The sequence below is a fragment of the Lutjanus erythropterus genome, chromosome 16 (genome assembly GCF_056507025.1).
Source record: "Lutjanus erythropterus isolate fLutEry1 chromosome 16, fLutEry1.hap2, whole genome shotgun sequence".
NCBI classification, from domain to species: Eukaryota; Metazoa; Chordata; class Actinopteri; order Lutjaniformes; family Lutjanidae; genus Lutjanus; species Lutjanus erythropterus.
Window position 1 is genome coordinate 34,258,875 of NC_139332.1, and position 253,626 is coordinate 34,512,500.

Below are 253,626 nucleotides of genomic sequence, written 5' to 3' on the forward strand. Positions count from 1 at the left end.
TATTTTTTCCAGTTGCATGCATCTGCACATATGCATCACACCAGCATTTTATTTACTGATTCTCTCAAAGTTTAAATTGATTGATTACTTGATTACTTTTCAAGTTACTTAATGATACAGTAAATCTGATACCTTTAAAATCAAACCTTATTGTCACATATCCAACAAATCCTCATACCTTGACCCAGAATAGGTCGACATCCCAAGCTGATATATATTATGGCTGGAGAGTACCTGCAGAGACAGGCTTACTGGACTGTAAAATGGTCGCAGTTTGGTTAGATTTAGTCCCAGACTCTACTTGGTTTTAGGAAAATGTTGTGGTTTACAACCTGGGTGCACACAGCACTGTTAGCTCCAGACACCTGGGTGCTCGTCTCTGCCATACTAGGCTGTATACACATGAGTGTAAAAGGCACATTGGTTATTCCTTCCCATCTTGACAGGCTACATGGTTTGTTACGCAGAACATCTTTAGAAACTTTTTGGAAAAGGGCTAGTACTTTAAAAAAAAAAAAAAAAAACTACAGTGGCAGAGGATTGAATGTCTCACATGGGCTAACTTCAACCAATCAGATCAAACTTTTGCCTTCAGTGTCGTTCTTTGCTCTTCTTTCAATGACGATATAACTGATGCTATTACAGTATCTACACTGACTCAAGATGAGTCGCTTCCATGGACGCTTCTTGCTGTCGTCACACCAACAACCACACCTGTGAATGCCAGTAGTCTCTCTGAGGATGCTGATTGGTTGCACCATTTTTGGTGAGGCCTGGCAAAATGGATTCTCATGCAATTTTGCGAATACAGACACCTCGCAAGGTAAATTCCCTCTTGGATGCAAATAGCCACGTTGGTTATTCCGACCCAGGTGCAATAAGCATCTGACAGTTTTAAATCACCACATTTTTGTGCAAATGGTCAAAGTAGAAAAAGATCAGTTTTACCCTTGTTTTCACATAAATAATATGTTTAATTCAAAATCGAATAATTCAGAACCACGCTTAAATACTCTCTAGCATGCACAGAGAGTATGAAAATGTGTGTGTGTTTGCACTGTAAGTGTGTGTGCATTTCTCTTCTGTGTGCATTCAGCAGTTGTGGGCAACAACTGTGAGAAAATCAGCGGCACAGCTGAAGGGAATGTGAGAATAAATCAGGCTCAGCTTTAAATCTCCTTCCAGAGTTGAGCGCACATACGAGGAGAGGCCAAAGTTTAGAATTGATTAAAGTTTTTAAATAGCAGCGTTTTGCTGCTGCACTGAAAACAGACCTGCAAGAGATGATGAAACAACCACAACGTCACAACTACAAGAGTCAAAAAGAGGAAACACTGGTGTGTGTCAGAAAAGTTAATGTAACAGAATCGTTACTTTCATTTGCTCTGGGAGTCGGGTTACAGCCATACTATTTGTCTGTCCTCCTTTGACTTCTTCACCGCTGACGCAGTGTGTGATAATGGGCAAGAACCTTGGTCTGAAAATAGCCTTTCCCTTTGACCTGCAGGTTGGTTTCATAATAACGCCTTGTATAATGTGTGCTGTAATGCTCCCGCAGATGATGATGTATCTGTGTTTGTTGGCAGAGGAAAAGGTCTGGAAAACACTGTTCCTGCGACCTGCACAAAGATCGAAACCCTGGTTTTATGGATGGTCAAACAGAAGCCATTAGGGAGACGTATGATTAGACAGAGATACACCATTTCAGGGGGTTGTTCCCTCACTGCGGCTCTGATGATTTCATTGAGATATTTGGATGTTTGACGTCAGCAAAGCAGCTGCAGCATTGATTTTGTGATTTCCAGGTCAAAAAAAAATGTTGAAAAGGGAAAGTTTTTTAGGACTACAGATCAATGTGTCAGACAGAATCAATTCGGCTTGATGATGTGTTTAGTTTTGAGCATGACTAACACTTTTTCCATGAATAGCAAAAAATATCCTTTTTATGGCAAGGTTTAGACTCAAGATGATGTTCATTGCAACCTAACTGTGGCAGGACCTTTATGAAAATGTTTTTTTTTCCCTCTATTTTGTTGGCTGTTCACCCAGATACATACAAGAGCCAAAAATTCAACAGGTGAAAAGAAACTGGAGACTTTAGAGCAGATTTTTAGTGAAATTTCTCAAAAATGCTTGGATGATCTCTAAGGTCTTTGGTGATATTTTGGTGAATATGCTATCCACCCACATGAGCATTTTACCCCAGTTTTAAGAATAATGCTAACCACATTATCATGTTCTATTTTATTCACATACAGCTACGCTGTGAACACCTAAACATGAAGCAGATTGTTTACTCTGCAGTTAGTTGCTTAGTTGTAGGAAATACTATCAACCAAAGAACAGCAATGGCAGAAAAAAAGACCAGATATTACTTGCGTGGTCTGATGACAAAGGTGGAACTGTTACTGAAAGTCACACATAGACGGCAAGGTCAGCAAAACCTGCAGTTCATTATTCATGTTAAACCAACCGCTGGTGGTCAAGCCTGATGTTTGTTTTCATCTGAATGAGGTCCACATCACAGGAATGTGATGAATCGGGGAAGATACACTGTGACTTCTATGGCCCAATCAGGAAGCAGACTTGGGCGTCATGGTTTTCACAGTCTCTAGATCCACCCATCCAGACTAAAACGCACTCCTGGATTTAAACTAAAACAGGGTCAGCAAAAAGGTTTTAGCAAATTAAAAGTGCTGGATGCTAAGTGTAAATATAGCAAAAATTCTGCATTTTGAAATGAAAACATTATTAGAGTAGATGCAGCCTTGAGGCCTTTGCACGCCCACGTTTATTTATCGTGCAACTAATTTGCAAGTAAATAATATTTTTCGAACCTATATCCAAGCTTTCACATCAGTGATGGAATTTCACTGAGCAATATTGCAGCTTTTATTTTTTCAGACCAAGGCTGGTTTCACTTGCAACATATACACATCTCTTTTTTATATGTTAAAAGGGGAAAGAACTACAGAAACAACAATTTAAAAGACTGTGTGTGGAGAAGAATGAGCTTCAGTATGACGATGTGTATTTTAAGCTTCAACAGTCTGCAGGTGATCCCCACTCCTGTCGAAGAACATGAATGAACCAAATGTGCACTGCACACACACTGCGTTCACAAATTATATAATACATATTTTACTTAAGACACACTGCTAGCTAATGTTCCAGGTCGCTGTTTTTGTGTTGTCTTGTTTAAAACTCCCAAACCTTAACCTAGAAGTTACTTTAACCAACATAGACAACATGGTCTTTCCTTTACTCTAACTAAATCACTTCTGTCAAACCAAACCTCAACCTTTATTTTAATAGTTTGGGAAGACAGGCAAATACTGTCACCCTGATCAGAAAACGCATTCGTGTCATTCTGAGCACTTAGACAACATATTTGGTCGTCTGATTTGCAGGATTTACTGAGAATATGAGATGTTGGGAAAGCTCTGTATGCTACTGCACTTTCAGTCTTTCTTACTTCAGATACACATACAGTGTAACTTAAAGACTAAGACGTTACAGTGTGTTCTCTCATTTTGGGAAATGTCCTGACAGCAAATGTAGAAGTAGCTGAGGCAGGCTGAGGGAAAGTGGCTTCACTAAGAAGGTGAAGTCCAACATTTCATGAAGAATTCACTGAACGTTACAGACTGCTGACATAATATTTAACAGTGTAAGAGGATCTGAGGATGGATATTTAAATTTTGATTCTTCGCCTGAAACCATCAGGTCAGGTCAGACACTCGTTCCCCGAGGCTCGATCAGGTCAAGTCTCACTTTATTCATCTTATATTTTTTTATTTTCAGTCAAGAAATCTGAGCCTGTGAAATCATTGTCTCAAACAAGAGTGCTCGCTCCCCCCTCTGGCCCTGCCAGCACTTACTCTGACATTTAGGAGCTTGTCAGTTTGCCCCTCAGTGGACTAAAATGAAGTGAAGAAGAAATTAGCATCATGAGAATCGAGTTTGTCATTATGGCAGGAAAAGTCTGAGGTGGAGAGCCACTTTGACACTACTGCCAGCAGTGACAGGACGTCCGTGGGGTTTGTCAAATGTCAGCAGAGTGGAAAATCTGCCATAAGGTGTAAAAAATAGGAGTGTAACTCTGCAAAAGCACATGTCATAGTAAGAATCAGGCTTTTAATCAGAGCTCATTAAATGTTGATTGAGTCAGAGTTGATCTTTATATATTTACATATTCATGCATATATTATTTACAAAAACGTTTTTGAAACCAACAGTGGAAACATCTGTACAAATCAGCTTCTTTAGCTTTGCAAGTTGCTGTGTGAAGTATATTACATAGTTTTGCATGCAAAGTTCTAAGCACTTTAAATTAAATACAGAGTGAACAGGATAAATAAGTAGTAAATATGTAAATAAGTAGTGTGTGAAAGAAAATGGAAATAATATGGAAAAACAAGGTAGTAATATAAATAAGCAAGGTGTATACATTATATGAGAGATTGAAGAATGGATAAACTGAGAAAATCTCGTCTCCAGAGAGAGGTCAGTGTTCTTTCTTTGTGTCCTATCACAGGAGAAGATGAGTTTATATAATGTATTTTACGGTGCTAAATTAGACATTAGACAATCTGTTACCCAGAACACCCATTGCTCCGAAAATACACACAGCCTCTCCAGTTGTCAGTTCAGTGGGGACAACACTCCACCACATGTTCGTGTTTGTAGCTGTGCCAGCAGGACAAGGAGCAAAAATCAGGTGTATCCAAGTAAATCGATGGTCACAAAGAAATAAAAAATCGTCTCTGTTTTAATTTACAATGAGGTCTTTTGTATGTTTAATCTTTGGATTGAGGCAAAAATTAGGTTAATAAACAACTTTTGACAATGACAAGACCAGGCATCGGGCACACAACACTCTATGTGATGCAGGACGTGAAGCATGCCATGTTTTAAGGGAGTCTCTATTTCAGAGACTGTTGGCCCTGTCCATGGTGCTGAACCACCAGCCGTTTTGCTCTGCTTTCTGCATTGCACTACATTAAATTTCAGCGTTAATGCTGCAGACAATTTTCCAGTGTAGGCAGATCAAACCCTACATGTAACCTCACTGCAGGGACAGTGTGCACTTTTGGAGCAATAGGCTGTTAGACTTTTGGAGTGATGAATGGGAAAACAGGCTGTTGAACAAATGGGCCAACTGGACATTTTTCAGACTATTAGGGTTTTGTAATAATGGGCCATTGGAATCCATAAAACATTACATGGGGCCCCTTCATAAATGATCGTAGAGGGGTGTAGATGATTGCCCTCTGAGCTCAGGGGACTAAGCTGTTGTATTTGATGCCTTTGGGGTGAGAACAGGCTGCATATAATCACCAAATGAATGAAAAGCAATGTTCAGACCGTAAGGGTACAGTATGGATAATCCCCCTATAATACAATTCGGTGTAATGTTACACTAAAGAGAACTCTAAACATTTGCAAACTCCCCATCCTGAGTATCAGATGTTTGCCAGAACTCGAAGCCAAACTGACCAAAACATTTCAGCTGTTTATTAGCTGCCTAGCGAGGTGGGAGATGCACTGCTTTCTGTAAGTTTAATTCACTGAAACAACTCATAGGTATCCGAATCCTCCATTGCACAATAGAAACTGGCCTCAAATAAATCATCTACAGAATTGTCGAGTGTATAGATGTGTGTGTGTGTTGTCTCTGTGTCTAATGAATAAAAGCATCACATTACCATAAGCTAATCCTAAAGCTGCACATTTATCATCTTGAAAATTTAGACAGCAAAGTGAAAGTCAAAACAATCTATTCAACTAAGAGGGAAATGAATTACTTTGGAACTCTGCCACAGAAAGCATGAATGCCTTCCTGGCCTATTTTAAAGGATTTTCAATCTATATGGAGGATTAAGGAGTAAAATTATAACAGCATTTGCATTCCTTTGACTTAAAAAGACTCTATGAACACTGTAAATATTCTTGATGCATGTGGTGCAGCTACAGTACATCATGTTGGAGAGGGATTGTTACGGTTGTTGGATCAAACTTGACTGAGGGGAAGTTGACATTCCGTACACAATGCAATTATATGTGGACATGACTGTTTGGACGACGGGGTTGTTTTGAGTTCTGCTTTACAGAAACATATTGTCCGTTTCTATTTTGGGCAAGTCGTGAAATTCATAATTGTTTAACTCTAAATATTGCAAATTTGATTGTGAGATTTGCTCACACAGCTGCTATGGTTGCAGAAATGATCAAATTTGGTTTAGAGTTAAACAGAAGGGCAGTTTCAAGTTTTTATTGACTGTAAATAGAATGAATGATTAAAGAATGCAAGAAGTGAAGTGAGTTGACTGCTCTGTTAAAGGTAGACTGTGGAGTTGGCTGGCATCAAAAGTCTAATTTGCAAATCTGAACCTGTCAGTTCTTTTTTGATTTCCAGGTGTTATCAACACACACAGATACACCTGGACACAACTGGATAGACCTACAACCAGTTGGAACAACAAAACCTGTGTGGTGAAGTACAGTGCCGTGTCTGTTTTCAAGCAGGGCACTAAATGACGGCCAACCAGGGGCAATCTGTCAGGATTTATTTTCAGCAGGATGGTGTATGTGGGATTGATTGAGAATAAACTACGCTAGTTGTGTTTCAGCCAATGTACTTATATGTTGATCTTGAAGTATTGCTGACAAGGTTTGAAATTTGAAAAATTTGAAAAAGAATTAATGTGCTTGAGCACAGATGGGGAAAAAAATCCAAATAAATCAGCTGTTTCCTCCGACATTGCTCTGTAATACATCCAAAATCGCTCCATACAGATCTGATGAAACTGAAATGTCAGATTTCTATCTTGTTTTTCTACAAGATTCATTCGAGCTTAAACTGGAGCTCTTTAATTTCCTTATTTTGTTGCAGCCTCCCCCTCTGCAATGGTATAATAGTTGTGCGACTGGAGAATCGGCGCCCCGGCTGCTATCTTGATTAACCAACTTATAATAATTGTTTTAACAGTAGTTGATGGAAACAAACATTGATTTTCATTTTCTTTTGCCAATTTATGCAAAATTTGGTTAAAATTGCATGGTCATGAAGAGACATGCTATCCAGTGCAACAGTGCGGCTGATGTGTTTTTAATTAGGTTTTTGGACACCAGTGGAGCTGTTTGGCACAGACTAATAATTAAAATGTAATTCAAATTCATTCAAACACAACCTGTCCTTATCTTTAACCACATCATAGAACCGATGTTGTCTCATTCTTTATGGACGCTGTTCCTAATTATTTGATCAAAAAAGGAGGCATTGGCCTTCGCTGTCCTGCCAGTCGTGGGACCAGTCAGACAAAGTGTGTCTCAAGTAGCAGATGAGTGACCTCACTTTCATTTCTGTTGTGATGTATCTCTAATTATCTTCTAATAAAGAACATATGTTTTGTCTAATTTGATATAAAATATGGCTTGATATGTCAGGTTTGCCTGCATTATAGCAAATGGGTTTAGTATTTGTTAAAGGGACAGTTCACCCCAAAATCAACAATACATATTTTCCCCTTGGCCTATAGTGCTATTTAGCCATTTAGATTTTTGTGTGAGTTACAGAGTTTCAGAAATATCAGCTGTCGAGAAGTCTGCCTTCTTTCCAGTATAATTGAATTAAACGCATTTGAAAACTTCAAAACCAGTGTCTCTTTCCAAAAAATCATGACCCAGTTTCTCAAGATAATCCACACACCTTGTTGTGAGCAGATTTTATGTGGGAACTACTTTCTTTTCTACTAATACTCACACCAAAACAATCAAGATGGATAAATACCACTACAGGCCAGGGAGAAATATGTACTTTTTATTTTGGGGTGAACTGTCACTTTAAATACCAAATCTAACTTGCCTGGGGCACAGAGGTCTCCCCCTTCAGTAGACGAAGGTGAAAACACCTGTCTAGTGACAAACTTTGCACAGATACGGAGCAATCCTGATCACAACTCATCACAAATACCTCCAGAGTGCCAAAACTTCCCCGGGATACCTTTAATTTGCTCTGCACCCCCTGAGAAATCCTCCTATTGACACTGTGTTTGAGGTTTTGCTTCAACTAGCAAGACATTAACACTTTTCAACTACATCAAGAAGTCTCATTAAATGAAAAACAGAAACACAAAAGTAATCACAACAAACACTGTGCATTTGAATAAGGTAATATTTATTACAAAACTGTTTTGTTGCATTGCATTGCATCACATGTGTTTGTATTTTTGTAGTTAGAAGATTATTTCTATTTTCTCTAGAGTTGGTTGTATTTGGTTAACAAGTGCCTGAGCTGCTTAAAAACCCTCCACACGTTATTCTAGCATTAATTATTTAGTATTATTGAGTACAGTAGGAATCCCTTTTGTCAGATAAGAAAGTCATTTCAGATCAAATCTCTTTATAGGATTTCTAACTTTAAAAATCCTAATGTCAAGTAATTATTCGGGGGTTATACATCCTCACATACAACACTTTGAAAAAAGTAATAAGGGTCATTCTATCTTCCATCTGGGTGTTTCCCCTGAGTACGAATGTCGTCGTTGGCTGAGAAACCAGCGACAGAAAGACATTTGTGAAAACAGCATGTCAGCGTTCAGAGAGGCAGCAGCAGCATGAAGCTGAAATAAGTCCAGGCCAAAACCAAACACAGGCAGATTCTCGTCAACTCTGCCTCGAGATCCTTCATAATCACTTTAAACTCACTGCGGGGAGCAACTCCAAGAATACCACCATCACTAACATGCTTATTCACCACATCAACTCCCATACAGCTCTGATCTATAGAAATGTCAACAGAATAAGTAAAATGTCAGTTAGCTGCTGCTTGATGGATTGTATTTTTTATTTGTGCTCTTCAATACTTTCAGCGGCAGGCCTGAACACCAGCGACACTGCGGTTATCAGCCGCGGTGATGAAGAGTGACTCCGGGCGTCCTCTTTTGTCTTGTCGATGGCAAATGTCTCTTAAAGTGATAACCTATGATGCTCTTGTATAAGTGGATGTCGAGTTTGATATCGCGGCTCATAAAACACAACAGGGTTGTAATTTATATCCAGTTCATTAAACGGCGGTTGTTTGGTCTGTCCCGGGAAAAATCCTGTGCTGCTCCGTCCCAGTTCAGCAATGGTGAAAAGTAACAAGTGCATTGACTTAAATATTACACTTAAGTACAAATTTAAGGTTATTGTATTCAGATTACATGCTTATGCTACTTGACAGGTAATTTTCTACATATCAGAGAACAATATTGTACAAACATAACATATGATGCATTTTTAGAAATCAAAGTTTTTGTATACCTGTGTAACTGATTAGACTCAAGATGGACAAAAAAAATGTACATTAGGACCTTGTGGTCCCAAATATATCAGAATCAGTCAAAGCTGATCCCCTATAATTGCTGAGTTTTTTTTTTCTTTACTTGAAAGTCAGGAAAAAAATACTTTAGACATAGGCTAGTGCAATGCAGTCACTAAAGTCAGAATTCCAAGTCAGAAACTCGAGTAAGATCCAATTCTCCTGACTTGGCCGACATAAACACACCTGACATCGACAGCACAATGGGGAAGCACACAGTGAACAGAAAGCCAGAATACCTTTCATCAGTTTTTACCACATGCTGCTGTGTTTGTGTTGTGTGTTTGTGAAGTGCTGCGACAATTTTGTAGTCGCCATTTCATTTCCATTCAGTTGATTTGTCTCTGTGGTAAAAGCTGTTAAATCAGCTGCTGTGAGTTTCAGAGACTTGCTGTCCAAACATCTGTTTGCTGCAGTACATCCATGTTTTCCCGGGCAGATGCACTGGAACGCATTAAGAGTGAAAGTAGACTGGGAGCACTGGTTTGTGGCATCAAGTTTGATCCTTTCCTTAAAGCCGAAGTCTTTGAGTGAGTTTGATCTTAACAGACAGACAGTGACCACTTTGACATTCAAGTCAATCATATACATCACTGAGGGCTGGGATTTTTTTTTACAATCAAGCCTCACAACCTGTCTGAAACAAAGCTGACTGACATTAATCATCAAGCCAAACCAAGAAAGAGTCTCTAAATGTGTGTTTTGGTGTTTGCAGTGAAGAAGAAATCACTTATCATTTTAAAATCATATTTGTTCAGTAAATACTAAAAACATTGAGCTTTTCATTTCATGTGTTGCTGTGCAGACTCTGCGTCTCATGACCAACTGGTGAATTGAAGGTCATCAGGCAGAGAGAGGACACACCACAGATGGCTCCAAGTACACGCTTTACAGACGGGACTTGGGAGCCATAAATGTTCTTTTGACACGTATAATAAAAGCACAGAAATCTGTCCGGGCGGTATTGGCAGAATTTCATTGTACACGCTGTCACATGAACTATAAGAATAACTGACCCTTACATAGACAGACCATAAATACTGTATCTCTTCTACTGGAACATGGCTGACTCACATCCCAAACCAGAACTAACAATCTGTACTGTGAATGAGACACACACTCAACATAGCATGTTCTTTGTGCGGGTGAAGCAACGACTCTGGTGCATTAAACAGTAGTTTTATGTTGTGTAATCAGATTAGAAAACCATTTCATTTTTAATGGCTTTATTCTGGAAAACTTATAGCCTCTTATGTTCACTTTAGTGGTGTTTAGAGTTCATTAATGAATATAAAAAAAATATTACCAGCTGTAACAGCATGTGGCTGGAATTGTTTTCACCTTGTGTGTTTGTGTGTGTCTTCATGGCAAAATGTGGTCCTGGAGACACCTACTGTCATGGGAACTAGGTGGTTGTCAGTACTTTGCCAGGTGAGTATATGTGTGTGGACAGATTTTTTTCAAAGCAGTAGTATCACAAGATGAAGCCACAATGATCAAAATGAAGGCAGAGTTCAAAGACGGGTGTGGTTCGACCCACGAGTACTGAGTCATCATGTAATAATGTAGTGATGATTGATGAGTGTTCATGGGTCTAACGTGTTAACTTTCTTCGAGGGCGCCTATGATGGAAGTAAAACTTACTTATTATTTATCTGACTAATAATCAACCTACACACTTATAGGTGTATAGTCTAATGGTGCGCAGATGGTTCATCTGTGAAGGTGCGCTGTCACCTGTTATAGTTACTGTATTTTGATATGTGTGAAGGTGCGCTGTCATCGATCTGTTATGGTGCTTCAATACCAGACAAGTCCATCACTATCTTGACCTTGTTGACTACCGTTCTATATCACAGTGGTCTGTTTTCCTAGTAATTATTTCATTTCAGTACTTTCACTGTTGCTGGTCTTTTAAAGTTCTTTCGTTCACTACTGACATTATACTATATTAGGTCTTAACCTGGTTTGAAAATCTTGCATTGTGGCCCAACGTGGACTCAATATGCTGCTGGTTACCCTTTTAAATATGGTAATTAAAGAATTTAAGCTATTTCAAGGGGTATTTTAAGTGATGAGGTTATGTCATTTTTACACAGAGAAACTTAAAAACTACAACAACTGGTTATGAAATAGTCTCAATTTTATATGGATGCCTCTATGACCTACATAAGTTAGTACTGTTAGTCTTAATGTCTGCCATGGGGTCAGATTCTCAGTGAAAACAGATGAAACAAGCCCGTGTTTACATTTTCCCAGGCAGAGCTGCAGTGAGTTGTTCGTTAGCCAGTTAAAAGAAGGGCGAAATTTTTCTTTGAATAATTTTACTTTTGACATATTTTGTGTTTATTACAGTGGAAACACTGCCGCTTTGTCCACAGCAAACACAACGGTCCTTGTAGTAGCTTCAAACCCAACCAAAAACAGAGATACAAGAGATTTATTTTTATCATTATAAAACAAGGTTGTATAGCAAGATATTGTTCATCTTTCACGAGCACTGTTCATATTGTTCATGGTGTTACTGCTGAAAATACTTGCCACTGTGTTTTCTGAATGTCAGCCTGCTTAAAGTTTCTAGTCGCATCTCTAATCCTCTGGAGATGAGGGAACATATATCACTTAGTTTTCATACAGTGTGTTATTTGCCATTTCAATACATCATAGTCATTTCACATAGTTGCATGCGGCTGGGCTGTTCCCAGGTGTGAATGCATGTAAGTGAGTGAAGCAGGGCACTAGGCTGTGAAAGTTAATATATGCTCAGACAGTCCTCCTCAGATAAATGAAGAATAAGAAAATCTTTCTGCAGTCTGAACATACAGAACCTGTGAATAATCAGCGTTATTCAATCCGGTCAGAACCAGGAGAAAATCTGTAATTCAGCCAACTTTGAGTTGGACCCATGACCAGAGCGCTAAATGAGATTCCCTTCAGGCAAAGAGGGAGATTTCTGGACTCATAAATCCTCAGACGGGGCTATACTCGGCTACCATCAGTCAACATGGATCAATCACCGTTGGCGGATCAAAAGCACACGTCTAGAAAAAAAACGTTCCCCAGTAATCGCCAAAGAAATTCTCATTTTTCTCACTGATGCCTGTGCGTTGTTGAGATTTCCTGCTGAGGTTTTGTCAAGGATCTGAGGATCAGAAAAATTTGAAGCTGCTGTTTTTTTTGTTTTTTTTTTAAGTGTTCATGCCACAGGTACCGCAGTATGTCTTCTAAATCCCCCAGCCTCCGAGGACGTATCGTGCGTCTGGCGTGCATGCCAAGGCGTTTCTAATGAGGCAGATGGCTTCAACAACTCTCTCCAGCTTGACTGTGATTTCACCATGTGGAGGGGGCTCAAAGATACTTTAATCAGAGAACATGACAAGGTCCTCCAGCAGAAAGCCTGTTAGTAGTGAAAGTGGGCTGACAACAGATTTGTAAATTCAACATGAATGTCAATTTTTACCTTGTTATTTTTTGTATCTTTCCTCATCCTTCCATTCTTAAATTTAAACTTTTTTCTTTCTCTTTTCCACCTTTCATCTTCAAACTTTATAATTCTACTTTTTCTTCCTGTTTATTCTCTATATCCTTCCTCTGCATCTTTGTGTTTCTGTGAAGGAATTTACACCAGCATCACGTGTTTTAAACTAATCATTTCCCTCTGGTACAAGTAAAAAAATGGTATGTAAATTACCTCCTGAGTGTCAAAGGATTTGTGTTTGTGTTTGTGTGTGTGTGTGTGTGTGTGTGTGTGTGTGTGTGTGTGTGTGTGTGTGTGTGTGTGTGTGTGTGTGTGTGTGAGGGTTATTTTAAGCTGCGTGTTTCTGCTTGCACATTCCCCACATTCATGCACTTATTAAAAGTGGAATTCAGGCAATTAGGACACCAAATATGAAAATTAAATCCACTGCCTTTGATTTTACAGTGTGTGTGTGTGTGTGTGTGTGTGTGTGTGTGTGTGTGTGTGTGAGCGCGTGTGTGTCTGTGTACACATGAGTTCATGAGTTTAGTACTCACTTCATCGAATGTCTTCATTTCATAAACAGTCCTTTGATGAAGGACCGCTCAGGAAATTAAGACATTGCTTTAGAGTTACACTGTAAGAAGTGTATTGCCAAATTAACAGTAACTTTTTGGCAACAATTATTTTGATGTTGATGTCACTGTCTCTGCTATCATATGTAGGAGACTGCAAATAATTGCAAAGTCATGAGTTATACATCAGACTGGCAATGTGTCATCCAGCCTGAGTTGGCAAGGCCACGCCCCCTTCTGGGGGAAAACTCACAGTTTCATATAGTGGCCTGCTGCGTAGCAAGCTGTAAAACAAAAGAACATACAGATCTGCGATCTCTGGATCCCTATCCTTCCAGGAACTGAAAGGATCAAAAAAGAGAGCAGAAAGATAAATCGGCCTCCAGAGAGCAGTAACTGTTACCACTGATGGAGAGCCAGTGTTAGCATGAGTGTTAGACTGCTGGAGTTCACTTATTAATGTTACAGTACAGCAGCATCACAGTGTCGTCTTTGATTAAATCTCAGCCTGGATCAAACATTGTCTGTTAACTTTTTTTTTACAGACAACATTAAGCCTAACAATACCTGGTAATTCAGTATTAGCAGTGTGTGGCCAATGTGTCGACTCATTGATACAGTTGGAAGTTAAAAGACTGAAGCAACCTGATTGCTGACTGTTTAACCTTAATTTATTTTATTTAATTTGGTTTATTCATTCAAAGGTTGGTGTATAGATGAGTAGAAGGTTACACAGTCTTGGGTTTTGTCATGTACTTGTGATGATTACCACGTGCCCAAGAATAATGACGTAAATCTCCTTGTGAATACAAATGTGTGCATGCTTGTGTGCATGTGTGTGTGTGTAATTAAGACGTGAGATGCTGCGAAAAGTAAGAACCAGTTTGAGAATTATGCTGCGAGCAAACTCCATCAATGTCTGTCAATTAACCAATAGCGCTGCCTCTTCTTTAATGAAACCCTCTCCATTTCCCCTCCAGCCAACGTCAGGGATGATGGATTTGATTTCCAATGAAGTGGTCGCGTCCCTGACAGGTTGGCTCCGACGCGTTTTTGTTATACTCGGGCCAAGATGTGGTCACAGATGTGGATCTAGTCCAGACTTGGGCAAAAATGCACTGGCATTCATTTTGAATTAAACATGAGGCATGCTTGATTTGTCTTATCTTGTGAGCGGACACATTGCACTTTTTGAAGCTGTTTCAGAGTCGGGCAGAGTGGAAAAAATATATTAGGGACGCTTCTCATGTATTGATTCGCAGTTCCTTTGCATAATTAAAGTCTCACTTGTTTTTCAAGGCTAAATATCCGTCTCGCAACTGATTTTCTCTGCTTTATCTGTATCAGTGAGGATCACTGCTTTCACCTGGATTCACCTGATAGGTTTATGAGATTTGGACAAACCAAACACCTGCTACAGTTGTTGCAATCATTTTGTGTGCAGCATCGAGTATTTTGTTTAGTATACTATACAGTAAAGTGATGCAACCTCTGCAGCTTTTCCTGTTTTAATCTCTACCTTGAAAAAGACCAACTGTGGTCAAAATGTTGTTGTGCAATAAAATTGTTGGTGAATATTGTGCAGTCACTGCCATGACCAACACCTCCAGTTATTTTTAGTGTGTATTTACTGTATAACTCATGCTCATTAAGAAAATACAACCTGAAACCTGAGACATTTTAATGGTCTCTCCAACTGTAGAGGTCACCTTTGACCTACTGTGCCATATGTACCATAATGCATATATACACCGCACAGCTCCAGCCATCAGCTCTGTTGATGATAACAGTGTCCTCAGCAAACTAATTGCAGATAGAACATGGCAGTATTTTTCTAAAAAAAAAAAAAAGGAAAAAAGGTCAGATACAGGTTGCAAACAAACCAGCAGTTGATGAATGTTGTCTGGTATGCATCACTTGGGGGCACATGATGGTTGCAGCTAGTTAGTGTTAATTGGTTTCGTTAATATTGAACTAAGATGTCTGATAATCGTCGAGAACGTCGTGTTTTTGGCTCTACGACTAATCAAATGTGAGTAAATGTAGAAAGGCATTATTTTCCAAAACTCATTTTAGGGCAATATTAATGCGACCACAACAGTGTACACTCTATATGTGATGCCCTCATTAAATTGTAATATATGCCTGTTGTGGACAGCATGCATGAAAGGAATAATAGGAGGGTATGAGTATTTCATTACCTGTGACCTCTGGCAGCTCCAATGACCTGGTCAACCTTGATTTTACAAGATGTCGTCTGTTGTCAACCGCTGGATAAAAATATCCAGGCCAGCTTTTTTTTAGCCCACCCACTCTCCCCATGGGGAGCTGCAGCCCCAACTAGTGGTGGATGGGTGCGTAGCATCTTAGGTCAGAGGTATACTTGCTTTTAACTATGTGTTCACACACGCATGACACCTGCCTCATGTATCCTGCGTCCATTTGGAGCGTCAGTTGTGCATGTTCTCAGAAATTAATGCTCGGCGTCCACAAGATGCAATGCATACGTGACTGATAGGGGCAGTGTAGGGGCAGAATGCAGTGGCAGGGTCAGGAGATACGTCACCTGCAACAACAATGGCATAAAGTTTTGAGGACAGGCTCACTGAACAAGTCCTCGACTACCCTCCATCTTTACGACGCATCGTTGCTGCTACACAGCAACAAGGATGCCTGCCAAAACAGCTGATGACAGATAAAATCAGTTTTGGAAGTCGACACTGAAACATGTCGAAACAAATGGAAACAGGCTCGAGAGCCCTATGTATGCGCACAGCGGAAGATGTTGTTTTCTTTTTTCTGTTGTGCCCTCTAGTGGTGTTTTGCAGTAACACGTGTAGACAAGCGGCTGCGTTGTGAACAGCTCGCTTCACTGCAGCCTGTTGTTTACGCAAACGCATGGTCACACAGCAAGTATGTCTCTGGCCTGAGAGGCAACTTTTAACTAACTTCTGCACTGTGTTGAAAGGAACATTATTTGCAAGCTAATGTCAAATGGCTAGTTAATTTTCAACCTTGCACCAATCCCTTGTTTTTTCTGGCATCAGGGCAGTGATATGTGTTTTTAGACGTGATGAAAATGTTTGTGTAGCTGCTTTTCTTCCTCTTCTGTTATATTTTCAGTAGATTAGATGATAGTTCTGGGTGACAGTAATTCTGCATTTCAAAATAAAGGATTACAAAGTGAAAAATAAAACTGCAGAGTATTTATTTAAACTAAAAATGAAATGAAATTATAATAACTAAACAAACACCATATGCAAAGATCAGCCCTGTTGGGGAGGGGGTTGGAGGAACAGTGGGACATACAAACCACCCTCCAATTATATCTGTAGGCAATGAATGCTGTCCACATCCATTTCTGAACTTTATCTGCCCTTTTTAGCAGACCTGAAGGCAGATCATTACTTCAATCAACTGTTTAAAATGGAAGCAATTCCCAGTGTGCCTCAGCAAGATCCATCCAAGAAGCATAAATAAAATTCCATTTACCTCCACGATAAAGCAGAAATAAATAGTTCAGTACAACTTTACATCCAACCACAGTAAAAGTCATCTAATAAAAAAATACATAAGGCTTGTGACACAAATATAAAACCTTAACAACTAAAACTACTTTTTTTAAATTTATAGTAGCAGTGAATGTTTTTATTTCCAAAACAGAGGTGTGAGTTGCACGCAAAATCTTACAGAATAGTTTAAACAGTCTATAGAACTGTATATATTTGGCAGCCCTATAAGCTTACTACACTCCAGAAAGAGTAAAGTGTGAGTGTTTGATTTAGTAAGCAGAGCAGGTAAGACCTCACTCAGGTAGCCTGAGGGTGTGTTTAAGGAAAGGACACACTTGGACATTGACAACATAATGGAGCTACATGTAGTGAACTCCCCACTGCTGCAGTTATGCTACATTTCTACTTCATAAAAAGCTAAAATTTAATTTAGTGCTTAATATCTGTCTTTCTTTTATTTATCTGACTGTATTTAACATTAATATTTAATTAAGTGTACAGCGAAGGCTTTTGTCACATGGTTATATGACTTACACAGTTGCATTTTTTCAACGGATAGCGCTCTTTTTTCACTATGCATGTGTTTTTATCCCTGCCACCTAAAAAAATCTGTATCAGTTTAAAGCATATGATATCTTTAGAGTATTTACCCCTCTTTATGTTGCTGTCAGACAGCCTTCTCCGTCTACCGTTTATATGAGCCAAGTATTGCTCTCTCCAACCTCCACTGGCAAAAACAGAAATGTAACAATAATGTAAACGGGAATTGCTGGTTTACTGTTTCCTTGATTTGCGTCAGACCAGCAACTTCAGCAACTCATACAACCCCACTTTAAAACATCCATACTATCCTGTACATTAGGTCATATAGGGGTTTTATGTATGCAGTGAAGGTTGTGTGAGCACTTTGTTAACGTCACCTTGAATCAGACTCACATACTTGGACCAGAGCCGCTCAGTGCAGACTGTCTGGGTTCACTTCCCTGCTCAGTAGCACTGAGGGAGCTTTCAGTAACCCACATTCTTGTTGCTGCTCTGGGACTCAAATGGACTCTCTTTCAGCCATAAGCTCGCCTCGCTAACCTCTCTGACAACTTTACAAAGATGAATTGAGAAGGAATGAACAAAGAGACTCAAAAAAAAAAAATGCATTTCCCTTAAGGAACATGTGTCTCTGCCATTTCGTTCCTGCAGTCTCAGTTGACTCCCCCTCCGCCCGGCGCTGTTCTCTTCTCCGGTCTTTGGTTGGCTGCTCCCTTGACGCTGCTGCTCAGGATGTTTATAGATCTGAGGGGATCTGAGGGGACTGCGTGGAGCTGACAGCCATAGGGGGATTCAGGCGAGAGCGACTCAAACAGAGAAGTCCCGACTGGTGCGACGGCTAAAATGGAATCACTCGCCGCCTCTGTGGAATAATGATCGCAATTAGTGGTGAATAAAGGGGAGATTGCTGAAGGAGCTGCTGCTCTTAAGAGGATGCCTAGTTTTCAGCAGAATTCATCACCCAAACTTGATTTATCAATTCAGAAATTCTTAAAAGTGTTATTATTGTAGGTAGATGAGAGTGCTACCAATTAATTCCTCAATTTAAAGTCTGATGGTAGGAGTCCTCACTTCTCTGACCAGTCAAAAAATGTTTGCCTTTTGGTTAGATTTTGATAGGAAGCATCAAAAATCGACCATACAATATTGAAGTTTTCAGGCAGATGCCTCTTGCTGCCACCTGGAGCTGCTAGTGTGTGAAGTTGAAGGTGATGTGTATCCTCAATCCACTGCAGCCCCAGGAGCCTCGGGGATAGTTGTTTACTCAACATAGAATATGAGAGGTTAAAGGAGCAATATGGAACAACTGCACTCCCAGAAATGAGTAACCAAGTCTGTTATTTGTAGACTTACGTGGAACTGAGGTGATTAAGGTGTTGGAAAAACTGGAGACCTAGACAACACACAGAAAATGGCATGAATGTGGGGTTAACAGGAGCTCAGCTGTTTGTTTTTGCCCTGCAGCTTCAAAACAGGTTCCATCCCTGCCCATATATATACTGTAGCTGTAGTTTAGAACTTTCTTCTCTCATTTTAAAGCAATTTCAAGATATAGCATGAGGAAAATCAAGGCTTATAGGGCAGACAAATCCATAATTACTTATATGTAATCAACAGTCCTGTACGTCTTTGTTTTTGAATGGCAGGTGTAAATGTCTTTGAATGTGCAGTTTGCTCGTTTCTCATGTTTCCCAAAGTTTTTTTTTTACATTATTTAATTTCATTTCATTTTGAAATTTCAAACAAGAGGATAAAAGATGCATCACCTCATTTGCAAGGGGAAAAGCATGGGCATCAACAAACATTCAACCAAAAACAAGTAAAGAAATGCATTAAAAATAAAAATGACAAGTTAAATAATCCAGCTTTAGAGTTTAGGCTTAGTCAGGGCTTGTTCCCGTTGAGTCACTGCATATCATCTCGGCGTATACACGTTCATTTTACATTATGTTTAGTTGGATCTTTACATGATTGTGGCTACTGACACTGGAAATCCGTGGGTTAAAACTTTTTCCATCCTGGCTGCTTGGGTCTTTGCCTGAAAGCAGCCTTTTATTTTCAGGTACCATCGATACAAAGAATACTGACACACATCCATCACTAAAACTAAAGTAATGTGAGCTTCAAATACATGTTTTAGACTTCCAGCAGAATCCTGCTTACCCTCGGGTCAACAAGGTATTCATTTGAGGGAATAATACACTATGTGAAATGTAGCTGTCACTGACCTTGGAGAGGACTGTGGATTTGTGGTTTGTCTGATGAAATGTGAGGGTGTATGGATATAAAATGACCTGTAATCATAGCCTGACTCAGTCTGAGGACGGTTATTGTTGGTGGAGCAGCTGCTGCAGACTGTACAGTGTGACGACGGAGATTAGAGTCGATAAGCTTTCTGGTTTCTACCTCAGAGTCCTGTTGTGGCTTTGATGGTGTTTTGATTACACATCTTAACATTTAGTTCATTATCATCAGACATGTTAGGTGGTGTTCAGCACAGCAAGGCTTCCCTCACAGCTTCAGGTGAGCTGGCAACGACTAAAGTGATTTGGCAGAAGGTTTCATTCAAATTAATTTGTGGCATTCGTGGTTAAGAAAACTCCATCAGATCTGATGCTACAGAAGCAAAACAGAAAAAAAAATCTTCTTAAAGATACCCTAGAGAGTTTCTGATCTCTAGTTGTATGACGGAGTGTAAGAACTGTCCAGGACACAAATACTTGCAGTGATGTCTCATACATTCATGGTGTTTCTGATGATGTTTCGTGACAAGAAACACGTCAATGGGACGGAAAAAGGCAGAGAAGGACAAAATCGTGAGGCCTTGAGTATGACACAGCGTGTTTTGGAAAGAACCACTGAATGTAAGGATGACAAAAGTGCCTTTCAGCAGAAAAAAAGAAAAGGTGCCCCTCTGGTGGAGAAAACATGGTGAAGTGCCATCTCGGATGCCTTTCCAAAGGAGTAGACATGGTGAAGTGCCCTCTAGTGTGTCATTAATAGAGGAAAAGTGATAAAATGCCCTCTTAGGTGCCCTTCCAGTGGAGAAAACATGAAAAAGTGCCATCTCAGGTGCCCTTCCAGTGGAGAAAACATGGTAAAGTGCTCTCCTGGGTGTCCATCCAGTGGACAAGGTTTTAAAGGAAAGGGGAACAAGTTTTGACTAAGATCATTATAACTAACACACCCTTTGTACCATTTCTAAAATATTCTTTTTCTGTGGTATTGTGCAAATGAGTTTGACATTGGATTAGGTAAGTCTAAGTCCTGTAGTGTTTTCCAGTTAGAGCTCAAATACAGGAATCTGTTTGGCAAAAATATGTACTTAATATTTTGTTCTTTCACCAGAATACTGGAAACAAAGTCTACGAAAGTCAACAAGTGGGGGACAACCCCCCCCCCCCACTTTCATCTTTGAAATCCTCCCAATGTTTTAGGTGTCAGCGTTAGGAATTATGCCCCTACCACATACAGCTGGTGCCCTTTTTATGTTTTTGCCGCTCAGACAGTCTCAGAGTCCACCGCTGATTATACGTGAACAAGATTTATTTCCCTGCAGATGCAGTAAGCACAACACATGGGCCTGCCGGTAACTGTGGTGTATTCAGAGTTTAATGAGATATTTAGGGCTTACAATCAGTGAAGTTAACCGCAATAAACAGCAGGGCTGTGGCTATGTGCTGACTCTCCCCTGCCAGCAAACACAAGCAGAGCTACTAACAGGTATACGGCGCAGGTACCCATCTCTCAAAGGGTCAGAAATGTGGTCCTAGTGCTCCACTCCATGTCTTTTTCAGCAGAGAAACAGACAGTCTGACAGGATGATGGTGGTCACTTAGCCTCCCCCCTGTTCCCTGTCTCCCTGCATCACACACTACAGTTGCATTTTTACCTGCAACCAGCAGCTGTGCAGGTGACTCCATCAGTCAGTCAGTCGCTCAGTCGGTTAAGCTCTTTTGTTGTATTTTATTAATGTATTCTGCTGGATTATTTATTTCTTATTATTTTTATCATCATCATCATCATTGGGTGAAAGCCCTTGCTGGATGTCATCACTTTCACCTTCATCTTTTTTTTATCCCACTTATGGATATTCCCAATAATCGCAGTAAGTCTCTTATCTTGAGCTGACAGATCAGGCATTTATTGTTCTCCGTCTGTTTCCTTATTTTTCTTCCAGTTTGTTTTTCTTTTTAATGCGTCAACTTTAATGTCAAACCATTTCTTTTTCATCTGAGACACAGTCCGTTCGTCCAAGGACACAACACAATATGCGCCACTTGGGTCATTGCAGGCCAAGGAGTTATTATTATCGAGTGCCAAAGTGTCCTTTCTGTCTTCCCCCTCGGACACGGGCAGTGCAGGGGTGTGTCGGCTTGCAGATTGCAGGCAGCGGGTATGAGCCTGTCAGTTTTGAATTTTGTTTTGAATCATGAGAGAGAGCAGAATTAGTTACCCTTTAAGTGTGGAACGGTGAATACCACAGCAGTTGATATTTTGCACACGAATGATGCTCCTGTGTTATTGCTACTCAGTGTTAATTTCAAAGGCCTACATGTAAACTTCAGTGGCAAGGGCAAAAGATGGACACCCGTAGTCCACGGTCAAGCCTGCACACACCACAGGCACCGGGGTTTTGACTTCCACAGTCTGTCAAAGAAGAAATTAGCATCACCTGGAAAGTTCACAGCTTTCAGTCAGTGTGGGGGCTGATGGTGCTGACATTTACTACTTTGTTTTGAAGTTTGAGGAGTATTTTTCAGTCTTAAAGCTAAAAAAAAAAATCGAGCCACATCCTATCTCAGCATTACAGCGTTTGCCCTTGACATCTTTGTCACAAAATGTTGGTCTCTCTGCATCTCCCTAGTCCCAGCAGTGAGTTGAGTGATGACATTATCTACTGGTTTTCTGACACCTCTTTAAGAAAATCTAATATTCAAACTCTTTTTTTTCACTTTATTGCCGGGCAGCTTCAGGCAGAGGAAAACCCTGTGGCTTTGTGGGGAAATGATCATGTCAAATATGCACTGAGAGAAAAAATGAGGTCTGTAAAGCAACTCCTCTCTGCCTCGTACTGATGTGATTTTACATAATAAGCTAATGTAATTTGCCATCTTTCTAAGTTAGTCATTACTACAATCATTAAAAAACAGTGGGGGGGGGGGGGGGGTTCTACATTTTAAAAAACATTAATTTTTAACTCCAAACTGCTTAGAATAAATACTCAAACTAAATGTAGCTGAGCTATCAGAAGCTAGGCTGTACTTATGTTTTGTGACCATGGTGAAATAAAAGGGCTGTAGATTGAAACATGCAATTAATGCAATCATAAAATGTATTTTTTTCCATCAGAATTGATCCTTATGATGGATCAGACCAGACTAGACAGTCTAATCCATCATACTAATGACCTACAGCCACAAAGGAAGGTTGCTATCATGTTGTTCTCAGGTTCAGCCTTTGCATTAACCCCAAACACGCACAAGGCATGAACTTTTCAGTCCATTGATTGCTTGCTCTCTGATGACACAAGCACCTAATTCATAGTTTATTCATGTACAGTCAACTGGATTGTACAAAGAAGCATCGAAACAATGGTCTTCTATCCATCCATTCATCCCATTTCTTGATGTCCCTCACTCCACCGGGTTCTAGGTCTACCATGGGGTCTCTTCCCAGTTGGATGTGCCTGGAAAATCTCTTAGCGGTTATGTAATCGGATGCCCAAACCAACTCAGCTTGATCCTTTCAACGTGAAGGAACAGCAGCTCTAATCTGGGCTCCCTCCCAGTGTCCGGGCTCCTCATGCTGTCTATACAGAGGAAACTCATTTCTGCCATTTTCAGACAAGATCTCATTCTTTCAGTCACTACCAAAGCTCAGCGTTGGAATGTAGATCAACTGGTAAACCAAAAAAGCCTTGCCTTCTGGCTCAGCTCTCGCTTCACCACAATGATCCAGTGCAGCGCCCTCATTACCAGGGACGCTGCACCAATCTGCCCGTTGACCTCACGTTCCATTTTCCCGTTGCTCGTGAAATATTTGAACTCGCTTGGGGCAGCCGTTTACACCGTTTTCCGGCAGAGAACCGTGGCCTCAGACTTGGAGGTGCTGACTCAGCGTCACACTCTGCAAACTGCCTCAGTCTGTGCTGAAAGTTGCGACCAGGTGAAGCCGACAGGACCACATCTTCTGCAAAGAGTAGAGACACAATTCTGAGGTTTTCCAAACCGGACACTGTCCTCACCCTGGCTGCGCCTTGAGATCCTGTCCATGAGTGTCACAAACAAGGAGCGGCGCTGGTGGAGTCCAACATGTTTGACTCTCACTTTGGTCATATAAGGACTGTATGGCTCACGCAAATGGCCCCAGTGTCCCATACTACAAATCTCTACAGGACACAATTGTAGGCCAAGTCCACAAAACACATGCAGAGGGTCCTTTTCAGCACCCTGCAACAAACTTTCCCAGGGAGACTGAACAGTGTGATACCCCAATAACTGAAGCACACCCTCTGATCCCCCTTTTTGATAAATGGGAATCACCACCCTGGTCTGTCACTCCACAGGTACTGTTCCCGACCTCCATGCTACACTGAAGAGGCGTGTCAGCCAAGACAGCTGAACAAGGTCCAGAGCCTTCAGCATCTCTGGGTGAATCTCACCCACACCTGAGCCTCGCCTCTGTGGAGCTTCTTAACTACCTCAGAGACCTCTGCCAGAGGTCTGGACGTGGCTTCCCCTGAGTCTTCAGACTCTGTTTCCTCCACAGAGAACATGAGTGAGAAAATATATCTATATAAAATATATTTTATGTTACATAGTTACACACAGACTTGGTCTCTCTTGTGTAGTTGTTTTACATCTTTTATCAGGTCAGTACCTACTACTGAGCACACAAGAGATGAACTCAGACTCAATCAGGGGGTTTCTGATCTATTTTCAGTGGCAAAAATATTTACAGTGGTAATCTCTTAGAAATAGGCTAATATATTACAAAGATCAGCAACTTTGAATAAACAATTAGCCTCACTGCAGTAATGCCATCTGTTATCGTCTACTCCAAAAGTGGCCTTTGCTGCAGGTTTGTGGTGATGACGATTCACATCAGGACATATACCGATGTCTAAATATGTTTACATGAGAGAAAAGTATTTCTCTTCTGGGTCATTGTGCTGCTAATTTTTTTGGAGATCTCCTCATTCCTTTTGCTGCCTAATGCTGTTTTATTTTAATTTCCCACACTGCACTTACACCCAGTTTATTATTGTAATATTTAAAAAAAACAGCTTTTTTAGATTGAATTTTTATGTTCTGACTGTAAGAGTCATATATCTTCATTAAGCTAAAGCTTGTCCCTTTGTTCTACTATATGTCATGCTATATGCAATTTTTTGATGATGGTTATTGTCTGGGTGAACTTGTGCTCCTCAATTTGTTTGACAGTGAAAGCCATTTCAATGCAATAAGAAACTGAACTGAAAAAGACTGACTTTGGCGATATGTGTGACTTATCTTGAGTTGGATGCAATCTTCATCATTGTGTTGTCGCTGGCATCATTTCCTAAGTTATTATTGTAACTCTCAAATAGATTTAGGCTATAGTCTGCAAGGGTATGCCATCAAACTCACTTTAGTGGAGATACAACTCATGATCCCAAAAAGTTTCTTGACGGTCGCCTTTTTGTGGTCATTTTGTGTTGGTGATATTGTTGCTCTTTGTGGTTGTATTTCATCTCTCTGTGGTCATTTTGCATGTCTTTGCGGTCATTTTGCTTCTCCTTGTGATCGTAATGTGTCTCACAGTCATCAGTTCTTGCTGTGACATGAGAGACATGGCAGACCACATGTTGGACCTCAACCAATCGTAGCTTGCCATGTTACATGACTTGCATGCACACCCATCATCAGTTTTGTTCCTGATGCACCACATCTTACTCATACAGCATCATCACGTAGTCTGACCTCGGCATTAACCCAGATGTCTGTGGAACTTGAAGAACAGAAGCATTCAGAAAACATTTTTAAGACATTCCAAGACTTTTAAATCACTTGCAGTGATATCCATATATGCACATTATCATTTTCTTCATTAGCATTTGTTACAATTATGCAGCAGTCTCTTGCCACTGTGCACAGAGCTAAGGTAAAGAATGAATATTCATTTAATCAATAAAGCCATCACTGTAATCTGCGAAGTAATCACAACTGACTCTAAAAAAAAGGGAGAAAAAATGAATACGGTAGTGATTGAATAAAGCACACACCGGTGTTTGAGGGCTAATAGAATGAGTGACTCTCGGGCATTTAAACGAGTCCTGTCTTTAATCAGAGTACAAACTAATAACACGTCTGCCGCTAAAGACACAGGAGGATGAAAGGCACAACACCAACCTCCTTTGTTTTATTCCATCACTCACCTCGTCCCCCGGCACATTAAGGCACTCGATGGCCCTAACAAGCTCTCCCACGGCATTTACTGGGGCTTAATGGATAGAAAATGTGTGTCTAAATGTGCAGCACTTGTGTGTTTGCTTCTCTCTGATAATGAGCGGACGCCTATGACTTACCTCAATATTCTAAAAGAAAAGAGTTTTTCAATTATCCTACGACGACCTTTGACGTACAGATAATAGGGATGACTTTTGACTTTTTGAAGAATGTCGTGAGGCCACGCATCCACACACTATAATATATGAATCAACAGTGCATTCATAAAAATAAAACAGACATTTTACCCTTAAAATTTAATTTATACATGCAACTTATGAATAGTTCTTACACTAAGTGTGCTCTTTATCAATGCTAAAAACAGACACAGTACACAAAAAAGTGTAAGATGTCTTCCATTAAATATCACAATCCACCACAATCCAAAATATAAATGACATGAAAAATTGTGTTAAGAAGCACTTTGCTTATTTCCTGAACAACAGCTGAACCAAGTGACTTATTCTGACATTTTAGAGGTCGTGTTGTCTGTGAGGAGTTTCCAGATTTGTGCACATATTTGTGTCTTAACAAAACCTACAAAATCTGACAAGACAGCATTTTTGGAAGTGAAAAACTTTTTGGCAAAGGCTAAGCTAACTGTCTCCCTCTCCCTTGGCTAAACATCAACGCCGACAGCATCTGGCAGGCATGCGAGCAAGCAAGCGGATACTATTTGAATAGAGCTTTTCAAAATAGAAGTTACACAGTTTGCTGTGTAGATAGAAAAGGGGGGAAAGTGCCAGATTGACTGCTACGTAGAGCTGTGGTCTTATTCAAAAGGGACCCAAGGTCAATGAGACCTTGGGTCCCTTTTGAGACAACAATCCTTGATGAACGCTTTCTTCAAAACAGGGGTCTTCAGGCGAAAATGGTTCTGGGTCTAACCTCAGCCGTTCAGGAAGAACCCCTTTAGAACCGTTATTTCTAAGTGTGTACATGTAGCCTTCTAATACTGTATAACTGAAGCAACATTGATTGAAATGTGAAGCTGATGTGTGACTGTGAAACTCAGGTCAGATTTTAGTAGTACTACAGCACTGCTATAAACTGTGAAAATAGAGAGATTACAATAACGATCACAGCTTCATGTCACTCCACCAGCCGCCATCCGAGGTTTACGGAGTGTTTGACATATTATAATGGCAGCTTGAACACCACAGCGCGTGGAAACATCATTTCTTTTCATTCAGAAAGACTTCCAGCTGGCAAAGCTGCCAGTGGAAATGTAATTTTCCAAACCTCCCAATCTCAGATGTGCTATCAGCCAGCGATAAGCTGGAAAGCGGTTTTCTAGGATCCCCATTCAGGAATTGAAGTTCTGGCTCCCGATTAATCACTTTCTGTTCCCTTTCAGATGGCCTGTGATAAAAAAAAGCAAACATTCAATTCTCAGTCGTGAAATACCCTGGAGTTTGTGAATTAAATATGAATAAAACCTGCCACACGGGCAGACGGGCTGAGGAGGAGGATGACGAGTTGGAGATGTGACTGAAGATGTGGACGGACAGACAGAGAGACAGACAGGCAGGCAGAGGGAGAGACGGGGAGACATTAACGGGGCGAAGGGAAGACTGGCAGAGCGACACCCAGACGATGGAGCAGCGGGAGGGAGGCAGACAGTTTGACAGACTCAGAGAGACAGACGGACAGGCCTGCAGACAGACAGCTGCGAAGGTCGACAGGTTCGCGTACAGTGAGACCACGTTACCCTGGCAACGGACAACCGATCAGTCATTCACAGAGACTGCAGAGTTCAGTTCAGTCAATCTTTATTGTCCCCAGGGGATAATTAGGAAGGGCAAACAGGCAGACACATGGGCAGAGAGGACAGACAGGAGGGCAGGGACAGACAGACTGACGGAGACACACTCAATGGCTCAATGCACTGCTGGACGCGCGACACACACTCCTCCTGCTGTAACCATGCGCGCTGCCGTTGTCATAACAACTGAAACTTAAATCCCACTTTAACATCATTACGAGAGAGAAATTTGGAGAGGGAATTTGTTTTTGGTTGTTTAATTTCACACGTTCAGCCTTGTGTAAACTGTTTCTGCGTGCATGTAAAGTGGGATAATCTTAAGATGAATCGGAGTTCTCGGGGCAGCCGGAGCATCAAACAGTCAGATCATATCTGAGGCTGAATCCCAGTCAAACAAACTGGTTGACAAACTGCTGCCAGGGAGAGAAAAAAGAGCTGGATATAACCGTGCTCGCAGCGTGCCTCTAGGGATGGTGATGTCAGTCTATCAGTCCTCCACCGTTGGTCCACCAGAATACCTCGACAACTACCAGATGGATTGCCATGAAATGTTGTGTAGACATTCCTGGTACCCAGGGGATGAATCTGTCTGACTTTGATGATCCTCTGACTTTCAGCCCTCTATGGCATTATGAAGTCATGTTTTTTTTCTCATAAATTAGACAGAGGATGCTGTGATGCATCTGATAAAAAAATTGTCACTCTAAGAAGAAGGGAACCACTGGAACTGAGCAGCAGAGGAAGAAGATGGTGTTATCGAGCATGACAGAACTGGAAGTCGATACTCTGCTTAAAAATGTTTCACAAAAACAGTGTTTTTTGTCTGAAAAGTGGATTTTTTGATGCAACCAACCAACATTCAAGTTCTTATAAAAGAAAATGAATGAATGAAGCCGGAACAAAACATTTTTTTGTGTCTGAAACTAGAAGACTTTTTCTCTTTTTTTCATAAATTTTCCATGTTAACATATTCATAGAAATGAATATTCCGTGGGTGTTGAAAAATCAGTGACTTTTGCCAAAAATGTTGGTGTTGGCTGCTAATTTTACTAAAAAAAAATCTCTGGAGGGAAAAGAAATTTAAAAAAAAAAACTTTTTTTAGGGTACAGTTTTAGGATGTGTTACCTCAACTTGTCCTGGCTGCATGCAAGCATCAGACTATCGTGTCACACAGTATCACACACACACACACACTGAATCCATTTGAATATGCAGTTCTGTGACAGAGGGTGATCAAATGAACCAGATTAGTATCTTATTACAAAACTGCCAGAGGTAGCAAAAGTACACATATTCTTTATTCAAGTAGAAGTACAGAAACTTGTGTAAAAAAGAGGTCGAAGTTTGCATTCAACTTCCTTACTCGAGTAAATGTGCAAAAGTACAGGCCCTGACATGTAGTCAAAGAAAAGAAAGTAGCCCTCTGAAAGACATTTTTACCAGCTAACTCTGTGTGAAGTTAACTGAACCTCACCTTTTCTCCACGGTTGAGTCTTCCTTTCTTATCCATTTTGTCTTGTTATGTCTTTAACATTGTTTTCGTCCTGTTGCGTCTGTCACTTGTGATATGGACTGATGGATACACCAAGGAACTTTCTTGTCTTCTTCTCTTCATTTTATTGTCCCATCTATTTAGGTTTTAATTGGTCGTGAAGTTGGGAAGGCAGCGCACAATGACACAAAATAGATATAATCAATAATTCCCCTCAAATGCATTAAGAGAAAGAAAGATAGATTTCAGTTTTGGGTGAACTATTTCTTCTTAATATTATTCCTTTAAAAAACAAAATAACTTTACTGCACCCATAAATTTTTGGCTGTGACCCACAACAACAAGCCCACGAGGATCAACAGACTTACAGTCTAACATGTTGACGATAGATGTAGCTGCTGTGAGGTCAGCAGGTTAATGTGGGATCTGATAGACGGGACAAGTCGATGACATCGACAGGAGCAATGAACAACCGCCTGTAAATACATCAGCTGACCTTTGACCCTGCCTGCCCGCGGGTGTCTGTGACATCCTAATGCAGCATGGAAATGTAATCCCTCTCATTAGCATGCTGATGCTAACACACACACACACACACACAAAATTGGGTATAAGTGAAAATGTGAAGTGACACAAACACACAGGAATACTTCCACACTAACATTTGGAGGAAGTGCACACAGATGGTGCACTGAATCACACACAAGCAGACTTACCTGCACACACACACACACACACACACACACACACACACACACACACACACACACACACACACACACACACAGAGTTTCCCACTTGATTAGCATGAGCACCTGTCCGCCTACAGCAGCACACGCTCCGGCGTCCATGTTTACTGCTGCCATACGGACGATACACGGAGCTATTATAGCAGCCCACTGACGAGCGACAAGGTAATTTCCTCCTCCCTCAGGCCTCCTATGAAGGGAAAAATAAACAATGCATGGATGCCTCTGGGAGCTCGATCTGCACAATAGACCGGAAATATTGTCTCATTCCATTCGCTGCTTGTTTTTAACATGCAATTGAGTTTGGATGGTTCCCCCTCTCAAACGCTCCACTTGTTCTGCGTGAAAATGGGAAAACAAAAAAAAATAAAAAATCTTTTCAATTTTGATCCAATCACTTCCTTTGACAGTAGGTTATCATTCAGAGAGACTACTTTTGTAGCCATTCTGGGGATAAAACAAGTTGTACACCAACTCCTGCCTGCTCTGGACACAGAGATACTATAATATAGTGTTTCTCAACCCTGGTCCTCAAGTACTCCTGCTCTGCATGTTTTAGATGTTTCCCTGCTCCAACACACCTGATTCAAATGATCAGGTTGTTGTTAGGCTTCTGCAGAGGCTTGATGACGAGCTGATCATTTGAATCAGGTGTGTTGGAGCAGGGAAAACTCTACAACCTGCAGGGGAGGGGTACCTGAGGACACAACACACAGAGAAACAAAACATACAGAGAAAAGGGGAAGTTATTCTACTTTAAATGGATATGTGTGCACAATCCCATATGTATATTGCTGTTAATAATGTTATGACAAATCAGAATTCAAAACTCGCTCAAATCCTTACGCTTACCCATTTTTCCTGCTTCTAACACATGAACTTTGAGGACAAAATGTTCACTTGCTGCCTAATATATCCTACCTGCTAACAGATGCCATGATGAAGAGATAATCAGTGTTATTCACTTCACCTGTCAGTGGTCATAATGTTATGCCTGATCGGTGTAAGTTTACAGTTTAGATAATACATGAGCATGTTTTTGTCTTATATACAGGCTGTGGTTTTTGGAGATCATGTATTTTTCTGGTGTTTGTTTCCTTATTTGCAGTGAAACTCCATTCCATTGAAGTGGCTCCACCACCATGTAAACAACTTAGAAGAGAGTACAGCGGGGATTATTTCTCTCACAAAACAATCTGCCCTTTTCCACTATGTTGTTGTCACAAAAACAGACAAGGATTGTTTTGAGCACAAAGCTTCAATAAAAATAGATCCAATAGCAGCTTGTGAGTTGTAACATGACAATCCATCCTACTATTATAACCCAGTATTTCCCTTGAATTTATATAATTTTGAGTTAGATATTTCCAAGAGCCTACGGATTCACCCAAACATGACAGGCAGATATGTCTAGGCTTTTTATAGTGGAGCCTCAATCGTATCACATTCTTCTTTTCGTCCCATGAGGGCAAATAATGAAGGTGCCATATTGCTACCTCAGTTGGAAACAGATTTATGCTCCCAATAAAGCGACACTCCATGATTCTTGAAATTCAGGAGGGTGTCAACATGTCCGTCCTTGGCCGGCCAAACTCCCCCGCCGAGCGGCTCTGCGCGGACCGTGTGCCGAGGCCGCCGTTTGCCACGCCTGGTCGCTTCGCTCTTGTCAGGCGCCACTGCCTCCTGGCCATTCTCACTCGTTAATCATGATTAACATTCTGCTGGAAGCCATTCATTACCGGCTACCTCCCAAACACCTGTGGTTCTGGACCCCCGACACATCTCCATCAATTCCCCCCTGGCTAACAGGGTAGAGGAGGAGAGGAGGAAGGAGCAGAGAGCAAGGAAAAAAAGAGAGGAGGAGAAGTAATCACACATCTATTTAAGTCGTTGGATGAGGCAGAGAAACTTAAGCCTTTTAGAAGGATACATTAAACTGACAAAAGCTCTGTTTTTTTGCACCGATGTGTTCATTTATTTTTTTATTTTTTTACCGTTTTTTGAAATTCTTGCCACACTTGTACAATTTAACCTTTTTTTTTTACTCACAGATGTTGTCAGACTTCAGTGTGTTCCCAGAACTGTTTTCTTGTCAGAGTGAAAAAGCCTCTGAACACATCTGTCACGGGAAAACAAAACAAAAGAACATCTGGAAGCAAAATAAAACTCATTATTGTTTTCCAGAATGTTGTGTAGCTGTGGTTGTAAGCTTGGATATCTGAGCTAAAAAAAAACTTGAATAAATTACTTCCTAATAAAAAGAGTTATGACTACTGATAAAATTCAACAAAGTTTTCTATCAATTTCCTCTTAAATTTAAGACTGAATCCTGGTAAAGATAAAAGTTACTCACAAAGCATCTTGACCCTGAAGGGAGCTCCTAAAGTGAAAAACTGTTCGGAGCAGGGAGGAAAACTTTTTACAGGCTCAAGAGTTTCTTAAAGACAAAGAGGAAGGAGAAATATTCTCCAAACGCTCAAGAACAATGAGATAATTAGATTGTGCAAAGATAATATTTGCGGTTGGTCTCATTGGAGTTGCACTCACATAATAATGAATAATAATATAATATATAATGGATGTCCAGACCCCACAGATTCACACCCTGTGGATATCAAATATATTAAATATTAAAAGTACCAACATAATAAATTAACTTAAGCAAATAAATAAAACAACTATCAGCATATGAACAGGCTTCTGCTCAAGTCTATGTTTTTAAACATTCTGAGGACTACTTTTTAAGTATGGGAGTTATTATATTACATTATTTATATTGCATTTTATTCAATTGTATGATGTGTTAATAGAGATCAAAGTATTGATTTCACTGCCCATTCTATGCCCATTATCAGTAAAGGTGCAATTTTTCCTCTTTTTTTCTTTTCTCTTTTGGATCAACCAATCACATTCTGTAAAAGCATGAGTCATACCAAGCAACAGGGTCAACAGCACCTCCTCACTAAGATAAAAGTTTCTGTTCCCTCTTTGCTCAGTTGCTCTGAGACGTTTTTAGACTGTATTTGCACCAAATGAAGCAATGCCAGTCCTCCTAGTCTTTTGAATAGTGATGATGTATTTAGGCTGGGGCGGTTTGGAGAGCAGGGGATGCTGGGAAAAGATGCAAATGAACCAAGTTTAAACAGAATCGTTTTCACACTGCGGTGGCCAACCATGTAGGCCAGTGATCAGCAGTGTTGGCCAAGCTACTCAAGAAGTTTGATACTTATTAAATATATTATTATACTTATTAAAAATATATTACTTTACTTATTTCTTGGCATCAAAAGTAATTTGTTAGATCACTCATTATATTACTTTATTACTTTTGTACCTTGTTGGCAGCATTGTTACTCTCTGAAGTTGAACTGCTGATCCAGAGAACTGTTAAAAACCAGAAAGCTTTTATTCTTGTCCAGATGTCAGCTGTGGTTGAAACAAATGTCTGCCTTATACACGGACTGCAGTTACAACCGTGGACACTGCAGTTAATGTTAATTAAAAATTAACATTCTGATTAATAGTGGATGGATCGTCGGTGGGAGAGAGAGTGCATCTCCCCAGAGAGAGAGAGAGAGAGAGGCTGTGTGCACCTTTACACAAGACAAGACCACAGCAAAACGTCTTTGATTATTTGATTGTGTGTCTTCCTTCTTCTTCTCCATCTTCCCTCTGTGTTTCCTCGGTCTTATCACGTTTATAACTACAGTTTTTATTTCTGCTGCTGGAAAGAAAAGGAGCCTTGCTCTCAGTGAACTCTCCCTGAATAAATAAAGGCAAAAGAAATTCTGACACAGATACAGGAAGCGTTGACTTTATAATGTAAACATAAGCAGATCAAAATAAGGCTTCCTACTTCTTCCATTACTGTACTGAAAAACTACAGCAAGGATGAATGACATGACAGCATCAGGACACATTTATATCACCAGTATATAGAGTCATATCAGTCAAGTGAAAATTATGGGGCCAATAATGATCAGGGACCGCTTGATCCAGACATGTAGACTTCCCTGATTTCTATACTTGTGCTACAATCAGCATGTAGTGACACTCCTACACAACACGTCAACTCCTAATCTGCCAAGCCGAGTCAAATTTTATTTATATAGCTCAGTATCACAAATCAGAATTTGCCTCAGGACGCTTTACAATCTGTACAGTGTGTGACACCCCCTAGAGACCTGGATGAGGACAGGCCACAAAATCACATTAACTACAACATTTTGCAGACAAAATTTCTGATGTAATAAATTATAAAAATGGCATATGTAGAAGAATGTCAATCCAAAACGTTAAACCACTTGTGGTGCAACTATAGAGAAGAGATGACCTCTCACTATGCACACAAACTGCACCTCTTCACTCTTGCATATGAAAAAAAAATCTTTCTTTCTTTCAGTCAGATTTAAAATTATGCTGCACATTCACATCAGTTTAATTGGCTGGTGTGTTTGAAGTGTTTTGCTTATCAGAAAACACACCATTTGACACCTTCTCACAGAATGATTGGTTGCAACAAAACTCTCAGGGACACTTTGAAACTTTGGAAAAAAGAGAACTTGGTCATTTTATGTGTGTGTATGTATATATGTATATGCATATATATATATTTAAGTCAGGGTTTTTAAAATATGGTAAACAGCATTTACAAGAAGTTGCATTTTATCTGACTTGATTTAGTGTGTTGGAAAAATAGTATATATTGTGGCTACAGCTGAATACTGAGATAATACCAAACAAAAAGACAAGCTGAGGCATTTTATTAAAGTTTACAGACGCTAATATGTCCATCCGTCCCTCCATCTTTAATCCATTTTTAATGCTTCATGTCTGGGATGCAGTCACAGTGGAAGCGGGACAAGCAGAGCAGCAGACGCCCTTTTCCCCCCGCAGCTTCCACCTAATACATTATACAACATATACAATAAACACAGCACCACAAACTGACAGCACAGATATATTCTGAGCTGAGCGGGATTGTGCAGAGGTTCGCACTTCTCGGATGAAAGGAAAAGAAGAACAAGAATCCTCCAACAAGTTCCTGACAATAAAACGTCACTCTTTTGTTCTTTTTTTAAAACAAGTTCAACACACTCGCTCGCCTCGTGGCATTCACGGGAGGATAAAATCTCTCATTTGCGGTGCATCCCGGAGCCCATTATTGCCTCTTCTGGGCAGGGGTAAACCAAATGAGACACGTTCATACCCCCGTTTAATCTCGGGAAGAGAAATGGGGAGAAAGTGCTGATGTGTAGAACTAAATGAATCCTATACATAACAGCTCTCCGGCCTCTGAAGGATCTCTTGTTCTGTGCCAGGAATAATAAGTTCTATTTACGATGTGTTCAAGGAAAAGAGCTTTCACAGCCTCTTAACCCCTGCAACAAGACTTCTACAACTCCTGCAAATAAACCTCCTCTCTCTCATTAAGGTAACAGGGAACCGGAGAGAGCCAAACACAAAAGTTGGTCAGGAAAGGGTAAGAGTTACGGCGGGGTGTTGTTTCACTTTAAATTACTACAGTTACGTGATCGAGAACCTTGTTTGTAGCTTGGCCGGCTTAAAATACCAATCTAATAGCTGCTTTGGAACTTCTGTAGGTCCAGGGCTTCAGAATTGAGACTTGAGAGTCAGTTCCACAAAATATTTATGGTCTGCAGCGTTGGGTCAGTCTTAAAGAAAGTTAGCCAGACCACCCCCATAGTCGACTGGAAATTTACTGGTGTTTCCTCTGTTCTTTTATGATTGTAATGTTATTGTATATTATTGTAATAGAGGCGTTTCCACGATAACGCAGAACTAAAAGATACTAATTTCCATGGTAACAATGGAGGAAAACACGGCTAATAATTGGTTGTTTGTTAACAATGTTGTGGAGTGGGTAATTCAGGAAAAGAGTTTATAGAGATCACAGTAACATGTTGCAAAAACAGGCCACACCATTAAGGACATGGTGATGGACATCTTTTTCATTTGTCCAGGGAGAATGTCCTGAGTCAGACGAGCAGAGTTTAAAACTGTAGTTTTCCAAACTACCAGCTACTTCACCACAAAAAGCTGTTAAATGTCATTTTAATTAATCTTAAAAAGTTGAGATTGACAAACTAAAACCACAGGAAAGTACAGGAAATTATCACAATCTGAGTCTGGGATCTATTGGTACACGGATGTCAAAGGTCGTCACAGGTCTACCCAAACCCAAGGACCCAAGACCTGATACAGGACCTGGACAGATCGGGATCCATGTTTTATATGGTCATTCAGATTTGGGTTAGTTCCTGTTCTTTTTCCACTGGTCCCAGGTGGATCTGCAAAACGCTGTAATAATAATAATATCATTTATATAGCACTTTTAAATATAGTTACAAAGTGCTTTGACAGACAAAGTAGAAGAGCTGGATTCTACTGGATACAACAGAAGAGACCTGGTCGTGATCAGACAGGCTAATCATGATGGAAGTCCTGTAGGAATAAACAAGCAATCATTATTATAGTTCAGAGGGTAAACAGTCAAAAGTTATCTTTGTTATGCCAGATACATCAAAACTGCACAGCTGTCTCTAAACGAGTCGCATTTGTCATCCGTCATCATGACAGCAAGTGGACTCTCAAGGTGAAATGAGAGGATTAGCCATGCTGTTTCACTCAGCAGGGGAGGAACAACAGAAAACCTGGATGTATTTTACAAACTTTCTTGGCTTAGAGGATGAGTTGAATGTGTCACAGAAAGGCATAAAGAGGGGGAGAGGCAACTAACTTTACTTTAGGTAAGACAAAAAGTTTTGTTTTATCAGCTTGTAAATTGTTAGTAGCATTCAGCTGTGAAGTCGGTGCCAATCGGGTATTTCCCAGTTGAGTGGTATTTGACATTTCTTGGCCAGGTCAAGGTCCCAGTTTTTTAATAATAGACAAGTCCACTTCAGGTTCAGGTCCAGCATGTCTCAGTTGTGCATGGGCCCGACTTCCAGCTTTCAAGTAATAGACAGGCCTGGATCAGCCGCAAGTAATACATGTCTGGGTCTTTTTTGGGTTTGGGCACGATTTTTTGGATCCAGGAACAGAGGTAAAACTTAACTGATGCTGAGCAGAGCGTAGGTGTGTTTGATTTAGGGACTTGGGCAGACCAGTCCCTATTTTGGCAGCCAGTGGATGAAGTTTTAAGGAGAAGATAGAGAGCAGTTGCTGAGTGTGTTATTGCAGACATCTTGGTTGCAAACCATGAGCTGGGGCACTGTGACATATTGTAAATTGTAGTACATGTACTAGTAAACTGGTAAATGAACTATGTGTAGTAAACTACACCCCAACACTGCAGAGGAGTTAGCAGAGATACTGAGCCCTGCCACATTAAGAAGCCACAGCAGCTCAGCTCTGCTACAAGTCTGTCTCTATGCTGCTGCAAGTTTTTTTTTTTTTTTTTTTGTATTACACTCTTAAATGTCAAGTAAAATGTCCTTGCAACTGTTAAACTCTTCCAGGGGACATTTTCTGCTGGAGTGAACAGACCTGAGCGCTGTGACACGGTTGCTCAGTCAGCCTAGTCTTTCAGAGTCCACATACAAATTAGCAAATTAGTTCTGCAAAAGATAGTGAAGAACAACAACAAGATCAACAACGGATTTTTGACTTCTGTCTGAAGGCTGATGGTTGGACCTAGACTATTAGTAATATACAAGGGTATCTATGTGAAACACCTGACTTGATCCGAAACTGGAAAGTAACACGTTTAAAATTCAAGGTTTAGGAAATTTAACAATAAAACACTACAGAGCAGCTGTCAGATGTCCATACTCATATGTACTAATCTCAGCTAACATTTTGCACAGTTTTGAAAGGAAAATTTTCAAATGTTGTATCGAGTGACATAAAACACTTTTTGCTTTTGCAGACTTTTGCATACGACTCTAGACTTGATTTAATCTTGTGTTGAATTACTTGAAATTTGCCCTCAAAAGAGTTAAATAAATAACACTATAAGTAGGTCTCATTTGGACTTTTTTTCAGCCCTCAGCGCGCTTTGCAAGGCAAGAGGCAAGAGGTCTGACTATGCAAAATACATAACTATGTAAATACATAACCTCCAGGTGCAGATCCTCGATTCTACACCTCCACCTCCCGTCTCCTGCTTTGCCAAACTTTAATTGATATAATCAATAAAGCCACATTTTCAAAAGAAGGGGGAAAATACAGTTGCAAATTAAAGAAATGCCTTGTGAAGAAGTAATTTATCACCGTGCCATATGCCAGAATAATAAAACTGCTTTCTCAGTTTCTTTTTTGACCTGACTTGAATACTTTTTAGCCCCAGAAGCAGAAACGTCTTTGGAAATATCCACTGATGCAAGGCAACTTTATTTGAATAGCACATTTAATTACAAAGCAAGGTGAAGAATATTTAAAGCTACTACAGTGAGTTTTTAACTGGTTCTGAAACAGTCTCAGTTTAATACTGATGCCTATTTATGATCTACAGGAGCAAACGACACCATCAGTGAGAAGGTTTGCATTTTTGTAGTTATTCTTAATGACTGCCAACGGGTTTGATTCTCCTTGAAATCAGATGAAACAAATGTGTGTTTACATTTTTCCAGGCAGATTTAAAGTGAGGACTGTGTTTGAAAGTTAAAAAGAAACAGACGGTTGTTTTTTATTTACATAATTTCATTTTTGACACTACATTTTGTGGTTACGGTGGAGGAAACACCACCGCTTTTATCCACAGGGGTCTCCAAACTCCAAAATCACCACAATATTAAAGTCCCTTATAGTACACTCTAAATAAATAATAAAAGTAAAAAATAAAAGTGCTTCTTAGAACCGTAGAGGTTCTTTGGCTTGTCCCCATAGAAGAACCCGTTTTGCTTCCTTGTAGAACTACACTTTTTACTCTCAGACAGTTCTCCCTAGAACCCAACATAAAGGGTTATACATGTGGTAGGTTTCATCCAGAACCCCCTATGACGTGTCCTACATAGAACCTTTCTATGGTGTAATGGTTCCACTCAGAACCCTCAGTGGGGGTTCAATCTAGAACCAGTCCATTGTTCCAAAAAGAACCCACTCTTGAGTTTTATCGAGAAGCAACAAAGGAGGGTTCTGAGACAAGAGTTCTTAAAGGATTTCAAAAGATGTATTTCTTCTTGGAACCCTCAGTCTTACAAAAATAAGAAAGTTTTTGTTTTAATTTTAACAAAAGGATTCTTCAGAAGCAAGTGGTTCTGGTTAGAACCTCAGCCGCCCAGATAGAACCCTTTTGGAACCCTTATTTTTAAGAGTGTAGCTTTAAAGATACAGAGAGGGGAAAATAAAATCAATTATGGTAAAATTAGACCAAATTAAATCAAACAGACAAAAAATTAATCAGGAATACAACAGTAATGGAATAATTAATGACTCCGGATTTAATAAGAAGGAAATAAAAACACTCATCATTGAAAACACCAGCTGGAGATGGAAGTCGATTCCAAAAGCAAGTTCTGAAATCCGGCGTTTCAGCACCTGGTGAAGGACTCACTGAGTTATTGGTCAAGAATTCATCACACCCCACGGATGTGGACGTTTTGTTTATTTATTCTTTTTTGTTTTTTTGCTAGGGGGAAGTTTAAACCTTTTTTTTTTTCTTTTTTGTATTCTTTCAACATTCTTCAGTGAAGATTCTGGTTGATTGAGAGCGTTGCGCCTGCCAGCTGACTTCCACACTTTGCATTTCTGCGACAAAGGGAAAATGCCTCTGAGGGGACTCCACCATTTACAGCCGATTTGGGGATTCCAGTCAAAGTGGAGGGGCGGATGGGCAGGTGTGTGTGTTGTAATGAGTGCAGCTGCCCCGGGCCCCGAGCCCAGAGGAGCACACCACACAGAATCAAAATCGCTTCATCCGACAAGCACAACTAATGAAGAGTTTCGCTGCAAAATAAGACATCTGCCATTTGAATTAGCTTGAGCACTTTGCTCATTCTGCACACATTTGTAAATCTATGTTGAACAAGCATACAAGTACAACATGGCACACTTGATCCTTTTAGTCACTGTGCAGTTCAGTTCCACTTTAGCCACACTGAAAACTTTGAAGACCCAATCAGGGAAAGTTGTAAAATCCCTACTTTTAATAGTGATTATGAAGGGACATTTTTTTCTGCATTAACATGAGCCCCTTTTCCATACACATGTCCTGGCTTGGTTTGAATCAGCGTGTCAGCCCAGAATGGCATTACAACATGGCTACACACTTGAAGGTGTGTCTTTTAATTGACGTGCTTGTCTTGACTGTAAAAATCCAGATAAATACATTTTATTTCCTGATATTTTGTTACTTAAAAGCTTTTATTTTGAAGCACATAAAGTACAAAGAGGGACACACGAGGGAAACTAAACTTCAAACCACAGAGATTCAGTTAGAAGCTACAAAAGTCCTGAGAGCTGAAAACACAGATAGGGAGAGGTTGTCTCTCTGGTTTCCTGCACAGACATGAGTTGAGTCTTGTTACGCAAGTTGGTTGCTTTCCACAGATGATCCATCTCATGCGCTACTCGACGCAGCTCAGCATGTTACAACTGGTGATGGAAATGCAAATCAACGTGGCACAGTTTGACTGAAAAGTGACAGTGGAAAGGCACTTATGTATTCAGACACACAGTAGATGGTGACCGTGCTTTTACCATCAGGGCTTCTTGACTTTGGAATGACCTGCCCGAGGAGATAAGATGGCATTAAGTGATGTCTTTAAGTGTCTTTTGCTCGTGTTTCATTTCACCTCAGACCCGAGCAGAGATCTAGAAAGTTGCTGCAGTTCACTCAGAATCCTCTCTCAAATGAGAATTTTCCAACTCAAACCAAACAAACAGCTCTTTCTCAATACCAGAAAGCAATCGACAATAATAAGTGGTTCTCATATGAAAAAAAACCCACAATTTCCTTTTTCATTTGATACCAAATATGTGGCGTTTGCAGCTTTTCAAACCCCCGGTTTGATTCAAAAATGATTCAAACACCAGACAAAACAGTCAGCACTAAAACTGCTGTAATAACTGTGATGGAATGAATCTCAGTCTGCCTGAAAGAACAGACAGTAACTGTTGGTCAACTTTATACGAGCCAAACATTTCTCTTGAAATGCTGTAACCAGTTAAACTTTTTTATAGTAGCTTTAAACATTTTAGTAACACTTTTCTTTAAACACACTTGTTTTGAAGGTATAAACTTTGTACTGCCAGCACCACAGATGTTAGTGAATGATTATAGAAATATGTTACGGGAATATTCTACATACATATACATGTTGCTGCTTCTCACCTTGATTAAGAAGGTGACTACAACACAGTAATTGAGTATTTATGTTTCAGAGAATATTATAGATCTGAGACAGAGAAGGATGGGACTGTGAGAAAAAGGCACATTTACAGTTCTGTCTGTGACTTCAGCACCATGGACAGCATCCTGGGCTCATCCGTACACAGCACAGTTGGACAGCTGATATTTCACAGCCACGGTCGGGACCGTAGATTTTAATTTGTGCAAACCCCATCAGTGAGTCAGACAGACTAGAATTCAACTGACGTAAGTATGTCAAACTTTGAAACTCTTTGAATCCTTAGTGACGTAAACAAAAGCAGCTTCTCATTTCTAGATGACAACGGTGCGATTTCAAGGACATGGACTGACCGCACAACTGGTCTCACACTGAATGTACCAGCATCATCCTGACAAAAGTGGAGCTTCTGTTCTTCAGCCGCCACATTTATTACTTAGTTTAGAGTACTGCCAACATTTGTCGTGTTTTATAAGCATAAATATATGTCTGCAGCTCATTTAGATGTAACAGATGCCCCTCTGGCTCTATTGAATATGACAACCTTTTGCTGCTTCAAGCCTTCAGTCATTAATCACTTTAAATGTCACTGTAGCTGCTCTCACAGCACAGCTGTCATTAACCTGCATTTCTGTTTATTCAGTCTGATGATGCCGTGATCATTAAATAATGATTTTATCTGCGGCTCAGCAGCTCAGTAATGACTGCTGGTCAACATTCTGTAGTATTTATGAGCCACAATCAAGCTTCATACTGGCTGTTGTCTGACAACAGGAAGATACGTACAACAACCATATTATGAATTGCGTATTTAGAGTGTAGGTGATCACAGAGAGCAGGACGGGACTGAACTCAACTTTATCAGGCTGTTTCTTTCTTTCTCTTTTTGTTGCGTGAGAGTAAAGCTTGTCCAAAGCATACCAAGTAGCTTTTTAGATTTCTTGTATTACTGGGTGAATTATCCATTATTGTAAAAATAGGGTGATGCTAATTTTTCTCCTTTGTGTTGTTGCTGTCGAGGACCAGACTATTAAACATTGGAGCAAGCTTTTTAAAACATTCTCACAACAAAATGTTCATTGTGATGAAGTGTGCAGAGTTTAATAGCATATTGCGTTGAGCTTCACCTCATCTCATCCTGCCCTTCCAAATGTGGCAGGTCGGGTTCTTTCCCCCCCTTTCTTCACCTCAGCCACTTAATTATCACCAGCTGGCTTCAATATTCACTGGCATCTTGGAGAGGTCAGGTCTCAGTGCGTGCACTGCTGCTCTTCATGTCTCTTACCTGGCCGATGCGTCCACAATTTGCCATGGCTTCGTTCCAGTAAGCTGGTTTTCCACCAACTGTAAGGTCAACATCTTTACAGTTTTCTGTGCTGCACGTTTATGAAGTGATGTCAGCGTTACATCTGCCTCTCCATGGCTATGACTGTTGTGTTTTAATGTAACTTTATCTGACTTTCATTTGGCATCTAGCTGATGCAGCTTTTGTCTTGATCTCTGGTCTGCTGTTAATAGCGATTAAGCCACGGCTCCGCGGCTCTCCCTCCTCCTGCTGTGTGGCAAACTGCACCTCTGCTATGCAGGTTGCATTACCTTTAATATAATCTAGTTTCCAATTAGTAATTGTTAGTGTTTTTGTGCTCTGCAGGTCCAGGCACACCGGTGGCTGTACTGTAGGCGGCTCGTCCTCCTGCTTCTCTCCTGGTGCACCTGCTGTTTTGTCTCTATGAGCTGTCTCAACAAGCTGTCTCTTTAATTACGGCGTCGACACCAAAAAACTGCCTCTACACAAACGCCTTCAGTTCTAATGAAAATAACTTGTATTGGTATCGATACTGATGATTCTGGCTTTGCTTGTAATGGATTGAAACCAGTTGTGTGGTTGTGAACATCTATTTTAAGTTTAGGCTACGAAAACTTCTTGGTTAAACTTTGATAAAGACTAGTTTAAGGAAAAAAACACAACTTTATCTCCATCACAGAAACTTCAACACCCTGTGTTATAGGAATTGGTACAGAACCTTTTGCATAGAAAATAATGTTAAGCTTGTAAACAAACACCCAGTGCTGCTGTTTGTGCCAGTGTGCTCCATCCTTCATGCGGTCTTCCAGCTCCAGTGTTTCTTCTTCTCCCTGCTGTATTTCCCTGAACACCTGTGGAAGTGAGTCGTGCTCGGAGTCCTTGTCCTACCTGCTGTATTTACCAACCAGTGTTGATTTACAAGGACATCAATACTCCACAGCATGCTAATGCTCTCAGCTGAGATTTACACTGATGTCAATACACAATGCTAATGAGGTTGGGTGATTGTTTGCCGACAGCGTGTCATGACGGCTCGCAGGAGATTATTTCAGGGGCAATTTATCAAGGTGTCCTCCGTGGCTAAACAGGTGAAGGAAGACAGTAACGCTGCTTGAGTCTCAGGTTTAATTCCCTCCGTGGCTCCAAAGTTACTGTATTTTTCCTGCTCAAGGTTCAGGCGTGTGTGGACGTGCCTGTGCAGAGTTTTCATTAAGCATTTCTTGAACTGTACAGCTGAAATGCCTGGGAAATTAATTTCTAAAGGTCAGCAAATGGTCCCAATTTGCTTCTCCTGCAGCTACTTTTCAATTCAGTTGCACTGGAAGATTGATTTTCCATTTCACATTTCCTGCAACAGAGACTGCTGCTGGAAACTTCTCTCTCGTTAGTGGAATTACTTCACTGCGTCCCTCAGAAAGCTTGTCATTATGCAGATTGTATGGTTATATCAAGTGTATTACTACCATAAAAAGTACATTTAAAAGATATTTGGATTAGCATCTGGAACATCTTCTGCCATCTTGAAGCATTTTAATGAACCGTATTTTGAGCGCAGAAGTTCTCAGACTAAAAGATGATGACATTTTTGGCCAATTTAGGCAAAGTACATGCTGTATCTGACAGGATGTCAGTCCGTGGGACGAGTTTACTGCTTCCTACTCAACTCCCCCGACCCTCATCTATATGTGTTAAGCTGAGGGCTGAGGAGACAGGCAGCCAGTCCCCCCTTCCCATGTCTTTGCCATAATTTGGCCTAAAATGGAAGCGTACCACTGTCAGTGCTGTAATTCACAAAGTGATTGGAAAATTAGCTTCCAAGATGCACAGATGCCAGTATTCCTACACTAATGTCATCTGTGGGCATCACAGTGCTAAAAAAGGAGAAATGGACTGTTTTCAAAATATAATATTTTTAAACATTTCTGCAAATTAATCGTCTAAAAACACCAGACATGTGTTATATGTTATGAGCTGTGTGCTTGCATCATGACAAACAATGTCCAACAATGTTCGAACACAGAGAAATCCATCATATACTCAATGTAACATGTGTTTCCTTACTAGCCATTGATAGCTAGTTGCTACAGTATTTCTTAAAAAGGTTATGGCTGTTGGCTTGCAGCAGATACATGGTTTACAGTCTTCCATTGTGTTGCTGATGGGAAATAGCTGCTGGCCACTAAGCATAAAAGATAAAGTGTTACTACTTATAAAGTCATTAAAGTAATGTCGGGTTCCTCAAATCACAGATGAGACTAACCACCTATTTTTATTGCCCAATCTTACTTATCAAAACTTCTGAAGAAAACTTTGGCAGTTTTCACCATGCAAGCAGGGCAGAAGATTCAAGGTCAGGAAAATCAGAAATAAAGCATAGGAAGCCGTGATGCTTAGTGCCCACAGTGTTCCAAACAAGACATCAGAGTGTAATTTGCATGCAATGAGCGGCAAGGGCAATTATCTAAATCATTTGGTCCAAAAGTTACGTGCACCTGAACGCAATGAGCAACAAACACAAACACACACACACTATCCTGTGGCAACAGTCTAAATCAAATATAAAATCTCACACACGCTCACACACTCACACACACCTTCCCTGACTGCGGTCCTGTGGTAAACAAAGCTATCATCTCCCATTAGCATCCTGATGACCTGTTCATATCTGATATTAATCAGGCGGTGATTATGTGATCAAGCGAGGAGCGCTCACCTGCCAAAAAAAAAAACACAACAACAACAACAACAAGAAAAAAAACACCACAGTGCTCCTTTGGGGGTTTTCAAGGTTGCTTTCCCAAATACTATCAGATTTTACATTATTGACCATGCATGTGATTTTATTTGCACTTTCAGGGTCCGGCCAAGGTTTGCTGACTGTGCTGTTATTCTCAGCACTGCACTGCTTTGCATTAATACGCTTTTTACACATTTACACATGGATGCTCCCAGAACAAAGAGCCGCAGTAAAAGTGATGTATGAACCATCAGTGGAAAGTAATTAAGTACATTTACTCCAGTTCTGTTCATTTTCAGCAACTTAATACATTTTACTTTCTATAAGATTTTACATGAGGAAAACATGATGAGCTCATCAAACACAATGCATCATTAAAGATTAACTTACAAAGCCCCACAGTCTTCTCCCACAATGCTTTTCTGAACTTTTGCAGCCCTATTTCACCTTTTAGGCAGCTCAGGTCTGACCAAGACCTTTTATGTACACTTTATGTATACACTGACAATTGTGCTTATGTCATCTCTGTGGAAGTTAGATTCCATAAACAACTTCAGAAAAACTTTACAAAACTCATTTTTATCGACTGGCCTTCCTGGGGCTGTGATCTTTCTGTACTGGCTGCACAACATATCTTTCTGTTAAATAATAACAATAATGACCTGCTCACTGTACATTATTCCTTACATAACTGTGCATGTATACATCTATGCGTGTATATGCGTATCTATGTGTATGTGTGTGTATATTTGTATATAAATAACATACTGTACTTTTCTATATATATAGAGTGCTTAACACGCACACCATATATGATATTATATCAGTCATAAGGGCCTCTTGTCTGCGTAATGAGCACATTTTGCTAATGATACTTATTTTACTCGAGTGAAATTTGCAATGAAGGACTTCTATTTGCCAAGAAGTGCATTTACATTGTTACTGGTACTTTTACTTAAGTGAATTGATTGTTATCTCTGAATGCTCCTTCTTCTTCAGCACTAATGTTCCAACGTCGAGGCTTAAATCTTAAGCCGAACGTGTTTTCTCCATCAGGGCCCCTCGACTTTAGAACGACCTGCCTGAGGAGAGATCAGGCTGCAGAATCAGTAACATCTTTTAAATCACTTCTTAAAACTTACTTTTGTGTGATTTCTAATATATTTAATTATATTATTTATTTATATTGACATTACGTGATGTTTTATTTCATTCCTCATCTCTTTCTTATTGTCATGTTTTGTCTCTTAGTTTTACTTCAGTTTTTGCTTGATTTTTTCCTTCTCCTGTTTGGCCTCATTGTGTTGGTCTTCTGTTGTTTTTACCTCTGGGGTATCCTGATCTTTTGCTTTGTCCATCAAAACACTTTGTAAACTCAGTTTTTAAAGGTGTTATATAAATAAAGTTAATATTATAATGACACTTCATCACAAAATCATGTCCAACAGTCCATCTGCTGACGGGCACAGTGTCTGCAGGAAGAAAACATGGAAAAGTTAGCTAATGACAATAAAAGAAAACACTGTACTCTGCATATGTTATTATTCAGAGTAATAATGAGCTCTAATATCATGATCAGAGGGACGAACACTTTCATCACACAATCAAAGCATTTGTGTTTTTCAGAGCGAGTCCAGGAATAAACACTTTTTGAAAAACTATCTGTAATCCAGTGTGATTACTGTGTAATCACGTTAGACGTGATCCACAGCTCACCAACATGGAGAGCTCATTTTGTTTCACTGATTCAAAAGCCTCACGTCTTCCTCAAAACATGACTGGAACAAAACACCACTAATGTGAGAGTGAAGCTCTTTATTGTTACCTATAAAGGCCCCTCATTAATTCACTTCTATATAATCCAACCCCCTTAATTAATATCCATAGGACCGTTCTAATTTTCTTTTTTCCCACAATCTACTCCCCTTAAAACATGTTAATATATGAACAAAACATCGGATTGTCGTGCTCAAAGTGCCCGAAAAAGACATTTAATTAATTTAAAACATTTTTCCAGAAATCTTGAACCAGTTACTCGAGAGCGAGCAGTTTCATGTAGGAAAGAAAGTAGTTCCGGTAGATTCTAGCATAAAAAGAAAATAGTTCCTTCATGAAACTGCTAACAACAAAGTCTGTGGATTATCTGGACGCTGGTGTTGAGTTTTTCAAATGTATTTTTTGGTGTTTTGAGCAAAACAAGCTGAGTGCCATCTTGTATTTGATGGCTGATGTTGCCAAAGTTTTCAAATCACATTAAAAAAATTAGATGGATGAATATCATTACTGGTAGGAGGAAAATATGTATTTTTGATTTACTGTTCCTTTATTCAGTTAAAAACTGGTAATTTATCCATTAATTATCTATTTGAGCAACCGTAAACACGCATGTTCACTGCAAAATTAAAGTTCTTTTTAAACTGTACATATTCAAGGTGTTTCTTTCAGTCATGTTGTAAACAATATAAAATGCTCTGCAAGAAATTATTAATTTTGTCTGATACTTTTTTTTTTTGGCTAAACTGAGCTGAAATACCTTGTTAAAATAGCTTGTGTATCGCTCCACACCTTGCCCTAATTTAGTATTCAGGGATCATGAATATGCAAAATAGTCCCTGCCCTTCTCCACGCAGCCCAAACCCCACCGCTGCCCTGAAGCTGCCTCACCTGGCTTCTCCTCTGTTTTACAAGATAATCACAGTAACTTTCTACGTCCACCTTCACTTATGAGATGGGCGCCGCTGCTAATTATATGTACAGCACCACCCCAGTCATTAATGGGATTGGTTCCTTAGGTTTATGATGTCATATACCCAGCCTGACTGTTTTTTGAGACTGTCCTCGCTCACCACAGTTTCAAAGGCTTTTTTTTCTTCTACTTTTTAAATGATATGGATGTGAACCTGCGTTTTGACATTGATTCTGTTCATCCAAATACATGTCTGATGACTATGTGATGGATGTTTTTGGGATAAATATATTTATTTATTTATTTTTTCAATTTCATAAGATAAAATGTAAGATTTATTGTGATTTAGTGAGTTTTTTCAGCTCGATTGTCTGGCTGATGACACATTAATCAGTTTCAGGTATTGATCAGTCTCAGCAGTCTTCTGATTGGACGAATGAAAATGGAGACAGTCTCTATGTTTGTATATGTGCAGAAATGTTTGGAAAAACCTGATGAAGGTCATTTAGACCGAAACGTCAATAATTAGTAAATATATCAGCAGAAAGCAAGACAGTGTGCGGGATTTTTTGTAATTCTCATTCAGTTGAATCTTCCTGTCACACATTCAGGCATGCAGAGATGTTTTTCAATAGTTTCAAAGCAAGAAATGCTCAGACCTGCTTTGTTATCGCTCCTGCTATGTCTTGTAACACATGAAAAACACCACATATTAACAAGGTTAAAAACGTGGTTTTCACTGCAGGGGGTCTTTAAAGTTTTTCTACCACATAATAACAGCCCGAACCCCTGCAGAAAATCATTTAAAAACCAAATCCATTCATTTATCCCATATTTGGAGTGAAACTGTTAGTAAAAATCCTTGTAAATGTCCTTAATTTGCACCTGAATATATTTCAGGCACACCCCACAAACCACAGTCCCACTAATCACATTGATTTCTTTGGATAAAACATCAAATAAACTTGTTGATTTAATCAATAAATATTAGATCAAAAGACTTGCACCTGGATTCACCTGGTATTTTTTCTGGAAAGCGTACCTTTCTCTTACTGTTAGCACAGTTGCACACTGAGCAGCCTCTGCTCAGATTTGGAATCACAAAAAAAAGAGAAAATATAGATCCCAGAGCTCCCTTACCCGTCTATTATTAATTCTTCTGGCCTCTCCCTTGGCTGCAGAAATCCTCCATTTCTCTGAAGCAGATTCTTGTTTCACCAGGGCGCCCGTCTCTACGCGTTGCTGCTGTTCCTTTGTGTAACATAGGCTAACTGCAGAGAGTCCACACCGGCTAGATGTTTTTTATAGAACAAAGTTAAAAACAAGCCCATCCCAAGCCCCAGGCAGGTGCTTTTTTATCGCTACGGCACACTTTTCTGCAAGAAAACTCCAGCTGCCAAGAAGAACAACCCCTGGAAGTAACACACACTACACTGCCTCCTCACTTTTATCCTCTGAGTTACAGAATATTAGTGCCTTACATCAATATTGCATCACCCCCCTCCCAAAAAAAAAGTCATTCTGGGATTGGGAATAAGGTTGGCGGTTGCTTTTTAAGTTTGGGTGGTCACACTGGAAATAAATATTCACGGTGGTAACATTCATGCTGTAATACGGTTAGTACACTGTTACTGTCTTGCAAAATATATGAGCCCGAAGCCGAAGCCTTTGGGATGAAGGGAATAGATTCTGGGCATTTATCCACGGTTATATTAACACAGTATATCAGGCATCATCCAAAATCTTGGATCAGCAAGAGGCCTCGAGCCTTTTCAAGAACTGTGGGGGGGTGAAAAAATCTTCTTTCTTTCACTGAAGAAGGTCCGTCCCTGGGAATCAGGCAGGTTGTTTTCCTTAACAGTACAAAACACATTTTGGAAGAGCTTCAGAGAAATTTCTGAAGAAACTAGAAATGAACATTTCTGCATAACGTGCGGTGAAATGTTGACTGTATTCCCAAAGACAAAGTTTTGAGGAACTTTATGGAAATGTTTCATGTTTAAGACAAAACACTAGAGGGTAACATTTTAATTAAAATCACCATGAAACTTCCACAGTTGATTACTTATTTTGTAGCAATTATTTTTGGCATTACAGTTTTTCTGAAATTGCATATTTAAATATGTAAATGATACATTATATAATTAAATATGCACCGCTTTGCATTTGCATTTCCATAGCAGAAATCTGAACATTTGATAGAGCAGAATTCTAGTTTCATTTTGTTGACATATTAAACAAACTCCTCTGTCAGAACCTTCAGAATAGACATAAGAATAAAACTGCAAAGGTGTTTTTTTACCAACTTTCTGGAGTATAAAACAATTTTTAAAAAAGAAATCACAATGAAAACTCAGTGGCTGATGAGTTAAATTATTTTTTGTGCTATACTCTTTCTTAAACTTTCTGTCTTTCATTAGCTAAGAAGCTAATTTAATACGATCCATTGTCTTATTAAACATGCAGCATTTTGTGAGCAGAGAGAGCAGAAATATGAACATTGGAAAGTCTTGTTTGATTTGGTGAAATATTAGAGTCAAAAGAGGAAATTTATCATTTTCTAAATCTGTCCTGCATACTGTCAACAGCCATAAAAAAAATACATTTTTGTTTAGTTCTTTAGGAATAAAATGTTATATAAATCATACTATGAATGATATATGAACAAACCCCTCTTCTGCTTAAGTAAAAATTTCTGGCTCAGAATATGAGAACAAAAACTCATTTGGAGAATTCAGCCTGTAAAGATATGTATTTTTAAATTCCACACATTTTTTTAGTCAAAGAATAAGACACCACAGGTGAATAAGATCAAATTTCCAGAGCAGAAGTCTAAACTAAAGCAGACGCCTCAATGTGTGTTTTGCATTCTTCTGAAAGAAAACATGTTATGGAATCAAAATAGCCCAAAATCTCTAAACCAGTGCCTGAAACAAAACCCACAATGTTTTTTTCCCTCAATCCCAGAGTCTACTTGTATATTTTGGTTATGAAACAGTCTTATGGCAACAGCAGTCCGACCAGACCCTCGCATGACTTTCAGAGGCTCCTAGCAACACAGGAAAAGGGCTGATTTTAAATTTGCACTGTGAAAATGCTTTATTCATGGTTTGCTGGAGTACATTTTATTCTTCACTCTCAGTAAAGCATCATTGTTTGCAGGAGAGGAGTTGTGCAACATGATATCATGTTGACAGACTGGACTGCACCTTTCTGCGTTTGAATTCTTAAAAGTAAGAAACTATAACTGAGTCCCAAAAGCTTATTTCCTTAAATCAAGCAAAGAAAAATCCATCAGTGTGGTAAAAAAATATTTCATCAGGTTTTAGAAATTAGTGTCTGTGTTCTGAAACTATGAGGGGTTGTTGCGCTAGAATCAAAACGTAAAACTCGATTTCTGGAAATTAAAGAAGTTGGTTTGCCTCAGAACAAGGTAAATTATTTTGTTGCTGCACTGGCACATTCTTTTCACTTGTTTTAAGAAAATAGTACAAAATGATTTAAATCACAGACAGATATTACCTGAGGAGAATAGATTTTGCAGTGTATTTCTGTGGAAAAGTGATGACTTTAATCAAAGATTTGCTCTCTCCCGAATGTTCCAACAATTTTGCAGTAACGCACAGCATATTATTGCACACATTTTCTTTATAAGTGCCATAAAAAGCGAAGTTTAATATAAAATAAATGAGGATTTGTGGTCTTGTGTTCATGTATTGGAGGATTTCTGTAGTGGCGAGGGGACGCCAGAGGGTGGCAGCACTGTGCTGCAGAGCCGCCAGAAAGAGGCTGTTTTTTCTGCAGTTTGATTAGTGTAAGAGACAGTGAGTGTGTGTGTGTGTGTGTGTGTGTGTGTGTGTGTGTGTGTGTGTGTATGTGTGTGTGTGTGCGTGCATGAGTGTGTGTGTGTGTATGTGTGTGTGTGTGCGTGCATGAGTGTGTGTGACAGAGAGAGTGAGACTCCATAAGTGCAAAGTTGCTTTTCCATCACATCCAACTTTCTCTTACCTGCAGTCTCTTTCTCTCTCTCTCACACACACACACACACTTGTATATTTATTCCCATGTGTGTCATGTCTATACTCTGTTTGGGCAGGTGTGCTTAGATTTATGCACCTTCTGCACCTCATTCATACATATTCCTGCACACTCAAGCATATACTTGAATACATAAACAAACACTGAAATCCCTCCTGCAGGATTGATCCGATACAGGTAGACCGTCTGTTCCCCACACAGCACGCTGGCGTGAGTGACTCTTTACACTCTGACACATTCACATCTGTGTACTGTGGCATCAGACTGACACCAGCACACAAACACAATATATACACACACACACACACCTTTCTCTCTCCTCCTTCTAACAGATGGGATGATGGGATGGGGTCGTTTGCCAGATTCGGCTTCCAAGCTGCAGCCTGACAATCTGATAGGTGTCGGAGAGACGAGAAATATGGCGAGGAGGACAGTGAGGGACAGCACAGACGGACAGCGGAGATGGAGGACAGATCGGAAATAGTGAAATGTCAAGTGGGAGAGAAGGAGAGGAAGAAAAGTGACTTTGAGCTGCTCTTTGGAAGTTCACTAGATGTGCATTTGTCAAACCAACCTGTTAGTCTTCATCCTTGAAGCGTCCTCTCTTACCATTTAAAAACACTCCTGACTTCTGTGCAGCTTCAGTCTCACCGCAGCCTGTTCTCATCCCCACATCGTTTGCTCAACATTTTGTCACATCCCTCTTTGTTTCATGCAGACAAGGTACACTTTACTGTCCAGTGGCACGGATGGATTGGTCAAACAAACACTTTCACAGAGGAGGGCAGGGTTCATGTCGCACTGGGTGGTGGAAATGAAATGAATTTCATCACAATATGAGACTGTGATTGTTTGTGTGATGGAGGGTTGTGACCAGAGACTGTATATAGAAAGTGACAACATGAGAGCTCCCTAGAAGTGAAGCCAAGGCATCTTGATCGCCCCCTGGTGGCTGGCTGCAGTATAGGTCATAAATCCTGCCTCCTCAATGATAATCGATGGAACATAAACCAAACTAAAACATCAAAGTACAAGCAATATATTACCACAGAAATGCCGTTTGCAACTGCCTTTATAATTATGTTTTGTTTCAGTGGACTTTATTAAAGCATACCATCATTAGCGTAGCTCCATTAACAAGTAGGGCAGTACGTAAGTGCATGATGTAGATAGATAGATAGATAGATAGATAGATAGATAGATAGATAGATAGATAGATAGATAGATAGACGGTCTATGGAAATAATACAAGAAAAAACTGTACTAAAACATAAAAGTATGCAAGAGTAATATTCAAGGACACACTATATCAAAAATGTAAAGAAATAGAAAGAGGAAATTATATGCATAGGACAAGTGTGCAATGAGGTGCAGTGGGGGTGGAGACAAGATGTTCAAATTAGTCACAAGCATGGTTATGAAGGTGCAAACCAAATATAGAGTAAAACAGAGAAGTTTTTTGGTCAGACAGAAACTTGACAGGACCTACAGCAGAGACTTCAGAGTGTTTTCTGTTACACAGAGATGAGGTGTTGGAGAGTGTTATTGCTCAGGGCAGGAAAGATTTCCTGTATTGGTCCTTGTGACAGCGAAGAGAAAGAGCTCCGCTGTCTGAAGAAACTGTTATCAATCTTGGATAACCCTGACCACCCTCTCCACCACGTACTGGACGATGTCCTCCTCTCCACCGCTGCTTCAAATGTGTCCGGTTTGCGTCTGATCACAGAGCCAGCCTTCTTAATGAGTTTATTGAGTCTGTTTGTGTCGCTGCTCCCCCAACAGACTACAGCAAAATAAAGAACACCGGCCACAACAGACTTATAAAAGATCTCCAGCATCTTGCTGCACATGTTGAAGGATCTCAGCTTCCTCAGGAAATAGAGTCTGCTCATCCCCATCTAGTATACAGCCCTTCTGTGTGTGTGTGTGTGTGTGTGTGTGTGTGTGTGTGTGTGTGTGTGTGTGTGTGTGTGTGCGGGGGGGTTTGAAAGTGAGGGAGAGCAAGCAGCAGGCGAGTAACGATGCTGCTCACAGTGGAGCAAAAACTTAAACTTAACAGTAAGTTGGCAATCTGGCAGTAAATGTACAGTTCAGGTTACAGAGTGTCAGTTAATAAATGCAATTAGTTAGTCAAATTTGTGGGCAGGAATTTGATAGTTGTCATTATTGCTCAGAATCTGACTCCGAATGATGTCACCAGTGCAAGATGGCACAGCTCGTATAGGAGATATTTTGACTTCTCTTTTGGTTGCAACAGACCCTGCTGCACTGTTGTCTTTCTGTCATTTTGTCTTCTGCTTAAGAAACTGTCTTAAAAGTCCTCCCCCGTACTGCTAACAGTTTTTCACCTTAGTTGTTCTCTTAAGGGGATAATGCTTTGGGAATTCTATCTTTACCAGAATCTACTCTTAACTTTTATCATTCTAAGATTTTTCTTAAAATTTCATCACTCTTTGTACAAGGAAGCTTTATGAATACAGTCCCCTGGTTTTGTACATGAGTATATTGTCATGATGAAACAAGAAAATACCTTCACTTACACACTTTTATAATAGCAGGAAGGTGCATTAAATTCTCCAAAGGGAAAAACTATCCACAAGCTTTTCACTTATTTTTCTTAAAAATTGATGGGACAAATGTTCAAACTTGAACCACAGATGGTTTCATGTTCAAAGTAAATATTTTATTCCAACTTAAAAGGGTTTTATTTACACCGATAGTGAGTATAATACGCTACAAAAAAGGGGAGAGGTTTGCAGACAGTTATAAGACTTAATGGTACAAATACATCTTTTCAATATACTTGTGTAAACTGTACCAAACCTGCTAAATATTGGTCATTTGCCTTTAAAGAACACAGTCCATCCATCCATCCATCCATTTTCTTCCGTTTATCCAGGGTTAGGTCACAGTGGCAGCAGGCAGAGTATTCCAGATGTCCCTCTCCCCATCAACACTTTCCAGCTCCTCCTGGGGAATTCCGAGATGTTCCCAGGCCGGATGAGATATGGAATTCCTCCAGGAACTTCTGGGTCTACCTCAGGGTCTTCTTCCAGTTGGACATGCAAGGAAAACCTCCAGAGGAAGGCACCCAGAAGGCTCCTAATCAGATGCCTGATCCACCTCAGCTGGATCCCTTTGATGCGAGGGAGCAGCTCCCTCCCTTGATTTCCGAGCTGCTCACCCTGAGCCCAGCCACCCTACAGAGGAAACTCATTTTGGCTGGATTTGTACCCAAAGCTTGTGACCAGACGAGGGTTGAAATGCCAGTCGAGCGTTGAACACTAATATGCTCACTTTGCTGCTGATGTGGCACCAACGATCACCAAACTGGCAACCTCATGATTCCAAATGATACAAATTCTTTCTCTGGATGGTCTTTTCTATTCTCAGAGAGATTTCCAATTTGTTAAATTTTGATTTTTCACTTCCTGTGGGCAGGTATAATTTCCCACTAGTGTCCAGATTGACGTCAGTATTTCATTTGGGCAAATGGAGCAAATCTACAGGGTCTGGATTAGTTTTAGAGTCTTTGGTGCAGAAGCCACAGTCTGTGATTTATGCTGATGGGACGGGTGTTATTTAAAAAACACATCCAGCCTTCTGCAGCTGTAGAGGTAAAGAAGGTGGACAGGAGAGAGAAATGGCAGGAGATAAAGAGACACGGGAGGTAGGGGACAGAAAGTGAGGAGAAATGAGACGGAGGTTGTTGTTTGATGTTTGCTGCCGGTGCTGAGGGTCCAGGAGGCCCCAGCCACATTACAGAGATGATGAAAAACACAGAGAGGAGGCAGAGGACAGACAGACAGATGGAGGGAAAAAGTGAAAGAGTCAGGGAGGAGAGTGACCACATGGGAGAGGATTTTTTTTTTAAAGAGCAGAGGACAGAGTGGCTTTGCAGGAGCCCCAGGGTTACTATTTGTATTGTTGTCTTTACTAACTGAAAAAGTGTTAAATAATTTCCATCACTTCCGTACAATAGAAACATGGATTTTTTTCTATTATGGGGCTCCTATGTCAAAATATTGCAAAACATCACTGTTTTAGTTTCTTATTTTACATTTTATTGTGCTGACATTGTGAAAAGTTGTGTTTATAGCGGTGATAATGCTCAGGATGCTGTTCCCATCAGCTCCACAGAGCCTTTCACCAACTGTCAGCTTGCTGTTTTCAGTATTTTCTTTTCTCTGAAACCTCACTACACTACACTACATGCTAACAGCAGAGACGTGATGTACCACTGTGACATATAACCAAAAAGAAAATAGCAAACAATGGAATAAACACAGCGACTACAATATCAATAATAATAAAAGGTGACTGACACCCCTGCAGCCCCCCCCCCCTTCCCCCCCCCCCAATTCACCCAACATTCAGTCCATCTACACATGAAGTTCATATTATTCACAGTTCTTTCTCTCATTTCACTGACCTCCCTCTTTAACCTCCCCACTGAAAGCAACAATACAAGTTTGATTATAAACTGTATAAAGGTAAGAAGCTAAGGCACGAGTTAACTAAAATATCCCAAATTAAATTTATGAATAATTCATAATCCATCAACAAACTGTCCAAATAATTAGGTAAACAATTTGCCTGGAAATTATGCTGTCAGTAAGACAAAAAAGAAGAATGAAATAAAAAAAATTAAAAAAAAAAAAAAAGCGATAAAAAGATGTGCTCCTGAATTTGTTTGCAGATTCCTCCGACTGGCATTTAGTGACTGGCTGCTGAACATGGTGAAACATTTAGCAGCTAAAGAGCCTCTAAAGATCTTTTTCTCAGCTGCTGGTGGAGACCAAACACAGAGCTAAAAGGAGAGTGAATATAAGACTGTGAATCAATTATGAGGTGGCATGACTCCGAATGAATACTAAGGATTATCAGAGGTCGAGGTGCTCGGACATTTGGACAGAGCTCGGAGTAGAAATAGGGACAAAGACATATTAATTGCAATTATTTTGACTGAAATATGAGTTGTGATATTAAAGGAAAGGATAATTTTTACATCAGTATTCTCACATTGAACACATTAAAGCAATTATGGTATGTTATTTTTTCAGGGATCTGTACGAACCAAAGATGTTTTCTGAAGTCTAGAGAGTGATGTGTTGGCCAGGATACCTCTGCTGCATCACAGTATTTAATTTATATTTTTATTTTTAATATTTGAGGGAGAATGATAGCCTGCATCAGGAGGTCTAAGAGTATAGTCAGTAAAGTGCAAATAAATTGCTTCGTTCATAACGGATAAAAATGAACAATTTGCTTTCTGCAGCTCTGGGTGATAGCTGGTTGCCAGTTTTGCTTTTGAGGACTTCGTCAGTTCATTAATGTGTTTCTGAAGCACAGCGTGATCGTGGTTAACCTTGATTTAGCTGGCTAAAGAGACAAAACAGGGGGACAGACAGAGAGACAGGCGGACAGTTCACCAGAGGACAGGAGGGAGGCCGGAGCACCTTCATCTCCTTTTCAATCACCATGTTAGCGGTGGGCTAATGGCTTTGAAATGACAACCTCACTGACACGCTCATCACACACTCATTCAGACACAGTTAGCAATGCAAATAAGGGAAGGTAAGCAGGAGGTTGTGAGACAGAGAAAGGGGGATAATTTAGATGCTAAAATGTTCCCAATTGTCAACATGTAAAATATTTCACCCCACTGGAGACAGAGGTGCCAGTGATGGAAGGGTGGAAGGCAGCTTAGCTTCTGAAAGCCCAAATGAGCACAATTATGCGCAGGCTGGTGCTGTGCATTAGCAAGCAAATGGAGAGACAGAATTTATGCAAAGTGGGCTCTGGGAAATTATGGTGGTTGCTGCAGAAGAAACACACAGCGTCGACTGCGTTGACTGAATGTCAGAAGGAGAGAGAGAGAGAGAGAGAGAGAGAGAGAGAGAGAGAGACAGATGCGTAGATGTTCTGCGGAGGACCCTGCAGCGCAATCAAATCAGCCTCATCACAATTGAATCATAAGGGCTCTTCAAGACAATGTGTGACAAAAGTGCCGCAATATGAAGGCAGTTTAATTGTCTTAATAGCAAAACTCTCATTTGAAAGATGAGAAAGCATCAAAGGAAGCAGAGGGGATGGAAGCGGAGGAATAAGCTTCAGCGAAGGATGGAGCATACAGACTGTTTTGTTATCCACACATATGATCTTTATTAATTCTACGGAGGTGAAGACAAAATTGGAGACAAAGACGTGAGAGAAATAAATCAACAGTGACATCAACCTTAACTAAAGCAAAAATTCAACGTTTTAGGAAACATGTTTATTCGCTTTCTGTTTCTGTTGCAGTGCAGGGTCTGCAGAAGTTGCTAACAGTTGTTAACTGCTGTTCATCATATGAGCTGCGATCAGATTTCATCCTTGTTCAACAAATATTTTGACTCCAAATCACAGAGATGCAGATTCACAGGGAACTAATATTATCAGAGATCCTCTGTGGTTCGTGAAACATGTTGGGTAATTTGCAGTGGAATTCCGTGTTCACAAATGTATGCTTTTGTAATGTATTTTAGCAGAGAGGTGCACGTGGCATGTGGAATGAATACGTGAGAGTCAGAATCTGGATATGAAGTGTGGCTGCAGCCGCTCCCGTGGAGTGTGTGGCTTCTCTGACCTTACAAAAACCATAATCTTTGGTGACATACATGCGGTGGTCCTGCAGCCATTGTGGCCCGGCCGTGAAATTTAGAGAGGATCAAAACCACATCTGTGCACGGCCTCAGACAGAAGCTACTTAACTTAGCCAAGCATAAACACTGAAAAGAGCTGGTGCCATCGCATTGTTCTGACAACACATTATTCCAAAAACCCCAGTAGTTTGTTGGACGGAAATCTCACTTGTCCAACAGCCCATCATCCCAAAAATAAACACCCACTGCACAGAAAATACACAGAGTTTGTTAGCTCAGTGACTGCTGACTCTGTTTATGGTGCTGATTTGGCAGGATTTTGCTCCTCTTTCTGGTCCTACACCAAACAACATTCCAACATTCATTTTTCACAACTAAATTGGAGTAAAATCCAGAGTTTTGCCTCAGTTGGTGCATTCCTCTGTCACCCAAATGGTGAGGGGCGACCCTAACCTAACTGCACAGACTGTGCATTTTTGGAGCAGTGGGTGTTTGTATTATTTTGAATAATAGACTGTTGGACAAAAGAGCTTTCGGTCCAGTGGGACACTTTTGAGGTTTTGGAATAACGGGCCTTCTGAACGATGGGCAGTCCCCAAATGGAGGCGAAAAAAATCCACCTACCGGCACTTCTAAATCTCACTACTTATCACATTTTTATCTCCTTTGTCTAATCTGTTCAAAAAACTACAAAAGGGAAGAGTAAAAACATCAAGTGGCAATTTTAGGGGAGGATTATATTTCAATAACTTCCTGAAGTGTCCTCTGGTTGCCTGGCAACCTTGCCAGGATCACTATATATTCTGAACTAGACTAACATCTATGATATGATGCACATGCTAACAATGCAGAGGATTAGTCTCGTACTCATTTGTCAGGTATCTGATTTGAAAAATCAGGAACAATGCATCCAATCTGCCAACTGATCCCACTTTGACCTACACACAGCTCAGCCATTATTTCCGAATTAATTACGTGAATAGCACTCCCACTGACATTACTCACTGCTCATTCATTTCAGCTGAATGCAGCTGAATAGGGAAGTGATGAGGGTGTGGAGAAGGTTGAAAAGAGAGATTGTAAGAGAGCTACATGTGCTGTGTGGAATTAGAGTGGAGAGGACAGCATGAAATGAAAATAGAAGGGAGACTATGGTTCGCGAGGAGAAGACGAAGGGGAGCAATTCTGCCTCTGAGTCATGAGGACAAGAAAATGAAAGGAGAAATAACCATGAGTGGAGGATGCAGAGAGGAAAGAAGGAAGTCGACAGCTGAGGGAAACAGAGATGGAGGGAGGTAAAGACAGGAAAAGACCAAAACAAAAGTAAAGAGTGAGTGACGGATGAGAGGAAAAAGAGAAAGTGATTCTCTGCTGTTTAGTCTTTACCAGGAAGGAACGTTCTGTTCTATTTCTTTCCTTTGATAGATGGAAACAGAACAGTGCAAATGTGCTTGTGTTTGAAAATCTGCGTAGGGTTGGAGGCAACAATGTTATCCATTACTCTGCATTCTTAGAAATAAAAGTGCTAGCTAGAACCACAGAGGGTTCTTTGGCTTGTGTCCAGAACCCTTTTTGGTTCCTGATAAGCCCTTTCATGAAGGTTCCACTTAAAATCCTTTCATATGTTTCTACCTAGAACCCAGCATAAACATTAAACCTAACATCTGTGAAAGAATCTTATATGAGAGGTTCTACAGTGAACCCTTCTATGTTGTAATGGTTCCATCCAGAACCCTCTCTGGGGGTTGTATTGAGAACCTGGACTCTTTCTGAGGGTGCTAACATGAATCCACCCAGTGTGCTCTATCAAGAACCCTTTTATATTCCATGGATTCATCTACATCCCATCCAAGTGGTTCTACCAAGAACCTTTTTATATTCTAAGGGTTTCATTTAGAACCCACACAAGGGTTTCACAGAGAACATTTTAATGTTCCAAGGGTTTCATCTAGAACCCACCCAAGGATTCTATAGAGAACCCTTTAATATTCAAATGGTTTCATGTAGGCCCCACCCAAGGGTTCTAAAGAGAACCTGTTTATATTCCATGGGTTTCATCTAGAATCCATCCAGGTGATTCGACCAAGAACCTTTTTTATTCTAAGGGTTTCATCTAGAACCTACCTAGGTGGTTCTACCAAGGAACTTTTTCATATTCCAAGGGTTCCTAGAGAACCTAGGGAAAACACCTGGGAGCAGACAAAAAACTGAGAAAATTGTGTCATAAGAATATTGAATATAGAATATCGACCTTGCATTTTTCTTTATTGTTCAGCTGAACATCGATGTATTTCATGTTACATAACATCATCATCATCTTCATTCTTCTGCTGAATTCCAGCGGTTCTCTTCTTCTTCGACTGACAGATTCCTGTCAGACGGCATCAACCGCCGCCTGGCAGTGAAAACGGCAATTGACGGAAAGTCTCGTCATTGGCGGGGAAGTGATGTGTCTTAATTGAGAGAACATCTCCTCAGTGGCGGGGAAATAGTTTAGTGACCCGATTACTTTCGTCCACTCACCACTATAGTCTTCTGTAATGCTGAGGTCAAAAAGAAGCAAATGGATCCTTTTTTGAAGACAGGGTTTTAGTAAGTCAGTAGTTGAGCCTGGCATTAAAATGTCTAAATCACTGCGAAAGAAAAAGTAACTTCTGCTAGCTTGTTTCTCTTCGTACCATTAGCTCCCCAGGTGCTAATTTGCCATTTTCAGCGTGTATGCCTTGTTGTTTTCCGGGGACTTTTAGAAACAAATAGTGGACGCTGTGATGCCGACTGAAACAAGTGTCCAATTACTGAGTACAGCCAGTGAGTCAGACTGTAGTCACTGCAACTGGAAAGTGTCTTGCAAGTTTTGTTGGACATTCAGAATCAACATATTTGCAATTTGCCAGGTATGTTAATTAACAAAACTCATCATGTTAACAGAAAACATAATGTGGTTTGTACTGGTTTCTTTGAAATGTATTTGCTGTAGCACAGTAGTTAAACAAACTTTATTTCTAGGAGATGGGGCTGTTCAGTACACTCGAATAGAACATACTGTACAGTACTTGTATTTGTTCCAACACTGAATTCAGGCATAATGAGTGTTAGTGTGTGTACAACTATGAGGGGACTGGGAGCAATGCTAACACAGATGTTTGTGCATATGTGTGTTTTTATGTGTGTGTGAGTGAGAGAGAGACAGAGGTATACAGAGAGAGAAATATCCATTCATGGTTAATGAGCATCAGAAACATGTGTGTGACATCTGGCAACAATGGGCAAAACCCTCCAAACCCCACCTCATCCTCCTCTTCTCATCTGGCACCAGGTTTCTTCCACTCTGCCACCCATCCTCTTCCTCTCTCCTGGCATTCCTCCCCTCCTCTCTTCATCTTCTGCACCCACGCTTCTCCTGACTGAAATTCACATCTTTAAATCCTGCACTGGACAAATGTAAGCGGAGAGGAGTGACGTTGCCACAGGGATGATTGGGGGGCAAACAGAAAGTGGAGGTGGGGAGAGGGGAAACTTGATGGAGAGTAGGTGAAAGAGACAGATTTGGGAGGAAGTGTGGGGGTAGGGGGGTTGTAAGATGAAGGCTAATGAGGCAGCGTGATGAGAGGAGATGGTAAGAGTGAGGAGTCATCACCACTGAAGAGCGAATGAAAGAAAATGGTAAAATCATGGAGGGAGATGCAAGGAAGTAGAAACACTCAAAGGACGGGAGGCACTTTGAGGATCACAACGGGAGGAAAGTGGTGGTAAGATGGAGTGAAAGCTGAGAGTCCACACACACACACAGAGACACACACAGACACACACACCTCCTGTCTCCTCCCTGAAAGTGTACAGACCCATAAATCCCTCTGAAGCCAGCAGCGGTGCAGCTCAGCTCACAGCCACTGTATCCTCTCTCCATATTCCAAATCCCATGATGGTCTTATTACCATAATCGGCTCTGTAGGGGAGCACAACAAGAACACACACGCAGCCAGTCGCTCAATTCGTCAGTCACCCAGTGGGCCAGTCAGCCACAGTCTGCGTATTTTACCTAAATCCCAAAATGACTTTGCCAAACCAGGTCTGCCAAAAAGTTGGATGATTCTGCGAGACAGAATTCTATCAACATTCAATGGTAATGCAGAGTACTTTTTTTTGCCAAAATTTTATTCAATGATCTGCACATGAAATGGTACCATGCTGCAGCTTCAGGTTTTCTTTTCAGACCATAATATCCCCAATTTTCCACCATTACCTTCAAAACAATCCCATCCCTGCTCATGCAGTAATAATAAAACATATATACAGACAAGGCAATTATAAAAAAGAAGAAAACAAAAAGAAGTTAGTAACAAAAATAAGCAGAAAAATGTAATAATAAAGGAAATACAAAAATGGGGACAACGTGCAGCAATTAAAAGATTGTGGAAAATGGACAACCAGTCATACATAAAATCAACATCGCAACCTGTACATGTATATATCCATACGTTGTTTGTGCACACGATCATTGTGAAAACGGCTGTATGCATATGCATGCATAGACCCTTACAGGACTGTCCACAGTCATTTACATCAAGTCAAACAACAACAACAACCGTCTTCCTCAGAGGAAGAAATACTTGAGTAAACTTCAGATATGCTGGAAGGAAGAATTCCCATTTCTTACAGGAAGTTTTGAAGGAAAGGGTCATGCATTCTGTAAACTTTGCCGGAAGGGAAAACTATTCTGTGTTCTTCCCTGAGAATTAAAAGTAATAGTATTCGACATAAAAAACACTGTTGTAGCCAATATTTTTTTTCTTTAATAGTCACCACAATGTGTGAATCAGTCTCTGAAACTCAAATTACTCAACTCAAACCATTACAATGGCACGTTTGGCAAATGTGTGCTTGATTAATTTTTCCAAATCAAGTAAGGAACAGCGCGCAGCTGCTTTTCTAAGCTTTTCTACTGGAGGTATCAAGGACTGTCCCCTTAGACTGAAGAAATTTGCAATTAAAACAAACAACTGACACAAATTGAACCTGGGGGTTTTGGGCCCCTGATGGTCTGTGGCCTCGGGCCAGTCGCTTGCTGTCCCTGGTTGGTAATCCAGCCCTGCTTATCTCAAGTACACAGTCGAGCACAGGGCTTTATTTTGTTTGGTTTTTTTTTGTGTGTGTGTGAGTGACTCTCAAAAAACTGAATCCATTTATATCTTGCAGGTGCTTAAATTAAGACTCTAGCCTACAGTACTTATTGTAAGTTGAAGATGGATGCAGGTAAGCAGCTTAATGAGGCACGTGAAGCGGTTTTGGTGCATCTTCCTGGCATGTTTTCTCTGTGACAAGGTGTTGAATGAGCGTGTGAGTCAACCCACCAGTCAGTCAGTCCATTAGCTTCTCAGTCACTGCGATGGCCAACGAGCCAGACAGCCAAACTTTGCTCACTCTGGCAATCTCTCTAACAGCTAACCTTGTTACACCTTCACCTTGGTGACACTGCACGCACACACACGCGCGCAAACATACTCGCACAGACTTGGCTAGATAACAAGGCCTGCAAATGAGGCTAACCTCATGTAGCGGAGCAGCCAATTAAACCCCAGCAGCCTCGCGCTACTCCACCGCTGCTCATAATAACGATGATGACGGCGATGATGGCGCCTGCACCATCAAGACCAAACAAGTCGTGAAACATCGCCTCCCTCTAATCGCTCCTTGATTCTCCACGGAGACAAAAAGACACGTGGAGAGAAGGAGGAGGAGGAGGGGTGGAGGGAGAGGAGTTGAAAGGGTTTACTGAGGCTTAGTTTAAAATATGCTTCTTGTTCTTCTTCCATGAACTAAATTTAGATGCTCACAGAGCTCTGTGGCACTTAACACAGCAAGTTAATGAAGCATGCAAACCAGCACCAACAGCTCCCCACCATGTGATACTGCTGGTAGCCTTTGGTATATTCATTAATTTACTGCTAGTCTGTTAGTGGGTCAAGATGGGAGTTGTACAGTGACCAAGACTTCACAAAAAGTATATAAACTGTGTAAATATTTCAATCCTGCATTCTTACAAGGAGAGGAGGCTCCAGACGATTGTCAAACCTGAAGCAATTTGGGTTTTGGGTTTCTGGAACTGACAGGCTACTGGATGTAAGACACTACATGTGCTTTCTCGTTCCCAAGTTGTCAAATACCGATGTTTTGTCATGCATCACTGTGATTCAGACAGATGCACAAGGTATCCTTCAGCAGCTGTATGAGACACACTGGACTGACGACAAGTCACTCGACTTGACGTAGTGTAAGGAGTGTTCTTTGTTCTTCTTTCAATGAAGAAATACTCCCCAGTTCTGACATAACTGATGCTGTCACAGAATCTACACTGACCTCCTCAAGAGCTGCCAGCTGCTTCCATGGACGCTTCTCGCTGTTGTCTCACATAAAACCATGTCCCTCCAACAGTCCCTCCTAGGACAATGATTGGCTGCAACACTTTTGGTGCACGTGTGTCGATATTCTCATTCATTTTAACCATATTTCAAGTAAACTGGCAAAAAAAAAAATGCAAATGATGGCTTGTTTCTATCCACCACTGTTGTGTGATTATAGTTAGAAAAATATTCTACCATTACTGAAGAGGATGTTATAATATGACATAATTAAAGGCATGGTAGTCAAATAATGCAGAAATAATATATATTTCTGTTTGTGGAAGCATCTGATCAATCGTGAAAGTTTAACGTTGGATAAGTCAGAACTTATTTGGAAGAAGTGTTTCAGACATTAACTCATTCAAAAAACTGAAACCAACTCAAGCGAGAATATAACTTTAAGAACTGTGTGGTTTCCATCAACCTTTTCTGATGCAATACTTTAAAATCTCCATAAAAAATACTAACACAGCTAATAAGTCAACGATTCTTAGTGTAGGTGGGCTCTCCCAGTGCTGTGCCTCGCCACCTACAGACTGTGTCACCATGGCGTCATGCTAACATGTCACTTTCTAGTAGAAAACTGGTAGTTTTGTTGAGATATGTAACATTTAAAGACACTAAAGACAGTTTTCCGACCTAAATTGGCAAGTTTAGTTTCTGCTGTGATTATTTTATTTACTGTTGCTTTGCCAGTGCTTGAAATTCCATCATGAAAAAAAGAAAACATTCCACGTGCTTCATTTCCAATTCTATGTGCTCAACAATTCAGTTTTCTACCTGGAAGTTATTGCCAACAAACATTGTGATTTGTTCTGTTCTGTTTCTGAATCTCAAGTGATTCAGAGTGTGCAGTATGGTGGCCGCAATGTCGGATCCCTGCTTCTGCAGATAGATTTCGTTGCTTTATCAGACCGTGACCTCCGCTGTGCACTGGGACGGTGTTCCATCAAGACGGAGGCGGCTGGAATGAAAATCAGGACCTTCAAATCTGAGGCCAGGGTGCTCTGCCAGGAACTTGGATTAGAATCGTTGCTCTTTTCGTGATGAATGAGTCAGTTGAGGTGGACTGAACATCTCATTAGAATGGCTTCTGGACACCTTCCTTTATGAGTATGTCCAACTGTGAGGAGACCTCGGGTTAATTAAGTTTGTCTGTCTGTCTCCTCGGATAAACTCAAGTGCCAGTTAGCATTCAAACCAAGTCAAAGGTAGGGGGAGTAAATAAGCATCACCTCCCAAAATAATAAAAGCCCAGTTTCACCTTTAGTCTTAAGTCAGCATCAAGTTTGGGAGTATTGCACGCAAACAATAAAGAACTGTGTCGAAAATCCTGATCCTAAGTAGCCACCAGATAAAAATTGCTAAGCTAAGCTAACCATATCCTGACTCCAGCACAGTCTACTATTTAAGAATCAGTATCAGAATAAGAATTGTTGTGTTTTTGTAACCTTGAAAATAGTTGTTTATATCTACAGCGGGAGCGTGTCTGACATGTTGCGTCGCCATGTTTCTACAGAAGCTCAAAGCCGGTCTTTCACACTGTTATGGTTACTATTGGAGCTTTTCCACTGGCACTTTTGCTGATTGATGCTGATTTGCCTTTCCATTATAGCTTTTATCACGCTGGAGTCGGGCCAAAGCGAGCCTGACCCGCCTCCAAGCTGCGGTGACGTCACGCCAACTTAAGACGACCCCTTTTTCTCCCCTTCAAACAAGTGAGTGTTGTGATACTCAGCTCATGTGTGACAGAAGAGCAGAGAGAAAAATGTTTCAAAAAGTGTCTGTGACTGTGTGTTCAGCTCTCAGTACTTTATAAGCTAATCTCTCAGGTTTGAAGTTTAAGTTCTCTTCTGTGTCGCTGTTTTTATGTCAAGGTATCTGCTGTATTTTACTGCCATGTTTGCTATGAGCTGCATAGAAGTCATGTCAAGTAAATGCTGATGAACACACACATATATAACATAGATAATTAATCAGAATAGATAAAAAATATATTTTAAAAAACACAAAACAATAAATACAGTTACTTTTGAACATATATATGTAAGGAAACTGAAAAGGGTTTTCGAAACTTTCAAAAAACTTTTCAGTTTCCTTGAATACACCCAAGAAATAATTATATTGTGCATTTTTTTAAAACTGCCTCTACAAGATAATGATGATAATATGGTCGTCATCATTTGTGCACAAAGCATCACTGATATAAACATATAAACTCTCCTCCCCTTTTCCTGCATGAGTCTTGTGTTGTTGCGTCCTGTCAGATAAGACTGCGATGCACCCATCAAGTGCCACGGATCCTGGATGTTGTGGATCAGGTCTCTGTAAGATGTGGGCACGACAGTCTTGATTTCCCTTTGCATAGCCAGACTGAGTCTCGTTTAATTTTCCTCGGCCTTCCTGCTCTCTTTCTACGACAGTTTGATTTGTTCTCATTTTGTGCATCTGACTCACTCATCGTTTTAAAAGAGGTTGGTAAACCAAGAGTACACACTAGTGAGGTCATTAGCCATTTTTATAAACCAGTCTACCTCCAGCTGGATGCTGCAGAATGTAGTGGTTAAAACACAGAGCAGTTCCAATTCATAAAATTGATTTATGATCAATTTCTGCTGATGTATAAACCACATACAAGTGTTTAATTATAAAACCTTACTTTGACGTGGAAATGATCTGATCTGTAAGCAAAGTCTGGACTTGAACATTGTCATAGGAATTATCAGTCACAATTTCTAGTGACGTGTTTGACTTTGTAGTCCAACAAATAACACCTGTTGCCCGGCTTCAGTCTCCCCTACCATCACTAATCTCACCTTTCAAAAAGTTTGCTTTTTCTCTTGTGATCCATGGCTAGGCCTGACTAAACCCTCATTTGTGCCTCATTAACAGAACTTTTTTATAAATGAGGCCTCAGGTAAACTCAGGTAAACCGCAGATATCTTTCACTATATTGCGCCCTCTTGACCTCAGCATGCCTGGCTACTTCCTGTGGTTTTGATCACAAGCACCAACAAAGTGGGGGATTACCACTTTAAATCTTATTTCTGCTTTATTTTTCCTCTATTCTTCAAACGCTCCCTCCAGGGAACAATAAAGTTAATCTAAATATTTCTTCGGCCCTCAGGCAGGTCCTGTTCTGTTCCTAAAAATATAGGTGCTCTTGGAATTATCATTCATAATGTTTCCACTTTATTGAGTTTTGGTTTTATTAATATTTCAAAGCGTTCTCGAAAAATGGCACAAATTCTTTTATTTGTTCTGCACAGATGGATGATCTCACTTTAAGGATTAAGGGTGTTTTTGTTGTTGTACTTCTCTTTAAGTGTTGCTTTTAATCCAGTGGAAAGCATGAGTAGTGCAGTCATGCTCTCTTTAATTCTTTACAATCCATTCTCAGCCAGATTTGCATTTTCTACCCATCCTTGTTTTTCCCAGATTGTCACCTCATTCTTCCTCCGGTTTCTCTTTGGCAGCTAAGGGCACACTTAGACACACACTCGGCTCCAGCTGAGCTGCTCCCTGATGTGGAGAGGGGGCTTAAGTGTGTGTGTAAGCTCATCTTGCCTTTAGCTAATGCCACCCACACATACGTGGACGGACACACACACACACACGCATGCATGCAGAAAGTATGATTAGGTGGAAATTCAACATTGCTCTGCACCATCACTGACATGCATGAATATTGATGTGAGATCAGGCGGCTGCTCTCTCTCTCTCTCTCTCTCACACACACACACACACACACACACACACACGTGGCCAAAAACAGCTCTGCAGCACGCACACACACACAGACTCGCGATGGAACTGAATACTAATGTAAAGAGGATATGGCTGTCAAACGTGGCACACACACAAACACAGCTGAGCATCCAGAGGTGTTGAAGAGGCCCACACACACAAACACACTAGACATGGAAGGTGACTGAGCAAACAATATCCTCTCTCTCATTATCTCTCACACACACACTCATGGTGAGAAATCCATCTTGCATGCGTCATTACACACACACACCCCTGACATATGTGTCAAGTACAGCAAAGTTTTACACGCTCATCAGATACAAACACGGCTGAGCACTTAAGCCCTCATACACACACGTGCTCATGCATAACAGAGCATCACCTCCTCCACCTCTGCAGGACCAGAGTTTCTCCCCCTCCTGCCCCCCTCCCCAACGCCAACATCCCCCCCTCCAGCAGCCGTTTCCATGACGACATCCAATAGGCGAGCGCAAACAGAGAAACAGCCAGTCACCTTTCAGAGCAGAGCGAGGCCGATGAATTCCAATGGAGGGAAGGAGGTTAGGAAGTACAGAGAGAAGAGGAAGGACAGGAAGGGAGGAGAATGGAGAAAGGTGAGAAGGAGGGATGAGATAAACCAGGAAGGAAGTGCAGAAATGTGGAGGAGAGGAGAGGAGAGGAAAAACTGAAGAAGAACCTGAGGGAAGGAAAGGAAAGAAGGAAAAGGAAAAGAAATAGCAAAGGTTGGGTGAGAGATGAGATGGAAACAAGTCAGGTGGGAAAAGGAAAATATTAAGAGGAAACAGGAAAAAATAAGGACAGAGGAAAGGAAAGGAAAGGTATAAAGAAAGGGGGGGAAAGGAGCGAAAGAAAGAGGTAAAAGTAAATAAAAAGGAAATAGAGGAAAGAAGGGAGAGAGAGGAGGAAAGGAAAGAGAAAAGAAAGTTATGAAGTGTGGAGAGAAAGGATTAAAAACAAATCAAAGGCATTGGTTTTACAAGAAGTAGGAGTGTTGGGATTGTGGAGAGAAGCAATTAGGACAGGAAAGAAGGAAAACATGGGTACATTTGTTGGGAAGAAAGAGGAACGAAGCAAGAGGGACAAATCAGGAAGGCAAAGAAGAAAAAGAATAAGACCTTAAGGAAGGAGGGAGGTTAAGGGAAGTAACAGACAGCAGAAAAGGAAGATGCAAACAAGGTTAGTGCCTGATGGAAGAAGGAAAATGTGAGGAATTTTGGGTGGGTACAAGTGGTAAGGATCAGATGGAGACCAGAGAAGGGAGGGAACTGAGTGAAGAGTGAAGGAATGTCGGGTTAAAGGTCACGTAACAGCCAGAGTAAGAGAGAGAGAGAGAGTTACGTAGATCAAATGGTGGAGATAAAAGTGTGATGTAACAGAGTCAGGCATGACTGGCAAGAACACAGGAGCCTCTGTGTGTGTGTGTGTGTGTGTGTGTGTGTGTGTGTGTGTGTGTGTGTGTGTGTGTGTGTGTGTGTGTTCCACCGTGTGATGTAACACAGAAAATGTTTACAGGGCTCCCCTTTTCCTAGAAAACCTTTGGTCTTTTCAGCTCATAGAAAAGTGTTTTCGGGAAACAACACTTCAGGGTGTGCTGCGTGTTTTCACCTGAAAGACTCTTGACTCCGAAAGCCAACAAAGACTCCTTTATCATCTGCGGTATAATCGAGACAGAAATGTGGTAAAAATAGATCACATGACTGGTGGTGTCGAGCACAGCCTGCGTTGTGTTTTGATGAAGAGGATATGCTCGGAGGCGATCTCCGTTTATTTTGGCAGACAGAGGTAAATAACAAAATCCTCTGGTCGGTTGTGATCATATATCTCGAGTCATTGCACCAGGCTCATTCGGTTGGTGCCCCCGGGGCGACTCCAGCCCTTTGACTACCCCCATCCAGCCCTTTTTTCAAATGTGAGTTTCTTTTTTCTCTTTTTGTTTTCACCTTCATTCATGCTCAGTCTTTTTCCCACACAGGATTGTGGATTAGTAAAGTATTTTAACATATTTTCTCTCAGCGGTAAAGTTTAAATATTGAAGTTAACAGCGTGCACGCACGTCTCCACAATCACAAAACACCTTTCATTTATGTTAAATAGCTGTGTGTGCATGTGCAAGAGTTCTGAGTAGGTTTTACTTTGTAGGCTGCAAATGCATAAAATAAAGACAGTTTACAAGCCAGATTTGTTCAAGAGAGTCACGCTGCAATCATAAACCTGACCAGAGAAAGATTATACATATTAAGATTCTTCTTTCAGTGACAATAAAACATTTATCCATGAAAAACAATCTTTAAAAACAGTGAGAACTAGTCAGAAAAAAACAAACCATGTGACAGATTGCTGTTATTGACTCCAGTTCTGGGGATTTCTTTTCAGGCTCCTCGGTTCATGAATCCCTTTAAAAAACCCATTAGACAAAGTGCAACAAAGCAGATCAAGCGAGGAAATTTGCTTTTATTCTCTGTCTGATAACATGACATTTTTGGCTGTGAAAAGTTCTCACCCCGCACTGCGACGACGATAAGCAAATTAGATTCTGAGATCTTTTGTTACAGCAAAGTCTTGACCTGCATCACTCCTCGTTCACAGCGTTGTGCCATGACGGCGCTGTAATTAGCCACGGAGAACGTGGTGGTGATGCAGAGGCCAAACGACTCTCTCAGAGGCAACACAATGTTAATTAGAGTGAGTGGAAAGAAACAACACGATACACTGAGAGATATGGTTCAGCGGGCAAATGAGACGGCAAATGGGGCATACCAAACTGGATGAAGAATACTCAGCATCTGTTTGTGTGTGTGTGTGTGTGTGTGTGTGTGTGTGTGTGTGTGTGTGTGTGTGTGTGTCTATGTGCTGGAAGGGGGCACGTGTATGTATGCAAATTTACATGCACGCATCCATATGCATGCAGTTTATTTTATCTGTGAGTATGAGAGAAATGTAAATGCATTTAAGTGTTATGTACCATATGTACTATGTACGTACTGCTGTGTGTGTGTGTGTGTGTGTGTGTGTGTGTGTGTGTGTGTGTGTGTGTGTGTGTGGACGTGTGAGGCAAAAGCCAAGCTGGGCTCTTGTGAGAGAGCCCTTGTGCTTGTAGGAGGCAACAGCTTCTTCAAAAAGCTTTTCCCAGAAACTCATTAACATTCATTCACGCAGGCAGCCTTCCATAAACAGTCATTAGCGGAGGAACACTTACTGTAACGCCGGATCACTGAGCCTCTTCACACTTCACATCACCGCCTTATTCCTAAGTCACCGATTTAATTCGAAAATCTATCAAACGTCGTCTGAAATAAATGCTTCCAGTCAGTGGTGGAGCTCGAGTTTGCAAACTTTTTTTTTTTTTTTTTAATAAGGCAGAGAACCCCTGGATAGAGATGTTTCATGGTGCAATCACACTGTTTGTGTTCTGTGTTTTCCAGAAAGGATACATTTATTTTGTTGCACTTCTGTTTTGGGCTCGTTAGCTTAATTACTGCCTAATTTAAAGTGAATCAGGGCTTGTAAACAGAGTTTTGGTAATTTCTCATCATGTTAGATTTCAGCTATGACTGATCTTTTGATCTTTTCTGGTGTTTGTATCCAGTTAAAGGGACAATTCACCCCAAAAGCAAAAATACATATTTTTTTTTTTACATAATTTGTTATTAATCCATCTAGAGTATTTATCTAGTTTTAATGTGAGTTGCAGAGTTTTGGAAATATCAGCCGTGCAGGATCTCAGCTTGTGCTCTGAGTACACATAATATGAGATCAATATGAGTAGATTTTTGTTGTCTAAATGTCATTCTAGTACTATTTACTCATCCCTGCCAGTCATAAGCCAGGAGGGGATCATGTAATCATTTCTGTGTGCACGTGCAGCTTGTCCGCAGCTAATCTCGAATACTACTGGACCGATCACCCTAGATTTTTGTGTGCACATTCATGGCTGCATGTTGAAGGACAGAATTCTTGAAAAACTTTTTTTAAATGACTTTTATGCTTTTTATCTTTTTATGCATCATGTTTTCACGTCATCCCATTCCTGTGAACACAATATCCCAGGAAAGCTTTGAGGGAATTTCTTCAAACCAGACAAAACAAGTTTTCCCAGAACTGAAATAATCTGTGAGGATGATGTTGTGTCCATATCCAAGAACAGGGAAAGGAATTAGAAGGAAGAAAAAAGAAAAAAATAGTTTTGTGTAGGGTTTTACTTTATAGGCTGCAAGTGCACAAAATAAAGCCAGATTTGTTCAAGAGAGTGATACTGCAGGCAAGCAAAGATAGCATACTTTATCTTATCTGTTCTGTCCTTTAATAATTTAAATGTCTCAATGCCTGACTGAACATCACACCAGTCAGTAATTACAATTTAATTAAACATTTTGAAAAAAACAAATCTGCATCTAACCTTAGATGGCTGTGTGATATGAATCTGACCAGAGAAGGATGATACATATTAAGATTCTTCTTTTGGTGTCTTTCCACAATAATACATTAATCCATAGAAAATCATCTTTAAAAACAGTGAGAACTACTCTCAAATATTCAAAATCAGAAACATAAACCATATGACAGGTTGCTGTTATCGACTCTAATTCTGGGGATTTCTTTTCAGTCACCTCAGCTCATGAATCCCTTTAAAAAAAACATTAGATAAAGTGCAACAAAGCACATCAAGTGATAAATTTGCTTTGTTTCTCTGACATTTTTGGCTGTGAAAAGTTTTCACCCCGCAGTGAGACAAAAATAAGCAAATTAGTCGGTGATTCTGTGTCACCAAACACATTTTTGGCCATAACTCAAGATTTCCTTTGCTAATTATGACAAAATCACACACAGATTAAAACAATGAAGTGATGATGTTTTACATTCAAAAGGTCAAAGGTCAACTTCACTGTGACATCACAATGTTCAACTTTCTGTCAGTCCTCTGTCCTCCTCTATAATAATAGTGTTTAAGTGAAGACATTATCTTTTAAACTACAGTGACCAGCTGTTTTAGGAAATCACTGAGCCTTCTTTTTAAATAAATTTTAAAAAATGCTCCATTTGTGGGACATTTTTAAAGATTTATATTTTCAGTGGGAACTGTTGGTTTAGTTCTTTTTCTGGGACAATAAAAAAGATGGAGAACAACACCACAGCAGCTAAATATGATCGAGCTTCAGGCCAGATTTAATTTTATTCTACTCTGCTCTCTATGGCTGTCGCATATTGAATGAAGTGTCAATAATCCATCTCTTTCTGCACAGAAACTCCTCTGTTTTGGGTCATTTCCTGCAGTTGGTCTAGATTACATTAGCATACCAAAAAAAAAAAAAAACCTCCAAAGTTACAACTGGTGTTGAGTTGACTTCTCGTGGATAAAGTAACTTCTGTCCTCACAAGGCCAGAACTACCTTCATTTGTAATTGTTTTGTTGGTAGACATCACTAAATCAATTTATAATTAATTAAATTACAACAATGTAAATGGCACAAAGCCATTGAGGATACTGAGGATCCATACTTGGACAGTTTCCCACTTTACACAGCAAGTAACACACCTTTGATGACAGTATGGGATAAAACAAATTCACTGGTGGTGATGAGGGACCACAAACAAGAATTAGACCAAAATCATTAAATTGAATTAGCAACAAGGATGCTGGATTCACAAGAGTATAAGGTTGATTAATTGTCATGTCACTTCCTTCGTCCCTGCAGGAGGAAAGCATCACATCAGAACAACATGACAGTAATTAAGGTTGTACACACTCTGACAGTCAAACAGTAAATTAATTGTTACAATATTCTTTTACCGCAGCCTAATGCCAAAAGCTTAAATGCTAAAAAGTGGAATGAAAAACATATTTCTTTCTTCTAATGTAGCTGCCTCAATGAAATTAAGCTCCTGTTGTGGCCCCGCCTCCAAGAAATTACATTTATATACAACGAATTTGCAACAGCCAATACGTTTCGAGGGAAACAATCCTAATCGACCCCAAAATCTCAGTATTTCCTAACTTTAACCAAAGTGCCGTTGTTGCAGGAGTCTGGACACAAACCCCAGACTGTGATGTTAAAGTCCTGCACTTTTTATGGCCACCATCCACCCCAACTACCTCCTTATGAATGAAGCACAAAATATGAAAAGAAACGTTATCTATGAACATAATCCAAGAAGTAATTATGTTGCCACCATGACATGATGATGAAAACAGTTTACTAATATAAAAACATCATCTGTAAGAGACAGGGTCACCTTTTGGGGTGTAATTGCATAATTTAAGATGAGAGACTCTTTACGTCACAAAAATGGCTTCTAGAGCTTTGTTTTATTACATTCTGGGTATGAACTGAGATTTGAGGAAATAATTTATTTTACTGAAGGAAAAAGAAGCAAAATTCAGCCCTCACCACCACAAAACCAGCCCCGGAAGCTCCTCTCAGCATTGTTAAAGCAGGTGAGTGTTTTAAATGATGTTAGAAGCTCCTCTGGATCCTAAAGCTTGTTTAAAGGTCTCTTTTTCCACATGAAGAGCCCTTGGCTGCTCCCCGCGGACCAATTAGACTCTGACTTGGGGAGAGCATCCTCCCTCTCTGCTCAGAGCGATCCCACCAGCCCCATTTACTTTCACTTTATTTAACCGGGATAATCCACTTGGTGTTAAATCGTTTCCCAGGGAGCCCTTCTCCAAAAACGGCCTTAAAGTCTACAGCTGTGGTAAACAGAATAATATTGATGAGGTGAATCCTTCAGCGCTGCAGAAAGTCTTCATTTATCATCATATCAGTTTACAGTCTGTGTCTGTTTGTGGTCTGTGTGTGGGTGTGTTAACACAGGGTGTGCAGTAGTTCAGCAGTGTTGTAGTGCTTGTAGTTAGTCATGCCTCATGCCACTTTTTGCTCTCCTCTTGCTACTCCCCGCTTACAGCGATTGCCGCTGGCTAGCCTCTTTAATGGAGAGTGAAAAGAGGTGCAGAGTATGTAAGCCTCCTCCTGCTGGTACAGAGCCTCCTGCTGTGCCTCACCATGCCCACATTGCAGAAACCGGACATCTCACACCCCCGGGCTAAACTACAGGGGGTCTCAGAGCAGCAGCGGGACCCAAAGACGACAGACTCACCACTGCGTGGACACGCCCCGGTGCCCATCAACCACTGTCCCTGCTCTGGGCAAATCGTCCCACTGCCTTTGGTGAGTGTGTTGAGATAAAGGGTAAGGTAGACAGAGAAGCAACACACTGGTAGATGGGACTTGTCAGCCAGCTCATGTAGGAGAGGGAAACTTCTAACCTCCACTGCCTTCTGGCTGTACCCCTTCATGGGAAAGGCTTTAAGGGTAAACCCTGAGGTAAAGTCCAGAGTCGGACTCCCCAGGCAGTTTGTTGTTGTCCTCAACTTTATTCTGGCAAGCTACAACGAATCCGCAAGTGGCAAACTGTAATGGTACTGCCATTCCTTTGGATTCATCAGCATCATGCAACATGGGCAACAACCTACCCATTCCCCCTCGCCGTCCCGAAAGAGCAAACCCACTGCAACAACCACGGTCAACCCTGAACAACTCAGATCAGGGCAGGAACAGGAGGCTGTCAGGTGTGGACTAGGAAAATCCGGATCTGGTTAAAATGGTGGCGCATTTAGCAGAACTGATATTTATCTCAAGAGTCGGTGGAGAACAAAAACTGAGCTAAAACTAGAGAGAACATTGGACTTTCAGCAGGACACGATCTCTAAATGAATGCTAAAGTTGTCCACTGCTAACATGTTCACATATATTATGGCAGTGCTGTTTTCCCCAGCTAGCTCACTGAACAGCCCCCAAGTATCCAAAAACTAATGCAGGTTTATATAATATTAAATATATCTTACTGTAGGAAACTGCGGACATTGCTGCCAACCTAGTCTCTTGTTTACCACTTCACCAAAGTTCGATATATTTTTTTTATTTCATACATTTGATACACTGTCTGCTTGTGCTTTGCATGCTGGACACCTTCAGCGCTGTTTGAAAAATGTTCTTCAGCTGCATGTACATCTCAAAATGATGCCCAGAGGAAGACAGTCAGGCTGCAAAATGGGTGTTTAGAGATTCCAGCCAACAAAACAACAGGTTTTCCATCACTTTGAACTTGCAGCTGCTGAAATATAACCTTCTGTTCACATCACATCCAGGAGGGTAATCAATACACCTCCTTAAATCTTTTAAAAAAAAAATCCCCTCCTCTCAGTCGTAGGCTTCATATTTAAAAACTCAGCGTTCAAATCAATCTGTCTTTAACTGACCGGGTCATTCGAGGTCGGCCACATCACTGATTTCACTGAGCCGTCCTTAAACTTCAAATACTCCGACATCACTGCACTCTTTTCTTCTTTAGCCTGTCCCCATAGGAGAACCCTTTTTGCTTCCTGTTAGAACTCTCTGAAGGGGTTCCAAGTCAAATCTTTGTAAAGTATTGTTCTTGGAATACAAATATAAAGGGTTATACCTAGAACCATCTGTGAAAGGTTTTGCCCAGAGAGGTGAGAGGTTCTACAAAGGACCCTTCTATGGTGTAATAAATCTACCGAGAACCCTCTCTGGAGATTACATCCAGAACCTTTCCACCTTCTAAGCATGCCAACAAGAACCTACTCAGAGGGTTCTGCTGACAAACTTTTTATATTCCAAGGGTTTTATGAAGAACCCACCTAGGAGTTTCTACCGAGAACATTTTTACATTCTAAGAGTTTTATCAAGAACCCACCTAAAAGGTTCTACCGAGAATCCTTTTTATATTACAGAACACACTCAAGGGGGTTGACTGAGAACCTTTTTTATATTCCAAGGATTTTCTCCAGAACACACTCAGGGGGTTCTACAGAAAACCTTTTTTTTATATTCTAGGGGTTTTATTTTGCAAACACTCAGGGGGTTCCATGGAGAACTTTTTTTTATATTCCAATGGTTTTAGCTAGAACACACTGAGGGTCTCCAACAGAGAACCTTTTTATATTTCAAGGATTTAATCTAGACCTCACCCCGGGGTTTCTGCCAAGAACATTTTTATATTCCAAGGACTTAATCTAGAACTGACCACGGGGGTTCTAATGAGAACTTATTCCAAGTGTTTTGTCAAGAACCCACCCAGAAGGTTCTAACGAGAATCCTTTCTACATTACAGAATGCACTCAGGGGCTTCGACAGAGAACTTTTTTCTATTCCAAGGGTTTTCTGTAGAACACACTCCACAGAAGGGTTTTTATCTAGAATCAGCTCATGGGGTTCTAACAAGAACCTTTTTATATTTCGAAAGATTTATCTAGAACACACTACATTCTAAGGATTTTATCTGAAATCTACCAGGGAGTTCTAAGGAGAACCTTTTTATATTATGGTACAAAAAACCCTTGATGAAAGAGTTTTTTTTTTTTTAAGAATTTCAGCAATCCCTGAAGGACTATTTGTTCCAAAAAAGTTTCTTAGGATGAAAAGGGTTCTTCATGAAACCCCTTGTCTTATAAAAAAAAACTCTTCACAACCTTGGAAACCTTTTTTCTAAGAGTGTGCAGATTTTTGTATAGTGTGTTTTTGGGTGGATTTCCTCGGCACCCACTCTCTGTTATGTTTAATTACACTGTATACAGCTTAAATCAGCCTTAATTTAATGCACTCTAATAGATAGAAGCTGAGGCTAATTAAAAAACTGCTGGTTATTAGCACACATGTACTTAGCTGCGCTTGATTTACCCATTTTCCTGTGTATAATCACTCTCGCTGACAACCAATATTGGCAATATTCAGTGTATAGTTGGAACATTTTCAGCCGCGGTATTTCAGCAGTGCACCTAATGAGGATAAATCAAGCAGAACGAAGCCTCCCACAGTCGCAGCGGCACACCAGCGAGCGCTCCATCACATCGTTAGCGGTCTCCGAGTCAAACCGAGTCAACGTTGTTATAAGGCTCAGGGGCAAAAGTTAGAGGACAATTGATTTATCTGTGGTCACATGGAGGGAGCGTATAGGGATTATTGAATGTATGAGACTGTATGTACAGGTCAGTTTGATTGACTGTGTGTGTGTGTGTGTGTGTGTGTGTGTGTGTGTGTGTGTGTGTGTGTGTGTGTGTCCGACCCGGCCGAAGCCCTAATGAGCTGTGGTTGATTTTTCTGTCCATTTGCTGCGGACGAAGCCTCCATGGGAAATAAAATCCCATCTCTTCCTGAGCCTGTTTCTGAATACTTAAAGCCACGATAAGAAATATTTTATAACCACAACACAGAAACTCTGTTTGAGGGGGTTTTTGATCAATAACTGAAGCTTGACGGCCCCCGGGCCCCTGAGATTAAAGGTTGAGGAAGGTAAACTTCAGCTTAACCCCAGATTTTCTCTCTCCTGAAAGCTGACTGACTTTTGACCCAGGTTCAATCACCATGGTAACCTGCTCTGGATCAGGGGATCAGATCTGCGCTCAGACTGGAATGAAAGGCCAGACTCGCGCTACGTGCACCTGTGGCGTTTACTCACTCATCGACTCGCAAGAGAAAACTGCTGAGAAGGTGAAAAATATGAAGAGGAGCGAGAGGCTGACTACGAAGAGCTTCTTACAAATGATGAATAAATAAAAATTAACATTGCTTCCTGCTTCTGTAGCTTGTTCTATCATGCAAAATTAAACTACAGTGGAACATTTTCATTATTATTTTGACTCATTAACTCGTCATTTTCCCCTAAAATTTTATTTGATTCCAGAGTTTGCATGGATTGTATGGTTTGGTTTATATCTACACAGATATTTTGCAAGATTTTGAGTGTAAATTATTTTTTAATACACCAAACACCACCTTCCAGCTCAATGACTTTTGTTTGAAAACCAGCTCAATGATTAATTGATCATGAATTGGTTATTAAATTAATTAACTTAATTAACTATTTTGTTAATCAATTAACCATTTTCAGTTATTTTCCAACATAAAAAATGTCCGAATTATCAGATTTCTGCTTCTTAAATGTGAATATTTTCTTTTTTGTTTTGTTTTGTTTTTTTTTGTACTCCTCTTTGGGTTTTGGACATAAGAAGACATTTGAGGACGTTAGCCTACAGTTTTGAAAAGTTGATCCACGTTTTTTCACCATTTTCTGATATTTTACGGACCAGACCAGTAACTGATTAATAAGCGAGTAATCGAGGAAATAACTGACAGATCAATTATGAAAATAATTGTTAGTTGCAGCCCTACGATTAATACCAACCTGAAGTGGAGAAAACGGAGCTCACCAATCACAAGAGCAGAGCCCAGTGTGCTAATCGCTAAGCTAGCCCACCTTCTGATTGTTTCTCTGTCGTTGAAAACCAGTTCAGTTTTCCCTCTTGAACACACTCCAGGTTTGATCTAGTGTCAGACACCTCAAAGTAAAACCTCTACACTTCAAACAAATTCGAACCATTTAAGGCAAAGTTACTGAAAGACAAATTCACCAGGATGCTTTCTATTACTCCTCGGAAGAAGTTAACAAGAACTTGACACGGGAATTTTACTCTCGTTTCCTTAAGAAACACAAGAAGAGTAAAATAAGTGTAAACTAAGAAGAAAACTAAGGTGTGACTGCAGGAAGGTTACAAATGTTAAAATCAGCCATGTGGCTGTAAGATGAAAGCATGATGATGTGCCAGTACTTTATAATACTACTGAAGCACATAATTAGTAAAATGCTCAATTCATGAGATAAAGTCATCATTCCTTTCCTTATGAAATGGACAAAAACATCTCATCGTCTTCATGTGCCTGGCTTTAAAGGTGGTCTTTTCTTTTGATAAACAGCAGGTTTTTAGCTGATCAAGGTTATCAGCTCTGGATTTGAATTAAAATCAAACTCTTTCATGTTATCTCCAGCAGCGACTGACTGAATGTCACCTGTTGCTTTTCATGGATGCGTTATTTGAAGGTAACTGTTAGCAGACTTTCCTGGACTGATAAATAGGCTTACTGTTGCCCGTCATGAGGAAACAGTGGGCATTTTCTTTTATTCTTAAAGTCATTAATCACATTAAGTTTCATTCTACGCCATAATTTTCTGTTTAGTATGCCTGAAAGAAAATATTTTACTTGATATATCAGCAGTATGTACAGGTTTTCACTTACACTGTTTATTATCTGTTCTGCTGTGTTTAGACCACAAATCTTTTACTGAAACATTATTTCCATGGGGATCAATGCTTGAATCATATTTGAGATTAAATCCCTTCATCTGGATCTGATTTTGTTTTGTTTTTTTGTTGTTTTTGTTGTTTTGTTGTTTCATGAAGTCCGGGGTTGAGTGAGGAACCAGCTCAACAATTTAATGAAGTCGTGACTCAGAAACAGCCTCCCTTCAGTTTGTTAGACAACGCTGCTGCTGAGACCTTCAGCCTGTTTAAACTTTCAGGTCCACACTTTCTAGTTTTCAGGCCAGCAGTGTTTTGGAAATAAAAATTCATGACCCATTGTAATTTTAAGACATTGACGCTCCCCAGACTCTGCTGCTCAACACACTCAGACTGCAGCTGAGAGCATCCAAAGTCAGATTTTATTTCCTTCTGTTTGTGACGCAGAAACAGTGTTTTAGAATTTCAATAAACACAACAAAACTGTAAAACTGAATTTGGCTTTAGTGTAGATCACACGTGCAACAAATCAAATCTTGAGACCTGCTGTGATGGAGGAAGCATTAGGTAAAAGTACAAGTATTATCAGCTAAATGTACTGAAGTTATCAAAAGTAAAAGTACTCATTCTGCAATAAAATGGTCCCTGTCAGTGTTATAATGGTATTTTTGGATTAACATTATTGCTGAAATAACATGTGTTGCATTTTACTGCTGTTGATGTTTAAAGTTGAGGAAGGTTTTTTCTCCCCCTGTAGAATATGCCTGTGTTGGAGCCGGACCTTTCTCCAGTGCTGAGCGCTGTGGAGAGAGATCTGGCTTTGCAAGATTAATAAAAAGACAACACTTCATGGTGTCAAAAAAAATATATAAAATTACCACATCATCGTATAAAAACAAGCCTTCATTCACATTCTCTTTCACTGAAAATTTTAGGGAAATGTGGATGGGAATACGCCTCTTGTTGTTGTAGTTTGTTCAAAGTCAGATTTCATTTACTACTTCATCAGATAAGATAAGATTCATGAGCTTTAGAGCATCTTGCAGACATGTGACCATAATTTCTCAGGATACAAACAACCTTCATCATGCACATGCAAACATGTAGTTACAGGCAAATACATAAATACTTTTAGTCCTCAGATATGTGCCTTTTGAATCCCGCTGTCAGTAATGTGATCATCTTTGTGCTTCAGCCAATGAACTAAGTGTTAATAGCACTGATGTAGCTACAAAGGCCACATTAAACAGGAGCATGTGAATGCGCTTCAGGCTGCTCTGTCAGAACAAAGCACAGAGATCACATCTGTCTCCTCTGCACATCAGCCCTGATGCCCTGCTGTTTCAGATTCACCCCCAACGCCCCCTCTGCTGCCTTCCCCCTTCCATCTTTTCATTAATCACGCTTCACCTTTCTGTTAACTCTCGTCCCTTCAGAGCCTCCAGAGGAACCAGGAAATGTCAGGAGGCCCTGACGAGGTCACATCATCACAGTGGAGATGAGAATCGTTGAAATCACAGGGCAGTTCGGCTGCTTTAAATCTCAGATTTCACTCTGACAACACAGTGTCCGCACTCTATACTTAAAAATAATTTCAGCTTATTACACCTTTCACCTAATTTTTCTCAAATAGGGTAGTTTAACTATGGTTTCTATTAGTTAACATAATATTCTACACACCGGGAACCGAGTTAACAATCAGCCTCACAAGTTCAGCGTATTTCTATGAGCATTTCTGCAAACGCTCTCCAATTTCTACAAGAGTTTTCTTCTGCAGTACTTGAGAGCAAGAGCAGCAACATGCTGCTGTAAGAGTTTCTTAAAGTTAGCTGACTGTGGTGCTGAAGATGATGCTGAACTCTGAGTAGCAAAAAGCTGCACATGATAACAATGGCAGCAGCCGTCCTCCTTCTCTTTACCACTCACAGGTTATTCAAGCTTATGATTGAAACAAAAGTGCACACTAAAGCCATTGCTTCATTTTTCAAAAATCTGTACATCACACCAAACCTTTTTCTGAATCATTTCTGTAGATGTGCTTTAAGATCACTGAACAGTCTGAGTTGGTGTGGAGGCCCAGAAACACTCATGAAACTTTCTAATGCCATTTTAGTGCATGGACCTTTAGGAAGACATAATTCATTAGCAAAAAAACAAAAAAAAAAACAAAAAAAAAAAAACCTAACATAACCATAAGTTTATGAAGCCCTTGGTCGCTTGGGGCCTGAAGCAATTGCAGACCTTTTCCTAGTGGGAAACTGATTGTTACCAACATCAGCACTTGAAGTTTATTCGCAGCCAATGACACTTTTTATCCCTCCACTTTCAGGTGTTATGGTAATAAAGTGGTAACGTCTATGCCAGGTATTATGGTCATATATAATGTCTGTCCACCAGCGCCTTCACATCCCAACAGCAAGATGCAGTGTAATGTAGTGATCTGATATTTAAACTCTCATTTTCTCACGCAGACGGACAGGCAGTGAGTTATACAGACCATCAGGGAAAAGTGGGAAATAGCCTTTACACAAATCTGTTATATTGTAATGTAATCCCCTGTACACTGCTCAGTCAGCATCTCTTCAGCTCTCCCTCTCCAATCACACAGAGCGCATGGATTGACAGTGAGTTACCGTGGTTACTGGGACGCTATATGTCTCTGTCTCTCTGAAACTTTATCGTGACTCCCAATAAGTTTAGTATGCCTATGCAAAATCATGAATTCAACTTTAACTTAATGCAGAAATCTAGTGCTATAAGATAATTTTACATTTTGGTTAACATGCAAGGTGCAAACACATTCTCATCTCTCTCAGATTTCACGCCAAATAAAAGGAAGACTCAAAGCAACTCCTTAATAAAAAAAATCTAATTATTTGTTAAAAAGGCTTTCTGTGCACAGAGGACAAAGTCTGAACCCCAAAGCTTTAGATGACAGGTGCGCACACACTCTAACATCGTAAAATACCTTCCATGGATGTAGAGTTTTATGTCACTTTGTGGTCAAATTCAATTAAAACCACAGCACTTTACATATGAAACAGAGCAGAAATCATCTTACTGCAAAAATGCATTTTAAACAGTTTTAAAGTTTGTTCACAGATTCTCATTTAGGCTACAGTATCTCATTTACACATGAGATTCCTAGCAAGATGTTAACACCACTGTAATGTCCCCTTCTGTCTGTCTCTACTGTCACTGGATTTAGTAAAACTATCAGGATTTCTTCTTGTAATAATAGTACCCTACACATATGGCATTAATAGAATGTAAAGATTGATGCATCACATATTGTATTGCATCTTGACAGGGCTGAATCAAATTATTAGCCATTTAAAAGATGCATTGGATCATCAGTTGCATCATCAGTCAGTCAGTCAGTGAGATGCACACCCCTAGAATAAACACTATGTCATCCAAAACTGGATGTCCCCCAACTTCAAAACTCACTGCTCAGAATTATTGGCCCTCTGTTATTCTAGTACGAGTACAGTGTTGTATTCTAATCTACTAGAAGACACCTGTGCTATTGTATTATTTCTATGTGCATGCAGTTTTCATCTCCTAATAAGTGGTTTTAAATAATATGGATAAATGTCCAACTGCTTGTGTCCCATCAGACGTTGTTGCTGTGTTGCCTGATCTCAGCAATTATTTCACTGAATGCAGTGTTCATTATAACAGAGATAAATAACAGCAGACCTACAGAAATGGGACCTGAGTTATAATAGGCTACAAATATCCCTCTGAAAATATGAACGCCTATTGAACTTGCTGCATGATTGCTGCACTGGATTAAGAATGTTTGTTTGTTTCTGTGTATCTGCCAGTTTTACTCTGGAGCAAACTCTTATCGTTAACCCAGTTTCTCATACTCTCCTCAGTAAGTTACTGTGCGTATCTTTAAAACCCTGCTAATTGTTTATTTAAAGCATGATTATTAACAAATAAAAAGGCAGTTATGAGGATTTTGCGGCGATATGCAACAAAAGTAGGTCTACATGTGCAATGTGACACGCACATTACCCAGCTTCTCTTGGTGCACACATGGTGGCATTCATCAGCGAGATATTGGTGCAAAAACTTGGCTTGGGGTCCCACAATGCATTTCTGTCTGATAGAGACCCCACAGAACCTCAATAGCAGCAGCCTGGAGACAATTAGATCAGACCACCTGATTCTCTCATCAGTATGCTGCCGCTGACATTTCACTGCCCGCTTCATCGTTACACAGACACACCAACACCAGAGCTGTCAGGTATGGAGGGCAGTGTGTGTGTGTGTGTGTGTGTGTGTGTGTGTGTGTGTGTGTGTGTGTGTGTGTGTGTGTGTGTGTGTGTGTGAGGGTTAGAGATAAACTGATGCTATCCTGTCTGTGTTTTTAGGTTTACATTTCAGTATTTCAGCCGGCGTGATTATTTTCTCTCTCACCCTTGATGTTTCCCCACAGTTCACACTAACACCAGATTTAAGATGGCCCCGCACGCACACCTGTGATGTTTGTTTGGTCGATAAGATGCAGGTCGCAGTCTGGGGTTTCAGTTCATCCCAGATGTGTTTGATGGGGTTGAGGTCAGAGCTCTGTGCAGGCCAGTCAAGTTCCTCCACACCAAACGGGTAAAACCATTTCTTTACGGAGCTGGGTTTGTGCATGTTGTCATGTGGAAACAGGAAACAGGAACTTCCCTGAACTGTAGCAACTGTAACGTGATAGTTTCTTTTTCAGAACTAAAGTGAGCTGAAGTGAACTGCTGCACTGATTTGGACTGAGAGAGAGTTGCTGAAGGTACATTTGTAACTGACTTTTAGGAAAGGTGAGGGGAGGGAGTCATATCGAGTTCAGAGACCATGACTCTGGCACGTCTCAGAGACATATTTCAGGTCCACCCAAAAAATCCTGAACTCAGAAATTGTGAATAACTCCAGATTTCAGTACCACATAGTTCTCAGTTTTTCACGTTTTCAGCAACTATGTTCAAACATGTATAAAGTGTTTAGAAGACAAACTCAAACTATTTTTTCCTTTACAGGGGCTTTAAGCTTGTGTTGTGCCGGTCGTTTGTTGACATTAGCAGACTCCATTTCTAAGCTAATGTTAGCAAGTTCTTCAGAGGACAAAAGGGACTGGAGCACAGTGATTCATTTACAGCCCAAGACCAGCATTTCAACACTACTGACTAAGTCTGATTTAGCTGCATTTTGCTGGAAGATGTGCTGAGATTTCAGTTTCAAACATTAGCTAGTGTTGTCGCTGTTGGAGAGCTGAAGAGAGGCAAGGCACTCGGGAGCACACACAAACATTGCATCCTTTGGAAAAAGCGTCCCGTGTTGGAAGGTCTCGGATTGGACAATGTGAGCTTTGTCACAATCCCTTCACTGGCAATGCAAAGCTATTAATACATGTAAACTGCTTTACATAAAACATTTCAGTTAAGGAACTAAAATATGTAGTTATATTTGGTGGAAATGGCTCTGCTCTCGTAGGTAGATACAAGTTAAAGTCAACAATACAAATGATCACATAAGGACGAGGTTGGGGTGGTGCAGGAAACTGCAGCAGCAAACGGCGGAGACATGCGTGGAATCAGCAGAGTAACAGAGTTTTGTTAAGTGTTAAGTGTTAAGTATCAGGCAAAGCACAACAGTATGTAGATGCACGGGAAATATTCGACATCTAAAATGTACTTAGACTATGAGCCGGAGCACATTTTGCTCTTAGATTACACCAAATTAAAAAATAAGCAGGGGATCAGCTATAGATTTTATTATGATATGAACATCCATTAACCAAGTTTGAGCACGTTGTCGGGTGATATAAATACGCTCCAAACTAACTGCAGCCCACCAGAGGAAAGCATACAGCAGAATTCAAATTGATCACCTTAGACATTATCAACTAGACAAGCCGATGCCAGAAAACAAATTAGCTCCACTGCTTGATTTTTTTTTTTTTTTTTCATTTGAATGCAAATGAACACACAGATTGGAATATACAGAGATTCAGCAGCATAATAGCAGCAGACTGGGCAGCCAGCAGCAATAACACCTGCAAGCACGCAGAGGCCATAAACGCCAATGATTCATGCTCATCACAGACCGACTCTGAACAGCAGCAGCAGCGAGGCTGAACCGAGAAATGTCCAACAACAACACAGCCTCATACTGATGCTGACACTGCCGAGCAGACGCGGCCTGTACGGAGCCAGAACGTGTGACGCCACCAGCAATGAATAACAACACAAGCGGCCCAGCGGCAGACACTCAGCTTAGACCCCGACCGAGTCGAAACCTGACAGAGGGGTCACGGTCCAACAGCAAACAAGAAAACTTGGTTGGACTCTGTCCTGACTTCAGAATTCACAGCAGTTGACCACTGCAGACAGCACCACGATTATTTTCTCCTTTAAGGCAGAATGTGTAGGACATTCTTGAATATCGGCATAAAGACTCATACTGTAGTCAGTTGGAGCCATAGGCTGAATATTAAATAGACTGAAATCCTATCTAATATACTGCAAGTTGATCAGCTGTTTAAAACTGTCTGTCAGTGTAACGTTAAGCCTCTTTATCAAAACAAAAGCCCACTGCTCTGATGATACACACTCTGGACTTCAGTTCAGGGACTGCTTGTCCCACTCACTGCTGTTTTCTGTTCATGTCCTGGCAACTCATCATACGTCTCCAGTTATCCAGCAACAGCCAGAACTACTTTGTCCTCCGTGAGTGTTATTTCAAAGCATCCGCAGCGTGCAAAACTCTCACTACCTGTAGAAAACAGCCAGAAAAAGACACAGCTCGCTGATAAAACTCTGTCTGATTGGAGCGACAGGGAATGCCTCGAGGGCAAGTGCAGAGGGGAAGCCAGTGAAATACAGGCCTGTCTCGGCCTTGATACACTATGGTCTTGGTTGTGACTTGGTCTCGGTTTAGGTGGTCTTGACTACAACACTGATCAAAAACTGAAGAGAGGACTGTTGAGTTGCTGGCACACAATGAAATTAAATAGTAAAGTGGAAGCTTTTTGTAACGTGATTTTGTCAAAGTAAACACTTTATTCCCCCAAACTGTAGTGACTTCCAACAGCAGCAACAGCTCAAATTTAATTTCTTGACAGAGATGGAGGCTTGTGTTAAATTGTCTTGATGACTTTCATTTTTTAGTGACGTTCAAGGTCTTGTTTTGTGATGGCTGGATGGACTGAACTGTGGCAGAAATTCAATTAGTCATAGACTTTATTGTTTTCTTCTGGTTCTGGCAAGAAACGCAGACGAAGGCACATTCAAGGCTGTTTTAATTCCTCAAAACTGTTACGGCCTTATTTTATTTTTCTCAGATGCATTAACTCAAACATGTCTGTGTGTGCGTTTCTGTCTAACGCAGGGAGCGAGGAAAGGACAGACTCTTGAATCATTAATGGATATTATCAAAAATACCATCGTGTGTGTCTGTGTGTGCTTGTGTATGTGTGAAACGTGTGTGTGTGTGTGAGCAGGCGGCAGGTCAGATCGAGGTTTAACTGTCACATCTGTTGCCGTGCCTCTCTGTCTCACTGTGAGGAGGAAGTCACTCTAAATGTCTCTCTGAGGCTCCGTTTGCCCTCAAAAACCTTCAGCGGCGGCTCCACCTGATCCCAACCAGCTGTCAATCACACGCCTCCTCCTCCGACCCACTGAGGTGTGTGTGTGTGTTTGTATTCACTCCCCACAAACAGCAGGATAAAACCCCACAAACCTTGAACTAACCTCCATTTCTTACAGGGTTTTATTTATTCATATTTATAAAAATAAATCATATCATATGGTCTACTAGATTTAGAATCAGATTTTGCCTTGTATGTTGGTGCACAACAATAAATATAGCAAGACAGAAAATGATTGGCTCATTCACAGTTGTGTAGCTTGTAACATCCAATTATATTTGTGCAGGGTGGACATTATAACCTGACTCTTATCAGTGTTGCTCTGGTGATCATACTCGACAAAATTTCATGGTGAAAATGCATTAGTTCATAAGTAAGAGGTGTATATCACCCACAGTGCATTGCAGTTATGCATTTGGTGCATGGAAATACATCCATGGTTAGATGGCAGTCATGAATGTAAATTATCATCAGTATTATTATTTTAATTCAATTATTTACCAGGGACGGTGCACATTAATCAACATTTCAATTTACACATCAGTGTGAATGTGCTAATTTTCACCCACATGAAAATTATGGATGAAATTGCTTTTCTGTTATTAAGTATTTTTTTGGGGGGGTTGTTGTCTTTTATTAAGACAGGACAGCTGAAGGTAGACAGGAAAGGGGACATGACATGCAGTCGATTGCTAAAAGTTTGTGCTGAAAATGTTCAAAGATGTGTGCGTTACATTTAAATCCCCTGCTCCTCCGTTGCCCACTGTCCGTCTGCTCTCTCAGTGGCCTCTGTGCAGCGTGTGCTGTTGCACAATACCAAGGACAGAAGGTAAATAAATGAGGGAAAGCTGAACTTCATGGGACACAGCACAAGACTTTGACCAAGTCCCACGCTGCATGACACATTCAGGATAAACTGATCTGAGAGCTCCACACTTCCACACAAACACCCACAGAAATCAAAGAAGGTTTCCTCTTCATTCACCTCTTTTATTGCTCTTGAGACACCAAACCTTACTTTCTGTTTGAATAATATGTAAATATGCATTTTGTAATATGTATTTTCTGCACATTACATGTTCTGGTTTTGTGTAAGCCATGTGATACCTGTGTAGCTGAAGCTGTGAGAAGTGTAGAGATTCTGTTGTGTTTGGTTTGTCATAGATGATCTCCCTAAACTCCCCCTGTGTATTCTTAACAACTTAGTACAGCCCAAGCCCCCCTCCTCTATAAATCCAGTTGGAATCTTCCACTTCCTGTTTGACAGGCAGCCTACAGGTGGAGCACATGGTACCAGGTCAGTGTGTCTTTTGGTCATTGGATTTTCCTGTCATGAACAAGGTATTAAAAAACAAAAAGTGAGTTATCATTTGATTTTCATTTTAAAATGCAAACTTTAAAGTGATTGTTTGGATTGTTTAAAGTGGGATTATGAGGATTTATCCACACTTATCCATAGTCAGAATTCAGTTTACCTAAATAAAACTTAAATAAGTGTTTCTTTGTTTTTTTTTACTGCTTTATCTTGCTGTCAGACAGTCTTTTCTGACAGGAAACTGTTGTTAAATAACCCAAATATCACTCTCTCCAAACCAACCAGACTCCACAGGTGTAATCAGTCATTTCACCTGGCAGGACATGGCAGCTGCTGGGCTACAACTGCCTCAGTCTGTTAGGTAGTTTGTGTTATTGTGGGACTTCTGTGTTCTGAAAAGAATAGTCTGGATTCTGATTCTGATTCTGAAGTCACACAGTAACACAAATAACCTAACAGACTGAGGCAGCAGTTGTCCAGCAACTGCTGTGTTCTGCGAGTTAAAATGACTGATTTAGCCTGTTGAGTTTGGTTGGTTTGGAGAGAGCGATGTTCGGGTTAAAGAACAGCAGGTTCCTGAAAACAGAAATGGAAAAGGCTGTATGACAGCAAAGTAAATGGTGAAAATATTATAATCATAGTGTACACTTACATATGTATATATATATATATATATATATATATATATATATATATATATATATATATATATATATATATGTGTGTGTGTGTGTGTGTGTGTGTGTGTGTATATATATATGTATATATATATATATATATATATATGTATATATATATATATATATATATATATATATATATATATATATATATATATATATATATACACATATAGTTCATTACAGCAGTTTATTGCTTAACCTCCAATTTAGTACTTATCTGTCAAACTGATGACTTGCCGACTGCCATCAACTGTTGTCAGAACATTAATAAGTGATAAGTGCCTCATACAATCCTACATCAGATAATCCAAACTCACTTTAAAACTGATCAAAGGCAAGGCGTGTTTCTTTGTCATGTTCAAAAAGGGATGAGCTATTTTCATATTGGCTAACAAGCAATAAAATCACTAGAAAACAGAAAGGATAAAAAGCTCGTTTTCCCTTATTCTGAGACCAGATGTGCTCATTTACAAGACAAGAGCTGCAAATGTGGGATCGCCAGTGTGTCAGTCAGACAGAGTTTCTTAAGCTCTCATATGTTTTTTGCTGAAATTGTCAATGTAATCTTATTCAGGAGGATTCTTGCGATATTCATGTAGGAATTTTGATTATTTTACTGTGCATATTTTTGAGAAAATAAATGGTAAACTAAGCTTAGATTACATCATAGCGTTCATAATTTTCTCAAAAAACATACAGTATAAAATGACTCCAAATTTCACATGGTTATAGTCAGGGTTGTCCTGAACAAGAATCCATTAAAATGTCAAAAATATTTCTTAAATACGTCTTTATGACAGTTGAAATGTGATAATGATGCAATTTCATTTTCAAATGGATTTCATCGAACTAGGACTTAACTGAGTTATGATTTTTACTATGATGTGAGCAATTATTGCTCAGGTTTTCACAAACAGCAGCACACTTGCACTTACGCAGGGAGATTTCTGCAGAAAACAGGTTTGTTTTGCCAGGTCTAAAACAACATTAAAGTTCAGTTCTAAAGATATTTCAGCCTGGACTAAAGCAACACTGTCTGCCTGGCACACTGGCAGTCCTATATATGCAGATCATGTCTTGTGAATGAATGCATGCGGTCTCAGAATATGCAAAAAGTTCCACCAAGTTCCCTTCACACCATAACATCTTCTCTGAAAGCTTTTAACTCTTCACTTTGTGATGTTGGACTTCAAAATTCACTGAGTCTCATAAGGCTTGAACCCACAACCTCAAAACTACCACACAGTTCTCTATCATCCTGAGCTACTAGATAGGCTGTTTAACATTGTTTCTTGGAGGTTTTGAGTCTTCCTTTGGATGTTGCACTTCAAAAGTGAATTCTTTGTGTGGGGATTGAACCAACAACCTCCAAACTGCTGAACAGTTCTCTTTCTCCCTGAGCCATTCAGTTCAAGACACTCACAGTATATTTTACAAGCCTTTTGATCTTTTCTTTGGACATCAGACTTCAAAATTCACCGAGTCTTGAACCCACAACCAAAGGTTTCCAAACCCACTGCTAACCACCAGAGTTATTTGCCAAGATGATTTAAATTTGTCCTGTAGAGCTCTTGACTCTTTTCTCCAGGTGAGGGACTTCAAAAAGCCTGAGGATCGAACCCTAGACTCCAAAACTTCACAGCAGCCCTCTTACTGACTGAGCCATTCAACCAGAGATTGTTAAACATTGTTTCTAACAGCTTTTTAGTCTTTCATTTGGACTGTTGAGTCGACTTCAAAAAGCACCTTCTTGCCTAAGGTTTGAACTCATGGCCTCTTAACTTGCTTCTAACTCACTGAGCTATTTAGTCTGAAATGTTCTCCAGCTCGAAGCTTTTCAAGCTTTCCTCTGTTCTGTCTCTTATTTAGTCTAGTAAATTAGTAGCTGTTAATATATGCAATTATACTTAATTATCTCCCTGGATACTCAAGAAGCTATTGGACAACAACTGACAACAACAATTGTCCTTCAACAGGGATGGAGTCACAGATGAATATTGGTGCTCCTGTCTACCACATTGAGAAGACTATAATAACAGCAGTGCATGAAGGAATAAGGACTTGAACCAGCACTCTTTAGTATTCAAAGCAGCAGTTTATTTCATTGAGCCAAAGCTGCATAACTCCCAGTAGCTTGGCAAAAACTGCAAAAATGCAATAAGTGATTTTCACATTCTTAAAAATGTGCCTAAACACCAGAAGTCCTCAAACAGATCAAAACACATCTCATCTTGTTTAATGAGCTTGACAATTAACTACTTCATATATAATAAATATTATTGTTTCACTGTCATTTTCAACCAATGTCCTTTAAGTTATAAGTCATATGGGTTTTTCACGAGAGATCCTTCAAGATACAGTCATAAATGAGCAAAACTGTAGCTTCAGCCCTGCTGGTCACACACTCACACACACTCACACACACAACCTGCTGCATGATCTCATCCAGGCTTATGCTTGGCTTACATGTTTGCCATGTTGACTTTATGGCCAAACATATATGACTGCATAAATTAATGCTGCTATTAGTCTGAAGACAAGTAGAGGAAATCATCTCTATACTTTCATCAAAAAAAGGGTTGTCTGTAAAATACTGTAACTCATCCAAAGTCACTGCATCAGTACCCAGTGAGAAGAAAAGATATACCATTCATGTCTGCTTCTAGGAGTAGTAAACAAAGGGCAAAACTAATTAGACTCCAGTTAAGAATAAACACAAACACTTTAGGATGTGCTTTAATCAATTTCATTTGCAATTGAGTTGATGACATAATCAGTGCTGCTAAACTGCACAAACTGCTCCTGAAAGTGAGCCTGTCTGTAATTTCAGTTAATTACTGGTTTATTAGCTTTGGTGTCAGTTCTTAGTTCTTACACATCCAATTTGTGGTCTAAATTTAAACAAAAGGGACATCACATCATGAAAAAAAAATGAAAGCACACAATGACTCCAGTATTGATATAAACAATAATATAACCAATAATACTGAATAAACAACAATTTAGTTATTTGTGTTTCTGATGCTGGAAAATACATGTAATGCACTTATCATTCTTAGCTCCAACATGTCCTGAATTTTTCTACAATGATGGCAAAGAAGTTTCATCTTATTTCAACAATGTACAGCATTTTGTGTTTTGTCTATACAGTTGACCACCAGGAGGCGCTGCAGCTTCCACTGCATGATTTCAATGAAAGCAGTCGTGCTGATGATGAGACTTTTCTGTGGTGGTAAAGTGAGTGGAAAATTGGTGGGGAAACATTTCTAAGAATTGGAGGGAAGCTCTCTCACACTCTCATACACACGCATACACGTGTTGCCTGCATGGTTGTCAAGGCAACCAAGGAGACCAAAGGGATGACAGCAGAGTGTAAAGGAGGCAGGAGACGAGACGTGTGTGTGTGTGTGCCTGCTCAGTCTCAGCTGCAATGTCTGAAATGATTAAATGAGCTTGTGACTTTAACTGTTTTATTGTACATTTATTTGTAATTAAATCTTCTTTGTGGCCTTTTTGTGTCTTGTTTTAACTAAACGTATTTTGATTATTTTAATGAACTTGTAGAATAAAAGTAAGTGTGCGGCAGTGTGCTGAGAATGAAGTGTTAACGTGAGTTGGTTCAGGAAATGAAGTTGCCCGGGTCCAGACCTTCAAATCGACCAACTCCACAGAGCTAGCTGATTCTCCGGTGTTGAATTGTAACAGCAGTTTCCTGAGTAAAAAACAAAAGACCAATCAGATTAATGCCGTTGTCAAGTTGTTGTCAAGGGTTGTTAAACTGTGTGCCAGAACCAAGGAGGAGTAATGACAACAATGGTGGACGCTATTAACACCACTATCAAGACTGTTTTACGTTGACTAAATGAAGAGAAATGTGTAGATCAGGTCAGACTGCAGCACATTTACTGAAAGTCTGTGTGCTGTTTGCTGCCACAGAAAAGAACTAGAAGTACCCGTTTATATAACATGCTTATACACAAGCACAGTTCGTTAATTAGCAGCTTCGAGCTAACTTCACGGTGGTCTGCGACCAAAAGAAAATCATCTGGTTTTTTTTTTCCTCTACCAAAAGAAGAAAAAAGTATAACTAAGACAACACTTGTTGCACTTGGAAAAACTTTATTTGTAGACTAGGTCTCCAAATAAAGTTGTTCCAAAGTTTGTTTAGTCCTTTTCTTCTTCTACATGCACCATGAGAGTTGGTGAAGTTGTGCCAGAAACCCCCACTTGTTTGTTTCTCTACCTGTAGCTGAAAAATATTTGGGAGAACTCCTGTTTTAGGCTCAACTGGCTCACTCCTGAAAAAAACTGCTTCATGGAGTTCCATAAGCACTGAGCAGCAACACCACAAGTGATTGCAACACATGTCAGGAAAGACACAGGGGACTGACAGAAAACATGCACTGAAATGAAGCAGTGATGATCAAACACTGGAGTTTGACACTTGTTGTTTTTGTTTTTCAAATGGTTATGGTAATGGTTATCTTTGTTGATTTAAGTAGTTTAAAGTTTTACACTTTACAATTACACTTAACACAATTATTTCAGTGGGTTGTTCCTAAATGGTACAATGTTGCCTACAGGCAACATTTAGCCTAGAAACTTTTTAATTTTTTTTTATAATTCTTTTTCATTTAAAATTTAAAATGAATTGTGACTTCTTGATGTTATTGAATATTTTTGCATATGTTTATGAAATAAATAATGTTCAAACTGGAAAAGAAACGTTCTTTTTCACTTATGCACCATTATGGTACAATGTTGCCTACAGGCAACGAACCCCAAAAACTTCCAAAAATAAAAATAAAAATACAATTTCTTCAGATTATGTTTATTTAGTCTGTTTTGAGACATAAAAACACATTTCCCTCACTTGCATCATAATGTGTACCATAGAGGGATATGACCATACATATATACATACATACATAAATATGACCATACAAACATACATATGACCATGCATACATGCATACTAATGACCATACATGCATACATATGAAGATACATACATACATACATACATATGAGCATACATACATATGATCATGCATACATTCATATGACCATACATACATATGACCATACATACATACACACATGCATACATACATACATACATACATACATATGAACATACATGCATACATACATACAGATCACCATACATACATACATATGAGCATACATACATACATATGAGCATACATACATACATATGACCATGCATACATACATACATACATATGAGCATACATACATACATACATATGAGCATATATACATACATACATATGACCATGCATACATACATACGACCATACATACATACATATGACCATACATACATACATACATACATACATATGACCATACATACATACATACATACATACATACATACATACATACATACATATGAGCATACATACATACATACATACATACATACATGTGGCCATGCATGCATGCATACATATATAAATACATATGAACATACATACATACATACATATGGCCATGCATACATACATACATATGACAATACATACATATGACCATGCATACATACATACATATGAACATACATACATATGACCATACATACATACATACATATGACCATACATACACATACATACATACATTTGACCATGCATACTTACATACATATCACCATACATACATACATATGAGCATACATACATATGAGCATACATACATACATATGACCATGCATACATACATACATATGAGCATACATACATACATACATACATAAGAGCATACATACATACATATTAGCATACATACATACATACATACATATGGCCATGCATGCATACATATATACATACATACATACATACATACATACATATGAACATACATACATACATACATATGGCCATGCATAGATACATACATATGAGGATACATACATATGACCATGCATACATACATACGTACATATGAGTATACATACATACATACTTATGACCATACATACATACATATGACCATACATACATACATACATATGACCATACATACACATGACCATACATACATACATACGTACATATGAGTATACATACATACATACATACATATGTCCATGCATACATACATAAATATCACCATACATACATACATATGACCATACATACATATGACCATACATACATACATATGACCATGCATACATACATTCATACATATGAGCATACATACATACATACATACATATGAGCATACATATATACATACATATGACCATGCATACATACGACCATACATACATACATATGAGCATACAGACATACATACGACCATGCATACATACATACATATGAGCATACATACATATGAGCATACATACATACATACATACATACATACATACATACATATAAACATACATACATACATACATACATATGACCATACATACATATGACCATGCATACATACATACGTACATATGAGTATACATACATACATACTTATGACCATACATACATACATATTACCATACATACATACATACATACATATGACCATACATACATATGACCATGCATACATACATACATACGAACATACATATATACACATACATAATTATGACCTTACATACATACATACATACATATGACCATGCATACATACATACATATGACCATGCATACATACATACATATGAACATACATATATACACATACATACATAGATACATATGACCATACATACATACATATGACCATACATACACATACATACATACATATGACCATACATACATACACATACATACATATAACCTTACATACATACATACATACATACATACATACATACATACATATGACCATGCATACATACATACATATGACCATGCATACATACATACATACGAACATACATATATACACATACATAATTATGACCTTACATACATACATACATACATATGACCATGCATACATACATACATATGACCATGCATACATACATACATATGAACATACATATATACACATACATACATAGATACATATGACCATACATACATACATATGACCATACATACACATACATACATACATATGACCATACATACATACACATACATACATATAACCTTACATACATACATACATACATACATACATACATACATACATATGACCATGCATACATACATACATATGACCATACATACATACATACATACATACGTACTTATGACCATACATGCATACATATGAACATACATACATACATACATACATATGAGCATACATATATAGATACATATGACCATGCATACATACGACCATACATACATACATATGAGCATACATACATATATACATACATACATATGAGCATACATACATATGAGCATACAGACATACATACGACCATGCATACATACATACATATGAGCATACATACATACATACATACATACATACATACATACATACATACATACATATGAACATACATACATACATATGACCATACATACATATGACCATGCATACATACATACTTATGAACATACATATATACACATACATAGATACATATGACCATACATACATATATACATACATATGACCATACATACACATACATACATACATATGACCATACATACATACACATACATACATATGACCGTACATACATACATACATACATACATACATACATATGACCATGCATACATACATACATATGACCATACATACATACATACATACATACATACATACATACATACATACATACATACGTACTTATGACCATACATGAATACATATGAACATACATACATACATACATACATACATACATATGAGCATACATTCATACATATGAGCATACATACATATGACCATGCATACATTCATATGACCATAAATACATACATATGGCCATACATATTACCATGCATACATACATACATATGAAAATACATACATACATACTTATGACCATACATACATACATATGACCATGCATACATTCATATGACCATACATACATACATATGGCCATACATATGACCATGCATACATACATACATATGAAAATACATACATACATACTTATGACCATACATACATACATATGAGTATACATACATACATACATACATACATACATACATACATACATACATACATATGAGCATACATGCATACATACATACATATGAACATACATACATACATATGACCATGCATACATACATACATATCACCACACATACATACATACATACATATCACCATACATACATATGAGCATATATACATACATATGACCATGCATACATACATACATACATACATACATATGAGCATACATACATACATACATACATACATACATACATACATACATATGAGCATACATACATACATACATACATATGACCATGCATACATACATATGACCATACATACATACATATGAGCATACATACATACATGCATACATACATACATACATATGAGCATACATACATATGAGCATACAGACATACATACGACCATGCATACATACATACATATGAGCATACATACATACATATGGCCATGCATAGATACATACATATGAACATACATACATACATACATACATATGGCCATGCATACATACATACATACATATGACCATACATACATATGACCATGCATACATACATACGTACATATGAGTATACATACATACATACTTATGACCATACATACATACATATTACCATACATACATACATATGACCATACATACATATGACCATGCATACATACATACATATGAATATACATATATACACATACATACATATGACCATACATACACATACATACATACATACATACATACATACATATGACCATACATACATACATATACATACATACATATGACCATACATACATACATACACATACATACATACATATGACCATACATACATACATACATACATATGTACTTATGACCATACATGCATACATATGAACATACATACATACATACATACATATGAGCATACATACATATGACCATGCATACATTCATATGACCATACATACATACATATGACCATACATATGACCATGCATACATACATACATATGAACATACATGCATACATACTTATGACCATACATACATACATATTAGTATACATACATACATACATACATACATACATACATACATACATACATATGAACATACATACATACATACTTATGACCATACATACATACATATGAGTATACATGCATACATACATACATACATACATACATACATACGAGCATACATACATACATACATACATATGAGCATATCTCTCTATGGTACCATGTTGCCCTCAGGCAAAACCCATTTTTGCCCTGTCACATCTCCACAATGCATCCCTTTAAATGATGCAATTCTTTAAAAAAAAGAGGTAAAACCATAGGGAACCATTAAGAATGCTTTAATTTGTCACATGACCTCCAGGAAGCGATTTTGAAACCCTTCTTGGCGGGCTTTTTCTAAGGAGACAGCTCTGCTATCTTGCTGCAAAAAAACTTTCAAAAAGTTATTTCTTGTCCCTTTTCCTCCTGGAAAAAAATGTCTTCACACTAATAGGTGAGTAAACTTTAAGTTTTGATAGTTTCATGCAACTTATTTACTAATTTAATAGTGGAAACTTGTTAAAATGCAGCTGTTGCCCTGAGGCAACAACGTGCCATCATGGAAAATTGCAATGTTGCCTGCAACAGTGAACCGTTATGGAATCACTATAGCAAACACAACACTGACCACTGGCCTATTTGGGTGGAGAAAAAGGGCAGATGCAGATACCCTGGATGTAAGGGTATAGTGAAATCACAGTGCACAAAATGTGTCACCTGCCTGTGCTTCACTCCTGAAAAAAACTGCTTCATGGAGTTCCATAAGCACTGAGCAGCAACACCACAAGTGATGGCAACACATGTCAGGAAAGACACAGGGGACTGACAGAAAACATGCACTGAAATGAAGCAGTGATGATCAAACACTGGAATTTGACACTTGTTGTTTTTGTTTTTCAAATGGTTATGGTAATGGTTATCTTTGTTGATTTAAGTAGTTTAAAGTTTTACACTTTACACAATTATTTCAGTGGGTTGTTCCTAGATGGTACAATGTTGCCTACAGGCAACATTTAGCCAAGAAACTTTAAAAAAAATTTTTTTATAATTCTTTTAAATTTAAAATTTAAAATGAATTGTGACTTCTTGATGTTATTGAATATTTTTGCATATGTTTATGAAATAAACAATGTTCAAAATGGAAAAGGAACGTTCTTTTTCACGTATGCACCATTATGGTACAATGTTGCCTACAGGCAACGAACCGCAAAAACTTCCAAAAATAAAAATAAAAATACAATTTCTTCAGATTATGTTTATTTAGTCTATTTTGAGACATAAGAACACATTTCCCTCACTGGCATCATAATGTGTACCATAGAGGGACATGAGCATACATACATACATACATACATACATAAATATGACCATACATACATACATACATACATATCACCATACATACATATGAGCATACATACATACATATGACCATGCATACATACATACATACATATGAGCATACATCCATACATACATACATATGACCATGCATACATACATACATAAATATGACCATACATACATACATACATATGAGCATACATACATACATACATACATACATACATACATACATATGACCATGCATACATACACACAAATGACCATACATGCATACATATGAACATACATACATACATACATATGAGCATACATACATATGATCATGCATACATTCATATGACCATACATACATATGACCATACACACATACACACATGCATACATACATATGACCATATATGCATACATACATACATATGAACATACATACATACATATGACCTTGCATACATACATACATATCACCATACATACATACATACATACATATCACCATACATACATATGAGCATACATACATACATATGACCATGCATACATACATACATACATACACATGAGCATACATACATACATACATACATATGAGCATACATACATATGAGCATACAGACATACATACGACCATGCATACATACATACATATGAGCATACATACATACATACATATGGCCATGCATACATACATACATATGAACATACATACATACATACATACATATGGCCATGCATACATACATACATATGATCATACATACATATGACCATGCACACATACATACGTACATATGAGTATACATACATACGTACTTATGACCATACATACATACATATTACCATACATACATACATATGACCATACATACATATGACGATGCATACATACATACATATGAACATACATATATACACATACATACATACATATGACCATACATACATACATACATACATATGACCATACATACACATACATACATACATACATACATACATATGACCATACATACATACACATACATACATATGACCATACATACATACATACATACATACATATGACCATACATACATACATACATATGACCATACATACATACACATACATACATACATATGACCATGCATACATACATACATATGACCATACATACATACTTTCATACATACATACATACGTACTTATGACCATACATGCATACATATGAACATACATACATACATACATACATACATATGAGCATACATACATATGACCATGCATACATTCATATGACCATACATACATACATATGGCCATACATATGACCATGCATACATACATACATACATACATATGACCATACATACATACATATGAGTATACATGCATACATACATACATACATATGAGCATACATACATACATACATACATATGAGCATACATACATACATACATAAATATGACCATACATACATACATACATACATACATACATACATACATACATACGTACATATATACATATGACCATGCATACATACACACTAATGACCATACATGCATACATATGAACATACATACATACATACATACATACATACATACATATGAGCATACATACATATGACCATGCATACATTCATATGACCATACATACATATGACCATACATACATACACACATGCATACATACATACATACATACATATGACCATACATGCATACATACATACATATGAACATACATACATACATATGACCATGCATGCATACATATGAACATACATACATACATACATACATACATATGAGCATACATACATATGACCATGCATACATTCATATGACCATACATACATACATATGGCCATACATATGGCCATGCATACATACATACATATGAACATACATACATATATACATATGGCCATGCATACATACATACATATGACCATACATACATATGACCATGCATACATACATACGTACATATGAGTATACATACATACATACTTATAACCATACATACATACATACATATGACCATACATACATACATATGAGCATACATACATACATACATACATACGTATGACCATGCATACATACATACTGATGACCATACATGCATACATATGAACATACATACATACCTACATACATATGAGCATACATACATATGACCATGCATACATTCATATGACCATACATACTTACACACATGCATACATACATACATACATACATATGACCATACATACATATGAGCATACATACATACATATGACCATGCATACATACATACATACATATGAGCATTCATACATACATACATACATACATATGAGCATACATATTTACATACATATGACCATGCATACATATGGCCATGCATACATACATACATACATATGAACATACATACATACATACATATGACCATGCATACATACATACGTACATATGAGTATACATACATACATACTTATGAACATACATACATACATATGACCATACATACATACATACATATGACCATACATACATATGACCATACATACATATGACGATGCATACATACATACATATGAACATACATATATACACATACATACATACATACATATGACTATACATACATACATACATACATACATACATACATACATACATATGACCATACATACATACATACATATGACCATACATACATACACATACATACATACATATGACCATGCATACATACATACATATGATCATACATACATACATATATACATACATACATACGTACTTATGACCATACATGCATACATATGAACATACATACATACATACATACATACATACATATGAGCATACATACATATGACCATGCATACATTCATATGACCATACATACATACATATGGCCATACATATGACCATACATACATACATACATATGAACATACATACATACATACTTATGACCATACATACATACATATTAGTATACATACATACATACATACATACATACATACATACATACATACATATGAACATACATACTTATGACCATACATACATACATACATATTAGTATACATACATACATACATACATACATATGAGCATACACACATACATACATACATACATACATACATACATATGACCATGCATACATACATACATACATACATACATACATACATACATACATACATACAGACATACATATGAGCATACATACATACATACATATGACCATGCATACATACATACTAATGACCATACATGCATACATATGAACATACATACATACATACACACATATGAGCATACATACATATGATCATGCATACATTCATATGACCATACATACATATGACCATACATACACACAGACATGCATACATACATACATACATACATATGACCATACATGCATAAATACATACATATGAACATACATACATACATATGACCATGCATACATACATACGACCATACATACATACATATGAGCATACATACATACATGCATACATACATACATACATATGAGCATACAGACATACATACGACCATGCATACATACATACATATGAACATACATACATACATACATATGGCCATGCATACATACATACGTACATATGAGTATACATACATACATACTTATGACCATACATACATACATATGACCATACATACATACATATGAGCATACATACATACATACATACATACAGACATACATACGTATGACCATGCATACATACATGCTGATGACCATACATGCATACGTATGAACATACATACATACATATGACCATGCATACATACATACATACATATCACCATACATACATACATATCACCATACATACATATGAGCATACATACATACATATGACCATACATACATACATACATACATACATATGAGCATACATACACACATATATACATACATACATATGAGCATACATATATACATAGATATGACCATGCATACATACATACCACCATAAATACATACATATGAGCATACATACATACATATGAGCATACATACATATGAGCATACAGACATACATACGATCATGCATACATACATACATATGAGCATACATACATAAATACATACATACATACATACATACATACATACATATGGCCATGCATACATACATACATATGAACATACATACATACATACATACATACATACATACATACATACATACATATGACCATACATACATATGACCATGCATACATACATACGTACATATGAGCATACATACATACATACATACATACATACATACATACATATGGCCATGCATACATACATACATATGAACATACATACATATGAGCATACATACATATGACCATGCATACATTCATATGACCATACATACATACATATGGCCATACATATGACCATGCATACATACATACATACATACATACTTATGACCATACATACATACATATGAGCATACATACATATGATCATGCATACATTCATATGACCATACATACATATGACCATACATACACACAGACATGCATACATACATACATACATACATATGACCATACATGCATAAATACATACATATGAACATACATACATACATATGACCATGCATACATACATACGACCATACATACATACATATGAGCATACATACATACATGCATACATACATACATACATATAAGCATACAGACATACATACGACCATGCATACATACATACATATGAACATACATACATACATACATATGGCCATGCATACATACATACGTACATATGAGTATACATACATACATACTTATGACCATACATACATACATATGACCATACATACATACATATGAGCATACATACATACATACATACATACAGACATACATACGTATGACCATGCATACATACATGCTGATGACCATACATGCATACGTATGAACATACATACATACATATGACCATGCATACATACATACATACATATCACCATACATACATACATATCACTATACATACATATGAGCATACATACATACATATGACCATACATACATACATACATACATACATATGAGCATACATACACACATATATACATACATACATATGAGCATACATATATACATAGATATGACCATGCATACATACATACCACCATAAATACATACATATGAGCATACATACATACATATGAGCATACATACATATGAGCATACAGACATACATACGATCATGCATACATACATACATATGAGCATACATACATACATACATACATACATACATACATACATACATATGACCATACATACATATGACCATGCATACATACATACGTACATATGAGCATACATACATACATACATACATACATACATACATACATACATACATATGGCCATGCATACGTACATACATATGAACATACATACATACATACATACATACATACATACATACATACATACATATGACCATACATACATATGACCATGCATATATACATACGTACATATGAGTATACATACATACATACTTATTACCATTCATACATACATATGACCATACATGCATACATATTACCATACATACATATGACCATGCATACATACATACATATGAACATACATATATACACATTTCTTCAGATTATGTTTATTTAGTCTATTTTGAGACATAAAAACACATTTCCCTCACTGGCATCATAATGTGTACCATAGAGGGATATGAGCATACATACATACATACATACATAAATATGACCATACATACATACATACATACATACATACATATGAGCATACATACATACATACATACATATGACCATGCATACATACATACTAATGACCATACATGCATACATATGAACATACATACATACATACATATATACATATGAGCAAACATACATATGATCATGCATACATTCATGTGACCATACATACATATGACCATACATACATACACACATTCATACATACATACATACATACATACATACATATGACCATACATGCATACATACATACATATGAACATACATACATACATATCACCATACATGCATACATACATACATATCCCCATTCATACATACATATGAGCATACATATATATGAGCATACATACATATGAGCATACATACATACATATGACCATGCATACATACATACATACATACATACATATGAGCATACATACATACATACATACATACATATGAGCATACATACATACATACATATGACCATGCATACATACATACGACCATACATACATACATATGAGCATACATACATACATGCATACATACATACATACATACATATGAGCATACAGACATACATACGACCATGCATACATATATACATATGAGCATGCATGCATACATACATATCCCCATTCATACATACATATGAACATACATACATACATATGACCATGCATACATACATACATATGCCCATTCATACATACATATGAGCATACATATATATGAGCATACATACATATGAGCATACATACATACATATGACCATGCATACATACATACATACATACATATGAGCATACATACATACATACATACATACATATGAGCATACATACATACATACATATGACCATGCATACATACATACGACCATACATACATACATATGAGCATACATACATACATGCATACATATGGCCATGCATACATACATACATATGAACATACATACATACATACATACATACATATGACCATGCATACATACATACGACCATACATACATACATATGAGCATACATACATACATACATACATATGACCATGCATACATACATGCTGATGACCATACATGCATACGTATGAACATACATACATACATATGACCACGCATACATACATACATACATATCACCATACATACATACATATCACCATACATACATATGAGCATACATACATACATATGACCATACATACATACATACATACATATGAGCATACATACACACATACATACATACATACATATGACCATACATATATACATAGATATGACCATGCATACATACATACCACCATAAATACATACATATGAGCATACATACATACATACATACATATGAGCATACATACATATGAGCATACAGACATACATACGACCATGCATACATACATACATATGAGCATACATACATACATACATACATACATACATACATATGGCCATGCATACATACATACATACATACATACATACATATGACCATGCATACATACATACGTACATATGAGGATACATACATACATACTTATTTCAATCAGGAGAGACTAAGAGTAAAAGGGAAATGGTTTATTGGCACATGCATGACATATATGAAACATGAACAGTCTTTGGCGGTTAGACCCCATTGAGGTGAAACAATATGTAGATACTATATGTATATATATAAAAGGGGGTGATGAAGCTGTAGAGACGAGAACCCCCCGGGGTCTAGACACTGGTGGTGGTGGTGAAGAGGTGCGAAGCAGAGACTGGTGAGGTGAAGTGGCTCTGGACTCCTGCTGCCTGGACCTGAGGATTGGAGGAGAGGGCGTCCGGGAGGATCGAGGTGAACACCGTGTGGCTCTAGACTCCTGCTGCCTGGACCTGAAGACTGGAGGAGAGGGCTTCAGGGAGGATCGAGGTGAACATCTTGTGGCTACCTGGGTCCAATGACTGGAGGAGAGAGGGGTGGAGGAGGGTCGCGCTACTGACTGAATGACAACTGATGGAGCAAAGACAGAGGCGATTTAAAGTTTGGCAGCAGCAAATTGACTGGCTATCGCGACCATGGCAAAATCTGATTGGATAGTAAAGACGAAGGTGAACGCCCACAAACAGCTGATTAGAGGGAATAGAAGGGGAGAGCTGGAGTAAAGGAAATTTATGAATAAAGGCAGTGTAATAGAAGGTCTTCCTGATTGAACTTACGCTGAGCTTCATGACCATGCATACATACATATGACCATACATACATACATATTACCATACATACATATGACCATGCATACATACATACATATGAACATACATATATACACATCGTACATACATATGACCATACATACATACATACATACATACATACATACATACATACATATGACCAAACATACACATACATACATACATATATACATACATACATATGACCATACATACATACATACATACACATACATACATATGACCATACATACATACATACATACATATGACCATACATACATACATACATATGACCATACATACATACATACATACACATACATACATATGACCATACATACATACATACATACATACATACATATGACCATACATACATACATACATATGACCATACATACATACACATACATACATACATATAACCATGCATACATACATACATATGACCATACATACATACATACATACATACATACATACGTACTTATGACCATACATGCATACATATGAACATACATACATACATACATACATACATACATATGAGCATACATACATATGACCATGCATACATTCATATGACCATACATACATACACACATGCATACATACATACGTACATACATACATACATACATACATACATACATACATACATACATATGACCATACATGCATACGTACATACATATGAGCATACATACATACATATGACCATGCATACATACATACATACATATGAGCATACATACATACATACATATGAGCATACATATATACATACATGTGACCATGCATACATACATACGACCATACATACATACATATGAGCATACATACATACATATTACCATACATACATATGTCCATGCATACATACATACATATGAACATACATATATACACATACATACATACATATGACCATACATACATACATACATACATACATATGACCATACATACATACATACATACACATACATACATATGACCATACATACATACATACATACATACATACATACATACATATGACCATACATACATACACATACATACATACATATAACCATGCATACATACATACATATGACCATACATAAATACATACATACATACGTACTTATGACCATACATGCATACATATGAACATACATACATACATACTTACATACATACATACATACATACATAGATATGAGCATACATACATATGACCATGCATACATTCATATGAGCATACATACATATGACCATACATACATACATACACACATGCATACATACATACAGACATACATAAATACATACATATGACCATACATGCATACGTACATACATATGAGCATACATACATACATATGACCATGCATACATACATACATAAATATGAGCATACATACATACATACATATGAGCATACATATATACATACATATGACCATGCATACATACATACGACCATACATACATATGAGCATACAGACATACATACATACATATAACCATACATACATATGACCATGCATACATACATACATATGAACATACATATATACACATACATAAATACATATGACCATACATACATACATACATACATATGACCATACATACACATACATACATACATATGACCATACATACATACATACATACATACACATACATACATATGACCATACATACATGCATACATACATACATATGACCATACATACATACATACATATGACCATACATACATACACATACAAACATACATATGACCATGCATACATACATACATATGACCATACATACATACGTACTTATGACCATACATGCATACATATGAACATACATACATACATACATACATATCACCATACATACATACATATGAGCATACATACATATGACCATACATACATACATATGACCATGCATACATACATTCATACATATGAGCATACATACATACATACATACATACATACATATGAGCATACATATATACATACATATCACCATGCATACATACGACCATACATACATACATATGAGCATACATACATATATACATACATACATATGAGCATACATACATATGAGCATACAGACATACATACGACCATGCATACATACATACATATGAGCATACATACATATGAACATAAATACATATGACCATGCATACATACATACGTACATATCAGTATACATACATACATACTTATGACCATACATACATACATATTACCATACATACATACATACATATAACCATACATACATATGACCATGCATACATACATACATACATATGAGCATACATACATACATACATACATATGAGCATACATACATACATACATATGACCATGCATACATACATACAACCATACATACATACATATGAGCATACATACATACATGCATACATACATACATACATATGAGCATACATACATATGAGCATACAGACATACATACATATGAGCATACATACATACATATGAGCATACATACATACATATATACATACATATGGCCATACATACATACACACATATGAACATACATACATACATACATATGGCCATGTATACATACATAAATATGACCATACATACATACATACATACATACATACATACATATGACCATGCATACATAGACACTAATGACCATACATGCATACATATTAACATACATACATACATACATACATATGAGCATACATAAATATGACCATGCATACATTCATATGATCATACATACATATGACCATACATACATACACACATGCATACATACATACATACATACATATGACCATACATGCATACATACATACATACATATGAACATACATACATACATATGACCATGCATACATACATACATATCACCATACATCAATACATATGAGCATACATACATATGAGCATACATACATACATATGACCATGCATACATACATACATATATACATACATATGAGCATACATACATACATACATACATACATATGAGCATACATACATATGACCATGCATACATACATACAACCATACATACATAAATATGAGCATACATACATACATGCATACATACATACATACATATGAGCATACATACATATGAGCATACTGACATACATACGACCATGCATACATACATACATATGAGCATACATACATACATATATATGGCCATGCATACATACATACATATGAACATACATAGATACATACATATGGCCATACATACATACATACATATTACCATACATACATATGACCATGCATACATACATACGTACATGTCAGTATACATACATACATACTTATGACCATACATACATACATATGACCATACATACATACATATGAGCATACATACATACATACATACATATGACCATGCATACATACTTACTGATGACCATACATGCATACATATGAACATACATACATACGTACATACATATGAGCATACATACATATGACCATACATACATACACACATGCATATATACATACATACATACATACATATGACCATACATGCATACATACATACATATGAACATACATACATACATATGACCATGCATACATACATACATATCACCAAACATACATACATATGAGCATACATACATACATATGACCATGCATACATACATACATACATATGAGCATACATACATACATACATACATATGAGCATACATACATACATACATACATATGACCATGCATACATACATACGACCATACATACATACATATGACCATACATGCATACATATGAGCATACATACATATGAGCATACAGACATACATACGACCATGCATACATACATACATATGAGCATACATACATATGAACATACATACATACATACATATGACCATACATACATATGACCATGCATACATACATACGTACATATGAGTATACATACATACATACTTATGACCATACATACATACATATGACCATATATATATATGATCATGCATACATACATACATACATATGAACATACATATATACACATACATACATACATATGACCATACATACATACATACATACATATGACCATACATACACATACATGCATACATACATATGACTATACATACATACATACATACACATACATACATACATATGACCATACATACATACATACATACATACATACATACATACATATGACCATACATGCATACACATACATACATACATATGACCATGCATACATACATACATATGACCATACATACATACATACGTACATATGACCATGCATACATACACACTAATTACCATACATGCATACGTATGACCATGCATACATACATACATACATATCCGCATACATACATACATACATACATATGAGAATACATACATACATATGACCATGCATACATACATACGACCATACATACATACATGTGAGCATACATACATACATGCATACATACATACATACATATGAGCATACATACATATGAGCATACAGACATACATACGACCATGCATACATACATACATATGAGCATACATACATACATACATATGGCCATGCATACATACATACATATGAACATATATACATACATACATATGACCATGCATACATACATACATATCACCATACATACATATGACCATGCATACATACATACGTACATATGAGTATTCATACATACATACTTATGACCATACATACATACATATGACCATACATACATACATATGAGCATACATACATACATACATACATATGACCATGCATACATACATACCGATGACCATACATGTATACATATGAACATACATACATAAGTACATACATATGGGCATACATACATATGACCATGCATACATTCATATGACCATACATACATATGACCATACATACATACACACATGCATACATGCATACATACATACATATGACCATATATGCATACATACATACATATGAACATACATACATACATATCACCATGCATACATACATACATATCACCATACATACATACATACATATGAGCATACATACATATGAGCATACATACATACATATGACCATGCATACATACATACATACATATGAGCATACATACATACATACATACATATGAGCATACATATATACATACATATGACCATGCATACATACATACGACCATACATACATACATATGAGCATACATACATACATATGAGCATACAGACATACATATGACCATGCATACATACATACATATGAGCATACATACATACATACATACATACATACATACATATGGCCATGCATACATACATACATATGAACATACATACATACATACATACATACATATGACCATACATACATATGACCATGCATACATACATACGTACATATGAGTATACATACATACATACTTATGACCATACATACATACATATGACCATACATACATACATATGACCATACATACATATGACCATGCATACATACATACATATGAACATACATATATACACATACATACATACATATGACCATACTTACATACATACATACATATGACCATACATACACATACATACATACATACATATGACCATACATACATACATACATACACATACATACATATGACCATACATACATACATACATATGACCATACATACATACACATACATACATACATATGACCATGCATACATACATACATATGACCATACATACATACATACATACATACATACGTACTTATGACCATACATGCATACATATGACCATACATACATACATACATACATATGAGCATACATACATACATATGAGCATACATACATATGACCATGCATACATTCATATGACCATACATACATACGTATGGCCATACATACATACATATGAACATACATACATACATACTTATGACCATACATACATACATATGAGTATACATACATACATATGAGCATACATACAGACATACATACATATGAGCATATCTCTCTATGGTACCATGTTGCCCTCAGGCAAAACCCATTTTTGCCCTGTCACATCTCCACAATGCATCCCTTTAAATGATGCAATACTTTAAAAAAAGAGGTAAAACCATAGGGAACCATTAACAATGCTTTAATTTGTCACATGACCTCCAGGAAGCGATTTTGAAACCCTTCTTGGCGGGCTTTTTCTAAGGAGACAGCTCTGCTATCTTGCTGCAAAAAAAAACTCTCAAAAAGTTATTTCTTGTCCCTTTTCCTCCTGGAAAAAATGTCTTCACACTAATAGGTGAGTAAACTTTTAAGTTTTGATAGTTTCATGCAACTTATTTACTAATTTAATAGTGGAAACTTAAAAAAAATGCAGCTGTTGCCCTGGGGCAACAACGTGCCATCATGGAAAATTGCAATGTTGCCTGCAACAGTGAACCATTATGGAATCACTATAGCAAACACAACACTGACCACTGGCCTATTTGGGTGGAGAAAAAGGGCAGATGCAGATACCCTGGATGTAAGGGTATAGTGAAATCACAGTGCACAAAATGTGTCACCTGCCTGTGCTTCACTCCTGAAAAAAACTGCTTCATGGAGTTCCATAAGCACTGAGCAGCAACACCACAAGTGATGGCAACACATGTCAGGAAAGACACAGGGGACTGACAGAAAACATGCACTGAAATGAAGCAGTGATGATCAAACACTGGAATTTGACACTTGTTGTTTTTGTTTTTCAAATGGTTATGGTAATGGTTATCTTTGTTGATTTAAGTAGTTTAAAGTTTTACACTTTACAATTACACTTTACACATTTATTTCAATGGGTTGTTCCTAAATGGTACAGCCAAGAAACTTTTTAAACTTAAACTTTTTAAATTATTTTTATAATTCTTTTTCATTTAAAATTTAAAATGAATTGTGACTTCTTGATGTTATTGAATATTTTTGCATATGTTTATGAAATAAACAATGTTCAAATTGGAAAAGGAACGTTCTTTTTCACTTATGCACCATTATGGTACAATGTTGCCTACAGGCAACGAACCCCAAAAACTTCCAAAAATAAAAATAAAAATACAATTTCTTCAGATTATGTTTATTTAGTCTATTTTGAGACATAAAAACACTCCAAACATTTTTTCCCTCACTGGCATCATAATGTGTACCATAGAGGGTTAAGGCTCTTAATGGCCTCGCTCCCTTGTAAATCACTGACCTATTAGTACCTCGAGATCCTGGTGGTGTCCTTGGTCTTCTGTCTGTTCCACGTGCCCGGCTGAAAACTATAAGGGGACAGCATGGTTTCAGTCAGGGGCCCCGAGGCTCTGGAACAATTTGCAATCTGAAATCAAGTCAGCCGAGTCAATGATCTCTTTCGTAAAACATACTTGTATCGGAGAGCCTTTCCTGATTTTACCTGAGTTTGAACTATTTTTGTTTCTTAAAATGTCTTTATTTTCCTATTCTTGCCATTTCATACTGAATTAGTTTATCTGTCTTCTCTTAAAACCAGATGACTTTAGAAGCTGTCGGTTCTATTTTCTGCCCTCTGTGAAGCTTTTGGTACTGTGCTATTTTATTTTGCTGCCTTTGTTATGTGAATTCTGAAAAGTGCTCTATAAATAAAGATTACCATTATTATTATTAGTAATAAACTGAACAAACTAGCCAAAAGGATGAAAGGGATGAAGAGGTAAACTGACTAAACTCCATGTGAAGTGTGTGTGTGTGGGAGTGTGTCCCCTGCTGAGGGAGGTTAGCCATCTGGTTCCCATTGAGACTCGAGGGGGAACACCGAACTCACCTTTCACCCAGTTCTCCTCTGGGTCCGAAGACGACATGCACACACACACATGCACGTGCACACACACACACACTTTCATGGTATTATTAGCATGAAACTGATATCTATGTCTAGTGTGGCTCTAATTTTTCCTACAACTCTCTCTTTGTCTAGTTCCTAGTTCTATTTCTTCTTTACATTCTGTCACAACTTAAACACCCTGGTAATCTTCATCATACCCTCCTTCTGCTCTTGCCTGTTGAATGCAGGCTTTTACTTGGTGGTATCAGTACTTTTACTGAAGTACGTGCTCTGAATACTTCTTTTAAAAAAAAACAACTGAAAGGTGTTGCTGCATTTTAAAGCCTTGTTCTCTGTGACTCCCCCGGTGCGACCGTAAATAAATTCAGCAGCAGGGTTACAGGGCCTGGCACCACCTGGCAGAGCTCGGCACCGTGTGGCACGGTTTGGCTCCGAGTATCGGCACCAGCTTGGGCAGATGGTCTGCGGCGTGACGAGGGGGGAGCTGGTGACGCAAACATCGGCGAACAGCTGAAACAACCCACAAGATGCAGGTGGTGAGGTGATCCACTCCCACTCCCACACAGGGGAGCGCAGGCCGGGCTGGCGGGTGTTACATAACTGAGGGTGAGGGGCTCCACTGTCTAATCTGACCAGGGGACCTACAAGTCGTAGCAGTAGTCATGGAAACATGTAACCGACCATACATGGACGAGGAAATGAAGAGATAAACACACACGTTCAGTCTCACTGTGGACCTGATGTCTGAACACAAAAGCTGTCAGAAGGGTCTGAGTGCCTCCCAATGGTCTGCTGATGCACTTTCTGTGTGAAACCTTTATTTTATTATTCAATATCTCACACATAAGATGAGAAGTGGGCACAATAAGGCATAATTATAGTAAGGTACACTAAAGAAATGTGTATAAAATAAAGATCAAACACTAAATGCTCCAATATTTGTCAGAAAACAAATTTGAATTTAGAAGAAACGACCATTCCTCACTAATAATGACTTCAATTTTGTTCGTCCTCAGACAACAGATCTTACCTTGCACTGAGGAAAAAACTGGATTCACAATTTTTATTTGATTGGTGTCAGCTGGTTTCTGAAGGATTCGCCACCCTCTACTGTACTGGATAGATATCTGGAGGCAGGGCATCCAGTTTTTGGCAACAGCGTGTGGCCTGGTTGGAGCTACGGAGCGGCGAGGAAGTGGCAACCACTTTCTGAGTTCCCTATCCTATCTGCAACTCTTAGCTCCAAATCCAAGACACTAAACTTTAAAAACTGTTTGCAAACATAAAGTTTAATTTCTTAAAAAGTCTCAGTGACTTTGTAAAACAGCCGGTTTTTAGCAAACGGTGCTCAAACATGAGGAAACAGGAAAATTGTTTGGGACTATTTTCAGCGGCGTATTAATAGACGTGTGCTGAGCAACAGAACGGTGTTTTAAACCATCAGAAAGATAAACAGATGAAATGACATCAGATATTGAGAATCTAACTCCTAGTGGTGCACTATATAAGAACTGGCCACCTGTCAAACTCATGCTACAAACAAATGCAGGCAGGTTTTCACCAGAGTAACAGCTAACTGCTTCTAACTGTAGCTGTTAACTGTAGCTACCGTTAGCTGGAACACTGAAAAAAAAAAAAGAAAGAAAGAACAAAGTTGAGAAAACTCATGATTTCAAGGTAACTGCCTTCACTAGATTTTTGAGTTTTGAGTCAAACTGTTGAGATGAATTACTTTCCTCCCTTACGTAAACTTGAATCTTTGAGTTTTAGAAACAGACTTTTTCACAGTGGGCTGTAACCCTGATTTGTCATTGTTTGAGTTTGTCAAGGATGCCGCTTTCATACCCCGTCATGATTCTGTCAGCAGATACCAATTCATCTGTTTACTTGTGGAACGTTCTAAATAGGTGTTTTTGAGCTGTCCACAAATTTCCCAGTCTTTTGCTGCTCTTGTTACAACTTTTTTGAGACGTGTTGCAGGCGTCAGATTAACAACGAGTGTATATTTTCAAAAAAACAATAAAGTTAATCAGTTTGAACATTAAATATCTTGTCTCTGTTATGTATTCAATTGAATTAAAGTGGAAAGGGATTTACAAATCATTGCATTTTTCAGCTTTTTTGGAATTGTGGTAGTACAATTCTTACATATTGCAGCTATACCATTTTTATTTGTATTATTTGAGGTTTTACTACTTTTGTGTGCACCTTTCTGTACACTGGGGGATTTTCTCACTGACATCAATATGTTACAATATATATTTTTCTATATGTATTAAGCCAGTCTCTAGTGGTCAGATACAGCTAACAGCACTTCCCACATTACCTTCAACAGTGTGATGGTTGCCTCCTGGTTTGTACTTTCAGATCACACAGCAAGACACCAGAAAAGCTCTGACTGTGAGTAAGGATAAGCCTTTATTGGTGTTTGGAGGGAAAAAAAGCCAGACCACATATGCCATCATCCTTGTGGACAGCACACAATACTGGTGAGGAGTCGGGGTAGTGTTGCGCTCATGGGACTTGTAGTTCATAACAGTCAGTCACAACATGAAGAAGTTAGCTGAGAATCCACAAAACTGAAGGAGAAATAACATGGCTGTGTACATTATTGTTATCATCATTATTATTATTGTCATTATTACCCGCAATGCTGTTTTTATTGTACAGCAGCAAATGTCACTGCCACTACGTGAAGAGTGGGCCTCAAACGCCCCCCTCCCCGAAAAAGTTGTAACACACTCAATATCACAGTTACATAGAAAAATAGCACTGTCAAAAAGTTTCTGAAACGTCTGTGAAGAAATCCAAAAATCCCAGGTAGGCTATCAAAAGAAAAAAAAAACACACATGGCTTTCTTCTTCCACCTACAGATGGAAACACAAGAAGCTCTGAGACTTTTCTTCCAGGGATTTGAATTCAAAAGTTTGTGTCTGTGTATCGGGTTTAAACATACTTGCAAAAGAAAAAAAGACAAAAGGAAAAAATATATACGCATATCAAGGATAAGAACCACAGCTCCCACAATACACCTGGGCTTCACTTAAGTCTCTGTGGATGGTGCCAACAGCAAACAGGCTCATGGGAAATCAAGTGGATGTTGTTCTTGGGAATCAAAAGGAGATTTACGTGAGAATCAGATCACACTTCTCCTGCAGAAAACAAGCTGAAACGACTGAAAAGAAATTTATAAAAACAATCATAATACTAGCAACTGGCTGTAGAGCAGGTAACAATAAGTTTAGTTTCTTTTTTTTAAATAAGCTTTAGTTGCCATCTGTAAATAAAGATACGACGGCTCTAAATGAACCGTTCACTAAACCCCCTCCAAAAACAGCAAACCGTCCAATCATAGCTTAGCAGCTGAAATTTGGACACAGCTTGTTGGCCGAGCTTAAAGCTGCCTTCAGATCATCAGAAATTTATTCTTCATTTTGATCACATGGTAGGGCGCAGAGACTCGCAGCACAAGTGTAGCTTACATCATGTCTGCCTGGCATACATAAACAGCTAAGCTAACTTTAGCATTGGATTTAGCTGAAGTCTGAAATTATATGCCTTTTCACAAATCTGGTGGCCCCCTCTGACTGCCGACATTTTGAAAGGCATTACTTTTCCTGACGAGGTTGTGGTCTGTTTTTGATATTGTGTTACATAATTCATGGCAAGTTTTTCTTCCACCGCTCTCTACCTGCCTGCCTGCTCACATGCGTGGTTTCTGGCTACGTCACATCGGCCTACAGCTGTTATCTTACAGACCGAGCTTTATAGAGGTTGGCGGCAACCCAAGATCAAAGTTGAAATGTTGAACTTCGAGCACAGCGTTCAGTGGCTTTCAAGTGGTACGCCACCAAAAACAATGGCACCTGTTGGAAGGTCACATCTTTTCTTCAAGTTTCCTTTGCAAAACCAAGAACACAAAAAAACATGCGAGGAATTACTTAAACTGTTTGTTTGCCCCAACATAAGCTACTAAAATTAGAAAGCATGGCTAACTACATAGACAAAGATGTAACTTATTGTTACTGTCAAAGCCAAGAGTTAGTGTTTCATAAGCTAAACACTATATCAGTTTAGGCTAATGCTAGCGACATCCCGTTAATTACATTTGGAAAGATTTACAGTGGGTTACCCATGTGTTGCTAATTTTAATCCTTACCCGTCTAGACATAGACAGCCTATGAAGGGCAAAACCGACGCTGATTCTGCACCGTGGACGGGGCCGGTAGCGACTGAACGTACAACTGCACATTGTTTTGTTTTGGGGATTAAAGGGCTTTTGGACAAACGGGTCAGCGGGGCCATTTTTGGACTAAAGAAAGAATGGGTTGCCTCCATTAACGGTTTGCACAATGTAACTGAAAAAGTAGACTGTAAATGGCATGGACATTAAGAAATAACATAGTTCCCAGAGATAATCACGCTACTGTTGTCATGGTAATCTGTTTACATGAAGTTCTAGGATGTGCGGTTGTCAAGCATAGCAGCAGTAGCTAATGGAGCGGGGTTTAGTGAACGGTCAGTTGGTCTGAGGAGAAAAGTTTTCTGTCCCATTGTGAGTTAGAAATAAACTAGGGCATAACAGAATCATAACAACAGCTCTGAAATGTTTTGCAACAGGAAAAAAATACAATATAAATCCCCCCAAAACACAAACCAAACCACAAATTCTGTGATCGAATCAAAGACTTTTTTTGCGTGTTTTTTTTTTTAATACGTGTATTTAATACCTCAGACAAAAACACCTGAGAAAAAACTGACAAAATGATTCAGATGGGTTTTCTCTGTAATATATTCAATTATGTATATTACAACTATAATCACATAATTCAAGCATATATCATATACATATATATCTAGTGAGAGAATAGTTTAATATTCAATAGTACAGTTGTATGGTACAGTAGCAGTAGGGTGCATTTCTCGTTTCTCATTGGGTAAAGTTTGAAGGAGAGGTATAGACAAGTGTTTGTGTGTAAATCTATATACGATTTATCGATACAATATGCAACAAAAGAACGAAAAAATAAACTAAAAAGAAGGAATAAAAGACAAAGAAAGGGTATAGGCAGTTCAGTACTGTGTTTGAGATGGTGGAAGTGTATTTTTGTGTATGTTTGCAAGTGTGTGATGGTTTTTGTCAGAATGTGTGTGTGTGTGTGTGTGTGTCAGGTGAAGGGTCAGATCAGATCAGCACCATAGAAGTCCATAACAACATCAACAACAACAATAAGGGTTAAAACCTGGGTGAGGACTGTGTGTGTGTGTGTGTGTGTGTGTCCGTGTTTATTGTGTGTCTGCATGCTGAAGGTTTCAGTCACTGTTCAATCTGGGCAAAATCAACCCTAAACCAGTTAGTATTTCATTTTTGCACTTCTTTGACGAATCCCGGAGTAAATAGAGAGAGAAAGACCGCAACCGTGTTGTGTTACTGTTAACAAATTGTGTCTCTGAGTGTGTGTGTGTGCGCGTGTGAGCAAGACACCGAACTAAATGCAAACCTGCCAGCAAAATCCTCCACCTTATTTACCTTCAAACATCTGCTCACATCCAGCTGTTCTGATGGCTAATTACTTCCTGTGTTCCTCTCTCTTTTTCTCCTTCACCTTCAAAATAAAAGCCCTGCAATTATTTCAAAATCAGACACGGAATCAAAGAGAAGATAACAAATCAAGTGCTTGAACGAGCCCACAAAGAAAACAAACGAACACAAAAATTTCTTAAAACTATACAATTTTTGTTTCACCGTCTTCCTCCTCTAACGCCTACCCGCGTCGACAACAATCGTTACTAAGATACCGAGCCTCGTCTCGCACCGTGTGAAATACCTGATTCAACCGTGATACATTCTCTGTTTCAGCTCCGCCTCCGACTAACCAGCTCCGTGAAATCGAAAATAGATTATTTGTTGTTTAGCGATAAACAGCTGGGAGGAAAAGCGCTTTGTGTGGCCCCATGACTGTCCAGCTAACAGCCCCTCCCCGCCCCATATATAAAATATACAAAAGAGTATCTCCAAAATCCTCCTCCTGACTATCTCTGCTAATAGAAAAATATACAATAATCCTATGTCAAAATCTCTTTGCGTTATGGACGAAAACCCTGCACCTCTTCCTCCTCTTCCTCCTCCTCCTCTTTGCTGGACTAGTCTTGCCTTCCTGCCCAGTTCAAAAATATACATGTTTTTTTTGTCCTATTTATAGAAAAAAATGACACATCTGACCTCTCCTGGCTTGAATCCGTGCCTTGAGCTTAAAAAGTGAGATTTCACTGGCATAATGTGAATTCAACACCCTGTTTGAACTGGCCGGAGCAGCGGCCGGAACGCACTACCTGCAAAAACGCCGTGCGACACCGGCCGTAAGCACAGCACCAAGGGTGACGTAAGCTGCCGAGGTGACATGGGGTGATACAGTACGTCGTGTGGGTTCAACGAAGCAGCATGTACAAAGAGAGTCAAACTGGGAAAAAAAGATGGCGTCGCTGTGCTTTCCTGTCGTGCAATCCTGAAGCACAGCGCGCACGCTAAAACACACTTTTCATGTTTGCGCCCGGTGTCGCACAGCGCTTACTGCAGATCTACGCCGGCCTTCCCCCCTCGCCACTTCAACTAAAGTGCTGCTGTTGTTGGGTTGCCTTGTACCCTTTTCTCATTTCCTCCTCCCCTCCCGCCCCTTCTTCCTCCTTCATCTTCGTCGTCTTCTTCCTCCTCCGCCTCACAAGTCTCCGTGTCGACTCTCGTACTTGTTGATGATGTTCCTGCAGCGGCCCAGCTCTTTCCTCATGTCGGCCACCTCCTGGCGAAGGGCGGCGTTCTCCCGCTCCAGGAATGCCGCGCGCACCGAGATCTGGTTCTCCTTCAGCCGCCTGGCGTCCCGCGAGCGCTTCGCAGCCTCGTTGTTCTTGACGCGCCGGCTCCAGTACTTCTCATCCTGTCATCGGCGGCGGTGTAGTATGTTGGGGTGTGTGGGGAGGAAGGTGGGGGGGAGGAGAGAAACAAAAAAAGGAGAGAGAGAGAGCGGGATGAGAAGGGTCAGTTATGTGATGAGAGAGAAAGGATGAAAGGAAAGGAAGAAGGGAAGGAGGAAAGGTGGCAACAGCTCAATAGTCGCAACCACAGAACACAAAAAGCAGAAATATTTACTGGACTGCGAGAGCCACTACAAAAAAACACTTAAATGATGTCACTTTATACCATGGCCAGGGAAAACACTAAATTCTGATTGGCTACAAATGAACACCACAAGCATATTCTTGCCACAATGAACACAGGGTTCTTACAGATGCTCAAAATCCTTGAAAACACTTTTATTGCAATGTTTTCAACGTTTGAAAAGTGCTTCAATTTTGGATAAAGTGCTTGGAACTGCCTGAAACTGTAATTGCATTACATTCATACTAAATCACTACCTGACTGAGAGTTTGCTTTTTAGATAAAGAATAAATTAAGTTGGACAGGCTTATAGCTTTCGCCTTTTGGACAAAATGGATGTTTTGACACTTTTTTCACCGTAAAAATGAGTAAGCACTACAATTAATTCTTTGTGCGCCCTCTTTTTGTCTGTTGCTAGTTGGTGACCATGGTAAGAGCAATAACACACTCCAAGATGTTCTCATATAGAAAATAATGGTCTCTGCCTCATCCATTATTTCATTATATTGGAACACCTCCTCATGTTTTATTGCTTTAAGTACAGATTGGCTGTCAGTGACACTAAAAGCTCACAAATAGACACAGAAAGACACATTGAGACAGAAACCAGAGCTTGCATGTATACAAAGTCAGTAACACTTGGTAAACTACAAAAAAACCCCAGAAATTTCCATCTTGCAACATTTAAGAAGGGAATCAGAGGTGAGATTGAGAAATATAATTACTTGTGTAAAAATAGTAATAATAAATCTTCTTTCTTAATGCAGCTGCCCTGCTCAGCTGTGCAGCTCAGTGAATAAATACTTACCACTGCAGACATAAATACCCTGCAGCCTCGCAAAAGTCTGCAGCATTGTTTTTTGGGGCATGAAAGAAATTTGTTGGCAGATGAGGGTCTCATGAGAGGAGGATTGGAAACCACGGAGATTGTTGTGTTAAACTTTTGGACTTAAAGGAGCAAAATATGAGGTCCAAATTGAAAGTAAAAACCTTGTCGAGATCTCTATCTGAAAGATTTATGCCACCGCAGGCCCGAATGGTTCACAGTGTTTCCTCAGAGAGCCTTTTACAGATTCGGTTTACATTTGTTAAAGTTAACATTATTCCGCCATTAAACTCATCAGCAGAATCATTTTACCTTTGCAACAATAATCTCAAAGCACTGATCATTGCTTTGAGATTAGTTTTTAAACACTGTTTGTTTATGTAGGAGTGGAGGGCTGGTATTAAAGCGCTGAATCTGAAATCTCATTTATGAGGAGCTGCAGAGCAATTCAAGTTTCATCTTCAACTCCGGTCTGAGATCATTTTTCCAAAGCCCGTGTACAAATGATTTATAAAAGCGGCTACGAGCGAGTGCGACAAGGTGAGCGCCTTCATCTCTCCATAAATTACAAACGCCTCAGGAGCTGCAGCTGCTCTGCGCTGAACTATGAAAACATGAGCCATTGATCAGAGCCTCTCCTATTGTGCAACGAACTGAGTACAAAATATTTTAGGACGAGTGGGCGTCACGCTCCTTGAGTTTTTTCCACATCAGTACAGGAGCTTTCAAAGAGCGGTGGCCTTTGTCATGATGAAGCTCAGGGTTTTAACAACGCCGCTGTGGCTTCTGCCTGAACTTAACGAAACCCTGACCTCTTTTGATCTGCGGTTTTTATTTCTAGAAAACCTTTAACACACTTAAGTTTTACTCACTGGTCTCTTTTGTAGGCTGAGATGTTTCATTTTAATTCATTTTAATTTAAACAGGTTCAGTTAACCATAAAAACATCTTTAAAACAAACATGTTACGAGTTAATTTCTGTCTATATCTGACTCCCAAAAACCTGATTTTCTGCCAGAACTGTAAGATTATTTAAGCTTATTTATTTTTTTATTTACAGAAAAATCAATATTCTCAAAATTAGTGACTGTATTTTGAAAAATGAAAGATAAATGCAGGGGAAAAATAATACTGATACAATATAATTTTTTTTAGTGGAAACAAGTTGAAACATTCTCATTTTGCAGGCAGATTTTTCTCTTATTCCAAGACAGTAAGATTTTAAAAACTCAAATTAAAGACTGACTTGATAATATAAATTTAATAGTAAGGAGTATCTTTGCAGCTTTAAGATGAAAATTCCTAAAAACTGAATCTCTCTTTTCTTGAATCTAAAAAAAAGCTATAAAACTGGTTATTGGCCATAAAAAACATACAAAACAAAAATTTCAGAGCTCAAAATTGGCACCAGACAAATGCTAATAAGTGGCTGGTAAATTTGCCTCAGTCTCCAGCCAAAAAAACATTTGATATCTATTGAGGGTTGGCAAAAGTTGAACATTCACAAGCCATTTTGCCGGCGTACAAAAAAAAACTTAATTGTAGACCCTTTATAATATCCACATGTGGCTGTTTGTCTTAATAAACAGACCATAAAAACCTGTAAAACCACAGAAGAGCTAACTGACTTTGTTATTGGGTGGCATGTAAGCAGTTTGCATGCTTGCATTTTAAAGAAAAACTCACATTACAGAATGTTATAGGACAGAAAAGACTTGTGGGAGATGTAGTACCTTCTGCTCGTTGGGCACCAGCATCTTGCGGGCCTTCTTGATCATCGGCTGGGGTTTCAGCTCCTCCTCGGAGAAGCGGTGCCGCCGCGGGTCGAACGCCTCCTGGCCCGGCACGCTGGACAGTGCCAGGTCCGCCGGGTCGGGGTCAAAGTTCACCATGATGTCGCTGTTGCCGTTGGCGCCCACCGGAGGTCCGGGGGGTCCCGGAGGGCAGGTAGAAGAGGGTGACGGGTCCTGAGGCACCGCCTGACCACCTGAGAGGGAGAAAGAGAGAGAGAGGACAACTCAGGTTTGAACCAAACTGTTTCTGTGATGTTCCACAACCTTCAGGAATCATTTACAACTTTTCCCCAAATTAATCTGATTTTGTGTTTAAACATTTAGCAGAAACTGTTCAGCGAAACATCACTTTTGTTGTACCCAAGGCAGCAACCAGGATCCCATTTACACTTAACAGACAAGTTATCTGGATAAGGACAAACACGTGTTAATACAAGGTGTAAACGCAAAATCTGAGCGGATCTGCCTGACAAACATCTGGAGGTCATCTGGCTTGCACTGCCTTCGAATCTTAGGTTGGTGTAAACACAGTCTGTACAACGTACCGGCATCCAAACACAACACAACATTGGTTTAGCTAACATAAAACATAGCTTGTTGTTCAAATTTGAAATTTAGAGAGCGAGCAAGTGAGAAAGCGAAATGAGACCAGCCTCTAAAAACTGATGAAAGCACTAAAAGATGCCTTATGAAACAGCACTGTGTGAAAATTGAAAGTAATACAGGTGGGAAATTAATGATACAGAGTAAGAATTTACTGTGCAACTGTGCTTTTAACAAGGCATAATTTATTTAGTCACAGAGAAGCCAATACACCGGCGCTGCAACACACCAGAAAAACATTTTCAATACTGAGAAAGGACCAACTTCATGTGTCACATCTGCCGAATTTCCGAGAAAGAACAAATAATTAATAATTTGTTGTAGACAGTTTTAGACGAGGTTTATAAATGTTCCCTTAACTGAACAACTCACAAAAGTCAGTGATTTTTTTAAGGGAGTCTGGGGCTGATTTGTAGCCACCTCATATTACTCATGTGCAGGTTTTGTTCTGGAGGACAGACATCTGATGTCAATGAGAATATTTAAAACACATTAAAAATACCAGGTGTAAATATGAAGGCAAGATTGGATTGTTTATTATCAGGATAACGTATCCGGATGCGGATCCCATTTTAATACCAGGTGCCTAAATGACAAGTTCCTCTAAAGGCCAAGAAATCTTTGTATTGAAGTTCAGGAGGGACAGACCCTTACTGTCTCGATATACAGCAATGGTGTAATGTTTTAGACAAAGTTCTCAAGTGCGTCTTAATGCAACTGACAAACCATCACCCTCAGCCATAGTGATTCCCTCTTTGTCATCTAAACGTTGTCATCCAAATCTTTACTTTCTTGCTACAATAGTTGGCAGCTCCAAAGACATTAAGTCACTCTCAAATAAAACAACAACCTTTATAAAGTTTTTTTAGAAACTCTGGGAGCAGTGACCAGCGTTGATGTTTTTTACACAGTGTCTGCATGCATATAAACCGCAAATAAAACCACAATTTGAATTATTTATACATAAATTAAATCCCAGACCGTGCAGAGCTCCACTGTCGGGGAACAAAGCGCTCATTACAACAATCATGGACTGGTCCTTTAACCTGTGGGCTGTTTTTTGCTTGTTAACAAACCCACAAAACAGCTGTCTGACTCTTGTTTTTACAATAGCGTAAATTTGGAAATATGATGAGATTTGGAAAAATGAAACAATCCCAGTGAAAAGCACCGCAGTGCTTTCACACATTCTGTCATCCAACTGTAGGGTCAGATTCACAAAACGGATTATGGTGATTTTCTTTCTGCAGTGTTTGTGTGAAGGAACAAACTCTGAAGGAACAAATAGGAGCTACCAAAGTAAAATATATTTAGACAACATAAAGAGGCTTTATGTTGTATTTGTGTGTGACAGGGCCGGGTGTCGATGCATTCACATCGAGGGAATCTGGTTTAAAATGAAAAGACCTCTATGCAGGTTGCTTTTTTTTAACCTATATGTGATAATCATAAATCATAAGAAAAGAGAGGAGAGTGGAGGGTTACGCTCGGGTTAACTGCTGGTTAATTATCTATACATTTGCAGTGAAGTATAAAGCAATAAACAGCAGGACCGGCTTAATTACTCTTTTAGCTGTCTGATCATCACCATCATCATCATCATCACGTAGTTTCATCTGCAGATTAGAGTCCATCTGCCGTCACCGAGGTCAGTCACATGTCAGAGAGCAGCCGTCAAGCTAACACGCTAACACGCTAAAGATGATGACAAGGCAATCCCCGATGAAGATCTGATCACATCGACACAATTGCAGAATGGAATTCGACTAGTGGAACAGAAACACGATGACGGCATTGTTAGGGTGTAATTTTATTTTTAAAATGAGTACCAATGGTGGCAGTAAAGGAGCAGTCTGTAAAAAAAACATAAAACCATAAACCCCTCCAGAACCTGCAGGAGAAACATATTTAGTGTTTTCAGCCACTGGAAATTTTAAAAATTGTCTTCTGCCTCGAAAATATGTAGACTTCAACCAAGTTTTTGGAGTTGAAGAAGTGGAGTAAGAAACTTTTCAAGCTTTTAACATCAAAATCTTACATACCAGGCCGATATACACTTTGCATTACAATACTACAGTACATTCAGAATTTGCATATTTTATTTTTCAGCGTTAATATCTTCTTCTATTTGTAATTCTTATTCTAATTATTACAATTTCCTGCACTGTAGAGTTCTAGCACAGTGTGCAACTCTGCATTTCACTGAACATATTGTTTGAGCATGTGGAAAATAAAACCTGTGAATCCTCTGAATCTTGAAACTAAACAAAACTAAACTGAATTCCTAAAACCAGCAGTTTTCAAATGTTTTGTGCAAGAAACCGATAGCAAAGTTGGTATTTGCAATGATTGTTTAGTGTCAGTCACACGAGGAGGAGTCAAATCACATTCCTTCAACACCACAAATTTAATCTAAAGAGCTGTCGTCCCGATCATTACAACAAATCTGTGAAGAACAAAGAGAACCGCCGGCGAAAACAACCTGTCAGCAGCAGCTTTTCTATTTTGCCCAGCGAATGTGTACATTCTGAAAAGCATTGTATTTTATGTCTGCATCTGTCAGCGGGATGTCAACATGAGAATGGGCGAAGTAATATCTTAATTCCACCCCAGAAGAGACTTGATGCTCTCTGCAACTGGATGGAAAACGTGCATTTGGTTGGAAGAAATTTGTTGGGAAATATCAGAAATAATATCTGCAAAAATCCCATTTTCATGCATCCTTAGAGAAAAGAAAACCACTGGTGTCCCGCTGCACGCAGGTCAAACCCTGCAGTATGTGAGGTGCTGAACTCATCTACAAGCCGCTGGCTGCAGAGTCACATGTGCTTCACGGTCGAGCCAAGAATGAGGCCCACTGAGATGAGTTGACCATAAAGAGGATTACCCTATAGCCAGTGGACAATATGTTCAAATTTAATGCAAAATGGGGGAGGAGGATGAACACAAGCATGTTTGTTTTCCTATCAAATACACCCATCTCTATTTTCTGAATTGTTTCTTCTATGTTTAATGACAAATGGACGCTGTAACTCTTCATATTCTACCTTAAATCTCATTAAAAAAAAAAAAAACAGCAGCTTAATTCTGCTTTTTCTCAAAGTGGTCGCAGTGGCGGCGATTCACCACCAGGTGGCAACGTCGAGCCAGAAACACTCAGCAGGGCAGCGGGTTCACATCATGCTGGATTTACAACAAGCAGGAAAGATCAGGATTGTGTTTAACCCTTTGTGGTGAGAAAATCAGCCTGGTTCACCGAATCCAGACACAGAACGATCATATCCAAAGCACAAAAGGGAAATGAAAGAAATCTGATCAGAAATTTGATCTTTTGTGCGTGTTTAGGTTTAATAATGTGAAATTGAAAGACAAAAAATACATTTAGAGCTAGGTTTTTTTTCCACCCCTAGTAAGATTCCAGTAGGTTTTACTGGGATGTGAGGCCAAAGCAGAATGAATTTTATGGAATTAAATAGCATAAAATAAACATTAGAATGCCAGGAATTAAAAAACATGACACCATGGTGCAATATCAGTGTAACAGTATGTTTAAATGCTAAATCGGTCCAAGTGATTCTTAAATAATGCTTGTAATTGTGTGCCAGTGAATGTAAAACTCGTCCTTGATGCTTTTACCCTCAAGCACTTCTGCATTAGTGCTGCTTCTCTTTTCTGAATGTAACACTAAACAACCAAGAACAGTGGGTCTATTTTCAGTCGTGCCTCTACACCGGCTCAGATTATTTCATTTCCATCTCTGATACCTGAAGAAAAAAAAAAAAGAAAAAACTTGATTTTTCCAAACGTTTTTCTCTTTGGAATACAAGTGTTAGTTGAGCAATCATCCAGTACCAGTCTGAACTCTATTGTGGCAGCATTTGTAAGACGCTTTTTTGGAGCTCCGGGCTCTGAGCCACAGATTATAAATAACTGCCGAGCTGGTGACCAATATCGAGCGAAACAAACAGTAGTGGAAAGATTTCAGATACTTGAGCAAATGAAGCAGTGAAGAGACATGTTTACAGCACGTAATTTGACTTGTAAGTTATTTTTACCAGCAGAGATGAGAGGAAATTATGTTGGCCTTTAGCAAATGCATTCAAATCCCTCCCATTAATGATAGATTTTGAAGATCCAGCACGTGTGACGTGTTTTGAAGGGATGGTTTAGATTATTTGAAGTGAGGTACTCATCCATAGTTAGAGCTATGCCCCCAGTTTGGAGAGGCAGCAGGAGTACCAGCATAAAAAAAACACAAAAATCTACATCAGTTTAAGTGTACGCTTTATTTAGAATATTTCACCACTTTGTACTGCCGTCAGACAGCGTTTTACGATGGGAAAATGCACTTACATAAACCAAATATCACTCACTCTCGCTCAACCAGACTCCTTTGGCAAAATTCTTCACTTTACCTCATAGAACACAAGAGTTGCTGTCTACCGCCACCTCGATCACTTAATCTGTTTGTGTTATTCCGTGACTGTATTCACCGAAATCACACAATAAAACCCTTTTTACACTGGACAAAAAACAACACCCGCTAACAGTTGGCTTTTTTCTTCAGTGGGAAAGGGCACAATCTGCATTCACTCTTTATCGTCCTCAGCTCTGATTGGCTGTAATTTAAACATGAAACCTGGGTACATGCTATTTTCACCTCTTTTTGGCAGAGACAACGAAGGCTTGTCGCCTCTGTTGCTCCTTGACTCCGCTGAAGCCCAGCACAGTGGAGTTTGCAAACGCTTGAGCGAATGTATGTAATGAAGAAACGCTTGTAGTTAGTCAAGTGGCTGAACGATGTCAAAACATTTTATTTCCTATAAATTTTACTTTCTTATATTGTTATCTAAAACCTTTTATTATGAAGCAGCAAAATCTGGGAATGTCGGGTTTTCATCAGCAGAAACTTAACATGACTCTTATCAGCTGAAAGTGATCATGAACAGCAGATATCTGACAGTGCAACCAGCGACACAGAAGAGAAACTAAACTTCAAACCACAGAGATTCATTCTTAGGGCTGAACACCAAACACAGAGACTTTTAAAAACATCATCCGTGTGGCTCAGTTGGTGGAGCGTGCGCCCCAGGTACTGAGGCTATCAGTCCTCTGCAGCGGTCGCTGGTTTGTCTCTCGCCTGCAGCCCTTTATTACATGTCATCCCCTCTCTCAACTCCTTTTCCTGTCAACTCTTCAGCTGTCACTGTCAATAAAGGAAAAAAGCCCCCCAAAAAAATCCTCAAGCAAACAACAAACGTCTTTTTCTCTGCTCTCCTTCAGAGAGTCTGAACTCCACAAGTTCAGTCTCAGCTTTCCAGCACACCTAAGAAAGAAAACAGAAAGGCAAACGGGTCTACTAGCAAAAAAAAAAAACATTTATATGCTAATGGTGTAATAACACAATCAAACTAACTGATCGAGGCAGCGGTAGTCCAGCAACTCCCATATTCTGTGAGCTAAAATCACTGTTTTTGCAAAAGGAGTCTGGTGGCTTTGGAGAGAGCAACATTTGTCTCATAAAACAGTGGTTTCCCATCAGAAAAAGCTGTCTAACAGCAAGGTAAAGTGGTGGAAATATTCTAAATATAGCATACACAGCTACCCCGGTACTCCTGCTGCCGACCGCCATCTACTGTAGGAAATACACTGACTATAGATAAATGTCTCATACAACTGCCCTTCAAATAATTCAAACTGTCCCTTTAACTTTGAAGATCTAGTTTTCAAATCACAGGGACACAGATATGTCCTCAGCCGTCCGAGACTTTGTGCAACCGGAACGTTTTGTAAACCTGGAAATGTCAGTCAAAGCAGCGCCACCGACACTGATTTGTTCCCCGACTGCTGCTGTCAGTCATTTTATTATTCAACCACGATACCACAGCCGAATCATCCACAGGCTCTGAGAATTCAGGCTGACGCTCCCTGACAGGGAAAGGGTTGGGACATCTGAGGGGAAGCAGAGGGTCGAAATACCCCCGTGTTCCCCCCCGAAACCCAGCTGAAAACACTTGACTGCACACTGAGCGTGCAGTGTTAGCACAAGAGCGGCAACTACTGAGTATATAAACTGAGTGAATGGTGGTTTTTGAGTTCAAACTCATGTTAAAGCCTGAGATAAAATCCTCTTATGATTTTGTTTACATCCAGTTGTAAGAAGTGGAAAAAAGCTTGACTCCTCATTGCTCTCCAGTGATTCTGATCTGCTTATGAAAAGCAAAGGAAACGCCTACACAATTTGTATGTTTTTGAGAAAACACACTGAAACATATCCACATTTTCTACTAGTATCCATCTCTAAAAGCTATATCTAACTGTTTTTCCCCAGCTTAGAGCTTGGATTTACAGAAACTCCAGCGTGTCACGAATGCATCACCCTGCTCTCCAGTTATTATCCTTTATAGTTGGTTTTCTTTGGTCCAAGCCAGGAAAAGTTGACTTTTTTGTGTACTGTATTTGGTTATTTTGGGCTCCCAGTTGTAATCAAACCAGGGCTTGTAAACAAAAGTCACATGGACTCACAAGTACAGTAGCTTGATGACTGGCCAGCAAGAGCCTTGGCAGAATTTGACATTTTGGCAGAAGAGTCAAAAACCTGATTCTTTTTCTCTTGAAAGAGGCTTCGATTTCCAGACATCTAAGTGCCGTTATGAGGTGCCAACAGTGTTCAAATGCCACTGTTTGCTACTAAACAAACGAACTAAGAGACTGAACTCTGCAGTCAGCAAATAAACTGCTCCAAACTTGCACGTGATGCTGCTCTTATCTACATAAATATGGGATAATAAACCATGAATACCCTTTCCTGACCAAACACTGAAGCTACAAAACTCCAGAGGGGAAGTTGCTGTTTGATTTTTTTATTAAGAACATGAACTCCACGTTTCTTTTTATGCATGTTTCCATTGTGTGAATTTAAATTAAATGCAGAGTTTTTAGATACCGAAGACAGAAGGCCTCATTGTTACAGTGAACTCAGCAGCATTTGCAGCAAGCGTCATGTTTTTATTTTATCTGTCCACGTTGCACTTTACATGTCATTTGGCTGCCTGAATCCAGATAGCACTTAAAAAACATTCAACTCTAATCGATTAAAGCTGCAGTATTAATATCTTTGTATTAAAAATTGATAGAATGATTTTGGATGCAAAAGTAGCCCCTGACACTGAAAAACATAAGGAATTATAACCATCTCTGAAGGTTTTCTCACTTCTAGAGAGCATTTTTAGCATCTTTCAGCTTGTTGTCTTGGTTTTACAGCTGCAGCTTAACTGTTCTGGGTTCAGTCCCCGCTGTCATCCGTCTCGTTTTCAGCAGGCAGCTGATAAAAAGCTTTCAAAAACCCATGAACACATCCTGCGCTGCAGCAGCACCAAACAGCAGACAAGCACAGTTAGCAACTAGCTGGTGAACATTTTGGAGCATTTAGCAGCTAAAGAGATATGTCCCTCTGGAGCTGGTGGAGACCAAAAACAGAGCTAAAAGGAGGGCGAAGGTTCACGATTTTGTTATACTATATAATTATGGAAGTGCAATAAAGAACCTAGCTACGTTCTGTCATCATCACCTGTGAACTGTGTCTTTCTATACTTGTGCATCTGACGTTGGCATGTTGTTAGTTCAGCTCAGTTTCTTTCTCTTTCATTCTCTCGAAAAAATAACTGAAAAGTGTTTTTTCTCCCACTTACATTTGGTCTCTTCCCCCAAAATGAGCTGCGGCTGTGAAAACAACACAACAAAACCGTCTTCCTCGCCAAACTTTTTGTCTTTTGACCTTTGGTCTACACAAAAAAAACATGACTCTTAGCGGCAGATCACTTGGCCCATGCGTTGATGAAGAGCGCAGCTGCATGAACAAATGTGAATTGATCATCTACACTTCAAACAGGCCTTGCAGCTCCGAGGTTCCTCCCGGAGCTACGCCTGTCGGAGGGTCGTTTGCCATCAATCGGAAATGCCGCTACTGAGGCAGACACTGGCATCCAACGGCCTTCGTCCCTCTGAGTGTAAACTTAAAGAAGTTTTTAAAGAGTTTTGTTGTGTTTTTTCTTTTTCCTGCCAGAACTTCCTGTAATTGGTCCAACAATCTGAACTGTCCAACAAAAAATAAATAAATAAATAAATCACACTAGAAACAAACTGAACCATGGTCAGATTAAAGTGCTGCCTGTTTGGTCTAGACAGTGGTCTGCAGGAAGTTGACCAGCTGCAATTTTGGTTCTGATCAAACTGAAAAGTCAAAAAATCCGCACCAAATTAGGTAGCTGTGACAGGGCGCTTAAATGCATCTTGTGGCCAGAAACACAACTATAAATGAATGCTAGTGTGCTGAAACTGTTTGCTAACACTTAATGCCATATGGTAAGGGATATGTCAATGTTACGTCCCCAAGAGGCTGAAAATCTGTCAATGCAGCTTCAAGGCCTTCGTCAACCAACATTTTCTCATTTTCCACTTTGGCACTGTGAGGCTCTGCTGCTTTTCTTTCTTTATACATTTGAAAACTGAGCATCTCTGAATTTTGGACTGATGATTGGACAGTTTGCAGTTGCAATTTATGGCTCAAATAATAAAAAAAAAAAAATCCAAAGAAGGTACTGGCAGGATAAATAAAAAACACATACAACATACAAACTGTGCACGTTTACTGCCATAAAACCACCATGAATCTCCCATAATGCAATGCACCATACATCCCCGTCTTTATCCATCTATACATCCTCTGGTCCATCTGTTGGCCCGTGCAGCGGCGGCTCCATCAGATGAACTGCTGGTTTGATCTGACTCTCTGGCAGCTGGACAGGGCTGATCCTGGATAAGTCTGCCCAAAGCCTCGTCCTAATAACAACCATTTTGGGCAAAAAGTTGAAACTGATCCAAGAACACGGCTCCCGCTGCTGCCGGGTAAACAGCCCGCCGAGCACGGCTTCGCCTGGCTTCATTTCCTGTCTGTGAGCAGGAGCCATTTGGACTCGCGGATTCTCTCTCTGCTTTCATTAATTTAGCTGAGATTATGTGTTTTTCTCTTTCCGCCTGTCGCTCTGCCCGTCAATCTCTGCTTCTGCCTGTCTCCCTCTCTGTCAGCCTGCACTGAAAGCCTTCTGTATAATAATATTGTTGGATTAAAGCGACTACTTAATTATTTTTGCTGGTATTATGTTTAAAATGGACTATTTTCATGCCAAAAACATCACACTAAATCCAGTGTTCTGCAACACTAGAATTCCTCCATTAACTCTGACATTCTCAAGACTTTTCAAGGTCTTTGAAGGTCTCGTTTGGTGAAATTCAAGGACTGTAAAGTTTGGAATTAAAGGCTTCATTTCTTATTCATATTCTTGTCAAGCCAAGAAATCCTGGTTGAAATCCTTCATTTTAAAAACGGCTGTATCATCTAAAATCTCCATCACAGGCTTCGCCTCAGGATGTGAAGGGTTGATCCTCAGGAGCGAACAGAGGCATACTGATGAAGTTGGGCGATACGTTGTAACTTTAAAAAACGTGGGGAACTTTTCCAGTCCTCTTTGGGAAACTTTTTTTTTTTTTCTTAAAGCATTGTCAAGGTCCAATGGCGTTTGATAGAAGGAAAATGTTAAACTGAGGGAAGTGTTTGGGTTTGATTTCCGTCCTCCAGAATCAAATCCTCTCTTGAGCCGCCATTTTGCTCGAGTGTTCTCAAAGCATGCAGGGAGAAAGGAATCAGCTGCAGTGGGCAGAGAGACGCCCACGGAGGCAGAAAATAGACAGGTCGAGGTTTGAGAGTCAGGTGAGCAACTCTTCCTCTTGACTAATCGCTCGCTTGATCTAACTATACTTTCACTTGATCCGCCTACACATGAAACCAGCAGCTGAACCTGAACACAACAAACTCGCTGCCGCTTTTGGGTGGGGGGGTCACAGAAAGGCATTTTGGGAAATGTAGGAACCTGGAAACTGAAGTGCACGTAGGCGGAGCAGGTAATTGTGGCATAAAAACCTCCTCAATTACAATAAACTCCACATTTTCATCATCATCATCATCATCATCATCATCATCATCCTTAGCTGCTCTCCATTTTTATTCCAGCTCTTAAAGGAGGACTTTTCCCTTTAAATCTGTTTAAGTCTTTTCCTGTTTCAGCAGGTTCTTATTTAATAAAGGGAAACAATTAGTGGGACAATGGTAATTATGTTAATTATACAAGGACGGCTGCAACAATTAACTTCTATTGTAATTACTGTTATTGAGAAGATTTTTGTGTACTTGTACTTTTTCAGTGGTTTTAAAGCCTGTATTTTTTTCATCTTCAGTGAGTTTTTTTAATCATTAAGCACATTTAGGCTGCAATTACTGACTTCATTAGTGCCCTGACGACTTCTTTGTGACTGAATTGCTTTGTTTTCTGCTTTACTGTGACAATAAATTTAATTTTATGAAGTTATAATAACTATTTGCTTTTTGTGAGAGACATGACTTATTAAAAATGTATACTGTCAACTATCAAATAAAAGCAAAGTGCCTGTTTACCAGAAAAAAAACTAGCTACTTCACTCAGATTTTAAAAATAGAGCAGAAATGACTTGAAAACCTAAAGAAAAAAAAAGATTTAGACATCAGAGCAGGTGCAACAATGGAAGAGCAAACACGATGACACACTACAATATTTAGTCATCAAACATAACATAATGAGCACAGTTATATGATTGTTGGTGTCATCTGAGTTTAATGTTGAATTGTGGGAAATCAGACTGACTCACATTCTGCTCAGTTTGATCTGTAAAAACAGCCCTGAAGAGACTGAGGAGTGAAAGTAAACAAGTGAAAATATTATTCACATATCACAATAACTAAAGAGTCCTAGCACTAGTTGTGCTTGCTGTTGTAAGTGCTAACAATGCTAACAGTAATAGGTGCTGTCAGCTATTGTTAAATACTCGATTCTGATTGGCCTGCACGCTAAGGTCTGCTATTTCTGAGTTGCTACGGGTAACTCTGGAGGAGCAGTTAAATCATTTTAAGGTAATATTGTGTGTGTGTTTTTTCAATGTAAGCAGCCCTGTAGTAGTCAGGTTATGTACAATGAGCGGGTCATTATTGCAAAAAGTAGTAATAGTAGTAACCTATAATAGTAATAGTAATAGTAGCAGTAGTAATTACAGCAGTAATTTTACTGCACGTGATCAGTCAGCAATAGTAATTGTAGCATCTAAGCATGTAAAGCAGTAACAGTACCGGTGGAAAGCTTGCAAGCAGTGCAGTACCTTCAGCAGCAATACTAAGAGCAGCACCAGAAGTAACAGTACTATTTATAGTCTGAGCGGTAGTACTAACACCTGGGTCACACTGCCTGTGTGTACCTGAGTGTGACGGCTAGCTCACTCAACTGCTGTGGCTCACACGCCTGTGCTGCGAGAGATTTAGAGTGATATTTTTCCCCTCGACAAGGGAAAGAAAAAGAGAGAGCGCGCTGCAAAAATACTGCTCTTCACCTGATGTTTTCATGTCCGTGACATTTTCCACAGATGCAGACAGCAGCAGCACAGACGGTAGTAGTCTTAGAAGCCACGCTAAAAGCACGATCCGCCATGATCTTGTGAGGTTATCGTTTCCCACGTGTCAGGATCAAGTTGGACACAAATCTCATCGGCATGCGTTGTGCAGCGATGGCCAGTGATTGATTCTGCACAGGCCTGGCTCATCTCGAACAAGCCTGATCTCAGTAATCTTTCTGTACCCATGCTACCATTCTATTTAGTATGCCAGAGAAAGATTTACATAGTATGTCAAATGCGGTGCGCCAAAAATACCAGGATGTCCTTCTGCATCCAGCTGAATTTTACAGTATGCAAACCACCATGCTTTTCTGGCTATTCTTACCCACAATCCCGTGCACAGTGGAAATTATGTCAAATCAGCTGAACCACCCAGAGAGCGCGTGACAAATTGCACCCGTTCCAAATCGCATACTTTTACTACAGACGACACCCGAAGTCTCCGTGGTGGAGAGGAGGTCGTACGGCTCGGGTCCAACAGGCGACACAGGACGTCGTTTGACATCCTCCTGGACTCACAAACCTCACATATTATAATGATATGTATAACAAACTATGTTTTCAGTTACAGTATTTTTTGTGATTTTGCTGTTCTGTACATGTAACATCTATTGGATGTCTTTCCATCCTAGGAGGGGGATTCCTCCTCTGTGGGTTTCACTGTGGTTTCCTCCATTTTTTTCCTTGTTAGGACGTTTTTAAGGGAGTTTTTCCGCACTCTTTCAACAGCCTTCAGGACAGGGGGTAACTCACACTGCATGTTTGGAAAGCTCTCGTAGGCAAATTGTGATCTCAGAGATTTAAGTTGTGAACTTTTGAGAAAAAAAAACTTGGATATTCTCTGAGACTTAAGTTGTAAATTTACTAGAAAAAATAAAAACTCAGATATCCTCTGAGATTTTAGGTGTAAGTTTTTGAGAGAAAAACCTTAGATATTCTCTGAGAGTCCAATTGTAAATTTAGCAGAAATTAACTTTGATATTCTCTGAGATTTAAATCGTGAATTTACAAGAAATAAACATGTATCTTCTCTGAGCTGTAAGTTGAAAATTTACAAGAAAAAAAACTGAGATATTCTCTGATATTTAAGTTTCTGAGAAAAAAAAAAAAACCTTGGATTTTCTCGAGATTTCAGTTGTAAATATAAAAGAAATATATATATTTATTGGAGTTTACTTTACAGTAAGCTATTATAATTATTAAAAAAATATTATAATTAATGGTATTATAATGATAATAATAATAATATAGAATTATTATAAAATATTAATAATACATTATAGAGAATTAATAATAAAATATTATTATTATTATGTATGAGAAGAGTTGTTTCAAGCGAGGAGGATGGAGGGAGCAAAATATTGAACTGCAGTGTCCGTGGGGCGGGATCAGTATCAGTGGTCAGTATTACATAACCGCAGCAGTAGTAGTCAGGAGTATTAGTACTACCATGAGCGGCAGTAATCAGATAAAGAGTCAGAGCACCGTTTCATTTCCTGCACGGTTTGTGTCTGTCGTCTGAGCGGACGACAGGGAGATGAACCGCGAGCTCTGCCAGCAGCTGTTTGTGCCAAACACAAAAAAACAACACAGAGTGGAAACACAATACAGACGTGGAATGTGATATAGGAAGTGTGTTACATAAAGAGGGCTCCCCTCCCTGGAACGTAAACACACAGCTCTGAATGTCTGCAGCCATGTTTGGCTTCTTCCTCTTTATGTTTAACACATTGAATCCTTCCTTCACAACAGCAGATATATGACCAACTGTGAGCTTTTCCTTTACATACATGTGTGACGAACAATATGGAGGAACAGCTGGCCACAACATATAACACACACAGTCTGTCAGAGCTGCAGCTAACACTTCATCACTACTGATTAATGTGTTGATTATGTTTTTGATTGATTAAATGTTTGGTGTGTGTGAGTCAGTATATTAGGGTCATATAATGAGAAAGCACAGATTTATGAGTAAAAATACTTATACTCTTTGAGATTCAAGTTATAAATTTATGGGGAAAAAACTGAATTACAAAAGAAAATATATATTATTCTCTGAAATTTAAGTTGTAAATGTAGGAGAAATTAACTTGGATATTCTCTGAAATTTAAATAGTAAATTTACAAGAAATAAACTCAGATATTCTCTGAAATTTAAGTTGTAAATGTAGGAGAAATTAACTTGGATATTCTCTAAAATTTAAATTTCAAAGTTACAAGAAACAAACTCAGATATTCACTGAGATCTAAGTTGTGTATATGCCAGAAAAAAAACACAGAATAACAAAAAAATTATGAACAATAACAGGAAAATCGTGAGTACAGAATACTGCAACCATTGTTAAGAGTGCTACTGCTGCTATCAGCACGTGTAATAATTTCAGTTCAAACTGCATTATTTATTTATGTTAAGTGATAAGTACAAAAAAATAGAAAAAAATCTAATTAGTGTAGAATTTAAAAAGCTGAAAAGAATTTTTGTTCTATGTTGTTTTAATTGTAGTCACATGATTATTTCAAATTATTTCTATCTCACAGCATCTGTAACATCTGGTTTTAATCTCGGTGTAATTTCGGTTCACGGTTTAACTGTCAGACACACATCGAGGCAGGCATGGACTCGCCTCTGCACACACACATTCAAACAAACACAGTCAGGCACGTGCACCTTCACATGAGTGTGCAAGAACACCAGTGGACACACACACACACACATACACACACACTCCAGAAACAATTGAGCCCAGGTGACACACCCCGGGAGTCTTGTTCGTAATGTCAACACACTGACTGCGAGTTATGTCACCACAGTGTGGAGAGAGTAGTGACCTCCCCCCTCGCTCGCTCGCTCTCTCTCTCTCGTCTCTCTAAATTACTGCTCACGCTCTGCCAGTGGTCAGATCAGATTATGAGACATGGTCACATGACATGACGAGACACGTAAGAAGACCCCCGCATTGTATGAGATCCTGCAGGTTACACATAGCTGCATCAGAACATCAGAATTTTCTTTGTTCTTGAGGTGAAGACAGGCAAGACATAATGTAGACTTGTTCGACTGTAGCCTGTGTGTGTGCACTGTGTGGACTACAAAAACAAAATCTCATCAGGACATCCCTACTTCTGGCAATTCTTTGACTTTCCAACAAAAACTTACAGTAAATTCAAACAGAAGATCTGACTTGGAGGCTGGTCTAAACCCAGTATGCCCGTCCTCACAAGAAAAACAACAGTCAATGCCGGAAACTCTGTCATGCTCATGACAAGCAACCTGACAACACTGCAAAAAGTCATACGGACATCAGACTTTGACATGAGAAATGCCTGTCTGTACCCTGTGTCCTGCCAACCATCAGTGTTGGTTTCTTTTGACCAGGATCATGACATCTCCCCAACGTTTAACAACTAGTCTTAGTCCTAACCAGGTGTTCAGACTGAAAATGGCACTATGAGATGAGCTGTCGTTCCAAGAGGACTTCGCGAATTGACCCTTTCTGCATCCCGCCCCTTTTTGCTTTTTGCTCCAGTAATAGTTGAGCGAGCTTGGTATCTTAGTCAACTTTCTGTTTTCCTGTAAAATGTCACATCTTAAGTTAGCAAACTGCTAGCTAACTAGCTTGCTAAAATTGATGTAGAGTATTTAGCTAGTTAGGTAATATAAGTGTTAGCAAGCAAAACACCAAGTAACTAGCTACCTAAGTATTGATAGCTCATTTGCTTAAGACACAGGTCTTTTAACCGTCTTCAAAATTTGGTTTTCTTTTCAATATTTCATATACAGGAAACCAGAACTGAAAAAGCTGACTGAGGTACCAAGTTTGCTCAACTGTTACTGGAGCACAAAGCAAAAAAGGTCAATTTTTCTGAGGCCCCATTATTCTGAACAGTCCGAAAAAGGTTGCATTGGACAAAAAGTCCAATTGTCCGGCATCACCTTATCCCAGAAACAAACGCCCATTGCTCCGAAAATACACTCTGTCATTGCAGTTGTTAGTTCGGTGACTTCTTTCCCTGTCCAAATCACATAATTTATTAGACCTGAAATGGGACCCTGCTTCGTCCCAGCAGCGTCCCATGCTGGGTTAGTAGTATAAAAAGAAATGATGGGAGATTTACCTCTGTCATAAGATCTGGGCTGATCAAAAACTCAACAAAACAATGACAAAAGGCAACCCATGACTCCTTGTGCAAACGTGAGCTAGCTAACATACGAAATCATTGTGCAGCAGCTAACATAATGGTCAATTAGCTGTATTATTAAGTGTGCAGACAATCATGTGAGCCAGAGTTGATCGTTTGGTAACTTCATGAGCAAGAGACTCTGACAGACCCTCCACCTCAGAAACGACTGACAACAGTGCAGAGTGTGAGGCTAACAGACCAAACATTAGCCATGCTACAACTGCTGCTGATGTAGCAGCTACAGGTAAGCGTAAATGATTTAAGGCCTCAAAATATTCAGTGTAGTCAGGGGTTCCTGCTCCATCTCACTATCAGCGAAGGGGTCCACTGCCTGAAAAATGTCGAAGACCTCTGGCCTACAGTGTTTTTGACGTCTTGGCTGTTCCAACAAAACTGAAATTAGCTCTTAGATATCAGGGTTAGGGTTATTTTCTGAGAAATGGGGCTTCGGAGCAATGGGTGTTTTCATTTTGGAATGATGGGCTGCTGGACAATGGCATGGCATGGAAATACAAGCAGAAGAAGAGGAGTACAGTAGCTGGGTTGTGACAATTGAGGAGGCAAACATGATAAAAATAGCTTTTCTTTTGAAGAGCTCATGCACGTCGCTGCTGGCAAAAAAGAAAGTGGCATCCCTACAAGTTGGTGCACGCCATATGCCGCTCTTGTGTCCTGCTTTTAAGTATAAAGGTGGCGGATCAAAACAAAAAGGGTCTGTGACTCATATTTTAAAGGTTGTATGCATTTTGGAAACTACTGGCAAAAGAAGTAGTCCTGATGACAGGGCGTCAGATCAAAATACACTCATGAGAGGCGACGCTGAAGTGTATTTTTGTTTGTTTAATGGTGGACTTGTTGAATTGAGGACCTGAATGGTTTCTAGTCAGTCTGTCGGGCATTTTCCAGAATGCAGGCAAACAAATAGTTTCTCAAATCAGATCTTTAAGACAAATTCCCCCCGCTGTTAATTGCAAGTGATCAGATTGGATCAGATGGTTGCAAGAGACACAAAAGATACTTTGGGAATCCGATTGGAGTCGTCAGAGCGGCCAGACTGAGACACAGCTGTACAAATCTGATTGGAATCACATTTCAAACCACTTTAAAATGTGGCTCAGAGCCAGTTTGCAAAAGTCACATTTAGCCTTCAAGACTTTCATCGTAAAATCAATCAGGACATTAAGGTTGTGATGATAACCACGTTACCGTGACACCAGGTTCATGTGACCCTACCACGGGGTTGAGCTCATTACCGTCAAACTTTATTTTGTAGGGTCGATCTCTTGTTATTCCAGTGCACGATGTGTTTGACGTCAGAGCTGTCACACACAGTGCCAATCATGAACTAGCGGTGTCACAATTCTCCACAACCAAGATTCAATATGACTTTCCACTTTGAGGCCAATTTTTTTTATTTAAACACTTCTTTATTTTGCACCGATGGCTCTGCCATTGTTAGACTATTGAGTTTTGAATTTGACATTTACATTGTCAAACTCTTCTATATGGTATCAAGTGTGATTAACGGTGAGCTACGTTGTGTCTTTGTCGTGTTGTTTTTTCTTCTTCAGACACGAGTTGGACGCCTCAGGTAGGCAGGCATGGATTGCCAGTTTTATCTTTTGATTTGAGTATTGAAACTGGAAGCTAATGTCAATCGATATTTGATTTAATATTGAAATCGTGACATCGCTATCAGCAACACAGACGCTGATTGGTTGACAAGTCAGGAGCGCAGCCCCTGATTGGTCAAAAAGACCAATTCTTCGTAAACTGGCAACCCACAGGAATATTTTGTGTTGCCCTACTTTGCCTACTTGATTTGGGCTGACAGTCTGTTCTGTGGCAGAGGATGGACTGGTAAATATGTGAATCTGTACAGTTATTTCACAGTAATTTCAAGTATTAAGTCTTTTTTTAATAGTATATACACTTCTACATCAAGCCCTGCTTTAAATTTTAATTAAAATTCTCACTGTTCTCTTTTTTCTCTTCGTCCTCACTGTTTATTCTCTCTGTAATCTTCACTGTTTCCTCTCTCTCTTTATCTCCCTCCACTTTGCTCCTGCCTCGCTCTCTCTTTCCTCCTCCCGCCCCTCCCTTCCCCTCTCTCCCTCCTGCTCTCTCTCTCTCTCTCTCTCTCTTTTTCTCTCGCTCCAATGCTTTCTGCAGCGGCACGTGACGTGGCGGCTGCACATGGCCCGAGCGTGTGAGACACAGAGAGAGGCGAAGAGAGAGAGAGAGATTTGAAAACATGCAAAGCGAACGCTCTTGACTCGCTCTCCCCCTCCAGCGCTGCTCTCTCGCTCCGTCTCTCTCTGTGCAGTGTTACAGAGTGCAGAGTCAGTGTCTTCTTTAACCCTTCACTCTCCAGGATTAATCACAGCCCTGCATGTTAAATCACTCTCTGCCTCAGCGTGGCATTATCCTGCTCTCTCCTCTTTTAAAGAGACAGCAAACCATTTCACTCACAGCCAGATCTGATTAAATTCATCTTTTTTACTGGAATTAAACTCTTACTGTATATCTCATCGCACTGGTTGATAATTCCCAGTGGGTTTATCTGGGATTCTTCCAGTCTAGACTCTGGTATTTTGGTTTCTGTTTGAGGTGAAGCAGCTCTGTGGTTAAAGGAGAATACACCTCAGCTGGAGGAGTCATGTACGGCCAAGGGCGGCCTAATCTGCACTTAGATTGTTTGTCTGCAGGAGAAAGTGACTGCAGTGATATTGGCTGTCGTACTTTGACTCCTCAGCTTTTGTACACATGTGTTTTTGATTTATTTTGTTTAAACCTGCAAAAGATCAAATATGTTTGTACATTTAATATTAAAGTAATGTAACTTCATTACTTTCCATTACTTTTAGATTACCTATCTACCAACTATGGTGAAATTGTTTAGCCTAGTATAATGTTTTGTATTTCTGGTAATGGTTGTGCATGTTAAAATCAATAGTGGTAATTATATGCATTTAAATGTATTTTGTTAGTCGGCTTGTCAGACTTCAAACTTCACAAATAAACACTGTGAGACTAATGAAGTGTTGTAATGTGTGCACGCTGTGCATGGTAGTACATCATTCTTTATTTTAAAATTATAACATTTCTAAATAATTTTTGGAGAAACACAACCTGATGTCATACTGCGGTGGCAAGTCACGTAACCTGGCGAACAGACTGTTCCACAGTCGGCCTGAAATATCGGGCACTATCAAGGTGGACTTCAAAGACCAAGCGATGATAATCTCCCAGTTGTGTCCTCGTTTGGTTTATTTCATGTTTCAGTTCGTGCTGCAAAAGTAGTGACACCAAGAGTCTTCCTTTGGTTTGTGTCCATTTGTTTGAGAGAAAGAGAGAGACCACAGCCGTGGTCGACTGAGGTAGAGACTGAATAAGGTGAGAGACCGCTAGTAGCGAGAAAGATGGTTAATCAGAGAAATAAATCATTATTTTCTGCATATATGTTCTCAGTATGTATAAACCTCCCCAGCGTGTGCTTCCACACCAGTGCACAACCCAGCGGCTAAATGCTGCAGCGCCTGAATGTGTCTGAATACATCCTAACTGTATCGTGACATACACGGTTAGCATCATGTAAAATTCCATATACCATGAAAGAATATTTAGGCCATATCACTCACCCCTAGCTGACACATTGCTTTGAATTTATGATTTGTAAGATCTAAGATGTAGATAGTATTTGACTTAGACTGTATATGCCATGTGCCATGCCATTCATATATCTGTTGTAAAACCTTGACAGCAAAACCTCCAAATTACATAACAATATCAGACTTTTCCCTTCAGTACACAAACCCTGCTCTCAGCATCTGTCTGAATGCTGCTACAGAAGCAGCATTCACAAATTTCACATGAACGTTTGAGACCTGAGAGTGAATTCAGAGAGCAGAAAGCGTTTAAAGTGCCTGGAGAACTTGAATGTGTCACAAAAGACAGTAAAAGGTCTGAAGCAGCAGACTGAAATGACTAAATATCAACATAATTAGAGTATAATCTTACTTTGATTTGGCTGAATTATCCAAGTAGGGATTGTTGCAATAAAAACATTTGCCTGACAGTTTCATATGTAGAGTGCTGACTTATTCTGCTTAATTTCTGGTCACTGAAATCAATTTAAATGTAATTATCTTGGTTGATCACAGACAACTGGACTCATGCAACTCATGTGACTGCTGAAAATCTGCACACTCCCACTGAAGCTCCAACTCTGGATCAGTCTGAAAATGTTTAGGAAGTTAGGCCCAGTGTAGCCTAGCCACGTGCATAAATAAGCTAAACCAAATCATATGTAAATATCAGTGAAAAACCCAGTTCCTAATTTAGCTGCTGTATGTAAACTCCGGTGTGTTTGCCTGTTTAGGTTTCTATAAATGTGTATTAGTATGGAGCCATATTCCACTATTGGCTTGTTTGTTTTCATCTGCAGTTCCCACTGAAGCTTCACCACTTCTGCTTTCGCTTCACGTGTCAGCAGCGTGTCTGTCAGCAGGATTTTAAAACTGCACACATTCCCATGAAGTTTGGTGAAGAGATCGGCCTCGGGGCAAAGGAGCAACAGGTTATGACTGCGTGGTTATTTTGATTCAGGTTTTCTTTCCACGTGACTTGTTTCATTTTTATCACACATCAAACTGTCTGTCGTAACGAGCTGACGCTGAACTTCCTGTCTATTCATCAAATTCTTAAACGTCTCATCATGTTTATTTTAGGCGCAGTAATCTGTCAGTGGTTAATATGTGATTACTATTAAGGACCGCCTTTAAACTAGCTGCAAAAAAATTGTGCAGCAGATGCTTCCTTCCTTCCAAAACACATCGCAGGTCATTGAGTTCATGCGTCCTCCAGCATGCACAGACTCATGGGAATCTGAGGTTTAGAAGGCTGTTTTTGATTAGGAAGGATTTTGACTGAGTGAATTGACCTGGAAGTGTTGAAGCTGTAGCCTGATAACAGCTGATTTGAACTGCAAGTCAAGATGATTCGTGTGTCCTTTCCTAAGAAAACAAGGACTGTTCTTTAGTGGGGAATGGAACTGCTCCATTAAGGAGAAATCAGATTAATTATATAAGACATTGTAAGTAGCAGATGAGGGAGCATGTCATCGTTTTGCAAGTCAAGACAGTCGAGTCCCGAGCAGTATGTAGCAAAGGCACGTCCAAAAATGAGTCCTGCAGTCCAAATACTGAGTTGGAGCCATAAACGCTGTATTAAACAAGTTTAAATCCAATTTAATATACGACCTACGGTTGAAGTGAGTTGTTTCGCTCTGCTCCCACCTCTCCAGATTCGAGGAAGCTCAGGCAGGCTGCAGGAACACTGCAGGGGTGCAACATATGACAAGAAGTCCTCCACTGTAACTTGATCAGCTGTTTATAACTGTAACTTGTCCGTAAATGTAAAGTTGAGCCCGTTATCCTGAAAACAGGAGTTTGAGTTTAATGGCTGCCTGTCTCACTGCCTGCCAGACTCCATTAACATATTGCTCAGTTTACCCGTTATAAACATCTACGCCTTCTACAAGATTATTAATGATTTCTTACCACTCATAAACAAACACTAACTCATTCAGCAAATATTCAGCATTAATTTGAACTCTAATTAACATGAAACGGGCAAACAAAGACAGTTTTTCTGGCCTGGAATAGAAATTTCAGAGGACTCTGCGGCTGCTTCCTTAATCTCTGATGACAAATCATGGTCATCTTATTCTAATAAATTGCAGTAAATATATCACAGATTTCTCCTTTAACTTCGAGTTTCAAGTTCTAAAACAGTCATAGCGCGCTCTTCACCAGATCTAATGTCATTTTAAGAACAGAACCTCGACTTAATGTTCTTTGTGCAACTTCAAATATCAAGCCTTATCCGTAATTTTCGACCTGCAATTAGTTTTAGACCACAGTTTAGTTTTTGTATGCTCACAAAAACTCTCTTCTATCTCTATTTCATTTTCTCAGTAACGTAACATTAGTTCCTCATGGTTCTTTCCTGTAACTTGACTGGATGATCGAACAAAGTGAGGATTTAAGTGTTGACTTGCTGAGACTGAAGAGCTTTAACAAGAAATGAGGGGAAATAAATTGGTTAGTGGATTCAAACTTTTTAAACAGACTTTTGAATATCTTGGCCTGTGGAAAAGTATCAAGTATTGTCGGGTCAAAAGGCTCGAGTCCAAGCAAAGACACACTTTGTCAATTCCAGGTCTAAAGTCACCAAATTTGCAATTCAAGACTGTCTTGACTCCACACCTCTTATAAGTACCATGCTGGTTATTTTAAGTTTTGAATTCTACTTAACAGCTTTCCTCCTCTTCTTTCAGCTTCACCTCACTGGTTGTACCTCAGTGGGCGTTTACTTGGTTAAAGAGCATCATTAGAGAGCACTGGGCAAAAATTCATTAGATCAGGCTTCAACCTGACAAATTTTCTCCTTTACCAACTGTAATATTTCAACATGAAGTCTTCAGTTTCTGATTTTTAAACTGGGAAAACTTGTTCTCCTGCTCTGGGAAGGTTACATTTCTTCTAAATTATGCAGAAAATTACTTTAAACTATTTTACTGACAGAAGAAATAGACTATTCAGGTAGAGAATAATGTTTCATTTTGTGGCTAAAACCATGATTTTAAATAATGAAATAAAATAAGAATGTATGTTTTGTTTTGATTAAAGTCCAGCATAGCTTTTGGATCATGACATATTATATTTTTGATTGAAACAGGATAGACAGGCAGAACATTTGACAGAACGTTGGAAGGAACTTGATCTGAACTTTGAAAATTTGGCATAATATAACCCATCGTATCATGCTGTTGCTAGCTGGCTAACTAAAGAATCTTAGCTCTGTGCCACTATAAGTTAAAGATTGATTAAGACATGGATCTCATGAAATTATTAGCTAAAACTGGTCGGTTCTACGTAAACAGAGAGGGAAAGATCTGCATGCTTGTTTAAGGTTTTTATCTGCGGTACATTTTGAGCTCCAAGCTCTTCCTCAGAAGTTTCGAACTGCTTTCGAAACGTCACACAGTCACACAAATAAATACCTGAAATGGGAGCAGATCGTTCCTTCTCTGCTCAGGTATTTTTATGATCCAGTACTCATCCAGCTGGGCTTATGGATGTGCATCTTTTTCTTTTTCTTTAATGCATTTGTAAATAGATGCATAATATCACCAGAGATGTGATCTAAAAGGGTTAAAAAAAAACAAACATTTTTTCATGTCAACTTGACTTAAAAAAAATAGAGTGATCATAAAATCTGGGTGAAAATCATTCTTGAAATATCATTTTGCACCACAAACTATTTTACACACATTCTACACCGCATGTTTGAGAGACGTGATCAAAGGCTTAGTAGCATTTCCTGTCTATTTTTAGGTATGTGTATCATTAGTAGTGGCCGCAAGAGGACTTAATTTACTGTGGTGATTCAGGATTTCTTGCAGTTGAGAACATAAGTTTTGGATTTGTGGGGACATAAAATCTTGTTGGGAATTAGCTTAAAACATCCCAGATCTATTACAGTATAAAATCCAAGTATTCGTCATGTAAAATCATGTGTAACTGAAAATATAAACTTCATTTGTAGTGTTTGGAGACAGTGAATCGCTGCCTGGTTCAGCTGAAGCTAAAGTTCTGGTGCGAAAACTGAACTCTCCAGGTTTAGCCTGTTTTGTGAGGTAAGAAAAGACAGAAAGAAAAGGGAAACCAATGTTATTTTTGGGAATATTTCCGTCCAGGTCCAACAGAGCACAGCTGGTTTAGTAATGGTTTTATCTATGCAGCGTTCATCCCTCTAGTCTCCACTTTTGTCCATTTTCAAATCACAGATGTAAATATTTATGATTTGCCGCATTTTAGGGAACAAACAGGTAACAAATGTTATCAAAGCGACTTATAAAATCACAGCTGCGTTCAAATTTTTGTGCTCGCCTCCCTCTGAGCTGTTCTCCATTTTTACCCTGAATGAATTAAAACCAAACCAAACGTTCATGTGGATCAGATTATTATAACCAGTCTATTTTCCATCTATTCCTCTGGTTGATTCTCTCTCTGCCTCTCTGCAGCTCTGTAGTAACACTTCAGCTCCACAACGACCTGAGGGATTTCTGGCTGGATGCATCATGCTCAGCTCAGTCACGTGTTTATAATTCAGAATAAAGAGCGCACACACACGCACACACACATTCTCTCTCTCTCTTTCAAAAACACACACACACACAAGAGCGTGTTCACATTAAAGCCCAAACAGTTGCATGCAAATGCTGAAATAAAGAGGACACTCTCATATGCATGTTCGAAGTTCACCGTACTGCACAGACACACAAAAGCATGTGCACGTGAAGGCATGTGCACACAGACACACACTGATGGCGTATATTCATAGACACTTGCAGAGGCACTCAGGCAGATATGAACACACACACACACACACACACATGCTCAGAGCCTTGCAGCAGTATCCAGTGGTATTCACTCCTCTGTAGCAGCTCTCTCCTGCTTTCCTTCCTCTCTCTGTCTGATTTTCCAACAGTTTTTACAGATTTTATTTTGTCTTCAAGCTGCAGCTCTTTTTCACAGTGAAACTCTCATTGTTTATGACTCAGAATAAAAAAGACAAACAAAATGTTCTTTCTCAGAATAGGATCCTGCTGGGCACTTTATCTCTCTTTCTCCCTCTCCGACTCTCTCTTTTTGCTTTATTCTGTCTGTGCGTCGCTGCTTCATTCTACACGCTGTATTAGAGGTATGCAAATTTTGTGAAAACCATGAGTTGTGGGTATGAGTGCGATGCATAGAAAAAGCACACAGCTGACTTATCGCTGCATGACAAGAACTGTCCAGCCAGTCAGACGACATTTCCTAAACAAAAAGTCAAACAACAAAGCGAGAGGAGCAGCAGCAGGTGAACTCGTGTCCACCTTTATAAAGTCATCATGTGCATTAAGTGATGATTGTTTCAGTGCACAAATCATTGGACACACATAAAAACACAAAGGAAGGACCACTTGCTTGTTTTGAGAACTTAAAATCTCAGCACCTGTTAAAGGGATAGTTTCCGTTTATTTGAAGTGAGGCTGTACTTCAGTGTCTGCCGGCACGCCTCCAGTTTGGAGAAGCAGTGGTCTAATATTGTTTTCTCCAAACCAACCAGACTCCATTGGAAAAATCAGTAATTTTATCTCGCAGATCACAGGAGCTGCTGGTCTACCGCTGCCTTGATCCGTTAGTTTGCTTTTGTTAATCTGGAAATTTGGTATTTTAAAGGATTAGCTCTGATTTGTCAAAGCCACACAATTACACAAACAAATGTAGCAGATCTCAGCAGCTGTAGACCAGAGCGATGTTTGGTTTATATTAAAGGTGGGTTTCCATCTTTTTTTAGGTGTCTAAAATACATCTTGCTGCTGAGTTCTTTAGGCAATAGGAGTGAGAGAAAAAAGTGATTCTCTTACGTATCTTGAATAATATTTTGGATTGCTGAATCAATTTTTTTAAATAACTGGCGCTTATTCCATTAGCTCAATGCTAACATATAATGGGATTTCCTAATAAAGCATTAACAGAATTCAGTATCACAATCACATTAATATTATTTTAACATCTTAACACACAACATAAGATGCATATTTCCAATTTTCCTCTGATCTGTGGAAATGCACTAATCGGTGCTAACTCTGTCTGTCACTCTGCAGCCTCAACACTCCACGCTGACGCAAAGGGTCAAAACTCAAACTCTAAATTCACAGTTTCAAAGTTCAGTTTCATGTAAGGAGGATCTTTTTCCTGTGTGCAGTTTTCAGGGGGCTCAGCAGTATTGCAGTAATGCTGCTGAAATAAATCTCAAAAACCGACTGTCATGTGATGTAAAGTGTTTTCAGAAATATGAATCATGATGAACAGTCTCTAGAAGTGTATGATCTGACTTTTTCACATGGCCTAAAAGCAAACAAAAATCTTAATATCGAATTGCAGTACTCAATAATCAAGAGTTAAGTGTATCGTCCCAGTCCGAGCGGGTAATACTGTTAGTGTAGTACTGACTATGGATAAATACCTCATATAACCCCACTTCAAACAATCCAAACTATCCCTTTAAAGTGGCATCACAGCTCTGCTTCTCTTAAATTTGTAAAATCTGATCAAACAATCTGAACGCAGCCGTTTCATCTTTCGCTGGATTCAATCCAATCACACTTCAATGGCCAGATTAAATTCACGACACAATAACAAGCGCTACAAAAAGTTTTGTCTCCCTCTCTGTCTCCAAACATCGACAGCGCTTCACACACTCCATCACTCATTGTCTCATCTCTCCTTTGAGTGTCTGCACAACCACCGAACATTTACAAAGACATTTAGCAATCTGTCATCAATAAATCATCATGAAATTAGCTGCGATGATTCATTTGATGGCTCGCAGGATGAAAAAACATGGCCGTCAGCGTTATAAAGAATGGGCTTTGTGGTCTCAATTAGAATTGGAAGTTGTCAGACTTATGAAATCTCCAAGAGAAAGACGAAATAAAAGAAAGACGGACAGAAAAGCTCCTCTGATGTTCTGGCAGTTCTGGTTCACATCAAAAGCAGCAGAGAGAGGAAACAATAAATTATGAATATATAACGGATGAAAACAGGCGGTTGGAGGGAGCCGAGGAGGGCCGGAGAACGGGGTGTCAGCCATTTATCAGAGATATAATTAGAGAAGTCCCTACTCTGGTTATTGTTGAGCGAGTCCAGTGGATGAATCGGGGTACTTAATGTAATGTATCATGAGTCTGTGTCCTCATTAGTGCCAGATCGCATTAAGGCCTCTGCGTGTACAGCTTCATATACGTCTGACTGCATTAGCTGGTGCAGAAATGTTGCCTTCTCGCGTGAAGATGTCAATTTTAATCATCTCAGGAGCCGTAATAAGAAGAGCATTCTCATTTCTGACTAAAAAGTTGTTTTAGTTTAATGTATTTTTAGAATTTTAAAATATTAAAGGGATCAAAATATTTCCAAGTGACCAATTAAGTAAATTATTCATGGATAATGTGTCCAAAATTTAATCAAATGTCCATCTAAATGGCTCAGATTGGAATAAAATCACCTGTTCATATTTCCTCCCAGCGCACTGTTGATGTTCACATTCACTCACCATGTAGACACTCAGCTCCTCCCAGCATGCCCTGCTGCTGCTGCTGCTGCTGCTGCTGCTGCTGCTGAGGCGGCGGCGGCGGCGGTGGTTGAGGCTGGACGGTCTCGAGTCCCAGCAGCGAGGAAGAGGAGGACGAGGAGGACATGGAGGAGGACGAGGAGGAGCAGGGAGGAGGGGAGGTCGGAGGGCACTGGGAGCTCTGGTTGGGCACAGCCGACTGGGAGCTCTGGGAAGGAGAGAGAGGAAACATTTAAATTCATTAATGCCTGTGTATTTGTCCGTTTCACCTAAATTAAATTCAGGTGGTGTCTCTCACTGACATGCTAAAATGATGGGCAGGTTGTTATCGGTCTTTAGTCGTCCTATAACTTTTTCAAATTAAAATGGATCCTCGGTAACAACAGCAGAGGCTCATACGTGTGCTTTTGTTCTCTGTCAGTCTAACCTGGGAGGGGATCTGGGCGCTGGTGGAACTGGGCCCGTTGCTGTGCATCCCCATCCCGTTCTCGGTCAGGAACTCCTCCAGGTCCATGTACTGCAGCTGGAACAGGCCTCCGTCGCACGGCAGGGTCCTCTCCCACAGCAGCGGGCCCAGGAAGGCTGACTGGGAGCTGGGCCGCAACGCGCCGGACCCGGGGGCTCCTCCCAGCCCGGCGGGCCCTCCGGCATTGACCCCCAAAGAGTCTTCGTCGGAGTCCAGGGGCTTGTCTTTGTCTGGGGGGAAGGAAGGATGACAAGTCAGTTAGATTATTTCATTTTGATGCTAACACTCTGTCTGAGCACAGAGGGTAATTTTTACTCCTCCCTTTCCCTGTTTGTGTTTAAGGGCAAAAGGAAAGATAAGAGCCAATTACGACTGATATCCACTCTAAAAATCCAGCAGACTGACTCTAACTGCGAAGAGAGAGGCCGATAATCTAATATGCGATGGTCTCATTTGTTTACTGTAATTAAAATGTCCTCAAACTAATGTGGTGATGATGTATTGATGTTTGAATGAAACCCATAAAACTCTTTCCAAGCCAGCGCCTTTTGTCTTTTATCACAATACATGTTTGTGTCCATGTTGGAAAAATGTTTATGACATTATCAATAATTCAGAACGCTCGTGGACACATCAAAGTTTTCAGACAAATTGATTACTGGGAAACATTCCAGTGCGTACACACGTAGATGAAGTGTTTAAAGATATCTGTTAGCCAGATGGTCTCAGGTTTGATCCCCTGAGGTTGACACACACACACACACACACACACGCGCGCGCGCGCGCTCATCAAAAGCCCACAAAAAGGCGTTCTATTTCGCTAACATAGACTTAATCGTGAGACACCAGAAAAGCATTGATTTCTCCATGGATCAGCACATTTGATGCTGCCAGAGTGCATTAAAGGGAAACTATGTGACCTTTCACATACTTAAATTCATAAGAAATAAAACACACCCTTGCTGATTCCAGTGCACTCAGCAGATTTTCCTGCCACCGCCTAACTCGATCTGGTGTGACCAGTAGGCTAGCTTACGTCGGCTAATGTTAGCCATTTTTAGACACTGTTTTGTCACCGTCATATCTGAGTCAGTTTGCTGACTAACGTGACTGTTACACTGCTGTGTTTTAGTATTTATTAACCTGTAAAGCCACGTGTGACCACAATCCAGCAAAGATTACATAGTTTTACATATGTGACGTTTTTCTGAGGGAAAAAGAATCTGTGGTTTCGTTATGAGAGAGATTCAAATCAAAATCCTGAGTAGACGTGGCTTAGCAAATATATACAAAGACCAATATTTTGAAAGTCCTAAAAATGTTACAGACCCTTTTGCCCAAACAAAACACCCATTGTTCCAAAAATACAGGGCGATAGGATGAAGGGGTTCACAACAACCAAGGTAGGAATTCCAACATTGGAAATTTGTGACAGTAAAATCGCTTGAAATGCCGTTTGGTGTAAGGCCAACAAGATCAACTATTAAGCGCAAAACCCCAAAGATTCAGCACCAAGGACAGAGCCAGCAGTCAGTGTGTGTTTTTAGAGCACTGGACCTTCAGAGCGATGGCCGTTTGTTTTCGGGAAAACAGGCTGTCAGACAAATGACTATCGGGTTTGGAATAATAAGCTGTCAGAAAAATGGCGCGGCACCAAATATACAGTGTGACACTGGGCTCCACCCAACTCCCTCAGGAGGTTAAAAAAAAAAAAGACTTCACAATTTTTTTTTGTCAACTGAACTTTAAACACACCCCTGTTACTCTGTGAGCTACCAACCATCTGACAAAAAGCAACAAGCGTAGTGTTACATGGTTATATGGTTAACTGGTCAAATCATATTTCAGTTGTCAAAAATACTTCTGCATTTTAGAGAAAGAGAATAATAGAAAAATTCTCCAAAATTAACAAATGACAAATGAATATTACTCTACACAGATGCAAAATGGCAGAGACTGCTGTTTTCAGCCTCTCAGATGTGAAGATTTCCCACTTTTCTTCATTTATTATCATATTAAACTGAATAACTTTGATTTTAGACTGACAAAACAGGACTTTTAAAGACATCGCCTATGACTTTCAGAAAATTGGATGGACATATTTCACTACTTTCTGACATTTTGTAGACATTTCAACCATAGACTAAACATGTCACTTAATTTTATTCGTTGTTGTTTTTTGATAACTGATAATAAATCAAACAATTTGCACAGCGGCAAGTAAAAACTGACTTTAAGCAAGTAAATTTCTGATGCATTTGCCCAACCAGGCTAGAGAAATAAGCCATTACCACCAAACCCTGCTGCTGAAACTAAAAATTGCATTACAATTGTGAATATTGTACAGCATGTCAGAAAATCATTTAAAAAAAACTGACAAAATTCAGCAGACAGCTCCAGAGGCTGCGCTGTTGTCTGATAAACACCCGCTGAGGTTTGTGCTTCTGCGAAGCGCTTGTGTCCTTTGCTTTCTGTAAAGCACTTAGTTACAATCATTAAAAGGCATCTATAAATAAAGTTGACTTGGCTGACCCTGCACTCTGACCTCCCCGAGAGGGAGGGGGTCTGATGGAAAGATAGATACAGACATCAGGCATCAATAAACCTTCACCAGGAAAAATAAATGAAAATCCTGCAAGTAAACCAGGAAATAAATGTAATCTTACCGCATGGAAAAGAACAAGAGTGATTGTTTAGTGCCCTGATCCTTTGATAATATTATTCTACAGAGTTATTCCAAAAGTGCATATTGAATAAATGGCACACTGAATAATAAAACCCAATAAAATAGTAATAAAAGAGCATATTTAACTGGGCTGGGATGACAGAGCAAGAGACAGTAATGAGAAAGAGGAGAGGAGCTCGAGAGACTGAGGGAGAGCATCAGCAAGGCCGGAAATTTAAATTTAAAGGGATTAAAGAACATAAAGACAAGAGAGATTACAACGTGGAAACAGCAGAGAGGATAGAGAGAGATGGAATGAGGGAGGACAGAGAGTCAAGGCCTCATAGTTTCTCTGCCATCATCATCTTCTTCATCATCTTCTTCGGCTGCTGGCCAGTTTCTTTTAAATTAATGTCTGTTCGTTACTCGATGGACTATGTACTGAAAGACGGAAAGAAGAACAAGGGGAACAAAACAACAGTATGAAGGAAAGGAAACAATCCAGAGTTTTCATCTGATAGAAATATCATCTCTTCAAAAGTGTTGGACACATTTAGTCCGGAGCGAGACCTTTAAATCACTGGGATCACTAAGATTATTTTCATGTCCTGGAGCCACACAAACAAACTTACTAATCAAGGCAACAATTGTCTTCTGCTGGGAAAAATCACTGGTTTTGCATATGGAGTCTATGGTACATTACTAAGCTTCCTATGCCGGTACTCCTGCTGCCTCTCCAAACTGAGGGCGTGTCAACCGCCATCTACGGTAGGAAACACACTGACTGCGAATAAGTAGCTCATACAACCCCACTTCAGAAAATCCAAACGGTCCCGGTGGCGTCATGGTGGCGGCTACAGCTAACAGCTTCTTCAGCAACGAAAGATTATGCTTGGATGCACCAGTTACTGGTTAGGTGTACCGACCAGAGCAACAAGGAGATATTTATGGAAAAACCGGCAAAAGAAAGTGCAAATGCTTGTTTCCATCTACTAGTGTGACACAAAATTAGGAGTTGGTTCATGGAAATAAACAGCTGGTGGCGCTGATCCTCCACACAGGTGCTTTTAAACCAGGGGTCTGCAACCTTTACGATCAAAAGCGACATTTTTGGCCAAAAAAAGAAGAAAAAATCTGTCCGGAGCCACATCTATTAAATTCTCTGTTTTCCTCTGAGACTTTAGTTTTTTAGATTTTAGTTTTTAGATTTTCCACAGTCATTTTACGTAGACTTAAATCTAGCTATCGTCAGAATTTAGAGCAAAAGACGCCAAGCCACAGATGCAGCCTGTGATGCACATTTTAGTTTTTAGTTCCAAAATATAAGAACTTAATTTGGTATGTAGGCTCCATATTTTTTACACTTGGAGAATCACTTTAGACCTACAACAATGCTTACTGAAAATTAAAATGTTGAAAAAATTAAAAGCCTCACAAACAAACTGGACTGAGGGGACAAGGAAAATGGAAGAACAATTTTAACAGGAAGGAAAGAGTTCTTGGTGCTTCAACACCAACATACAGCTGACAGACGGACGCTGATGCTAGCCACAACAACCTGTGACTGAAATTCCTCCTGCTACAGTGATGATACAGTGACTATATTTCCCATGCATAAATCATTTACTCAAATGCACTAATGACAAAATCTCGCACACAAACTTAATATAATATAATAAAATATGTCCTGACACCTGCAGGCTCCACAGAAAAGAAAAGGAGGCAAAAATGACGAGAACAAATAGGGAAATCCCTCTAAGAGCTGCAGGAGGAGAGGATGAAGAGAGGAGCGGGAGGGGAAACGGACAGTAGGAGAAGAGATGGAGAGATGAGTGTGTGTGTACTGTACCACATGAGACAAAGCCTGAGAAAATGCAAATCAGCGGAGGGACCATGGAGGAGAGCAAGACAGGAGAGAGTGAGAGGAAAAACTCAAAGACGTGTGAGAGAAGGACAGACAGAGAGAAAGACGGGAGATGTGCTAGATAGAGTGGGTGTTTGTGAAGGCGTCAAACAAAGCCAGCCAGGGAAAGAAAAGCAGGAGGACGAGTGAAGCATCCACTCCGCATTGTGGAAGAAAAGGGGGGTGAGGAGAGAGGCATCGAGAAAGCCCAAAAAAAAAAAAAAAAACATCACACAACGAAGGCATCTTTTTCACACCCCTGAACGCATCACCTATCATTAGGAGAGTGTGCGCTCTATGGGCGCTGACAATGAGGCTATCCGAGGCCTCTGAGCTGCTTTCTGACTCCGCGGCGAGCCTGTCAGCCGCGCTCACCATCACCTCCTCCTCCTCCTCCTCGTGCAAATGAACAAAAAAAAAACCTCTACAGAAAGGAGAAGCAGTTACACCAGGAGGCCACCAGGGGCTGCCACTCAGCACGAGAACACACTGGGACTGAGTGATTGCTTTGTTTTTCTCCCTCACTGCTCAGTTTTATCTATACTTGTGAGGTGAGATTCTTCTTGACAGTCCATTTTAGCCTCACGGAGATGAAAAAAAGACTTATTTTAGGGTTTTAACAGAGGTTAAACTTCATATTTGTGTGGATAAAGTAAGAGTAATCCTCAAGTGAATGAATGCAAGTCAATGCAGGGTCCTCACAAGCCGAACAAAACCAGTGTGTGTGTGTAACAGCAGCTGACTCGGAGGTATGACATCCCCACAGCAAGAGAGGAAGGAGAGGCAGCCTGGTTAATATTTGTCATGGCAGCTGGTAGATGGGAAACAATTCAATCCCACTCACTAACTAACCTTTATTTAAACAGACCAGAGAGTCAAATCCAACACAAACGGCTGCCACCACCACCACCGCCGCCACCGCCGCTGCTTCTGCTGCTGCTGCTTTGGCTGGATTTTGATGGCATCCACTCCAGATTGTGTTTCTTTTTTTAAACCCTCTTCTTCCCTCCTCCTCCTCCTCCTCCTCCTCCTCCTCCTCCTCCTCCTCCTCCTGATCACTTCATTTCACCAGCAAATGCAAAAAGGAAACGTTTAATATTAAAAAAAAATCCAGCGGGCCAGAAGGAGGAAGGCTGGAGTGAAAACACGGTGTGCATGTGAGTGTGTGTTGGATAAGCAGGGCCTCTGTCTTTTACAATCACACCTACCCACACAGTCACATGCACACACACACACACACACACACACACCGATGAATAGTCGCTGTAATATTCCTGTGATATTTATGCAGAGACGTATATGAGTAGGAGCTCTGCAATGAATGCTTATTTCACTAATACTGGTGATTATTTTGATTATTGATTAATCTACGACTAATTTTCTTCATTAAAATGGCATAAATTTCCAATATATAACATCCCAGAGCACTGGCTGATAAATTTAAATTGTTTGTTTTATCCAACCAACTGTCCAAAACCCAAATATATTCAGTTTAATATCATATTTAGTAAAGAAAAGCAGCATATCATCACATTTGAGACACTTGAACCAAAGAATTTCTGCCTTTTCGCTTTAAACTGCTACTGTCATTGACTAATTTATTAATGGATTAATAGTTTCAGCTGTATTTTATATTGTAAAGAGCTTAGTCACGCAGAGTTAGACCTCTCTCCACAGCGCTCAGCACTCAAGGAAGGTCTACACTTGATCATTCTGCTTTCAGGGGGAAAAAGTGTTCCACCTGGTTTGCATTTCTTTAAACCCATCGCAGTTGTCTTGGGTGGCGCTAAGCCCAGGATGCAGTGCAGCGCCCCTGCAAAATATTGGCGGAGGAACATTTGCATGTGGGGAGACGAGCATTAAAATGACTAAATCACGGCAAAACAAAAGGTAACAGCTTCTAGCTTGTTTACGTTCAAACTGTTAGCAACCGGGTGCTAATTTGCTATTTTCAGTGTGCAGGTCGCAGCTCAGATATTGCATGGTAAAAAAAAAAAATCAGATATCGATATATCAGCTGATATTCTTTATATAGAATATAACATATAAAATATATAACATAAACACTTTTTTTTCCCAATGATCCCTCAAATGTGTTAACTTGACGTTGTGTAATGAAGGATATTTAGCTTAATTGTCCAAAAAGACATCAGGCCACTGAAACAGTAAACTTTGACTTTTATTTTTATTAATTATAAGAGCTCTACCAATAAATCGATCGATATATTGGTCAACCAATATATTGTTGATCAATATTATCAGCCCAATATTGGCCTATCACAGTTATATCGCTGTATATATGCATAGATGTCTGATATGCACCTATATTAAAACTTTTTAGCAGAACAAAATGCAGATTTTTCTCTTTTTTTAGGTTTATAAACAGAATTTCATGTAGATTCCATCCATTTTCTTCAATCTGCCTCCTTTACATATCTTTGTCACAAGTGTTTGATAACCACTTTTGAGGGATTTTATTCTATATGAAGATTATCTAGCTCTACTTTTAACTTGAAAAAGTTGCTGATTAATCTACTGTTATCGACTAACTGATCAATCATTTAATGGTTTCAGCTATATTCTTCAAATGTCCCTGAGGTGCATTTTATAGTTAAAATTTATGGTATCTTTACAGTATTTTACTGCCTTTCATCAGAGCCATACAGATATGTGTGTAGGCTGATATTATCTGTCCAATGTTAGCCTAGCACAGATATATCGGTCTATATTGGTACTGGTGTATATGTTGCCCAATTTTTTTATTTTCCTTTTTTTACAGGACATACTGCAGATTTTTTTTCTAAGCTTTATATATATATATATATATATATATATTTTTATTATTATTGTTCATGGTTGTTTATAATTATTAAAAATACCAGTGAAAGGTTACTGTTTCCAGTTGGCTGCAGGGTGGACATTAATTCCTGATAATGGACATCTACTAAGTACTCCCAGGAAAAATGAGTAACCATAGCAACAGGAACATACAAAGAAAAATAAGGAAAAATGAAATAAAAAAAATAAAAATAAAAAGGAAAATAGAAATTGATAGTATTTCTTTCTTCGGCAAGTGACCATGGTATAAGCTGGATAAGAGAGAGGGGAAACCACGCCCCCTCTGGTGCGCCCCATGGGACATAAAAAAATATGTTCAGTCTTCAACAGCAAGAGATAAATCACTTTTTGAATCTGATTGAACTGTGCCATGAATTACACATATGATTATATGATGTTCATCAATTTAAAAGACCATTTTACAAGACTTAAACATTGCAATTTGTGGTAGGTTTGTCATAGTTTGGTTTAGTTTTGTGTGAAGCCACTCAGTGTACAACATGTCTAATCTCGCACACTATATGTCATCAAGATCAACGTCGCCGCTCCTTGTAATGTTATCTTACCTGAAGTGTTTTATTAGAGACTCCTGATCCTTTTGTCGGCTAGGAAGTGAAACAATGAGTAAGACCTGCTGCTCATGTGACGACATCCTGGTACAAAAACACACCGGCATCATAGCTACAGTGGCTAATGTTAGCGTTTGGCAGGAGAAAGTAGTCCTTCTGATTACGTATCTGCACAGTCTGATGCCTCAATAGTTTTGAGATTGTTTTCCTGAAATGAGCAGGGATGTCTATTAAAAAGACGTCGTCTGGATGGCAGCTCAGGTTGCTCCAAAACCTGTATGTACCTTTAAGCATTAATGGGACCTTTAGAGATGTGGCAATTACCCATGATGCCATGGGCACTAACACAACTCCAGCACAGATTCTGGCTTTTGAATTTTGCACCAATTACAACCTGGATGGTCCTTTTCCTCTTTAGCCCGGGGACACGACGTCCATGATTTCCCAAAACAATCTGAAATTGGACTCGTCAGACCACAACACGCTTTTCCACTTTGCGTCAGTCCATCTCAGGTGAGCCAGAAGTTGGCAACATTTCTGGATGTTTATGAAATATGGCAGAATTTTCTTACTCCCTAATATCAGAGTTGCCAAATTCAGAGTCAGCTGGGAGCTACAGGTAATATGGATGTTTTTTTTCTAAAATAAAATTCATCATATTGATCACACAAGCTCCTAACATTTGCAACATTTCAACACACTTATTGTGCATTAAAAGCGAATTTCTCAATGATACTCTTGCAATGACTTGTTGGTTGAGGTATTTTCCTTACTGGCCCTTTAAGAAGTTTCTTGCCTATAGGACAACATCCTTCTCTCTTTCTCTCTCTCCCTCTCTCTCTCTCTCTCTCTCTCACACACACACAGTCCAACGTGCGCACACACACATGCACACACATCTTGCACACGTGCACACACTCACCTTTCATCTCGCAGCAGTCCTTGGGGCCTCGCTGGTCGGCCTTGATTGGCAGCTGGAGCAGTGACTTCAGGTTGGTCATGGAGGTCAGGTGTCCACCTTGGGGGCCACTTCCAGCCGGGTTGCTGGCCCCAAACTGGGGGCTGGTGGCCCCGGCTGGGAGATCGGGCGGTAAGAGCTGAGTGAGAGGCCTTGACATAACTTCCAAAGGAGGAGGAGGAGGAGGAGGTGGGGGGAGGTGAGGAGGGGAGGCACGAGGGGGAGGCGGTTGAGAACCTGCAGACTGTGAGAGTTCAAGATCAAAATAATCCAATTAGTGGCACTAATTGACAGGCGCGCCGTCAAAAGGTGCGCGGACAGGTGTGTGTGTGCGCTCAGTATCTCCACCTGATGTCCCGCTTTTCCGCCCGTCCCATGAAGAAAAATGTGTAAAGTCAAAAGAGGGAGACTTATCTCCAAAATGGCACCATGTTGACCGAGTCTAATTCATCCTCTCAGACCGGCTGAGCCTTCAGGAGTTGCTGTCAGCCTGTTTCTCTTCAGACAAACTCAGCTCCGCACTAATAAACACCGCACACAGGAAGACTAATTGAATCCAGCCAAGTCCCCTTTGAGTTTGTGGAGATAAAACGCTCCGCGGGTCCGTTGGTCGGTTGATCGATCGGTGAATTTTTAGTCCAGAGGGGGTAAAAAATAAAAATAAATGCGGATGCGTGTCGTCCCATGCAATGAGTGTAGAAAGAGGATTAGAAACAGTAGAATAGAGTCGAGTCAAGGCGTGAAGTCTCCAGGATAACACAACAAAATAAACCAAACTTGTGGTTAAAAATGAGCGAAAATATAAAGATGAAGGAAATAAAGAGAAGAGAAAAAATAATAATATCCAGTAGTGTGAGATTCAGATAGATGGGACTGATGGCTCTTATTTTCCTCCCTCTCTCCCTCCCTTTCTCTCTCTCTCTCTCTCTTTCTCACACACACACACACACACACTTCTCTCTATTTTCGTCGTTCTTTCTGACTCTCTCTCTCTCTCTCTCTCTGCCAGTCAGCTGGAACCAACACGGGCCGTTCGTGTGACGTCACCGCTCACGGGGGAAAGGCGCTTGGGGGCGTGGATAGTTTGCATACACAGACCACGCCCCCTTAGACACCCCCTTACCTTACATCCACTGTACTGCGTTCAGGGGCCATGGGAAAGCTGGTAAATATGAGCTTCCTCGTGGAAAATATCACTGATTTAAATTTGATCTTAGTATTCTGGTGCTTTTACATTTGGAGCAACATGTGCTGCCATCCAATAACTAGTGTCCTCAGTTCCCAAACACTGAATGACTGTTGTTAAAAGAAAAAGTAATATATCACAGTGGTAAATATGCTCCTGTCCCAACTTTTTTGGTACGTGTTGCAGGCATCAAATTCACGATGAGCACATATTTGCAAAGAAATAAAGCTTGTCACTTTAAATATTAAATATCTCATATTTGTAATGTATTCAATTGAATATAGGTCAAAAAAAGATTTGCAGTGTTTGCTCAGTTTCATGGACAGTAAATGTATATTGCCCATAAAGATAAAAAAAAAAGTAGTCACAGGAACAGTTAGGTGATAATTGCCATTTGTCTGTTTTTTCTTCACATTTTATAGACAAAATCAAGAAATAAATCAGCCAATTCAGCATTACTGAAAACAAACAGCTGCAGCCCTAATAATAAGCATCAATGTGTAATCAATCAGTTTTCGTCTATATTTTGGTGCTTCATACAACTTTTCTCCCTGCTGACTGCCTTAAGAATGTTTCATTACCAAAATTCAGTGTTACACCGTGGATTTTAGTTAAAATACAATGAGAGGCCATGTGTAATAATCCTCTGGAATATAATCTCAAACACCACATTGTAAACCATCAGATTCATTACATCAAGTAGATAATGGCTGTATAATAGCCGGATCCATATTAAAGAGAGGAGAAAATGCAAACCATTGTCAAATACATGGTGTCAGTCTTGAAGAAATGTTAAATAAATGGGTTGTTCACTGACCAGAATCTTGAACCACTTTGTGACAATATTTTTATAGTTTTCTGTTCAACATAGTTTTTAGCCGACTTGATAAATTCTTTACTTCCATGAATGCGTCAATTGGAAATGGAAACTAAATCAGTGGTATTATTCATATGTTGCTTTTTCCATTTAATTTTCCTCCTACACATTAAACGCAACACATATTTGCATAATGACACAACACCTCCCAGGAGTTTCATCCAATGGCTGATCGCAGCTGTGACTGTTGCGCGATTAGCCACGCCCAAGCGATCTGAGCTCCTTCCTGGATGGACCGTGAACGCACCCCGCCCCTCTCCTCTTCTCTCACGCTGTCATTTAAACGGCGAGGCCGAAACAACAGCGGTGACCACAGACTGCGAGTAAATCTAAAATGAGATGTACGGTCCTGAGACGTCAGGATGTTTACTGTGTTGTTGACGTCCCCCCCCCCCCCCCCCGCTGACTTATCTGAGAAATGTGGGGAAATGTGAACGTTTTTACCCACAACGTGAAGAGTCTGGCAAACAGTTTTAAGCAAATACAGATATCAGGTGTTCACGTGAGCAGACAGTCACGCCAGGTCTTCCTAAAAAAATATTAACAGCTCAGTCTTTTACCAGGTTAAGACACAGCCGCCATGTTGAGATTTGTCAGCAGCATAAAAGCAGCTGTAAACGATATTTATAAATGTCTATTTCGATAAAAATCGAGTATTATTTACTTAAACATCAACTGTGTGCGATAAAGTTTTTAAATAATCAAATTTAAAGCTGTTTGAATTGTCTTTAATCCCCTAAAAACAGTCAGGAAAGGGATAACTCCTCTGTTTTTCTCCAGCTCTGTGTCCCTGTCTCCCTCTCGCGCTCTCAACACCAAAGAAGCACATGGCTCCGGCACGCGCCGACTGTTGCCTACCGGCGACTCTGCCGCGTCGTGATTGGCCGAAACTAGGTCACTCGCTGCCTCTCCCGGGCTCCTATTGGCCAAAAATAGGTCACAGTCTCCGCCCACAGGTTTCCCCATGCCACTGCCGCGTGAGAGCCTGGTTAGATGGGGGAAACACAAAGGGAGGGGGGGCTGATTGTGTGGATTAGTGTTTCACTTCTGAAGGGAAGCAGAAAAAAAAAAAACCATCACATTTATTTCTTTATAATAAAGTACACTAAATAAATACATGTAAAAATATATATATATAAATGATAAATATAGATTAAAATATTTAAAAGTAAAAACAAAGTGACACTAATTGAATACAATTACTAAATTTAAAATTTAAATAAGTAATATTTGTGTATTGTATGTATTTGTGTTGTGCTTTAACTTCTCATCAGTACAATACAGTAGACCTATAGCTTAATTATGTCTTGTAAAGTAGGCTACATAGTGTAGACTTATCCTTACTAATAATAATTTCTTGCAATTATGACTCTCCACAATATGTGTATCTCTATTTTTACTGTATTTTTTAGGATTAGTTTGTAACATCTGTTCAGGCACTGCAGTTGAAGAATATCCCTTTAGTTAAAATAAAAAGGAATATACATTTTTATTAAAAAAAATATTCAGCATGGGATTGCACATTTAGTCTATAGTGTTACTGACGTGAGAATCCCAAATGCAGATTGTGTGAGAGTCATATCTGCAGTTTCTGTATTGGTTTGACTGGGAGACATGGAGATTTCAGACCAGCACTGGGTGTGTGGATCCAATGTGTTTGCTCATGACAATATATGACAGAAGTCTGAAATGCAAAACATGATCCACATTAGGTTAATAATACCCTTGTGGGTAACTGGAGCACATTTACAGTAATGTTTATTAATGTGCGCTGTCCCTATTAGAATAAATAAACAAACATCTCTAGTGGCTTCATTTTCTCATATTAGGTTACATGTATACACTATATTGTTGAAGAAAATTATATTGTACTATATTGTCATGTTTGCTGTGGCTTTCACTCTGTTTTGTCCATCATGTAGACTGTAGACATTTTTGTGCATCCAAATGAATGATGAAATGAGAAATCTTGCCTCTAACTTCAATAATAGCAGTCTATAAAGGAGTACATCAAATATAAACATGCAACATCATGCACTTCCTGTTGATACTAATTTGACTGATTTATGAATCAGATGCAGCAGCTGCACTGTGAGAACAACAGTTCCTGGAAGGACCTGGAAAAGCTGCCAGTCCTATCTGATGACAGAGCGCTGTCAAATATACATGACAGGAATGTGCGAGTAGTAAGAGGCCAAAATAATCTGTCATACACTCACACACACACACTCACTCACTCACACGCAGACAGGAGTGTATGTATGCTGGCATGCATCAGGGAAAGTGAGCAACAACAGCTTGACGCCACTAACGTGTGATTCGAGTTTCATGAGCCGTTTCGAATTCAAATTATTTTCCCCTGCTCCCTCTCCTTCAGACTTGGGAGGCAGCCATCATTTTAAAGTGTATTTAAATGGCTCCATCTAGTGGCTGTTTGTCAGTGAAGCGCCAACAGATTACAGTCAGATGCAGTGTTCACTCTGCTGTTAGGTGGCAGCAGTGACAGATGAAGTATATAGATCTTTTACCAAAGTAAAAACACAAATACTACACTGTGAAAAGCAAAATGTACTTAAAAAGCATAGTAAAAGTACTCATTCTGCAGTAGAAAAGTGCTTTACTATTATATCTGATTGTTTAGCATTAAGGCTGAGCTCATTTGAACTACTTTATATACTGTTTGGTAGTTTAATCACACCAGTGCATCATTTTCTTTAAGATTATCAGATGTTTGAAGACTCGCTTGTGACCATGCATGGATTACTGAACGGGCACATCAAGCAGAGGTCCAGGGGCCCAAAGGGTCAACATACCAAATAAAGACACAAAACAACCACAAAGAGACACAAAATGACCACAAAGATAAGCAAAACATCCACAAACGTCTACAAAGAGACTACAAGACCACAAACACACACACAATGACCACAAACAGGCATATAATGACCCCAGGGAGACACATAAAAACCACAAAGAGACACAAAACAACCACAATGAGAAGCAAAATGTCCACAATGAGATGGAAACGACTATAGAGTCACAAAATGACCGCAAAGACACAAAACAACCACAAGGATAAACAGAATGTCCACACTGAGATGGAAAACAAATACAAAGAGACACAAAATGGCCACAAAGAGACACAAAACAACTACAGGGATAAGCAAAATGTCCACAATGAGATGGCAAACAACTATAAAGAGACACAAAATGACCACAAAGAGACAAAACAACCACAATGAGAATCAAAATGTCCACAATGAGATGGTAAACGACTAAAAAGAGGCACAAAATGTCCACAATCAGAAAGAAAATGACTATAAAGACACCCAAAATGGCCACAATGAGATAGAAAATTACTATAAAGTGACACAAAATTACCACAAAAAGAGACAAACCCACAGAAAGATGAATAACAACTATAAAGAGGGGAGATGATGGAGTCTGTGCTCAGGGCTCCATTGTCTTATAATCTGCATCAAACCACTTATCTGTCAGAAGTCAAGTTTTCATGAGTTTAGAAAAACAGCCCTGTTTTCAGCTGTGTGAGAACGCATTTTCCAGCTAAACCAAGGGGGATTTAAAGAGTTTATTTAGCTTAAGAACCACAAAGGAACACTTAATCCTTTTTTCCTTTGTAAGAAAAATTCATTCAAAATCACAAACTTTGGAGAAACAGTTTTAAATGGAAAGGAAGTGTATGGAATACTGTAATCTGAAAAGTTACAAGTAACTAAAGCTGTGAGATAAATGTAGTGGAGTAAAAAGTACAGCATTCACCTCCAAGATGTGGTGGAGTAGAAGTACGGTACAGTACTCGAGTACATGTACTTAGTTACATTCCACCACTGAATGACAGAACATTCTCGAGTGTTTGATGAGACACGTGTCAGAACATATGAGACCCTCCGGTCTCATCTGCCGGGCTCTCAGAAAGTCTTTGACAGCTCACCTGACCCTCCTGCTCCAGGTGCACCACACCTGACCTCCTGTCACTGACGCACGTGGAGCTGCAGCTCTCTGAACGTCTCCTCTCGCTGTGTGCGTGTGCGGGGGGGGGGCAGGCTGCATGTGTCAGAGAGAGGAACCACTTCAGCCTCCCTGTAGGAGGAAAACGCTGGATAAAAATATACACGTTGGATTAATTATGTGAAACAAGCTGCGGGAGGATGGAAGTTGTGTTTGAGCTGCAAACAGAACTGAGTTCAAATCAGCATTGTAGAGAGTTGGAGGAAGTGCTGCATCCTCACGGCGTCAGGGCTCAGAGAAAGGTTCAGGGAAACAGACGAGTAGTTCAGTGGCAGCTGTGCATGTCTGAATGCAAATATTCACACACTGGACATTTGTACTTCGAATATTTTCATTTTTTACTACTTTATACTTCTACTCCACTAAAATCCAGCAACATATATTATACTTTTTACTCCACTACATTCATTCGTCAGCTGTAGTCACTAGATTCAGATAAAGTAATATATACACTTTTACAGACCGTTGCTATGGACACAGTTCTGATAATAGACTGTGGATGAACAATAAAATCCTTTTTTAAACCACTAAAATCATTTAAAAATTTATATTCTGTGTCAAGTTATTGATTTTTTTTGGTACATTAACATGTAACAAATGTAGAATTAACAGGTCGCAATTTCGATACTGCACTTATTGCACTACTGATACTGTATTGCTATAGACTTTTTCTTCAGTAAAAATAAATAATTGCAATGAGAATGTTCAGGAGTGACTCATACTGAATATCTAGGGACATTGTTTCTAGAAAGACTGAGTTTTTTCAATGGTTTAGAGCAGCATTAAATAAGTCCCATTCACTTTCACTGTACTGGGCTGAAGACAGAAACTTCAGCGGATACCACAAGTCAAACCGCAGACGTCTACATGGTTAGAAACACACTAGAGGGAAGTTAGTGTGTTTTGATGTGGTTTGGTTGAACAGACCGCTTTTGAACTCGCTGCTGTGGTTTGGTGAGATCAAAAGGCCGAGGATGTTGATTTTTTTTTTTTTCTAGTTCAAGAGGAGGGCCACAAAGTCTGTTCATGATGCTGCTGAATGAAGTTTCCTCTTAAGATTCATCGACACGTAACAGACAAAGGTGCACATCCAGTGGTGCCCCTCTAACCCCACCTCTGTTGGTTGCCTGGGGACCAGACGAATCTATCGACCTCATGCTCACATCTGCAAATTTAATTTTAATTTTAATCGCATGCTATTATAGTACCCTTTATTTGGGACTACAAAATCCACAGAATAAGCAAACAACATCTTTGTAAATAGAAGTCGGAAGGTGGTTTCACTGTACCAAATTTTCTGCCGTTTTTCTGGGCAAACAATTTAAGAACCTTTAAATTTTGATCAGATGAAGTTCCAGACATTTTACTCCCAGAAGTAAACCCCCTCTCCATTTTTCCTGAGGTATCATCACAGTGTTGCAAATATAATATTGTAGAGGTACGCTGTTACATAGTTTGGTCTGCTGTTCAAATGAAATAATATTGGGAGGATATTTTCAACATGTTTTCCTTAGTGATTGGTCGGACACTGCGTCCTGACCCCAAACTGATGATCTTAGGCACAGCAAACACTCTGAATACATTAACCCTTTCACACATAAATGTGATGGGAGGAAATTATGATCAATTATTGCATTGCAAATATGTTATTTTATAGAATTTTATGAATTTGTTTGTTAAATAGATGCTTCTTAAGTTGAAAAGCTGTCCACCTGAGTGGATGCTGAAAAACTGCTTGAAAAAAATTGTAAAAAAAAAAAAGAATATCAACTGTTTTAGTTTTTTTTTCATGCCTAAAGAGGAATAAAACACTGACTTTGTACAAAGGCCTCAATTACTTCAAAATCACTTTGTAGTGTTGAAGGAATGTAATGGCACGAATGGCACTGAGCTGAAATTGCAAATAGCAACTTTGCTATTCATTTCAGACAATTAAAACATACTTAAACACTGCAAGCCTACTCGCATCGTATCCACCTAATTAAAGCATCAACTTATAGTCCTGTCATTTTGCTAGAAATGTTCATTTCGGGCATTAGCATTAGCAGAGACACCGCTAACGCTAATATAGCCTGTAGAGTCTCTCGTACTACACAGCAGATCAGGTGAACAAAGAAAATGTTAAATCTGCCTATAGGAAGGTATACAATCCACAAATAAATAAAAAATGATGAATATTTACCTGTTTTTTAACTGAGCTTCTCTTTCTTTTCTCTTTTCCATTTAGTCCCAAATTACACGTTAATTTCCTGGAAACTTCTAGGGAAATTAAGGACCTGTAAAATTACGCCTCGCAGTGTTTTTCATTACCTAAATACAATACTTCAAATTTGGACACAATTACCTTTATTTCTTTGTGGGGAAATTCCAGATACCAGTTTTTAACATAAAGCAACAGTAGATATATCATTTCAGATTTTTTTTTTTTTATTTGATTTGAGGGTTTTCAACAACTCACTTTTAGGCAAAGAAAAGGATAGTAATTTAGTAATAATATTACATGTTTTAGTTTTACAGAAAAAAAAAAGAAAAAACACGTCTGGACAGGACCTAAGTAATGAACTATGTGTACACGCTTTTGTTACAAAAATTGGGCATAACTGTGGCAATGAGGGAGTAGGTAAAAGGGGTACAGGGAGGGGAAAAAAATATCACATCGATACATATACTCATCCCGCTGTTTTACAAAGATAGTCCCCAACTCGTTCCCTCCCACCCATACAATACCAACAATGATAAAAGAAATGATACTTGGAGTAAAAAACAGCAAATAATCAATATATAATAAAATATAATACGAATTGTACAGTACACTCGGTTATTTCTGTTGTCCTTTTCAAATCCTGAACACATTAACAGTTTGAGTCGTGTTTTCTCTCCGTCCACGCCTCTTTAAAAACTGACAAAAGTAGTGTACATTAAAAACAAGGTCACCAACACTTTTCTGTGTAGTCCTAACTCCTTTTTTCCTTATCAGTCACCTTAGCACATTAACTAGTGACAGATCAGACCCTTTACTGTTGTAAAAAATCTTTCTTTTTATGAGGTTCTTAGACTGTCAGGTCAGGATTCTTTTTCCTTTAAAGATAATTTTATCTTGAGGGCAGATGTCATCTCACTATAACAAGTGAGAGATTCTCCACTGGGGTAACAAATAAACACATACAGAGCAAGAGACACGGACTATACTGTTTAACTGTGAATAATGTGAAAACAATTTGAAAAAATAAACTGGTACTAAAAGGTACCTCACTTCTACAATAGGCATTCAATCCATATTTATGCGCAAACACTGCTAATGGGAAAATTAAAAATGATAATAAAAAAAAAAACATGATGGAAAGGAAACTGGATTAATGCATTTGTCAAACAGGTGCTACTAAAGTTTTCATGTGGTCTAGAGCTCCTTCACCTTAGGCGAAGGGGAGACAGATACTGAGGGTGGTTCTGATTTTGGGCCTTTTGAAGTCCACGTTAATTTATCGACCACCTCTGCCGTAGTAAGTTAGGAACTGGGAGGGGTGTGGGGGCATTACAGTAGTTACACTAAACCCCGGTCTCCCGTCCGTTTTTGTTAAAAACTTGCTAGCTCTTGCTTGCTTCTTGGATTATTTAAAAAAAATAAACATAAAAACAATCTAGTCTAGAAAACTGTTTTGTTACTGACTGTACTCAGTCAGAACTGTTGATCTCTCAGGCTGGACCAGAACTGGGACCGTTAGCTGGAGTGGCGAATGGTCACTGTCTGAGGGTGGAGATTTCATCTTCATCAGTCCCCAGGTCCCGATCCCGCTGACGGCGGTCATCCCCCGACAGGAGAACTTGTGGCGGGCCAGAAGCCCGGGGTTCCAGAAACGATGTCGGCATTTGCAGCACTGGAATGCAGCTTGTTTCAGATGCTGGCCCCTGTGTTTCAAGGCTTTGTGTAACGAGCTGGTGCGCCTCCCACACACCTGGCACCGCAGACGGGCGTGGCGGCCTGAGTTTCTGGGTGGGTGCCTGATGGCGTAGTGGACCAGCAGACAACCCTGCTTGGCGTACGTGGCGCTGGGGCAGATGGGGCAGGGGAATCGCTTGATAGGGACGTCCATGGAGGTGAGCCCGGTGACTCTGACTGCACCTCCGCTCCACGACTTCACTTTCATCACGCTGCCCTTTATCCTCAGCTGGGCCAGCAGCTTTTTTTTGTTGAGCTGTGCTTGCAGTTTGCCCCTCTTTTTCCTCAGAATAAGCAGCTTCCTGCGGGTGTCCTTACTCAGGGGGACGCCCACTAGCTTTCCATCTCTCATGATGCTATGGATCACCACTCGCTTTTTTTTTTTTCTGTGCTTTCTTGTCTGTCCATGCCGCTTTTGGAAGTTTTTGGAGCGGTAGTGAAAAGGGTGTTGCAGCTGTGGTTGTTGCTGTGGTTGTTGCTGTGGCTGTGGCTGTGGCTGCGGCTGAGGCTGCGGCTGTGCAGAGGCCCCTTGCTGCATGTGAGACGACCCGGCGTAGTTGGAACCTGATCCAGAATCATAGAAGAGGGGTGAGTATCCAGAGGGTTGGGACTGGTTGACACGCTGGCCGTTGCGGTCGATGCCATGCTGAGACAATTTGTGGCGTACTAAACTGTTGGAGTAGGCGAAGGCTTTACCGCACACTTCACAGCGAAAGGACTTTTCCAGCCCTACTCCGCCACCGTGGACAGTCTGTTGATGTGCTGTCAGGTGGAAATAGTGACGGAAGGATTTCCAACACACTGTGCAGGTGTAAAGCCTCTGAGAAGGGGTGCCAGATGTTGGAGACTTTTCTCCTTGGGAGCAGGATGAAAAGTAGTCAGAGTTTGCTGAGTTGGCGACTTGACTGATGGCAGCGGCAGCACCTTTAATTCTCCTCCCCTGGTTGTCGATCTCCCCTTTTCTGTGCAGCTTCCCGTGTCTCACCAGGCTCTGTGCATAGGCAAACATCTTCCCACACAGATTGCATTTGTAGTTCTTTTGACCAGAGTGCACGGTCAGATGCTTGGTGAGGTGGAAAGGTTCACGGAACATTTTGCCACATACGTCGCAGGCGTGAGGCTTCTCTCCTGTGTGGACGCGGTTGTGGCGCCGCAGGGTCTCCGCCCTCCTGAAGCGTTTGCCACAAATCTGACAGCTGTACGGTCTTTCTGAGCCGTCCCCTGGGGGGGCAGGGCTCCTTCTTCTCCTGACGATGGTGCTCGGGTCCCTTTTCTCTCTGGGCTTCCTCGGCCTCCTGGGCTTCGTGTGCGGCTGGCTGGGGTGGGTCAAAGGCATGGTGGAACCATTGAGGCTGGACGTTGATGAAGGTCCGCCCATGTTACCAAACCCCAACCCCCCCAGCAGCCCTCCGATGATATCCCTCCTCTCTCCGTCCCGACTTTCTGCATTTAGATCACAAGAAGCTGCGGCTGCAGCCGCGATGGCAGACATCGCACTGCTGGTGACCTCATCCTCCGAATCATCCAATAGGGAGGAGAGGGGGAGGTGGGGGTGCTGTTGTGGTTGCTGCTGCGGCGGTTGGTGGTGGTGGTGGTGCTGTTGTTGCTGGCTCTGTGGGTGGGGATGTAGAGTTGGGGCTAAAGGGGCCTTCCGGAGAGTTTGGCTGGTCATTTCACTGGCTAGCGTGCTCTCTGAGGAGTACAGGGACGAGGACTGTGATCGTCTGTAGTCGTCGACAGTGCTGTTGTAGGATGACTGGTTTTGATAGCGATTTCTGGAATAATCTGTTGCATACTTGTCAGTCATCCCTGCCCCCTCATTTGAAATTCGTACCCTGTCTCCACTGCTGCCCATTTTACTGCTGCTTGGGTTAGATGATCCACTCCCTCCGGTGCTGGCCCGGTTTTTTGAACTCCGTGGAGGTTTCCCACAAGCACCTGAAGCAGCATGATTGAGAAGAGAGGTGCTCTCACGGAAGCAACGCCCACATGCCGGGCAGCGGAAAGGCTTCTCGTCGTGAATCTTCTCATGTCTTGTGAGTGACTCTCGACGGTTGAAGGACTTTTGGCAGATGTTGCAGACAAAAGGCCGGTTTTCTGAGTGGGTGACACTGTGTTGGATGAGGTGACCCCTCTTTTTAAATCTCTTCCCACACTCACCACAGCAGAATATCCTCTCAGGGCTGGGGGAGTTACAGTCTGACTTTCTGCTTTGGCTTTCTGGTGTCAAGCCGTGGCTGCGGAGATGCCTTCGAAGGCTGGAGAGGTGGGTGAAGGTTTTACCACATTCACCACAGTGGTAAAGGGGTTCTGGTTCAGGCTGGCCAGATGAACTATTACCGTGGCTTTCTTGGGATTTGGACAACTGTTGGTTACCGTTGGCTACAAGCACAGAGGTGGAGTTCGAGGAAGGAGGGGCAGACGAAGAGGAGGAGACAGTGGAGGAGGACTGCTGTGATGATGATGAGAGGAGAGAGGAATGCTGTGGCTCGCTTCCGATGCCACTTATCCCAGATCCTCCTCCCACGAGGCCTGATGAGGAGCTCTGACTGTGCCCACTTGAGCTGCTGTTATGGCAGTTACTAACACTGCTGCTGCTATGGCTGTGGCTGCTGTGACTGTGGCTACTGCTGTCTGCTTTCCTCTGGGGCAGGTAGCCTGCCATCGCTTTCTTCCTCCTGCTACCTCCACTCGAAGCTGCAGAAGACGAGCTGTCTCCCGTCTTTCCTGCATCGTCTTTAGAGAGGGACAGGTGCAGGGGCAGGGGGAGGGGAATGCCGGCCTCTTGCTGCATTAGTGATGCTATTTGGTTGGAGGAGAGGACTGGAATGCCTTGGAAATCAAAGCCACCCAGTGGGGCAGGCTGGGGGGCCGGGTGGAGAGGGTGCGGGTGGTGAGTGTGACTGTGTGGATGAGATAAGGCATGAGGGGTCAGCTGTTGTTGTTGCTGCTGAGGCTGTGGGGCTGTGTGGCTGTGGGAGGAGTGGAGGGCAGGGGGAGGGGCCAGGGCTGAGTTTGAGTCAGTGGCCCCTTGGCCCAGACCCAAGCCCAAGTGGTTGTGAGTGCCTTGCTGGACGAGGAACTGCTCCAGACTGCTGTTGGTGGGGACGCCGGACAGGAAGTACTGGTTGGCGGCGAGCATGCAGCTGAACTGCTGGTGGAGGCTGCGGGGATCGGACTGTCCGACTAAGGGGACTGCAGTGCTGCCGGAGGGGTTGTTGGAGGCTGAGGAAGAGGTGGAGGGTGAGGGTGAGGAAGAGGGGGGACCAGGGGAAGGCTGGGGGACAGAGAGACCTGGATGCAGCGGCGGAGGTGGGGGCGCGGGTGTGACGACCCCCCCGATGACCCCCGCGCTTCCTCCACTGCTGCTCCCACTAAAGTCAAACCGTCCCATCCCAGAGTGGAGCTGCTCCTGCGCCAACGCCGCCTCGGCCGGATGAAACGGCCGCAGGAACTGAGGGTATCCCGACGAGGAGCTCCCGCTCCCACTGCTGCTACTACTGCTGCTCATTTTACTGGATTTCCTGGAGCTGTGAGACGAAGAGGACGACTGGCTCTGATGGGTGATGGGTGGGGGAGGGGCGCTCATTTTGGCGAATAATGATGAGGAGTCGGCGAAGGCGTTACTCCGAGAGCTCTGTAGGGATCCCAGCCCCAGGCCAGACAGGAGGCTCCCAGAGGTGTCTCCGGAGGGCTGGTGCTGCTGCTGGAGCTGCTGCTGATGCTGCAGTTGGACTTGCTGTTGGTGGCTCAGTTGTCGTTCTAATCCAAGGCCTTTGAACTGGTGGGCTTGGTGTCCACTTAGCATTTCTAAAATGTCCATGGGGTACTTGCTGAACTGGAACATCTCCCAATACAGCTGTGGCAATGTGTCACAAAGCCACAACTGCACTTAAGTCTATAGATACTGGGAAACAGCAGTAAACCCTTGTCAATCTGACAAGGTGTGATTTTCAGAGGTAGTTCTGGTGCGTTTTCTACCCCCAACTTCCAACAAGCCACTATAATCCAAAGCCGATGCTTGATTTTCTCACATAAATGTATCACTAATACTTTTACTCTCCATTCAAGAGTGAAGCCCTCAAGTGCTTCTGTGGGATGTTACAAAAAGGGTCATAAATAGGCGATAAACTAAAATATACTAAAAAACAGTCTGTAGTGTTTCTTTAAAGTGTTCCATAACCGTAAGCTGATTTTTAAAAATCAGGTCAGCAAGTCCCATGAAGTGGAGTGTGTCCGTTACTTCAGTGGAGGGTGAACCATGGCTTCACTGCTCTTCTGTTCCTTCATGGAGATCTTCAGACAGCCTGAAAAATGAGGGAGGAAAAAAAGACAACAATGTTAGCGATTCAGTGACTTGATACAGAGCAGATAAACAAAACTGTTCTGGCACACAGAGTTCAACAATGCTGTACTGGATTTCTTGCCCTCAGTGCCTGTAAACCCGGATGCTGAATGTCTCAAAAGGAAGCTCCCTGAATAAACAACTCTGTTTCAACACAAGCAACTTATTTAGCTGAACTTGATACAGCTAAGATTAACATTTTTTTTTTTTTTTACAGTTTTCAATTCTGAGCTGGAGCGCTCATTATTTCAGCTGACATTTAAGATTTGGCAGTTCATCTATTGAACTGATAATCTTCTTGACCAATAACGTTCACTCTCTGCAGTATGGATTTTTGCCAATATCTGATTTATCCATTTTGGGCAATTGCTGACACTGATATGCAAATATTTTTTCCCCACAAAACATCAAGCCTCTCCTCTGGTGGAATTATCCTGTTATTATGCCTACTCTTATTGTGATACCCACAGGCAGATGCAGACATATAATACAACATACACTGCAGACATATTTGCATCACATGCACATAAAACATCATCTTATCGTCCTGTCATACTGGCAGAAATGTTCATTTTAGGCTGTTACAATATTTATTGGTCGATACAGGTGACATGCTAACTTAATCACATAGTTTATTCTTACCATGCACTTTACTTACAAACATGCTTACTTGATTCATACCTTATTCTCTTAATTATGTCTAGTCTTTTAGTTCTTTATATGTGAATATAATAAAAAAAAAAAAGGTGAGCTCATCATCATGAGAAAAATGCTGCTTTTGTTTCGTTTTCATTTGTTAACCGTTGGTGGCAATGACAAATTCTCTTTTCCATACGGGTTGATTTATATATGCATACATGAACGAATACAGTATTTGTATTTAGTAGTTTGTTGTATTAATATGTATTTATTTTTCAAAACGTATTTCCCCAAAGAAAATAAAGTGTAACCACCAAATCTAAAAGTTTTGGCTAAAAATACATGCATGTTGATGATGTCTGACACAGATAAGGGAAAATGTGTCACTGCCTTCCCTCTTCATACTGAATATCCACTGTTGCAGCTGTTGCACAGTTATTTTCATACAACTGTGGAAATCTTGGAAATCACTGTGTTTGTTCAACCTGGTAAAATGTTATTCTTCAGCTGGTTTTCTAATATATCAGCATGCTTGAACCCAGTGAACCAACAGCTGCCGTGAACATACAACTTGACTTTGTGGAAGTGTTTTTTCCAGCTCATTTTAATCTTCTTTAGGGGTAAGCTGTGTAACCAGAAACAGTATTTTTATTTGGGATACTGAAATGCATCTTTGTGTTGCTATTTTAATCGCAATGGTGTTCAGTTTAAAGGCTCATTACTGGACACACAGCTGACGAGAGATAAACTAACAGCAATCAAGACAAATATTAAAGACAACTGCAAATTTCCTTCATGGATTTACACAGATAAAACTGCAATTTTGGTGTAATAAGCAGATATGTTTTATTTTATAGTTTAGAGATACAGATAACAGTCAAACAGTGGGCCTACACTTGAACACTGTGTGTGACACACAGAGCCTAGAGAGGGAAGAGAAAGGAGAGTGGTGGCTCAAAATGCCACACGACTCCTGTCCAGCTCCTGCTGGATAACATGGCTGCCCGTCGGCTCTAACACACACACACACACACACACACACACACACAGCTAAATGCCAGATTAAAAAAAAGGTGGTCTGGTGGACAGTGTCTTTGTGTGAGAGAGGAAAACAGGAGCTGCTGAGAAGCTCAGCAAATCCCATCTGTCAAAAATGCAATCTGATATTTAGAGATTGGCATTTTCAATTAACTTCACTGATTATGTTCCTGTTTTGTCTGTCAGTCTCCAAGGTTTTTTACAAACAACTGTGGAGAAAATGTATTCATACAAATGTGGGTCACTACACGGAGCAGCAGTTCAATACTGTTACCCCTGTAAGTAATGTAGTAGTTTGCTATAAATACAGAAACTGATGCTTGTAGTGTTATGTCTGGTGTCTAAGTCAGTCACATAGCATTTACGCCTGATTCATAACATCAGAAAACAAAATATTAGACATATCAAACAAGCCTTTCTGTCAAATCTTGTGCGAGCCAGCCTTGGTCATGGCTGTAATTTAATTCAAAACAAGAAAACAATGTGTAACATGAAAGCAACGCTGGCTACATGCACCTAGCTTGAGAGTAAATATGACATTAATGATGACACCTCCACCCACTCCCACACTGCAATCTTAATCTGATTACAAAGACACCATTATGATAAGATATGATGCTCGCTCTGTCTCTGTAAATAACAACCTGGCACTTTTTCTTTCTGACTAAACCATTAACATAAAAGCCCTAAACAGAAACCAGACTTTTGTTTCTGTGTGACTGTCTTGCCTGGGTGACACATTTTTACAAACCGAGGTTAATTATGCTCTATATTCTGACCTTCTTCTGGCTTTCCACAGAGCGCTAGACATGAACTGCTGTCCCCCGAGACAGAAACCAGAGAAGCCAAACATCCTCATATGTGCCGTCACATCTGTGTACAGTCTGAAGCTCAGCAGAGCGACAGCAGGGACAACGTCGGCTGAACCAAGTATGTAAGGAATCTTCAAAATACAGCAATAATTAAAAAAAATCACAAAGCTATTAACTTAAAGCTGATTTCCCTCTGAAAGTGACTGAAACCTGCTGTCACCTAAAGCTCTGAGAGTCTGTTTGTATGTGTGAAAAAGCAGAAAGGTCCTGACTGCTACAAGGAGATATCTGTTAAAAAGCTGATGAACCAGAAAGACAAAGAAACGTATGGTGATATTGAGAAGAAAGATGCCTCTGTTCACCACCTCCTCAGGCCTCTACAAGCTTATTTACCATTTATAGAAGCGGTTTCCTAAGATAATTCTGTGAATCAGATTCCCAAAGTATTTTTATCCAGCTTACAGTGCAGCTGCAGCCCACTTTAAACTGAAACTGACAAAACAAATATTTATTGACTACAAACTAAAATTAACGCCTTGTATTGGTTTGCCTCTGCCAGCCAGTCGAGTTGCACACATCCACGTCTGTCCAGAGTAGAGAGGCAACAATTAATCGAGTATTTACTTAATCGCCAACTAATAATAAAACAACCTAAAAAAAAGGCCACAAGGATAAAACTGATCATGATATAAGAAATGACTATAAAGACACACAAAATGACCACAGACAGACACAATGTTGCCAGAAGGAGACACAAAATTAGCACAAAGTGATAAAAACATGACCTAGTCCTGCAACGAATAATCATTTATTAAATTAATCTCCAACTATTTTGATTGACTAATCGTTTATAGTAATTTCTTAAGGAAAACAAGTAAAAATTCTCTGATTTCAGCCTCTTAAATGTGAATATTTTTTGGTTTCTTTACTCCTCTGTGACAGAAAACTGAGTATCTTTAGGCTGTGAGTAAAACAAGACATTTGGGGGCATCGTCTTAGGCATCAACTATAAATCGTTTAATTGAGAAAATAATCAGCCAATTAATTGACTATGAAAATAATAATTAGTCGCAGCCCTAAAAGACGTTTCGACAGATCGACCAATATTATTTATAAATAACATAATGTTTAACGTATATACAAGCACACTTTTTTGGCAATGATCCTTCACAAGTGGTTAATATTTATGATAAATACATGTAATAGAAACTGAATATTTTACAGTTTAATAATAAATGTTATTGTCCAAAATGATATCAGGGCACTGAAAGTGTAAATTTTCACTGGTATTTTTAATTGTCATTAGGTAGGTTAAATGACCAGCATGAGTCTGGACTTGGAGGACTGGTGTGTGGGATCATTTAGTGTGCCATGTGATTGCAACAAACTAAAAACCATTCGCCTCAAACGTCCCCTTCCAAGCGTGCTGGAGAACCCACAGTGGCTGCGAAAGTCTGTATCTAGAGCCAGTGTTTGGTATCTCCAATCTGGGCTACTGTGGAAACGTGACGGTGCAACGTGGAGGTCGCTGTGGAAGAGGACCTGCTTCCTGTGTAGAAATAAACAGCTCATTCTAAGGTAACAAGTTTATTATCAAGTTCTTATGCACTAATGAAAACATGCTTAAATATTATATTTTCTATTTGTGCCATAGTCTGCCAATAAATCCCCCTAAATCTTATGCAGTGGACCTTTAATACCCGAGACTGAAAACTACCAAAATCTACCAGAGTCCTGACAGCGTCTGCAGGGTTTATTTCCTAGCAATCGCCAGGGCAGCTAAATAATTATCAGCCTTTTAAGCAAAGAAGGGGAAATATTTTGTTGGTGAAGGACAGTTCCAACTATTTGCAACACTAAGAAACAGCCTTTGTATTCATGTAACTAAAACCTAAATTTGATTTAATTTGTGACCCCAAACATTTTATAAGATAGCTGTCAAGAAGTAGCATATAACTGGATAAATATTAGCAATAAACTGAGACACAGACATCAGGTATCTCTGTCTGAGTGAGCTTCTGATATGTTTGAACAATCAACTGTAAAGATTTTCCACAGACAGTGCATTTAAAACATTTTGAAAATGAGGAAAACTGCCTGAAATCCTTTGATTAGCAGCTATTAAAGATGCACCGAAGCTATCTGCAGCATCATTAACCACAGTACAGATTCTTAATAGTCTGCATCAGTATATAAACTCATCAGTTTCAGAGACATGTGCTTATTAAACATCTTTCTCCAGGAGGAAAAGTGTCACTCATATTCAGCATATGAAAAAACACACAACTTGTCATATAGCTTTCCTGGGCACAGCAGGGTTTCTATTCTCGCCCTTGACTCCCATTTCCAGGTCCCAGAAATCTCATGACGAAAACAATTACTGAGCTGTCAAGCTGTCATGAGGAATGAAGTATGACACACCGCCGTCCTCTATCTTCATGAGCACAGGGAGCTCAGAGTGGATTATAACGCAGTAATAATATATGTATTTCCAAACTTTTTACTTTTTTCTTTGTTTTTCTTTTCTGGTATTTCAATGTTGTTGTTTTAGAGATGTCCTGTGATTCTGACTGTTTCAAACGACCACATGTAGGTTAAGAAGAAGACAATTACATGAATGAATGAATCCACTATTATTATGACAATATTCTGAATTAGATACAGGTCATGTAAACAGCATATGTCGATATTATATCTAGGTTTAAAAGGACTTTTTGGACATGTCATACAGGGCTCAACTCAACACTCAGCCCAAATATATTTAATTTATTGTCACAGAGGACTAAACACACAAGAAAATATTCATGTGGGAGCAACTTAAATCAAAATTTGTACATTTTTCTTACAAAAAAAAGACTCAGAACAATTATTCTATTATGAAAATATTTGGAGACTAATTTAATATGCCTATATGACATCACAGCAGCTCTAGTTTGTATGATCGAACAAGTCTGCTACTAGTGGTAAACTTTGAAAAAAAACAAAATCCTGTTTTGATGCAAGGAGCTGTTCCACTTTTCTTTAACCTGAGTTTGTATGGCTGCATGTCAACTGGAATATTTGTGCAAAAATTTTCATTAGCCATGCAAGTATTTCATTGACTCCCTACATTTTGATACATATATCTGTACTTTCTAGCCCTTGCGTTTTCAAAACAGGCTTGGTAATTTAGTTTTAATGGATTTGAGAGAAATTATTCCTTAGTGTTACTTTGCATCATTGTGCATCACCTTCCCAACATGAGGATCAATTTAAACACACACAACAGATGTACCAAGACAAAAACAACATTAAAAAAACGTAACAAGACAACACAGACAGAGGAAGACATGACAAAGAAGAAAAGATGAGGTACAATTAGCAGAAACAGCTGGCAGAAATGTCCATCAGAGGTGTACTTTTAACTTTTGTACTCCGAGTACATTTCAGAGCCTGTACTTTTACCTCACTAAAGAAGTAGTATCAGTACTTCTGCTTCAGTAAAGACTGTGTGTACTTTTGCCTCCTAGTACAGTACATGGATTAGGGTTGTCAAAACCCCATGTTTAAAAACAATACAATACTAACATCTGGTAGTATCAAAAGTACCAAAGCTATTAAAAAATTTTATAATCAAAGTGCTAATTCAAGACCAGACAGTGTTCAGTGACTTTTTGTCTGAACCAGTACTGTGTGCATGTTGATAATTAAAAATAGAAAAATTAACACATTTTTAATGCATTTTTTGTTTGCTTGTTTGTTTGTTAGTTTGTCATGGTATCAAAATAGGTATCGGGTATAGTTTTATATACTCATACTGTGTACAAGTTTAAAATTCTGGTATCGAAGCAGCTCTTACTTGAATCATCACAAAATAAGTATCCTGCCTGTTAGTCTTCTCCGTTATTATGATCAACTTTTCTGGAGTTGAAAACAAATTGTGCAACTTTTTGCACCCACACAGCCAGTGGTGTCATCAGTAAGTCTGAGATGCTGATCCTGCTAAAGTTTTTGCAAACAGCATCCTGCAAGTGCTAAGATAGCCTATGTGCAGAGTTTAAATGACACGTGCTTCAGCTTTAAGCCCACTTTTTAAAATTAACAGTATGAAGAAACCTGGGAGCAGAGTATAGAGTGACTAACAGAGGCTGATAAACTATAAGTAGTCTAAGTCTGACAAATTGGAGGAGTGCGTTTGCATGTTGTTTCCATCCTAACTTACCGGGCGATCCACAGGTCTCTGGAGCTCCCAGCTGGAACAGCAGCTGTGCGGGGTTCGCTTTCTCCGCCGACACCCGGTGAGCTCAGGTGGACAGGCTGAAACACAGGTACCGATGACACAAATTGCTGTCAATGTTACCACTCGCTCACAACCCAGCGTCTGCTAGCATCCATAATCACTCAGCTGGCTAACATTAACTAACTGACAAAATGTTCTACAAACGGTCGTAAACTCGCCTCTTTAGTGCTGAATTTCAAACATTCACAGAAACACTCTGCTTTAAAATGAGATAAAATTTGTTTTACAGTGTTATAACACTGGTAATAACAACTAAACTGACAAAAAGGGGGTATCCCAGTTACATAGCACAACGCTAGCATTACTAGCAGCTACGCTGAGCTGTTAGCAACGGTTGTGTCTAGACGGGAACCCCAAAGGCGCGAATAAATCTCGCGAGAGTGATCATTGTAGCCAAAACTATGATTGTACCCGAATCATACCCGGGCGTTTATTGTCCCCAAACCCACCTATATTTTAACCACACTGTTGTCCCATTCTAAAACATATCTAATTTCTACGACATGCACAGTGAAGCAACAACGCATTCAAGTCTCGCGAGAGTTTGCATAATCTAGAGTTCCCATCTAAACAACCTTTAGCTTCGCTTAGCTTGGCAGCTAACAAATTAGCCAAGATACTCCTGCTGGGAACGGCTTTTGTTTTTGTTTTTTTTTACCTTGTAGCACACGATGACTGAGTGCCAAAAATGGCTCAGAAGCATGAGAGTAAAAAAGTGAGAACATGGAGCGGGGAGAGCGCCGTGAGAGCGGGGTCCCTACAGCTTGTCAGCGGGGCCTTTTTCTTCATCCATGGAAAAACACTGTGAGAGGCCTGACTCTCCATCGGCCCGGGAGGGCTGCTGCTGCTGCTGCTGCTGCCGCCGCTGCTTTTCACTCGCTAACAAAAACTCTTTCCGTTGGCCTGCTCTGATATGTCCATTGTCTGCTCCTCCTCAGTGCTGCTGCTCCACCAGCTCGCCGCTCGTCTTCACCCACACGGCGCCTTTGTTTAGTTCCCGTCGTGTTTTTCCTGCTTTTCTCCACGGCTGGCTGTTTTCCGCCCTTGTCAGTTTTAGGTGTCCCCCTCTGTAGTCGACGGTTCCTCCGATGCTGCTGCTAGCGTTAAAATGGTAGTTTCCTGTCTGCATAATGGTTCCGGGTAGAGCCAGGCACAGGTTGGTCTGTCCACACCGGCCGCGACCACACCGCCTCTCACATCCACCTCTGCCCCTCCGTCCGTTTACTAAATCTGCTGCTTTCTATCCAGCCTGAACACGCTGCTGCTCATGAATGAATAAACCCCGCGTGCGCGTGTACGTGCGCGTGCGTGCATGTTTGCACACCATTAAAAAAGATATCACCACCGTGCGTTCTGACACTGTGCCATTAAGCCCCCTGTGTGTGTGTGTGTAAGAGTGTGTTTGTATGTGTGAGTGTGTGTATTTGCATGTGTGTGTTTTCACACTAAGTGTGTGAAATGTTAATGAGTCAATTAAAGATATCATTACGGCGCATGCTGCATAACATTACAAAGGGTGTGTGTGGTTGAGACAAAAATAGTGAAAAACAGAGCTTGTGTGTTGGCTGCACTTCTGCATTCATACTTGCCAACCTTGAGACCTGAAAAACAAGGAGGATTCTGATAAACCCAAATCTGAGACTTTGTTTCATACATTCAGGTCACTTTTAAAGAGCTAAAATACAAATACAGTAACTGAACAGTTTTATTTTCTGATTTGCTAAAAAAAAAAAAAGTCATATTGCAATTATTTTGACTCAAAATGCAGATGTGACGTGATATGATTAATGGAAATGATCAGTTTTGTTTTCTAAAAAAATTTTGGAAGAAAACTACTAAAATCCTGATGATGTGATATTTAACCAAACGAACGTTTTCTTTTTATGTGGAGATCAAGTCAGGTTATGTCTCTTTTTTAAAAAATTGTGATTTGGTTCTGGTTTTGCAATTTGGATATTGCACTTGACCATATTGCGATTTTATTGCGATTTCGTTTAACTGTGCAGCCCAACTTTTAAAGACTGAAAATAACTCAATAAGTAAACTGCAACAGCATTCATATATTTTTTGCCTCACCCCTCAGAGATAATTAATGAGGCAGATTTTTTTTTTCTTCTCCCTTACAACCTTTATAAGAAATGTGAATTATATGTCTTTACTTTGATAAGACAGCTTAAGTTTGTTGTTGTTTGTTGTTGTTTGTTGTCTGGGTGGAAACATTAGACTTTGCAGTTAGAGGAGAGTGTCGGTCAGAAACAGGTTGTGATAATGAAAAGGAAAACAAGGTGTCTCCTGGGAAAATCAGAACAGTTGTTAAGCATGCTGCATACATGTTCCTGCATGCATGTATTTTGCACATGCACGTGTACTGAGTACAAACCTTTTTATTCCCCTGAGAGACATGTTGCGCAAAAACACCAGAAATAAAGAATAAATAGTCTTAACAAAGGCTTAAGAGCACCGTTAAAAGGTCTGAAACGGTAACAACATAGACAGAGTTCTGGTGTAATTTGCCAAATTTGGAACATTAATATAAATAAGGATAGATGAGGCTAAAATATCCTGGATGCAGGCGCTGCCATCTTGCACTGGTGGCGTCATTTAGAGCCAGAGTCTGTGCAGTGGTGGATGTGATGTTGAGATCTCGTTCATACGCCTGGCTGACTCAATCTCAGTGAGGCTCAGTTGTCAATCATGGTGTGAAACCCCCTTTTTATAACATCAAATAAGTAATTAAAACCAAACTGATACCTAAAACTGGGGGTCTTCAGCCTGCAGCCCCTCTTTTGTGGCTTCCTGTGACTTTGGCAAAAAATGATATGGAAATGAATAACAGTTATTTCTTTAACACTTTAATTGTCTTTTATTGTTGTGGAAGGTCTATGAAAAAGTTGAGACAACTCAAAATTTCAAGGCAGCTTATTCCAAAAGATTTTTGAATTTTGAGCCCAACTCAAACTCTTAAAGTTCTGAAAAAGTTTTACTTTTGTTGAGATAATTTACTTCTCTTCTTTAGAGTAACTTAAATCTTTGAGTTTTGAAAAATGAGTAATTGTATTTAAAAGTACAAGAGTATAGAGTAAATTCATTCAAGTTAAAGTGAATGATGGTCAAAGTTTTAATACTTCCCCATTTAATTTTAAACCCATTTAATTTTCTTGCACCAAAATAATGACAGATCAAGTTCACACCTAGCAAATTCAGATTTTTTCTTTTGTTGTTTCTAAAACTCTAAAGAAGAAAAGTAAATCATCTCAAAATAAAGATTATAGGTTGTCAAAACCTTTTAAAGTTTATTTCAAAATATAAAAGTTTGAGTTGGGCTCAAAACTCAAAAATCTATTGCAGTACACTGCCTTAAAATTTTGAGTTCTCTCAGCATTTGAATATTTTGTCAATTAAAATGTGCGTCACAGCCTACATCTATGGCTCAGTACTTTTTCCGTCAAATTTTGACAGTGGCTAGTCTTACTGAGTCTCCATAAGCTCAATATGAATGCCAAATTAAAAAACAGTTTTCAGGGAAAAGATAGCCTTTAATAGTCGCTGCTCCAGACAGATTTCTAAGTTTGCAGACCCCTGACCATAAATGACAGAGACAAAATTCGGGAAAGTTTTATTTGACATGTACCTTGATGCTTTAATTTGGCCCATGTCCCATCTGCAAACATGGAGGGGACAGGATTTATGACGTATACTGCAGCCAACCACCAGGGGGCGATCAAGATGTTTTGGTCTCTAATGTTGTCCATCTTTATACATATCTACTGTCTGTCAACAGCCATAAAAGTAAAAATTAGTTGACTTTTGTATGAGTGTAGGAATGCAGCTTTCCTTTAAACCTGCAGTAAGTAATATTATCATGTGTGTCTCTGAGCGTCGCCACCTTTTGGTTTTGTTTTGTCAAACTGGATCCGAGTCAAACCAGCACAAATTTGCAAAAGCCGTAACGTGTTCCTCTAATCTCACACACCACCTCACAAACACTTGACCTCAACAGTATCTGCCCCCCTGTGGTCAGTCAGTTTTTTTCCCCAGTAGAGACACGTTATCCCTGCTGCTTCTGGTCAGACTGATTAAATTAAATGTATTTCCTCTGCCCACCAGTAGATGGAGCAAGTTGATAAGCCATACTAGCTATTTTCAAAACACGTCATGGAGGCTCCTGAATGGACAGCGTTGATGATGAACACACCTCACACTTGGAATGACAAAATACATTCCATGTCACTGCCATTGTCAAGCTAGCAGTTACTATAAAAAATAGTGATTATCTCAGACTAAAACACCAAACAAACGCATTGAAAAAGTCATAATAATCCTGTGCCTATATTCTAAAAATCTAAATTTTATCTGGGAAGATGTCACAACAACCAGTCAGGGTTAGCTAGCACGAAACTAGCCAATCACAGTTATTCTGTGCAAGAAAGGGTCGACCAGGGTCTACATGTCTCTGTGTCTTTCTTACCTCTGAGTCAGACATAGCTTGATACAACCTTGACATTCCTCTGGGTGTAGTTTTGCAGGATGTCGCAGTGCATCTTGTCAATATATTTTAGCAGTATTTAGTTCAGGGGTGAGGCTCAGAGTTTACCCACCTATTGTTAAATCAGTTCCATCAATCAATGAGAAAATACCTCTGTATTTACCTCTTCACCCCTGATTTTGCTCTATTTTCCAGTATAATGTTATGATGGTCAATTAAATAATTCATCTTGTCAGCTAAAAGTCATCTGAAAATCTGCAGGGAGTCTATTAGTCACAGTTGCAGCCATCTCAGCAGTACTAACCAAAATCTGAGCGTATCTTCATAAACTGATGATCACTAAAATATAGAAAATCATCTGTGTTTTAACTTACAGTAGAACGCGACGTCTGCTGTAGGTTAAATCTTTGGGTTAAGGCAAAGATGAGATTCATAATAGACTCCCTGCAGATTTTTTGGCGTTTTTCCCTCCTGTTTCCCACCTATCACATAACACCAAAATAACCTACAATCTATAAACCTAAAAATTATATAAAATAATATATATAAGCATTTCTCCATGTGGGTGAATGATGTCATTATGGCATTAAGTAGACAGCAGAGAATCTGAGCCCGGCTTAACTGTGTTGGTCTTCATCCCCTCCTGTAATTTACTCATTTTCTTAATTTAATGACTCCTAATGAAGTTAATAATTTGTGCTAAACTGGGGGGAGTGGAGAGGTGTCGTTCCCCCGTGTGGAGCCTCAAATTGCTCCCTGGGTGAAGGGAGGCGGGGCTGATTTGAGAAACACAATAATTGGGATCTCACATGCACCAATTTAATTTTCATCCACTCACAGATTCCCTTTAAAACCACAGTCAGCATCTGTTGTACGTCTTAACTACTGACTACTGTCGAAAGCCGTTAAACTGCCATCAGATGTCTGGTCAGATTCTTCTTCTCTTGTTTACTTATTCTTTGATTAGTTCCTCATTTTAATTTAAAAAAAGGGTTGCCAGTTTGTGAGAACGAATTAGGAGAGAGTAAAGCTATTAGTGATACAGTAATCTATTATTCAATCAGCAGAGACCTCTATTAGATATTTAATTAATCATTAATGTCTTTGATTAGATAAAATTGCCAAAGACTCACCAGCTTTTTCTTGATTTTATGTCCTTTTAACTTAAAAATCTTTGGGTACCGGGCAACTGGTTGGACAGAAAGATAGTTCAGTATGTCACTTTGGGCTCTGTGAATTTTTGATTCGAAGTTTTTACTTTTTTTGTGACAATTTAAAGTCTAAAAATCTGTAAAAAATAACGGTTGGCTGCAGGCCTGAAAGTGGAAGCCATTGCTACACTGTGAACAGAGCTGCAAGGATTATTCTCATCAATTCATGTAGTTATTATTTACAGAAGATTACAGCCTGGTATAAGGGAAAAATGGAAGGAGGAAAGTTTGTTTTTAACTTTGCATTTCCAGATTAAAGTCGAAATGTTGAGAATAAACATAAAAAACAACAGAAAAAGTCAAATTTCATCACAAAAGACAAACAAGATTTAGTGGGATTTTTTTTTATTGTTATTATCAATTAAACAGTATGATTTCTACAAACGCAAGAATTGATCACCAATAACAAAAGGGTTGCACATCTGTGAGACCTTTGTTTGGATATTCTTGGAAATAGACATATAAGGGGATGTAATAAATAAATGTATCATACAATTTGAGGTATGCAGAGTAGCTTTGAGAATACAAATATGCCCATGCCCCCTCCCTCCCCCCGAAGTGGTTAACACACTCATGTATGCACACGCACACACACACAGCCACGCATACACACACACACACACACATACAGGCACACAGTTTTATCAGGGGAGCAATTAACTGAACGTGGATTACAACATCTGTATCAGACCTTTGAAGGTATGAGGAGAAATGAGACATTAAAAATACAACTGAATTTTCACGTGTCATTTACATCTCCACCCCCTTTTTTTCCCGCCTCTTTCTCTTTTAAAAGTTAATGTGATGTTTTCATCATAAAAACCACAGAGCCTTCCCAGTCCTGTCAGCCAAAGGCAAGTCACAATACATTCTCCTCCTCAGCTCGCTTAAGCAACAGCTGCAGTCGCTGAAAAACGCTTCAATGCAGTTTGTTTTTTTTCCCCCCCCTTCACATGTATTGCAACTCTAAAAACGCTGTTAGTACTGTACGTTCGGCTTTTTGTGCCCTCAAAGTTCTGTTAAAATGAGCACAAATGAGCAGGTTCATGAAAAACAAATCGCCTTTTGCAGGTACATATTCAAGTCGGAGGGCGGCGACACAAACTCATCAACCGAGCGACATCATGGAATGACTCAGCTGCTTCACTTCTATTCAAATACCAAAAACTTGACACAATAATTTACATTTTCAAACATCTGAAAAGTCCTCGCTTTGGTGAACGCAGCTCGACAAGAAAAGCTGTGTTTGGTCAGTGTCCCCTTTTCTTTTTTTTTTTTAAATTAAAACAATGACAGGCCGTAAAATTCCATTACAGGTTGATATGAACATGGAACGACCGCGACCCGGGTCTTTAAACTCGTCTCCGGCGACCGAAAGTTTGGTCGAAAAACAAACAAACAAACAAACAAACAAACAAAAAAAAACAGAATGAGGTTCGGCATTCCCAAAATAGAAGAGGACACAGAGAAAGGTACACACACGGGCACACAAATGAAAAACAGACGCATGTACATTTACACACATACATACACGCCGTGACATCATAAGTCAGCACTATGACATCATCTTCAACACTGGCTTCTGACATGGTCATGCGGTTCGTATTTTCTCTTTGATTGCATCAGCTCTTTTTGTTCTCGAGAACACAGATGTTTTTCTTTTTTCTTCTTTTTTTTTAAATTCCACTAGAAAGTTTGAATATTGAAAATCCAGGATTATACATTAAAATTCACAGAGATTAAAAAAATAAATACATGTTTAAGTAAAAGACAGAAAATAAAGTCATGATAAGAGCGTTCAGAGTCTGATCAAAGGGGGAGTTCTTTACACGTATGATCATAAACCGTTTAACATGAACATGAGCACATGTATCGTAGTAAAAGACTAAAAATGGCTGGCAGGAAGCTTCGCTCAGTCATCAATCATGTCTGTCTTTATCGAAATGCAACTCAGAGGGGACGCTGAAGACCTTGAACTAGGCCCCACGAGTCCCTTAAAACCCCGTAAATGGGGGGATCCAGCCCGAAAGGCTAGAAGGTCCATCTCACAGCCAGAGGAAAACTAAAAAATATACAAAATATGACATCATCATGGCCTCCTTTTCTCCCGTGACAATTCAACAAAAGAAAATTATCATGGTTGTGTGTTTTTACATGTTGCACAAAAGTTCCTTTGCTTTTGCTTTGCAGAAATTTCCTTGCATGTTTATATTTTCTCTCTACACAAGAAGGAATTAAAAAAAAAGAAAAAAAAAGAAAAGACAAATCAGTGAGCACAAGCATGCCTCCCGACACTGACACGCAGAAGGAATGAAAATGAGAAGCAGACACTGTACAGAGCACAGACACACAAAGATAATTCGGTATAGCCCTTGGTGTGAAGTGTCCGTTGTCCCCCGCCTCGAACCCGTCTGCCCCCCCTTCCCTTCATATGAGGTGAGCAGCTGAACTCGCAGGTAACGTGTGGCGTTGTCGTCGTAGCACAGCAGGGTTTGTTCGACGAAAAACCCTCGACTCTCTACAAACTCACAATGAGAACTTTAAAACAGTGTTTGAGGGATGTTTGGTCAGTCGGGGTCGGTTTTTAAATGTTCGACCCGTACAGAGTCCGCATGAAGTTGGTTCTTCGGTATGAGCGATCTAATTCCAAAACTTTTTTTTTTTTTTTTAAATACTAATTATTACGCAAAGGGTCACAGCACAATGTTTCATAGATGATAAACACCCACTAGAGTTCACTGTACAAAGGCTTTAAGTTAGCTAAAATCATACTGTTAAGTGGATACTTGACTCAAAAGGCCCGGTCACTCCAGAAAATGGCAGCAAAATTCATCTCCAAAATATTTGGCACGAGAACAATTTTGTTATCAGAATTGTACAGAATTTCGTTCTACACACAGAGTTTTATCAAAGAGGGGATAAAGGTTTCTGAACTAACAAACTTTTTGCTAACTTTGTATTTTCTTGTGAAAATTGTACATTATTTCAGTCTACAAAGTGTTTTATTGAAAAGGAAAAAAACAGATTCTGAACTAGCCAACTTTTTGCTAACTGACAAGTAGTGACCGTGTTAGCTTGGTGGCAAAAGGGACAATAAATTCAAAAGACATATTTGTATTTTGCTATCAGACTTTTACATGATTTCAGTTGACAGATTTTTATTGACAAGAGGGAAAAAGGTTTCTTAGTTAGCGAACACTTTGCTAATTGAAAGGGTAGAAACCTTGTTAGCAAATGGGACAATAAATTCAAACAGTTCATTCAAAAGACGTTTGTATTTTATTATTAGAACTTTACATAATTTCAGCCTAAGACGTGTTTTTTATAAGGGGGGGGGGGGGATTTCTGAACTAGCAAACTTTTTGCTAACTGACATACAGTAGCATCCTTGTTAGCTTGACTTTCCATTCCCTCACTGTGAAGCTGTGAAGTTTGCTTTTCATCAGACTCACCTGTCACAGTTCACCGAAGCCCCTCGTAACAAATCAGTAAGTTTTATTGAAACTAATTGATTTTGCTGAAAATTTTGCCTGTTAAATGCTGGTGTGACTGGGCCTTTATAGCAGCAGTTTGTGTTGATGTAGGTCTTGGTTTTTTCACAAAATGGTTCATATTTTATCTTTATCTAGAGTAAATTGAGCCACAGAGGCAATCAAGTGACAGCTAAGTGTTCTTGGCTATATTATGTTTGCAGATAATGTTTTACTTTCATTAAAGAAATGATGGGCAGGTCACATGTCCGGCCTTTAAGTTACAAACTGGCCGGCTAAAGGATAAATACTTTTTAAACCAAGTATACACAAAGTCTTACAGGGCTCAGTAATGTTAATACTATCGTTATTATCAGGTTAATTTCATACAAAAGCAACTTGTTTGGTTTTAAATACTTTTTATAAATACAAAGACAAGCAAACCCGTCTGTCTCTCCGTCGCTCAGCGCTCTCTATCATCCACAGTGGATTCAAAGACAGATGAATCTCTGTCAGAGCTCTCGAGGACTCGGAGGACAGTGCAATAAAACTCAAGGACAATTCAACAATTTCAGCGGGTATCCTTCAATAAAAGTCACAGCGAATACCCAGCAGCTTTTAAACAGCACTCGTTTGATATTTTTTGCTCTTTTTATGTGGACATTTCTGTCTTCCCTTTTCAAAGAATGGCTGAATATTCTCTTTTTCAATACACAAAGTGACAGGGAGAAATTCAATTGGCACTACTCACTATGAGATTAAAGTTGTCTTCCACCACTTTTTGTTTTATGAAGGGGAGGGGGGGCTGTTTGCTGCTCGTGTGTCAGGGCAGAGTGCGGCCCTGCGAGGCAGCCAGCTGAGATCAAACCTCTTCCTGCTCATCTCTCCGCTTCATCTTCCCTCTAAATGCCTCGCCGCCTCTCTTCCCACCGCCTGCCTCCTCAGCTTCTGTACAAGCTTCAGCCTTCACCTCTCTACTCTTCGTCTTCCTCTCTCTGTACCTCCCTCGTCCTCTCACACTGTCACCTCGTTCTTACTCCCAGTCCGCAGTCCCTGCACTCCTCCTCCTCCGGGGATGAAGTGCAGCTGTTCGATGGTGTTCTGCCTCTTGCTGGCGAAGGCCATCCGTCGGGGGTTGGGGGGGCCTCCCCCGCCTCCGCCGTGCATGCCCATCCCGGGCATGCCGGAGGAGCCGCGGTCGTGGTCGTGGCCTGGCGTCGGGTGGGAGTTCATCTTGATCATGTGGTGGCGGTCCATGGACGGCGTGACGCAGATGTTCTGCTGCGACTGGGCCTTCTGGTGGTGGCTGAGCCGGCCCATGGCGGGCACCATCCCACTTCTGTCGCCCCCTCCGATTATCAGACCCATCGCCATCAGCTGGTCCTCCAGACGGTCAGGTGAGACCAGAAGCCTCTCATGGGACCTGGAACCACAGACTTGTTTACATCTCTGCTCAATAAATTCCCAATTTGGGCATTAAGGCAATATTTTCAGTGGAGGGGCATCATGACTATATGACCAAATCAAGTTATCGCTTTACTAAATTTCATTATTTAAAGGCTCATTTATGCTTCTTTTGCATATAAGAATAAATGCTCCATTTCAAACAATCTATCAGTCACTGCCCACGGACTTCCATGCCTCCTTTATGCAATATATTCACTAGAGGGCGCCGCCCAGAGCCAAAAGTTACCCCAAAGATAAAACGGAGCAGTACTACCAGTAGTCGTGGGGTGCAAACGAGACACAACCAACAAGACGTGAAAGACGTCAAGACGAAAAAGTTTTACAAAGTTTTGGAAATTACTTTGTTGTCCATTAGTTAGTGAAAAGAATTCCACGCTCTGAGCAACGACCTCTAGCAGATGTATCGCTTAACATCCATGCTAACATAAAGGACACATGGAAGTACTTGGGAACTGATGGTTACATCACTTGAAACAGACATATCTATTTTCATATGTAAAGGGAGCGAAAACTTGCTTTAAGAAAACATGCACAAGTACAGACAAAAATGAAAACAGAAATGCATGGAAACTTCTGTCCAAACTATGTGCAAATTGCAGAGTTTTGACGACATCAACTGTAGAGATTTCTGCCTAAATGGCATTACTCTGGTGGTGCCCAATGAACCAGAAGTAGATATCAGTGTCTCTTTCTAGAGACATTATCCCGACCGTCATCTTTTTATTTTCTAATGGAAAGAAAAGAGTTCCTACACGAAACTGCTCACAAGGTCTGTGGATCATCTTGAGTCATCAGGGACACGACTTTTGTAAAGAGACACTGGTGTTGAATTTTGGAAATGTATTTTTTGGTGCTTTTAGCGCCACAAGCTGAGTACCATTTAGTCCCATTATACTGGAGAGAAGGCAGACATCTCTGCGGCTGATATCTGCAAAACTCTGCAATTACAACTGTCTAGATGGATAAATGGCACTGCAGGCCGGAGGAAAAACAGGTATTTTTGATTTGGGGGTGAACTGTCCCTTTAAGTTATCTAACCAAATGGCAGTTTACAGTATGTAACTTTATGTTTTTAACGTTAACATTAAAATGCATTATTTTTTTTTCTGCCATTGATGGTTGAAAGTGTTCACAGAAAGATGCTGATGATGATTTGTTTGTATGTCAGTATGTATCAGTATGTATGAACTTATGATCTTGATCTACTTTCTTCCTCTCCTCACACCTCCCTCCTGTCCTCCTGTCCTCCTGTCCTCTGTCCTCTCTTGTCTCACCTGCGGAGCGTCTGCGAGTTGGAGCCCCTGCTGGTGCTCATCATGGCTTTGTAGTACTGGTGTTGCTGGTTCTTGGACAGGCGGGACAGCGTGTTGCCCTCCCCGAACGCGAGCAGCTGGTCCTGGGAGCGGACGCGGCGTGGCGGCCTGTCGAAGGAGGAGCTGGTGTACTGCGACTGGCCCGGCAGCGGGTAAGGGTTCGGCGTGGAGGGGATGTGGATGCGGGGCCGGGAGCCGTTGAGGGGCAGCGTGCCCCTGGATCCCAGCGTGTACTCGCCTCCCCAGGGCAGCTGGTGCTGCGAGGAGTGGAAGGAGGGCGGAGCATTGTTGGAGCGGCGTTTGGAGCTGTAGTAGCCGGGGTACTCGTCAAGTTCTTTCTCTGGATCAGCAAAAGAGACAGAGAATTGTGCAATATATTATTAATAATTTAAGATTATTTTCTTTATTAATATGTATTTCACATTGTAAATTTGATGCCTGATGAAGGTTCTTTTTTAATCTTTTATTCTTTATTTCCATTAATATAAATACGTATTGTCTTTATATTCTTTTATTTCTATGTATTTATATTGATTCTCGTGTTTTTATTGTTCTAATTCATCTGTATTTTCATAATTTTATCTATAATTTAGCTCAACCTTGTCATGCTTTTGTTTGGCCTTAGTTTTCTATAGTTATACTGCCTCTGGCATATTTTGCTCTTGCATTCTATAAACTCTCTTTTTAAAGGTGCTATATAAATCAATAATATTTTGACATCTATAAACTTTGAAGTGAAATGCCTGCTGTCCAAACTGGTGTCTTATTTCAGACCGACAGCTAAAAACACAGATTATTTGTTAGCTAAACCAGGCTCTCTGTCCGCTTTTTTGCCACACTGAAAAACAGGAAAGGTGAATCCTGTGGTTTCCCCGTTTTCCAGTGGCAACAACATTTTTGCTGGAGTAGTGAAAAAGCAGAGGAGGACGTGACAAAAAAGTACCACCACCAAAAAGACAAAAACCACCACTCTCGGGCAAAAAGGAAAAAAAAAAAAAAAAGCCTTCAGGGATTTATGTTTGAGGACCGAGGGAACCTTTCACTCAGCAGAAAAACCACACGAGTGATCTGTGGTAAGTTAATGATGTAACTTCAGGTAGCCTGCCTCGTCTGTGTGTTGCTTGGCAACAACTCTGCTAAATGTCACTCAATAACTACATTACATGACAGGAGAATGATTAACTGTTATGAATAAGTGATTACATTTTTTTATTTTTTGTTGCTGTGTTAATTTTATGAAATCTTGCCTGATAGGAACTGTTTTTTTTAAACAGCAAGAAGTGATGAGTTTTTTTTTTCTTAAGATGCAAATATAACTTTATAGCTTACAAGAATCAAGAATTCAAGCCACAGGGGAGGGTTGGGATAAAAAGTATATAAAGTAAAATTTATGATCAAGGGAAGTGTAGATAGAGGTTAAAATTTTCTTTTCTTATTTTACTTCATTTTTGTTTTTCTTCTCTTTTTTTCTCCTCTTTTAATAAATGATTTGAAGTTTGTTTAAATGCTTTTACACACCAGTGTCACATGTACTACTTATATGTACTTATTTATTATTTTTTTTATTTCACTTTATTTCCCAACAATATGTGAATGGAAAGGAATGTACAGAGGGTTTACTGGATTACTCAGTTGAATAGATGAGCTGTGAAAATTCAGATTCTTTTATGGCACTTTCATAAGAACTGTCACCTCCAAAACAAATGACAAAAAACAATAAAAAAAACTTGGTCACAAAAGAAGAAAGGAAATTCATAGAATTACATGAAAAGACAAAATGAGACAAAATATGAATTTGAGCATCTACGCTTCCATGACAACTGGGTAAACACCATCTGCTGGTGAAGGTCATGTGATATGATGGTGAGCTAATGGAGCTAAATGGACCAGAAAGGACGGAAGAATGCAGATATGAGGTGGAAAGAAAAGAAAAAAAAAAAAGAAACGAGAACCGAAGAAAGATGACGGATACGGAGGCAAAAGAGAGGCATAATGTCAAGGATAAATGAAAAAGAAAAATAGACAGAAAAAGTGTCACATGTGGCAGGAAAAGGAGGTGAAACGAAGGTGATGGAGTCACGGATGGTGAAGATGGAAATGGCAAGAATGAATTTCAAAAAGACAGATGGCGGAAAGGGGATAAAAGAATCATACACTGTATACTGCTGAGGCATTAAAAAAATAAAAGAGAAGAACAAGACCAAAAACTAGACTGTAAAAAGAGGTAAAATCAACAGGTGAGAACGTTTAAACCTGAGCGATGACAAAAGAACGAGACAGGTGGCATGAAAATAAAGTAAAGAGGTGGAGCAGCGAGGAGACGCAGACGTGGACAGAACAGTCAGCGAGCTTCATTAATAGTGAAATACAGTGTTTCTGTGCTTTCTGCTCCATAGCCTGCGACCGCTTTAATCTTCAAAGCATTTCCATGGAAGCAGCTCCCCAAGAGCCAATTTAAACCTGACCTTTAACCAGCCACCTCTCTACCTCTTCCTCCCCTCTCGCCTTTTTCTTTTCTCCCTTTCTGTCAGGTCTCTTTGCCTCCTTTCTCATCTCCTATTTTGTTCTTTTGTCTCTTTGGTTTCTTTTATTTCCTCCTCCCTCCCCTCTTTGCCTTTCCTTTTTTTTTTTCAGCACCATCTCTCTGTGTTGTCTGCCTCCTCTTGGTCTTCCTCCCCTCTCCCTCTCTGTGTTTACCCCCTTCCTGTAAGGCCAAATTATCTCGAGGTTTCTCTCCGGCTGCCGGCCGCAGACAAAGAAGCCTTTATCAGTGTCCTTTCTGCAGCGGCGTACGGGGAACTACATCAAAAGGAGCAGGTTTCATACAATGGCTGGCGAGAGGCTGTAGTCCCTCTGTTTGTGTCACAATGACAACATTTCAGTTTCCTTTTTGAAGGGGCGTTCCACAAAACATTTTTCTGAAAAAGCAGGCATTTAATAATCAGACAGGTAAAAATACTGCTCCGCTTTTCAGCGTCGCTGAGTGATTCAGCGCAGCAGTGATTCAGCCTGTATCTGGCCAGCGGAGGCTTTTACATGTTTCTGCTGAAGTGATCAGCGCCTGGTTGCTCTACTCTGGGAAATAAAATCATCCTGCACAAAAGAAGTCATGTCTTCTTATATTTTTTGGGAAGGAAGAACAGAGTGAACAGGGTTTAATCCAAACTTACATCATAGGTGCTATTAGAGGTGTCGAGATTCTTCAGATCCAACTAAATTTGACTTTTGAGGTCCCAATTCCATTTTCAATGCAATGATGGATGTTTTTACCCTTGTGGGTAACCTGAACCCTAATATGTGGCATAAACTAGAGGGTTTGTTGTGAGAAGTGAGTCAGCATTTTGCTGCAGTCACAGAAAAGTGCTTAAACACACAACATGGAGTTTTAAAATGGTTATGAAACAGTCTCATTTGAATACCGATGCCTCTATGTGACTTACATAAGCAAACGAGGCCATCAGCGAGAAGATCGGCTATTTCTATACAGATATTTGAAATGCCTGCCACCAGGTTGGCATGCAAAGAAGATACTGGGAGAACTGCCGATCCTGCGTTTGACTTGGATTTGATATTAAAATTGAAAGATCATCTTGATCAGTTTTCAATTCAGGAAGGAAACGGCGACACTCCTTCGAGCTATGACGTGTCATAAGTGCTCACCGTCTTCACGTCAAGTCTGCAGCGGTAGTAAAAAGGGATAAAATGTGTCAGGGCGAGATATGATTACTGTTAAAATGGCTCCACTGGGGCACATTTTTGTACAGTCTCGTCACGTTTACGGTGCAGCAAATGTCTGTATACACTGAGAAGTGACAGAAGTAAAGAGCCTGAGAGAGACGTTCACACGCTGCTTACTTTCTCACCACTTTATTCTCGGCCGGTTACTGCATGAATCAGATAGTTAGGGGCTGTGTCCACCAAAGCTGACAACACAAGGCACTCTCAAGAGCATTTTGAAGGCTTAGTGTTTTATCAGTTATGCTATGGTTGCTATGATATGAAGTATGCATGAATGTAACTGATAATTTGTGTTGCAAGTACCTAATTTCCCAGATAGTTTGTTATCAACAAATAGAAAAGTAAAAATGATGGTAGAGAACTTACTCTTAATGTTAACCGTTTTGTATAATCTGCTGTTTTTTTGCACCTCACACAGACTTCCTGGATGTCTGCAGAGCATGTTTGGAAAGTGCACTCGACGCTTTTTAATCATCAAGGTAAAGGCAGCGTGCAAAAAATATTACTATGCTGCATGCATTGGTCTACTAGATCTGCAGAAACAGTTTGTGAAGGTTCTCAGTCATCCAGGTCATAGAATTCGTTAAGGTTTATCGTAGACAACTGGACTTCTTGAAGACATTTTTAAAGGTTAGATGGGACAAGCGAACATTGATGAATGTTAGAGGTTTGCGCAGGAAAATATGAAGTTGGCCAACATAATTTTTCTTTTGCAAAGAGTGGGAAACCAACTGGAGAAATAAGATAAAACAGAAAGAACAGCAGGAAATACATATTACTATTACTCTTAATGCTGAATAGAATCAAATCCTTCAGCTGGAGCAACTATCATCTCAACCTTTAACGAATAGCCATCTATAAATTAATTTGCTCAGTGCAAAAGTGTTTCTCTCACATTAAAACAATAACAAAAGACGTAGTTTGATGACTAGCGTGGGATGACTGACATGACTCAGGCAGAAATCATGTTCACAGATTGGGTAATGTATTAATGTTTTCCGTTTAGTCACATGCACAAACTTTCTTTCTCACTCTGACGTATCCGATGTATCCTGTGTTTTCCTGGATGTTATAGCAACTAGTGGCTCATAGAAAACGCACCGTTAACTTTGATAAAATTACTTATCTCTCTGGTTTGATCATTGTTGGAAGCATTCTTTGTCTTTAATGTGACATTTTAATACGAAAACGTTTTCCGTTTTAGTCATTTGAGGTAGTGTGAAGGAGAGATTATTAGCGAGGGACAACAAGAGAAGATAGCGTGACTAAACACAGACTGAAAAAATTCAAAGTGTTGGCAGAAACAAAGAGGTGAATGAAGAAAGGAGCATCTGCTCTAATGTGTGATTTCTCTAAACCATGACACGGTCAGTTTTGATGATCTAAACCATAAAAAGCTTTAGGACGGCTGTGATTAATGCGACAGAGATGCTGTTTTATGATGAGAACGACAAGATGAAGGGAAGAGGGATGACCTCTGAGTGGAAGCCTTTTCTAAACGCTGCACAGCTTCGTCTATTGAAGCGTTTTCTCCTTTTGATCGAATCGAAATAATAAAGAGCCTCATCTGGACTTTCACCTCATTACTGCTTCCACGTATAGCCACGCCGCACACAAACACACACACACAGACACATACAATCCCCCCATGTAGTAACCATCCATCACTCAGCCTGCAGAGGCGACTCCCCTCCCCCTGCAGTCTTCAGCGATCGCAGGGCGAGAGAGAGGTTGCCAGTCGCTGCTTCTCAAACGTCTTTTCTTCCCGGTCGAAGGCAGCGAGGCCCCTGCAGACCAGCAGCCAACGCCCCTCCCCCTATATCCACATCTCTCGTTCCCTCCGATCCTTTCTTCTTTTCCGTCTTTCACCGCCTCTCCCTTCATTCCTCTCCTTCTGCTCTGTCGACCTCTCTGCATCTCTATCTTCCACAATATCTCTTTTTTTCCTCCTTCCTGCCGTATCCTTATTTGCCCAATCAGCTCTTTCACCGCCTCCTCCTCAACCTTCTCCTCTGGTCAACCAGCATCTTTCTCTGCATTTACACTCTTTCCTTTCTCACCCTTTCTTTCAATTTTCCCAGAACCAATTTCTCTGCTCCTCCCTTGTTTCTCTCTTCTCTTCTCTTCTCTTCTCTTCTGCATGTCTACTTACTCTTTCTACAGTGATGCTTTTCTTCATCCATTCATTTATTTGAAGTGGGGTTGTATAAGGTACTCAACAATAGAGAGTGTATTACCGTCAGTCGATGGCGTACACCCCTTTTCGACCGAGGTGGTTCCAGGGCTGGTTCGAGGCCAGAGCCTAATTTTTAACTAGTTTCTCCATTCAACAAACCGGCTCGCTTCCCTGAAAATTGGTTCCAGAGTGGCACCAGCTCTTTGCTGGGCCAAGAGTAAGATCTGCTACGTCGGGGGCTGGGGGCAGGATTATCATAACCAAACAAATGGAAATGTTTGCCAGCGTGGCAGAGATTTTGAGCCAGGTGCCATAAACTGTCAATGTCACTTTTTTTTTTTTTTTAAGTGTTAATGTTTTTAACAGATATGAAACAGAAATGAAAGTACCTCATCCAACCACACTTCAAATAATTCAAATTATCCCTTTAACTCCATCTTTCTGTCCCTCCTGGTCTTTTCCATTACTTCATCCATCTCTTGCTCTCTTTCCATCCTTTTCACTCTCTTAATTCTTAATCTGCTCCAATCCCTTCATTCACGTCCCCTTTTTTCCTGTTTCAGTTTGTTTACTGTTATGTCTTGTTTAGCAGAAACAGTTTACACGTTCAGACGCCGCCGAGATGTTTATTTGGCTTTGCAGCTGAGTTACAGGCCTCCTGGCGGCCGTTCCTGCCATAATGGAGGTTCACTTGAGAATCGGCTGTGTGAAAGTCGAACTAACTAGGCCACAAGCAGAGCGGTACCTGGAAAGAAAGTCATATGGTGGGAGGAGGCCAGTTTACTTGAGAATAGCCTGGCTCATAGTTTAGTTGGCAGAGAAGTTGGCTGGTGAAGTGGGTGTTGGATGTATTATTGGTCAGTACAGGCAAAGTGTTAACCACTTGGCACCAGGTTCCCCTACCTAACAAAATTACCATGGCCAAGCTTTTGGCCAGGCCTGACGCTGGCTTGCTGCTAATGTTTATGCTAGCACGCAACAACAAACCATTTCTATCCACTTGTCTCAAAGTATCAGGGAAACATCAGGTGTGAACAACATCACAGCGAGCAGATAACCAAATGAAAGGATAACATTAAATATTTCAGACATAAAGGTCAGTTGACCAGTCATGATGAGCACAACTCAGCCTTTAAAACCAGTTGAATAATGTCTAATAAATAACCCTGAAGACATGGGGGGGATGTGGGTGTTTATCCGCCAGGTAGGACCGAATGAAAGATGTTATCAAGTTGCATCAAGGGAAGTGTAGGATCGAGTGTTTTTGACAGATGCTCTGACCATTTTTCTCTTGCCAAAACCACTTCTGATACCTGAAGTTTGTACGTCATACCAAAGTTTAAAAGAGTCCAGTTTGTTTCCCCCACAACCCAAAAGCAGTTCTGTCTAATCGAGTTCAAAATCAGGAAGATAACTCAGAAAGTCCAGACCGTGTTTATCATGGATCCCCACAAAAACAAAACGGATCAGGAAATAAAGATTGAGATAACATGTCTGACTTTGCAGCTCAATAACAAAGATCATGTACAATATAATACCAGTCAAAAGTTTGACTTATTATTCACTGTGTTTTCTTCATTTTTTTCTGTGAAATGCTTCAGTGTGCAAAGCTCTCATAAAAGCAAAAGGTGGTTGCTAATTAATTAATTAAAGGAGAAAATGTGTCCAAACTATTTAAGGGTATTGTATGTTTTTAATATGACTGTTGGTTTTCACTGGAACTGTTGTGAATCTGAGCTGACTGTAGCAACTGTCATTCAATTTTTCTTAAGAGTCACCGTTCAAAGCTACAGGCGCTGAGTTTTTTTAATACTCAAACATGTTTGGTGGAGGTTTTGGTCCTATAAACTCATGATGTGTCTGATTTCATGCATCAGTAAAATTCATACCTTTGACGTGTAATCAGCATGTTTAGCCACTTTAGCACAAGAACTCAACACGTCCAATATGGCTGCTTGCTGGTGTGTTGCATCACCTGAGAGCCTTCGGTGGATCCTGAATAATCAATCCTTCTTGCTCTTCTTCTCTCTTTTTTTCCCTCTTTCCCTTTCTTGTATTTCCACTCTCTCTCTACTCCCCCCGACACCCCCCCCCCCAGCTCACCCAGCCTCTTCAGGGAGCTGTAGCGGTTGATCTCAGGTTTCATGGCCAACTCGTAGGACGGCGGCAGCTGGGCCAGGTTGTGGAAGGAGTGGGAGAAGGAAGGGTGGCTGCTGTTGTGTCTCATGCCCGATCCCATGAGGCTGCCGCCACCGACGCCACCGCCACCAGGACCTTTACTGCTACTCGAGAGCAGGGAGGGTCCAGAAGAGAGCTGCGGGGTGTTGTTCATACGGGGTCCTCGCTCTGGAGAGACAGACGGGAGGAGGACGAGAGAAGAGAGGGAGTGAGGGAGCGAGGAAAGGGGACATGAAGGGGGATTCAAAAGGAGGGAGGACAATAACAATATAGAGGGAAAAAGAATTAAAAAACAGAATTTAAGAAAAGATTAGTTGAAAGAAGAAATAGAAAATAAAAAGAAAGAAATAGAGATGGAAAAATTAATAAAAGAGAAGAAAAAAGAAAAAGAAGATGAAAATAAAGATAAAGAATGAAGAGCCAGAAAAATTGGGGGGGGGGGGGGGGGGGTTAAGAGAATAAATGTAAATAAATGAAACAGTAGAAACAGATATGGACAAAAATGTAAGAAAAGACAGGGAAAAGAAGAAGGAAATAGAGAAAAAGAAGTTGCGAAAAAAGAAAAAGTGAGACAAAAAAGAAAAGAATAAGAAAGAATGTGCCAACAGTGAAAAATAGAAGAAAGAAGAAAAGAAAATAGAAATACAGAATGAAGAGGTAAAATAAAAAAAATGAGAGAATAAAAAGTATAGAAATAAAAAGATAGGAAGAGTGATGAATCAAAGAGAAGAAGGAGAAGAGAAGGAGATGATACTGGCTGCTTATTGATCAGTAAACACAGGAAGTGTCTCTGAGCTCCATGGCGACCATCTATAAATAATACATCTCTGTACTGTTCATCTGTTCATCATCTCTAACACAAACATGTAAATACATAGAAATACACTGATAGCATCAGGAGGGGGGGTCTACATACACACACAGTCACATTTATGCAAAGTGCAAAAGCAGCACATCGATCGATACACATAAAAAATGATTTGTCTTATGTAAGATTAGCAGTATGGGGGAGGGGCAGGGGTGTTTCTGTTTTGCAACATGTATACTCATATCAGTTACATCATACGGTATGCGAGTACATTCATATTACCCAAACAGCAAACAGACGGTACTTTTTCATGACCCAACATGTAGGTGCACTCAGCTGTGACCTCACATGTGTAGGGTTGTTTACATGTAAACAGGGACAACGAGCTCACATCCAAAAGGCACATGTGAAGTCAAACACATGCTGCCCACTGCTGGAACCAGCGATGAGCCGTTGGAAATGTGGGACTGACACAAAGAGAAGAGTAGAAACTTTATTAGCTGCGGGGCGGCAGCAGCTGATATAGAAAACGTGTGAATGCAAAAATATAAAGCAGCAATAAAAGATTACGTAACTCTGTGAAATTGGCCATTTGCTGTTGTTTCCTGTCTGTGCGACAGACACAATCGATGTCGAGTCCATTCAGGGTGGTAATGGTTATGGGCTGCGATCTTGTTAAGATTACTGCTAGACATATCTGCTCATTGACCATTGACAGTAATGGGCAATAATGGCCAATAATGTCTCTGTTAAGCGTCACCCAGGGAACACACACCACATCGACTTCTGTACCGCGCATGTGACACACACGGTGGGGAAAAAAAAAGCAATGCTGGCTCTGAGATCATATCCTTTACACAGCGAGATCTGAGCAGGAGGAAGGAAAAGTACCAAATACTGAGCCAAATGTGTCGTTTTTTTGTGCCGTCACGCAGGATTAGCCCCGTCATTTCCAAGAGGGCAAGGTAATTGATTTTTTTTTTTTGGAACACCTACGATGGCTGACAGAGAGGTTTGATAATGGTGTCATGGAAAAAAATGAACTTTGTTCAATGTGTGCAGAGTATCTGACTCAGAGAGCTGAAGTGTTCTGTTCTTGTATTCTCCCAGGAGGCTGTTAACCTTATCTACCACGGGAAGAGTGAGGACGAAGCTAAAGAAAACCAAGGAAAATCTCACCTTGATAACCAAAACTCTCAAAGATGAATTGGCAGGAGTGAAGTAAAATTATCAGTGGCACTGAAGGCTGTGCAAACTGAAGAATGACACAAAAAATTGAGGAAAAGTTAAATATTATGAGATTTTTAAACGGCCTCCTTGTCCTTACATTTTATCCATCACTCCATATTGAAAACAAATCCTTCACACTGACAATAGAGAAGTCCTCATACAACCACACTTCAAATAATCCGAACTCTCTCTTTAACTATTAGCTTGTTCGCAGTATTTGATACTCTGGTTTACATCAGCAACTAAACAATTGACAATATTTGCTCACAGCACATAAAAGAGCAGAATTTTAACTAAAGTTTTAGTTTAATCTGTACTCTAACTCGGTTTTATTCTTTTCTGTTGCCTTATTGTGTAATTCATTCCCACAGGGACACATGTGGGTGTAATGGCTTGGAATAACTGGCACTGAAACAATTTCTAAAGTTCAGTGAAAATCATCCTCGTCATATTTCCACAGCAGCCTTATCAAGTACTCTGTAGCAGCCATGTTACATGAACCAAATTATCCTTGGTGAGCAGTGGTTTGACTTACAGTGGGAGTTCTGTTTGTTTCCACATGTTTGTGGGGGAGATAAGTCACTTGTGCAAGCATTGCTTTTTTGTTTTCTTGGTGCAAAACCTGGGAAAACACACTCAGGTAAGTGCAGTGACCTCGCTTAAGCCAAGACCTCTGGTAATCAGCTGTAAGCACAGTTGCACATCACTGCTACACAGAAAGAAGAAGAAGAGGCACATTTGGAAGCAGGCTTGTGGTGGTAGTGGGTGGTGGGGGGCAGACAGGCTTGCATTAAGCAGAGGGCAGGCCAGACAACTTTTAGCTCACGCTCTTATGAAAGATGTGTCACTCTCAACACAACTGTGTGCGTCATTATGAACATACGTAGGTGTTTAAAACCACAAAAACGAGCTTTGTCACAGAGCGGTGTTGAGAACGGCACAGCTGCTGTAAGAGCGCAGGACAACAGGCCGTCATACCGACAACAAGACAGACAGACAGTGTGGTAGTGAGGCCGTGGATCCGGCCGGCGGCTCGTGGCCGCCTGTGCTGGACTGTGCTGCTAACCACAAAGCTTACCGATGGTAGCAGAGTGTTTGGGGCTGGAAGCAGACCCCTGCTGGTTAAAATGGTGGTGCAAGTTCCCAGCTGCAAAGAGAGCAGAGCCGACAAACTGATGGACAACCACTCCAGAGACACAGAGCCATGTGTCGAGTAAGCATTTGTGTCAATAGAAAGAAAGAGAGAGGGGACAGAGAGGGACAGAAAGATAGAGACAGACAGGAGAGGGAAAGACAGTCCCTCCAGGAATAGGCTCTTTTTTTTCTTTGATAATTTAACTTTATATCCCCAATAAATTCAATCAAACTGCACATTAAGACAATAAAGCACGTCTTTTCATGTCTTCAACAAAAGACAATAACATGTCATTTAAGTTTTAGTCTCCATTAGAAGTTTTAAATATTCTGAAATGTAGTGAACTTTGTGGTTTCTTTAAAGGCAGAATAATTAAGATTTTGTCACGACCCACTAGAAATGTGTGGCTGCAATGATTAGTCGATTAATCAATTAGCTGACTGAAGAAAAATATTGCCAACTATTTTGATAACTGACAGTTTCTGCAAATTTTCAAGCAAATATGTCAAAAAGTTTTGTAAATGTTAGGATTTTCAGTTTTTCTTGTCATTTATGACAGTAAATGAGGACACTACGGTTTTTGGACTGTTGGTTGGACAAAATAAGCATTTTGAAGACGACACTTTGGAATCTGGGACATTGTGATGAACATTTTATAGACTAAACTATTTATAAATGAATTGTGAAAATAATCGGCAGATTATTCAATAATAAAAATCATTGTTAGTGGCAGTTCTGATGGCAGTGTCTGTATCTGCAGAGTCCCTGACTTCTCCCTGCATTTTCTTATTTTTCTCCGTTCAGGAAGTTTCTGGGCGTCAACCTTTGGACACACCGCACAGGGTTTGAGAGCGAGACAGTGAAGGAAAAAATGTTCATGGGTCAAACAACTGCAGTAGTTACAGGTATTCGGCTGCAGCTGCGATCAGCAGTGATGGAGACGACACCCGGGTGGACACACTAATGTCCCCTTCACCATCTGCAACTTTTGCAACTCTTTTGCCCTTTTTTAAATACGAGTGATGGCTTGTTTTGACTTGGTTTTGCACTGATAACTCACTTGGGTCGAGCAGCTCTAAAATAGCATATAAAGACATTTCACTTCCTGTAAATTCTCCACAATAAAAGTCCCCAGATATTTTGTTTTGTTTGTAAAAGCTTTTATTATGAAACCCAATTTATTCTGCCTTTAACCTGTTAATTGTTTGCATACAACAAGAACACAGAACCACTGGAAGTGATACTATCCAGTTTTATTTATTTATTAATCAAACAAACATTATGTGTAAGTTTCATGTGTTTTTAATGTGCTGATTTTGAAGTCAATATTAATATTAACACAATACAGACTTAGCAACAGTCTCCAGTGTCGTTGAAGTAGACAAAAGTAGTTATATGCAAGGAATCAAACTTTTTGGGACATTTTTATTTGTACTACATTTTCACTGCCTTGCATTTCTTCTTGTTAAAACCCAAAAAGCTCTGCAAAATCACAAAGCAATACAGCAAAATCCTGGAGAGACTGAAAGCAGAGAGTTTGTTATGTGAGAGGTGAGAGACAGTGGCAGAGCGACAGAACAGCAGAGAGACAGAGCAGTAAAAAGAGACGTGTGTCTGTGTTAGTTTTGTGTGCTCAGACTGAAGTCGTGTGTAATATCACAGTACAAGAAAACAAACACTCTGATATCTACTAATCAGAGGGGAAAATGTTTGTCAGATGTCTGCACAACCTTTTTTTCTGCAACCAGAGAAATGCGGTCGTCCCGACAGTAATCTGTTAACGAGAGCAACACATTTGTGTCATCAGAGACGACGAAGCTGAAGTGGGCAGCTGGAGGTGCAGCAGAATGAGAAAACAAAAAAAATCAAATACAGACTTGCTGAGTTTGTCTGCAGCCACTGTCAGAGCCGTGATTCTTCACAAGAAGTGCCAAAACTTTTTTTTTTAAGCGTTCATCGCTTGATTTAGCTCAAGTTGTTCTGACAGTAATGAAAAAATGTAAAACAAACACTGTCAGAATCTGTGATGGCAAACATTAGAAAACAGCCCACACAGCAGAAAATGAATTCCACTGCATTCCAGCATTTTAGGCAGGACACTACAGATTAAAAAAATTAAATATTAGCAAGAAACTCATCCAGCTGATTACTTACATTAAGACAATTATTTTATATTTAGCATGTTTTCTGAAAGTTTGTGTTTAAATGTGCAAAGGAGGCATTATTTAATTAAACGTGCTAATTTGCATAAATGTCTAAAACAGAAATCTGAAAATCGGATAAAGCCAGATTCAAAAATGTTTTTACAGAGGAAATGTTGTTTATTTCTTTTTATCACTACATAAATCAGAAAATACTCTCAAAAGTCACCATGTTACATATATGTCAGTCTTTAAATAATAAAAAACAAAACACTCTTTAAAAGCCTTCAGAATAAAGATAAGAATAAAACTGTAAAGTTTGATGTATGAAAGAGAGACTTGAGTGGAACAACTTTTAAAGATATGTTTTGTGTAATTCCCTATGTTTTTAGACAAAAAATTAAGATGCTGCAGGTGAATTGGGTAAAAAAAATTAACAGACATCACAGTGAACCTTCCCCACATGATTACTTACATTAAGACATTTTTTTGTACTGCAAGTTTCCTAAAATGTCGTCCTTACATAAGCTAATGTGGTATTATCAAACAAACTATACACCAAGTTGCATACATTTCAGAAATCTTTTGGATGTTACATGTTATGAAAGCAAAAATAGATGAAAATCTATTTTAAAAAATAAAAAAAGATTGTGTTTTTGCTGCCAGTGTCTTGTCAGTTGTCTCTTAGGACCAGTTCTGTTTTTTTTTTTTTTTCTGGGCGAGACACAACTTTAAGAAGTTGTTTTTAGGGTATTATTTAAGGTCAGGGGGAGTTCAAAGTCAGCGCCATGTCGAGCATTTAGCTGATTAAAAACTTTTGAGGTGACAATTATGATTTGCTGAACATCCAGTAATGAAGCCTTCCCAAAACAACCTCGACTTTGTTTTTTCTCTGCTTTTGCATCACAGCAATAAATCTGCAACATAAGAAATAATTAAAACCACTACAGTAACAGTTTCAGTTTAATGATGTCACCTTTATCTGAGCCACATGAGCAAATGAGACCATCAGAGAGGATCTGTCTATTTCTATACAGTTACTCTTAATGGCTGACAGCGGGTCAGATTCTCTCTGGAATCACATGAAACGTCTGTGTTTACGTCTTTTCAGTCCAAAGTACAAGACAGACGTATGTTAGTCAGTTATAAAGAAGCAAGAGGAGATTTTTACTTAGATGATTTTAGTTTTGATGTTATATTTTGTGGTCATCGTGGTGGAAAAACTACCGCTTTTGTCCACAAAATCAACAAACAGGAAAGATCCTTGTAGCAGCTTTAACTAAAAAAAAGGAAACAGTTTGTTACTGTGGCTGCCAGTGTTTTGTTGTTGTATATTACTGTATATTAATGTTACACAGCATTTTCCGGAACATAAATAATATTAATTTCACTACATGTGATATCAGGACTTCATACAGTGAAGCAAATACGTGTCAGATTCAGAGGTATTCCCCTCTACACACAGAATAAATAAAAGTGATTCCACACTATAAGAAATTAAAATGATTACTGGATATTCTTGCTACATATTGGCTTCATTTTAAACCAAAAAGCCTGAGATTGTCTTTTAACTTCTCTAAATAGCAGCGTCTGGCAACTCCTCAGTCACAACAAATGTATTCCACCAGAAGTGTGATGTGTGTGACTGATACTGTGATTGAACTGAGATTTGAATAAAAGCAGAGACAATTACCATCCACGTCCCCGGGGATGTGGATCCATTCAAACGTTCATTTCACCTGAATATGACGCTGTTGTTTTATGTTTTCCGGCCTGATGAACGCGTGTAATGAATACGACCGTTTTAACGTGAGTTTCTTGTCACTTACTGCGGTTGTCTTTGCTCTGCAGGATGGGGGTGTAGAGGTTTTTGGACGTTCGGCCGTCTGAGGTGGTGGTGGTCAACACTGTGGTGTTGTTCCTCTCTCCCTGCTGCACCGGGCTCGACTGGTGACGTAAGATATCCACCAGTGATCTGACACAGCAGAGGGTGGATGGAGAGATGAGAGCGGGAGGAGAGAGGAGAGGGTAACGAGAAAGACAAAAGGTCAGACAGAGACAGAAAGACGAGAGGTGAGGGGAACGGAGGGAAGAAGGGGAATATAAATGCGGAGGAAACGAGTATTCAGCCGGCTCCTAAACCCAGACTTCGATGTTTCTGAAGTTTTCTTTTATCTTTTCTGGATTCATATCAATCCTTCAGATCTATCAGAGGCAAACTGATCTTATCATCAACTCCAGTTAGCTGCCAGTTTCATTTCCTCTAATTCACAGACCTAAACTTTCTTGTAATTCCCTTCCTGCCTGCTAATATCCAGCTATTTCATGAATTCACCACAGTACATACATTTTTCTTCTGTCTGCACACTCTTAATAGAAAAAAACAGATGCATGCCACTGTGCATTATAGCTTTGTTCATCAGGTTTGTTTCTCAAATCAAATCTAGAAAACAGACCGTCTGCACTGTTATTTGCAAGTGATCGCATCCGATTTGTGAGTCCAGACATCACTAACCTGTCTGCAGCAGCACACCTCTGTCTCGTCTTTTTGCTCTGCATTGGAGATTGAGGGACTTTTTTTTACTTTAAAAACTAACGGCAACAGTAAAACTGCATTTCACACTATGATGGTTGAGTTTAGTCCGCGGAGCACATGCAGGCGGACCGTGGGGGCGACCGGTATGGGCCGCGAGCCAACTGTGATCCACCTTACCCCTATCCATCAAACTCTACTATCAGCAGCGTGGATTTTACTCAGCTGCTCTAATGCACTTCCATCAATCTGGATTTGATGTTGTCACTGTGTATCGTGTTACGAGTGATGTGAAAGACGGGCAGACAGGCAGTATGGAGGCATTTTATGTTGCGTCATCATTCACCATACTGCAGCGCTGTTTTCCTGTGGACTAAAAAACTAAACCTGACCTTCAAATCTGCATGAAGGCGAGTAGATAATGACTGAATTTTTGTGTTTGGGTGAACTACCCCTTTGATTTTAAACAAAATCAACAATGAATTAAATATTGATTTGGACTTGCAACTATTTTTTACAGTGTGAACTAATGAACTAAATGTAAAAATGTAACTAAGTAAACTTTCCATTAAAGTTCAAACCAAGAAAAAGACTTTGGATAAGAGACACACTGTATAAATCCAGCAAAGTTACAGAGTAAAACTGCTCTCATCATCTCAGTGTCAGCTCCTGTCTGATATTCATGAGTCTTTGTGCACTTTTGTCCTCTGTCCTCCATCTGACCTGTCCTGCGGTCTCACCTGGGCATGTTGATGTCCCTGTTGCGAGGTCGACGTGCCACCTTGCTAAAGGCAATCCTGACACCCACGGCCACCACCAGCGTGAAGGAGATCACCCCTCCGATCACATAGCCCGTACTGTGGAGACAACAGTGGAGGAAATCAAGCAGAAATATAACCATTTTTAAATGTATATTTAACATTTCAGTTCTATCTGTCTAACTCTTTGTTTCCACGTGGCACATCACATCTGTGACACGGTTTTGATTCCTCCTCATGCCCCATTTTGCCCACCTGATGATGTTGACTTGTTTAGATGTAGTTGATTTAGTAATGTCTCTACCATGGTTAAACAGGCCACACAGTTAAATAGTTTCCTTTTAATCTTTTTAAAATTGAAAATTGCCCAGATTCTATTTCTGTGTATTTTTACAGTGGACGCAATCAGCTCCCGTGACCACGGCTCAGCCATGACGCCACTATGCCCAGTGAAATCAAACCATAACAGTATGAATACATATTCCAGTTTTTGGAAAGCGTGGCAAAAAAGCACAAAGATAGATGATGTCATCAAGTCTTATCTCTGAGTGACAAATATGATAATCGGATTGTTTCATTTCAAATATTCAGAGATTTTTGGTTTACACGAGTTATTGTGTGGATGAAACACCAGATTATATTAAAAAATAAAGCATTTTCAAAGCCATATATAAAATGTAAATGACAGTTGTCAGGAAATAAAACCAATGATCTTTACAAATCAAGAGCCGATCAGTGCTGAAAAATGTTTAAATAAAAAAATTTAATTGGATCATGACCTTAAACTCGAAAGTCAAACTGAATCGTAGATTTGGAGAATCACGACAGATATTGCACTTTTCCTCAGATGGTTTCAAACACTGCTATCAGTGACAAACGAGTCGAGCCTCTGACCTGCTGCTCTGCTGCTGCAGCGTCTCAAAGTCCGGGTCGGGCTTGTTGCCCACGGGCACGGTGACGGGGACCTGTGGGTCGGCCCAGACGGGGGAGTTGTAGTTGGTGCACGACTCCTGGTCCAGCCGGTTCCTCTGGTGCTCGCAGCAGAACCGGTAGTGGCAGGTGCCGCAGCAGTAGATGTAGCTGCCCTTGGAGCAGTTGAACGTGCTGTCGAAGTGTCCCATTACGTCGTAGTAACCTCTGTGGAACAAAGACATTTGTCACTCATGACACGGCGTTTCTGCCTGTGAAACTTGTCCTGTTTAAGATTCTTCTATGTCCTTGAAACCTGGACGCCTCCCAAAGTGACTAACAGGGTAAAGCATTTAGGGCTGTTCCTTCATTTTTGTCTCATTGATCCGATGACGACCAACATGCTAGTCCTTTTTGGAGGCAGTTTTCCAATCAGCTAATGCACATTTTCATGGCCATTTCTGATCCAAGCCCATTACAATCAGACCTTGATGAATTCTACTTAAACGCAGCACAGATCTGCCTCCATAAAGCTCTGCAGCACTTTGCAGGACCTTGAGAGGACTCATTTTAAGTGTGGCTGGCACCGGTGTAGGACTCCTGTAGATGACACTGTCATCCATGTTAATCACTGCAGCAACCTTGTGTTTCACTCAGCCAGTGCGTCTTGTGCTGCTGGAGGAGCCCTCTGAGCACCTCAGGCTTAAAAGGTGAACTCTGAGCAGATGAACGCTCTGCATCACCATGGCGATATCTCCAACGGGAAGAACCAACCGATCATCGCCAAAAATGGAATGGAAGCTCATGGCGCTTGTTACTGAGCAGCCAGAGCTGTGATGTAATCTCACAGACAGAAACAACATTAATGGAAACATCCAGTTTAGAGGAACAGAAGCGAGATGTATTTGGAGCTTTATGTAAGTTTGAAGTCTTGTCTTGTTATTAGTGTGCCGCTGGTGCTGCATTGGATTGCCTGGACGTAGCTTCTGTTGATAGTGGTGGTGTGCAGCCTGCCAGCACACAACTGATTTAGAGCTGATTAGATGTTGCCTAGCAACAGCAAGACGCCTCTCAGTGCAAAATATAAGCTTCAGTGAGATCGAGATCAGAGCTGCAGGAGGAGAAGAATCATGATGTGCCTCGTTTTTATGGCATCCAGTGTGATCAACGCTTTACAGTGATGGAAATAAATGTGTGCTATAAAAGAGATGTAGCCCGTCTGCCGGGAAGCAAGACTTTTAAACAACTAGTTGTTCTTCAGGGAGCAGATCTGTTTTGAACTGGTTTTCACCTGGATTTTATGTCCTCTTGTTATTTCTCCTGTGAGAGGACCCTGAACCCCCCCCAGTATTTATTATAGTTTTATATTTAGTCCTCCTAAGTACATTTTAAAAGACGCTAACAAGCTATCATTCTAACTAATGTTTTCATGTGTCATGTTAGAGGGGTTAAAATGTACAGAATAATTTAGAGAAGCATCAAACTCTAAATCTGTAACTGACCTTCATGAAATTAACAAGAATTAATCAGATTCTGAGGATGATTTGACGATGAGGCACGGTGTTCTGGCATGCCTACTGGGTTTGGAGTTAACCTGCAGATGTTTAAGTTTGAGATGAAACAAAACTTTTCTACAGATGTCAGACTTTGAGCCACAGCGAGGGCCAACATGTGGCCTGCAGCAGACTAAGAAAACTTTGTTTTTAGCCTAGCAGTTGGTTGATGACCACCGGCTGGTTCAGAGGAGTGAGGAGGTCGGTAAAACAGAGCTCTCAATAGAACACCTTTTTCAAAAACTTTGAATCTCCACAACAAATAGAGGTCCTTGTGCACAAAACTATGAGGCTGATGGGTCCAGTAGTTTGAGAGATTATCTGCAGACAGTAGCTCCAGTCCTGTTGGTCTTGCACACACACACAATCACATGATAATAAACAGATTCACTTTTTAAAAACAAATAAAGACAAAAAAGAACACCACAGGAAATAGTTCTCTTCTTTTCGTACCTGCACACGTCCACATCCACCAGCTGTCTGGGAGGTGGAGCCACCTGAGCCGCGCCGAGGGGAGGCTTCAGGGCGTCGGCCGTCATGTTCCTTGGCAACATGGTCTGAGGGAGGGGCTTCGGCGGGAGCTCGGCCATGACTGGTGGATCCTCCCCGTCCTCCACCTCGGCTGCTTTCGGCGCCACTTTGGGCCCGGCGGGCAGCGGTGGCAGTGGTGGCTTGTAGCCGGTCAGGAGGAACAAGGTGGCGCTCCTTTTACCAGCTGCGGCGGAGCTACTGCCGACACTGGTCAGAGTCCTGACGTCGCCATCGATGGCGCGTCGCTCCGTGGTGATGGTTACCGTGGAAACAGCCAGGCAGGAGAAAAGCAGGAGGACAAGGGACAGGCAAAACATCCCTCTGGAAAGTGTCGGTTTCATTGTTTTATCACAAAGTTATCGAGCCGTTTGTTACAAAAAAAAAAAAAGAAAATCACATTAACAGCTCGTAAAGCGCTGTGAAGTATCAGCGTCCTTTCCAAGATGGCGGCTTCTTGACTTATAAAAACCTTTAGTACGAAAAGTTTTAACTCCAGTCTGGTCTGTACACACTGCACAGGTGCAAAGGGTTTCTCGTGGAGTTCAAGCAATGTATCATGAATGTGTTTGGCATTTCACTCTCTCATCTGAATGTAAACATTTCTCTCTGTGTACAAATCCTTCCCTTTAAGCAGCTTTTGTAAACATTGAGGTCTTTCAGAGTTTTTAGGCCCTATATGAACAAACTGCCTGTGAGATGGCTGTAGTTCTGAAATAATCAATTCAAATTAAAACTTCAACCAATTATAAATATAGATTAATGTGGTTTGTTTTATGGCAGCAGGTGTCGAATATTTAATTTTGGTCTGTCAGTCGACAAAGTTTACAGTCCGTTGGCCAAAATCTTCAAAACAGGCAGTAACTTTTTTTTTACATTTTCTGTAAACAAATGAGTGTAAACTCTTTTAATATAATGACTCCTCCAAAATAAGAGTCTCGTGGGAGTTTTCTGCGAGTCGTTTATGGCACGAACGTTACAATTCACGTAAGAAACTGCGAATGGAAAATGTATTCTGTAAACATTTAGCGCTGTATGTAAACTTTATTTTTCACGTTTGATGAGCTCTAACGGACGCGGTTTGTTTTCTGGTTTCAGTTTGGCACTTCTGTTGTCCCGTGTGGATAACTGATGTGTAAAATCAGACATGGGAAAATAACGCTCGTTTAAATCAAATCAAACAGTCGAGTTCTATGCGTCTCGTGTCTGTAAACAACAGTGCTGGCAGCTTTAGAGATCTCAGCCTTGTTTAGCGAGCAAGCTGAGAGGAAGTCCGTCTAAATTTGGCACAAGCTGTGACTTAATTTATTCCATCTACATCGTCCCAACAATTTGCCAATAAACAAGCTCTTCCTTTCAGACAGTTTTCAGGAAGAGAATCAGTAAAGGTCAATATGCTTGAAATTTTGGTTTAAATTATAGCAGAACTTGTTGACAGTGAGTTTGAGCCGAGCAGCATCAAATGTTTAAGAAAAGTTAGCGATCAGTTCAGTAAATGAGCGTGTCAAGGCATTCACAGAAGAGCGATCAACAGCGAGAAACGAAACAATTACAGAAAGAAAATATTAAAAAGTGGATCTATGTGCGTTCGATACCCTTGTGTGAGTGTCTCTGCTCTGAATTTAGCTTGGCCCAACAGAAGAGAACGAAGGAGGGCTTGGGCCCGGTTCTAGCAGGGCAGCGAGGTTCTGCCCACAGAACAGACATGAAAATGTCCGGATTCATCCGTCAACGCAGAGGAACACTGGACGACGACAATGATGACGGGATGCAGGTTCACGTTCACTGCCACGCTTGACACCGCAGGCTGCCCACTCACAGGTTTAGTTAACGGGAGAGCGTTTTTTTAGAAAGACACAGGTAGAAAAGGTCTGAATAAAAGCGGTTCTCTCATCCAAATGTATGAAATTTAGGGTTCTCCTCAGTAGCAGTTTCATAACTGACTCCCTGAATGTGCACTGATGTGATTGAGGATCAGTTTGCAGGAGAAGTCTTACACATCGTGAGGTGTTTTGTAAATGTAAAAGGTTTTCGTATGGCTGGTGTTCAGTATGGCTTTAGGTTACAAACTTGATCTCCTCCCACAACGCATGTAAATACAGTGAAAGGTTTTAAATTGCATGTTTGTTCAGTAGAATAAAAGGAAGAATGCAAAAAAGTTGAAGAGGTCACTGGGATTAGATAAAGGGGGCTTTCAGGTTGTCCGGCGCGGCGTCATCGGGGGCCACGCGTGGAAGAAACAGAAGACGACAAAGAGCGAGAGGCCTCTCTCGTAGAAGCAACTGGAAGAAGGAGATAGGCAAAGTGTCAACAGTGTTTCACAGCGCGGACTGAGACGACGGTAATATCTCCAAGCCTTTGAGATAGCAGCAGCAGAAGTAGCGGCGGTGGCAGCGGCGTCAGTGGTGCCTATAGTTATCTGGTTAGACGTGGCTTGTGTTGCCTGTCAGTCAAACGCCGTCCCGCCGAAGCCTTAAAGTGTTCAGACGGCGTCAGAGCGCGGCGGCGAGTTATCACTGCTTACCACACACAACTACAAGCAAACCATCAGCTGGAGGATCTGTTTATAAAGCACTTTGAACCAATAATGCACTGATTATCGTCCTCATATGAAAAATCTCAGCATTGAGAGCAGCAATTATACAAACACAGACCGAAGACAATGGATATTAAGTTCTACGGGTTTCTAAAATATCTCTGCAATATGCTGGGATGAAGATTAAATATGGTTTTAATGGGATGCAGGATGTTTAAATGTGTTGCAGGGGAGATAAATAAAACTGTAGTCTAGTTACTAAATCAGGTTTTCAAAGCTTGATGGTTAAATAAACTCTTCTTATGATGATTTGGCGATGGTTAGTTTCTTAGATTTTTTGCTTCTTCTCTTGACACAGTCAGTTTGGCACCTGGTTTTGGTCTCGCTTCGAACAAAACGGCAGACGGGAAGGGAGGAAGTCTGTGACTTCTATCCCGACAGCAACGAGGAAAGTAAAAATAGTGGAAAAGGAGCAGGAATAGAAGTCAGTGAGGAGCCTCGGCTTTCAGAGCAGCTGAGAAAATCCCCCGGAAAACCTCCATGTGGCACAGGGACTTTCCCGGTGAGATCCTTCGTCTTCAGGTCTGTCTCCGTCCTCACAGGTTCACAGCCACTCGTTCACACTGGAAGAGAAGAACACAACACACCGAGTGTGAGGATGCATCCAGACTGCTGTGGTTTGTGATCTTGTTAAACAGATTTTGTATTCGATTTGAAGACTTGTCTGGTTGATGACACCATAAAATATGACAGACAAACAACCAAAGCTTAAAACCAAAAAACAAACAAACAAACAAAAAATTGGTACGGACCTGATGTTCCACATAATTCAACTGGTTCTGACCATGCAGACTATTAGTTTTGTTCTGTATCTTCCTTTTGCTGATGTGTTAGCTGAGCTGAAAAAAACACAAATATGATAATGTGACTGCAATAAAACAGGATATTTCTTACTTTTAAAACATCATCCCTGTATGTGAGAGCAAATTCCAAGTTTGAATTTTATCAGTTAGGAAATATCAAACATTTAACCGATAAATAAACTTCAGGAGGAATTGCAGCAACAAAGCGACCAGCAAAGGTCAGAAGAAATGTTATTTCGCCTCAGTCAAACTGTTGAACTGATGATCCCAGTAATGTGGAGATAATGACCAAGTAGGTAAAGACAAATAAAAGAACAGCTGGAACAATCTGGTTAGTTCAGAAAATGACATCACTTTATTGTAAAGCAGCCTTTGAAACCAGGAAAAGACGACTCTTATGACATATCACGATATAACATCCTAAATCTAAGACCATATCCAGTCTCACAAAAGTCAATGTTTCGAGTCATCACTTGAGAAGACACCGAGTCGACTCACATTTTGTCAGTCAAATCTCTGCACTTTTATTTTTCAGCTGTCGTCGTACACAGGAGCAACAGCTCGGCAGGGAGTAGAATTAACAAACTGAGTCACAGCTCGGCGGGAGAGACGCTCCGTGGTGCGCTGGGATTTTATAACTTTACTTTCTCTCACTGTGTGGAAATCTGATGTGAGCGATGAATAAATAAAAGCGATATACAGACGAGCAGAGACGAGTACGAAGAGGCTGCACACTGTGCGACGTTCGCTCACTCTGCGTCGTCTATAGCGCACTCCTTAGACAATATAGTTGGTTACAGTTGCACCACCTTTGTACCTCAAAATGGCATAAAAACATATTTGGAAACGTTTAACTCCAACATAGAAATCCTGTGACGTAGAGCTGTAACGATAATTAGATTACTAAATTAATCACCAACTATTTTCATAATTGATTAATCAGTTTTAGTTGTTTTTTTAAAGATAAAAGTCAAAATTCCTTGATTTCAGCCTAAATATGAACATTTGCGGACGCCATCTTGGACACCTTGAGTGTCGTGATATTGACAGTGTTTACTACGTGGTGTGGTAAATGATGTCACAGCGATGCAACAAGCTCCAGCTGGAGCAGTGAAATATACTCGACCCCTCACTCACGGTGTCAACTAAAATCTCACTGAACCGTCACAAAAATAGCAACATAACCAACATAAACCACAGTTTTGTGAAAAATCACATTACAAACACTAACAAAACATAACGTTTGCATTTCAGAACATAAAATAGGCAAAGTTAAAACTCTCAGCAATGCATCATGGGGATGACGCAAAAAATCTTCCCACGTTCACCTTACACATACCAGAACTGATAAGTACAACTGGAATCATTAAAATCCAAATTATAACCAACACTAATGAGGACAAAGATTTAATGTTGCTTTAGAGTTTGCTCAGACATTTACCAAGGTCACTTTCTCTCTCTCTCTCACACACACACACACACACACACACACACACACACACACACACACACACACACACCAGAATTTAATTTGAGCTACAGGAAGTCTGTTATTAGGATGAATACTGTGATTTAGGCCGGGAGGTAATTTTATATAATACTCTTGCCTTGAGCAGTACAGCTTCTTTACTGCCTGATTAAACCTGAAATTCTGCTTTACTGAGGGATGTATAGCACATGTGCTAGTTCCTACAACACACACACACACACACACACACACACACACACACACACACACACACACACACACACACACACACACACACACACACACACACACACACACACACACACACATATAAAACATCAGCAGACAGAAGAGATGGGAGCAGCCGTGATCTGACTTTGATAAAAAGAGAGCAGGCGACATGACAGCTGCCATATGGAGTCATCTGACAGAAGGACAGAGGAAAGAGAGACCACAGATGTGTGTGTGTGTGTGTGTGTGTGTGTGTGTGTGTGTGTGTGTGTGTGTGTGTGTGTGTGTGTGTGTGTGTGTGTGAGTGTTCTGTTTACAGAATGAGGCCTGCAGCTAGAGGAATAGGGGCGGTCCAGAATAACACTGCTGTCAGGAAAAAAATCTCATAACCCAAATACTGATGTTTTCATACTCTTTTAATATATAACATTTATGTCATCATAACCTACATGTACTGAGTGACGTCCACGGCCCAGAAGATTCATTTTCTCAATGTGAGCGATTTTGAAAATGCATCTTTGTCATCAAAATACAGTGATGAACATCATGGAGGAGAGAGGAGCAACAAAAAGAAAAGACGGATTAGTTAAAAAGTGCCTCTTCTCCTGTTTTTGATTCGGCCCTGATGATGAAGGTAAGCCAATCCTAGCTTCGTTGCTGGTCACTACTGCGCAGACTCTGACATGACCAGCACAAGATAGCAGCACCTGTATCCGCGATAGTTTGCCTTCATTTTTGTACAGTGGGAGGAAGTGGTGCCATGCATCCATCTTCTATATACAGTATACTAATGGTGCCGTCACAGGTGGCTAGACTGTATGTAGTCACTTCCTGTGGTCTGCCTACGCTCCGAGACGCCACGCTGAGAGCTTCACAAAGGCTCTTCAGAAACCCGTGGGTGACGTCACAGAGACTACGTCAGCAACCTGAGGCTCTGGAGCCGCATGTGGCTTTATTATACATACAGAAACTAACAATTATGGTCATTGTCTACTATTTTCTTAATCAATTAATTAGTTGTTTGATCTCAAAAATTGGGAAAAATTGTTTGTGTTATGTGAAGTGTTTTCCAAAGCCCAAGGTGATGTACACACAACTCGAAGACATCAAGTTTACTGTGAGAGAGGAGTTTAAAAAAAAAAAACAGAAAATATTCACATTTAAGAAGCTTAAGAAATTACTCAATCGATCATAAAAATAGTTGACAATTCATTTAGTTGTTGACAAGTAATCAATTATGTGATTAAATGTTGTAGCTCTAGCCATAAGTCTCCCTTGGCTAACTAAAGATGAAAAAAGTCTCTGGTGCTGGAACTTTTAAATTCTGTATTTTACTTATTGCTTGGCAAAAAATGGCTCTTCTGATAATAAAGGTTTCTGACCCCTGATCTATGCATTTAGAGTTGAAGTATCGTTCGTATCGTTCTAACACCAGTATCATAAAAACTCACCCAACCCTATCAGTGACCAACTGGTTGTCGTCATGCATTAAGTGAAAGACTGATACATACTGTTGGTCTAAAAATGAGCTGCGATGATTTCCACTCATCAGACCCACCTGGTCTGTTCTCTCACCTCCGTCAAGGAACTGTACCTCTATATTTAAAATCCCAGGCTACATCAAGCTGGTTCTCTCCAAAGCAAACAAAAATGAGCTCAGTCACTGGAGCAACAACATCACCTGCAGCTGACAGAAGCATCAGAGCTGCAGTTTCACAGACAAAACACGCAACAAGACAACAGAGGCTGATCACGAATCACAAAAAATTATTGAGCAGTAAACAACAGACAGGGCATTTTCTCCTCCAGAGCAGGAACAAGATGAGTCTAAGTGGAGGAGAAGAAAATATATATATATGAGAACAGGATGTTCTGATTTCATGGTTGAGGAGTTGATGGGAACTATTTCCTGAATCACAGTAACCTAAATAGCCCGGTCCTCTCTGCTGGAAAGTTCTGGGCGCTCGGCTGCCCTGACAGCCTGGCTCCTCATCAGTGTATCTCGACCCTCCGGGGGCTTTTCCGACCCGCTTCCTCAGATGTCGTAATTAAGAAGCCCCCGCTGACTAACAGCTGAACTTCCACTGGCTTTCGAGGCAATAAGTGCATTAATTCAATAAAATTTAAACCAAATAAATAAAGATAATCTAATGTGTGCAGAAAGAGGCAGATGCACGAGGACTGGGAGTTTCACAAAATACATTTTGAAGATGTTACTGTAATAAACGTAACACAAATTCAACAGACAATAAAAGTGCAGATTGCTAACACAAATTCAATGATCAGTGCAGCAAAATGCACACTTGAAAAGATGAATTCATGAATATATTCAGAGTTGCAGCCAAACAGCATTTTGAGTGCATTTTTCTTCCTTAATCTGACGTTATCTGTGGTTATAAAACAGGATGTGAGGGGGAGAGGTGGGACTGTTCAAACATCTCTGTGACAGTTTTATTGGCTGGCTTAATTTTTGTTTTTGTGCTGGTACACAGTGAGGTAACACTAAAGATAACACTGCTCAGGAAGCCAAAGTAATGGGATTTTCATTCCATTATGACCGTGTTTATTAAAGGACATTCCTGCTTGTTATTATGAATTAATCTGAGACTCTGTGGTCAAACTTACTGTGAGAAAGTGCAGCGATGTGTTTAGATAACACCAAAACCACTGCCAGCTCTGTTTACGCCTCCTAATGGAACATTTCTTACATAAAATTTGCTGTTGGTTTACATAAATTTGCTAATGATTGATAGACGGGAAGGACATTTCATTAAGAAGCCCACGCAAAGAGAAGCGTTAAGACCTTTATTATGTCTTCCAGCCACTACAGTAACCTTTCTGTCCACCATGTTTTCCTGTATATGCCAGAGTTGTCGGTGGTTTACACGCCTGTGTGGCTGCATCTCGCAGGTCTCACTCCTGTCTCCCTGCTGAGCCCGGCCATTTGTCTTGCTGTGTGTGCTGCAGTCATGTATGGATCTGTCTTGCTGCCCATATGCCTGCTGCTCTGCCTCCCTGCCAACAGTATCTGCCAGAATACAGTATACTATATGGTATACTATAGATCTGCCCCGTTTCCATGGTATACTGTATGTGCTTATGTGTGAATCTTTCATCACACTTTTTTGCAGGTTGTCAACCTGTGCTAAGAGGAAATTATACAAGACTCATGCCAATGGACAGCAGTCAGCTATTTTCTCGATTAATTATAGGGATGCATGATGTGGACTTTGATAACTCCCTGCTTCTCCTATATTTTAAAAAACAGCTCATATAACCTGTAGTTTATGCACACCAGAGAAGGTATCACATGGTCCAGGTTAAAGGTTCCCCTGGCCTGTAGTGAAACAAAAAAAAAAAACTCAAAACCAGTGTCTCTTTCCAAAAGTCATGACCAAATAATCCACAGACCTTGTTGAGAGCAGCTTCATGTTGGAACTACTTTTATTTCTGCAGTAGAATCACCGGGAACTATTTTAGAATCTACTGGAACTACTTTCTGTCTACAGCACTACAGGCCAGGGGAAAAATATGTTTATATTGTTGATTTTGGGGTGAACTGTTCCCTGTAAGATTCGGTGAGCAAAGACGGATGATTCAATGTTTCACAGCTCTGACCGAACCAAATCTAACTGACATCATTATAAGAACAACAACAGAAAAAGAACATTTCTGACTCTTCAAATGTCTTCAGATCAAAAAACTTTTATAGAGCATTTCCCCCCAAGAGCTCAAATTAAATGCTTGGGCATAATCTGTCAAATCAGATGTTACTGTAGATGAAATTTGTCTGCTATAATTTTATTATCAAAATAATAAATAAAACTATAAATTATCACTCTCATATCACAATATTGTTACAATACCAAGCCCTGGTGCTAGCACTGTAATGATTAATCAGTTGTCAACTATTAAACTCATCAACAATTATTTTGATATCCGATTAACATAAACAGTAAGTGATTTTTATGAAAAGTTTCTCAATATTTTCTGGTTCCTCCTCTGTGCAAGTAAACTGAAAATCTTTTGGTTGTGGACAGAAGAAGACAAAGACTTTGGGTTTGGGAAACTTAGATCAACATTTTCTGACGTTTTATTGATGTTTTTCCAAAGATTACATTTTTTCTTCCTGGAACCGTTTCACCATCGCCCACAATCTTAACTTTTTTAAAACTTAAATTTCCTTTGGCCACTGATGTATGGGACACTGATGTCCATCAACAACACACTCTGGATCCGCTCTGATTTACAGTAATTTACATAAACTGCAGTATTCCCAAAGAAGATCGACTTCAAATGCAGTTATTTTAAGCGCTGTGTGTTACAAAACCTAAATGTATGAGTAATGCTTCCCTGAGTGATTCAAACATTCAGAGATGTGGTGCCAGTCTGTCGACTCTCTGCCATGTTGGGCTTCATTTAGAGGGAAGCTGACAATCTATAGTTCAGAAAGCACATATGGAACAGACAACCCTGCATACAGACTGTAAGACTGTTGGTAGTAGAACAAACATCTTTGTGCAGTGAGAGTTAATCAACCATCGCAAATTCAGGTAGGGGTGTCCCGATCCGATATTGATATCGGATATCGGTCTGATATCAGCCAAAAAATGAGAATCGGATTTTATCGGACTGTATCTAAAATCTCCGCTCCGATAAGCAGTCCATTTTCTGCTCCAGCACTTCTATCCATAGGTGACTCTGGTTGCTGACTATTGTTTTCTGTTTGAGTAACATCACTTGATCAAGCCTTTTCTAACATTCTACACTACAAAATAAGTAATAAAGGTATGTATAATTCGTGCTGATATTGTATCGGATCGATATCGGTACCGGCCAATACTCAAGGCTGCAATATCAGTATCGTATCAGAAGTGAAAAAGCTGCATCGGGACATCCCTAAATTCAGGGTAACTGCTAAATTTTTGCCCCAATCGAAATATCTGTCTGTACAGTATCTCTCTCTTTATAACTATCGTATATATGAAGGTGCGGTGATATTTTTAAATTCATGTTTGCTTTTCTGCAATATGGAAGTCCCACTTTGATTACGCACCAGCCCACGTCCTCAAACCAAGCCAAGTTTAGCAGGTAGTAAGCTAGTTAGCGGAAACTTAAATGTAGTGGTAAGTTGTCAGTCTGGCAGTAAATGTACAGTACAGTGTCTGTTAGTAAATGCTGCAGCTTCTCAGGACCAAGAAAAGTCTTGTTTGTTTTTTCTCCAACTGCTGGAAAAGTGAAAGGGCTCAGCTGATGAGCTCACCCCTCTGGTATGTGTCACATGACCGTGACAATGCAGTTGTCATCACAGCCCTACTAACATTTAGTGTTTCCAACTCCTCAGGTGCAACTGTTCACTACTTTTCACTGTTTTAACGTGTTTTAACTTGAATTCATTTTGGAATTTGGACTTTTTGTTCAGACAACATGAGTCCATTTTTTACTATTGGTCTATCTGTCATTCTACAGACCAAACAATTCATCAATCAAAAGTAACGGACAGGTTGATCAATAAAGAAAACAATCATTAGTTGCAGCCATAAAAGACTGTTCTACTGTAATACATTACATTACACAGAGTTCACTGCATTGAATATCATATTGATTATGCATACATATGCCATTTAGTGTTATGTATTGATATTTGGAAAACATTATCAATGTCTTCACATTGATTGTAACCATATATCCAGGCCATACTACATATATATGTGCCCCTATACTTACAGTATGCTGTATACGTGCCTCGCTACTTTTCTGCTTGACTTTCCCCTTGCAGAAACACATGAGCTTTAAAGACACAGAAGCCCCCTGACACTGAGTTAGTGCAACAGCCAAACAACATTTGCAACAGCAGAGAAAAAACTCCCCTTTAACAGGCAAAAACCTAAAGCAGAAACCGCCTCAACTTTCCAGAGCCCAAAGCGTATATTCAAATTGCTATTGCTAAGCAGACAATCCTCACATTTAAGAAACTGGAACCACAGATTTTTGTTTGAAAAATTACTGAAACAATCAATCGATTATCAAAAAAGTTGGCAACTAGGGCAGCACAGTTAATCAAAATATTATTGAAATTGCTATCTGGCCAAGTGCAATATCCAAATTGCAGAATGTAATGCAATGGTTTGATAAAACAGCCTTATAATGAAGTACTGTAGTGCTGCAGAGATTCCCTGGCCTACGAATCCTGTTCTCCAAATGTAAGAAAAGAGTTTTGTTTGGATCAGACCCCAACAAATGTCACATAATCATCATTTTAAGTATTTTTTTTTTTAACTGAAAATGAAAATTGTGATGCAAAAATGATCATATTGGCAACTAATTTTCTTTTCTATCAGTTAATTGTTGAGGCTCTAGATTTAAATCATTTGGACAGAAAATATGAGTGTACTTTTCATGATTATCTGTCAGACCAAACAATTCACCAATAAATAATAAGCAAAGGTGAGAGAAAAAAAAAAATCCCCTTTTTTCCCCAGAATTCCTGAATCAATTTTTGGACTGCAACATCGATTATCTACGTATTTGAGTAACTAGCGCTTAGTTCGTTAGCCTAACATATAATGGGAATTTCCATTAACGTGCTAACAGAAATTAGCACTGCGACTGCAATATTATCTTTAACATAAAACGAAACGTGTGCTCACACTTTCAGCCACATATTTCCTCTGATCTGCTGAATCCACATTCACATTATTTCACATGTGAGGACTCTTCTTGCTGTACGCAATTTTCAAGGGCTCTTTTAATTCCTAACATCTAATTTTGTTTTATTTTTATGGAACTATCTTGATGAGCAGGAACAGCAAAATACTTCAAAATGTTTTTTATTTATTAGCCTACTTTTATATGCACTATAGAGATGATGCTGCACAGATAAAACTCAAAGACTGACTGACATATGATATGCATTGTTTTCAGAAATATAACTCATGATATAAAGTCGCCAGAAGTGAATGATTCAACTTCCTCCCATTATTCTGTAGAGTCAGAAAAATAAACAAAAATCACAATAAATCGTAATATTCAATCAAAAGAATCGTGACACAAATCAAATCAGGCCCCAAGTATCATGATAGTTTGGATTCAGGAGAATCAGGAGTCCAGAGTGACGGACAGATGAATCAATAATGAAAACAATCGTTAGCTGCGGCCATAAGAGAGTGTGTGATGTAATGTATTACAGTAGAGATCACTGCATTGAATATAAAATTGATTATGCATACATGTGCCATTTAGTGTTAGGTATTGATATAGTAAAAACATTAGTAAGATCTTAACATTGATTTCATCCATATATCCAGGCCATACTACATATAAATGTGCCCCAGTGATTATAATACACTGAACATGTGCCTCACTACAGGCCTGCTTGACTTTCGCTTGCAGGAACACATGAGCTTTAAAGACACAGAAGCCCCCTGACAGTGAGTTAGCACACGAGGCCGCCACCCCCCCATCCTCACAACACACACAAACACATGCACACACAAACACATGCACACCATCTCTCCTGATTCCATCCCTCCATCCATCCATTCACTCCCTCCCTCTCTGTCAGTGCGTGGGCCGGAGCGTCTCTCTCAGAATAGCACTGCAGCATTGAAAAGAGTGAAAGCAATAAAAAAAAAAAAAAAGAAAAGAATAGGAGAAAAGAAAAGAAAGACGTTTGTTCCTGTGGTTCCTACTTGGACCTTTTTTTGTGCGTCCCATGTGTTTTTCTGTAACATAACACAAAGAGCGGCAGTCAGTCCCGCTGGCTGGCGTCCATATCGACGCCGTCAGTCGGCTGTCATCTCCTGGTGGTGTTGGTGGTGTTTTTATATGAATCTACTCCTCTTCTTCATTCACTATCTTCCTCCTCCACCTCCCTCCATCTTCACCGTGTCATTCGCCTCGCTCTCAGTCCCTTTTTCCTCCCGTCTTTTTCTCTCTAGTCTCACCCATCCTCTTTTTCTCTTCTTTAACCCCGTTCTCAACCCTTCTCTCCTTCCTCTCATCTCCATTCACCCCCTCCTCCTCCTCCACCTCCTCCTCCTCCTCTTCTTCCTCCCTCTCTGAAGCATGCTGGGAAATGTGCCAGTGCATAAGGGCATGTAGCAGCAGTAGCAGCAGCAGCAACAGTATGGCTCTGTATTCTAATATGGACTGAGGCGAAGCTGGCAGAGCCGTCACTGCTGTGAACTCTGTCCGTAAAGGTCAATGCACTGCCCTTGGTCCTGACACAGTGATGCGGCGGTGGTGGAATAAAACTGGTTTAAAAATAAAAATCCATTAATGCAGCCTAGTTTTCAGATGATAGTGTGGAGTGAGGAGTATTATAGGAGGCCCATGCGTCCATTATCTCTCATCAGAACAACACTACATAATGTCATAACGATTTATCTCAGCCAGAGTCGAGTAATCTGGTGTTTGGTGGGCTGAAACGTCACTACATACAAAGCACACTCAGTGAGCTCAGTCATTTAGTTTGGGGTGTTTTTCTTTCCATGTTGAAGTCCATAACATTTTGAGAAAACTTCAGTTCATGCCTTCCATCTTATCAGCGCTTAATCAATATGACCAGGAATCCGATTTAAGGCCAAATAAAGTTCTCACAGTACAGCAAGAATGAACAAAATGAGTTTAATCACAAAGGAAATCGAAGCCGAGCTGCTGTTGCTAGTAGATACAGGAGCTGCAACTTTTATTATTGATTATTTATTTTATAAAGTTACAGAAAAGAATGAAGCCGTCTCAGGGCGCTTGTTTTTTTTCCTGAAGCAACACTCCGTAACACAGTCCAGGGATTTTAAGGACACTATTCTGTTGAATCTAAGCATTTTTTTTTTTAATTTTTTACAAAATCATCTTTTTGGGGTCTTAAACATACTCAAAAACTCACCAAATCTGGCACAGGCAACATATAGATTTCATATGGTTTTTGGAGATGGGTGTGGCCAAATGACTTTATGATTCCTTCTCTGGCGATCGACTAATCAACAAATTGTTGCAGCTCTACCAAAAGCCACAGTTAACTGTACACAGGACTGGATTTTGATACAACACTGAAGATTTCACACAAAGCTTTATTTCACAGCTTTATTTTCACTTAACCTTACTTACAGAAATATGACATGAGCAGCTGTACATATTATTTGTTGTCATATTTGTTTTTCTTATTGCACAGCTAATCCTGTTCTAATAATAATCTAATGAGATTATTAGTGACTATAGTGTATTAATGACATAAAACAGCACATTCAATTAAGTACATTCATCATCACCTGCTGATGCCAAACATGGATGCTGAAAAATGGGGTTGATTATTAAATTAATCACCAACTATTTTCAGAATAGATTAATCATTGTGAGTATTTTTCTTTAAATAAAACTGTCCAAATTCTCTGATTTCAGCTTCTCAAATCAATATCTTTGAGTTGTGAGTAAAACAAGACATTTGAAGATGGCATCTTAGGATTTTGGAAAAAATGATTGACCTTTTTCCAACACTTGCTGCTATTTTATTGACCAAACAGTTAATCAGCTAATCGAGGAAATGATCTACAGATTAATCGTTAGTTGCAGCCCTGCTCTCAACACTATGAAGGAACAATTGCTTTTGGCCTTAAACTTAACCTCCAACCTGCTGTGGACGTAGATAACGGTAATCGATTCGGAGAGTCCGTGAGTTTAGGAACACCCGGCTGAAGGCTCGGATGATTATGACTCAGCCTCCAAACTGTGGGTTGTGATTCCTCCAAGTCTCCTAAAATCTCTGAGACAAAAACAACAGATTTAAACATCATCGTGATGTGAAAAACCGCCTGACCCTCACGCCCTCGACAACAGTGAATATTTAGTTGTTACATCATGGTATCTCAGTAAGAATACATAACACAGAACCTCTCATCCTAAAAACATGCAGCAACAAGAACCTGCGACAGGTGTGAATTTAAAGGAGTCCACTCCTCTAGAGCCTGATTTAATTTGTCTGAAGTATCTACAGATTATGCACAAGAGAACACAACTGCTTTTTAGGTGCTCTGGTCCAGCTGGCCTACTTTACATCGTCTATCCCCACATAACATCCTGCCCCAGTTCCTGAAGACAGACACCATTTAAAAGCCATTACCTAACATCAAGAGACTTATTAACTTGCAGTGTTTAGTGTGGTGTGAGGTGCAGAAAACCAGAGCTTATTTTATAAAGATTGATGATTATCCAATAACTGCTGACTGACTTTAGCCCAAAGCATTTATAACATCTCCTCTGTAACTCCCAGTGTGGCAGCTGCACAGAAACTTCAGGATTTTATTAGTGCTTTCACTGTGTTATCCTACAATTTGATGCATTATTGACTATGTCTTCAGATAAATACAAGTAATTTAAAGGTGCAATATGTAGCAATTGCATGTGCAAAAATGAGAATCGCAGTCCAAATGGTGAGACACAGACTGTATGTTGAAAAGGTTGAAATTCAATATACGATCTACAGCTGAAGCAAGTTGTTTCCCCCTGCTGCCTCCTCCACAGACTCAGTTAAGCCTGTTTTCCTGAAAACAAAAGCCCACTGCTCTAAAATACACACTCTGGACTTTAAGTTAAGTGACCGCCTGTGTCACCGCCTGCCAGACTCCATTATCATGTTGCTCAAGTTAACTGTTCTCAGGATTATTAATAAACAGAAACTCCTGCATGCAGCAAAGAGTCTGCATTAAGTTGAACTCTAATTAAAACGACGGGGCAAACAATAACACAATCTCTGATGACTTATCATTGTCATTTTATGATTTATTATAGTAAATATATTACAGATTTCTCTTTTAAAGTCTAACAACTCTGAAATTCAATCAACCAAGAGCTGAATTCAGCAGATTCTTACCACAGTGCCCCTGTTGTCAACTTATTAAGGTTTACTTTATGTCTGCTCACAGTTATTGTACAGTTTATGCACTAACTAGGAAACAATGGGCCTCATGCATGATTGCATGATTCTTCGAAACCTGTGTGCCGTCCTGGAGATAAAATGATCAAATCTGTCTCATCTGCAAGTATGCACCACTTTCACTCTCCCGGCCTTTCAAAGAGAGCCTGCTCCAGCTGCAGACAGCTTGTATTGTGCGGCCAGAACAACTTAGTTATTAATAACAATTTACAACGGTTTGAGAACGTTTGACACGACAGCAGACAGGATGCTTGAACACTAACATATATTGTGGAGATGATGATGGAGAGAGAGCATCTGGACAGCTCATCACAGTTTATGATAAAGCAGCGCAGTATCTGTGTGTCAGTCACTGTTACAGAGACTCCAGTCTGCAGTGTAGTTCATACTTCACTGATGGACGAGAGAAGTGATCTTGAATCCTGATGTTACTGTACGTTATAGCTCCCTCCAAACAGGTGTCAGTCCTCATTTGACACTCCAAAATAAAAACAAGATTGGACTGGAACCACCGAGACAGTTTGATGTCCCTCAAATGCTACTGGCGCACGTTCAGCCATTTAAATCAAGAGGTGTACTTCAAGGTTCACATATCAAACACTTGAAGTGCATTTAGGACTTAAACCTAACCAAGTAGTCTTGGTGGCTAAACATAACCAAACTGCAGGGGGTTGTTATGCAGTAACATGTCCTGTAGTAATGTGTGTCCAGAGACAGTCCTACCTGTTCTTATCTGAAGCTTTTTACAACTGGCTAAGCATTAAGTCTGCAGGAAAACTGACTACTTCTACCCAACAAGCATAAATACGTGTTTGTTTTTTTCTATCTACTTGAATTGTGTTTAAAAAAAAAAAAAAAGAGAGACAAATGGGAGAAAAGCGAGGACATGGTAGAGAAATAGCAGGTCCCTATTTCAATGTGGTTACTTAGTAAATCACTCAATAATTAAATGTCTCTTCTTGTGCTGAATAAATTAACAGAACTGGATCTCACTCTTCGACATTTAATTAGCTTCTCTGTTACTGAGCAGCCAGCACCCAGTAATTTAGAAAAATTACAGACGAATACAAGCGGAGTTGAGTACGCTTAAATCCAGTGTATGTTTAGAGAATTTAAAAAACAGCAGCCGAAAAAAACTCTCGTTGTAGCCACATCTTCTGTTTAAAATTGTATTGGCTCAACAAAGCTTCACAAATACTGACAGAAATAACAGCGGGATTGTTCAACATGCAGTGGCAGGAGTTTGGGACAACAGAGACTGACCTTCTCACCCTTTCCCAGACCTTCTCTCTCCCAAACATTTTGAAAACTTGGTTGCATAGGTGTTCTGCACAATTAACTGAAATACTATCGAAACTGTGAGTGAAACAGCTGAATGGTAGAAGCTGCAATTCTGAGATTCAGGAAAAATGTGACCAAACATCATTATAATGAAGCACTGTAGTGCAGCAGAGATGCCGTGGCCTACAAATGTTGTCCTCCAGATGTAAGAAAACATGTTTGCTTGTTACAGACTCAGGCTGCACACTTTGCAATATTACAGAACCAGAATCAAATCGCAATTTTTTGATAAAAGGACAATGTGTGAGAAAACAGCATTATAATGAGGCACTGAAGAGCTGCAGAGACGCTCTGGCCTAAAAAATTTTGTTGTTCAGATGAAAGAAAATATGTTTGTTTGGAACAGACCCCATAATATCAAATAGTCACAAATAAGTTTGTTTGTTTTTCTGTTGCTGTTCTTTTCAGTGAAAAGGAAAACTGTGATGCAACAATGATCATTCACACTAATGCATATTGCAATCTAGGGCTACAACTGACAATTATTTTCATGGTCGATTATTTCTTGACTAAGCAATTAATAGTTTTAAATGTCAGAAAATGGCGAAAAATGTCAATCAGTGTTTCCAGAATCCTAACATGATGTCCTCAGATGTCTTGCTCTACTCACAACTAAAAGATAATCAGTTTACTGTCAGAGAGGAGAAAAGAAACCAGAAAAAATCACATTTAAGAAGCTGAAATCAGAGAATTTGGACTTTTTTCTTTAAAAAATGACTCAAACTGATTTATCGATTATCAAAATAGTTGGCAATTAATTTAATAATCGATTATTTGTTTAATCACAATTTCAGTAAAAATAATCACAACGTGACTTTTTATCATATCATGTAGTCTTAATGCAGATCCCAACAAATGTCTCATCATCATAATTTTGAGTTGTTTTTTTTTTTAGAAAAAATGGTAATTGTGATGCAAAAATTATAATTCCCATGAATTGTTAACATATTGCAACTGCAATACTTGTCAAAATAATCACAATATGATTTTGTACCATATTGTGCAGCTCTGCTTCACAGTGGCAAAACACTAAGAAACACGGAAATAATATGAACGCTGCAAAATGACGTCTTCTACAAAATAACTTTGTGGAATCGATCAACAAAGGTTCACATTTATTCGACACTGGCAGGGTGTGTGCGTAGTGTTATGGTGAGATATGTAAATGTTGTCATTGACTGCATCATGCTCTCTCAGTTTATTGCACCATATGCTCTCATCGTAACTGTGAAGCAGACAGTGACAGCCACTGAGAATGAGGACAATTGTGAGACATCTCATAGATATCACACAGATTTCTTTGCTCCGTTAGACGCGCCGCTGCCGGGCCTGCAAATCCACTTTGAATATTTCTTTCAAAAGATTATCAGCTGTGTAATTAGTCAATCTGATCTAAGCGTTAATTATTCCCTTTCCATGGAACCAGTGGTGTAATTTCTCTTAGCGACAGCTTCGGAAGGCGTAAATTAAACATAATGTTTTGCTGTCATGTATGTGCGGCTGTGTTGAAGGTGGTTAATGTGACTGGGGACAGAGCTGCACCTCCCTCACAGCCAACTGGAAGGTGTCGGTCCAGCTTTTTCAGCTCTCGCGGCGCCAGGCGTACACGACTCCAGGCCCGAGCGCGATGACTAACCAACCGTTTGGTAAATAATTTCAGTTTGAACAGTGGCACTTGGTGGCTGCTCTTCTCTGCTGAAACACAGTGACACTGGCAAGCAGAATCGACAAAACAAGTCAACAAACAATGTTTGTGACAACAATCGCTGCTGCCAAGACAGAAGAGACAAAAAGTTGTGGGAAGACACCAGATAAAGTCAGTAAATGAATAGAAGTGAGGGGCTGCACTGTGTACGGCGAGCGATATGATCATCAAAACTCTTTGGATTAAATAAGAAAATACAAGATTTACCTATAATAACGGAGATAAAAAAATTATTTGGTTGCACCAGTGCAACTGTCTGTGTTAAGACAAAATTCATTCATTCATTAATCACCTATTTTGATACTTGGGCAATTTTTAGAAGAAAAAAATGTCTAAATTCTCTGATTTTAGCTTCTTAAATCTGAATAATTTCTGTTTTTTTACTCCTCTCTGACAGTAAACCAAATATCATTGGGTTTTGAACAAGACAAGAAATGTAAGGACGTCATCTTGGGCTTTGGGAAACACTGATCAACATCTTCTACTGTTTTCTGACCAAACAACTGATCAATTACTTAAGAAAACGATCAACAGATGAATCAATAATAAAAACGATTGTTAGTTGCAGCCCTAGTTATCCCTCCTCCTTTTTTTTTCCAATAAGCCAAGAGCAACGCACAAACATTCAGATAACTGTTTCTCATTTTTACACGGCACAAATTAACCAATTACTGTTAATTCCATCAGTAGCTTGTCAACAGGCCAAAATTAGACTACTGTCTGGTCAAAGTGCTCTCTGCAAACCAGTGTCTGTACTCAGGCAAAGAGGTTTTGTGAGGGAAGAGGCTCCACTCTTCAACACCACCATACAAATACAAGTGTTTCTGTAGTTCCATCAACTCCAACAAAGTGATTTGCTTCTTTCTATTCAGCCTCAAGAGTCACATTCTCCCAGTTAATCTGTAATCAATATTTTATCATAATTCAAGATTATAAACTTGGATCAAGTAGCTCGTGACAAATAAGGTGTGTCAGATTTAGAACACTGCAGATCTTATTTTAATGTGTCAGATGTAGATTCAATCTAAATATCAGAATCAGACTCGGTTTCAGCAGCTACTCAGTATTAAAGGACTCGGTTCGGGGCCAAAGAACCACATCAGGACATCTCTAGTTGTTGCCATGCTCAGTTCAATTACAAAGTGATTTAGGGCTGACCTGAATGCTTCAAAGCTCTCAGCATTGCCATGGTGATGGACATCCTAATGAGTAATTAAATGTTTCATCAGCTGCACCAAAAAAAAGAGGCACAAGACCGATCAAGAGCAAGAAATGGACCTTAATGGGTCTTGAAAACATGCTTGCATTTGCTCAACAATCAGTCGCTCATCAAGTTGAATTTTGAGACTTTGGACAGGGAGATGGAACAAACAATGGCTGATGTCTCCCCTCATGTCCTCGTCTCTCATTAGACTCTTAATTATAGGGCTGGGCAGTATAAAAACAAACAAACAAACAAAAAAAAGTAAATATCCACTAGTTTGAGGAAGGTATGGTAGCTTGAAACTTAGAATATTTGCAGGTAATTCTCACTACAGCTTTGTAGCCCCAAAAGTGATATTCAGGACAGACAAAAAGTCATGATAGGACAATTGGTTTGTTGAAAATTGCAGTACAAAAGATTACTCTGTGGTGACACCATTGTTTTATTCCAATACTGCGAGCCTTCTCCAACACAAAGTTACAGTTCCACAAATACCTTTTAATGCAACGTTGTACAAAAACACCAAACAGTACCCGTCACCAACTAGCTACAGATGTCGGGGCTACTATGCCTGCTCAAACTGCTAATGCAATCCAAAACACAAAAGGCAGATCATGAAAAAATACATGAGGAGTTAACAGAAGCAAAAGTTTAAAGTGGTTCAAATCTGACAGATCTAAGGATGAAACGTACTGTAGTGTGTGCAAACAGTTTACCCAAGTAGCCGAAAAGTCTAGCTCATTTTTAATTTTAGCATCTATCCCTGTGAATACGTTTTGGTCAGTATGAGATTATACTGTCAAACCACTCCAGCTAATCATGGTTTATTAGGCCTATATTGGGGACAGCTTCATTCAGAGAAAATTACAGGAGCCACTGACACAAGAGAAATAATTGTGCCACATTAAAACGAGACCCACATATTATCAGGAAAGTTTGTTTTTCCATGCAGTAGTGAGGTCATCCAATAATAGTCAATTCACGAGGCCAAAAAACAGCAAAGTGTGAACAATAACCTATGCTCTACTTTGCCTTTGCATAAGGCATGTGATGGACTCTAAATAGCTTTCAGTCCGGCCATGCAGACCGACTCTGCTCCAGTATAACTGTCTACATTCCCAACTGACACGGTAACAGCCAGCAATGAGCTCAACCAGGTCAGCCATATGTCACCGTCAGACTGAAACTTTTAATTAAAACGTCTGCTAGACGACAAAATGGGTCATTCCAGAATCAGACATTCAACATTTAAAAAAAAAAAAAAGGTTGTCTGTCGTATCACTTTTTTAAAATCAGCTGAGCAGAGGTTTTGGCATGAATGTGCTGTCCTTTTTTTTTTTTTTTTAAAGAGAAACACAGGTACCACCACCACCACCACCATAACCAGACACATCACATTTCTGTCTCACATCAACGAAGCGGCGGAGGAGTTCCAGGAAGAGGAGTCACTGTACAGTACAAATACAATGCTGTTTGTTCCTGGAGGCTGCTGTGTGCTGAGAATACCGTCATTTGTACCCACGTCCCCGGTGGTGACGTCAACACCTGAGACTCTCTCCGACAGCCGCCGGTGAAATTCCCCAACATCCGGGGGTGCAGTCAAGGCCGTTTGTCTATGTACGCCGCCCATTTCCAGCTCGTTCTCTGGGGGACACTGAAAGCCTGGCCACCACCTATCAGATTAATCACCGCTGACTCATGAAGCAACTGTGATGGATGTTGAAATTGCAGACGATCCACCTCCTCCACCACATCGGGAGTAAGCACACCGGGCCCGGCAACCACAAGTGAGCTGAAGTCACCCATCATACGAGGGACAGTAGCTTCAAATCATCCATTATGCCGCCTTTAAAAGATGCTAAACTCCAGCCACTGAGGTAAACTCACCCAAAATAAACCCCAGAGAGGCAGATACGTTGCTGTAATTTTAAGGACAAACCCCCTCTGATACTCTCACACTGTTATATCATCCATCTGTGATGTGCAATGCTTTTGTCATCAACTCACTGTACCCACTTTCCCGTCTGCTTCCACTTCAGTCAGTGGTTCCCTGCGTTTCCCAGAATGCCTTTCAGCAGCCCCCAGAGAGTGGGCGTGAACTTGTTGATTTCACTCAAAGGTAGGTGTACACAGGCATGCAAACAGCTTGAGAGTGTGATCATTCAGCTGTAGGGGGTATACGCATTTCTAATCACAGCTACGTCCCTTTACTCAAACACAACGCGTCCTGTGGCTGCACTCGCTGCAGGCTGGTGTATCGAGGCTGCTGTGGACGTACATACAGAGAGCGCTCTCCCCCTCCTCCTCCTCTGCAAAGGACTGCTACCCTCATGTTAATGTTAAACGTTGGTGTGAAAGAGCTGCTCTCAGAAGAAGCTTCTGCTCTTTGATTCTGAAGCACTGAAAAAGAAATCTTATATTTATGGTTGATGGTTTACGCAATCAATCAGCTACTCGACTGAGAAAATCAACAGGGTTCAACAATAAGGATTGACCGAGCCAAGTAAAATGCCATGACAGGCAAGTAAATCATTAATCATTAAAGTAATTTTTCGTGCAAAATAGCAGAAAATGCCACTTTAGCCCCTCAAATATGGAGATTTCTTGCTTTTCTTTATTTATTATCAGATTAAACTGAATATATTTGGGTTTTAGACCGAGAAACAAGACATGTAAAGACATCACCCTGGACTCTGGACGTTATTTTTCTGACATTTTTTAGATGTTGCAGTCTTAAATCAAACATGACAATTAACTTTGCTGTTTAAAAACCACTAATATAAATAAAAAAATGTACATGAGCAAGTAAAAATATACTTCAGGAAAACCTGACCTACTAGCCTAAACCGTGCAAGTGAAAAAAAAAAACCTATACTGAACCCTGTGATCAGTCAAGAAATCCTGAGGATCAATGAAGTCATTTATCAATACAAAGTCAATTCATTTCAACCTCACAAATGTGACTTTTCTCTGTTTTATATCACCGTAAATTAAAAGCTTTTAAAAGTAGGGCTGCAACTAACAATCATTTTCATTATCAGTTAATCCAATTGTAATTTTCTCAATCAATTAGTGGTTTGATTCTGAAAATGGTAAAAAAAAAAAAAAATGTTGATCACGGTTTCCCAAGGTGACGTCCTCAAATGTCTTGTTTTGTCCATAATTCATGCTTGAGAAGCTGAAATCTGAATTTTCACAGACTAATCAATTAATCGATTAACCAAAAATATTTGTTTACTGGGCTAATCAATAACGACAATAATCTCTACTTGTATTTCTACTCTGTTTTATCTCATTATAAATTCATTGTTTCAGTGGTTTACAGGTTTAATCAACTACTGACTGAAAAATCAATCAACACCAATCCTGACAATCGATCCTGACAATCGATCAAGACAAAGTGTAATTAGTGTCAACCTGTCAAGTTGTGATGGGCACGTTTTACTATCATCCAATCAGATCATTGGAAAAATAATAAAAAGTTGAATTCATGGTTAAAAAAATCATTAGTTGTAACCCTATCTATAACTAAAACATCCTGTCACCAAACTACAGTGAGACTGTTATCTGAAAGTGATGAAATCAATCAAAAGTTTTGATTAATAATTAATTCTTTAAGTTAAGCAGAAATGCTAAACGTTCACCAGCCTTCAGCCTCTCTCTCTTTTTTATATGATAATAAACTGAATATCTTTGGGTTTTTTCAGTGTAGATGCACTTCCAGCACATGAACTTCCCTCATGGACTAACCTTTGGAAGAACTCAGTGAGTTTCCTCCACATGTACCAGGGTTTAAAATAAGTTTTGGGGACATTTAAATCCCCCTCTACTTTCCAAAAGTGGAGCAAGTTTAGGGGTGGGGCTTGCAGAGCTGAACATTTCTGATTGGCTGTGTTTTATTTCAGCCGCCTCTTTTAAAAATGTTGAACTGCAAACAAGTTTGATTTTTTTGTTCACTGTGCTTCAACACATCAACATGGAGTTACAGAAGAAAGCATGCTACAGATGGGTCGATGATGAAGCCCAGGCCTTATTGAGCTTTTGTGCTGATGACGAAACTGTGCAGTGTTGCACAAAAAATGATGCCTGTCCGTTTCTTTATGTAGCGTCATCGTTGCTTTTCTATAGATCAGCAGACTAATTTGCCTGATCTCAGGGGCCTTCAGACCACAGTGGAAACACAGACAAGAGTCGACCCAAGGAACCTTTCAGTTCCTGAGACTAAAATTTCAAGGTACTTTGGGTGGAAAATTGTGACAACTATTTTCCTCTATTATTGATATTTTACTGAATATACAAACAGTCAAAACATGAACTGACAGTTGACAATAATTTGTCGCGTCCTACATTCCCTGCTGCCAGATTTCAATAAAGCTGCTGTAAATATCTGGATGTGATGAACAGATTCTGCATCATCCATGTTTATTTACAATAATACAGTTATCAAATAACACAGATCTTATAAATGCAGTGTAGTGGAAAGAGCTTTTTCCCCAGATTTTAACAGACAGTTCACTCCAAAATCAAAAGCACATATTTATATTCTGGCCTTTAGTTCTATTTACCCATCTAGGTTTGGTGGAGATATTTTTTTTCTCATAGTTCTCTCTGCTCATATATATTTTTTATATTCTTGAACGGAAGTACCTGTAACATCAACAATTTCCCCCACAGGTATCAATGAAGTATTTCTGATTGTGAGATGTCTGCTATCTGTCAAATGTAGTTGGACTAAATGGCGTTCACCTTGTGGCGCTCAAAGCACCAAAAAATAAATTTGAAAAACTCAAACAGTGTCACTTTCCAAAAATCATGACCCGGTTGCTCAAGATTATCCACAGACCTTGTCATGAGCAGTTTCATGTATGAAATACTTTCTGTCTGAAGAAAAATTACTGCTGAATTTTCCAAATGTGTTTTTGGTGCTTTGAGCACCACAAGCCGAGTTCCATTCAGTCCCATTATACTGGAGAGAAGGCAGACATCTCTACAGTTTATATCTCAAAAACTCTGCAACTCAGACCAAAAACATCTGGATGGATAAATATCACCACAGGCCAGAGGAAAAATATGTATTTTTTTTTTATTTGGGGTAAACTGTCCTTTAAAATTTCACTTAGTCACTTTGCTGCAAGTGAAGCTTCACACCAGAATGTTCATGTGGCCAAACTCTAAGTGTGTCAATTATAGAGGACGGGAAGCACTTCTCTAATGTACCCTCACTTTACTAACCCGGTGAGGCAGGCAGGTGTAGGTGTGCGGCTCTAAAAACCCTGGCTAAAACACATCCTCGACCACACATGGCCCTGCAACCATATGCAAGGTGATATCATCCACAAACACGCACCTACACACACACCTACACACATGCATACCCAAACACACACACACACACACACACACACACACACACACACACACACAATCAAATACACACACAGTAAGTTAGGTAAGGCTAGCCAACACCTGTGAGCCCATGAGGCAGCAGTGCAGTTAGTTTGCAGTGTTTCTGCATTAGCATGATGCATTAGCATTCATGAGGCAATTATGCTCACGTTGGAGCCAGTCATGGCACTCATGTGTATACGTGTTGAGTGTGTGTGTTTGTGCATCTGTCTTTTTCTTCATGACTCTAATGTAACACACATGCATACACACACACACACACAAAAAAAACACATTTAGTCCTCTTTTTTTAAGCTGTTAGGTGAATCTATATGCTGCTGCTGTTGCTGCTGTATTCAGGGGCACCACAGTGAGACACAAAATGGGAGGGTTTTGTTGCATTGTGCCGAGGCGGTGCTGTATTGTATGGATGTATGCATGCATGTATGGCAGCAGATGAGACAACAACCTCATGATTAAATAAAAAACTGTTCGCCTGTCTGTTTAACACACCGCAGCAGCACCACAAACACCGACAAAACGAAGGCAGCAAAAAAATACCTGTTTTTCTTTTACGCAGGGGCTCCACAGAGAGGATGCTGCTGATCCTATAGATGCGGCACCCGTCACCATTTTCCCCCCTTTGAAGAAAAGGAGAAGAAGACAGTGTCTCATATGAACTGAACTAAAATGCGATTTTTTTCCCCCCCGTTTCCTCTCAATAAATCAATGGAGGCTCAACAATAAAGCGCAAACATTGCAGTGCCACACATGCGCCCTGCCAGTGAAAATGTGGCATCATTGACGCCTTTAAGTTCATATTTTCAGTCAGGATTAACAGTGAAAAGACTAACTCGACTGAGGATGCTATAAACTATCACACACTCATTTTCCTCTGTTACTAGCTCTTAAGTTAAAACATGATAAGCCACTTCATTTCACATTTTTAACGCCTCAACAAGCCAGTAAACCACGATGTTTACCTGCTTTCTTCTTTTGTCGCCTTCGCTTGGATCCTATTGTGATTCCTGGATTGTTAGAGAAAATGTGTCACCTACATTTTTCATTGTAATTCCCAGGTCTGGAAGAGGAAAATTGATTAGCCGCAGTGAAGCCTCGCTCTCTGTTCCCCTCCACAATACAAAAAAACACGAACACAATGAAAGCGTAGAAAACCAGCGAGAGGACGCGTTTAGAAAAATATCTTTGAGTGTTCAGTTAAGTCACGTTGTTTCAGGTCGGTCGTTGCGGTGAATGACTGAGCGCTCTTCCCCCCCCGTGATGCTCAGCGGCTCCACACACGACGCTGATGTTGCTCCCTCTGCCTCTCCGACACAAACTGCTCTCACTGAGGTCCGCTGTGCTCCGTGGCCAAGTCATTGATTGGACAATATGGCACTTGCCCACGTTTGCATTCCTCAAGTGCTGGAAGTGACCGACCAATCCTGGAGCGGACAGTTTTAATCGTCGCTCCTGATTGGCCGAGTCGCGTTCGAAACCGTTGGTAAATTCCCGATACACGCGCACCTGTGACTGCTTACAGTTAATGTAAATATTAATGCGCTGACCGTTAGTCTACATTGACTGAACGTTAAAGCACTTACCAGAGATGATTAGTTAGTCATCCATGTTAGTAAACACACATATTTTTATTGTTTATTTATGCTCTTAATCACACAACAACATGCAACCTAGGCTAATGTTTGTTTTTATCATTTGCCACTTTCCAAATGTGCTTACAGTTAATGTAAATATTAATGTGCTGACCAGTTAAATATTAATGCATGGACCGTTAAGCTAACTAAATATTAATGTGCTGACTGTTAATCAAGCTAGTGCGTTGATGGTAAATATAATTAAATATTAATGTGCTGACCAGAGATGATGGTCGTCCTAAGGAACTTTATTTCTGAGCAATATCATGACATCAACTCACATATGACTTAACATATATATTTTTATTGTATATTTGTGTTCTTAATCACAATATCAAACCATATCTGCTTTCAATAAACCTGCAACCTAGGCTAACTTTTGGTTGTTTAGCTCGCTGTCATTAGCCACTGTCCAAATTTGCTTACAGTTAATGTAAATACTAATGTGCCGACCATTCTAGCTAAACATTAATGCATTAACCATTAATCCAGATAAATAATAATGTATGGACTGTTAAGATAGCTAAATATTAATGTGCTGGCCATGGAATAATAAAATACATGACATCATGTATTTGACTGAACATAATACCCACACACACACACACACACACACACACACACACACACGATAATGAGAATTTGTTAGCGTCCAGTAGTTTGATAATTTGTACCGCATTTGTTTCATAACAATGCCTTCCTGAGTTGCAGTCTCTCTTGGTAAATAACTTATTGTTATAAAATTTATTGTGGTAATAAAATATTCAGAGGAAATATTTCACATTTTGAGGAGTATAATAGCCTGCATTGTGAGGCAAAACAATACAGGAGATATAAATGCAGGTTAGGTTGTGGCTCGCATTTTTTGCTCATTTTAAACATCAACTTAACATTAATGCAGCAGTGTGTAGGATGCAGTGTAATCGAGTGCTACAGACTCATTATAGAACTTGACAGGGCTTTGCTACTTTTGCTACCTTTTTTTCTAGTGGCCACTCGCGGTATTGCAGTGAAAATTTCCCACTGGCCCCAAAAGCCATTTCCCCCACGGGCCACCATTATTAAAGACATGTCTGTAAAACTGTTCACAGGACACCTCGAACTGCAAACGAGGTCAAAAATGACTTTTTCTATTGTGAGTTTTTGATCCATTTTTATATATGCAATTTTGGTGAACAAACCTTTTAAAAGAGAATTAACTATAAAGCTGTAGAAGTATGGTTTATGCAATCCCCGGCCTACCATTCCCCATTGTGGTGTATAATCATCTATTATAGTAATTGACTCTGCAAGATAAATACCAGACTAATAAAGGTCTGGTATTAATCTCGTGAACTCTCTTCTGTGAATAAATAGGAGTTTAATATGAGTTTAGGTGGGGTTGCCCTCCCTTTCCTCCCTGCTTGGAGCTGTTCAATGGCTGCTTGATGAATGGGAGGAAAGCGGGAGGATGGAGGATGCAGAAGCGCCAAGTGATAATGCGGTGTCATCAGTTACCTTGACAACCACAGCCTGTACATCTAACGTGTTAATTATGAATTTTTGCCAGGAAATTAGCAGAGGCTTGTTCCCTGTTCTTGGCCCGGCCTCTGTAGCCCAGGCCTCCTGCCTCCATCACTCACTGCCGACTTAAACAACAAGAGAGAAAATATAATATGCAAATCTCTACGGCGCTCTGCCTCAAGCTCTGGCTCACATTCCTTGGCAATGCAAAGGTAGTGATGAAAAAAGCTACAGGCAGCAGCATCTTAACCCTGCAAAAACAACATTACAGTTTGGACAACACATTAACCGTTTAGACGTTTGCTCATTTTGGTTCAAATACTGGAGAAAGACGTGACAAAACATAGCGTGAAAGACGTAAAACCCTGAACTAAAGATGCACAGAGTTGTTCACGTTTTAGCATCAGCAGGCCTGTCGGTTTTATAACATGCACACAGGCATGTCGGTGGAAAATAACAGATCAAATAAGCGACTTCACAGGTCAGCAGGCAGTAAATAAAGCCAAGTGTTTCGTGTCGACGCCTGTCAGCGTTTCAGCCTCCTCTGGGCGTATTTGAGTGGATAAGTGTTGGTCTTGAGATGATCTAATTAGAGGCTCCGGTATAGATTAAATTAATCACATTTTCTAGAATTTAACACATTTTTCAATGCTTTGAATCTGCTTCTTTGTCTTGCATTTTTGAGTGATGTATCAGACAGTATGTTGTCCTCTTGTTACATGACAAAGCTCCTCTCTGGCTAACATGAAGTTGGATTCACTTTGAGCGTTTAATTTATTAATGCAAATGAATTCTTTATTTAAAGGCATAATGTATCCCTGAGTTTCTCTCACAGTTGAACAAGTTCAACCAGGGCCGTAGCAAGGATTTTAGAAATACTGTGTGTGAATGACCAACCAGTACACTTACCTGTCAGTACAGTATTGATCATTTTTAGACAAATTTCTTAAAAAGACAACATCTTTTTTTACTATACATGTTATTAAAATCCATACAGGGATGCAACTAAATAGACCCCTTTAAAGAAAGTCAAAGAGGAAGCATATTATACTAATTTTATTTTACGAAGTGATTGTCTTTGAGGACTGTTTCCACATATTATTTTCACCAAAACTGAAAGTTATACATAGCACCAAGTTACAAAAACCTCCACATCCCCTAAAATATACAGGACGTGACCTCAGTGGTTGCAGTTGTGCCCTGAGTGCCTGTTAACCTGCCCATAAGCATAACATCAGGGTTGGCAGTTTTAGTGTCCTGTGGTCTCTGTTTTCATCCTGAATACTCTTGATTTCTATACACTATTTTTTTTAATTTTTCAAATGTATTTTTTCAGTGCTTTGAGCAGCACAAGCTGAGTGACATTTAGTCCCAATATACTGGAGAGAAGGCAGACATCTTTGTGGCCGATATCTCCAAAACTCTGCAACTCACACCAAAACTCTCTAGATGGATAACTTGTATGTATTTTATGAAAAATGTCATCATGATGGGCAATTTTTGTGTCCTGTGGTCCCTATTTTCGTGGTTCTTCATACTTGTGATTTCTGGCATGAAAATCATAAGATCTAGTTCAGATGATTGTTGTGTTGTGTTGTTACTGACTGTGATGTAGGTACAACAAGATACAGGATGGAACAGGACAGACAGGTGGGACATGATGTTAGGAGGAATTTGATTTGAACCCAACCTGCTGCTGTTGCTAACTGATGAATCTGAGCTCTGCGCCCCTAAAAGTTGAAGTTGAAGTGGATGTCAGGATATTACTGGTCAAAACTGGCTGGGTCAAGCCTACAGAAGCATCATATTTTGTTTTACAGGAAGAAAAAATGATCAGATTTTGATGTTAAAAATACAAAGAAAAAGATTTAATATGTTGTTAAAGGGATAGTTTACCCAAAAATGTAAATTCAGTCATTATCTACTCATGCTCATGAGTGGGTTTATTTTGTTAGTCTGCAAAACACTGCTGGAGTTTCACAGGAAAACAGTGTTGCAGAAGTTTTAAAACGTAAAAAAAAACAACAGAATACAAACATGAAATGCCTCCATACTGCTCATCTGGTGTAATCCAAGTCTCCTAAAGCCCCAACATGCCAAAGTGACTGAAAAAATTAATTCACACCATGTTTTTAGCCTGAATCTTCACTGTAGATCCTTCAGCTTGGAGCCACATTCACGTGCACATGCACACTGTGTGAACTGAGTGTGTGTGACGGTGTGCAAATGGCATGATGGACTTTAGGAGACTTGGATTATGCCAGACAAGCAGTATGGAGGCATTTTATGGTTTCTTTCCAGTCGTTTGAAAACTGGTCACCATTCACTTACATTGTTTGGGAGATCCAGCAGTGTTTTGCAGACTAAAAAAATAAACTTAGAGTCAGTAGATAATAACTGGATTTTCATTTTTGGGTGAGCTTTCCCTTTAAATAGGTGCACAATATTTTAGTTGGTGTGATCTAAAAGGGTTTAAAACACATTTTTCATTTCATCCTGACTTTAAATATACAATACTATGAAGCTCCTGAAACACAAATGGATGAACAAACTAGAGCATATCATCATATTCATAAAAAGATCACGTCAACCTGAGAAGTGGAGGACCTGGGTCTGCCTGCATTGTTTACCTCTCCAGTTAGACTCTCGCCAGCTGCCTTCAACTAATCGTCCATTTCCATGCAGATGAATATTTTATTCCAAGTCTGTAGGTTTCAGCGGATAGAGCGGCGGTGACCCGAGTTCAGCAGAAACACTGTGGAGGAACCGCAGATGGAGAAGCTACGTGTTGGTCTCTGCAGAAATAGCCAGAGGAGTTGGCACACATCTACCCAACCGTTTGCCAGCTGTTCCCTCACCAAAGACAACTGTGTTAATCTTTTCATATACATCTCACTATATTAGACACATATCACAGCAGAAATACAAGGCAGATCAGCAGTATTATGGGGTGTTTAATAACCGTGTTACAGTGATTAAAGGTTGAGCTTGTTGGCAGTGAATTTTCATAACAAAAGCTTCAAGTATCAATAGATCAATACCCTCGCTAAACTTACAATCGATGCACGGCTGGAGATCAATTCTGTGCAGCACTCTGAATTAAACATGTGGGGGGTTTCAGTGTGTGTGCAGCTTCCAACCTCATTATTAAGAGCTCATAAGGAGGTTTTGATTTAAAGCATTCATTTAGAAACCATCTCGACAGATTTGGTTTCAATTGTCAGCATTAATCATTTATGCCGTTCATGAATAATTAGTGATGAGGCGTTCACTGGTCACATTCTTTAAAGGGAATCTATTTTCATCACTTGATTGTGTCGAAGCAGAGCTGTCACCAAACCGCAGCGAGACAGGGAACCTTAAACTTAAAAATCTTTTAAGGTCAGCTGATCCCCAAACACTGAGCGTCAGTTTACCTCCAGAGGAAATAAAACCACGCAGCTGTCAGAGAGAAGTGGACACTTAAAGTTGATTCATGCATCCTTGAGTTCACCTTAAATGGTGCTCAGATTACAAAAAACATTAAAGCTTTTCATCCCCAGATAAAAAAAATCACAAATTTTCTGGCAGCATAAAGAAGCATTTTTCTCCAGTCTCGTTTTTTCTCATCTCATGTCAGATCAATACATCACCCATACTCTTTTATCACTGACTGCTCTTGAAAATTACATTGAAATAAAGTATTTAAATACAGCATTTAGAGATATTATCTAAAATGAAAAATAGGCACAGCTACAAAATGCTAAAGATGACAGTAAACGGTGCACGGTTTATGTACAGTCCACAATTATTGTTGACTTTCATGCAGGAGACTGGAGTTCACATTTTGTCACTGTAGTGTTGTTGGAACTGGGTAACACGGCCGCAATATTTCCTTAAAGGGGTAGTTCACCAAAAATATTTTTAAATTTTTATCTACTGACCCTCCTGCCAAGTCAGGTTTAGTTTTTTAGTCCACAAAACACTGCAGGAGTTTCACAGGAAAACAGCAGAATCTCTCAAATGTAAAAACACAACTAAAAAAACATAAAATGCCTCCATACTATTCATATGGTGTCATCCAAGTCTCCTAAAACCCAAACATGCCAAGCTGACTTGAATCTTCATTCTAGACCCTTAGCTTAGCGCTACGTTCGGTTGTGTGTGCACACAGTCTGAACTGTCTGAACACAGCCAAACAACAGCAAGCAGCTAATATTTCTGAACGGTCCAACAGCAAATAGGTCAGCTCAACATCTGTCTTGCAGCCTTTTATTTTCATGGAGCTCTCGCCAACAACTAAAAGCCGGTCCAACATTTAGTCCAGCAGCCTCTTGCTCGGTCACTCCTTCTTTTTGTCTTCTTAGCTTCCTCTGTCAGCATCCTCTTCTGTCTCTTCGCCTCTGTCATTATGTCCATAGAAGCTATTAAGCCCGGTTACGAGTCAGTTGCCCGCTCGCCTGGCTCAGGTGCCCCTTCCGGCATCACTCCCCGCCAGCATTCCCTGCTGGGTTGCTGCCTGCTTGTCTGACTCACTGGATGCACACTGCAGGTATAATTCCCCAGGAAACAACAACAACCTCAGAGGTGCAACCTACATGCTAAAAAATGGCTAATTAGCACCTGGGATGCTAATGGTACGAGTAAACAAGCTAATAGCCATAACCTTTGCAGTGATGTAGTCATCTTAACACCAGAGCTCGCCTTCTGACCTGAAAATGTTCCACCAAAACAAGTTCCCCATTGACACTATTTGCAGCAGCATCGTTGCTGCGTCCTGGGCTTAGTGCCGCCCAAAATGTTTGTGATTGGGTCAAAGAAATGCAAACAACGCAGGGCATTTTTCCCCCTATAGCAGAATATGTATTCATGGAGCCAGACCTTTCTCCAGTGTGGAGTGCTGTGGAGAGACGTCTGGATATGTGAGACTACCAACCGCCTGAGGCCTGAAAACCTCCTCTTGGTGGTTGAAAAGCTCCTGTGCTAGAGGTGTGAACACAAACACTCTGGTCTGGGCAGAGTCAGCTTGCTGCACGTTTAACTAGATAAAGGCAGCTACAGTTAGCAGTTAGTTTAGCAACAAGGAAATTCAAATCATGGACAGTTGAGGCGGAGCAGCCGGAGGACATCAGAAGGAAAATCAGTTGCACTGAGAACATACCCAAGTTACATACAGCTGTTCATGGAGCAGAGTGTGAATGAAAGAGGTACCGCTGTCCTTATTGCTGTCCTTATAGTATAGCATTAAAATCATACTGAAGCTGTTATTTTAGGGTAAACAGTACATGATGTTAATTCACAGGTTTTTATTTTTCAACAGATAAAGAGGAGCTCAAATCTCCAGGTGTCATCACCAGAAAATGCTCAGTTTCGAAGCAGGTAATCAGTAACAACATTCAGTATTGAGTACATTTACAAGTGTGAGGTACAGGTGTGTGTTCAGCTGGTCACAGAGCACATTATAGAGAAAACAACAGGGTGAGCTCCAGTTTGTAGATCGTCATCAGTAAAGAACTGAGGTTGAAAATGATGTTTCTGTGAGCTCTGGATGAAAATGCAACAACACAAAGCTGGAAAAGAGGAAAAAAAAAAGCAGAGAGATTTTTTTTTTTTCAAGAGCAAAATTAGAGCATGTGGAGGAGGAAGAGATGGCCGAGCAGATATGATTCAGAGGGGGCAGCGTGATGTGAGGTACTTCTTGAAGAAATGAACCTTTAATGATCCCCTTGGGGATTCAGTGCGACCGTCAGCAGAGGATGAGGAGGGACTCCACTGTTCTGATTAGACGAGGAAGGTCAAACTCTCAGGTCTCATGCAGCTGACAACACGGTGTTAGCAGACACCTGATTTGTTTTCTATGGCCTTTCTCGATACCCCCCACCCCCACTGCCCCCCTCACTCTCTCCTCTGGACAGGAAATCAGTAGAATCCCCCAGAGGATTTCTGCACTCAATATGAGTGCAGGAGAGAGACCACCGTCGTCTGCAAGATAAGTTCAAAGATACAAGGATGTGATCCAGACTATGTGAGGCACATATGAGACTGTTATTAAATGTCAGTCGTGATGGAGGTTCCTATCTTAGCACAGACACAAACATTTGGCATGGAATTAGATATTTTTTAAAGCATTTTTTTTTTACCAAGTTTCCACCTAGGCTAGCCTTTTTTAGAAGGTTTTTATGAGGTTTATAGAAGGGCTGTGACGGTTTGGATTTTTTTCTTATTTCAGGTACCAAGAAACATATTACCATTCACTTTCACTTTCACTTTGCATACTGTCATTAGCATAGCATAGATCCTTTAAGGAACAGGGCAGTGTGCAAGTGAGGGAGAGCAGAGCAGCAGGTGAGTGACGATGCTGCTCAGTGGAGCAGAAACTTATATTTAACACTAAGTTGTCAGACTGGCAGTAAATGTACAGTTCAGGTTACAGTGTGTCGGTTAATAAACGCTGCATCTTCTCAAGACCAAGAAAAGTCTCATCTGTTGTTTCCCAACTGCTGAAACAGTTACAGGGTTAGCCCCAAAACAAACTAAGCAGGAAAGGCTAATGTTAAGCTAATGCTAATGCTAGCGTTGTACCTTTACAACATCAGCTCTTGTCCAATTATATCCCCTCCAGAAGAATAAATCCAACACCGAAAATCATCTCTAGTTATTTATCCAGTTTTCAATGTTGAAAACTTGTTGTTGTTCCCAAGACGCCTTTGGTTGAGTTTGTCGACCAATAAGAGGCTGTGTTTGTGACTTGTGAACCAATCAGAAGTTGTGTTCCTGACTGTGTGACAGCATTGACCCATGGATGTATTAAATGATCAATGACTCATCTCAGGATAAGATTGACCCTTCAAGATAAAATTTGCGGTGATGACAGCAATGGGCTCAACCCCACGGTAGGCATCACATGACCACGGTATTGCCGTAGTTCTGTTATCGACTGGGAAGCTGAGGGTCCAGCTAAAGACAAAGACTGGGAAAAATGAGTGCTGTTAATATTGTGTTACCTGATGGTCACACTGCCACTGAAGTAGATTTAAAGTCCACCTCCAGTCATGTTTTAAACAATATAAAATGTTCTGTAAGAAGTTATAAATTGCCTGATATGTTTTTTTTTTGCAAAATAAGTTTTAATACCTTGTTAAAGTTGGCTGCCATCTGTGTGAATTATTTCGACAGTTAGTGGGGAGTTTCTGCGACACTAGATTAGGCATTCTGATGCCATTTTAGCATTTAGCAAAAAGTAAAAAAAAAAAAAAGAAAAGAAAGAAACTCTCGTAATCATAACTTTGAGGCACTGCTAACCTTTGCCTAATGTTAAGACCCCCGACTGCCAGTTTATAGCACTGTACATAGAGACCAGGAGGAGTGGGCGTTTTTTGTGCAATGAGAAAAAATTAATGGGAAAAGAAAGTTTTGACACCCTTGTTTAGTTTTAGTTTGTTGAGTTTAGTCCAAAAATGCTAAAATATACAGTACATCCAAAAACAATGAATTTATCAACCTTTCTTCAAAACCACACAACAATCAGAACAAAACAGCCAAGGTCTTCATATGACTCATAACTTCAACATGATGTTCTGTACTGTTGTGCTCGTTTTGTCAGAGGAGGTGTCAGTTTTTATACGGCGAATATCTTTATTTTGCAAACAAGCTCAGTGCATCTCAGATGTTGGACAAATTTCAAGTTTTAGAAGCCAGTGTAACCTCATTACCAAACCAGCCAAGCCGGAGCAAACGAAACGCTCTTGTGCACGTTCCTGTCGGTCAGATGGAGACAGTCAACGAGTTGTGTTTGGTCCCGTTTTAGCATCAGAAGACTGTTGATTGTGGGACAGCTTGTTGCTCTCCTCTGCTGTCCTGCTCTGATGTGATGTTCTGTGATTGAGTCATAGTTTAGTTTCCCCTGCAGGCTGTTTTCGTGTCACCGTCCAATCAGGAGGCCACAGACTGGAATAATGCCGCACGAGCCAAGGTGCAGACTGACTCTCGACCTGTGTCGCATCTCATACTTCTACCCCGCTCGATCGTCCTGTCTCATGAAGCTAAAACTGCATTAAAAATCTGTGCGAGCCCTCTGAGAGAGCAGGAGAGATGCTGCTCAGGGAGTTTTCACAGTCAGCAGCTGTGCGGAGCCTCCAGCTGTTCAGCGTGTGATAGCTGGGAAACTTTCTCAGGGCATTTTCCAGTGTCTGCTCCTGCACCACCACCTCCAACGCTCATCTCTATAGTAACATGTATGAACGGATAAGCGTCAAGCCGGTAGAATGTAGGTCACAGCAAAGATGGCGTCTGCTGGAACGCTGGCACGCTGTAAGGTACGCACGTTCAGGAGCCTGGGAGACGAGGGTTCCTTTTGAGAATTTCATATGTG

At 39.7% G+C, this 253,626-nt stretch overlaps 3 protein-coding genes and 1 pseudogene across 5 annotated transcripts; 1 reads left to right on the forward strand and 3 right to left on the reverse strand.

The window, feature by feature from the left end:
* Positions 1-121,775: 121,775 nt before the first annotated feature.
* Positions 121,776-164,627, reverse strand: dbpa (D site albumin promoter binding protein a). Of its 2 annotated transcripts, XM_084738539.1 has the most exons (6): positions 164,028-164,627; positions 163,644-163,923; positions 154,708-154,976; positions 154,263-154,488; positions 126,714-126,967; positions 121,776-123,933 (listed from the first exon to the last, which is right to left on the reverse strand). In XM_084738539.1, exons 2-6 carry the CDS (start codon positions 163,837-163,839, stop codon positions 123,718-123,720), a joined length of 1,161 nt encoding a protein of 386 aa, XP_084594665.1. In that variant the 5' UTR covers positions 163,840-163,923; positions 164,028-164,627; the 3' UTR covers positions 121,776-123,717. The 2 variants fall into 2 exon arrangements, with proteins under 2 accessions (XP_084594665.1, XP_084594664.1); XM_084738538.1 differs by having other exon boundaries at positions 163,644-164,627.
* Positions 135,178-135,316, forward strand: LOC146313469 (5.8S ribosomal RNA; annotated as a pseudogene).
* A 7,553-nt stretch (positions 164,628-172,180) lies between the features above and the next one.
* LOC146313470 (uncharacterized) lies at positions 172,181-186,110 on the reverse strand. Its single transcript, XM_084738704.1, has 3 exons — positions 185,480-186,110; positions 184,744-184,838; positions 172,181-178,015 (listed from the first exon to the last, which is right to left on the reverse strand). The coding sequence occupies exon 3, from the start codon at positions 177,553-177,555 to the stop codon at positions 173,431-173,433; it is 4,125 nt and encodes a 1,374-aa protein (XP_084594830.1). The 5' UTR covers positions 177,556-178,015; positions 184,744-184,838; positions 185,480-186,110; the 3' UTR covers positions 172,181-173,430.
* A 7,957-nt stretch (positions 186,111-194,067) lies between these two features.
* shisa7b (shisa family member 7) lies at positions 194,068-243,463 on the reverse strand. 2 transcript variants are annotated; one of them, XM_084739040.1, is made up of 10 exons: positions 243,102-243,463; positions 242,680-242,759; positions 216,381-219,614; positions 214,360-214,602; positions 213,448-213,564; positions 212,004-212,149; positions 207,977-208,045; positions 204,786-205,028; positions 196,730-197,108; positions 194,068-195,411 (listed from the first exon to the last, which is right to left on the reverse strand). In XM_084739040.1, exons 3-10 carry the CDS (start codon positions 216,797-216,799, stop codon positions 195,003-195,005), a joined length of 2,025 nt encoding a protein of 674 aa, XP_084595166.1. In that variant the 5' UTR covers positions 216,800-219,614; positions 242,680-242,759; positions 243,102-243,463; the 3' UTR covers positions 194,068-195,002. The 2 variants fall into 2 exon arrangements, with proteins under 2 accessions (XP_084595166.1, XP_084595167.1); XM_084739041.1 differs by lacking the exon at positions 207,977-208,045 and having other exon boundaries at positions 243,102-243,461.
* Between the last annotated feature and the right edge of the window lie 10,163 nt (positions 243,464-253,626).

Bases quoted from the DNA above. Each gene is read 5' to 3' on its own strand.
- dbpa (XM_084738539.1), bottom strand. From the start codon at position 163,839: ATGTCAAGGCCTCTCACTCAGCTCTTACCGCCCGATCTCCCAGCCGGG. The intron at 154,977-163,643 runs GTGAGTGTGTGC...CCTTCCCCCCAG, and splicing joins GGACTGCTGCGAGATGAAAG to ACAAAGACAAGCCCCTGGAC. The intron at 123,934-126,713 runs GTACTACATCTC...CGCCGATGACAG, and splicing joins TGGTGCCCAACGAGCAGAAG to GATGAGAAGTACTGGAGCCG.
- LOC146313470 (XM_084738704.1), bottom strand. From the start codon at position 177,555: ATGTTCCAGTTCAGCAAGTACCCCATGGACATTTTAGAAATGCTAAGT.
- shisa7b (XM_084739040.1), bottom strand. From the start codon at position 216,799: ATGAAACCGACACTTTCCAGAGGGATGTTTTGCCTGTCCCTTGTCCTC. The intron at 208,046-212,003 runs GTAAGTGACAAG...CTCTCTTTGCAG, and splicing joins GCAGAGCAAAGACAACCGCA to CTGGGAACTTGCACCACCAT. The intron at 197,109-204,785 runs GTGAGCTGGGGG...TTGCTGATCCAG, and splicing joins CAGCTCCCTGAAGAGGCTGG to AGAAAGAACTTGACGAGTAC.